The 288,358-nt window shown below is 37.3% G+C and overlaps 1 protein-coding gene across 5 annotated transcripts; it reads left to right on the top strand.

Moving 5' to 3' along the window:
• The first annotated feature begins 153,243 nt into the window (after window positions 1–153,243).
• On the top strand, window positions 153,244–255,956 carry UBE2E3 (ubiquitin conjugating enzyme E2 E3). Of its 5 annotated transcripts, XM_060302188.2 has the most exons (7): window positions 153,244–153,614; window positions 154,655–154,873; window positions 156,641–156,691; window positions 234,708–234,840; window positions 238,736–238,883; window positions 252,748–252,783; window positions 253,242–255,956. In XM_060302188.2, exons 2-7 carry the CDS (start codon window positions 154,680–154,682, stop codon window positions 253,340–253,342), a joined length of 663 nt encoding a protein of 220 aa, XP_060158171.1. In that variant the 5' UTR covers window positions 153,244–153,614; window positions 154,655–154,679; the 3' UTR covers window positions 253,343–255,956. The 5 variants fall into 5 exon arrangements, with proteins under 5 accessions (XP_060158171.1, XP_030706517.1, XP_030706525.1 ...); XM_030850657.3 differs by lacking the exons at window positions 252,748–252,783; window positions 253,242–255,956 and adding an exon at window positions 240,520–241,156 and having other exon boundaries at window positions 153,252–153,614; XM_030850665.3 differs by lacking the exons at window positions 153,244–153,614; window positions 252,748–252,783; window positions 253,242–255,956 and adding exons at window positions 153,810–154,023; window positions 240,520–241,156.
• The last annotated feature ends 32,402 nt before the right edge of the window (window positions 255,957–288,358 follow it).

Below are 288,358 nucleotides of genomic sequence, written 5' to 3'. Positions count from 1 at the left end.
CCAGTGTCTTCTTATGCCACTTAGAACATAATACAAACAGCACACCAGAACCTTCAGTCCTCTCTGTTTTCTGCCCCTGAAACCTCACCTCTAGCCAATTCTCCCCTTTGTTTTCTGTTTCTGTTTCCTGGACTCACTGACATTTCAGGTTCGTGAGCAAGCCCAAGCTCCTTCCCACCTCAGGATCTCTGCACACTGTTTTCTTTGCTTAGAATGTCCTTGCTCTTCCCTTCCTTCCCTTCTCATGGCTAGTTACTTCTCAACCATCAAATCTCAGCCTACATGAGCACTCCCCCCTCAATATTTAGCAAAATGTAAAATCTTTATTTATTTAATGTCTATCACCCTCACCACAGGACTATATACATCTTGAGGGTAGTGGACAGGTCTTTCCCTCCCTGCACATTTCATAGTATCTGGCATGTAGCAAGTAGTCCATTAATATTGGTTATACAAATTAATGTTTTGAATAAATATTTTATTCTATCATTTTCAAAAAGGTCAAGTATATTTTATATGAAATATTTTGTTTCATGATTCATATGAATTCTTTTTCAGCAGATGAGATAAAAGTATAAATTATCAAGTTCACTAAGGCAAACTAATTGGCTGAAGTTTCAGAGTAAGGGGATACCCTGTAATTAAGACAGAACTCTTAATGACCCAGTAGCTAAGAGTGGAGCCCAGGGAGACAGGCTGATTAGGTTGGAATCCAGGCTGACCTATGTATTAGCTGTATGACCCTAAAAAAGTTAGTTTCAGAAACTCAACTTTCTCATCTGAAAATTGGGAAAAATAATCCCCTCATTGGTTTGAGGTGAGAATTAAATAAGACACCATAAAGGAAGCATTTGAAATAACACCTGACATATTATGAGCAATTATTATTATTACCCAAGTAAGACCTCCAAGTTCAGTGGACCTTAGTACATTGAAAATTGCAACCTTTTTCATAATCATTGACCCTTCCTGGTTACTTGCCAGTTGCCATAAGTGATGAAGATCATTTTAGAGTTTGTGTTATGCTATCTTTCTAACCTCATGCCAAAAAAGCTCTGGTTATAAGGAGCTTCGTCAGTTACTTCGGAGTATCTGCCTTAGCCAGCTATTCTGATCTGTTTCCAACTTTAACATATTTTGGTTATTTGAAATGTTGGTGTCAACATTTTTAAAAAGAAATTGAACGTGATTTGCACCTGGCATTATTTATTACTCCAAATCATTTAAATCTTATGCAACTTCAAACCCCCATCTGTAAAAAGTGCTGGCAAGCAGAGAAAAAATATATGAAACTATTACTTGTTATAATATGCTTTCTCTTCCCCCAATCTCTTATCCCCATGACTCATGGAATAATTTTGAAGTTATGTGGAACATAGTATCAGTCTAATAATCACCTACTCACTGTTATCAAATGGTTTTCAGGAAAGAACAATACTTGTATAATAACAAAAAAATGAAGGAAAACAGATTTAAAGATGCTTTTTTTATGAAAAATGAAATGGCTCATTACCTGAGCTCATAGCAGATGATCATGGTCATTAAAGACATATATAGAACAACATGTGCATATTAAAAACCCCTTGTAATCCTTGTCAGTCAGAGTTCTATAATTATTGCATCTTCCTTTCAAATACTCTGGAGCCCTCCTCCAGCTTACATTTAGTCTTATTCCATATACTCAACTGTTTCTACCAGGAATTTATGAGCAATATTGTTAAACAAAACACTGTTAACCAGTGTCCTTAGACTTGAAAAATATCTATACATAATTTTTACTTGTGTGTAGGGAAAGAAAATTGTAGAATCATAAAATACAGACTTCAATGGAGCCTAGAAAATATTCTAGCTCAGCCTTCTAGAGACTTTTGTACAAAGCACTCACAACTTACATCACTCACTCTATTTGTACACATCTTTGCTAATGGAATTGTTTGGATTTAATTAGGTTCAAATGTGCCTTCCGGAAACTTTTGGATCTGCCCCAGAGAGCTTCACAGAATACATCTAATCCTTTTCCTACATGGCATTCCATAAAAATGAGAAGATAGCAATTGTATCACCCCTCCCCTGAAAAATAATTTAGTCAGTTTTTGAAATATTGAATTTATTATCTTCACAAAGAAGTTGGACTCAGTCTACACCCCTAAGTTTCCAGTTTTCATTTCCAGGGTCTGAAGCTCTTCAGGTCTTTTTGTTAGTGGGTGGTTCATTCATAATTAAGAGCTTATTCTTGGCCTCTCCCTTAAGAAATGGAGTTACAGAAGTCAAATCTATTTGGGTTAATTTTGTTCCTCCTTTATTTTCAGAATTCAATAATATTAGACCCTGTATTGGGTTAAATGGTGGCCCCCCAAAAGATTGGTACTCATCCTAACCCCTGAAACCTGTGAATGTGTCTCCTTTGGAAAAGGGGGGTTTGCAGATGTAATTAAGTTAAGGATCTTGAGTTGAGAGCAGCCAGAATTTAGAGTGGGCCCTAAATCTAATGACCAGTGTCCTTATTAGGGACACACAGAGGAGAGACACATGGAGAGAAGAGAAGACACAGAGAACGCCATGAGAAGACAGGGGCAGAAATTAGGGAGAGGCAGCCACAAGCCAAGGAAAGCCTGGAGCCACCAGAAGCTGGAAGAGGCAAGAAAGATTTCTCCCCTAAAACCCTCAGAGGGAATGTAATTTTATTTCAGACTTCTGGACTCCAGGACTGTGAGAGATTAAATTTCTATTGTTGTAAGCCACCCAGTTTGTGGTAATTTATTATGGCAAACCTAGGAAACTGATACAGAGTTCTCTCTCATTCTGCATTTCCAAATCTGTAAAACAGAGCAGCTACCAAGGGATAGCCTGTTCTCCTTTTGTCTCCGAATAATGTTACCTCACCTTCCTTGGTTTTCATTTAAGATTGATTTATTTGTCATTTTTAATCACATTTTTAATGCTTACTATGGGGAAAGATCCAAGAGATACCCTTGGATTCAAGATGCTGACTAAAGAAAGCTCAGATGAATCTGGAAAATCAAAGTTTGCATACTCTTGTGTCATAAGATGATAAACATTCATGAGCTGAAGATATCATGAGAACCCTCAAATTAAAATAGGGATAAATGTCACATTGGAGGCTCATTTTTTCCATCTCTCTTGATTATGCGCCTGCCACTCATCATGAAAAGTGGGTTGTTAGAAGAGGAAATTGTGAAATTGTGCAAAAGAGAAAAAAAAATGTGTACCAATAGATGCAAACACACACAATTTTACATACAATTTTATGGATCCACCATTGACCACACAAGAGTCAGTAGCCCTGTATTAGTTTGCTAGGGCTGTCATAACAAAGTCCTACAAACTGCGTGGCTTAAATAACAGAAATTTATTTTCTCATAGTCTGGAAACTAGAAGTCCGAGATCAAAGTGTCAGCAGGATTAACTCCTTTGAAAGCTGTGAGGGAGAAACTATTGCATGCCTCTCCCCTAGCTTCTAGTGGTTTTCTGGCAATCGTTTGGCATTTCTTGGCATGTAGAAGCATCACCCAATCTCTTCCTTCATGTTCACATGGCGTTTTTCTTATATGCTGTCTATCTCCGAATTTCCCCTTTTTATGACACCAGTCATAATGGATTAAAGGCCCACCTACTTCACTAAGTCCTCATCTTAACTAATTACTTCTGCAATGACCCTATTTCCAAATAAGGTCACATTCTGAAATACTAGGGGTTAGAACTTTAACATATGAATTTAAGGGGGGGGACGCAAGTTAATCCATAATAACCCCCAAAATTAATTACCCTTGAGGTATGTACTACATGTTCAGAATTGTGCCCATTGTCATGTAAAGTAGAAAGAATTGTGTCACGATCTCTGCTCTCAGAGAATCTCCCTAAATGGGCATGTGAAACAATGACTGAAAAAAATAAGATTATTTACTATGTGTGACATGAAGACAAATACTGTATGATTCCACTTATATCAGGTATCTAGTCAAATTTATATAAATAGAAAGTAGAATGGTGGTTCCCAGGACTGGGAGTGGGGATGGGTAGTAAAAAGGGGAGCTGTTTTATTGTTTAATGGGTATAGAGTTTCAGTTTTGCAAGGTGAAAAAGCTCTGGAGATCTGTTTCACAGCGATGTAAATATATTTAACACTACTGAACTGTACACTTAAAAATGGTTAAGATGATAAATTTTATGTTATGTATCTTCTACAACAATAAAAAATAAAATAACTGAAGGAAAAAACTGAGTAGATGGGTGCATGAACAAATGAGATTCTAAACTATGAAGAAAAAGTAGTAAGAGTGACAAAAAATAAGATTTCGTGAAAGTCATGAAAGACAAGAAAAGATTGAGGAAATATTAAAGGCCAGAGACAAGTGAGGAGAAATCACTCCCAACTTCAAGGGAGATTCTGGATTAGAAAAAGGACATTAGTGAAAAGCTGGTAAATATAATTAATTTTTAAAAATAAAATTTAGTTTAGTTAATAATATTGTCCCAAAGTTCCATTCCTGTTCTTGATAATTGTACTATGGTAAGGTCAGATTAGTTAACATTAGAGGAAAGGGTGATTAGAGTTGTAAGTTCCTCCTTTGACCTATTTTTGCACTTTTTTTGTGAGTCTAAAATGTGTTCATAATGTTTTAAAAATAGCCTTCCAGCACAGTATAAATTGCTGTTCAAATTTGTTCAATTGTGTTCAAATCCTTACTAGCTGTGTGAATTTGAGAAAGTTACTTAACCTCTCTGGTATCATATTCCTTATATGTAAGCTGGGAATACTATAGGCATATACTTCCCTTGGTTGTTATGAAGATTAAATGAGTTAATATTAGTAAAGTGACTGGCACATAACAAATACTATAAAAGTGATAGATAAAAAATAAATTATTGCTAAAAAGATGTGTTGACTAGTTAAGAATGTAATTAAATAGACTTGCAATTGGTTAATAAAATATCCAGGGTCTCTGAGAGAAAGCAAGGAGAAACAAGTCATTGAGAAGAGGCTCGGCTTTGGACAACATAAAGGATACTTTTTCCACTGAGGCTGGAGGAAATATTGTGTGATGGGTATATACTACCGTTTATCATTGAAAATAGGAAGTCAAAGGACTTTCCTACCTAAAAGATGCTTTATAATTGATAAAATAGAAAGGAGGATTCTTGACTAAATATGAGATGGCAGAAGGAGTTAGAGCAGTTGGCCTGTGTGTATTTGTAGTTGAGGATGGAGGAACCTTCTGGGGAAGGAAAAAAATTAGGAGATCCGTGTAGACATGTTGATAGTTGAACACCCTGTAAATAGACTGATGATATTTGCTAGAAGGAGAGCCCTTATCTTTGGAATTCTTTCAACAGGATGTTCCTATTTTAGGATTGCTCATGATAAACAGACCTAGGTCATAAGGATTTATGGTGCATGGCTCTCTGGAAAATGTCACACAAGCTAAGTGACTATTTGGGGTCCAAAATGGAGACATTTCATAACCTAAATGCTCCTGCTTTATAAAGTAATAACCCATCAGCATTGCTTAGAGACCTCATCTATTACTCTGGACCGCACAGTGCATGGCTAATGTGGGAATGATGGACCATGAGAGCTTTGCAAGATTCTTAGACCTCTCCAGGCTTCCCCTGTGCCTCTTGATTGCTTGTATTCTTGAATGTTTTAGTAAAGCTTGGTACTGGAGAAGATCTCTCATTTATGTGAGCCATTTTGATAATCAAATTCTTTAGGTTAGCTCAGTGACTAGGAAATAATGGAGCAGTTGGTATAAGGAAAAAATTTTGGAACAGAGAAGGGAGGTGACAAAGGACACATAGCTAAAGTGCTCAAGACCCAGCTGGACTAGAGACAATGAATGGGTAGTGTCACCAGTCCTCATGGACATGTGATCTCTCCAGTAGTTCCCGACAACCCGAATACAGGAACAGAGAAGGTGGATGATTCATCTAATGGAATCAGAGAGAGAGAGAGGTTGAAGTGAGGTGTTAGGAGGTAAAGTTTGAATATGGAAGCGTAAGAGCTGTATGGGGTGGGCTATGGAGCAACTAGACCTGAATTTGAATCACTGTCCTCCCCCTGCCCTTAAGCCTCAATTTCCTCATGTGTGAAGTGGGATAATAATTCCTACTTCATAAGCTTGCCATATGGTTTATGTGAGATAATGTGGTAAAGCACTTTGGACAATATAAGTACACAGTAAATTGTAATTTTTATTGAATAAGTTGGTTGAAAGAAAATGGAGAGGTCAAGGAGATCAAAGCTCTGATGAAGTTAAGACATGCTTGGCAGGAACATAACTGAGAGGACTGAAAGAATCTGAAGTTGCTCAGAGAATGGAATGTTAGAGTTTACGATTTCAAGGATGGAACAGTCCCAGGGAATAAAAAGGTGCAGAATGGGGACCCAGGGTTCCATGGGTAGCTAACATGCATGAGTATGGTGGTCACTGACGTTCACGGAATCCCAGAACTGTGAGGCTTCTGGGACAGGTCCCAAAAGAGTCAGTTTCAACATTTTTGCTTTTCACTAATGTAAGCATCATGCAGCTACAACTTAACTCCACCTTATATCAGTAAATTCTTAAATAACACTCTGAAGTTTGTGTTGAAAATAGATTGATTTGTTTTTTATTATTTCCTATGTAATGAAAACACTGGTGAGGACAGTTGTGCCTCTCTTATCCTGTTAATCTTAGTGCATCTGGTTCTGCTGTTTCCCCATGAACAACACATTACCTGAGGTCCATGAAGCAATGAGGCAAGAAACTATGTAATGGCAGTTTTCATTTAAATTATAAACAACATTCCATTTGGCTAATTTATAAGATCAAAGCATAATTATTCTAGCATAGTTTCTAAAGAACAAATTAGTTCAAATCACTAACAGATTTGCTGAAATTGGTTATGTAATATAGTATTTTAGCAGAATAAATGATTTAAACTAACATAACTTGTTGAGGTTAATAGTAACAAACTTGAGAATAATTCATAGACGAGGTTAGAAATACACTAATATTAATGTTAATGACATTAACATGATTCTTCTATATTTTAGTGATGTAACTAGTCCAGAAAACACATAGTAAGTAACAACAAGAAAAAATTAGAACCTCCAATAGTGACCAATGCTGTTGAATATAATTATAAGAAATTACAAATTGGCAGGTAAAACTGTAATCCTAAATATTATATCCATGTGATATCCCTGTAACTTGTTTTAAGTGTAGACTAGGATCCTATTCAGAAGAATAATTTTATTTCTATTTTGAGTTTACAAAAATGTTATGTTATATTTACAAACAATTTTTTTTTTTTTTTTTTGTGGTACGTGGGCCTCTCACTGTTGTGGCCTCTCCCGTTGCAGAGCACAGGCTCCGGATGCACAGGCTCAGCAGCCATGGCTCACGGGCCCAGCCGCTCTGCGGCATGTGGGATCTTCCCAGACTGGGACACGAACCCGTGTCCCCTGCATCGGCAGGCGGACTCTCAGCCACTGCGCCACCAGGGAAGCCCACAAATAATTTTTTTTCAGTTTAATCTATTCTACAAAATATCAAGCATTCAAATATTTAGGGACATTGGTATGACTGATTTTTTGGTATAATATAATAGTAAAGTATAATAGAGTATATACATAAACATAGTAATATAATAATACTACAGTTTTATGTTTTATAAAATTTTAGTTGGTGGATTTTGCCATAAATTTTCATCAGAATAGTTTCTTCTTTCCAAGTGAAAAAAGGAATGGTTTGACAGCTATTTCTACTATCATTGTAGACCAGTAGCCAAATCCATTCTAAAGTTACAGTGAAGATAAGATTTCTGGTGTTTAAATCCATCAAAAGAGTAATATGCTGTTGTATAACATTCATCTTAAAGGTTTAAATGCACTTTATCTTCTTTTCCTTGCTTCTTTTCTCACATCTGCGCCTTTAATGCAAGATTTGGCCAAGTTCCTATTCTCTGGCCTCTTCTATTTTCTCTCCTTTAAAATAAATTATTGCAATCAAAATAATGCATGCTTATTACAGCTACTCAAATACTACCAAAAAATGTGATGGCAAACAACAGTATCCCTCTACTTTTCTACCAATCCCGCTTCTATTCCTTAGAAACAACTCTTAACAATTGCAATTTTAATAACTAAATAGTACGCTTCTATATACTTCAGTTTATTGATTTGGTGACTCGATACTATCTATTGATTCAGCACTATGAACTTTGAGACTTAGCATATTTATACTTTCTCTTTTTCCCACCTCTGCTTCCTTCTCCCAATGTTTATAGTTAGATCATTATCTTTAATACTCCTATTGCTTACATTTATCGTATTAAGTAAAATATCCTTAAACTTCTCTCTTGTTCTATTCATTTTAGGCAGGATCCCTTAACTCTCCACTTAAAAAATTAAGATATTTGGCTTCATACCCTTCCTTCCACTTTTCTTCCATCTCCATATCCCTTCCACATCCCACCTTCTACCACTTACCTCTTATTTTTGTGTTTTCAAGGCTGTTAGCATTCACCTTCTTTCGTGCAACCACAGCCCAACTTTCTATTCTTTTCCACAGATTAGCTCTAAATGTAGTGACCCAGAAACAGCATTTACATTATCATTATTATATAAATGTTGTTCACAGTTGGACCAAGTTCTATACTAAAATTGTATTACTTTTTTCTGTGGTTCTAAAGTTACAACCTCCAGGGACACTCAAAGGAGATTGTGGTGGCTTTGTAATGTCAATGTGTAATGTGATCAGCTAGGCTGAACTACATTTCCCAGGATTGCCTTCCCCACATGATTCAAGTTACAGTGGGCCCGGAAATTTTGTGTGAGATTTTGAAGGCCAAAGTGAAGAAGTAGTCATGTTGTTTTTAAGCCCAGCAGTTTGAGGCAGGGGCTTCATCTTGTTGGCAAGCAGCAAAGCTCAGGCCTGCAGTGGCTGCGTCTCTCCCTAGATTTTTCAGTTTCTTTGACTTCTGGGCCAGGTGGATGTTTAGTTCCATGACAAGAGGAGCCAGCTTATCCTGCAGAACACACTCATCATCCAAGTTGGAGGTGGTGAGAAATTGGCATAGATTTCAGTCTGCTCTTGTAGATCTCAGCTAGTGTTCATTGGTTCTGATATGCTTACTCCTCACTATTTTATTTATCTTTCCTTCTCCGTTGAATGTCCTGCAGACTTCTTAATGCCTCAGACATCAGATGCCAGTTGCCTTGTGTAAACAGCTTCTACAACTGCGTGTATATGACTGATATAAATATTGTTTCCAACATTCATTTCAAAGGAATTTTCTTTTTTTAAAACATTCTACAATTGCTTAAAATTGTATCACACCTTAGCTTGCTTCATATTTTATCCTGAAATTTCTCATTGCATTTCTTTGTTCCTTGAATTTGTGACTTTACCATATTCCCATTCTTCTACCTCCTCGATCATATTGTCCACAAAGTTCCTTTTTCCCTTCCCAGAAATCTACTTCCTAGAGTCCTTTCTTTTCAGTGCGAATCCAGAATTGTGCAAAGATGTAGTTCTGAGATTTCACTGACTTTTTTACCAAGTTAGATTGACTGTTTCCTGGATCCCCTATCTCCTTTCTTTGTGTACATTCCTGTATTGCTGGAGTATATCCTGTAGTCACTTAGAGAAAGGTTTGATGAAGAATGAGTCTTTTGAATCTTTGCATGTCTATACATGTCTTCAAACACCCCAGATTTTTGTTGAACATAAGATGTTTTTTTTCCCCTCAGAACTTTGAAGAACTTCTTTATATAAGTTTTTAGTACCTTTTATCCTTGGTGCTCTATAAAATTTCATTACAATATATCTTTGTGGGGGTCTTTTATGGAGTTCTGGACAGTTGGTGAGTCTTAATATAAAGGCTCATGTCTTTTTCAGTTTGGGATAATTTCCTTCTTTTTTGTTTGATAATTCTCCCTCTAACACTACCACCAACAAACACGCGCACACACAAACACAATTTTTTGTCCTGTCTTTCTAAAACTCTAATTAATCAAAATTTAAACATTCCATATTTGGATCCCCTGCCTGCCTCATCTTTTCACTAACATTTACATTACTTTCTAACTTTGGTCACATTTCTGGAAGTTTTTTTTTTTTTTTTTAATCCACTTGTAATTCCTTTGCATTGCTTTTCTGTTCTTGGATTAAGAATGTAATATCTTTTTGAATCTCTCTGAATATATTAGGTACTTTAGATAGAATAGAAAACACATGTGGACCTTAGTTATTTAACTAGCTAAACAAGGATAATAATAACTATTCTGTGGGATTATTGTTAAGCATTGAGAAACTATATGAAAAATGACTTGTAAATTATAAAATATATAAGTATAATATAGAAAAAAGATCCGTAATTATATACTCCTACATAATAATATTTCAGAGCATGGCAAATAAATGTTCATATTTATTTCTTTTTATTATTTTTTTAAATTTATTTATTTATTTATTTGTTTTTATTTTTGGCTGTGTTGGGTCTTCGTTGCTGTGCGCAGACTTTTTCTAGTTGTGGCCAGCGGGGGCTACCCTTCGTTGCAGTGTGCGGGCTTCTCATTGTCGTGGCTTCTCTTGCTGCAGAGCACAGGCTCCAGGCACATGGGCTTCAGTAGTTGTGACACATGAGCTCAGTAGTTGTGGTTCGCGGGCTCTAGAGCACAGGCTCAGTAGTTGTGGTGTACGGGCTTAGTTGCTCCGTGACACGTGGCATCTTCCTGGGCCAGGATCAAACCTGTGTCCCCTGTATTGGCAGGCAGATTCTTAACCACTGCGCCACCAGGGAAGCCCTAAATGTTTTTATTAACCTTGCTTTATAGTCGTATTCCCTTCTATATTCCATACACGTAAAGTTCCGGCCAAATCACGCAACAAAATTTTCCAAGTTATTTTTCTGAATCTTTGCTGTGATACCTCCTTGCCTTTTTTCTTGTGGCATATATCTCCAATACTCATTTTCCACATCTTCTTCAGTAATAAAATCTTTAGTTTTCAGCAAGACACATCATTTTTCCCCCTTTCCACCTCTCTGTGGTTGATTATGAAAATAAGCAAAATCAGTGTATCCAACTTTTGGTAAATGTCCAGAAATAAAGGGGGCATGCTCTTCTTCTCTACTACCTCCTCCCTTACTTAGTTCTGGCTGGAATGCAGATAAGATGGCTGGAAATCAAGCAGCCATCTTAGAGCCTGAACTGGAAGCTACGTGCAGGAGATAGGCAGAAAAACGACAGTGAGGGAGCACCCTGGATTCCTATCCCCGAGCACTATACTAGCACTAGGCTAATTATATCCGGATTACTTTCATGGGAGGGGGAGACAATTTCCTAGCTTGTTGGACCAATGTTATTTGGGGTTTTTTAGTACTCAGAGATGAATCTAATCCTAATACACTCATATACTCCCCATGCTAATACACTCCTTATCAGTGCATGACACTATTTACTCATCTTTTGAGACTCAGTTAAAATATCACTCTCTCCAGTAAGCTCTGCCTTATTAGGCATCCCCAATCAAATTTAATGTCTCACCTCTAGAGTATATTTTTCATGAGACCAAGGACCCTGTTTATTTTATTCACTACTCTATGCCTAGTGCCTAGAACATCATGTAGGTCATATTAGGCACTTTTTAAATATGTTAACTATGCATAACTCTATGACCCTTAGGACTTAGTGGCTACCTACTATAACATATATGCTTTTCACTAAGTTTCTCCCCAACTCAAATTGTAACCTCACTCATAACCATAGGTGGGTAAAACCATGTATGTCATATCACTGTTTTGCTCATTTATATATAGTACATTCTGACAGTGCTGTTGAATTGAATGCTTTAAAATGAGAATAAACTTAATATATAAACAATTAAATTTTAAAGAAAATTTAAACAAAAGTATTAAAATTGGGGGTGAAATACATCAAGACTGCCATCAAAAAGTAGTGTTTCCGGGCTTCCCTGGTGGCGCAGTGGTTGAGAGTCCGCCTGCCGATGCAGGGGACACGGGTTCGTGCCCCCGTCCGGGAAGATCCCACATGCCATGGAGTGACTAGGCCCGTGAGCCATGGCCACTGAGCCTGCGCGTCCGGAGCCTGTGCTCCACAGCGGGAGAGGCCACAACAGTGAGAGGCCCGTGTACCGCAAAAAAAAAAGCATATATGCATTATGGTCTCTTATATTTAAAATTATACCCATTTATCTAAATTATTATATATATACATATATTGACAAGTATTGATTTTTAATAAAATAAAATATTATAAAAGTTGGACTTGCTCACCTAAAAATATAATTAAGAGGTGATTATGTCTTAAAAAATTAATAACAGAATTTGTTTAAATAGAAAATATGATACATATGGAATGATTTGTTTTAAACATCCAGGGAAGCCCTGCATATATGCTTTTAACACATATATTTTTAGAATATTAGGTGGTAGCACTATTCTAAATAATAACATGTTCCATTTGAAGCAAGAGACTGAATATACATTAAAGTCACTTATTTAACAGTCTATTTATATTTTTAATATGTTCAAATTTAACACATTTTTAAGAGTAAGTAAGTTACTGAGTTTTTCTCTTAAAATCATGGTAATATTGCTAAAGTCCTTCTAACTTGCTTCCCTTTGTTATAACACCGAGCATCTTTCAAATGTTTAGAAATCTACTGTGAACATGTTTTTTTTCAAATGTAAGAAAAGCCAATTGATTTTTTTAGCAACAAAAATCAGGTCGTAGGAGAAAGAGGAAGAAGACTGATGCATTCATCCTAAAATGGCAAGGCTAGTGTAAAGGAGAAGTAGAAGTTTATGTAAATGAAGGAGGTTAAGACCCAAAAGGTTATGACACAGTTGGATCATTCTCATTACAGAGACATTAACATAGATGAGTACAATCTGCAGACCAGCTAAATCCAAATTGCATAACTGTACCCAAGGGAACTGAACAATTTCAATAGTTTCCTTAAACATAGAGCTAAACAGTTTGAGTTTGAAAGGGTTGCTAAGTTATTTAGAAGAACTGTTTAATCTTTAACAGTAAAATATTAAGCCAAAGAGATTTTTTGATCTATGACTTATTTCTAGAGAGCAATAAATTTATTATTCATATATTCTGAATGAGCTTGCATCAATCACTACAAGACATTCAATCAAATTCATCTTGAAAAATGAAATGGCAAATGCATTTAAATTCAAGAAAGCCAATTTGGGGCAACTGACTATAATTAAGACTGTTCACTGGGATGAGGTCTACTAGATTCATGAATATCTAAGAAAGAGCCTTGAAAACACTAAAATACCAGAGTTGGGATTTTAATAACCAACTGTAAAGAATAAGATTGGAAAGAAGGTTTGCCTGAGTGAGTGACCAAGTTACCGAGTGAGTGATGAGTACGTGTGAGTGTGTTTTGGGGTGTGTGTGTGTGTGTGTGTGTGTGTGTGTGTGTGTATGCACACGTACAGAACCACAGTTAAAGTTACCAAAAGGAAAAACTGTAATTCTTCTTCCTCCCAACCCCCAAGCCTCACCACTATCAGAGAGTAATATATTCTCTATCTTTACTCCTCCTATAAAATAAAGCCTTGAATTCTTGTGAGTTTCTACTTAAATAATGAAAAATTGACAGGAGAAGTTTTGGAGTGTATAATTTAAGAAGAGTATGCCCTGGTGGTATAGTATCAGACAAATTCACTTTCTGAAACCAAGCTTTTAGGGAGAAGCAGGAGGTTCCTGCCACCTTCTTGAGTAGGTACTAATTGAGCGATATCCAAAGTTATTATTCCTTCAGGCACAAGACAGTCAGTCCCAGATCACAGAGCAAACTGTGCCTGCTTATGAATCAGGTCTTTTCACCATTAGTTTGCAGCTTTAAAATATGGTGCTTCCTTAAGTGCAGTTAAATTTGATGCCCTGAGCTCACTCTAGTCCCAGTAACACCTTCAACTGGCTTCTCCCCAAGAAGCACCATATTGATGTCACTGGCAGGCACTGTTGTCAATTTAATTAATACTTTTGACTACACAATCTCCAAAAGAGTAGTTCTCAGTTTAACCAAAGCACTTTCCATGATGCCAAAAATCAACATGTTTGGTTGCCTTCACTCTTCCAGCGAAAGTATTTGGACAACTGCCAGATGCAGAGCGCTCGGGTGGGTACCTCAGGAGTACACAGATGCAGGCAAGAGCTGGGTGTGGTTAAAAAGAAAACGTAAGCGATTACGCTCCAATGAAGATGTTAAAGAAAAAATACTATCAACTAAAACACGACACAGATTGTAGTGAATGCCAAAGTTCGATTCAGAGGCTATGGGTGTCCAGTAAAGGCAGAGAACATATTTTTACTTCTCTTTCACCCAGTGCAGTAATAGTCTGCATCCAGTGACCTGCTCTGTCCCCCACCACCCCCTAGTCCAGGACTCATTCCTTTCCTGCCCAGCATCGATCCCAGCACAGACTCCAGTGTCTCTGTACCATCAATTTTTTAACCTTTTAATCTCATTATTATGTCCAGTCTGCAAATTCTCAACTAGAGAACATTCTAAACTTCCAGTGCCTCTATTATTAAAAATAGGTAATCTTTTTTTGTTGATTGAAGTATAGTTGATGTACAACATTATAAGTTACAGGTATACAATATAGTGATTCATAATTTTTAAAAGTAATACTCCACGTATAGTTATTATAAAGTATTGGCTATATTCCCCGTGTTGTACAATATATCCCCATAACTTACTTTGCATAATAAGTTAAACTTACTATGCATAATAAACTATGCATAATAGTTTACACCTCTTAATACCCTCAATAGGTACTAACTATTATGTATAAAATAAGCTACCCCTTTCTTGCCCCTCCCCCCTTCCCTCTCCCCACTGGTAACCGCTAGTTTGTTCTCTTTATCTGTGAGTCTGCTTCTTTTATGTTATATTCATGTGTTTGTTGTATAAAAATAGGCACTCTTGATGGAGAAATGCACATAATTGCAGAGAATGATGCCACCATTACAAAGTTAAGATATCTGACCTCAAAGAAGCCTTCAAGACAACTTGTTAATTCTTTGATTTTCCTCAGCAACTTCTCCCCTCTTATTTTCTTCAGCAAAGTAGTAGTCTCTGTAAATCTACTATTCAACTCCTCACCCTCAGCAAGCGTTGCCTGAAAACACAGAAAGAAAATCAAGGTCATAGAGTACAAATTCCCTCAGGTTCTGGCTCTCATCCTTGCTTCCTAAGGCTTTTTATTTATTCCTCATACTTTCCTATTCAGGCCTAATTTCCCCATCAGTGCTCTAGAGCTCAACCAGTCTCCTCCAAGACCTTTCCTCAGCAATTTTTAGCCCTTTTCATCTTCAATTGGTTCTTCTCCGCTGCCTCTTTCCTTTCAGCCTGCAAACCCGTGTAAATCTCTCCCTCTTTGCAAACAACCTTCCACAACGCTGTGTGCCTCTAGATCTTTTGACTTCACGTCCGTCCTTTTTTCAGGTTCTCTACAGAATATTTGAAAGTTTCAGAAATGTATAATGAAATAAAATTTGTCCAGAAATCATCATTTTAGTTAACTGTTTAATGTATTGGTATATTCCTTTGAGTATTTTATTCTGTGCATTTGTACGTCTGGGTTGTTTTATTTTTTAACACAATTTTAACTTAATTTTAATGTAGCTTAAATCCTAATGTTTTCACCGTATTATATCAAGAATATTTGTCACCAAATATTTCTTGAAAAATAATTTTAATGGCAGCATATTAGTCCATTTATTACTGTAGCATGCATTTTTTCCCCATACTGTGGCATTAACAAATATTTTATAATATTTGTCAGTTTAATTGACAAATGTATATTTATTTAAATGTGTATTAATTTGATAACTGGAAATTTGGGTATTATCTGTGGCTGTTTTATCTTTTTTTATGAAATATCTGTTGTTGTTTTTGCTCACTTTTCTATTTATTTATGAAACTTTTTTTTTTACTTTTATAGTATTAACCCTTTTTCATATGTTTACTAATATTTTTCTCACTTTGTTATGTGTCTTAATTTTGTATGGTGTTATTTTACATTTAAATTATCAAAGGTTTTTTCAGATTTTTTCCGTTGCTTTTATGCACAATAAATCATCCCCCCTTCTAAAAATCTTTCTTTCTTATAGAGCTTCAATTGTTTACATTTAACTCTTTCACACCCCTGTAATTTATTTGGAGCTACAGTAGGAGATGAAAACCCAATTTAGCTTGATATTTTTCATAATATAGGTAACAGTGATGCCAGTAGCACTTACTAAATCATCATTGCTGTCCCCTCTGGTTTGTGATGTCATTTTCATCATATATTCTATTTGCCATTCTGTTAGCCCTTTCTTGTCCTGCTGCTGCTCTGCTCTGTGTATCCTGAGCAGGCCGACCTTCATAGCTTTTTTCTGCACTCCCTTATTAACAGGTAAGAGGCACTGATGGGAGGAAGTGAGGCGCTAAAGTATTTCATCCCTCTTTCTGCTTCAGGTGGTGTCTTGGGCAGAGGTTGCACTTCTCTGGCACTTTGTCCCTGCTTGGACAGGCACCTCATGATTCTACCTAGTTCCCTAGTTGACCCCGCGCCTGAGCTCTGGGAACTTCACTCCCTACCTTTGTTCCTCCAGCCTAGGTGTACAGCAGCTGCAGCTGTAGTATTAATCTTTGGGTGGCTTCTCAGTCTTTTCTCTCATCTGTGTAACCCATTATATGCATTAAGTTCCCTCTGCTTTAAATATTCAGTTTGGTTCCTGTTTGGAACCTAACTGATGTAGCTGTCTTTCCTGTTCATTGATGTATGTGTACTAGGGCTACAATTTTAATGATTGTCTTTTAAAAAATGTCATTGCCTAATTTTGTATTGAAAACACTAATTTTTCCAAGTGAACTTTAAAATTATTTTGTCAACTTTTTTTTTTCATTTTATCCCATTGACACGCTTAACAATACACTCACATGACTAAACAAAATACCTATGAAATGTTTATTGAAGGACTGCTGTACTACTAAAAATAAAAACACTGAAAGTAACCAAATTTACAATGTATTTATACAATGCGATACTCTAGGGCTTTAAAAAGAATATGTTACACACACTGCTATAGGAGTATAAATTGCTATAATTATTTTGAAAACTCTTTGGCAGTATCTGCTAAAACTAAATATATGAATACCCTATCACCCAGCTGTTCCAATTCTAGGTGTATACCCAACAGAAATATGTACATATGTTCACAAACAGACGTGTACAAGAATGTTCCCACAGCCCCTATTCATAATATTCTCTGTCTCAGAACAACCCAAATGTCCACTAAAAGAGGAATGCACAAATTGTATCATATTCGTGTAATGTAATACAGCAATGAAAAGCCAAGTTACAGAATGACTCACATGTAATGTTGAGTATAAGAAGCCAGACACAATAATAACACACTGCTTGATTCCATTTGTATAAAGTTCAAAAATGAGTAATATTAACCAATTCTGAAAAAAAATCACAATAGTATTTACCTTTGGGGAATTATGATTGGAAAGGGACATGAGGGAGGAATGATTTCTGCAATCTTTTGTATGTGTGATAACTTTCCATTTTAGAAGTTTAAAAATGTATAAGGTAGATCCATATGTATTGATGTAGAAAGATATCCAAGTTATGCTGCTAAGTTAAATAAAATAGTTGCTGGAGTGTACATAAAGAAAGAGTCCATATGTGTTAAAAAAAGACTATTATGTATATGTATGTGTGTATAAACATATATTCATGTGTGAATACATACACACACACAAGAGAAAGTAAGAGAATGAGAGACTTGATTTTTCCCCACAAACATGAACTATTTTTATAATAAAAAATTATTAATAAAAATTAATGAAATATCTGCACTACAGTGCACTGAAACTATAAATTAATTTAGAAAAATAATTCTGTCTAATAATATTGTTTTCCTAGCCAGAAATATGGTACATCTCACCATGTGTTCATCTCTTAGTTTATACCCTCCAGTCAAGATTCTTCACTTTCTTCCTGTATGCCCTGCATGAATCTTGAGAGGTTATTCCTCTGTGATATTTATTTATCATTGCTCTTATGAATTAAATTGTTTAATAACTAAGTTTCTCAAAAGGGAAGTCTAACTTCTGTTCCCTTGTTTCCCTTCCTTTCTTACCTGCTCAACCCTAATGAAGCTGTCCTGGCAGAGATTACCAGTTGCGAAGTACAACAGATGGCTTCCATTTTTTAGCATGATACTTTTAGACAGTTATTAATTCCTTAATTCAGTAAATACTTGTTGATCACTTGATGTGTGCTGGACATAGTGCTGTACACTCTAGGTTCAGAGTAAATACAAGCCCTACCCTCAAATTGCTTATACCTCAAAGGAGCAAACAGTAGATGGGTACTTAACAACAGAATATGGTATGTGCTGAAGTAGAGATAAACACAAGATTCTGGGGACAAACTTCAAAGGCCCCTACCCAGGTTTTGAGTTATTAGAAACCACTCATTGTATCAGATGTTGTATAAGCTGAATGCTAACTTATGAAGTAAAGATGAGAATGATGTGCATTTTAGACATAGGTTAGATTATTTCATAATCTGCAGAAGGTCAGGATCAAGAGAAAGAACAGCATATTTCAGGAAATTTAAGGAAATGCTAGTAATTCAATATGGCTGGATTACAGAGTTTGGGGGAGGTAATTGTAGAAAGTTAGACTCAAACAGTAAGCAGAAAGCAGGTCATAAGGCCTTTCATGGCATCATAAGGAGTTTGGAGGTCTGTGACAAGCCACAAAAGGTATTAAAGACAGGGATTGATATGATCAAACTTGCACTTTAGAAAATGCAGTTAAGGTACAGTATGAAGAGCAGATTAGAATGGCAGAGGCAGTGGAAGCAGAGAACCCCAACTTGTTTTATAATCTGGACAGTGGAAATGAAGGGAAGTAATTAGATTCCGGAAGTCAAACAAGTAAAAGTAAGGAGACTTGGTAATTAACTAGATATAAGAGGTAAGGATTGAGGGGAGTCAAGGATGAAAATAAGGTTAGGAAGAAGATCAAGGAAAATGTAGTGTCACCTAGGCTAAGGGAGGGATGGGGAGGGAAGGAAAGAGCATTTCAAGAAGAAAAAGTAGACAACAGTCTAATATGCAGTGATAGAGGCAAATAAATAGCGACTCATTTAGCATCAAACTATCTTAATAAGCACAGATTCAGTGGTGTTCTAGAAACAAAAGCCAGATTACATTAGGCTGAGGAATGAATAGAAGTTGAGAAAAATGAAGTCACTGAGTGTAAAAAGAGAAAGATGATAGAGAAAGAAAGATGGAGGAAGAAGGATGGCTGGCTATAAATAAAATAATAGAGACTTGCCCGTGTAAATGCTGGTGGGAAGAAACCTTGTGTGTGAGGGTGGTTGTAGCTATTGAAGAGAACAGATAGCTGATAGTAAAGAGTTAAAGACGAAGTGGGAGAAGGTGGATCCAGTACAGAAGCAGGAAGGTCCTGGATCAGAAGGAAGCACATCTACTCCACAGTGACTGGAGGGAAGGAAGGCAAGAGAAAGTGGCAGGAGCTGGGAGGTTTGCAAATTCAGTGGGAGGAATTGGGGGAAAGTTCCCTCTGATATTGTCTAGTTTCTCTGTAAAGTGTCCGCTTTGAGTGAAGAGTGAGACAGAAACATCAGAGCTTTGAGAAGGAAAAGTTGAAAAAAGTACTATGGAAATTAAAAGAGGGAACCAACTAGAGGAACTCAGAAAATGATCTAGGTAGATTTCAGGACCCAGTTCTTCTTGAAACTGTTAATTTGTCAGATCATCAATCTATTGTTTGTGCTAATTTGCTCCAGCAGTACTTAGTAGCCCAGGAAGGAGAATGGAGAAAGTGGGCAATTAAATAGGCTGAAACTTTGGTTTTGCCTGTGGATACAGGGGAAAGGAAAGTGGCAAGAGTTGAGAGAAATGGCAAGAAAGTGTTGCTAAAACTGGATTTGACTCTTGGTGGGTGTCAAGCCAAAAGACACAACCAAGCCAAAGCATGGGAGAAGAAAGGATTTATTATCTGCAGCAAGTAAGCAGTGCCTCTCAGAACAGCAAAATTGGGGAAGTTTTAAGCTAAGCGTGCATGCATATTCATGCAGGGGCTTGGGCAGACAACAGAGTCCAAGCTTTAGTTGATTGACATCACGAGGGTCAGGAAAGGTCAAGATCATCCCTTAGGTTCCAGTTGATCTGGTAGTTGAGCACTTCAGGCTAATCTTTACCACTGAAACAGAACTGGGAGTCTTTACAACCAACATAATATCTTTGCTATTGTTACTTCTCTTGCCTGACAACAGTCATCTGTTTCTGCATTCTTTTGTTCCCTTAAGATTGTTAATTACTCCTGTTCACGGGCAAGTATTGTGGCCAGGCTTAGATCACAAAATGACTTAGGCCAAAAAATGGCTTCTCTTGTATCAAGAAAGCCAAGCTTGTTCTCTGTATCTGGAGACCCCTTACCCTATCTGGTTACCAAAAGGGTTCAAATGTTGGCGCATGGACAGAGAAGAAAGTGAGGAAAGGAGGGAACCCTGGATAAAAATAAAGGGAGCAAGAAATTGTAGATGCTGACGAGGTTGTGAAAAAGTGGTGAGAAGAACCAGAGGGGTAAGAGTTCGTGATATGAGAGCAAGTGGTGAATGTTTCAGAAATGGAGCACTGTCTGATGAAGCATGGTCTGAGTCGGGGCATGGAATATATGTGAAGATCATTGGCATAGAAAAAAACTATCTAACAAGAAGTGAGGGTGTTCTCTGAAAGACCCAGTGATCACTGCAGTTACCCCAGGTAACGACAGGAATAGGATTAGAAAGAACGATGCATCGGGTGCCAACATACATAATGAATGAAAGGTAGTGACTGGAAAGTTTATGAGAGCATAATATATACTGTAAAAGTGTCATGAACCTCCAAGGAGGAGAGAGATGAAGAACCATAAAAAGTCTGGATGTGGTATGGAGGCATGAGAATTCTGAGTCTACACCCACCTCCCCAGCTTGACACGGGAAGATAGGTGGCATCCATTTGAGACAGATGCTGGAGAAGCCACTTTTCAGTGAAGGTCAGGGAGTAGGGTCAGCTGTCTATGTAGATGGTAAAGATGTGGGAGAGGTAGCTTACATAAGCTAGGCATCGCAGAGGGTGGTGTGCGAAAGTCTGGGAAGTGGGGGAGGGGAATGGTGGGGCAGAGAAGCCCCTTCAACATGAGGGTGAGAATACGGAAAACAACACACAGTGGAAGGCTTTACATTAGGGGCAATGACCATAAATGACACCGACCTGAGGCATGGTGGGATTCACCGACTCTAATTTTAAACATTTCATGCCTAAACTATTGTAATAAACTCCTGCCTGGCCACTCTGCTTCCAGCTTTGCTCTTTTAAATTTATTTTTTATTTTTTGGATGCATCTGGATTAGATTATATAAAATGCAGTTCCAATCCTGTCATTCATCTCCCTGATTAAAATCCTCCAATCTCCAGTGCTAATTGCAAACTCCTAAAGTTAGGAGTTTGTATACAAATCTCTATAGCTGTCTGGCTCCAGTCCTCCTTCCTGGCTTTATCTCCTCAGAGGCCCTCAAATGGACCCTGTTGCTCGGTTTCAATGAACCACATGAAACTTCCCCAAATGCCGCACGTGCTAAATGGAGATGTGAGGAAAAAAAAAAAAAATTCCAGGTGGAATAAACAGTCTGAAGAGAGATGTAGAGATGAAGGCATGGGGAAAAGTCAAGAGATACAATTTAACTGGACTCCAAAGCAGAAATACATGATAAGACATGAAAAATAAGGATTGCTCACAGCTATGATTCTTGAAAAAAGTACTGCCTCTTTGAAATGTATTAGAATGTAGGTGCTTTTAGTTTTTCTCAAGGAGTTTAATTTTATGCACCTACCAGGCTAAATATTTTTGGTTAAGATACACTTGTGTGATGCTGCTATTAATGATTATGGTACACATGACCTTTTCCTCATCTTTCCAATTTTTATACAGTCAAATTTTTTGAGGTTGAGAGGCATATTCGTTAAGAGGTACTCTTCACAGCATGTAACTCATAACAGACACCTTGCAAAAATGTGTGAGTTTGTATATTTTTCAAAGATAATGAGGCGAAAGATTTAAAATCTGTTCAAACATTGTCTGGCAAAATGTCCATGAATCGTGCCAAAAGGAATTGCATATTGCATGCCCTCATCTGTTTTTGAAATATTTGTAGATACAGGCAACATCTGTTCCACTGGACAGGGATATACTACTAGTGCTAATAACTTTGGAAAGCCCTGATTTTAAGTTTGAACTTGAAAATTAAATATTTTTTAAACAGGTACATGCTGAAATTCTCAAAGTGAACTTAAAAAAAGTTTTTTTAATCACAGAAATTATAAAGAAAATATTTTACAGGGTAAACTGAAGTCTAAAACTTAAGGAACTTTCTGAATGGTTTCATCACGTGTTAAATACACCTACTGGCAAAATATAATATTGCAACGAAGCTCTATTAAGCATAGATGGTGAGGGCTGAGGGAGAGAACTGAGGGAACTATCTACAAATATGTAAAAGAGATTCCAGTTTTGGGCAAAAGCAAAAGCTATGTAGTCTTGAGAGAACATGAATGTGAGTTAAAAAAACCAAAATCGAAGTGTAAAGAAAATGACGAAAAAGTATCACTGGACTGGAAAAAAAAAGAAAAGAAAAGCGGGGGTGAGGGCAGGGAGTGATTCGGTGGAGACTTCTGCTCTCACCAGCACAGGTAAAGACTGGACCTGGTTTAGGATTAGTAAATACTGGAACTGCTGGTACACCAGCAGTGACCAGATTGTCAACTGGAGTAATATTATTCCAGAAAAGTATAGGTATGAATTAAATAATTGAAAACAAGATTCACTTTATAAAAAATCTATTTTGCAGTAGATTACATGAAATGGTAGACATTTCTCTTTTATGGCTACAGAAGGAACATCTTTGACAATGTGCAGATTGTCATTATACAATAGTTTTCAAATTTCAGGAAGCCTTACATTAGTGGATTGTGAAATCCATTTGCATGGATCATAACATTTTTTAAATGAAAAATAATGCAAAATAGGACATTGCATCACAGAGAGTTAGGGTAAGAATTGTTAAAATTTTGTTTCAAATGTGTATGTGTGAGAAAGATAGGAAATGTACTTCTTATTGTAGATCACAGTCTTAAAAAAAGACTTGAAACCCACTGCAAAAGGAACACCTCCATGGAACCTCTTTGGAGGCTGACCTAGTTAACACTTTGGTCTTAAGAGCAGATCTTAATCAGAGAAGATCCTGGGCCAGATAAAGTCTTGGGTATTACAGACTCCTCTGAGGGCCAGAAGTACAGAGAGGCCACATCAGCCAGGAAGGATTCTAGGGAAGGTGACAGGGAGTTGGGTGGGGATTGCAACCATTACCCTACTCCTTCCCTTACAACTGGGGGAGCCCAGACTGGGCTTTGGAGAAAGAGGGGTACTTCTGCACTACACTATGAAACATTCATCCCATTTCTTTGGAGTATGTAAGGAAACGATAGCAAGGGAATACATGGCTGGTTTTATAATCCACAAGAAAAGTGTACCTTATTAACTATTATAGTTGTGGAATCAGTATTCAAGGGTCCATGGGTATTGGTCAACAAATACTAAATATCTCATGTGATTTAGGAATTCAAATGCCTAAAACAGGACATAAAACCCTGCATATGTAGTGAGTTGAAAAGTTGTTGTTGTGTAATTGAATGATGAATATAGTAATACTTTTGTTATCTAGCCTGATCAAAAAACAAGGAGTTGAAAGACTAGTAAGGAGGTTGATCTGGGGAGGAGAACTAGGTGGCCAAGTGGTTAGGAAATAGGTTAGGAGGGACACACTTTTCACTGCACATACTTTTGCAACTCTTGAATTTTAAATCATGTGCATTTTATCAGTTTAAAAAAATCATTTTATGCATTTAGGAAAATAAAATAAATATCAAACATTAGGGAAAGTTTCAGATAAAACTAGCTTTATATGGGACACCTTGTAGGTTATTTAGCCAGCATTCTCCTGGATCCTTTTTGTTAAAAATCCCTGATTTTCTTCTGGTGGTAACATATCCAAGCCCCAGGAGATGAATCAAGGTTAGGCTACATCAAGCCAGTGATGGCAGGAAAAATCAAACCAGAGAAGGGTGCTTGCTCCAAACGTAGAAGCATCGATAGCCAGCCCAAGAGAGGAAGGCAAGGCCATTACGAAGATGTAAAGATGCCTGTCAGGGTGATGCCTTCCACCTACCCCTCTTGTGCTAGGCCATCTCTTAGACAGTCTCTTAGGCTGTCTTCATTTCTTTTCATTCTTTTTTCTTTATTCTGTTCCACAGCAGTGAATTCCACCATTCTGTCTTCCAGGTCACTTATCCGTTCTTCTGCCTCACTTATTCTGCTACTGATTCCTTCTAGTGTATTTTTAATTTCAGTTTTGTATTGTTCATCTCTGTTTGTTTGATCTTTAATTCTTCTAGGTCTTTGTTAAACATTTCTTGCATCTTCTCAGTCTTTGCCTCCATTCTTTTTCCGAGGTCCTGGATCATCTTCACTATCATTATTCTGAATTCTTTTTCTGGAATGTTGCATATCTCCACTTCATTTAGTTGTTTTTCTGGTGTTTTATCTTTTTCCTTCATCTAGTACATAGCCCTCTGCCTTTTCATCTTGTCTGTCTTTCTGTGAATGTGGTTTTTGTTCCACAGGCTGCAGGATTAGAGTTCTTCTTGCTTCTGCTCTCTGCCCTCTGGTGGATGAGGCTATCTAAGAGGCTTGTTGGGAGGGACTGGTGGTGGGTACAGTTGACTGTTGCTCTGGTGGGCAGAGCTCAGTAAAACTTTATTCCACTTGTCTGCTGATGGGTGGGGCTGGGTTCCCTCTCTGTTGGTTGTTTGGCCTGAGGCGACCCAACACTGGAGCCTCCTATTTATGGGCTCTTTGGTGGGGCTAATGGTGCACTCTGGGAGGGCTCATGCCAAACAGCACTTCCCAGAACTTCTGCTGTCAGTGTCCTTGTCCCCACGGTGAGCCACAGCCCCCCCCCCCCGCCTCTGCAGGAGACCCTCCAACACTAGCAGGTAGGTCTGTTTCAGTCTCCCCTGGGGTCACTGCTCCTTCCCCTGAGTCCCGATGTGCACACTACTTTGTGTGTGCCCTCCAAGAGTGGAGTCTCTGTTTCCCCTAGTCCTATCAAAGTCCGGCAATCAAATCTCACTAGGCTACAAAGTCTGATTCTCTAGGAATTCCTCCTCCCATTGCTGGACCCCCGGGTTGGGAAGCCCGACGTGGGGCTCAGAACCTTCACTCAACTGGATGGACTTCTGTGGTATAAGTGTTCTCCAGTCTGTGAGTCACCCAGCCAGCAGTTATGGGATTTGATTTTACTGTGATTGTGCCCCTCCTACCATCTCATTGTGGCTTCTCCTTTGTCTTTGGATGTGGGGTATCTTTTTGGGTGAGTTCCAGTGTCTTCCTGTTGATGATTTCCAGCAGCTAGTTGTGATTCTGGTGTTCTTGCAAGAGGGAGTGAGAGCACCTCCTTCTACTCTGCCATCTTGGTTCCTCTCCTATTTATGATACTTTTTATTTGGCAGGTATGTAGTACAAGAAGAAATTTTCCTCACTTGATGTGTCATATCTATCAAAATATCAGCAATGGAAAATTAGAAAATGTAAATTTTAAAAAGCCCTACTCATAAATGAAAATGACAGAAAATTAAAGAAAGTGTCTAGGAATAAAGCTATTGCAAATGTGCAATATCTATAATAAAATCATTACCATAGGTCATAAAAGAAAATATAATTAAATAGATTAATTAATCAATTAATTAATTCCAAACAGAAATAAAATATAGTAAAGATAGACATTCTCCACTAAATAAGTTGCAGAATAAATGCAATCCCAATTCAAAGCCTTACAAGATTTTTTTTTAACATCTTTATTGGAATATAATTGCTTTACAATGGTGTGTGAGTTTCTGCTTTATAACAAAGTGAATCAGTGATACATATACATATGTCCCCATATCTCTTCCCTCTTGTGTCTCCCTCCCTCCTACCGTCCCTATCCCACCCCTCTAGTTGGTCACAAAGCAGGGAGCTGATCTCCCTGTGCTATGCGGCTGCTTCCCACTAGCTATCTATTTTACCTTTGGTAGTGTATATATGTCCATGCCACTCTCTCACTTTGTCCCAGCTTACCCTTCCCCCTCCCCATATCCTCAAGTCCATTCTCTAGTAGGTCTGTGTCTTTATTCCTGTCTTGCCCCTAGGTTCTTCGTGACCACTATTTTTTTTTTTTTTTTAGATTCCATATATATATGTTAGCATACGGTGTTTGTTTTTCTCTTTTTGACTTACTTCACTCTGTATGACAGACTCTGGCCATCCACCTCATTACAAATAGCTCAATTTCATTTCCTTTTATGGCTGAGTAATATTCCATTGTATATATGTGCCACATCTTCTTTATCCATCCATCTGTCGATAGACACTTAGGTTGCATCCATGTCCTGGGTATTGTAAATAGGGCTGCAATGAACATTGTGGTATATGACTCTTTTTGAATTATGGTTTTTTCAGGGTATATGCCCAGTAGTGGGATAGCTGGGTTGTATGGTAGTTCTATTTTTAGTTTTTTAAGGAACCTGCATACTGTTCTCCATAGTGGCTGTATCAATTTACATTCCCACCAACAGTACAAGAGGGTTCCCATTTCTCCACACCCTCTCCAACATTTATCATTTGTAGATTTTTTGATGATGGCCATTCTGACCGGTGTGAGATGATATCTCATTGTAGTTTTGATTTGCATTTCTCTAATGATTAATGATGTTGAGCATTCTTTCATGTGTTTGTTGGCAATCTGTATATCTACTTTGGAGCAATGTCTATTTGGGTCTTCTGCCCATTTTTGAGAAATGGAAATAAAAGCAAAAATAAACAAATGGGACCTAATGAAGCTTAAAAGCTTTTGCACAGCAAAGGAAATCATAAACAAGATGAAAAGACAACCCTCAGAATCGGAGAAAATATTTGCAAATGAAGCAACTGACAAAGGATTAATCTCCAAAATATGCAAGCAGCTCATGCAGCTCAATATCAAAAAAACTAACAAGATTTTTAAATGAAACTTGACAGTCCAATTCTCAGAAAAGATGCAGAAGTAGCCAAATAAATTTAATGAAAGAAGGAAAAAGATGGAGAATTTATGCTATCAGATATCAGAGTATGCTTTAAAAATATAACAGTTAGAATTGTATGACACTGATACATTCATATACATATGGAAATGGAGGAGAACAGAATCCATGGTGTGGGGCATGCCAAACTATTGAGAATAGGACTGAACAAATGGAGGTGAAAAAAACCTGTTAGATTCCTAACTTGGTGCCAAGACAAAAACAACATATATTCGAGGTAGATTAAAGATATAAATGTCTAAAATAAAACTATAAGAGCATTCAAAAAATATATGTGTAATCTTTGTAAGATACAAAGTATATACGCCATAAAAGAAACTATTGATAGATTTGACATTAATGTTTAAAACGTGCACGAAAAAAATAGTATTCCTACAAATATTATTAATCTTTACCATTAAGAAATTTAGAATCTTCAGAAGAAATGGCTGAAAACTCAGGAAATTAAGGAACTCCAATTGTTCAAGGCCTACTCAGTAATTGACTCCATGCTGGGGTCTTGACAGACTATCTCATTTAATCTCAGGGAATCTTCATCAAACTTAAAAGGATGTATTACTATCGTCATGTTGCTGAAGAAGTAACTTGCCTTTAATCACATGTCAAGCAGTTGGCTGGAGTGGAATTCTAACCCAATGCTTTCAGCACCATCTTGACTCCCTGTTAATATGAAAACATAAGGAATTATATGGGAAATTGCATGAGTGCTGAATAGCCTGCAAAAATAGTGAATCAGTTAGGATTGGTAGATTAAGATAGAAATAATCAATTAAAATGCACTCAAAGTTAACAGCTATTTAGTGTATTGTATGGAGGAAACAAAGGATAAGAAGGAAGCAGAGGACTTACTGAGAGGCTGTTGAAATGATTTAGTAAAACACAGAGAGCCTGGACCAGTTAGACTTCCAAGGCATGAATCTGTAAAATGTTACCAAGTGCTAAATAACAGCACATTAGAGCCAGATTCAGCTGTGAGAAAAATCATTTTAGTCTACTTCCAAGGTTTTAACGAGGTGGCTGGTGTGCTGACAGCACTGATACTGTTTGTTAGTTAAGAGTATTGGTGGCCAGCTGAAAATGTGACCAGGGACTACCTCTTGTGACGTCATGTCAGTTGTCACTAATCTCCTTAAACTTGTGTTCTTGATACTAGGTGTAGTGATCTTGTGTCTTGGGAAGCTTCTGGACCACTAAGTAGAGGCAGTAGAAAGCTTATCAAAAGGGTTCCCTGAGAGAAATTTGGGATCTTCAGAGTGTTTGCTGATTTGAAAAGGACAGAATCTACTTAAAAGAAGATAAGATCCTATTATTCATGTTAGCAGATGATAGGAGGATTTCTTCAGTGTGGTTTTTTTCTTTTTTTCTATTGATAGGAATAATTCTGACGTATTTATATTATTTTTTTACCTTTTTTTACAAACTTATTTTTGACTGCGCTGGGTCTTTGTTGCTGTGTGCGGGCTTTCTCTAGTTGTGGCGAGTGGGGGCTACTCTTCATTGCGGTACGTGGGCTTCTCATTGCAGTGGCTTCTCTTGTTGTGGAGCACAGGCTCTAGGCGCACGGCTTCAGTAGTTGTGGCACACGGGCTCAGTAGTTGTGGCTCATGGGCTGTAGAGCACAGGCTCAGTAGTTGTGGCGCATGGGCTTAGTTGCTCCACGGCATGTTGGATCTTCCCGGACCAGGGCTCGAACCCATGTCCCCTGCACTGGCAGGCAGATTCTTAACCACTGTGCCACCAGAGAAGTCCCCTATATTATTTTAAGTAGTGTCAATCCCTACTCTGTGTCAATCTACTAGGTTAACGCCACCACATCCCGAAGTCCTTCAATCCATTAGGTCCTTTCAAAGTCCTGCAGTGGTTTAAAAACACTGGTGAGCTTTGCAATGAATATGGCCATTCAAATTATAGGATTTGGGACACCAAGAGTAAGGTCCTGGCCCCCAGCATGCCAACTAAAATATGAAACCTCTCCTGGTAATCTCTCCCCATATGCCCAATTTGTGTGACTTGATGTCTGCCTCAATTTTTGTTTGCTTGCATTCAGTAAAAATGGCACTACCCATCTGGCCTAAGCCTGATAAGTACATGGCTCTTCCCAGCCTCTTAGGAGGCTTAGTTCTACATCTGGACCCACAGGCAGCAGTTGGATTGACTTTAACATGAACCAACAGCCTGCTGGTCCCCACATGTTTCCATGTTTGCTGAGCTCCCATGGTTAATGAGACCTAGAATGATAGTCCAACTCTTTGAAAAGGAATATGCTTCACAAATGTGAACAACTCCCCATCAATGTATTAGGAGGAAATAAAAAACATTGCCTGAATTAAACAAAAAGGGGAAATTAAAATGTTGCTGTCTGGTTATTATGGTATATAATATCACCAAATAAACAGGTTAAAATGTTTATTTTGATGGGTGTTTAAAAATTTTTTTTTCAATTTATATTGTTTGTTATGGCCGATAAAATTCTTAGCTGTTTCCACTTTGGACACTTGAGTTAGAATGTTAACATTTGGGGGTAAATATTATTTTGGTCCAATGAAGACTGCTGCCTTGTATAAGTTGAAACAGTTTTCCACTAGAAAAAAATTGGAAGGTAAATGTAAAGCAATGTGCCAATATATTTGTGAGATTTAAGCCACCTAAAAAAGTGAGAAAAGAATGTCTAAGATTTCTCCTCCAATGAAAAAAACCTATAAACTAGAGATGCCTTTGTTTTACTTTTTGAAAATACAGTCTGGTGCCTTGAGTGGTTTCTTTCTCAACACATAATTGATTCTTGGAATGACATTCACTTTGAGTGTGGACAGTTGTGCCTTTGGGACAGAAGCAGTTGTTTCTACCTTTGTCATTTTGTACAACAGCTATAGTAGGAGAACTGTTTTCTCCCCCAAATTACCACTTAAGAGACCTAGAAAGCTAAACAATGTCATTTTATATGTTTGTGAAGGAGAAAATGTCCTTCTACTCTAAACCAAGGAGAGGAAAAAAGCAATTGAACTAATGGTATCTTCATCACTGGGAATATACCACAAGTCATTAAAAATAGAGACATGTAGAATATTTAAGGATACAGTTAAAACAGTGGTGTATTGAAATTTTTGAAAAGGATTTAAAAAATAGGAAAGAGTTTTTTCAGCCTAGCAAAAAAAATAATGAAAATTTTTTAAAAGACTACAGATATAAAAATTTTTTCAATGTACTTTTCTTATCTCTTTCCTTTTTGAGAAGAGACCTTGGGAACAAAATGTGCCTCACATGACTAGTGAATACTGGAACAGATAGATTATGCATTTGTTACTAAGTAACTTTTTCTCTTAGCTGTAATAATAGATCACCATTGTTCTTTATATTCGATTTATAATTCTAAGGAGCCAAATGGTGTATTTATCCAGCTATAGATAAAACTTCAAAGTCATATAATTTGAGTGAACCAAGTGTGAACTATATAAACATCATATGGAAAAAAAATCAGAAACTAAGGATAAGTTAAGTATAATTTAAGTATAAATATATACCTAGTGTTGTACATATGTTCTTTCTTTCTTTTTCTTCCTCAGGGTTTGTAGGTAAATTTAGTGATTATGAAAAGAATATTACTGAGAATGACCTAAATCAACAAGTATATTACAGTGAAATGGCAATAAATGACTACAGAGCACTGATGAGAATGTGTTCCGTTTTGCTTCAACTGACCTTCCATTAAACACAATAGTATTGTGATAGTATTGGATTTGTTAAACAATAGTATTGATAGTATTGGATTTGTTAAACAAGCTACAGATAGTAAAGTGCTGTTATTTTTTAGTGTTTATTAATATTTTACCAAATTTCTTGCTAAGAACGTTTTATCATTGCCTTCAAGTTAGAATTCTAATCTATATACTACAATTTATTTTAAATTGTCCCATATTACTTTTTCTACCTCTTTATCAGTAATCCAAATCCTCAAAAACTTCCAGACGTAGTCTTTTAAAAACCTGAAATTTGTTTACCAAAGTACTTGACAAAAAATGAGAAAAAAAGGCCATTATTGTGTTGGCCAATTAACCAGATTTTTTACACAATTTAAAAATATTATTTATAAGAATTTAATTAGAATGTTGGCCTTCCTATAATTAAAAAGATTATGCCCAAAATTATTGTAGCTTTCTTTCAAAATATTTTCAGGGGATTGTTATACGGTCAATTATAGTTTTCAATGAGAAAAACAATGGATTAAACTTTAACCTGAAGACATGAAGCGTTAAGAAGTAACAACACCATCCATAAAAGAAGGCACTATAAATTTCCTAAAAACATTTTTCCTATGGCATTTCTAATTCAACCTGAAAAAAATCAATTTGCACACAATTTTTATAAGTTCAGCTATTCAATGATGTATCATAAATATGTATTTTTCTCATATCTCTCTCACAAAATGATTATGAGCCATTATATTCCCTCTCTGCCTAAGAGAAGATGGAAATTCAATGAGGTCATGTTTCTGCCTCATCATTTGGATACAAAACATCTTCATTGTCCATGTTTCCCAGTTTATTGATATTTTCACTTCAAAGAAACTCATATTCACAGTTTTATACCTGAAATAATCATTACCTAGGAGAAAGTTTTAAGTTAAAATGAAAATGACCTTTAATATTGGTATTATACTTCCGATGATCACCATCATTAAATGCATATCATCGGGACATATGTGTAGTTTACAAGCTGGCAAATATTTTTGTTGAAAGAAAAATATGTTAAACCTATAAAGAAGATATTATATGTTTTACTCAAAGTTTTTTCTCTATCTCTAGATTATTTTTAATAATAAAGCTTCAAGTATAGAACTGAACCCTACCTAATGTGTAACAATGTAAACATCTCTTGATATATGAATCAATTAGGAAAGGTAATGTTTGTGTAGGAGGGTGCCTGGTAAGCTAAACTTTTCCTTTTTAAGCAAAAAAGGGGAAAAAAGGCAAGTTTGAGTCAATTTTGAGGAGACACGTGAAGGAAAATGTTTGCAGAGGCTAAGTGGGTATGCATACGCGAATGGACTTGTTGAATGTAAGGTAACTGGAACACATAAGGAAAAATTAATGCATAGCCCACTTAAAAGCATTCAAGCACAAAAATTCCAAAATCCTGTGGTAGTCATTAACCCTTGTTTAGCTGAGATTTAGAAAACACAAGTCACCTTGGAGCATTTAGTTCTTTGTTTTCAGAGTCACTGGACCAGCACCTCCTATTTCACAAACGCCAGTTTTACACTTGTTACTCCTGGGGAAGAGTATAAACAATTATTTTTCGATTTGACGAAGGCTGCTGCTTCTAATAACCTCTTGAAATGCAGGACATCACAGGGAGAAGGGAGAAAATTTCCTAGCGACAGAGAAGGCTACCAGAAAGAAAAGGATTTCGACATAACTTATTCTCTGTGCTCAGGACTTGAGATGGTCTGACTGGGGGTCATTGGTAGAAAACAACACCAATGACTGCAAAGAGGATCTTGCCATGCTATAAGGGAGAATCTTAAGACCAGGACCACAAAGTTCATGAATGTATGGCTGAGACTAGAAGCCCCTTCAAACCTTTTTGCCTCATCATTTAGGTACAAAATAAGTGTTCTGCACATGAATGTGACTGACAACGCTATATCCTGGGTGCCAAATCAGATATCATGACTGAATGAAAAAGGGTAATCCTTGCTTGATGCAAAGGAACAAATTAAAATAGCAGCACGGAGTGGTGAAAACAGAGGCAAGGGCATCCCTGAATCGGATCTACAAGTAACTGATTAGAATGTCCCACTGCTCACCATCTCATGCTTGAAATCAACTCCAACAGCTGTGGACCTTAGTAAGTAAGCCCCAGGAATCTTGGACAACTGGCCCAATGATGTCCTAAAAGGGAGATTCTGGTCTTCTGCCTTCTATGGCTAGTGAAGATAGAGTAGGGATCAAGTAATTAACTAAAGAAATAGAAAAGAGATCATATTTGTAGTCCTGGCTGGAGAAGTGGGTCTTTCTGGTTGCATCTGGTTTATTAAGAAATCAAAGATTGATGAGTACATTTTTCAGGTAGAGAATTCAAATTCAAATTCTGATTTAGAGCTTATAGTGATATGGTTCCCTTTTTAAATAAAAATTTTAAAAACTACACATATTCAAAAAAGTATCGACATTTGCCTTTAGAATATTTTAGCTATCTTTAATAAACAAAATCTAGTAATGAAGATATGATTTCACATTTGCATCGCATACCACTTTACATATGCTTTTTCATTTCAGCTTCACTGCACCACTGTGATTTAAGCCAAACTACAGTTTTGTTATTCACGACTCAGAGGATAGGTAATGTTTGAAAAGTTAGACCAAGCACCCAGGTCTTTTGGACCAAATGACGGTGCATACAATAGCAGAGAACCTCAAATAAATAGCCAAGTACACCTTAAAGGACCGTAGGATCAAAAGTATAAAGGGAGTTGATGTTTCTCTCCTTGCCCACCCAGTGTCCATTTCAGCTACCTACATCTTTGTATTTTGGGAGCAGAAAAGAGAAAGAGGAAGACGGCAACGCTACTTGCCAAAAGAGGAACCAGAAAGGAGATCCCCCTGACCCTCCTTCCCCACCTTTTATCCCCAAATGGGATAAAAGGGCCCTTGCGTAAGAGTCACATGGGGTCTTGTTACCAACAAAGAGCCCCAGGCTCACCTCCAGAACCTATGGCTGGGATCCCTCAGGTGACCTATGGGGATCTTCATTTTTAATGGCCTGAAGTGCTCAGTCTGCACACTAATGTGTGTAAGGACCACTGCCTACTCCCTGCAAGAAGTGCCTTACATATTAGTTTAAAGTCCTAGTGTTAAAGCTGTTTGATTAACAGTATTTTCAATATCACATAATTTGTTTATAAAGCCTTAATGAGTGGGTCTGTGTTTAAGTCATTATGAATTCCAGAAAATTACTCTTTGCATTTTTCCAGCTCCTACCCGAAATGGATCAGTTTATGAATTGGCTTCTGAAATAAAAACCGTGTTGTTTTTAAATATTTCCCTTCTGTTTTCAACTAGTAAAATATCTTATGTCCTGAGGAAAATATATAAAACATTAAAGGAAAGGTCAATATTGAAATTGGAATCTTGTAATAAAATGATATAGAAAATTTGAATATGGTTTGTTTAGTCTGATGTTGCCAGAACTTCAGTTACTCCCTTCATTAAGTCTGACAGTTACCACAGGACTATTTCGATCTTACTCAATTCTGACAAAAGGCACTTGGCTTAAACAAGATGAGAAGATTTGAGTTTAGGTAAATTTCTGCTTTAGAAGAAACAATGCTTTGGGGAAAAAAGAAAAATTCTTTAGAAGCTATCTATAAATGAAAACTCATAAATGAATTAATATAAAAGTCAATATTTTTCTGTATAAAAGACCAATTTTCTTACTATCATTTATTTACTAATACGTTCTTTTTCCAACTGAATTCTAATGATTCTTCTATTATGTCCTAAGTTCCCATAGATGCTTGGCATTAGGTCTTTACTATTTTGTTTCAATTATTAGAATTGTCATAATATATGCCAGGACAAGATTCCCCTCTTTGTTCTACTTTTTCAGAATTGTATTGGACCATGAACCCCTCATATAGATTTCAGATTCAGTTTGTCTGGTTATGTAAAATGCTATTAAGAATTTTATTTTAATTGCACTACAATTACGGACTAATAAAGCAGAAGTTTGACATATTTCTAGTTTTGAAACTTTTCATCCATAACCATGGCAGATTTTCACATTATTATATTTTTCAATAACATTTTATGTTTCTTTCATATAGTTATTACACATCTTTTGTGAAGTTTATTTCTGCATATTTGTATTTTTGAGTAGTATCCGTTTCCTATAAGATTTCATTTTTGGTTTTTGCTGATACACAGATTTATTTTTGTGTGCTGATTTTTTTTGTAAATGGGAATCATTTTAGACTCTCTTTTTAGTTCCAACATTTGTCTGCGTATTTTCTTGGACTTGATGTATATTCTGTCACCTACAAATGAAAATCACTTTGCCTCCTTCTTCCCTCTCATTATTCTACTTTTTAACATTTTTCTGGTTTTAATGCATCAGCCAGATTCTTCAGTAAAATAGTGAAAAACAGGCTGATAGCATACATTCTTGTCCTAACTTCAATCAAAATGTTTCTAAATGTTTGCCACTAAACGTTTGTAGGGAATGTTGGTAGCTGTCCTTTATCAAGTTAAGATAGTTCTCTTCTATCCCTAGCTTGCAAAGAGTTTATATGTAATAAATTTTATCAATTTCTTCTTTGGAAACTATTGAGATGTTCTCTTTAACCCTTTAGTCTGCTAATATGGTATATTGCTCTAATGTTTTTACTGATGCTAATCTGTCTTTATACTTCTAATATAAACCCCCTTGGTCATCATACCTTATTTTTTAATACTGGTGGATTTGATATGGTAATGATTTATTTAGGATTTTTACATCAATGTCCATATTGCATAGCCTTTCTTTTTAGTCTTCCTACCCTTCTGTATCTTCCTTAGAGCATATTTGCCCCACACCTGCTATTGATCCTTCTAAATCAGACCATGTTACTAAAACTAAAAACCAAAGTCCTTAACAGAGCTCACAACACACTATGTAAGCCACTCCCGCAACCTCCCAGACTGCATCTCCTGTCCCATTACCGTTGCTCACCCCTGTGCTTGCTGTTTCTTGAACCAACCACATATAGCCTTGCCTCAGAGCATTTGTCCTCACTATTCTCTCTGCCTGGAGTGCTTTCCCTTAAATGTCTGCATGGCCACTCTCTAATTTTTTAGGGCTGCTCAAATGTCACCTCTTAAGTGAAGCCGTCCCTAATGAAGCTACATAAAATGACACCCCCTTCTCTATTCCTATCCTACTCAACTTAATTTTTCTTCATAGCATTTGTCATTACATGACATGTTTTGTGTTTATCGTCATGCATTTATTTGTGGTTGGTTTTCAGACAACTAAAGTATGAGTTTCATGAGAGCAAGGACTGTATTTATTTTGTTTTTCATTGTTTGTATCCCCATCAGTGAACACGTCTGGACCATGGTAGCTGCTCAAGAAAGTTGGAGGTAGTGTTGCGTGGGGTACCTGCCTGTGGTACCTGCATGAAGTAATAGTGTTCATTCATTCATCCAGTACATAATTGCTCACTTACAGTGTGCCTAGTCTTGTGCCAGACATTGGAGTGTCCATGCCCAGCATTCTGGTTTCTGAGAGTGACTTGTCCACTCTCACCAAGAGAAGGCCAGCCACTCAGTCACTTGCCCATGTCAAGGCACACAGTGTTTCTGAGTATCACTTTCAGGCAAGGCAGTCATTTCCTAACCCTGGCTTTCTCCTAGTATTTCAACTCTAGCTCTCTGATTCCAAGGAGACTTCAAACAGGACTCCTTTTCCACTCAGCCACAAGACCAGTAATTCTTCCTCATCCTCCCCTCTCGCCCCGTCCTTCCACCTCAGCCTATGCTTTGTTTTGTTTTTATATCGCCTAACATTTCACTTCAGTTCCTGCTCGCTCTCACTTGAGGTTCTTTATTTTTGGCACATGGGGATTTCTGTTCGTGATAGGCTCTTTATTCAAAACATTTGTTAGCTTTTAACCAGCATGTCCATGTATTGGTGACAAGAGACACAGCCTTTTGCATTGGCTAAAATTTTGTTATGGGAACTGAAATTTTCTTAAATGTCTGAGAAACTGTGTTTACAACTCTGGATATTACGAGTAGTGAGTAATTGTGTACATTCATTTCTGTGGCAATGTGCCCTTAGTACTCTGGTGAAAAATGAAAATCCTAGTTCTTTCTATATTGATTTTTCACCTCATTGTCCTTAAAAATATGCTTTTAAATGCCCCATTCTAAATCTTCCATAACTATTCCGTGACTGTTTCTTTGAATGGTTGGTATTTCATAGCCCTATGAGTATAAATTATTATTCCAAAGGTCCTATGTCATATTCAGTGCATCACACTGGAGTCTTAGGCCTGACTTATCTTCCTGCATCTCAAGGTGCCAGCAAAATATGCTCAGAAAAGGTCTCACCAAAGATACCTTAGTATAGAATCTTTTAATATGAGCAAAGCTAAAAATACTCAGAGAAGGTTAAAATGCACAGGACAGCCCCAGATCAGGGAAAGAACGTATTTATAATTGAGTGATTTTCTTTTACAAAACAATAAAATTTGAATAAAATTTTATTTGAATAAAATTTGTCTCCCTGTCTCTGCCAGGCCAATTCTGTACTGCCACTGTAAGAAATCCTATCCCAAAGAGCCTGCATCTCCCCATTTCATTAAACAGTTGGCTGAATGTATTCAACATTTATTAGATTAATTTAACCATCTTTCCTTGAAAGGGAATGCTCTCCCAAAGTTTTTTCTTCTTCTTCTTTGTCTTTTTTTTTTTTTTAGTTTCAGCAGATTTTTTTTAATGGCCTTATACCAAGAATAATAATTATGAGGGGAAATGTCCAGGCATTTTTTTCCAAATAGCACACTAATTACTTTGAACACAATGCTAAAACTAACATGTTTAGACTTAACAATCACTCACATGGCTTATGTCTACATAATACCAAAGTAATAAGTTAAACATGTTCTTCCCTAAAACTGATTCATGTTAATTAAAAAACCAGTTGAGGGGCTTCCCTGGTGGCGCAGTGGTTGAGAGTCCGCCTGCCAATGCAGGGGACACGGGTTCGTGCCCCGGTCCGGGAAGATCCCACATGCCGCGGAGCGGCTGGGCCTGTGAGCCATGGCCGCTGAGCCTGCGCATCCGGAGCCTGTACTCCGCAACGGGAGAGGCCACAACAGTGAGAGGCCCGCGTACCGCAACATAAATAAATAAATAAATAAATAACCAGTTGAAATTATCTTTGTCATTTGGTACAGGCAAAAGAACTGCTTAATTGGCTCAGTTTAATACAAGATCTAAAGATGGTCTACATCATTCTTTACAATTTGTACGGAAGACACGTTAGAGTATTCTCTTAGCTTCAAAAGTGAAATCATGATTTGCTGTACTAATCATTACTCTTAATGTATAACAGTAATTCAGAGCAAAAAGAATGCATTTGGGCATTCTCTGCTCAAGTTTAGTAAGAAGTAGGATCAAGTACTAGTTCAAAGCTCAAACTCCAAAGCCAGGCTCTCTAGGTTCAGTCCACTTACTAGCTGTGTGACCTTGAGAGAGTTACTTCATCTGTAAAAAATTTCTTCTTGATTATAGTGGTATAAGGTTGTTATAGGGTGAAGTAATTATAGTTACATATAAAATGCTTAAAACAGGGCTTGGCATATACAAGTACATTATAACTGTGAGCTCACTTGCTCTTTTTCTCTTATCCACAAATTATTGTCATAAAAACTTATGTTTCCCACAACAGTGCTACATACATACATAAACATCGTCAAGAGATCACATTTATTTTATCTTTATTCACAGTTCCTTAGGAAGAGACATCTTTAGATTTAAGTTGTATTAATCTGATAAAAGACCAGATTGGACCCAGGCTTGTCTAATATTGTGCTTTCTAGATTAGAGTATCAATAATCCAACCTTATAGTGGTTACCAATTTGAGTACATCTTATTTTTGAGGTGGTAGGCAGCAGATTAACAGAACTATCCAGAATTCACATATTCCAGTTATCCTCCAACCACTCCTTCTCCCAAAAAGATAAACCAAAAAATGTCTTGACTAAATAGGAAAAAAATAATAGATCTTGAACAGAAAGAGTTCCTATTCATTTTCAAAGCCTCATTATCAACTTCTCTTTCTTTTCCCTCCAAATACACAGTATGGAGTCTACATTTCTAAAAACTGGAAATGGTATGATTGCTAGTAGGTGGAGTTAATAACATTAAATGCTAGCAACATTTGAGAAGTCAAGACTTCTTTATTAGTGTAAAATTCATGATACCTATAATTTTTTCACTTTTATAACATGAATAAAAAATACTTTAGATAGTAATGAAATGACTTAGTTTAATGCCCATAAATTTAAATACATCAGTCTTGGATACCAAGTAGTGTAAACAGGTTAAAAATTCTCCAACATATGGCAAGGATGTGGAGAACAGGCAAGCCTAGTACACTGTTGGTGAGAATGTAAACTGATGCAGCCACTATGGAAAGCAGTATGGAGTTTCATCAAAAAACTAAAAATAGAACAACTGTATGATCTGGGAATTCCACCCCTGGGTCTATATCCAAAGAAAATGAAAACACTAATTCAGAAAGGTACATGTACCCCAATGTTCATAGCAGCATTATTTACAGTAGCCAAGATATGGAAACAACCTAAGTGCCCATCAACAGATGAATGGATAAAGAAGAAGTGATAAATAAATAAATAAATAAATACACACACACACACACACACACACACACACACACACACACACGGAATATTACTCAGCCATAGAAAAGAATGAAATTTTGCAACCACATGGATGGACCTGGAGGGTATTATGCTTAGTGAGATAAGTTAGACAGATAAAGACAAATACTGTATGTTACCACTAATATGTGGAATCTAAAAACTGAACAAACAGATGAATATAACAAAAAGTAAACAAATTTACAGATATAGGGAACAAACTAGTGGTTACCAGTGGGGATAGGATAGGGAGGAGAGGTTAGATAAGGGTAGGAGATTAAGAGATACAAAATACTATTTATAGAATAGATAAACCACAAGGATACATTGTATAGCACAGGGAAAATAGAGCCATTATTTTGTAATAACTTTAAATGGAATATAATCCATAAAAATACTGAGTTACTATGCTGTACACCTGAAACTAATATAATATGTAAATCAACTATACTTCAATAAAATTTATCCAACATAAAATATGCTGAATACTTCATTTCTACCATTTTCCAAGACAGCATAAAAATAGTTTTCTAACTCAAGATAGATAGTTATAGAAATAAAATATATTCAGAATATATTCTTAACCCATTTAAGCTTTGTTACTTCTGATCAAGTATATATATTACATAGAGCAGATAGGTAGATTCAATTTATACTTCTGCATAAATCCTCAAAATAGATTCTCTGGAATTTATATCATTGAAAATTTTTATACATATGAAAGTATTTTTACACAATCCAAACTCTGAAGGAAATATTCTTCCTATATATTTAGAAAAGTTTATTTCCCCCTTTCTTCATGCAGGGTATCTTTCATTTGTCCCTGTAAATACCCTTTCCACTCTTCTCCACCCTGCTCTCTGCTCTGGGAGAACATTTGTGGACTATAATGGCTCTCTTGCCCACTGGCTTCCTGTTGAGTTTAGTTAATGAAGAGCACTGGCATGAGATCAAAAGGAAAAAAGAGAGTGAAGTCATGGTATTTATGCCACAGGCTGACTGATCCCTCAACCAAAAGCCACAGCTGCTGTCAGGCAGACCTCACCACTAGCCTCTGTGTCTCTGGTTTTCAAGTACTGTTCTCTTCCCCATGTCTCTTCTTGCCTGGGTGATAATCTGGGCTCCCCATGCTGTCCCCTCCCTTTGTCCCTTCTTGCCTGGGGTGGTAACAGCTGTTACTAGCCCTGATTCCTACAGTATCCCTTGTAGTTTTCCTGCACTCTGCCCACAGTAAATACTCCCTTTATTAAACTGTTGTCAGATTATAATATGAATATGCCATCATCACACTCAAGACACTCAGCTAAATTTTCCTGCCAGCACCATGACTGATACCCTTACCTAAAAGTCCTGTGAGACCACCCAAAATAGAAGCTTTATTTTGTTCTAGAAAACAGAGCTTACCCTAAGCAGCATATTTGAGTTTTGGTCATTTTTAGTGTCTCTTAATGGTTCATGTTGCCACCTTTCGTTCCCTTAGTTGTCCCAAGGTATTCAATGCTGGGCCCCTCTATTGCCCTACACCCTTTACTGAATCAGCCATCCAGTAGTGCTTCACATCTAGAGCTTGTCTTCTGTTTCCACAGCATCTACATTTACCTATCTTAGTTCCATTTCCTTAAGTACCTGCTTACAGGTAAAAGCTACCGAACTGTGATGATGTGATAATTGGTTGGTTAGCATATTTTCAGGTTGATGGATCTTTTCTCGAAGCAATGTCTTAATTCAAAGAATTGTAGTAGATTTCTGGAGAAAATATTTTGGGATGAGCAGGCTTTGCACTGCTTCAAAATCATTCCCTAGAGGTGACCATTTACTTTGCCTAAAAATGGAGTCAGATATGTTACAGTCATTAGATATCAGTTTTTAACAAAAATTTGAGAATTATAAAAGTGAATGCAACAATAGTATTAAACATGTTCTAATAGGAAATTGAAAGGATTTTTGCCTTTGAAAATAAATTAAGACATGCATTGTCTAACAACAGCATTCCACGAGTAACTGTTGAAAATCCATTATCTATAATATATGAGGAACAAACTTCATATTCATTATTTTCATAATATTAAAAGATTGAAAAAGGATTCAATTTAAAGATATGTAAAACTTACACCTTATTTTTATATAACTGGATTCTGCTGGTGGTTGTTTGGTGGAGATAATTTTTCTTTAGTAGGCAGTCAATTTTTAAAAATCCAAAGTGGATTCTCTTGGTACCATTAAGAGGCACTAAAAATGAACAAAACTCAAATATGCTGCTTAGGGTAAGCTCTGTTTTCTAGAACAAAATAAAGTTTCTATTTTGGGTGGTCTCATAAGACTTTTAGGTAAGGGTATCAGTCATGGTGCTGGCAGGAAAATTTAGCTGAGTGTCTGTTGGTAGTTGTTTGGTGGAGATAATTTTTCTTTAGTAGGCAGTCAATTTTTAAAAATCCAAAGTTATTTTCTCATGTTTAAAGACATTCCAAAAATATACTCTGGTAGCATCATTTGTCTTCTCACAAGTAGTAGAATATCACAAGCTATTTAAGTCACACTGAAGGTAAAGTTTCCATCTCTTTACATAAAATTGCCTTCAGTTTTTCATGATCACAATTATAAAATGATAGATCTCTCATATTAGCTTAATAGATGAGCTGCATCTAAGTGTACAGTTTTCAGTCATTGCAATTCAATTCCTAGCTCTATTTATCAGGATCGATGTTTATGTGATAGTGAATAATGAGAGTCCCAATTGGGTGATGAGAAGTGGCTTTGATAAAATGTCACAAATCAAAACTCAGCATTGGTTGGTAAAAAAAAAACAAAAAAAAACTACATCCTTTAATAATTAAATATGTATAGTAGTTATGTGATGCCAATATTTTGGAAATTATTGTGAAAAAATAAAACTGCTGATTAATAAAACCAATTAAAATGATAGTTATTAATGATAATAATATTATATTTCTCTCAGTCATTTTTCTCATTGAGCTTCAAATAATATTCCAATCCACAGAAGCAATATCTATGTCTTGATACGTGGGGATAAACCATGCTTACAATGAAAACAGAGTACAGAGGCGTTTGAAAAGAAAGATGATTTGGATTTTAAACATGAAAAATTATGTACAGTTATAGGATCAGAAAGAAGAGAATATTTATGTTAATGATCACTAGTTGGAAATATTTTTGGTTGGACTGTCCTGGGACTGATTTTGAATCGTCTCTCCAAGATCAGGAGCCCAAATATGAACTCACTTGATACAATCTGCTCTATTGGATGTTCTGATTTCTATGATCCCTGAGAAAAGAGAAACTCATAAGGTAAGGCTCATAATTGCACTGACTCTGCCTGAGGACCATTTCCTGACCTGGCAGAGAAAGCTAGAGTCCAGAAAGAGCATGGAATTCCTACTGGGCTAAAATGGAAGAGATTAGAGTACAGGATAGCTAAAACAACTGGCATCTGTGCAGCAAGTTACTGAAGAGGAGGAGGTGATGTATGGAGAAGGGCTGAAGTCATACAGGAGTCGCCTATGAGTCTTTGCTGGTGACTGGTTTGAATATTGACAGTGCAAGACTACCTGGGGCTTACAACAGAGTAGCTGATCTGGAATTTAGAACAGAACAGATATACCAGAGGTCAAACAGAGATGGGAGATGTTGGAGCTCTAGCCTAGCCAGAGTGGAGAAATTTCATTAACACCTTGGGAACACCCAGAATACCCAGCTGATACAACAGGAATAACAAGCCTTAGAAGTAAGAAACATGCCTTAGAATAAGGCTTGCTTTAGACCTGCATTAGCAAAGCCTAAAACTATGACGTGAAAAAAAAAAAAAAAACCCAGGAGAAACAGTGTTTAAAAACGTTTGAGTCTTACCAATCTAAAGAGCTTGAGAACCACTTGGGATTTTTATGGATTTGTCCTAACATAGTAAAAACAAGCCTACCTAAGTTCAAATTGACCAACCAGTAATTGAACTAACCATGGAAGCAAAAATCAACACTCCTCAAAGTAAGATAATAGAATTCAGAATCTCTAAAAAATACCATTGATGATGTCCAGTATACCATTAAAAATTATGAAGTGTGCAAAGAAAAGTGAAAATGTAGCTCATAGTCAAAAAATTTAAAAAGTAGTCAATAGAAATGGAACCCGAGATAGCCCGGATGTTAGATTTAGCTAACAGCTATAAATATGCTCAAGGAATTAAGGGAAAATGTGTTCAAAACTAAAAGAAGATATGATTTTAAGGAATGAATAGATAGATAACCTAAGCAGAGAAATGGAAACTATTTTTTATAAAATAGTTATAACAGCATGAATACTGTGAAAGGTAAATGGAATTATATTGTTGTAAGATTATTACCCTTGTGATGTCATAAGTAGAAAGTGTGAAATGACAGTTGTGAGATGGAATATGGTACCATTTTGAGTATGAAAAGGCCTGAAAAGACTTAGATGAGCCAAGGGTGAATGTTACTAACTTTAGAGCAACCAATAAAAATAAATATGGAGATTTTAACAGCCCTCTTTCAGTAACTGAAAGAAAAAAAAATACAGAAAAATCAATAAAGATATAAGAGTTTGAAAAACACTATCCACCAACTTGATTGGACATCTAAAGAATTCCACACCCCAAAACTGCAGAATGGGGCTTCCCTGGTGGCACAGTGGTTGGGAGTCCGCCTGCCAATGCAGGGGACACGGGTTCGTGCCCCGGTCTGGGAAGATCCCACATGCCGTGGAGCGGCTGGGCCCGTGGGCCATGGCCGCTGAGCCTGCGCGTCCGGAGCCTGTGCTCCGCAACGGGAGAGGTCACAGCAGCCAGAGGCCCGCATACCGCAAAAAAAAAAAAAAAAAAAAAAAACTGCAGAATACACTTTCTGAAAAGTATGATAAAAAGAGTACACATAGAACATTAGCCATGATAGACCACGTGCAAGGCCATAAGATATGTCTCAATGAATTTCAAAAGACTGAAATCTTGGAGTATGTTCTGTGACCATAACAAAATCAACTTAGAAATCAATAATAAGAAATCTAGAAATCCCCCAAATATTTGTTAATTGAATGACATCTAAATAACACGGAGTTCAAAGAAGAAATCACAAGGGAAATTTAAAAATTTTCTGACTAAATATTAATAAAGTACAATACAAAAATTTTTTAGGATTTAGCTGAAAAAGTGCTTGGAAGAAATGTATAGCTTTAAATGCCTGTATTAGAAGAGAAGAAAGTTTTTAAATCAATAAGTTTCTAATTAAGAAGCTATAAAACAAAGAGGAAATGTAATGCAAAGTCAGAAAGAAATAATACATATAAGAGCATATGTTAATAAAAATAGAATACCTAAAACAAAAGAGAAAACTAATCAAACCAAATGTTGTTTCTTTGAAAAGGTTAATAAGATTGATATGCCCTGCATAAAACTAATCAAGAATAAAAAGAGGGGAAAAAAGGACAAATTAACAACATCAAGAATGATATAAAGGATATCACTGAAGATCACGTATATATTAAAAAGATACTAATGAAGATTAAAAACAGTTTTATGCCAATAAATTTGAAATTTTAGATGCAATTTTAAACTTTCTTGACAAAGGGACATACCAGAATTGACACAAGAGTAAGTGGAATATCTGAATAGTCTAAATTTATTAAAGAAATTGAATCTGTAATCAAAAAACTTCCCAAAAAGAAAATACCAGGCCCAGATGGCTTAACTGTTAAGATTTATCAAACATTTAAAGAAGAAATAAAAACAATCTTACACAAAGTTTTTTAAAAATAGGAGAGCCTTATTTATAAGTAAGTATTAATTAGAACTTAATAGTTGATATAATGATTATAAGTGGGTCACTGCTTTCATTTTTTTTCAGATTTGAAAAAATCCAAATATAGATTTGAAAAACTATTCTCAGACTGATAACAAAAGAATAGTGCTGCGGGGGTGTGTGGGGTGGTGGGATGAATTGGGAGGTTGGGATTGACATATATACACTAATATGTATAAAATGGATAACTAATAGGAACCTGCTAAAATAATAAAATAATAAAATAAGATTCAAAAAATAATCATAAATTAGACTTTTAAAATGTAATTTTCAATATTATCCAGAAACATAAAATGCATAGGTAGAAATTTAATGAAAAATATACAAGACCTCTACACTGAAAATTATAAATATTGCTGAGAGATATTAAAGAAAATCTATATAAATGGAGAGTTATACCATGTTTATGGAGCAAATAGTCTTAAAACGTATATTCTCCCAATATTAATCTATAGATTCAATGCAATCCCAATAAAAATCCCAAAAGAATTTTGCAAAAACTGACAGTCTGTTCTAAAATTTATATGAAAATGTTAAGGACATAGAATTATCAAAATTTTGAAAAAGAGCTAAGTTAGAGAGCTTACACTACCTCAACTTCAAGACAGCATAAAGTTTCAGAATCGAGTCAGTGTGATATTGGTAAAAAGATGGAAATATAGATAAAAGGAAGAGAATAAAGGATTAGAAATAAAATTATTTTTATAGTGCAGGTTGATTTTCAGCAGAATGCCAAGTTAATTCAACAAGGGAAGGAAAAATCTTTCCACAAATGATGCTGAAATAATTGGAGTTTTGAATAAAAACATTAACCTCACATCATACACAAAAAATAATTTTAAATGGGTTGTAAACCTAAATGTATAAATGAATGTATAAAACTTCTAGAACAAAACATTGAAAATTTTTGCAAACCTGGATCGGTGATTATTTCTTAAGCAGGACACAAAAGACACAAATCACGAAAGAAAAATTAATAAATTAGACTTTGTTGAAATGTAAATCTTCTCCTTGAAATACACCATTAAGAAAACGAGAAAGCAAGGTAAAGACTTACCTTTAAGTCTTAAAATATTCACAATATGTATATTTGAGGAAAGATTGGTATCCAAGATACATAAAGTACTCAAACTAAATAATAAAAAGAAAATTCAATTATAAAATAGGACAAAAGCTTGAACAGACATGATTGGGCACTAAGCACTTGAAAAGATGTTCAACATCAGCCATCAAGGATGTCACAATGAGATTCCACTGCACATCCCCTGAAACAATCAAAATGTTAAAACTGACACAGGATGTGAAGCAACTGAAACTCACATGTGACTGATGAGAGTGTAAAGTGGTTTAACCACTTTGGAAAACAGTTTGTCAGTTTCACACAAAGTCAAACATACACTTACCATAAAACCATCAATTTCTCTCCTACATATTTTTCTAAGAGAAAAAGAAATGTGTCCTCAAAAAATACTTATATACTGATATTTACAGCAATTTCATTCATAATAGGAAAAGGTGGAAGCAATTCAGATATCTGTCAACAGGTGAATGGATAAACAAATTGTGGCATAATCATACAATAGAATAGTACTCACCAATGAAAAGGCTCAGATTACCGGTACATACAACAACATGCATGAATCTCAACAAGGAGCATAACACAAAAATGTATATGCTGTAGGAGTTCATTCATGCAAAGTCTTAAAATGGGTAAAGCTAAACTACAAAGGGAGAAATCAGATCAGTGGTTGTCTGGGGAGGGAGAACAGGAGTTTGACAGCACAAAAGAACTTTCTGGGATGCTGAAAACATTCTGTGTCTTGAATAGGTTGGTGGTACCCACTGGAAAGTACATATGCTTTGCAAAACTCTCTGAACCATACACTTAAAATGTGCACATTTTACTTTATATAAAGTATTTTGCAATAAAGTTGATATAAAAATAAAATTTTTGAATGAAAAAATGATTCGTGAAAATGCGTATATACATATCTCAAGGGCAGCAATATAAGAGGGAAAGGGATTGCCTGATGGATGCAGTCAATTCGTCTAATATATTAAGCGAACAGGTTGAGAATTCATGTTGCTGGTGGGTGCTGTTTTAAATTGAACACATGATGCTTTGTCAACCTGAGTTAGCAGTTTACAAAAGTAAGTCATATTAGTTTATAGGCAATTAGGAATTAAGCATAAAGTATAATTGTTGTTGCTATATTTGTAGTCAAGTGAAAATTGTGGTATGATTAGACTAATTGAAAAGCGTAAAAAAATCAGTTGTGTAAACTTTATTAAGGATTGCTCTCCAAGCAGAAGAAAGATATTAGCAACATTAAACTAAAACAACAAAAAAAATCCTTTCTATCCTGAAGATTTCTGATTTTCACCAAGGTACTAAAGTTACTAGAGGTTTCATCTACTACTCACCCAGGGGTATTGTGTCTTACCAAAGCTAAAGATTTCTTAGTCAAGAAGAACCTATACACCTCTTAGATTTTAGTAGGCTCTCTTAAGGACATTGCTGAGAGGTTGAGCTGGAAGCAACTTCTACACCCAAATGTGAGTGTCTAGGGTGTTTACCCAGAAGGATTTGCAGGTTCATTTTAAACACTGTGCTTGTTCAGCTCCTGATCATCTCTAAATGAACCATTTCAGTCGCTTCCTAAATTACACTGTTCTCCATACAATGTCAGAGTTGTCTCTCTAAGATATAAATGTGATCTTGCTAATTTTAGCTAACTCTCCCACTGCACACAGGGGAGTCCCAAATTCTTTGGCAGGAGATGCCTGGCTCCTCACACCATAGTCCCAGCCAGTCTTTCCAGTTTCCTCTCCCACTATACCCTTTCCACAATCAATTCTCTATCCATTCTGAATTCCTCACCATTTGCCAATTATGCCATGTTCACTCATAAATCACTTATTACTCCCAAAACTCCTCAAATGCTTGGAAAATTCTTGCTCATCCATCCAGACCTATGTTAAATGTTACCTCCTTTGTGAAAATATTCGTATTCCCCCAAGAGGAGCACTTCCTTCCTCTCAGGAACTACCTCACTTTGTGCAGTACCCTCATTATAATATATATGTCATCTTTTTCCAATTGCATGTAAATATGTCTAACTCAACTATCAGATTTTGATTGGCTTAAGGCCTGGTACTGTGGATAATTTATGATAAACTTTTCCCCAGCACTATGTACAGTACATGAAACTCAGTAGCAACTCAGTAAATGTTTGCTGAAGAATGAAAATCTGATCAGATACAAATCTCTTCCCATGGGAATAGGAAGAATATGGAATCCCCAAACTAAATTAAGCCCTCTCTTACACAGAGATTTCCCTTTTTGTGTACCAGAGAGTGGACAGAGTTTCCCTTCAATCAGATCCCTATCCCCTGTCAGTTTCTAGGCTTCTTGATGTGACAAGGATATAGTCTTGTGCTTTGGAAAACAATCAAGTTTATCCTTATAGATACTGCAGTGGGGGACTACTATGGAGATAATTTAAGTCAAATTTCATCTTAGAAAAGAATTATCAGAATATTTCTAAATAAAACTATTTTGATCAGAATTTTTTTTTCACGAGAACGCTAATAGCCAAAAGTAGATGGTCTCTAACGTGGGTGCTCTTTGGACACTGAAAGAATGCTATTCTTGGAAGCTTTAGTTATTAATGAGAAAACAGACCAGTAGACCAAAGCTGTAAATGTCTAGTGAATTAAAGGGCTTGTTAAAAGAAACTTGTAAGAACACGAGAAACTTGAAGCTGTTTAATGTCGGTGCCAATGGATGGAAATTTAAAGAGAAAGGTTGATTTCCTTGTATCGTCAGAAACAGAGGTGTGATTGCGTAACTTGAGCAAATCTTCACATTGATCTGAATGCAGAAAGCACTGCCCTGTCAATGGACAGATATATATATCTGCCCATTCAGAGAAAAAAAATAGCACGAGGTTCTACCTCTCTGGTTTCCCTACTGTGCCAAAGCATCTTCAAACACGAAAAGAGCTGCACCCAAGACACCCCGCTTCTTTTCCCACAGTCTGACATTGTTTCAGTTCTTACTTGGGAACACATACAAGACCTGTAAAGCAAGGATGTTCTGTACATGATTTTAAATAAAACATTTATTATAAAAATTGAAAAATGGCTGGAGGAAGGAAAGCTATCCTACTCATTGGCACTTCTGTAAATGCACAAAAGGCCGCATTGTGCTGTACCCAGTAATTATTGTTAAGCACTTGTATAGAACTTTATATTTACAAAGTGCTTTGTAGTCCTTTATATTATTATTCCTCACAGCAGCCTTATGAGGTAGGTTGGTATTGTTAAATCTATTTTACTTCACGTCAGGAGGTCCCTCTTTGAAGTACTTTGAAATAAACCTTGAAGAATCAAAATGCTTCAGTGTGTCTGGAAAAACAAGGTGGAAAAACCCCATGGTGAAAGTTTGTGTTAAAAAAGAAATCCCTAAGGGAGCCTGTGTGCTGAAGAAGGAGATCAGAGATCAAAACAGGAGCTGGAAATTGTATCAATCTGATTTGGAAATAATGGGCAGCCTGAATATAGTGAGATCGATGGACTGGTTATGGGACCCATTTTCTTCTTGTTTCTCTAGAACAGTTGGTCTTGGGTATTGATAAGTTGTCAATAAACCATATATTTTTATATGATATCCAGATAAGATTGGTGAATACCCTTCAGCTTCATTTTTATGTTTTTATATCATATAACATATAAGTGATGAAGTGCAGTGCAGTTAGTCACTGGGTTCTGTTACACAACCAAGTATTAACTAACTGGCTTATAGAAAGAAATTTTTATTTGCATAATCTTGGAAGATGAACTTTATCTTTTTTGTCCATTTTAAAAATAGCTCACTCTCTGACATAAATCTCAGCAATGTCTTTTTCGATCTGTCTCCCAGAATAATGGAAAAAAAGCAAAAATAAACAAATGGGACCAAATTAAACTCAAAAGCTTTTACACAGTAAAGGAAACCATAAACAAGACAAAAGACAACCCACAGATTGGGAGAAAATATTTGCAGATAATGTGACCAACAAGGGATTAGTCTCCAAAGTTTACAAACAGCTCATGAGGCTTAATACCATCAAAACAAACAACCCAATCAAAAAATGGGCAGAAGACCTAAATAGACATTTCTCCAAAGACGACATACAGATGGCCAAGAGGCACACGAAAAGATGTCCAACATCACAAATTATTTAGAGAAATGCAAATCAAAACTACAATGAGGTATCACCTCACACCAGTCAAAATGGCCATCATCAAGAAATCCACAAACAATAAATGCCAGAGAAGGTGTGGAGAGAAGGGAACCCTCCTACACTGTTTGTGGGAATGTAAATTGGTTCAGCCACTATGGAGAACAGTAAGGAATTTCCTTAAAAAACTACAAATAGAGCTACCATATGACCCTGCAATCCCACTCCTGGACATATATCTGGAGAAAAACATGGCCCAAAAGGATACATGCACCCCAATGTTCACTGCAGCACTGTTTATAATAGCCAAGACATGGAAGCAACCTAAATGTCCATCAACAGAGGAATGGATAAAGAAGATGTGGTATATATATATATATATATATATATATATATATATATATATATATATATACAATGGAATATTAGCCATTAAAAAGAATGAAATAATGCCATTTGCAGCAACATGGATGGACCTAGAGATTGTCCTACTGAGTGAAGTAAGTCAGAGAAAGAGAAATATCATATGATATTTCCACATATTTGTATGCAGAATCTAAAAAGAAATGATACAAGTGAACCTATTTACAAAACAGAAACAGACTCACAGACTTAGAGAATGAACTTATGGTTACTGGGGGAAGGGATAGTCAGGGAGTTTGGGATCAACATGTACACACTGCTATATTTAAAATGGATAACCAACAAGGGCCTACTGTATAGCACAGGGAACTCTGCTCAATGTTATGTGCAGCCTGGATGGGAGGGGAGTTTGGGGGAGAATGGACACATGCATATGTATGGCTGAGTCCCTTTGCTGTGCACCTGAAACTATCACAACATTGTTAATCGGCTGTACTCCAATATAAAATAAAAAGTTTAAAAAAATTAAAATAGCTCATACTTTATGGAAAATTTGGAGAATGAATAAAAGTTGGAAAAGTTGGAAAATTTTATCCATTCTCCTAATACCCAAGATAACCAAAATCAAAAATTACCTATTTCCTTCACATCTTTGTCTAAGCATATTTTACATTCTTCTGATTATATAATGCATATAATTTTGCATACTCCTTTTTCATTATGATTATAACATAAGCATTATTCTATGTTTTGTGTAAAAACACCAGGACCTGCAGCTCTTCTAAGCCTGCAGAAATTTACTGAGTTCTAGAAAGCACAGAGATTTAGCATTACCCTAAAATAGCATTACCTTTAAAATAGCTTTACTCTTGAAACGTAATATGATAAACTTCCCTAGTAATGGCAGAAGTCTGTCATTTTTTTGTATGAAATAGATCATCAGTCTCATGGCTTTAAATACCATCTACATGCTGTTGACTCCCAAATTACATGTTCATGTCTTTCTTCTGAATTCCAAACTTATATATCCAACTGCCGACTCAGCCTTTTCATTTGAATGTTTACTGGGCATCTCCAAACCTAAAATGAACAACACTAAACTCTTGATATCAGTCTCCCTTATACCCCCACTAAGCCCACTCCACCAGGGGTCTTTCCGTCTGTGTTAACCAAAACTCTACAATGCTTCCAGTTGCTCAAGCCAAGACGAGGAATCAGTCTTCACTGCTCCATTTCTGTCATGCTCAACACCTCGTTTATTAGCACACTAGGCTCTGCCTTCAAAATCTCACCTCTGCTCGCAATCTCTACTGATACCACCACGTTCACGTCACTGGTTTCCCTCTGGATTATTTCATTCGCCTGCTCTCTAGTCTCTGCTTCTGTTCTTGCTCCTTTTAATACTACCGTTGATCTAGCAGCCAATGCAGTTCTGTTCAGACCTACCAGAATACATCCCTCCTGTTGAAAACCTTGAAGTGGCTTCTCATTTCATCCACAGCACAAGACTTCCTTGTATTTAAACCTACGTGATCTGCTCCCCACATACACATTCTATATCTCTTGGACTTCATTTCTGATTACTGCCCAGCATGTCCAGTCTGCTTCCACCACACTGGACTCCTCCTATAGACAGCCCAGAGCTGTCCTGCCTTGGGACTTTTTTTTGCTTCCTGACCCCTATCTGAAGTGCTCTTTCTCTAAATAGCCACACAGCTCCAGGCTATAGCTATTCCCTTCCTGGTCACCCCATCTAAAATTCAATAGCTACTCCCACCATGGAACCATCTATCTTCCTTCCCTACTTTTCCCCTCTTTAATATTTACTTTGGGTTAATATACTATATATGTTTCTTATTTATCCTGTTTTTTTATGAGAATATCAGTGATTTTATTCTTCATGTTATATACTTTTCAGTATTTTCTGCATGTATATTCCAATCAGGAATCAAACAATACAAAGTAATTTTTACAATAGAAGAATCAGTTGTCTTATGAATTTAGGTGATGTTTTTCTTCTACGTTTCTGCATTTACATTTTTTTCTAAAACAATATTAATACTTCTGTTATGGAAAAACTTTATTTTTTAGAGAAAAAACTACAAATATTGTTATGTTGAAAGTTCATTCTCATGAGTATAGGTGATTTTTTCTCACCTTTCTTAAAAAATTTTTATTAGCGTATAGTTGATTTACAGTGTTGTATTAGTTTCAGGTGTGCAGCAAAGTGAATCAGTTATACATATACATATATCCACTCTTTTATACATTCTTTTCCCACATAGGTCACTACAGAGTATTGAGTAGAGTTCTCTGTGCTATACAGTTTGTCCTTATTAGTTATCACTTTTACATATAGTAGTGTGTATACGTCAATCCCAATCTCCCAATTTATCTCCCTCCGTTTATCCTGTTTAATATATTCTTTCCCCACTAGTATGTAAACTAGAATGTAATGTAAATATAAGGGCATGGTTTTTTGTCTGTTGCTATATTTCTAGTACCTAAAAGAATATTAAATACACAGTGTATGACAAATATTTGTTGGCTAAACAAACCTTCGGAGGCACAGTATGTGGAAATCTCTTTTAACAGACATAGCTAATTTAAAAATTTGGTACAGGGCTTCCCTGGTGGCGCAGTGGTTGAGAGTCCACCTGCCGATGCAGGGGACACGGGTTCGTGCCCCGGTCCGGGAAGATCCCACATGCCGCGGAGCAGCTGGGCCCATGAGCCATGGCCGCTGAGCCTGCGCGTCCGGAGCCTGTGCTCTGCAACAGGAGAGGCCACAACAGTGAGAGGCCCGTGTACCGCAAAAAAAAAAAAAAAAAAAAAAAAAATTAGGTACAGTGGAAAGAGTTAAACAGAAGGTATTTAGAGACAGTGCAGAGTAAAGTAGCCTGTACAATGATGAGATGACCCTGGGCCACTTGCCAAAGAAGGTACCAACTCTTCATCTTCGGAGGAAGTCATTGATATTCAAGGCCAAGGTTTTTGATTGTATTCCATTCTCTTTATAAGATTCAGGGCAGTGTTGCCCGTTAGGTTCTAATGATGGAACTCTTCCTGCATTATCAGTAGTATCTTGGAAACTTTTTCTACATAAATTTTCTACAACACCTGGTTCTCATAACATTTCTCTTTTTTTCTTTCCAGTTTTATTGAGATATAATTGACATATAACACGGTATAAGTTTAAAGTGTACAGCACAATGATTTGACTTACATACATCATGAAATGATTATCACAATAATTTTAGTGAACATCCATCATCTCATACAGATACAAAATTAAAGAAATAGAAAGAAAACCTTTTCTTGTGATAAGAACTTTTAGGAGTTGCTCTCTTAACACTTTCATATATAACATACACCAGTGTTAACTATTATATTCCTAGTACTTATTTACCTTATTACTGGAAGTCTGTACCCTTTGACCACCTTCATCCAATTCCCACTCCCACAACTTCCAGGCGTCTGGTAAACAAATCTGATCTCTTTTTATGTGGGTTTGTTTGTTTTTTAAGTATAACTGACCTACAACACTATGTTAGTTCCTGTTACTCAGCATAGTGATTTGGAATTTCTGTACATTTCAGAATGATCACTGCAGTAAGTCTAGTTACAATATGTCACCATACAAAGATATTACACAATTATTGACTATATTCCACACTGTACATGGCAATGTATGTATATATATAAATATAATTATTTTAAGTTGCTGATCTCTTAAGTTCAAAAGCATTTTGATAACCCTGCAGTTTTACTGCCCCCCCCGCCAGACATTTACTGTTTTGACATCTTATATTACAGTTTTGTTTTGTGTGTCCCTTATCTACTTATTGTAGATATAGATGATTTTATTACTTTTGTCTCCTAACCATCCTACTAGCTTTATACATAGCAGATTAACTACCTTTACTGTCTATTTGCCTTTACCAATGAGATTTTTCCATTTGTCATTTTCATGTTTCCAGTTGTGGCCTTTTATTTTATGGTTAGAGAAGTCCCCTCTAACATTTCTTGTAACACTGGTTTGGTGGTGCTGAACTCTTTTAGCTTTTGCTTGTCTCGAAAGCTTTGGATCTCTATATCCAATCTGAATGAAAGCCTTGCCAGGTAGAATATTTTTGGTTGTAGGTTTTTCCCTTTTATCACTATAAATATATCATGCCACTCCCTTCTGGCCTTCAGAGTTTCCGCTGAAGAGTCAGCTCATAGCCTTACGGGAGTTTCCTTGTACCTAGCTTGTTGCTTTTCCCTTGCTGCTTTTAATATTCTCTCTTTCTCTTTAATTTTTGCCATTTTAATTACAGTGGTCCTCTTTGGGTTGATCCTATCTGAGACTCTCTGTGCTTCCTAGACCTGGATGTCTGTTTCCTTTCCCAGGTTAGGGAAATTTTCAGCTATTATGTCTTCAGATATGTTCTCTGCCCCTTTCTGTCTCTCTTCTCCTTCTGAGATTCCTATAATGTGAACATTAGTATGCTTGATTTTGTCCCAGAGGTCTCTTAAACTGTCTTCATTTCTTTTTATTCTGTTTTCTGTTCTGCTTCAGTGGTTTCCATTACTCTGTCTTCTAGCTCACTGATCTGTTCCGCTGTATCATCTAATCTACTATTGATTCCTTCTAGTGTATTTTTCATTTCAGTTATTGGATTCTTCATCTCTGTTTGGTTATTCTTTATATTTTCTAACTCTTTATTAAAAACTTCTCACTCTATTCTTCCATTCTTCTCCGAAGTTCTTTGAACATCTTTATGATCATTACCTTGAACTCTTTACCAGGTAGATTGACTATCTGCACCTCATTTAGTTCTCCTTCCGGCGTTTTATCTTATCCTTTTGTTTGGAAGCTATTCCTCTGTTGCCTCATTTTGCCTAATTTGCTATTTTTATTTCTACATATCTGATAGATTGGCTACATTTACCAACCTTAGACAAAGTGACCTTTTGTAGGAGACATCCTATGCATCCCAGCAGTGCTTTCCACTCTAGTCACCAGAGCTATATGTTCTAGTGGTTCCCCCTATGTGGACTGTGTGGGTGCTTCTCTTGTGGCAGACTGACTGACTACTTTGGGTGGTCTGGTAGGCATGGCTGGCCCCCAGTTCAGTTGATTGCCAGGCCTTGCCTTGTGCAGAGGCTGCTGGCCACTGGTTGGTGGGGTCAGGTTATGGGGCTGCTGGCTGCAGTGCCCCAGGGGGTCCCTGAGCTAGTGCTGGCCCACTGCTGGGCAAAGCAGGGTTCTTGAGTGAGTGGTTGTAGAACCAGAATCTAGTGTCAGCCTGCTTGTAGGTGGTGCCAGTTCCTGACATGGCTGGCTGTGGTGTGTGTTCCAAAGCTGGTGTTGGCCCACTGGTGAGTAGGGCTGGACCCCGGGCTAGCAGGCTGAGGGGTCCAAAGTGTGTCAGAGCTGGTATCAGCCTGCTGGTTGGTGGGACTGGGGCCCAGAGATTCCCAGAACTAGTGCCAGCTCATTGATGGGCGTAGCTGAATCCCAGGGTCTCTGGCTGTAGGTGCCTGGGTTTGGGGGCTCCCAGGCCTAGTGCCAGGGCACCATTGTGTGGGTCGGTGTCCTGAGCCCTCTGGTGAACAGGGCCAGGTCCTGGGGCGGCTGTGAGCTCAGGGGTCTTAAGGCAGCAGGCCTGCTGGTGCTGGGTGGGGTTATGTCCTTGCCTGGCTAGTTGCTTGGCCTGAGGCATCCCAGTACTGGTGCCAAAAGGCTACTGGGTGGGGTCAGGTCCCAGCGCAAATAAACTCAAGAGAGGATCTGAAATGGTGCTTGCCAGCACCAGTGTCCACATGGTAGAAAGAGCTCCCCAAAACGTGAGGAGCTGTCCCCAGGGTGAGCTCAGGTTGCCTGCTGCCTCTCCAGGAGGTTCTCCAAGACAGCAAGTGGATCTGATCCAGGTTCCTTTCAAATTACTGCTCCTGCCCTGGGTCCCAGAGCATATGAGATTTTGTGTTTGCCTTTTAAGAGTTGAGTCTCTTTCCCACAGCTCTCTGGCTCTCCTGAAAATAAGCCCTGTCGGCCTTCAAAGCCAGAGGTTCTTGGGGCTTGTCTTCCCAGTGCAGGACCCCCGGCTGGGGAGCCCAATGTGGGAGTCATTGCTCATTGAGGAGAACCTCTGCAATTGTAATTATTCTCCCATTCTCTTAGCCTGGGGTTATAGGTCTTGACTATACCACATCTCCATCCTCCTACCTGTCTCGTTGTTATTCCTTCTTTATATCTTTAGTTGTAGAAGATCTTTTTCGTGAGTCTTCCAGTCTTTCTCATCAATAGTTGCTCTGTAAATAGTTGTAATTTTGGTGTGCCATGGGAGGAGGTGAGCTCAGGGTCTTCCAAGTGTACCACCTTGGCCATCTTTCATACCATTTCTTAGGAAAAAAATCACATAAAAAGAATTTTAGTTGGGAAAATGTCATTATTGAACCAAATGAATATACATTAATTGTAAGTAATCATGAACATAACGAAATTAATTTTGTGCAGCAACATATTTGATTTTCAACCTGTAAAATATGATCATTTGCACTAGGCTCTATACCAATGTTCAAAACTTAGAAGGTTTTTATGAGTCAAAATAACTAAAAACAAACAAAAATATTACCATTTGAAGTGCCTCTTAAGAATAAATAGAATTTATTCAAAGTCCAGCAATAGAACAAATTAATGTTTCAAAGTAACAAAGAGAAAAAAATGTAACTGAATCTGCACAAAAGAATTATTAAGGTGAGGTTAACTTACAAAATCAGTTTTCAAAATAAAGCTATTTAATAATCATTTTAATTATGGATAGTGAGGAAATTCCTTACAGATCTAGATCTATAATATAAACCAAACAGCTTATCCAGGTCATATTTTAAACCTTAAGAAATGGACTTAAATGTTAGTGAAAGTTAAGACTTTGTTTTTATTTACAGTAGTTCCTCTTATCCATGATTTGTTTTCCATGGTTTCAGTTACTTGTGGTCAACCAAGCTCCAAAAATATTAGATGGAAAATTACAAAAATAAACAATCCATAAGTTTTAAATTGTCCTCCGTTGCAAGTAGTGAAATGAAATCTCACGCTGTCCCACTCCATCCTGCCCAGATGTGACTCAACCCTTTGTCCAGCGTGTTCCATCCATTAGTCATTCAGTAGCCGTGTCCATTAGCAGATTGACTATCATGTATCACAGTGCTTGTGTTCAAGTAACCCTTATTTTACTTAATCATGACCCCAAAGTGCCAGAGCAGTGATGCGGGCAATCCAGATCTTCCGAATAGAAGCCATGAAGTACTTCCTTTAAGTGAAAAGGTAAAAGTTCTTGACTTAATAACACTGAAATAGAAGAGAATGAAAAAGGAGAAGCTCAACAGTCAGCAGAAAGAGGGAATTCTAGCCAGTGCATCTGCTGTTTGTGAAAGACTCTTGTTTCGTTTTAGCATGTACTTACTGAGTGCCTCATATGTGCCTGGTATTGTGTGGGACACCAGGAAGGATGCAAGGCTAAATGTATAAGATCCAGATACCTGAGCAAGCAATTGAAATATTGGGGATCGCCTGTTGTGAGAAAACTGAACTTAATCTAACCTCACTGAGGAATGTTGAAGGATTTGACTAATCAGATATATTAGATACACTGTCAGGGGCAACCTTAGGAAGTACTAATAATTATGAAGAACAAACCTCAGAGTAAGCTCAATGCAACTACTGATGCAAATTGAATATCTGCTGACCATTTACTAGAAGTAGGATGATATATAACAACTGTAGGTTTTTTTTTTTGGCTTTGGGTCTTCGTTTCTGTGCGTGGGCTTTCTCTAGGTGCAGCGAGCAGGGGCTACTCTTCATCGCGGTGTGCGGGCCTCTCACTATCGCGGCCTCTCTTGTTGTGGAGCACAAGCTCCAGACGCGCAGGCTCAGTAGTTGTGGCTCATGGGCCTAGGTGCTCTGCGGCATGTGGGATCTTCCCAGACCAGGGCTCGAACCCGTGTCCCCTGTATTGGCAGGCATATTCTCAACCACTGCGCCACCAGGGAGGCATACAACTGTAGTTTTAATTCTATAAATAGAGCTGAAAGGCCACTTGATGGCTACCTACATGCATTCGGGGTATTTGCTTTGCTCAACCATAAAATCTACTAATTCTGAACTTATGAATTGGCATGTCCCCTTTGGGTCCAAATTTCTTTATTTTTTTTTGCTCCCAACACTATATATGTATAGGCATAACTGAATAAGAAAAATATATATGCATACTATCATTCAAAAAGAGCAAGGACTTGTCATGAATATTTAACTAGAAAACTCATTCTATAACCTTTAGAATTCCTTCAAGCATTATGATTTCATGGGGGATTCAATTTTTAGCAAAATGCTCTTTACAACATGGTTTAAATAAAAAGTAAAGCATGCTTTTGAACCAACTTAGAATCAAAGGGCATTTGAAAATATTTATCCAATAAACTATATCACTTTTTCCTGAGTACGTCTTTCAACCAATTAGATAGTAAAGGTAAACATACTTAACATGTATTTTATGTTGAAAGGTCCAAAATATTCAACATGCCGTACTTCAGAGCAGCTCTAGAGTAAACCAATATTTCATGTAAAAGTCGAGTTTCCTGCTTCCAAAGTCATAGTTTTGTCTTTTTGCATAATCTCTTACCAATATTTTGCCCTTGTCACATTTTCTCCCATTTCTAGACCGTTGTGTGATGGGTTTATCATTGTTATTTTATTTTGGTCACAAACCATGAGTAATTCATTTTTCAATTGATTTATGCTATTTATAAAGTGCCACATCAACTGTTACTGAAGTTCAGCTTTTGAATTCTGACAGCTCTAGTAAATAAAACACTATCTGCAATAGAGGAACTGCTGAGTGCTGTTTGGAAGAATTCTCTTTTGACCTAATTGTCCAAATGTAGTCAGCAATGCCTTCACACAAGCTCAGATTATAAGAAACTGCTCTTCCCATGAAGACAAGTTACAGGTCTTTGCTATTTCAGCATGTAAACACATAGTACACAATTGTTTGTATGTATGTATCTGATCATGTACTATTCAAAGGCTTGTGCAAATACCATGCTCCAAAACACGTCTTCCTCTAAAAAATGCTGAAAAAATACATGTGTAATTGTGTGCAATCACTTATAAAATCATATTCAAGTCAAGTAGGAAAATGCATACCCATCTTGGCACCAAAGGCATGCTGTACTCTGTATATTAAGAGGAGGCTTATGTTTTTGTCACGTAGAAAGAGGCAGGTGGTCTAGCAACCCCCTTGAACAACTGGCAGCGTAGTTTACATTCTGCAGGCAGCTGCCTCCTCCGATTTTAACTGACATGGCATCACAAAACACAATAGTCACTTGTGTAACTTGTAACACTGACGGGAACTGACCTTATTCCCGCACTATGCAATATTTGAGAAGGTTATCTAGTTTGCTCACATCGAATACTATTTAGAGGTCTGTCCAATGCAAGTATTTATCTTTACCAACACCTAGGATTGTTAACAATCCTTTAACTTTTCTAAGTATTGTTAATGCCAGAATATTCTAACTTTTTTAGGTATTGTTACAGATAACTTGGAATTCTCTAACTTGGAACTCAAAGACACTCAAAATATTCACTGAGATTGAACAAAGAACACAGTATGTAGTAAGAACTGTATACTGTTTACTTGAGAGGCAACTGTAACACAGTAAGCTTCAAAAACTAAACAGTATTGTTCTAGTATTGAGTGATTGATTGATTATCAGCCCCTCCTCATCAGGATGTAGTGAAACCCTCGGCCACTTGGAAAACACCTAGGTCTATGACAGGCCACATGGACATCTTTTTTCATCACCTGCTGAGCATCCTTACTGAATCCCATTCCTGTCTACTTTAATAAGAGCAACTCTATCGTCAGAGCTTCTGATATTAAATGAAGAAATTATCTAACTCTGTCTACATCTGCTCCAAATCTACTCTTTCAGCACCGATTCTTTATGAATGTTCTAAGAAGACCAGAACTGTGGTAATTTGTCTCGAGTTGTTGACATAAGCAAAGCTCTGCCCTTCTGCAAAAAAAAAAAAAAAAAAAAAACACTCTCCTCATTTATTTCATTTTAAGCCTTGATATACATGTGTGGAAACTGAGTAAAATGGCTACTGCAGTTGCCAACTTCCTGGGGATGACCCCTCTCTGTTTACAGTTTTGTACAGTTTTTTTCTAAGGTTTAATGTAGCAGCTGGAGGAGTTTTATATCTCACTCTAGCTTTCGGCAAGAGGAGAACAGAACAGCCTCCAGGCTTGATTTAACATTTAAAAATCTTCCTTTGGGATCCTTCTGTTAGACTTACACATTCCCCTCCCCACTGCCATCCCAGCTCAGGTGCCTGGGGCCTTCCTATTTAACCATTTGGTGATCACTTCCCCAAAGGCTGCCTCTACAGAAGCAGAACACTTTCAAAATTATTTAGACCATGTCAGTCAAAGCAATTCATTTTCTTTGGTCCTTTAAGAACTCATAGATATTGCAGTCATGTTAACTGCCACACATAAAGAATCCATTTGGGGGCTTCCCTGGTGGTGCAGTGGTTGAGAGTCCGCCTGCCGATGCAGGAGACACGGCTTCGTGCCCTGGTCCGGGAGGATCCCACATGCCGCGGAGCGGCTGGGCCCGTGAACCATGGCCGCTGAGCCTGCGCGTCCGGAGCCTGTGCTCCGCAACGGGAGAGGCCGCAACCGTGAGAGGCCCGCATATCGAAAAAAAAAAAAAGAATCCATTTGACCAAAATTTGACCATCTGATAAAAAATTAGTTAGATCAGAACCTAGTTCGGTTACTAGTATTTGTTCCTTAAAGCAGAAAGGCACAGAACTGTAATTTGTCCCATTGTCTCCTCTTCTCTCTTATATAAGACTCAACTGGCTGTCAGTCAAGTCAAAGCTTAGAAACTTTCTAAGGAAAAATAAGCATCTGCAAACTGGAATGAAACACATATCACTTCAATAGCTTATATTTATACTTTGAACCGTGTCAAACTAAACTAATCACAGTAGGAAGTGATGGAGTATTAGCTCTGGATTTCAAGTTATTATAATTTTTTAATGTCTGTCTCACATTTTTGGCTGTCTGTCAGATATAATTACCTTGGAAATCCCATCTTCAGTGTTGGTTCTCTCTTTAGGGCCTCAGGGGAGCAGCTATAAAAATGAATTAGTCCCATGAAAACAAACTACTTACGGGTATTTTCTGCATGGTATTTGGACTACAGAATAGACATTCTATAACTTTGACTTGACAAGAGTGCAAGGTGGTAGATGCACAATATTGAAGAAGGCAATGAATACAAACAAACAAAGATGGTTCTACGTTGTTCCGCCCATCCCGACCCTGACTCAAGTGTCTAGAGGGAAACATTGATACTGTTCTCAAATTATGCGAAAAACCTATTTATTGCCTTCTTCATCTGAAGACCCATAACCTTCATTTTTAGACAATCTGCAGAAAAGTAAAACAAATTCATTGAATGCTGTTTTTGTATTCCATCTACTAAAATTTCTTACTTTCATAAACCATAAATTTCATGGTACCAGGAAGTGATCATTTGAATAATCTTCTAGAAGAGTAGGGCAAAATGGTTAAGATTAATGGTTCTCTCACAAGTGTGCTGCTTTCTAGTTGTAAGACCTTGGGTAAGCTATTTTTAACCACTAATTAACACTTTCATTCATGAAAAGAAAACAAAAATGAAAAAAAGATAATACTGAATTCACAGAATTAAGGTTAAATAAGATAAGGCATATGGAGACTTATTATTGTCTTGTACAAAATGAATTATAATATGTATACCTTCTAGTATAGGTTGTACGATGCACTATTCAATTTTTTAAAGATTTTATTGAACCTGTGTATACTTCCAATATTTATACATGCTAGGCGGTTTTTGCATTGAATGTGTTCACATTTAATTACTTATCTATGTAAACTGTTGAATCTATTTTCTATATATATGGCAAATTACTTAAACCAGATGTCCCATAGACATATGATGGTGCCCCCTCATCAAACATCTGTGGCCACATTTTAATAAAGACAATAAATTCGATAATAAACAAGAAGAGTTATGAATGAGACAGCTAAATGTTCCCAGGTTTGTCCTGGGCTTCTAATCAAGAAAGTGTCCATTAATAAGTTACTAAATATAAGAGTGATTGGAGTATTTGGCACCAGTCTTTAGTAGATACAGGCCCACACCTAAATAAGCCCCAATTTAGGCCAACTCAGTAGGTATTATACATTGACAACACACTGGTATTCCCTCAGATCTATTTATATATTGGATGACTGCTCTAGTACTATCCTCGGACTGGGCACATGAAACAGACATATTGGAGGCTACAGTTCAGTGTCCAATGGGAGAGACAGAAAGTGAACAGTATATATTATGAATTGTAATATGTATTGTGAAGAAATAACCAGGACACAGTGTATTTGTATAAAGGGTAATTATCCACCGTAAATGGCCCAAGAAATGTTCTCTGGGGAATTAACATTTAAGTTGAGATCTGAAGGATAGAGGGGTCAGTAATGTGACTAATGGGGAAGAGGGTGTTATGGACTGAATGTTTGTGTCCCCCCCAAATTCATGTTGAAACCATACCCCTCAGTGTGATGGCCTTATGAGGTGGGACCTTTGGAAGGTAATTAGGATTAGATGAGGTCATGAGGGTGGAGCCCTCATGAATATGATTGGTGCCCTTATAAGAGTGAGAGAGAGCTTGCTCCCTCTCTCTGCTCTGTGCCATAAGAGGATGCAGTGAGAAGTAGGCACTCTGCAGCCTTGAAGAGGGTTCTCACCCTGATCTTGGACCTCCAAGTCTCCAGAACCATGAGAAATAAATTCCTGTTGTTTGTAAGCCACCAAGTCTATATTTTGTTATAGCAGCCCAAATTGACTAATACAGGAGGTTTTTTGCAAAGTGGTTAGAGATATTTGTCAGAAGCCAGAGAGGAAATGGTTAAGCAGTAATGGTCCAATGTTACTGCTTGCACAAAGAGGATGTCTAACGGTGTTCCATAGGAAGTATCACAGTATCGCATCCTAAGACATGAGTGTCATTGCAGCTTCCAATCAGAAAGTGACTTTTCTTACCAAAGAGGACAATTATAGAGTGTCTCCTTCCTCAGAGACCAGTAAAGAAGGCTGAGGATGGAGCTGATTCGGTTAGAAGGAGCTACAGGGCAAACAGAGCCAGCTGCCTGCATTTTGCAGAGCATTTCAAAGGCAAGCAAAGCCTCAGGTTCAATTAGTTAAAAGATGTACTTTCTTTCATTTTACAGAGCTTGAGAATAGGCTAAAACAACAAAAGTATCAATCAGGGCAGTCTGAAAGAGTAAAATAGTGTGGAGTACACACAAAAGAAGCTACAAAATTTGGACAATAGAGAAAAAGAAAATTCAGGACAAAGAATATACTGTTATCTGCAATAATTATCACCAGCTTGTGAGAAGAGACTGAAAGGTAATGTTGTTAATTCAACAAATATTTATTGTGTTACATCAGGGTGCAAAGAAGACAAGGAGACAAAGATACCTGCTCTCAGGGTACTTACACCACAGGGGCTAGGAGGGGGACGGGCGAAATGACTGACATCAAGCATTAAACACAAGGAGCATGTAAATGATATAGTATGTTAGCAAATGCTAAGTGCTGTGGGAAAAGAAAAAGTCCAGTAGGAAAGGGAAGATGGAGAAGGGAGAAGGGGTGATTCACAATGTTAAAGAGTTGTTCAAGCCAGCGTCATTGATAAGCGGACATTTGAGCAGACTTGAAGGAGATGAAGGAATTCCTCAACAGCTATCTGAAGGAAGAGGATACTATGTTAACAGTATCCAGCTCAGGCATTGTTGTCGATACTTACACTTAGGTTTCCTTGTAGTAAAATGAGTATTTTATTCATTTACATGATCATTATAAATATATTAAAATATATTTTAAGCCTGAATTATCATTCAGGCAAATCCTTTTCCTGCCTCCGACTAAATAAAATAACTCTTACAGGTGTCACTAGAAACAGATTCCATGGCTTCTTGGACCTTAACTAACAACCACAATCAAGATTCTGCATCCCAGAATATAGGATCAGCTTCAAAGGAGCAGCACCCATTACAGAATGCTGCTTTGCGAGGGATCATTTCTGTCCCAGCATGTTTCACAGTGTATTAGGTAATGTAGAGGAAGTAAATAGGTCATGAACCCTCCCTGAGTAGTAATTAAAAAATAATTTAGCTTAATATCCAACTCTCACTTTTGACTTTGTAGTCCCAGGTAAATTCTGCTTTCCCCGGTTCTAAGGCAAATGTTAAAAGCTTATGAGGGGACTGCCCTGGTGGCGCCGTGGTTGAGAATCTGCCTGCCAATGCAGGGGACGTGGGTTCGAGTCCTGGTCTGGGAAGATCCCACATGCATCGGAGCAGCTAAGCCCGTGCGCCACAACTACTGAGCCTGTGCTCTAGAGCCCACGTGCCACAACTACTGAGACCGGGTGCCACAACTACTGAAGCCCACATGCCTAGAGCCTGTGCTCCGCAGCAAGAGAAGCCACCACAGTAAGAAGCCCGTGCACCGCAATGAAGAGTAGTCCCCGCTCGCCGCAACTAGAGAAAACCCATGCGCAGCAGCGAAGACCCAACGCAGCCAAAAATAAATACATAAATAAATAAATTAAAAAAAAAAAAAAAGCTTATGCAGAGGCTTGGAAGAGTCAAGGAAAGCTACCATCCCGACTCTCCCTACCATCCCAGTTGGGAGGGTTGTCTTAGGAGAAGTGAAAAATGATTTAGTACTTAAAATGATATTGTTCTTAGAACAAGGTATGTTATATATATTTTTTTTATTTTATTTTGGAGTATAGTTGATTCACAATGTTGTGTTAGTTTCAGGTATACAGCAAAGTGATTTAGTTATACATATTCATATATCTATTCTTTTTCAGATTCTTTTCCCATATAGGTTATTACAGAGCATTGAGTATAGTTCCCTGTGTTATACAGTAGGCCTTTGTTGATTATCTGTTTTACATACAGTAGTGTATATATGCCAATCCCAACCTCCCAATTCATCCCTCCCCCCCCCACCTTTCCTGCTTGGCAACCACAATCCCACCCTCTAAGTCTGTGAGTCTGTTTCTGTTCTATAAACAAGTTTACCTGCATCATTTCTTTAGATTCTACATATAAGTGATATCATATGATATTTGTCTCTCTGTGTCTGACTTACTTAGTATGATAATCTCTAGGACCATCCATGTTGCTGCAGATAGCATTATTTCATTCTTTTTTATGGCTGAGTAATATTCCATTGTATATATGTACCACATCTCCTTTATCCATTCATCTGTTAATGGACATTTAGGTTATTTCCATGTCTTGGCTATCGTCAGTAGTGCTGCTATGAACGTTGGGGTGCACGTATCTTTTCGAATTAGAGTTTTTATCTTTTCTGGATATATGCCCAGGAGTGGGATTGTGGATCACATGGCAACTCTGTTTTTAGTTTTTTAAGGAATGTTCATACTGTTTTCCATAGTGGCTGCGCCAATTTACATTCCCACCAACAGTGTAGGAGGGTTCCCTTTTCTCCACGCCGTTTCTAGCATTTATTATTTGTAGACTTTTTGATGATGGCCATTCTGACCAATGTGAAGTGATACCTCACTATAGTTTTGATTTGCACTTCTCTAATAATTAGTGATGTTGGGCATGTTTTCATGTGTTATATATATATTTTTAACATAAAAACAATTCAGTGATTCCTTGATGCCTGAAAAAAGAGATTACTAGGTTTTTTAATGATGGGGTCGGGGGAGAGAGGTACTAACTAAAACAAAAATGTGATGTAATTATTTGAAAGAGCCAGTCAAATCTTAAGGCAGCATTCATGGAAATATAGTATCCAGATCTTAAAAGTAATATATCTAGTGTATTTTGCATCAAACCTATCATGTCTAACTAATAAAGTTCATTTCTGAACATCACATTTTAAAATAAATTTTGAGAAGAGATTGTTACAAGATAATGACCTCAGTGATGTGGGGTTACAGAGACTGCCATATGAGGAATGGTTAATGACCACGGTTAGAGACAAGATAAGACAGAACCTTCAAGTATTTGGAGGGCTGTCATAATGGTTATCACAGAGTGGTTAGTACATTCCAGATGACAGAATGAGGCCCAGTGGCGGGCAGTTAAGAAGAAGCAGATTTTGGCACAGCCTAAGGAGAAACTTTGTGAAAATTAGAACTTTCTAGATTTAAAAAAGTGGTTTATCAGCTCAGGAGCTAAACCCTAGTAATTGGACGTATTCAAAGCAGAATTTTTAGATGGTGACCTGCAGTCAAAATTCCCATACATAATGGAATCCTACTGTCTAGGCTTGATCTCTGAAAAAGTTTTCCCATATTCGCATTCCTTGATTTTATGATGTTTATAAGTGAGCAACGGCTAATCTAAAACGCCTTCTCTTCTGAATCATATGTGTCGCATAAAAGTTAGAATAAATTTGGGAAACTTGATTTATATGTTTGTTGATACCATGATTATTATCCAAGCTATCAAGCACCAAATTAAAAGTGCTATAAGTGAGGTAATACTGCCTACTGAGTTAACTTTCTTTAGTGGCAATGATGAATTGGGTCCTTCTAGTTCCTAAGCTGTTACCTTTTATCTCCACACATTCTTTTGGCCCTGCCTTGTGATACCAGAACTGGGCTCTGCAGACCACATTTCTCCTTTGCCAGCTGGCTTAGTGTTAGGTTCTGCCAACAGAGGGAGCTGGGAGAGACTGCAAGGCTGGAAGAAGGAAGGAGATTTTCCTCTTCCAGGGCTCTGTTTTTCATGCTGTGGTGAGAAAATTGGCCGGGGTGGGTGGGGCTTGGGGGTCCTGGAAGTCTTCCCCAGTAGTGGCAGCTCTCATAGTTCTATAGCAGCAGACAACCTCCATCTACTTCTCCATCAGCCCGGCATCAGGTAGCACGTTTGTGCCAGAGACACAGCCTCTCATCAGAGATCTGAATCTCAGCGTGGTAAGAGATCCTTTCTTCCAGAAGTCCCTTCTTCCTTGCATTTTGCTAAGTCCCAAGGGTCCTTCTTTCTACAGTTGCTACCTCAGAATACCTTCGAGTTCTCTTTTATGTTTTTTAGTAGTTAACCATCCTATATCTAGTTGATAATCATTTACGTTTTCCTGTTCAAATTACTGTTGTGGTTCCCATCCCCTAATTGTACCGTGAATAATACAAGACTTGGCAACAAAAATAAAAACCAATTCAAAGTCTCTCACTATTGGTTTCTCCTAAAACTGTCATACAACAAGTAAGAATGTTATTCTCTTTCCCCTGATTTTGTGATGACTTCTGGAGTAGTGGGTTGAGTAGAAATGGTTTTAAACACATTTCACTGGACACGTGTCCCATTCTGACACAAGAGCTTGATGAGTATCTTATATATTCGTAGTCTTCCTACGGCTTGCCTGACCATAGCCCCCAAAGACTGCTTAGACATACTTGAAGCCCTTATTTGTGGAAGGCAGAAGCTTGACATGATAATCAGTCATGCAAAACCTCATGATAAAAAAAGAAATTAACACATGTCACATTAGCTTCCTTGGTGTCAGATTTAACCACATCCAGTGATTATGAAAAGGATGCTAAAAACTCAGGATCTACTTTAAGTCTACATATCAAATAATACACTATGAATTTGGCATGAAAACATTGTATATTCATGTTTGAGTATAAATGTATATAAACTATAGATGTTCAATCACCTCTAAGATCTCAGTAGTCTCTAGGTACTTGCCCCAACCCAAATTATATGCAACAAGATAATAATCACCAAAAACAAATGATGTGAAGAGGTCGAACATTAAAAGTCACACTTTCCCCACCTTTCCTCTTCTTCTGCTTATGAAAGAGAGACTTTTAGTTGCTCAACTACACTTCTTTGTTATGCTGATTTAGATCGTGTTGGTGCTGGAGGTTATAGGTATGGGTGGAGAATGAAAAAAGCCAGATAAAGAGGGTGGTTTTGCTGTGCAACAAAATGAAGTGTAGGGAGCAAAGAAGGAGCAGATTAAAGGCTCCTTAAGTATTAACAGAGGGAACAAAAAAAGTAGGGGAGCAGAGAATTGGGGAATGACATAGAAGAGCCAAGGAGAAACTGACTCAGAAGTAGACAGTTCTAGTTGTGAGCTGGGGAAACAAAATGTGTGATTACAATAAAGGCAGGAACTTGGGCAGAAAATTTTAATATGTTTTCCTGTGTGATGTTTGTTTAATACTCCCCATAGTACCCTTGATAAAATGTAATAAGGTTTTCCATTGCTTTTCAAGACTTCTTCTGTTTTATTTGGTGTGGCATATTTGTTTCTTTTGGATGCGACAGGGTAAAAGAGGCAAGCCTCAAGATGGTCCAGCTATATTCAGGACCCAGATGAAAAGGAGAAGCCTTCCCAGACTTCCCAGAATGGTGCACCTTTCTATTACATGCTTTCATTATATATCAGTTTTCCATTTAAAAAAATGCAACTTGAAAAAGTAGTAAATACTTACAGCTCTTTGTATTATATGTGTTCCCTTCTTCCTACCCCAGATTTCATAATATAATTCAAATATATCCCTACTATCCAGTTAAAGATGTCCATCAGTACTGAACATAATAGCTGGCCCTTTTTAGATACTGTTTAGCTTATTGAATATACTATTAAGTATAATTCTGTTATAAAATTTATAGTGTTCGGTGACATAGTTTATATGGTCAAGATTATACTCTTCGCATAACAACAAATGCTAAAATTAAAAGGAGATATACCAATACTCATTGGTTAATATATTTCTTACTTCAGAGTACCACTTATATATTTTTAAATATCTGGAATAAACATTTAATATCTGCTTGGGAGTTGGGGGACTAGAAAATTGTGGGGAGGCCAAGATGAATAGCACACAACGCCACCATCAGGCTAATGGGTGAGAATGATTTAAATGTGGCAGGGCACAATTGATGAGCCCTCTTAATTACAAAAAGAATGTCTGATATTCTAGAAACTGAGGTCTTTCTATTTGGTATGTAAAAGAAACTGTACAGGCTACTCAAAAGCCTTCACTTTTTATTATACAAAACTACTGCCTCTAAGTATTGTGGGTTTCACTTCAAGTAACAGAATTCAATCTTATCAAACCAGTGTCCCCACAGATAACAATAAGAAACTTTGCACGAAGAGGATTTTTTAATTACCAGGACTGGGACTAGGGTGAGGTGAGTAAGGTATTCACCTCAAGGTGCAAAATTTAAGGGGTGCCAGAGCTCAGTAATTTAGAGAAATCACATTCTAATGCAATATTTTTAAAATCAAAATTCGGGCTTCCCTAGTGGTGCAGAGGTTAAGAATCCACCTGCCAATGCAGGGGACACGGGTTTGATCTCTGGTCTGGGAAGATCCCACATGCCGTGGAGCAGCTAAGCCCCTGTGCTACAACTACTGAGCCTGCACTCTAGAGCCCACGAGCCACAACTACTGAGCCTGCACGCAACAACTACTGAAGCCCGCGCTCCGCAACAAGAGAAGCCACCACAGTGAGAAGCCCGCGCACCGCAACAGAGTAGCCTCCACTCGCTGCCACTAGAGGAAGACCGCGCACAGAAACGAAGACCCAATGCAGCTAAAAATAAATAAATAAATTTATTAAAAATAATTAAAAATTCGTGCAAAAACTCCATGGTGAAGATAGTATCAAAATTTTAAATAAAAATGGGGCCAGTGTTCTAGATTTTTCTCTCTTACCTCTGGTTCTAATATGCTTCAGCATGGGCCTGTTACTCATCCTGTCCTTATTTAAAATGTCAGTATTTTTCTGATCATGGATTTTTGCATTAATTTAGTAAACAAGAATTAGAATGGAAAATTCTAAACCCAGGAAATTCTCTGGGTTCTGTGAAGGAGGTAGTTGCCCAGGGAACAACTGAGAGAGAAATGATACAAAAAATGAGTGGGGATCATCTCTGCCCCATCCAAACTAATCATAGTTATTCCTCTGCAAAGTGCGAGAAATGTGACTGTGAATGTTATCATCTAAACAGAGCCAAACATTTCCTGACCATTAAGGTTAAATACCAGTTTCATCTTCATCTCTGCCTGGGGTTTGAAGCTTGCTGTAGTCTGGAGTAACTCCAGTTTGGAACACTACAGAACAACTTGACAGTTTGAACCAAAACTACTGCAAAGGGAATCATTATCTAGTTGCCACTACGGAAAGTCTCCAAAAAATAGGAAAAATAATCTTTTGGAAACGGCCTCCTTCTCAGGTTATTTGAGTGCAGTTCAACATAATTTGGCGACAGGGATGTTTGGTAGACTCAGAGATGCACTGCCAGAACCCTTTCAATGAAAGTACTTGCTGCCGGGCTCTGGGGAGTCCAGTCAGCACGCTGACAGCTGTCAGCTCCTTCAGGGTTCACCTCAGCTGTAAAGAACCACCTCCCCTGGATGAGCAGAGCAGGAGTTGAAGGGCCCTCGGCATCTTGATCTAAGTCAAACAACTCTGAAGGGCAGGATTCCTGTATAACTCCTGCTGGATCAGTCTAAGATTTGCTGGCCTGCATCGGTTCAATTTCTCCTGGCGCCCAGCCCTGCTTCCTCCCTCTTCCTTTCACATCTCTCACTCCAAAGCCCATCTCCGCATTTCCTTCCCAAAAACCCAACCTGAGACAGAGAGGGAAACTAGATGACATTTTTTTCTTTTTACAATTATTATTCTGAACAACAACAACAACAAAAAACTAATGGAAAAAACTATTTGCAACCTAACTCTTTGAGCTCTGTCAATTTCGACCTGAATTATACATGGCTGTAATTGGCATGTACATATGATATTGGATTCAGATTTTTTTGACTGACATTTTTTAACACGCAATACCTTGTAGCAAATTTGTCCACACGTTGTCTTTTGTAATGCCCTTGTGGTATTCCATAGTGGATTTCTTAACTGTCTCCAAATTTATGGCCTTAAATTTTTTCTATTTTTTCACTGCTTAAGATAGTGCTGTTATAAATATCTTTGTACAAATTGCTTTCTTGCTTTTTTGATTAATTCCTTTGACAGTTGCTTTCCTAGAGTTGGATCAGAGTCCTGTGAATATCAGCACTGGGACCAGTTAGCAGAGGAGAAAGAAAGAATAAAAGGGAAAAGGATTCACATAACTACCACATTTTCCTTTCTCATATATAAAAGACGTATATAACTGGAGTGAATATAAATCTGGAACAACCTAAATTCCAAGTCCTGGCTAACTTCATTTCCCTATGAATCATCTTGAATAACCCTACTTTACAGTAATTTGGACTTTGAATATGGATATTGAATTATATTTGTTTATAGCACCATTATCCAAAATCCAGCTCATAGAATGTTAGATGACTGATGTTTACTATGAAGGAAAAAAAATTCAACGGGTAAACAATTTTTCAAATGCTGCATATTAAATAATCTTCTTAAAGATTAATAATGTAGAGGGTTATGTTAAAAGCAGAATTCTCACAGCGAAACATTAAATTTATTTAATCCACCTATCCAGGAAAATTAATATTATAAGGAAAACAGTTTGTGAAACTGTGGAATACATGGTATCATTAAAAAAGGTTTAGAAAAAAATATATGCACACTTACTCTTTAACATGTACATATCTTTCTAGAAAAGCCCATTATGCATTACATTATTATCCCCTCCAGAACCTACCACCGATTCAGGCAAATTTTAGATGTTCTACAAAGGTTTATGAAATCTCACTAAACATCTGTTAAAAATTGCTTTGTTCATTGCTAGACATTTATATAATATAGTTTTAAAGCAAGATAACAGCTGAGGGGAGCTGCAGAAAAAAAATCACAGAACTTATGTTGAATTATTTTTCTTGTACATATGAAGTTGTTCTGTGAGAACAAGAACACTCAGCAGATGTACAGATCCATTATCTTTTCTCATGGCAATATGTTCCTCCTTTCAGAAAATTTGAGCAAGTTTGGAACATAAAATAATACAAATAGGCTAAAATGCAAAGCAGAGAAAATGAAAGTGATTGGCACAAAATAATGAAACAATCATAAGCGATGTCACATAGGTGAGCATTAATTGGGGCATTAACCGTTGATGTTCACCATTTAACGAAGCATCTAAAGATATAATAATCCCGCTATATACTTGGAGCAGCAGATTTCCAGCACATATATCCACATGTACCTCCCCCATTAAAACACAATGACAATGGTTTTCACATCTTGTCATTTCACCCTCGACGCTCTCCAAAGGCTCACTGGATCTACGCCATGACTCACATAACCTGTGCATTCAGAAACAGGTGTTTGGAACTCTACATCTGGTGATAAATATTAAAGATAGAAGAAGAGACTTCGCAAACAGCCTACTTAATTCATTCTCACTTGGCATTGCCACCACTAGCTACACTATTACAGATTGAGCTCCAAGGACTATTCAGAAATCCCCTCCAGTCTGGAAATTCCAAATTATATTTCTCTCTGTATTTTTAGATAGTCATAAAATTATTACTCAAGAAAAGATTATAGAAATCAAGATTAACCCTTCACTTTAAAGTTGAGAAAACTGAGAGCCAGAAAGTTGAAAGTACTTGCCCAGATTCAGAGAATAAATTTTGTGTAAATGTGTATGAAAATACAGCGCCTGGGCTTCCCTGGTGGCGCAGTGGTTGAGAGTTCGCCTGCCGATGCAGGGAACACGGGTTCGTGCCCCGGTCCGGGAAGATCCCACATGCCACGGAGCAGCTGGGCCCATGAGCCATGGCCGCTGAGCCTGAGCGTCCGGAGCCTGTGCTCTGCAACAGGAGAGGCCATAACAGGGAGAGGCCCGTGTACCACAAAAAAAAAAAAAAAAAAAAAGAATAACACCATTCTTTACGACATAGTATTGTTGGGAGTTTTATAGAACATGGTTAAGTGCCAAAAAACAATTTGTTATTATATATGTAAGTAAAATTTATTTTCTGTGTATTATCATAGCCTTCAAAAACTGCTGCTAGATTCGTATCAAATTTGGAGACTAAGCTCGTGTAAATGATAAGCCAGGTGTCATATTCAAAAGTCATGCTGACTTCAGTCTCTGAAAGGAGAGGGTAGAAATACTTTTCCCTCTTCGTCCCACTGGGTACAACTAAAAATCCTACACATTATATGTAAAACCAACATAAGAAGCTTTTCAAAGGTGGAAAGAAGGCAGGCCATCTAGGGAATTAGACTCCCAGGATCTACACCATGGTGAATTCCCTGCGTTGTCTTCTTACCTCATACATCCCAGGCTGGGTACTGAAGAAGCCAGTACCCTTAAAATGCTAATGACAGAGACAAAAAAACCTCCAAGAAAAGCCTGTCCTTTCCAGTGGCCCAGCAAAGGGGCAGCTTAGCAAGACAGCCAACATTTAGACAATAATCCCAGGAATGTGTCAGCCCTGCCCCCGCCAACAAAGGCCCACTGGAGAGTCTAGACTTTCCCCCATGCAGGCCGTCAGGAGGTGCCCCAGCCCCATCCTCACGTCCGTGGTGTCAGAGGAGGCCTGTAGTGGAGTCAGGACTTTCACCGCGGTGCAGTGGCAACATGGCCACCCCAGCAGTACTGGTGGAGGCCTTGTGGGAAGCAGTAAGGAGATGTCCCTCCTCCTCCCAGCCAGAGTGATATCCACAGAGGCCAAGAGGGGAGGGGATTTTTGACCCAAGTGCAGAAGCAATTTAGTGGAGGAGCATAGGCTTTTTAACAAATAGCACTGGAGCAACTGGACATATGTAAGCAAAAAAAAAATAGAAACCTCGACCCAAGCCTCAAACAACTTACCAAAAAAACTCAAAATAAATCATAGATTTAAAAATAAAATGTAGAACTGTAAGACTTTTAGAAAATAACATAGGAGAAAGCTGGGGGGGACCTAGACTTGGTGAAGAGTTCACAGACGTGACACCAAAAACACAATCCATAAAAGTGAAAACTCAATAAATTCTACCTCATCAAAATGAAAACTTTTGCTCTGTGAAAGAGCTTGTTAAGAGGATGAAAAGACAAGCTACAGAGTAGAAGAAAAAAAATATTTGCAAACGTATCTGACAAAGCACTCATCTAGAACTCTTTTTTAAATTTATTTATTATTTTGGCTGCGTTGGGTCTTCGTTGCTGCGCGCGGGCTTTCTCTAGTTGTGGCGCGTGGGCTTTCTCTAGTTGTGGTGACCGGGGGCTACTCTTCGTTGTGGTGTGCAGGCTTCTCATTGCGGTGCCTTCTCTTGTCGTGGAGCACAGGCTCTAGCCACGCAGGCTTCAGCAGTAGTTGTGACGCATGGGCTCAGTAGTTGTGGCTCGCGGACTCTAGAGCACAGGCTCAGTAGTTGTGGTGCCCGTGCTTAGTTGCTCTGCCGCATGTGGGCTCTTCCCCAACCAGGGCTCGAACCCGTGTCCCCTGCATTGGCAGGTGGATTCTTAACCACTGCGCCACCAGGGAAGCTCTCATCTAGAACTCTTAAAACTGAACAGTAAAAACAAATAATCCAATTAGAAAATGGGCAAAAAACATGAAGAGACATTTCACTGAAGAGGATATACAAATGGCAAGTATGCATGTGAAAAGATGTTCAGCATCACTAGCTATTAGAGAAATGCAAATTAAAGCCACAATGAGATATTATATATGTCTCAGTGTGGTAAAATAAAAAATATATAGTGACAACACCAAATACTCGCCAGAATGCAGATACTTGATATCCTATACATTGCTGGTAGGAGTATAAAATGGCACAGCAACTCTGGAAAACACTTTGACCGTTTCTTAATTAAACATACGCTTGCCGAACAACCCAGCAATTGTGCTCCTGGGCATTTATCTGGGAGAAATGAAACATTGTCGTAGCTTCATTGTAAGAGCCAAAAACTAGAAACAACCAAAATGTAATACTGCTGAGCAGTAAAAAGAAATGAACTATTGATAACACACAACAACTTGGATCTCAAGGACATTATGCTAAGGGAAAAAAAAAATCTCAAAAGGACACATACACTATGAGTCCACTTCTGTAACATTCTTGAAATGATAAAAGTTTAGAGACGGGAAACAGATTAATAGTTGCTAGGGGTTAGCAGTGGTGGTGGGGGGAGGGAATTGGGTGTGGCAATAAAAGGGTAGCACGAGGGAGATCTTTGTGGTGGTGGAATAGTTCTGTATTTTAATTACACTGATGATTACATGAGTCTACACATGAGATAAAATAACATAGAATTCTGCACACACATCATGTCAATGTCTAAAATTCCTGTCTTTGATATTAAATTATGTAAGATGGACCATTGGGAGAAACTGAATGAAGGATACATGGGTCTTCCACATACTACCTTTTCAACTCCCTGTGAATCAATAATTATTTCAAACTGAAAAGTTTGTTTTGTTTTCATTTCATTTGAGGGGCGTTCCTAGGAAAAAACTGAGGCTTAAATGACTTAAGTGACAGTCAGAAGAACCATGCTCTGTCAAGGGCAGTTGAAAGCAAAATGCAATGCAAAGGAAGACTGGCTACCAACTGCAGGGAAACGCCTTACATAGAGACTTCTGTGGCCAAGAAAACAATCATTCCTTTCCCATATGAGTTCCAAGTAGGTTTATGGTTTTTAACCCCTGATTGCAGATTAGAACTAAGTGAGGAGTTTTTAAAATGTTCAGTGTCCAGCCCTACCTGCAGTGATTCTGACTTTTTTGAGTTAGGATGATCATAATTATCCTGGAAGGTTCTAGAGTGCAGTATGCAATGAGGAACACCATATTACACTAAGGAATGTAACAGCAGTTCAGTGTCTGAAATGTGACACTCTTTTGAGCCCCATAAAGGCAAAATAAACCCAAAGATTTATGTTATTCTAATGGTGAGGTTATTTTAAAGCCAGTTTCTGAGCCCTCAGAACCTCCTATATCTCAATTAATTGAGCAATATTCAGAACCCAGGCAGTTTAAAAATACCATAGGTGGTTCTCAATGTGCTGTGTTAAAAAAGAAATCAATATTTTATCTTTTAAATATCACTGATTCTCTCAAATGATCCTTTTACTTTTTCGTGGCTATTAATAAGATGCAAGAAAAAAGGCTCTAAATTTCAGGCATTAATCTGTGTTGAAATGCTTCTAGAAGGAGGAATTCTATATGGTGTAAACCAAGGAAAAGAGCAGCAGAGACCCTTTCGTATTAGAAAGGATAGTGGATATGACAGATGTGTTCTTTAAGAGGACTTGACACAAATTAAAAAATTAAAAATCATTACGCTTTATATTAATTACTATAATTATGAAACGTTCTCAAAATTCCACATTAATATTTATAGTTTCAGTTAAACTGTATTTAACAACAGTTAATGACGTTCCTGAGCAAAGCTGGATATTACAGTTAATATCCAACTGTGATATAGGGAAAAATTCTGGAAACAATATGAGAGCAGAAGTAGAGGACTTCTGTTCATGTCTCTGCTATTCTACTTACTGGTTATTTGACCCTGGATGAGTTCTTTATCAGTTTCCTCATGTGTAAATTTAAGATAATAATATTCTGAGGAACAAAAAAAATACTAATATGAGAAAGCACTGTATGCTACAAAGTACCAAACATTTTGTCATCATCATAATTATTACCATTTTAAAAATTCAATTTTTAACTGCCTACTTACAGGTCTATGAAACTAACTTTTTAAAAAACACTCATAGTTTATATATCTAGAACAAGTTTCCCATGATCAAAACTACTGTATGGAGAATCAGTTAATTGAAGGGTGATGGTTTCCAAATTGAAAATGACTTGGGCATATTTACTGACACTGATGAATCCTATTAATTATAACTCATGGAAATAGCCAGCTCCCTTGGCACACAGAGCCACGTGGCACGCAAATATTGGAGGCCATTTACAGTTTTCCTTTTAAAAATCTAAAAGTTACATTTTATTTCTATATCTAGCCTTTCCATTCAAGGGCGCTTCAGCTGAGCTGGCACTAAATTTTTGAGCTTTAGATTTAGTAGCAAAAGATTTCTAATAGTGTACATAGAGCTGTCAGTATCGCACACCCTGAAGCAATGTGGAGGGCTGCAAGATATCTGGAAGAATTTCAAAATGTCTGTAGCATTCAATACTAATTGGAAAGTATGAACATGATATTGAATCGTGTGAGAATGAATGACATGTAAATTTTTTAAACTTCACAAATATCAAATTATACAGCAATCCTAAATAATAGATGATAAATAAGCCTCAGTGGATGATTTATCAGAACAATTGAATAATAATAATTTAAGAACTAGCTATGACTTGAATACTGAAAATCACAAATAATATTTTAATTGGGACAATTTTAGTATTACCCATAAATTATGACTTTGTAATTAACAACAACAACAAAAAATATATATTTTTTTTTTTTTTTTTTTTTTTGCGATACGCGGGCCTCTCACTGCTGTGGCCTCTCCGATTGCGGAGCACAGGCTCCGGACGCGCAGGCTCAGCGGCCATGGCTCACGGGCCCAGCCGCTCCGCGGCATGTGGGATCCTCCCGGACCGGGACACGAACCCGTGTCCCCTGCATCGGCAGGCGGACTTTCTACCACTGCGCCACCAGGGAAGCCCCAACAAAAATATTTTTATTATACAAGTATGGGGACTTGCCTTCTTTTATCTATTTAGATATATAACTAATTTCTTGTTTCTATTTCAAACATACTAATTCCACATCTTTAAGAAAATTACTGTTAAATGTTAAGATTTAAAGTATGAATGTAAACTTGATGATTCCTCAATATCCGTCATTTTCCGTACTACAGCTTTTTCTTCTCCCCCAAGTTGAGATGTCTACTTCAAAGTACACCTATACGGTTGTCCTTGCATATGCAAGCAACAGGCAGTGTGATTTTATTGGCTCGTCTGTTTTGTTTATACCTCTCTTTCTCCCAGACAGAATTACAATGTCCTATTATAACTGGCTACATCATAACATACAATAATTAGCCAAGAAAACTGAGATAAATAGAACAATGAGTGTTTGAAAAATAAGTTGAAGCTCTAAGTAGTTTAGAATGCACATGGCTCAGAGTCCTTGCCAGAGAAGGGCTACAAATTTTGCTTTAAGGGGGAAATATGATGGGTTAATGATCCATCAGGTCTACATGCTCAGGTGGTGTGGTTATTTCCCGTGCTGACGTATGTGAGACCTCTCTCCCGTGCGTCGTCATAAAGTAGACCCTCTTTGTTACAGTAAATGGCATCATCAGCACCACCTCTACACTAGTGGTAAGTGTCACAGGCCTTTTCTTATAACAACTCTCTAAGCTGGCTGATGCTATAGCATAAAAGTTTAGGAAAGTTAATTTGACAGGAGCCAAAATCATGCAGAACAGGGACCCAGTTCCCTAACGGGCAAGAAATATGAACTTAAACCATAGCCAAGTACTGGTAAAGTGACTCCACCTTAAGCCACAGACAATTTTAAAGTTAACTAGAGGAAAGACTTTTATTGAGACTTTTATTTCATATGTAACAAGACAGAATTTGGAAACAAGGAATGTTGTTAAAACATTGTTTTAGATCGCTGGAGGAACACTCTGGAGCTATTGTAATAACTCCAACTGCCAACTGGTTTTATTTAATCATATTTCTATGATCTAAAAATCTCAAAAGAATTTGTCAAAATAATTATCTTGAAGTTGAATCAGAGAAGATACTATTGTCATTAAATTACAGAATCTCTTATGAAAGGAGGAACTTAGTGCTCCATTCAACTTTTTTTTACTATCATACTATCAAAGTAATAATCATTGCACATTTAGCACTCACAGTGTGAAAGGTGCTGAATTAACAGTCTTTTAAAAATAGCAGATCACACTGTCCTCAGGTGCAGAAATCCAGGGAAATGCTATGTAAATATTTGAGGTCGGAATTTGGTTTGAAGTGTTTAGAAAGAGGAACGAGATATTTAAATGAGACAAATGGCTTAGACGCTTAATGGAAACAGATGGATAGCAATTAGAGGGAACGCTAAGCTAGAAGCACCACTGCAAACAGTTCCCAACTGGAGAAGAGCGGATGATGGGAACCCGAGAATGCGAGGACCGAGAGAGGACGAGCAGAAATTGCTTACTCCAGCTCCAGTTTCATCTTAACTTGTCAGTTAAAAATAAAATAATAATTTTAAGGTTGAAAAATATCTTAAGCGGTGCTAGAAGATGAAAGTCCACTTTAAGTCATAGTATATAGTGCATTCTTTCTCTCCTGCTTCCCACCCCATCCCTCTCCTTCTCTTCTACCTTCTGTTTACTTCTCACAAAAAGTCAGGATTTGTTTTGCAGCTTTGTCATTTCCTTCATTTTGTCAGAAAAGGGCACAGACATCCTCCCAACTGCAGTCTTGGGTTAATATTGTAAAGGAGAGAGGAAAAGAACCTATGCGTGAAAGGATGGGAGGATGAGGTAGAAAGGGATTGGCTACTAACATTTATTTTTTTCATGTTCAGTAAATCTAGCAAATCTGAATAAAGCAGGAGAGGGAAGGGGCTAATATGGCTTAGAGATTTACCAGGTTCACTTTCAAAAACTAGTCGTAAATTTCCGGCTTGGGAAATCACCTTTAACGGGGATGAGAGGGGCAAGTTGGGATAAGTGCAGCACTGTTGCATTATTACTACCTAGTTTGTTCTGGTTATATTTAAAAATATTGCACAATGACATGCAAAATATACCATGCTAGTGATCTTAATTTCATGTTTTCTTTTTTGAGGCTACCACGTAAATAGCCTGAGGCATTAGTATTTTGACAGAAAATGCTGGGCATACTTGTAAACTACTCACCTTCAAAATCCTGAAACATGAATCTTGACCGTTAACAACCTAATGGAAATGTTTTGTCAAATAAGATGAATAGTATAAGAAACAGTGTACATGAAGAATGAAAATATTTGGTAGGAAAATAAATCTAATTACCGACTGGTGTTTAGCAGAAAGCAGGCGCTTGCTCTCAAGGATAGTAACTTACTTTAAGTATGGAAATTGCATGCTTTTTTGGTAATGGAAAAGCCATGGAGTTTTCAAAACATGTATCAAGTTATAATAATAAATATGTATGCATCCTGAAGTGGAACAAAAAATTAAATTTTAAATACTAAAATAAATATAACTTACTGAATAACAGAAGAGATAAAGTAAATATTAGAAATTACCTAGACTTGGTAATTAGCACCAAATATCTTCACAGAGTCTTTAGCCAAACATTTTAAAATTTATATTAGAGTGAGAAGTATTCAAAGGAATACCCAAAAATAAGTGACCAAAATTCATGAAGAAGCATGAATTTTCAATTTCAATCTCAAAAAGCTTGTATTAAGATACTGTATAGGAGTCATATTATATGGCAGAAAAAAGTCTGGCTGAAGTTCAAAGACCTGGACTTTACAACACCCATTTTGTCTCACACTCTAAGAGTAAGTTTTCCCTTCTATCTAATATGAAAGGTTTGGACTAAATATCTTGAGTTCCCTTCTAATTCTCATACTTTATGAATCTGCGAAATCTTATCATAATAAGAGAACATATTCTCAATCCAAGATTAGTGTTCAAAGTTCAGTTATGTTCCAGGATTCAAAATGTGCACACTATGACCTCATTTTTCAAAGAATATTTACATGTAAATGAATTCTAGGAGGGCATACACCCAAATGCCAACATTTATTTTATTTAGCAGATATTTATTATCACTGCCACGTGCCAGGCACTGGGGTCTTCACCATAGGTACAGTGGTGAACAAGAAGGGCCTGGGCCTGGCCCTCATGAAGCATGTGAACCAGTGACTCTATCTCAGGGAGGCAGAATTGCAGTGTGATTTTTCTTTCTTTTTCTTTTTTTTAATCTCATTTCTGAAGTTGCTACATGTAATGCTTGTGTAATAAGAGAAAGTTACTAAAAAATTTCCACTGTTTTCAAGAATCACATAATCCTACTATATCTATACTGTGATGTACAAAAGAATATTCAGAACTTGAATGATGCCACAATTTTTAGCAAAAGCAAGGCACCCGATTAAATCTGTTCTCACAAGTGATGGGTTTTATAAATTTTATTGCTGACTTATTATTATATCAGACCCTTGTGGCCAGGTGACGAGAGGATCCAGGTTAGAAACATTAGACTGCTTACAATTCTAGATCCTATCTAGAAACCTAGAGGATTCTTGTAAGCACTCTGGTCATAAAATACCCAGAAGAAACTTTATTTTTAAGTAAAACCATTATGGACAAAACTCAGTAGTCAAATGCCCCATAGTAAAAATTTACAGTGCTACCCGTAAAGATAGATTTGATCCTGAACTAAAGTAGGCTCTCTGTTGAGGTCTGTAATACTGTCAAAATCCTTGCCTCTTCTTGATCCATTTTTTTTCTACTCATAATTTATTGATATCTGTTTAGTCTTGTATGACTCACTTTTGTTGTCCTATAGTTCTCCTTGACAAAGGACCTATTCTGGAGAAATGAGAAATTCTTTCTAACATTTGCAATAGGTAAGCTTTTCAGCCAGGTATGGCTTTCCTTCTCATTACATTTTTGCACCTTTTCTTTCCTTTCTAAGTTTTCATGAGTATCTTCTTCTAAATCATACATACGCCTACATTCCACATGAATTTCACCTGATTGCATTTTAGAAATTATTGTTATTGTGCTATTACAATTATTTTTCCCAATCTGATAATACATAGCTTCCTAGATATTTTCATTATTATTCTTTTTATTATTATTGTTTATTATTATTGATATAGTTATCAGTAATCTATTACTAACATTTAAAAGCAAACATATGTACAAACAATATACTAATAACAGCTCAAAGGAATACATATTAAATGTGATATTGAGGATGGCCTAGGTAATAATACCAAAAAACGTTTGCATTTTCAATAATCTAGGTGGGAGTGTATCATTTCTGTAGGCAGCCTAATCTGATACTCAGTAATTTTGGAAAATTCAGGATAATATAATAGAAATGACATTGTTTGTTAACTTGTGGAACTGGATTTTAACCACTCTTCTTTCAGTTTCCTGTAGTCTTCTATAGTGGTGTTTTATTTTGCACCTAAGCTACATTCATCATCCTGTCGTTTAAGCCTGTGTCATGATATTCTCTAACCAGTAGCATTAATCTCTATTTTTATCTATAGTTTAAGGTATATTAGGTTGAAATTATCCTTCCTGTGTCTTACCACTAACTTTTTAATTTATCTTAACAAAAATTTTTCAAATCTTATAAATACAAGGCTCTTTTGCAGACATGAAGTCAAACTAAATATTATCTCTGACCTCAGGGAAATTTCAGTCTAGCTATGGAAATAAAACAAAGTATAATAACTCAAACTTGGTTACTAGTTAAATTTAATCCAAGTTCTTTTGGGTTGTCAGTGTAAACTGTGACATGTAAACTTCATATTCACTTGAATATGAAGATAATGTGGCTGCAACAGTCCAGACCTCATTAATCACCAGTATTGATTTAGTTGATCTGACTTGACAAATGTATGTTTCCCTTCACCTCTTAGCCCAACATAGAGCACCCGTCATAAAATGTCCAAAGTGCTTTCCTCTGAACAACACTGATAGATATTATTATGTACATTTTACATACCAAGAAATTAGGACTCAGAGAAGTTAGGTTCTTTGCCCAAGTGCCACATCTAGGATTCCTTTTGAGTCTAAGTCCCAATCTTGTCAATAAAACATGGTCACTATGGAACCACTAATGTCAGAATCATTGTTCCTTTAGTAGATCCCCCAACCAACTGCCTAGATCTATCCCCAGGAAGAGTAGAATCTGATCTATGCAAAATTTATGGAGAGGATTGCCTTCTCTTTCTGTATTCAGAAATGAGAATTGAGAAGAACTGAGGTCAATTAATAGTCACTTCTTACAATATTGTGCTGTCAAGGATCTGAAGCCTTGTTTGAGATTAATTTTAAAAAGTGCCATAATTAATCATTGATGTTACCATGGGCATAGAAAGGGGAAGTAGTTGTATACAGCTAAAGTATTTTTCGTCCCCAATCATCGGTAGAGCTGCACAGTTTATACATTTTACTACAATACAATTTTACTGATTTATGGTCACTTTATTTTTCACTACAACCCATGCTGTAATCTACCACGACCCTCTGCTTTCCCTCCCTTATCACACAACATACTAATTTTTCTATTCTTGCTCATAATAGCTTATCTACTTCAAACAGTTCCTTTTATAATCATTAGGGGGAAAGATCTTTAACCCCTTTAACTTATCTTTATGGAGAGACTATAGTTTGTCACTTGGAATAGCTAGGTATCACATGGACATAAAGAATCAAAGTTAATGTATAGGAATAAAAAGTAATTTATAGTCACAAAGAACTGAGTTATGGTTACCATAGTAACCTTAACTATGAACATTAAGGATTTCTAAGGTAGAAAACTCAACCATAATACTACAGAAACATGGCTTTTTCATGCTTAATAAGCTGGAGATATTATATATCATAATTGTGCACAATAAATTATTTCTGTGGAGTAAAGAAACCTCTAAGATGGTAAATCAGCAGTTTTTAAGGGCTGACTAGCTTCTGCAAGATGTCCTGTGGGCAGAAAAACAATATACCTTCTACTGCAAACTGTCTATTGATATCTATGTAATAAGAGAAGTAAAAATAAACATTTGGACATATAGTAGCCTTGGAAATAAAGAAAAATTTCTAATAAAATCATAGAACCTGAGAGTCGGTAAGGACCTTAGGGACCAGCCCAAAGCAGAAACGTGCTGTATAGATTCCTTAATAGATTGCAGCCAGCCTTGGCTGAAACCTTCAACAATAGAGATCTTATTTTTTCACCAAGCAGCCCTTCTTATTGTTGTACAGATAGAGGTGTTATTATAAGTTGTTTCTGTGAGCCAACCAGCTGCCTCCTTTTTGCTTTCATCCCCTGATTCCTGCTCTGCTCTCTGGAATGACACAGAGTGAAAATAAGGCCTGTAACAACACTTGACAGACCTTTAGATATTTGAAGATAGCTATTAAGGTTTTTCACTAGTCTGATTCCTAAGGTTAACCTGTCTTAGTTCCTTCCACTCTTCCTGTAGATCATAGTTTCCTGACACTGCCAGATCTACTGGTCACGTAACAGACCATAGATGCCTGCCTTGAATTAAGGGGAAAGGGGTGCTGAATTGAGCAAAGTAACTTTTTCATGTATCTCTTACTTTCCAGGCATTCAACCAATGTGGTCTGTCTGAGACTGAAGAGAACTAAGCTTTTCATAACATTCTTATGAACCACGTAGTCAACCAAACATTGCAGATTGTTTCACATAAACTGCTACCTGATTGCTTTTTCCTACTGTTTTGTGCTTGTATATTAGCATTTCCAATCTAAGCAGCAGCCCTTTATTCCTGCTAAATTTCATCTTGTTTTGGTCTGATATTTTTTGCCTGGAAATATAATTTGGCAGAGTTGGGGAGTAAAGTTTTGAACCTTGAGACTACCTTTGCCAAGCTTTTTATTTCTAATGTCTTCTATTTCCATTGATGAGAGTATTGGTCAGGATCGCTTTAGGAAGGGAACCCTCTGGTCTTCCATATTTGCCCTCATTCCAGATTGAAACAGAGATAGTGATGATACCCTTGTCTTGTATTTTGATGCCTAGGTATACTTCGTAAAGCCTTTTAAACCTCACAACCACCTGAAAGATTTACTTATAGCAACTGTTGTATCTTTATTTTAGAGATAAGTATACTTGCAAGGCCACACAGCTACCAAAAGTCACGGTTAGGACTAGAACACAGCCTAATTTCTCCCCTTATGTCCTATTGTAGCTTTCAATGGGATTCATGCTTACTCTGAGGAGGGAAACAGGCTCCATCACTACCAACATGGCTGCCATTGAGATCCAGGCTGTAACAGGAAGAAAGGAACGCCTTCAGTATCCCCTAAACTCATATGCACTCTATTCATGATAAACAAAGAGAGCCAATATTTAAAGTAATACAGCCATCAGTGTTTTAGCTACAGATGTTAGATAAGCTGTGAATATATCTGGACTATTATTCACCTATATAACCAGCTTATCCATAAGGATATCATGAGATGTAATTCTTTTTTCTAAAATTATTGTATACCAGTCCTAACATTCCATCCCTACCAGTCTAGTAACTCTGACAAAATATAATAAAATATTTTGGAATGTTTTATCCTAAAGAATCCATGTAAAATCTTATGCTCTTTTCTAAATATTAATCATTTATTTAATAATTTGTTCTACTATCTCACAATGAATAGGTTTTTACTCTCTGAAATGGGGATGTTATTATCTTTCAAGTTTCCAGAAACCTTTGCAGGACTCTATGATTTTTTTGGTATTTTGCTAATAGAAAATCTTAGGTAACTGATGGAAGTTTCTTTGCCATCCAGAAATGACACTTTATTTGCTTCTGGAGATTAAAACTCATCTGAAGTTATCAGAAGTTTCATATAACCTCACATATCTTGGTCTTTGATTCCTTCTATAATTTGTTGATTTTCCATTTTTATTTGGAAAGCTTGCCATTTGGTAGCAAACGTGGAAGCAAAACAGGTTTTGGATATTGTTTGTGACCTCTATAAACCTGAAATCATTTTCCTCTAACATTGAGTCTAACCCTTTCTTATTCTTCTGCCTGCTCGAAACACGGTGTGGGTTGTTTCCAGTAACTTTTCGCAAACCTTCAGTTTATTCCAGATCTTAATCTTTCTAATATTATTTCTAGATATTTGTGATGCCCTTTTGAATTAACCCTTATTTTTGAGTCTCTTCTTCATCTTTTTGCACGTCTTTTTTTTTTTTTTTTTTTTGTGGTACGCGGGCCTCTCACTGTTGTGGCCTCTCCCGTTGCAGAGCACAGGCTCTGGATGCGCAGGCTCAGCGACCATGGCTCACGGGCCCAGCCGCTCCGCGGCATGTGGGATCTTCCCGGACCGGGGCACAAACCTGCGTCCCCTGCATCGACAGGTGGACTCCCAACCACTGCGCCACCAGGGAAGCCCTGCACGTCTTTTTAAACAAAAGATGTTAATCAGAAAGCTCCTTATACAGTCATACTGATTTTTTACTAATGCTACCTTGTATTCTCTTTCTTTGAGGAATTTCATTTTCAGTGCCACTTTTACAAATCTCCAACCCTCAACGATGTTTTTAAAAAAGAAAAAAAAACCAGAAATCTCTTACCCATTGTATGTCGTATATCATTTTAGAGTCCCTAATTTAGAAATGTATCTGTCTTTTCACTGAGAAATTTGAAATGTTTTCCTACTTTAATATCTTTTTATGATCTTTGAGTTACTGGCAAGTACAAATTAGCCAAGAATATGTCCAAGGAAACCTTCATACTATAGACAAACAGGTGTGATAAATGAGTTTGACCGGATGTTTTCCTCTTTGGTTTAAGCAGAAAAATCTGGGGAAATATTTTTCCCAATTCATACAGATTTCTTATGGATAAAGCGTTGGCAGCACCAAATGGGATGAGAAAGGTCTTTGTAAATGTAAGCTGTTATTCAGTGAAGTTTTATTACTATTATTGCTAGCATGCCTTTACCTTAGGATTATTATTCCATATGGTGGAAAATTTGAAGAGGTACATGAAAATTATTAAATTCCCAATGTATTCAGACTTGATATCTTTAGGACTTGGTATTTTATATGTATTAAGGCATAGCACATTAGTCTTATCAGAAATCCTGACATGTAGAAATAAGCCGTATCATTGTGGATTAGCTACCTCAGGAGCTAATCAGTTACAGCGATGCTAACCAGAGACAAGTTTCCTAACATAAAGGGCTGCTTCCACCAAAGTCACTCGGGAAACTTGACAAGTGGTAGACAAAAAGGAATTGGAACCTTGACAAGTAGAAATTCATTTTGTTATAATCAGTCTTTTGTGCACATAGTACAGTGATGGCAGACCTGTAGGTTAGAAGATTCTTTCTTTCCATTTATTTAATCATCTAGTCTCTTTCCTCATTTCAGGGTCCTCCCTGTGGGAGGATTACACATTCCTTTCCTGTTCCACTTAGAAGTTGTTCATGAAACGTAGAAGTGAATGTGTGGCTTTAGTGTGGAAGCTGTTAAGAGCCAGCTTATGCTTTGCTGTGTCACTTTTCTCTGCCTCAAGAACTGCAACATAAAGGTAGCTCCTTCAGCCTGGTTCCTAGAGATATGGAAATATGAAGGAGAGCCACAGCCTGCTTGCAATGAACATATACCATGAGTGAGAAACTTTTGTGGTTATGACCACTAAAAATGCTGGAGTTGTTTGTTACTGCAGTATAACCTATACTCTGCTGACAGATATATTCCTCCTTCTATGTGTTTATCCTAAAAGAACTGGATAAATAGTGAAATGTACACTCATTCAGCCTCTTAATAATGATTGTCCTATTCATTTATTATTTTTTTAAATAACAGGTTAAAATGACATGGGATTTAAATATTTCTAAGAATATGATACCAGTAAAATAGAAACTGGGGAATTGAAATGATACACAAATGCTTGAGAAATATCTATAGATATATATGAAAAGTCATGAAATTTTACACATAGCTGGTGCTTAATGGTTACAGATGCAGCAGTGACAAAGTTCTTCATAAGCAAAGTGTCCCATTGAGGAAAGCAAAAAATACATACCTTTTTTTTTAAGTAAAGCTAAAATTTTTCCCAGAAATTCCCCTAGTTCTAAGAATCTTTCCAATTATTCCTATCACACTTAAGAGTTCCCCAGTAATTCCAAAAGAATTTTGAAAATCAAAAGAGCCTATTCCACTTAAATTTGCTACTTCAAAATTGAAAGTCACGGGGAGTTAGTTACTTCTGATTTTAATCTTTAGCTGTTTTGTTTTGTTTATTTTACAAGAAAAGAAATATTTGTATTTTATGTCTAAACTAATAGCTTTGCCAGTGGTCATAACCTGCATTTTCATCTGTGCATTCTCTATTTAAAGAATAATTTCTGGGGCTTCCCTGGTGGCGCAGTGGTTGAGAGTCCGCCTGCCGATGCGGGGGACACGGGTTCGCGCCCCGGTCCGGGAGGATCCCGTGTGCCACGGAGCGGCTGGACCCGTGAGCCGTGGCCGCTGGGCCTGCGCGTGCGGAGCCTGTGCTCCGCAATGGGAGAGGCCACAGTAGTGAGGGGCCCGCGTACCGTAAAAAAAATAAAAATAAAGAATAATTTCTGGTATTTTTTATCTCATTACTAAATTTAAAACTTTAATTTCTTTACTTAAGATGATGAGATTATTTTACTCCAGGTATATTTCTTTTAGAGTTAACTTCAAGCTCACGTGTTGGGAAATTGCTTTACCTATATGTTATACACTGAATCCCCATATCAGCAATGCCTCAAAATATTTCTTTCCACTGGCCTTTCAGAGTGCATCCTATAATCCTAAACTTTTTCATCCTAGGCACTTAAGGTTCCAGTTAAAATACTAAGTTTAGTCGAGAGTTGATACTGTCAATACTAGGATGATTTCATTTACCACATCAACAAGGTGTGGGTATGTTTTGATACAGGAAGAAAAAAGGGAAAGAGCCCAAAGTATGAACATACCCAACTGCTAGCTTATCTCTCTCTCTCTCTCTCTCTCTCTCTCTCTCTCTCTCTCTCTCTCTCTCACACACACACACACACACACACACACACACACACGTAAAACCTAATGTCAATGCACATTACTGCATCTTCTCCCCAACCCAGCATTAGAGCTCCTAGGGTCGATCCTGAGACACTTCTCTTCATCACTCCAACTACAGGCACACTCTAGGTGGTCACATCCAGTCCCGTGACTTTAAAAACAATCTACAAAGGAACAACTATATTTTTATCTCCAGTCCCAATCTCTCCTGTGAACTCCAGGCTCATCTATTCTACATCTCCTCTTTGATACTGAATAGGGATATCACATCTAATATGACAAAACACACCATTTGAATTTTCCCCAAGACCTCTACTGCCTTTTCTATGTCAATAAATGATAATTGCCTTCTCACTGTTCAGGCGAAGACCTCAAGATTGTCCATGTCTCCTCAGTTTTTTCTCATGAGCTATATTCAGTTGGCAAATCTTGTCAACTCTGCCTTCAGATTATACCCAGAATCTAACTACTTTACCTCCACTTTTATCCTATATCCTAAACCATCACCTCTCTTATCTGATTGTGGCAGTGGGCTTCTATTGAAATCCCCTCCAACTGGCCTCTTGCCAGTGTATTCTCCACATACAGGAGCTGATGGGATCATTTTAAAATAAAATGTCTCAACTCATCGGCTTTCTCGAAGGAAAATTAATGTTTATTATCTCCCCCTCCTCCCCCACTCCCGGTTGCCCCCTCACACACATTTTCTCCCTTCTTCTCAGGTCTCATCTCTCACCCTCTGGCCCTCAGTCACTACCATCCACACTGGCCTCCTACCTGCTGCCACCTCAGGACACTTGCATCTGCTTCTCTGCTTCAAAAAGGTCATCCCCCAGTGAACTTTACACTTTAATTCAACTGTCTGCTCAAATAACACCGTATCAAAAAGGCTTCCCTGCGCATACTAAACAAAATAGCATGTAACCCTCCATCCCACTTTCCCACCTTTATTCCTACCTCGTAGCCCTGACCACCCCCTGACTAATTGCATATTTATTTGCGTCATTCTCCTGCTACTTAAACACTAGTTCCTAGAGGGCAGGGCCTTTGTCTGTTTTGTTCACTCTTGTGCCTCCAGTGCAAGGAACAGTGCCTGGTATATAGCAACTATTTTCTGAATGAATGAATTTCTGATGCCAGAGAGGAGTTCGGGTGATGAGAAAGCAGCATGAGAGATGCTGGAAAGGTGTATGAGAGAGGAAAGAAGTAGGACCTAATTGGGAATATACAGGTACTAAAGATAAATTTTGTCTAGTGTGCATTTTCCCTAAAGTTAGCTCTGTATAATTTATTTTTCAGTGTGAAATGTCAGAGAGCCTCCAAGTTCTACACTATGCATGGGAGATCATTTAAGTAATTTTGACAATAAAAAATAGAGCATGATGCTACCTCCCTTCCTACTCATTTTACACTTTAGCTATGTCCTCTTTGGAGTGTGAGTTATTGTCTGTAGCATAATCTCCAAATTTATTTCAGTCTTTTTATGACTCCATAGTCATCAGGCAGATGCTGTCTTCTCCACTTTATTCTCTGTTCATTCGCAAAACAATGTAATGTGGGAACTCTGTGTCTTCCTTTAGGATGTGAGATTCTGACTTGGGTGTATGTGGTTGATTTTAGAAGCTACCATAGGAAGCAGGAGGGAGGAAGCAGGTAGAGTGAAGAGAAAAGGAGGAAAAGGCCAATGTAAAGGGATATTATCCACGTCACTGCTGTGGGCAACAGTCCCAATGTCACTGGGACTTCCTCGGAAGCCTGTATAAGGGGCCTCCCAGGACTGTCCACCTGAAGGCAGACAATTAGAGCAGGGGTAGACCAACTGTGGCCCATGGGCCAAATCTGGACAGTGACTTGTAAATAAAGTTTTGTTGGAACATAGCCACGCTGATTTGTTTACTTATTGCTTGTGGCTGTGTTGGGGCAATAAGGACAGAGTTGAGTAGTTGCCACAGAGACCATACAGCCTACAAAACCTGAAATAATTACCATCTGGCCCTCTTCAGAACATATTTGTCTACCCCTATTTAAGAGCATTTATCCTCAAGTTCCTATCCACAACTGTTGAAGGATTTCCAGGAGGAGTTTTATATCTTCCTCACTTCCTGGCCTTGCTTGTAAGAAGGGCAAGTAATTTCTTACAGAGTTGAGAAGCCCCTGGCTAAATGGGGAGTTATGCTGCATGTGATCTAGGGACCGGTCAGTGTCCATGCAAGGTGAGTCTGAACTGGCACAGAACTGCCCTTGTAGCTTCAGCTGAAATGCAGAGTGGGCTGAAAGAGTGTAAAGCGTGCCTCAGAGGCATCTACTAGTCTTGATGTGGGGATATGTTAGCAAGTTTGTGCCCTGGGAAATGAAATTGTATTTACAGATGAAAACACTTAACTAATGACGATACTGAATGACACTTGGAGAAAGTTGACTAACTGATTGAGGCAATTATTTCAAACAAATTGTCTAGTCAGTAGTAATCCTAGCAATTTTATTCAATACCAATGCACAATGAGGTCAAGTTTCCCTAAACTTCTCATAGATTACTTTTATTCTCTTGCAAGCCATTAATACTCAATTCTTTTGTTGTTTTATTTTGTATTCGTTTCAGATTTATACGTCTAAATAAAAATTCATAAATGCTTCATGCAAAAAAAAAAGTTATAGGAGCCTATGAATAAATGAAAGTTTTACCTTTCGTATCCCACTGCCAGAAGTTTTTTTTAAATGCTGTGGTTTGGTATATAATCTTCCAGATTTTTAAAATATTCTATTTGAATGCACACTACTTATGTATATTTAAAATAAACTATACTTACTGTTCACTAACTTGCTTTTCCCAAACGTAATATATATTAGACCCTCTTCCATATCAGTTCAATAAAGAGTCTTAATGATTTTTAATAGCTGTATAATATTCCATTCCATGGATATACTTTAACTCATTCTTCTGATAAATGTTAAATTGTTTCTCATTTGTTTACTATTTAAAATGGTGCTCAAAAAAAAAAAACAATAAAAACGAAGAAAGAAAGGACACTGCTCTACACACCTACTGCCCAGATCCTGGTTTCAAAATACCTTTCTCCACTAAATGGAACCAGGGATCCTTGGGAAAATGGCTGATTCCAGGGCTTGCACAAAAACAGTGAGTCTAGACTATCATGTTGTGCCAGAAAGTAGGAAAGTGTTCTAAAAATGATCGGGATATATCAGAAGAACACAGAAGCTTGCTTGAAGTGGTCCTATTTGCCAATCTGGTCCAATTTGAGCACCAAAATAATAAAGATTATATCTTAATAATTAATATAATATTGTTAATATTACATGTTAATAAAGATTATTTTATTATCTAAAATTAGAATCTATCAGTCCACATGGATATAAAGAAAAACTAAATACATAGATAAAAAGAGTAAGCTCTTCCTTAGAGTACAAAGCAAAAAATATAGAAGAAATGATAGAATTAGAAAATCACCATTTGGCAACCATCATATCAATAATAATTCATACGAATCAACATTGGACACTAAAATTATTGGGTGAAAGTTTGAGGAATAACCAATTTTTTTTTCTTTTGGTCTCAAAGTATACCCACAAGATACTTATTAATTACAAAGAGAAATGTAGTATCTTTACACTAAAATAACCTGGCAAACACCTTAGCCAAGTGATCAAAGTTAATACCAGTAAGTAGACAAAACTGTAGCATGTGCCTCTCAGTGTGCTTCACTAAGGAAAACACAGCAACACTTCTGTGGTATTCTTGCCAAAAGTGCAGGACATGAACCTAATCATGAAAAAACATCAGATTAACCCAAAATGAGAAAAATTCTACAAACTACCTGGCCTGTACTCTTTCAGAAATGTCAAAGTCATGACATATGAAGAAAGACACAGTAACTGTTCCAGATTAAATGACACTAAAGAGATAAGCCAATGAATACAACTCATGGATTTTCTTGCTATAAGGAGCATTACTGGGACAATTGAAGAAATCTGAATCTTATCTAGAGAACTTATTCAGTTCTCTAGATAAGATTATAGTATTGTATCAATATTAATTTCTTAACTTGGATAAATGTACTGAGATTGTATGAAAATATTCTGGATTATTAGGAAATACACTATGGAGCACTGAGGGGTAAAGGAGTGCTTTGTCTGCAATTTACTCCCAGTGCAGAAAAAAAGAAGTTGTGTGTGAGTGTGTGTGGAGAGAGCGTGAGAGGAAAAGAAGAAGAAATATGATAAAATGTTAATATTTGAGAATTCCGGGTAAAAGTTGTATTCTTTGGTTATTCTTGGAATTTTTCTATAAAGCTCAGAATGTAGGAACAGTAAATTTTATAAACAGCACTCTAGTGAACATCAATACATATAAATATTTGTGTTATTCTAAAGGTGTTATTTTGGGATAAATTCCAAGTGGAATTGTTAAATCAAAGAATACACACATCTTAGATTTTCAGAGAAAATAACAAAATTCCATTTTTCTCCTGTGTACAATTTGACAGTCCACAGATGACACAGAAGATAGCACATTTTCTGACACCTCAAGATCAGTGAACACTGTCCTACTTTTGAATGGAGTCTGATAAGTAAGAAATGAGATCTCCTTGCTGTTGGGATTTTCATTCCTTTGACTGGTAGAGAGGGTGAACATCTTTTCATATATTCAATAACCATTTGAATTTCATTCTCTTTAAAGTGCCTGTTCATACACTTTGCCATTTCAGATGTCATTTTTTTCTTAATCATTTATAATAATTATTATGTTCAGAACAATAACCAATGTAATATTGATTGCAAATGTTAATTTCACTAGTTTATCTTTAATAAACTTTTATTAAAGTTTATTAAAGATAAACTTTTTAATAGTGTTTTGTAATTTTGTATAATCAAATCAGTCTTTTTCATAGGGATTCAGGATTTCATATCATGTTTAGAAAAATCTTCTCTGTTCCCAAGAATATAAAAACATTCTTCCATGGCTTCTTTTTCTGGAACTTTTATTGTTTTATTATCGCTAGTTTGCTTTCCAGATCATAATTAAAATCCACTTTGGAGGATGATAAACTGAATCTATGTAAAACTTTTTTAAAAGTTTTCTATCGATAGAAGGGAAATCAATAACAATCTGTAAACTAAATGCTCCGCATGTTCTATCTTTAAAACAGCGTGTCACAATTCAATTTCCCTAGCTTGCTAAAGATTTATGACTAATTTGGATCCCAAGGACAGGTTTGGTAGATTCTCCCCCCACCCCAGTCCTACTCTAACAGATGACAGGATGTGTAGGAAAGATGCTGTCATCCTTCCCAAATAAGCTATCTTTTCCCAGAAATAATATCTTAGAGTAAATATCCGCCTAGAGAGAATCTAGTTGTTTTCTGCTTAGATGGGGCTGGCGGGCGGTATCGGTCCCTTTGATCCCTTGGAAGCACATGGGCCTATGGGCTGCCATCCTCTTGAAGGATCCTGTCATTCCCTGTCAATCCGCATTAAACAAGGATGGTGTTTTGTAACAATTTATCTCCTTCAAGGTGATTTAGATATTTTCTGCCAAGATTATGCTAGAGGATGTCATTACTTTTGTCCTGTCTGTCTCGTTATTTTTATTGCCAGAGAATGTTGTTGTTTACTTTCACTGATAATCCATCTCTCTGGGAAAAGATTGTATTAATACTTTCATGCTGGGTAAAAGCTCCATTTTTACGTGGAAGAACACAGAAATAAGATTTCTCCCTGTTCTTTGAAGATGCTGTCACAAATAAACAGTAAACAACCCGAAGAAAAAAGGACTTTAAAACTAGCAACATGTTATGAGTAGAATACTTTAAAAAGAAAAGAGCATCTATATAAACATTCAGTTACATGCAAATCGGCATCTTTGCATCCACTTTGGTTAAGAGGAAAGCTTTGGACTTAGTCATTGCTAGCTAAGTAACATTGAATGTGTGTTATATGCACTTGTAATTTCACTTGCCTTATCTGTAAAATAGAAATAATAACAGTACTGTGTCCTAGTGTTGTTGTGAAGAATTATTTAGATAAATCCATGGAAAATATTTGACTACTACTTGGTATATATTAAGGACTCAAGGAGTATTAGCTGTTGTCATCGTCATCATCACTGTTATAAATAATCCTTATACATTGCAGTAATAACTATCTAAAATAATTAGATTCTAAAATAACATGACATATTTAATCCTTAATAGTATTATATAATATAGTACACAAATGCCCTTATACTGAATATTGACAGATATTGATGGGACCAAAAGCTTCTCATTAACTCATGAACTATTAAAACAAAGAAATCTGTACAGCATTGCAGACTGGAATACTTCTAATAATATAGTTTAGTTAAGTCTGGGCCTCTACAAAATACATTTTTCATTTTTGGATAATAATATTCTACTATAATTGCCTCTCTCACTGAAGAAGCTTGTAATGGACTTACTGTTAATAAAGTAAGACTTCTTTCTCACGGTGTCTTCTACCATTTTTTGGACCATTCTGAAAAAGGTGGCTGCCTGACATCTGTTTGATTTACACCTTGGACAGCTCCTTGCACAACCCCTAAATTTCTCATTCTGTGACTCCCTTACTCCTCTCATTCTCCCTCTTGTTCAATGCCCAGCTCCAATATTTCTCCTCCCAGCCACCCCACCACCACCTTTAAGTTTAGAAGGATTTTGTTACTACTATTCTGTTATTCTTCCTTTTTAACATTCTGTATATTTCATATTTGGGGACAGAATCCAAGTTGCTAGGAAATAGACTCTATGATGTATTAAAGGAGTTAAACATCACAATAAGTTATGTAAATATAGAACAAGATATAAGAAGCAAAGAGAAAATAAGGTCAAAAAATGAATAGTTAATTATGAAACTTAAAACTGACTTCTGTGTCTAATCTCATCAGTGGTTAGAATTACTGGACCTTTTTATGTATTAAGGAGTATCACAAATATAACATAACTTTATTTAACATGATCAAGTAACTCATGATATCCTTGGAGACAATGGACAAACACTGACTGCATAAGATTCAGATAGAGTGATTCAATGGCAGCTGAATTGCCCTGCCCAACGTGTGCTAATTAATGGATTGAGGAAGGGGAGGCTCTAACGGAGAACAACAATTAAAATGTTAGATGCTGTTTTAAAAGTTATTGATATATGATTAAGGCACATAGAAATGCACAGATTTTAAGGTATCTTTCACTTTTAACAAATGCAGGCACCGAAGTAACCCACCCATCTCTCAAGGCTAGGGTATTTCTCTCTTCAGGAAGTTCCCTGTGCCCCTTTCTGCAGTCATTCCCTCCCACCTAGGAGATAACTCTGTTCTGATTCCTATCACAAAAAAATTAATTTTGCATGGTTGAGAACTTCATATAAGTGAAATCATGAAATATGTACTTTTTGGACTCCAGCCTCTTTCACTTAGCATAATATTTTTTGAGATACATCCATACTGCAGAGTATGCCACTAATTTGATCCTTTTTTTTCTGAATAGTATTCCATTGTATGAATATGCTAGTTTGTTTATCTGTTCTCCAGTTGATGGACAAACAGCTGGGTGGTTTCCAGTTTTTACTATTATGAATAGAGCTGCTATAAACATTCTTCTACTAGGCTTTCTGTTGATGCATATTTTCATTTCTCTTGGATAAACATTAGGAAGTACAACGCTATGTAAATATATGATTTTAAACTTTAACTCTGTAAGAAACTGCCACACTATTTCCCAAAGTGGTTTACCATATTTATTTCCACTAGCATTATGAGAATTTTGAAAGCTCCATATCCTTGACAGTATTTGGTGTTGCAAGTTGTTTTTTTGCTTTTGTTTTTGTTTTAAATTTTAACCCTCCTAATAAGAGGTATCTCGTGGTTTTCATTTGCTTTCCTGTGCTTCATGATGCTGAGCAATAAGTTCTTTGTCAGATATATGTCGTGAATATTTTCTCCCAAGTCATGAATTGACTATTCATTTCTTGGTGGTGTCTTTGGAAAAACAAGTTTTGATTTTGATGAACTTCAATCAACAACATTTTTTCTTTTATGATTAGTGCTTTCTGTTTCATTGCTAAGAAATTTTCATTTTGCTCAAGGTTGCAAAGCTATTTTACAATGAATTTGTCTAGAAGCTTTATAAATTAGCCTTTAAGTCTATAAGCCCTCTTGAATTAATTTTGACGTGTAGTATGGAATAAGTAGGGTGGTATGTTCATTTTTTTCCCTTGTGGATATCCAAATGTTCCTACACCATTTGTTGAAAAACCTTCCTTCTCCATAAAACTACTTTAGTAATTTTGTATTAAAGCATTTGACCATATGTACATAGGTCTATTTGGGGCGCTTTATTCTATGCCATTGATCTATTTGTCTATATTTGACCAATACCACACTGTTTTGATTACTAAACCTTTATACAAGGTTTGAAATTAAGTAATGTAAGCCCTTCAACTTTTAAGATTATTTTAGCCATTTTAGAGATTTGCCCAAATCTTCCATATGTTTCAGAGTCAGCTTGTCAATTTCTCAAAAGTCTTGCGGTTGTTTTTATTAAGATTTCATTGAATATGCAGATCAATTTGGGAAGAATTTATATCTTAAAGACATTGAGTCTGCCCATCCAAGAACATGGTATATCTTTTTATTTATTTAAGTTTAATTTAGTTGCTCTCAGCAATATTTTGTAGTTTTCAGAGTAGAGGTTCTATATATTTTGTTAAATTTATTTCTAAGTATTTTATGTTTGGATATTTTTTTAGAATTTTCTGTACACAACCATATTATCTGAAAATAGTTTTGTGTTTCCCTTAAAATCTTGTCTCTTGTTTTCTTAATGCATTGGCTAGAATGTCTATCTAGTACAATGTTATACAGAAGTAGGCGAAACTTAAAATTTCAACACTGAGCAGTAGGCTTTTCATAAAGGGCATTCTATCAGATGGGTGATGTTTCCATCCATCTCTAGTTTGGTGAGAATTTTTATCATGAATAGGTGGTAAATTTTGCCAAATACTATTTCTGCATTTCTTGCAATGATTATGAGGGTTTTCCTACTTTAATAAACTATTGCAATGTAATCTGAATTACATTGATTTCTGAAAGTTAAAAGAATCTTGCACTTATGTCAACACTATGTGGTCATGATGTGTTTTGGTTTTAAAATATATTACTTAATTTGATGTGCGAAGATTTCCTACAACTATGGTTATGAGAAATACTAGTTCATAATTTTTTTCTTGCAGTATTTTTATCTGGTTTTGGTAATAGCATAATGCTGGCCTTACAAAATGAGAATTGTCTTTTTCTCCTCTATTTTCTGAAAGACTTTGTGTAAGTTTGATATTATTTCTTAATTAAATGTTTGATAGAACTCACCACTGAAGCCATCTGGGCCAGGAATTTTCTTTGTGGAAAGGCTTTTATTAAAATTTCAATCTCTTTAAAGTATTAGTTATATTGACTTTTATTGCTGTGTAACAAATTATCCCTAAAACTTAGCAGTTAAAAGAACAAGCATTTATTATCTCATAGTTTCTGTGGGTCAGAAATCAGGGAGCAGCTTAACTGTGTGCTTCTGGCTCAGAATCTCTCATGAGATTTCGGTCAAACTATCAGCTTAAGTTGCCATCATCTGAAGATTCAACTGGAGGAGAGTCCACCTCAAACCATGCATGTGGTTTTTGGCAGCCTCAGTACCTTGCTGGTCATTGGCTGGAAACCCCAGTTCCTCCCCTTGTGGGCTTCTTCATAGGCTACCTCACTGTCCTCACAACATGGCAGCTGACTTACTCCAGAGTAAGTGATACAGTAATGTGTGTGTGAGTGTGTGGAGAGAGAGAGAGAATATCCCATGATGTTTTTTATAACCAAATCTCAGAAGTAACATGCCATAATTTCTGTTGTAGTCTATTGATTCTATTGGTGTGAACCAGTATTGCTAAATGCACAAATTAATAGAATCATAAGCAGTGGAAAATATATACTTTTTAAAATGAAGTATTTGTCCCAATAATATCTGCACACACACTGGGAGTTTTATGTTCCTTTCTGACACTGATATAGAAAGGCATTGACAAACTGGAGTAGGTAGGCAAGATGATAGTCAACAAACATTGCTGAGTGTTTCTCAAATGCCAAATGAAGAATGGTACTTACAGATGGTTGAAAATCTTAAAATCAGCATATTCTTTGATTTGATGATCCTACCTTTATAGATTTATCCTGAGAAAATACCTGGATAAGTGCACAAAGAATTCTGTGCAAAGAGTCTTCACAGTGTTGTTCAGCAAAGAAAAACATGCAAAGAACTTAACTTGTTCAGGAGTAAGGAACTGTTAAATAAAATTTGTATTTTGTAGCTGTCAAAATGATTTTCTAAAGAATATTCATTGACATGGGGAAAGATTTTTATTATTGGTTTTAAATTAAATGAAAACAAGTCACAAAATAGTTTCCATATAATGATCCCACTGTAGAAAATATGTTTATTTTTAAAATGTAGATATCATTACTCAAAATATGAACAGCTATGCTAGCATGGACATTGGTTGTTTTGTCTCATCCAGGACCCATTTCTCCTCCTAACAACAAGACACAGACTTTCCAATTATCCCTTTCTTATCTTCTGCCCAATGACTGGGTAAAATTAACTCCAACGCAAGCTCAACAAAGGGGTAGGCATGTGACCTAACCTCAGCCAATCATTGTATTCCCAGACAGTCACAGATACTGATACTGATTCAGGGATGGGATTGAGAGAGTCAAGCCCCAGACTTTTGTCTGAGTAAGTCTGGAGCTTAGATGGCCATTTTGCCACTGCTTGGAAGCCAGGAGATGGAGGGGGACACCTGATGATCATTTGACCTTGCATCTCCAGTTAAGCCTACTGTCCTCACCTCAGTCAGGCTCCAATACCCTGTACTGTGACATTATTCCTCTCCCCACCACATATACCCCTGCTTTGCTTTGCTCCATTTCATGGCTTTTCGACTGAATCAGGAAGAAAGGATGGCAGGGAAGGAGGGATGAACAGAGAGGGAGTAAAGAAGAAAGCTTTGTTTTCATTTATTTTTTTTTGAGAGAGGGCTATATAAGAAATTAGGGAAATTCATTTTAGACAAAGGGAAATAGAAAGGGAACTATGATCATTGTCTTCAGATAGTTTAAGGACCCATGTATAGAAATACAAAAAAACCTCATTTTGAATTCAGTGATATAAGGTACAGGGAGCCATATTTTCTTCAGGATAAGCAACATAGTGTTTTAACAGTGTGAACTGTCTAAAGGTAAAATGGGATGCCTTGTAAAGTTATGAACCCTTGTAGCCACAAGCATTCAAGCAGAGACTGGATGACAGCTGTCAGAGTTTTGTACAGAAGATTCATTCCTATTTTAAAAGAAGGGTAGTACCAAATGACAACTAAATTAGTTAATCTGGGTAGGTAACTAACTTGGGAAGCCTGGGCTTTCATTTCATCTTTTTATTTCCTAATATGATAAATCAGTCCTTACACACCACACTTTTAAACATAACTGAAAACACATCTGAAAGAGAATATCTGGGAAAAGCTGTATTCACAATCTTCTAGTGGCAAAAATAATTAGGTCCTGATCTTTCTGTGACTCAGAACAACCAGTAGTCAATACATTAAATACAAACAACCTTAGAGGACACAGAGTTCCCTTTTGAAAAATAGAACTACTCTGAATTACACAAAGAAGAGAAATTTCCCTTGGATAAAATTTAAAACATTACATACCATATCCAAGAAAGAAAATGTTATATTTTTATCAGCATGGGACTATAGAGCGTTTTCTAAGAAAACAAGCATGACAAAGTGAAAAAAAAAAAAATGTTGGTACATTTATGAACCATCAGAGTTTAGCTAATGGAATAAAATCTCAAGTCCTTATAGAATAAATTTTACACGAGTGTTTATTCCTTTAAACAATAAAAGTTTTGTTTTGATAGAAATCTTTTTACAAACGTATAGGCACATTTGCTACTTTCCTGCCTTGTTAAACAGAGACTACAAAAACGTATTTTAAAGTGCCTTTCTGACCCACACAATTATCACTCTATACTCAACTTACACTGATGCCCTTGGAGTCTGCTGAAGCACGTGTGTGTGTGTGTGTGTGTGTGTGTGTGTGTGTGTATGTATGTATGTATCCCTACATTAGCATCCCAGTGATGTGTGTTTTGACTAGTAGTGTCTCCTTTTTAAAGTTTTTTGGTTTTCTTCCTTACTATCAGAATCTAGTCTGTCAGTCTTCAATCCTGTTAATAAATCTATCTCTAGCAGACTTTTTCCTGACGTTAAATTTGCTGCTTTTTATCTGCCACTGTTTTGAAAACTGGATAATTTAAGCAGAAAAAGAATCCATACGAAAGATTAGATCAAAACGGTAGACTGAGCACATGTGTATGCCTCGTCTTTCTTTCCCCAAATCCTTAGAAATGGAAGAAATAATATGCTGTATGTGTGCAATACGAGAATATATGGCATGTTTATAATGAATTTATCTGAAGTGGAAAATTCCTAGGAGAGAACACACTCTTTGGAATATATTGTTCCCTGCAGTACCGGAGCTGGGGTTGAGGATTCATGATGTAGAGACAATCAAAGCCATGTGGATTGTGGGAGGGTTAATTCCTAAAAGAAAGGGGGCCTTGACCAACAAAAACAAAGCATGTTCAATATGCTGACACTTGCTACAAGGAGCCCTTCCCCACCGCCATCCTGGCCACCTGTCAAACTTTAAGAAACTTGGATTTCAAAATGAGAAACTAACACTTTTCGGTTTAACTTCAGCAGAATTCACATTTTCTTCAAGTCAATATGCAAACATCTTCTAAGAGTGGTAAAGTTTAATTGGTATGTGAATTATATTATTAAACCCATAAAATATACCTTAATAGTTTTGGAGCTAGCGACTCATGACTTTGATCAGTTCTGGAAAGTTTCAAGGAATCATTGCTTCAAGTGTTACCTCTCTGCCAGTCCCTCCATTCTCTTCCGCGAGAACTCTTGTTAGAAGGACATTAGAATTTTCATGTCTATCCTCTATATCTCTTAATTGGCTTTTCATATTTTAACCTCTTTTGTCTCCCTATGCTGTGTTTTAGGTGAATTTCTCAGACTATCTTCTCATTCCGAAATTCACATCAAAACTAGTGGTTTGAAATAAGGGCAATCTCTTATTTTTCATGATTTTGTAGGTTGGCTAGGTGTTTTCTTGCTTGGACTCCTTCATGTTAACTCCATTCATCTGGCAGGTCAGCTAGGGTCTGGACTTCACAGGGCTGTCGGACAGCTGAGATGGCTGAACCCCTTGCTCCACACGCTCTCTCACTACCCAGGAGGTAGCAACACAGGCTTCTTTCATGGTGGCTTTAGTGTTCCCAGAAGCAAGGGTATGAAAGACCCCCATACTCAAGTACTTTTTCAAACCTCTATACTTGAGTCACTTTTGCTAGTGATCCATTGGCTAAAACAAGTCATGTTGCCTAGCCCAGATTCAAGGGGTGGAGAATTGGACTCCACCTTTTGATAGTAGGAGCTACAAAGCACATTTGGCCAATCTTTGCAGTTTACCATACCTGGCTAGAGTTTATCCATCTTCTATATTTTGTATTGCAAATATAGTTTTTCTTTTCCAGTGTTTCTAACTAATTCTTTTTCATATCCACATATTCATTTCTACGCCTATTTTATTTCATGAAATCTTGTTCCTTGTAATGAATTCCTTTCTTTCCTTGAAAGAACAAACTTTTTTTTTGCGGTACGTGGGCCTCTCACTGTTGTGGCCTCTCGCGTTGCAGAGCACAGGCTCCAGACACGCAGGCTCAGTGGCCATGGCTCACGGGCCCAGCCGCTCCGCGGCATGTGGGGTCTTCCCGGACTGGGGCACGAACCCGTGTCCCCTGCATCGGCAGGCAGACTCTCAACCACTGCGCCACCAGGGAAGCCCAGAACAAACTTATTTTAAGGTCTTTGTCATATTGCGCCATGCAGTTGATTTCATACGGGGTGGATTTATTTTCTGATTCTTGATTTTGTTATCTGTTTTATCATTACTTTTTTCATGAGATTTATTTTGAGGGGTAGATTTTGTTTTGATTTGTTGTTTTGGTTTGTTCTCAGTCTCTCTCCTGTACCCAAGTTACTTTTACCTTCTCTCCCAATCCTTCAGACCTCAGGTCCAGGGTTGAGTCTTATAATGTGTTTTGGGATTCCTACACTATGACCTATGGGTTTATAAAGAATTTAGGCCTTGGCACCAGAAGCAGCTTGACTCAGTTCCTAGTCACAAGTCCTCTTGCTTCCTTAGCCTAGAGCTTCCTGTAAGCCTCAGACAGCAGGTCAGCAACAAGGAGAAAAGCAGGAAAATAGAGCTTTTCTTTTTCAGCTTCCTTTCAAAAAGGTGAGCCAGGGAGGCCTCACTCCGCTCACTGGCTTCAAACTATGAAACAGGCAAGATCCCCCATCTCCTGGGGAGAAGTTAAAAAGTTCATTACCAGCAGGAGCCATCCATTCCCCACTTCTATTTCCAGGCCCATCATCTGGCAGGCCTTCAGCTTCAGTCTCACTTACTCGTTCACATTTCTGTCTGTTATGAGCCTTGAAGATGTTTACATGTTTTGGACTCTGTCTATGGCTTTTCCATTTTAACTGTTATGCGTTTCATCTAGGTGAAATATAGTACACATGAATCTACTACCCCACTAACCAAAGCCCACAATAGTTTTAGCAAAGCACCTTATATTTGTTCAAAAGTACATGACAGTAAGCACATGAAAAGATGCTCAATATCGTTAGTCATTAGGAAAATATAAATTAAAACCACAATGAGATGCTAGCCCACAATTATTAGAATAGCTAAAATTAAAGACTGATCATACCAAGTGTTAACAGTGATATAGAACAACAGGAGTGTTCATACATTGCTGGTGAGAATGAAAAATTATACAACTAATTTGGAAAATAGCTTGGCAGTTTTTTAAAAAGTTAAACATATACCTACATGTATGATTTCGCCAGTCCACTCTTTGGTATTTATCCAATTAATGCATTCCTCCATATAAATACTGGGACATGAATGTTTATGACAGCTTTATTTGCAACAGCCAAAAATGAGAAACAATCCAAATTCCATCAACAGCTGGATGGGTAAATGAACTGTGGTATATATATACAAGGCAATGCTACTTGGGAATTAAATAGACCGGGCTATTAATACAAATATCAGCATGACTAAATCTCAAAATAATTAAGCTGAGTAAAAGAAGCCAGACAAAAAAGCATACTACATTTTATTATAAACATTCTAGAAAATGTAAACTAATCTATAGTGTCAAAAAGTAGATCAGTAGTTGTCTGGGAATGAGGATGGGAAACAGGGGAGGGTGGGAGGGAGAAATTATAGAGTTCGGGGGCTGCTGGAGGTGATGGCTCTGTTCATTACGGTGATGATTTGACAATACAGTAGTTCCTTCTTATCTGCAGTTTTGCTTTTTGTAGTTTCAGTTACCTGAGGTCACTGGGGTCTGAAAGTATTAAATAGAAAATTCTAGAAATCAGCAATTCATAAATTTGAAATTGCGTGCTGTTCTGAGTAGCATGATGAAATCTCATGCTGTCCCACTCCATCCTGCCTAGAAGGTGAATCATCCCTTTGTCCTCCATATCCTACCTGTTAGTCACTTAGTAGGCATCTCAGTTACCTGATCGACTGTTGCCTATCTCAGTGATTGCATTCAAATAACCCTTACTTTACTTAAAAATGGCCCCAGTACCAAGAGTAATGATGCTGGCAATTCCAGTATGCCAAAGAGAAGCCAGCCATAGTGCTTTCTTTAAGTAAAAAGGTGATAGTGCTTGACTTAATAAGGAACAGAAAAAGTCATATCTGAGGTTGCCAAAGATCTACCAATCTTCTATCCGTAAAATAGTGCAAAAGGAAAAAGAAATTCACGCTAGCTTTACTGTTGCACTTCAAACTGCAAAGGTGTGTGATAAGTGCTAAGTTAAGATGGAAAAGGCATTAAATTTGTACAATAAGATATTTTGAGAAAGAGACCACATTCACATAACTTTTATTACAGTATATTGTTATAATTGTTCTATTTTATTAGTAGTAGTAGTTATTGTTAATCTCTTACTGTGCCTAATTTATAAATTAAACTTTTTCATAGGTATATATGTATGGGAAATACCATAGTATAAATAGGGTTCGGTACTATCTAAGGTTTCAGGCATCCACTAGGGGTCTTGGAACATATCCTCCCACAGATAAGGGACTACTACTGTACACAGATGCCAAACTTCAATTGTATACTTCTTCAATTGTATACTTCAAGTATATCCACTTTATTATATACCAATTATATCTAAACAAAGCTGTTTAAAAAATTAATTTGATGTTATTATATATCTGAGCTTGTTTAGCTTGGACATATTAGTTTCACTTAAAAGTATAATGTTGAAAAAACTATTAACGATGACAGCTAATATTTATTGGGCACTTTGCCATGCCAGTTATGTTAAGCCTGTTACTTAGGTCATCTCACTTGATCCCCATCAACACACTTAGGTACTACTAATAATGCCATTATCTAGATAAAGAAACTGGGGCTTCAAAGGATTAAGTGAATTGCCTAATGGGCAACTCTGTGTACAAAGTGATAAAAATGGGATTTGAACTATATGCTGTGGTTCTAGGGCCCAAGCTCTTAACACCACCGCAAGTCAAGTGAGAAAGGACAGTTTACCTCACTCTTACTCAGTTTCCAAGTTTTGACCTTTGAAACTGTCTTCTCTCCCCACTATCCCTCACCCCCATTTTTATCTCCTAGGAAAGACTAATAAGCCAGTTTCCAGGATGGGAGTCAGGAAAGAGCACCACCTTTTGGTTATACTGCACCAGGTTCCATGTATAAGGAAAAACTGTGAAAGACTTGGAAATTATGGGATGTCCTTGCTAGTTTATACAGCTAGTGACCACCTTTGCTTGTCTTTGAGCTATTTTACAACTTTGTAGATATAGAAATTAACTTGTAGAAAATGGATAGTAATGCAAGTAATTCCTGTCCATAGAAATGCAAACTATGTCTGGTGGAATGCTTGATTATTGCCCTGTGGACAGTGGCTTCTTTTGGCCAGTTTTATCCATTTATATATTCATTTCAGCATTCCTCATCTGACTGTAAGTTGTCATTTGAACTGCTTATAGCATCTGCTTGTTCCCTCATTAATTAGTGAGTTAAATAAAATCTTTGACATATCTTCATTTTATATTTGTATGAGAGTTATGATTTCACCCTTTAAAAAAATCTATCCTTTAACCCATATATATTATAGTATAATTTGAAATCACTTTAAAAATTGTTACCTAACAGAGCAGCTCACTGAATTCAGTAATCTCTTCCTTACCCTGTCCAACTACGAAATTCCCTTCTGTATATATTTTCAATGACTGTGAGAATTTCAGCTCTAATGTAAGACAATGGTGATCCCCTCTCATTGCATCTAATTAGGAAAAGATTTGGGAGAGGAAAATAGAGAGTAGAAATGAAATAGAGGTGGAGAAGTAAAAATAGGGTTCTTTTTTTCCCCCTACAAAGAGATGTAAAATTTAAAAAGAATAAGAGGGGGAAAAGTAAATGTAGGCTTCAAGAATGCCTTCTTGTGACATCCGTAAGGAGAAAGGAAGGAAGCCAAATACATGTTCTTTGGCTTAAAGTGATCATAGAAAGAACTGAGACTTTATAAAACTGAGTATTTGGAGAGAGTAAGAAATACCTGCTTTATGATGGTGAGTGTATTAAACACAGATGACTCATGGTTTTTTCCAGTTCAATCCAAGTTCTTTTCCATCCCTTAGTTAAAGCAGCAAGGAGGTAAGACAGGAGACATGAGGCCTGACCAAGGTACAGGTCCCTGGAGCATAAGATTGAATAACATTGGATACAGAAAATTAGATAGAAAATTGATAGATCCAAAACTGAACAAAAGACTCTTATTATCCGTATTATCTGCCATAAAGAAAATAAGTTCATGGATATCTAGTTAGAACTGAAAGAAAGGGGCATTCATCTGAGATGACATTCATAATATTTAACAACCTTAAGGCATGAGAAAGACCTGTCTGGAAGGATGCAGGACCTCTAGGGTGCAGCGTTCTGGAGGCCCTTTGCTGTGCCTGCCATTGACCTGGGGTTCATGCTGGATCTTGGGAAGTTCAGTAGGTCTCAGAGGAATAATCAAGACCATTGGGGCAAGGGTCTGGCAGTTGGAAGCCTTGGGGCAGTAGCTATCTACAAACTGTATGGAAGTATTTCATTATTCTAAATAAAATGTTTCTCTCCCCACCCCTTCCTTTTCTAAGTAGAAAGTGAAAAGAGTTTGTAAAATTATTGGTCACTGTATGAGGTTTGGAATGTGCATAGCTGCAAATAATAGACAATTCTACCACAGTGGCTTAAACAGAAGAGTTTTTTCATGTCATGATAAAACAGACTAGCTATGAGAAGTCTAGGATGTGGACATAGGGATACACAGTGACATCATCAGGGACCCAGGCTCCTTACATCTTTGTCTTCCACCATCCTAGCCATCCTCATCACGCTTGTTGCCTCGCGATTGCAAGATGGTTCTTATACCCCTCCATTTCACATCTAAGTTTCAGAAAAGAATAAGATGGAAGAGTGAAGGAGTAGTTATCTGTTTTAGGAGAGCACATACACAGCAGACTTCTGCTTACCTTTGGCCAGAGTGTGTCATGTTACCTGCCTGGATGACAGGCAGCATCAGGAGGTCAGTATTTTTAGTGATGCACTTTGTTGCCTTGAGCAAAGTGAGAATTTGTTAGTAAGGGTGGAGGGGGAAAATAAATATTGGTTGGGTAGCACTTACCAGACTCATCTAAAAGCTCTATCAAAAATTGGATAGAATTGGCTCTACTGATGAATTCTTAACATTTACCAAAAAGTCTTAAAATAGCAAAGTACAGGCACTGTGCTATGAGTTTTTAAATAAATGTATTGTGTCACTTAGTAAATGTTATATTTAAATTTCACATCTGCAAAGATGTATATAATCACAACCTCATGTTTAAGTGGAAGCCGTTGTATTATGTATAAGCTGTTTCCAAACATGTATAACTAATCAAATTTCTAAGCCAAATTTCTTCATCCATGCAGAAAAAAATGCTCCTCATTGATGTTCACATAAAAGCTTTTTGTGAATGTAAAATTAATTTTTGTTGTGTTTGTGGAGAGAGAAAGGGCATAATTAAAAACTGTAAAACTATCTTAGTTGAGGCAATCAAATATAAAGGAACTTTCAACTTAAAAAAAATTGGGGGCTTCCCTGGTGGCGCAGTGGTTGAGAGTCCGCCTGCCGATGCAGGGGACGCGGGTTCGTGCCCCGGTCCGGGAAGATCCCACATGCCGCGGAGCAGCTGGGCCCGTGAGCCATGGCCACTGAGCCTGCGCATCCGGAGCCTGTGCTCCGCAACGGGAGAGGCCACAGCAGTGAGAGGCCCGCGTACCACAAAAAAAAAAAAAAAAATTAATTTCAGAGTTACCTGCCATTTTGAGGTAATTACATTTTGCTCTTCCTGGTTGTGCTGCTTTTCTAGAGTGATGTTCAGTTTCCATTCTGTCTTTGTCTATTTTTGTTTGCCTTTTAATTTTTTTCTCTGTTTCAGAACAAAGAGCAGTAGAGAGCTTTTCTCCAAATTGCCCAACATTACTTATCTCTTCTCTAGAAAATGGGATTCTCATCTGTCTCTGCAAAGAGGCTTTTCATAGTTTCTAGTGCAGCAAATGCAATGTAATAAGTTATGCTCCCAGTTTAAAAACACCCATGATGTAATATGTAAGAGTTCATTGGAGAATAACCCTTGCATAATACGTTTGAGCATGGCTTATTTAGTCTGACTCCCAATTTGGGAAGAAAAATGTCCTCGGAATAGTTTCCTTTTGGTAACTGTTAATACTGGTGACTCCACCTCTAAATACACCAGAGAGCAGAGGGCAATCAGCGAAAGACCAACATATACAGCTAGCTCTTTGCCTGGGTTTCACATCTGAGGATTCAACCAACCATGGATTAAAAATATTCAGAAAAAAAAATTCAAACAATTCAAAACAGCAAAACTTAAATTTGCCCTATGCCGGCAACTATTTACATAGCATTTACATTGTATTTACAACTATTTACATAGCATTTACATTGTATTAGCTATTATAAGTAACTTAGAGATTATTTAAAGCATACAGGAGGGGACTTCCCTGGTGACAGAGTGGTTAAGAATCCACCTGCCAATGCAGGGGACATGGGTTCGAGCCCTGGTCCGGGAACATCCCACATGCCGGAGCAACTGAGCCCGTACACCACAACTACTGAGCCCACGCACCTAGAGCCTGTGCTCTGAAACAAGAGAAGCCACCACAATGAGAAGCCCGCTTACCACACGAAGAGTAGCCCCCACTCGCCACAACTAGAGAAAGCCCGCGTGCAGCAACAAAGACCCAACACAGCCAATTAATTAATTAATTTAAAAAGTATACAGGAGGATGTGTGTGGGTTATATGCAAATACTACACCATTTTATAAAAGGGACTTGAGCATCCTCGGATTTTGGTATCCTTGGGGGTGAGGGAGTCCTGGAACCAATCCCCCACAGATACTGAGGGGCTACTGTGCAGTTAAGATGCTGATATTCATCTGTCAGTGGACATTTAGGTTGGTTCCATGACCTGGCTATTGTAAATAGTGCTGCAATGAACATTGTGGTACATGTCTCTTTTCGAATTATGGTTTTCTCAGGGTATATGCCCAGTAGTGGGATTGCTGGGTCATATGATAGTTCTATTTTTAGTTTCTAAAGGAACCTCCATACTGTTCTCCATAGTGGTTGTAGCATCGACATATATACACTTCCGAATGTAAAATAGTTAGCTAGTGGGAGGCAGCTGCATAGCACAGGGAGATCAGCTCGGTGCTTTGTGACCGCCTAGAGGGGTGGGATAGGGAGGGTGGGAAGGAGGCTCAAGAGGGAGGGGATAAGGGGACATATGTATGCATATGGCTGATTCACTTTGGTGCACACAGAAACTAACACAGTATTGTGAAGCAATTATACTCCAATAAAGATCTATTTTAAAAAAATGCTGATATTCACCTATTGCACATATAGTGCTATAATGCCTCAATCAAAAACTAATGATTCTCTAAAATATAAAAGTGGAGGGTAATAAGACATTTCCAAGATAGATGTTAGTTCTATGTTTATATATGCAATTATATATGCAATTTATATGCAATTCAAATTAACTCAATGTAAATAGACTGAAACACTTATTACATTGGTTTAAGTCCATTTATCCTAAAATTTATGGCACTAATGACCGATGTGTAGTGGTGACCTCCTTTCCTTCTCTCCTTTCTTGAAGCCCAGAAAAATGGCTGTTTGACATTGAATGGACCCAGTGAGTCACCTAGATCTAATCAGAGGTAGCTTTTAAATTTGGCCAGAATTTGGTGTCACTATAAAATGTAATACCCTGGTAGTGAGAATGTAAGTTGGTTCAACCATTTGGATGATCATTTGATAATGTATCAAGAGTTTTTAAAGGCACAGCAATTCTACTTTGTGCTCACATCTGATCACCTCCTTTGGATAAAGTAGATCTATATAAAGTGATGTTTGTAATAGCATATTTATAAAAGAAAAAAATGGGAATAGCCTAATTATTAAATTGTTAGGACATAACCTAATACATAGTTATAATCAAAGATAGGGTGCAAAAAGGTAGAGTTTGATGCATTACATGTATATATGATCTGAAGTTTTAAAATTAAGACTCAATATTTTTAAATTACTGAAAGGAAATTCAACCATATAGCAGTCATATCTAGGTAAAGAGATTGCATCCTTCTATACAAATATTATATAAATATTTAATAATTAATATTACAAATAATATTTGATTAATTATTTTGAGTAAATTCCTAAACATAGAAATGATATGAGGAATATTGCTATTTTTAAGTGTTTTATGTCACATTTTCAAATGACCATCCAGAGGTATTATACCAACTTACATATTTTTATTGTAAGCAAGCCAGTTTCTACATGTTTACCTAGCTTACCAGATCTTCTTTATATTTTTCTTTATTATCCAAATTATCTGAATCAAACAAAAATATTTTAATAATAAAAAATATATATGTTAGAAAAATGGCTGTGAAGATACAGTATTAGAAATGCAGATCAAATGAGATATAACCTCTCATCCCTCAACAGTGATTATTAGAGTTTCTTGGAACCAGCATGAGACCCATATGTCAACCTCAAATATCTGTTTACCTTCCTTTCTTTGATTGGTACATGTTTCTACTTAAGTGTATCATCATCCTTCTTACATTAAAAATGGGACTCCAAACCTAGCTTCCATTAGCTTCATTTCTACCAGTGGTACTATCCTTCTCTCACACTTGAAACCTTTGAGCTAGCTTTGACTTTCTCCTTCTTTACCTACCATATCCAGTTACCAAATCATAAACTCTCCTGAACCTGTTTACAGTCCTTTCTTTTCCATTCCCATAGCGCCCACCCTATGACAGGTTTTTATTACCTCTTTTATGCAACAAATATTTATGGAACACCTAGTCTGGAAGAACTAAGAATTGTTAACAGAAAGTAACTAGAGAGGCAGATCTAGTCTGGAGGGCTCAAGTGAAGATTTCTTGAGAAGGTGCCATTTGCCTTGAGCTCTGAAGTGGTGGCATTAACTACAGGAAGCAGGGAGAAGCAATCTAGGCATAAAGAACAGTATGTTCAAAGAAACTGAGGAGAAAAGGACCTGGGGCATTCAGAATACTGGGGCAAAGCCATTTGGATGGAGGACAAAGAGAGGAGGTCTACCCTGAGGCTGGCAAGGTAGGGTGGCCAGATCATGCTGCCCCTTGTAGGCTATGTACTAGATTGTAGCCCTTGAACAGCCTAAAGTTAGCCTCTGCCTCCAGGTTATAGAACTACTATTGCCCACTACAACCAGATACATCTTTCTAAAAGATCTGTCGGAACACATCAGTTTCCTGATACAAAAAGAACAGAAAAAAAAATTATCACTTAGAAGCTCACCACTGCCTACAGACTCAGTAGACTCCTTGGACTTTGATTTGGGTTGAATTGTGTCCCCCCCAAATTTGTATGTTGAAGTCTCTACCCCTAGGATCTCAAAATATGACCTTATTTGGAAACAGGGAAAATAGTGACCTTATTTGGAAATAGATGTAATAGTGAACAAAAAGTCATTCTGGGGTATGGTGGATTGCTAATCCATATAACTAGTATCCTTATCAAAAGGGGAAATTTGGACACAGGCATATGCACAGAGGGAGAGCGCCATGTATAGATTGGAGTTAATGCTGCCACAAGCCAAGGAAATACCACAAGCTAGAAGACAACCCTAGAACAGATGCTTTGCTTGTACCTTCAGAGGGAGCATGACTATGCCAACTACTTGGTCTCAGACTTCTGGACTCCATGTGAGGCATTTCTGTTGTTTAAGGCACTCAGCTTGTGATACTCTGTTATGGCAGTCCTAGCAAACTCATAGAAGCTATTAACTTTAATTTTCTCATTTGAGATAAACTGTTGTCCCCAGACACACAAGAGGACTATCACCTTTCTTGTTTTCCTGTTTCCTGACTACAGTGCTTTCCACTGCTCTCTGCTTATCTACATCAGTTCTTCCTTTTAAAACCCACCCATGGGAAGCCCCTTCTCTTTTGAAGCCTTATATGAGTATTTTTTAATGTGATATTCATGAAATTTTTGTAAGCTACCTTAAATAATTTGGGGAACATGGTGGAGTAAAATAAATGGATAAAAAGATAGCGGGTTGCCCAATTGCAATACTATTTATTGTCTATTATATGTTACCTTGTATTGCCATCTTGTTACGGATTTGTCTTCTCTCTCCAACTAGACTGTGTACTTTCTCTACTTATTTGAAACCCCCCAAAGGAGTTCACCAAATCCTATTTGATTGCCTGAAATAGGAGTCCCTGATTGACCCCCTATAAAACCTGATCTCGTTGATTTCTAGTAGCTGCGTGATGCTAACTTGCTTCTGGGTTAGGTGCTCAAATTCTCACTCTCAGTATCCACCTTCAGCATTCCTCTCCCCTCTGACCATCACAGCCCCCCTTTCCCAAGGGTCTCAGGGCTTTGGAGAACCCAAAATAGACCTCCATCAAAAAGGATTAGAAAATTTAGGACTGAGACTCACATATATTAAAGTGTATTCAATTTAGAAACTCATTTAAGAAAGGATACAACAAATAATGGATATGTGTTTTTCCTATTGTAGGTCTAGTTCTACTATTAAATATGAATGAAGAAAATGAAGCTAATAACATAAAATTGCTTTTAAACAGGATTGGAAATTTCTGCTATGATTCAGACATGGATATTAAGGGGTTTTTTGTTGTTTGTTTGTTTTTTGCTGTTTTTTAACAATATGAAATTCAAAATCTTCTGTTCCTAACTAAACTAATATTTATTTCTTTGAGCACATCAGAAACAGAAGACAGTTAATACTTCATGGTTACTTTACTGCTAGTTTATTTTAAGGAATCATACTGAACCGCCTAGAGACATATGTTAGGGTGTAGGTAGAATATGGTTAACCTAGTAATTAAAAGAATATTATTTCCCCTTCAGTTAAGAGGAAAAGTCAAATGATGCTAATGGTAATAGTTAAATAGAGTATACAATATCTATAGCAAATGATTGTTTTCAGTTGCTATAGTTTGATGGTAAGGAACCTGACTTGTATTTAGAACTAATGCCTTAACCTGACTCTGATTCCAAAATAGGCATAAACTATAACTGTTTTAATGACTGTTAGGTGGATTGCACCCACAATATATTATCACAGAAGCCACCTCTACATAACATGAATTCATTTTAAACCCTGAGTTTAGAAAGACAAGATCCTATATGGAATCTAAAAAAAAACAAACTCAGAGAAACAGAGATGAGACTGGTGGTTGCCAGAGGTGGGGGTGGGGGAATTAGGTGAAGATAATCAAAAAATATAAACTTCCAGTTATAAGATAAATAAGTTTTGGGGATGTAATGCACAATATGATGACTGTAGTTAATAGATATTGTATATTTGAAAGTTGCTAAGAGAGTAGATCTTAAAAGTTCTCATCATAAGGGGGAAAGATGTAACTATGTGAGGTGACGGTTGTTAACCAATCTTATTGTGGTAATCATTTTGCAGTGTAGACATATATCAAATAATTATGTTGTACACCTGAAACTAATTTAATATTCTAAGTTAATTATATCTCAATAAAACTGGGAAAATTGGGTTTAAACATTATTTTAAGGGCTTTCTTCTTTTTTAAAAAAATATTTATTTATATATTTATTTTGGATGCACCGGGTCTTAGTTGCAGCATATGGGATCTTTGTTGCGGCATGCGGGATCTTTAGTTGCGGCATGCAGACTCTTAGTTGTGGCATGCATGAGGGATCTAGTTCCCCAACCAGGGATCGAACTGGGTCCCACTGCATTGGGAAAGCGGAGTCTTACCAACTGGACCACCAGGGAACTCCCTAGGCCTTTCTTCTTTATTATTTGTTTCCATCAACTAAATGCCTATGTAATTAACCTGTAACATGCTGTTATTTTGTTCTGTTTAAAATATATCTGAAATACAGAGAGTATGTTTTTGGTTGGCAGCCTGTGAGATGGCCCCCAATGATCCCCACCTCCTAGTATTCATACTGTGTATTATCTCCCCTTGAGTGTGGGCTGGACTTAGTGACTCATTTCTAAAAAATACAATGTGGCAGAAGTAATGTTTTACCCCTTTTGATATGAGGTTATAAAAAGACTGTGGCTTCTGTCCTGGGTACTCTTGCTCACTCTCTTGTTCTATTTTGAATCTTGCTCTCTCTTGACTCACCTTGGGGAAGCCAACTGCCATAAGTGAGGCAGTCCTGTGAAAAGATGCATATGTGTAATCTTGGAAGTGAATCTTCTGAGGCCGGCCAAGAGCCACGTGAGTAAGCTCTGAAGTGGATACTCCTATAGATGAGACTACTGCTCTGGCTGACAGCTGGACTGTAATCTCAGGAGTAACCTTGAGCCAAAACCATCCAGATAAGCCACTCCCAGATTCCTGAGCCACAGAATCTGTGTGAGGTAATAAATGTTTGTTGTTTCCACACACTGAGTTTGGGGGGTTTTTGTTACATGGCAATAAATAACTAATACAACATAACATTGTGTGCTATATAGTACATCTGTTTTCATTCTGTCCTGAAATTTGTCCAGTCATATTTTGGGTATTTGGAATGGGGCTGCTCACTATATAAAATTCAGTCTTCTGTGGAGAAACACATCATTATAGTCTGATTTTCGGTGGAAATTTTTATAATCAATCTTAGTAGATTACAATGCCCTGTTGTGTTCTGTGTGATGTGGGTAAATTTATTTCAAAGCTCTTGATGAAACTCCTGATAATGCAAAAAAATAAATAAACAAACAAAACTCCAGTACTTTAGTATTTATAGTACCCTTACCACTATGCTTAGATGCATCTATCTTAAAATGTTAAGAACTTCTATATGTTTGGAATGTATTATATGTTTTGTTCACTACTTCATTCATTCACTTTCCCATTAATTCAGTTAGAAAGCATCTGTTGAGCCCCTATTATGATCAAGCATTACACTAGGCTCCAGAAATGTAAGGTCTAATAGGATAGACAAACCAATCATGATAATAGAGGGTGATAAATGAACAGAAATAGCAGTTGGTTCTGGGTGCTGTTAGCACAGAGGAGGGGTAGTAGGAGGATGAGAGGAAGCTTCTTTTAGGAAGTCATGACTGATTTTGAAGGATAAATAGGATTTTGTCAACTAAAGGGAAGCTTGAGGAAATCTTAGATAGATGTATGTCAAAGCACAAGGCAGAAACAGAGTTTACAACTTCAGAGGCATCAAGTTGTTTATTATAGTTGTAAGGAAAAGGGTGTGTGGTGACAGTGAGACCGAAAAGAAGCTAGAGGGATTGGCAGGGTCAGATCTTAAAAGAATTTGTGAACCAATTTAAGAATTCAGATATACCAATTTGTTTCCAGACACTAGCTACATTAGAATCACCTAGAACACTTAGTAAAATTATAGATTCTTATGTCCCACCAGAGACCCATTTAATCAGATTCTGTGGACTGAGAATTAGACATTATAGTAAGCTCTCCTAGTCAGTGTTTCTAAAATTAATGAACATATGGACCATTTTTGTAGGAAAAATAAATTTTAATTGACCACAATTATTTCTAAATAAAATACAAACAAAAAATTGTGAAACCAATGAAATTTAAATCTAGTAACATCAATTTCAATTGTGCGATGATGTTGTTTGTTGAGATAAATTGTTGCTTTCTTAGTGACTATGATTCTTCCTGCTGCTGTAGTGCTAGATCTTCAGGGTTTAGCATATGGATAAGATTGTATATCATGTGATGACTCAGTTCATCCAACATTTTTTCCTATTTGAACTACTGTGAATGCTAATTTATACAGCCCACTTGGATGTCGTCTGACCTCCACTTAAAAATTTTTTGGATATTGATTCCATGTACTTATTAGGATTAAGTTCATTTACAAGTGGCAGTAACCCAAATAATTAAACTGCATAGATGTTTATTACTCTCTTATATAAGTCTGGGAAGGTGATACAGCCTTGGTATAGTCTCCACAGTGTCAGAAACTCAGGCTTCTTTTACACTATCCTGTTGCTCTGCCCTAAATGGCCCTAAATGAACACTAAGTATCTCATCATCTAAGAGGGGTACTCCAACTCCAGTCATGGGACTACATTCCACACAACAGAACAGAGAAAAGGGAAGGAAAAGGTCATGATTTCTTTGTTTAAGGGCACTCCCCACAGGTTGCATGTTCCAAGTTTAATTATATCCCATGGCCACACCTAGCTGCAAGGGATGCTGGGAAATAAGAGCCTTTATTAAAGGCAGTGTTTCTATTACTGAGGAAAAGGGAACAACAGACTGTGACAGATTATTGGTAGACAACTTGTAATCTCTGCCACATTTCATTATTTTCTTTTATAATTCACCCACAACACAAAAAGTTATACTATTTTTTGGGCATGCTCTCATAAACATAAAAGTAGACAAGGACACTAAATAAGGTAGTCATTGAGATCTTCCAGAATACACTTGTTTATATCATCTTAGATCATCATGAAAGTGAAAATACAAATGTAAAATATATTTTTATTTAGTCATGGGATCTGTGAGAGAATGGGACCCCAGCTTGAGCAAAACCACCACCGTTATGAAAATCACAGATTTGAACATCAATGCTAGGTAATGTAGAACCATTGAGGAATTTTAAGCAAACTTATGCTAGCAACAGTATTAGTTCTTGAAGCGAGAGGGCCTATGGAGAGCCATGCCCAGATCTTGGGGGATTCGCTTTTTCAAAGCATACCACGATACCTCTTGTTTTTGTGATATACACAGCAGAAAGTAAAGTTTGATAAGATCTTCATGGAACTATATAGAAGGTAAAGAAAAAAACATTTTTGAAAGTTACAAAGTGTGACAAATACTGCTTTAGAAAGAACACTCTGGCAGGAGTGTAAAAAATCATTTGAAGATGAAACCAGCAGTAAGGAGCCCAGTAAAGAGACTACTGCAGTTATATTGATACAAAGAGAAAATAAAGGACCTGGGCTGTCACTGGAGTGGAAATGAAGAAGAGCAAGTCTGTGCTGACTTGACATTTTCTGGTTTGGACCATGTGAATGTGGATGGTCTTGCTATTTATCAAGTCAGTAAATCCAGGAGGAGATACAGGTGTCATTTGCTCTTTCACTCATTCATTTACCAAACGCTTTTTTTTTTTTTAGGTTTCAACTATAAATCACATACTGTTCTACCCACTGAGAATATTGTGTGAACAAAATAAACTTTGTCCCTGCCCTCGTGGAGCTACCACTTTAGTGATGGAGAAAAATGCATGAGCAAATAAATACCGAATTACAATCGTGGTAAAAAGAATAAAGGGGAAACCAGAGCGCTAAGAGACAGTGAGGGGATTTATATATAATAGTGTTGTTGGGGGAAATGCTTTTTACTTTAGATATTTATTTTTTAGATGATTTTGGGGTATCCTCTTGGAAAAGTCCCAATGCACTGAATACACAGTGGAACTGGGAGGAAAAGCTGGCCTTAGGATTAAAGATTTGGGGTTCATCAGTGTCTTGGCATTAGTTAAAACCATGGATCTCAATTATGACCCCAAGAGAAAATGTGCAGGGTCTTAAAATCATCAATTATTGAAAGAAGAGGTAGATTTTTTTAAAGCATCTGCACTGATTGATTGTATTCTGAGAATATTACTTTTCTACATCAGTATAGGGTATAAAAATAATTTCTAATAATTTTCATTAAATTATAATGTTGACAACCATAAAAATTGTTACTAATAGGGTGCAATGTGCTTTCAGAATTTCCATTTGGTAAGTTTGTAAGATTGAGAGGCAGTTAAGCTTATTGCTTAAAAACCACAGAATGTTCTGAGAGCTTCTGGTTTCAAATGTAGACTTTGACCCTTACTGTATGACCAGAGGTTAGTTACTTAAAATCTTTCATCTCAGTTTGCTTCTCTTGGAATGGTAATAAGCCTTATACATGTAGAGTGTGAAAAAAAAAATGAGAAAAATGCCAGCAGTCTATGGCACACTGTGCTCAACTAAAATATGGTAGCAACTCCAAGTACTATTCTTAATACTCATAGCATCAGTAGTAGTAGTAACAGTACTAGTAAGTACTTGTTCTGTGAGAACTTTCTGAAAATCTATGGGATATCTTGGGCTATAGAATTGTCAATATTTTGATATTTTCTGGTTAACGTTGCCTTTTCTCATATGACCATAAAAGAGAGATGTGCTTCTTTTCCGTGTTTGAAGAAAGAATGTGGGAAAAAGGAAGAGAATTATGGAAACACTACAAAATAAGGTCAGGCAACCAAAGACATGCCTTCTGCCACAGGAACTCAAAATCTAAGGTTTTTCAAGATCCCCATTTGCTCCTGGGACCTCAGATACTTAGTATTGCTAAGAAATATGATGATTTCAAATAAATGTGGAGATTATTTCTTTACTGTACTATTACATTATTTTAAATATGAAAATGTTATTAAATTTTCTTGATTATTGGGACTGATTGTGAGGGAGCTGAAGATGTGGCAGACAACTTTCTATTTACTTTTAGCCCTTTATTCTATTTAGACATTTTTTGCCCTGAACATGTAGCAGTTTTATAATTTAAAATATATTTGACATTGGTTCAAGATGGCGGAGTAGAAGGACGTGTGCTCATTCCGTCTTGCAAGAGCACTGGAATCACAACTAACTGCTGAACAATCATTGACAGAAAGACACTGGAACTCACCAAAAAAGATATCCCACATCCAAAGACAAAAGAGAAGCCGCAATGAGACAGTAGGAGGGGCGCAATCACAGTAAAATCAAATCCCATAATGGCTGGGTGGGTGACTCACAAACTGGAGAACACTTATACCACAGAAGTCCACCCACTAGAGTGAAGGTTCTGAGCCCGATGTCAGGTTTCCCAACCGGGGGTCCGGCAACAGGAAGAGGAATTCCTAGAGAATCAGACTTTGAAGGCTAACGGGATTTCATTGCAGGACTTCAACAAGACTGGGGAAAACAGAGACTGAACTCTTGGAGGGCACACACAAAGTAGTGTGCGCATCAGAGCCCGGGAGTAGGAGCAGTGACCCCATAGGATACTGAAGCAGACCTAACTGCTAGTGTTGGAGGTTCTCCTGCAGAGGTGGGGTGGGGGTGGCTGTGGCTCACCATGGGGTCAAGGACACTGGCAGCAGAAGTTCTGGGAAGTATTCCTTGGTGTGAGTCCTCCCAGAGTCCACCATTAGCCCCACCAAAGAGCCAGGTAGGCTCCAGTGTTGGGTTGCCTCAAGCCAACCAACCCACAGGGAGGGAACCCAGCCCCACCCATCAGCAGACAAGCGGATTAAAGTTTTACTGAGCTTTGCCCACCAGAGCAACACCCAGCTCTACCCACCACCAGTCCTTCCCATCAGGAAGCTTGCACAAGCCTCTTAGATAGCCTTATCCACCAGAGGGCAGACAGCAGAAGCAAGAAGAACTACAATCCTGCAGCCTGTGGAAGGAAAACCACATTCACAGAAAGATAGACAAAATGAAAAGGCAGAGGACTTTGTACCAGATGAAGGGACAAAATAAAACCCCAGAAAAACAACTAAATGAAGTGGAGATAGGAAAACTTCCGGAAAAACATTTCAGAATAATGATAGTGAAGATGATCCAGGACCTTGGAAAAAGAATGGAGGCAAAGATCGAGAAGATGCAAAAAATGATTAACAAAGACCTAGAAGAATTAAAGAACAAACACCTAGAAGAATTAAAGAACAAAAAAAGAGAGATGAACAATACAATAACTGAAATGAAAAATACACTAGAAGGAATCAACAGCAGAATAACTGAGGCATAAGAACGGATAAGTCACGTGGAATACAGAATGGTGGAATTCACTGCCATTGAACAGAATAAAGAAAAAAGAATGAAAGGGAATGAAGACAGCCTAAGAGACCTCTGGGACAACATTAAAAGCAACAACATTCGCATTTATAGGGGCCCCAGAAGGAGAAGAGAGAGAGAAAGGACCCGAGAAAATATTTGAAGAGATTATAGTAGAAAACCTCCCTAACATGGGAAAGGAAATAGTCACCCAAGTCCAGGAAGTGCAGAGAGTCCCAGGCAGGATAAATGCAAGGAGAAACATGCAGAGACACATAGTAATCAAATTGGCAAAATTTAAAGACAAAGAAAAAATATTGAAAGCAGCAAGGGAAAAAACAACAAATAACACACAAGGGAACTCCCAAAAAGTTAACAGCTGATTTCTCAGCAGAAACTCTACAAGCCAGAAAGGAGTGGCATGATATATTTAAAGTAATGAAAGGGAAGAACCTACAACCAAGATAATTCTACCCAGCAAGGATCTCATTCAGATTCGATGGAGAAATTAAAACCTTTACAGACAAGCAAAAGCTAAGAGAATTCAGCACCACCAAACCAGCTCTACAACAAATGCTAAAGGAACTTCTCTAAGTGAGAAGCACAAGAGAAGTAAAGGAACTACAAAAAAAAAAACCCATAACAATTAAGAAAATGGTAATAGGAACATACATATTGATAATTACCTTGAACGTGAATGGATTAAATGCTCCAACCAAAAGACACAGGCTCGCTGAATATATACAGAAACAAGACCCATATGTATGCTGTCTACAAGAGACCCACTTCAAACCTCGGGACACATACAGACTGAAAGTGAGGGGATGGAAAAAGATATTCCATGCAAGTGGAAATCAAAAGAAAGCTGGAGTAGCAATCCTCATATCAGATAAAGTGCACTTTAAAATAAAGAATGTTACAAGAGACAAGGAAGGACACTACATAATGATCAAAGGATCAATCCAAGAAGAAGATATAACAGTTATAAATATATATGCACCCACCATAGGAGCACCTCAATACATAAGGCAATTGCTAACAGCTATAAAAGAGGAAATTGACAATAACTCAATAATAGTGGGGGACTTTAACACCTCATTTACACCAATGGACCGATCAAGCAGACAGAAAATTAATAAGGAAACACAAGCTTTAAATGACAATAGACCAGATAGATTTAATTGATATTTATAGGACATTCCACCCAAAAAGAGCAGATTATACTTTATTCTCAAGTGCATACAGAACATTCTCCAGGATAGATCACATCTTGGGTCACAAATTAAGCCTTGGTAAATTTAAGAAAATTGAAAGCATATCAAGCATCTTTTCTGACCACAACACTATGAGATTAGAAATCAATTACAGGGGAAAAAAAGTAAAAAACACAAACACATGGAGGCTAAACAATATGTTACTAAATAACCAAGAGATCACTGAAGAAATCAAAGAGGAAATCAAATAATACCTAGAGACAAATGACAATGAAAACACAGCGATCCAAAATATACGGGATGCAGCAGAAACAGTTCTAAGAGGGAAGTTTATAGCAATACGAGCCTACCTCAAGAAACAAGAAACATCTCAAATAAACAATCTATACTTACACCTAAAACAATTAGAGAAAGAAGAACAAAATAAGCCCAAAGTTAGTAGAGGGAAAGAAATCATAAAGATCAGATCAGAAATAAATCAAAAAGAAATGAAGGAAATGATAGCAAAGATCAATAAAACTAAAAGCTGATTCTTTGAGAAGATAAACAAAACTCATAAACCATTACCCAGACTCATCAAGAAAAAAAGGGAGAAGATTCAAATCAATAGAATTAGAAATGAAAAAGGAGAAGTAACAACTGACACTGCAGAAATACAAAGGATCATGACAGATTATTACAAGCAACTATATGCCAATAAAATGGACAACCTGGAAGAAATGGACAAATTCTTAGAAATGCACAATCTTCCAAGACTGAACCAGGAAGAAATAGAAAATATGAACAGACCAATCACAAGCACTGAAATTGAAAATGTCATTAAAAATCTTCCAACAAACAAAAACCCAGGACCAGATGGCTTCACAGGCGAATTCTAGCAAACATTTAGAGAAGAGCTAACACCTATCCTTCTCACACTCTTCCAAAATATAGCAGAGGGAGGAACACTCCCAAACTCATTCTACGAGGCCACCATCACCCTGATACCAAAACCAGACAAAGATGTCACAAAGAAAGAAAACTACCGGCCAATATCACTGATGAACATAGATGCAAAAATCCGCAACAAACTACTAGCAAACAGAATCCAACAGCACATTAGAAGGATCATACACCATGATCAAGTGGGGTTTATTCCAGGAATGCAAGGATTCTTCAATATACACAAATCAATCAATGTGATACACCATATTAAAAAAATTGAAGGAGAAACACCATATGATCATCTCAATAGATGCAGAGAAAGCTTTCAACAAAATTCAACACCCATTTATGAAAAAAACCCTGCAGAAAGTAGGCATAGAGGGAACTTTCCTCAACATAATAAAGGCCATATGTGACAAACCCACAGCCAATATCGTCCTTAATGGTGAAAAACTGAAATCATTTCCACTAAGATCAGTAACAAGACAAGGTTGCCCACTCTCACCACTATTATTCAGCATAGTTTTGGAAGTTTTAGCCACAGCAGTCAGAGAAGAAAAAGAAATAAAAGGAATCCAAGTCAGAAAAGAAGTAAAGCTGTCACTGTTTGCACATGACATGATACTATACATAGAGAATCCTAAAGATGCTACCAGAAAACTACTAGAGGTAATCAATGAATTAGGTAAAGTAGCAGGATACAAAATTAATGCACAGAAATCTCTAGTATTCCTATACACTAATGATGAATAATCTGAAAGTGAAATTAAGAAAACACTCCCACTTACCATTGCAACAAAAAGAATAAAATACCTAGGAATAAACCTACCTAGGGAGACAAACGACCTGTATGCAGAAAACTATAAGACACTGATGAAAGAAATTAAAGATGATACAAATAGATGGAGAGATATACCATGTTCTTGGATTGGAAGAATCTACATTGTGAAAATGACTGTACTACCCAAAGCAATCTACAGATTCAATGCAATCCCTATCACACTACCTCTGGCATATTTCACAAAACTAGAACAAAAAATTTCACAATTTGTATGGAAATGCAGAAGACCCCAAATAGCCAAAGCAATCTTGAAAAAGAAAAACGGAGCTGGAGGAATCGGGCTCCCTGACTTCAGACTATACTACAAAGCTACAGTAATCAAAACAGTATGGTACTGGCACAAAAACAGAAATATAGATCAATGGAACAGGATAGAAAGCCCAGAGATAATCCCACACGCATATGGTCATCTTATCTTTGATAAAGGAGTCAAGAATATACAGTGGAGAAAAGACAGTCTCTTCAATAAATGGTGCTGGGAAAACAGTACAGCTACATGTAAAAGTATGACATTAGAACACTCCCTGACACCATACACAAAAATAAACTCAAAATGGATTAAAGACCTAAACGTAAGGCCAGAGAGTATAAAACTCTTAGAGGAAAACACAGGCAGAACACTCTATGACATAAATCACAGCAAGATCCTTTTTGATCCACCTCCTAGAGAAATGGAAATAAAAACAAAAATAAACAAATGGGACCTAATGAAACTTGAAAGCTTTTGCACAGCAAAGGGAACCATAAACAAGACCAAAAGCCAACCCTCAGAATGGGAGAAAATATTTGCAAATGAAGCAACTGACAAAGGATTAATCTCCAAAATTTACAAGCAGCTCATGCAGCTCAATATCAAAGAAACAAACAACCCAATCCAAAAATGGGCAGAAGACCTAAATAGACATTTCTGCAAAGAAGACATACAGATGGGCTTCCCTGGTGGTGCAGTGGTTGGGAGTCCGCCTGCTGATGCAGGGGACGCGGGTTCGTGCCCCGGTCCGGGAGGATCCCACATGCCGGGGAGTGGCTGGGCCCGTGAGCCATGGTCACTGAGCCTGCACGTCTGGAGCCTGTGCTCCACAACGGGCAAGGCCACAGCAGTGAGAGGCCTGTGTATCGCAAAAAAAAAAAAAAAAAAAAAAGACAGGTGTCCAAGAAGCACATGCAAATCTGCTCAACATCACTCATTATTAGAGAGATGCAAATCAAAACTACAATGAGGTGTCATTTCATACCAGTTAGAATGGGCATCATCAGAAAATCTACAAACAACAAATGCTGGAGAGGGTGTGCCAAAAAGGGAACCTTCTTGCACTGTTGGTGGCAATGGAAATTGATACAGCCACTATGGAGAACAGTATGGAGGTTCCTTAAAAAACTGAAAATAGAATTACCATATGACCCAGCAATCCCACTACTGGGCATATACCCAGAGAAAACCATAATTCAAAAAGACACATGCACCCCAATGTTCATTGCAGCACTATTTACAATAGCCAGGTCATGGAAGCAACCTAAATGTCCATCGACAGACGAATGGGTAAAGAAGATGTGGTACATATATACAATGGAATATTACTCAGTCATAAAAAGGAATGAAATTGGGTCATTTGTAGGGACGTGGATGGATCTAGAGGCTGTCATACAGAGTGAAGTAAGTCAGAAAGAGAGAAACAAATATCGTATATTAACGCATATGTGTGGAACCTAGAAAAATGTTACAGATGAACTGGTTTTCTGGGCAGAAATAGACACACAGATGTAGAGAACAAATGTATGGACATCAAGGGTGGAAAGTGGCAGGGGGGTTGGTGGTAGTGGGATGAATTGGGAGATTGGGATTGACATATGTACACTAATATGTATAAAATAGGTAACTAATAAGAACCTGCTATATAAAAAAGTAAATAAAATAAAATTAAAAAAATAATAAAATAGTTATTTTGAAAAATTTAAGCTACACAATAAAGCTATGAAACAAACAAAATAATTTAGATTATACTATGACAACACATGACTCTTGTAAAATTCTAGAAATATTATCTGATTAGAAATATAGGTAGTATCCTCCCCTCCCCATACTTTTTTTTATTGGAGTAAAGTGTTTTTAAGTCTAGTCTAATGCTAATATTATTTCTAGGTGTTAGACTTACCTAGCTCTTTGTGAACTATTTCACTTTGAAATAGGTTATTCCCAGGAACAGCAGTCAAGGCAAGAAGCCTGACCAGAACAGAGTTTCAGTGTCTTCCTTTAAGAGTGTCTTTCTTGGGCTTCCCTGGTGGCGCAGTGGTTGAGAGTCCGCCTGCCGATGCAGGGGACACGGGTTCGTGCCCCGGTCCTGGAGGATCCCACATGCCGCGGAGCGGCTGGGCCCGTGGGCCATGGCCGCTGAGCCTGCGCGTCCGGAGCCTGTGCTCCGCAGCGGGAGAGGCCACAGCAGTGGGAGGTCCGCGTACCGGAAAAAAAAAAAAAAAAGAGTGTCTTTCTTTGGAACTTCCAGCCATGAGTCCAGGAACTTCTGAATTTACTGCTAGATATGCTCCTTTAAGGCTGGAGCCAAGCAGGAATTTCAGTTCTGCTGTGATATAGGTTGTAATAAGTGATTTGTATAGCACTTTCAAGTCTTTTCAATGTTTTCACATCTGTTATCTCATTCTCTCTTCTGAATCACCCTGTGAAACAGGCAAAATAGGAAGACTGTATCTATCAGACCACTTTCTAATGGTGTGTTAAATGTCTTCTTATACAAGATATTTTGTCATGTAAACAAGCATAAGCTTCAGAGTTGATAGTTCCATTTTCCAGCTGCATAACATTGGGCATAATTATTAGAGAGATGGCAGATGTTTCAATTATTATTTAGTTGTGTTTCATCCTTTGTGAATTGCCTGCTCATCACTTTTGTCCATTTTTTTCTATTGAGTCATTTTCTTGTCGATTGTAGAGAGTTCTAGATAGTATAGATATTAATCATTTTTTAATTAGAGGTGTTACAAATATCTTCTAAATAATGGTGGGTTACCTGTTCAATTTTTATGCTGTCTTTTGATTTAAATTTTTTTTCATTTTAACTCTGAGTTTCTTCAAATAGTTTTAAAGTTTTGCTTTTCGTACTCAGGTCTTTAATTTCCATCCCTCTACCAGCTTGATTTTGTGCATAAATGAGGGGGAATCCAGTTTTTCCCATATGAAATACCAAAGTTGGGAACTGCAACTGTGCAATACAGGAGTCTGTTTGGCTGTTGTCCTTAAGGCCTAGGCCTATGTACTGAATGGGATTTGGATCTATTTATTGAAGTTTGTCTTCTTCCCACTGATGTGAACTGTTGGCTTGTTCACACTTTCCTCTATTTATGTCCTCTATGGCCTATTTGACTATCCCAATGCTGACAGCACATTGTCCTAATGTAACTTTGTCTCTATATTTGGTAGAGCACATCTTTTCAATAGGTTCATCTTCAAAATTGTCTTGGCTATTTCCAGGCCTTTGCTTTTTCATACATATTTTTTCAGCTTTATTAAGGTATAATTGACAGGTAGAAATAGTGTATATTTAAAGTGTACAACTTGATATTTTGATATATTCATACATTATGCAATAATCACCATGATCAAGCTAACTAACATATCCATAACCGCATATAGTTACTTCTTTCTTTCTTTTTCTTTCTCTTGTGGTGAGGATGCTTTAAGATCTACCCTTTTAGCAAATTTCAAGTATACAATACAGTATTGTTAACATAGCCACCATGCTGTACATTAGATCTTCAGAACTTATTTGTCTTGCATAACTGATACTTTGTATCCTTTAAGCAAGATCTCCCCATATCACCCTGCTTCCAGGCCCTGGTAACCACCATTCTACTCTCTCCTTCTATGAGTCTGACTATTTTAGATTTCACACGTAGCTGATATCATTCAGTATTTGTCTTTCTGTGTCTGGCTTATTTCACTTAGTGTGATGTCCCCCAAATTCATCCATGTTGTCACAAATGGCAGGATTTCCTTCTTTTTAAGGTTGGATAATATTCCAGTGTATTTGTGCATGTGGGTGAGTGATTTTTTTTTCACATCCTCTTTATTCATTCATCCATCAATGGACATTTAGCTTGTTTCCATATCTTGGCTATTGTGAATAATCCTGCAATGAACATGGGAGTGCACATCTCTTCAAGATCCAGACTTCATTTTCTTTGGCTGTATACCCAGAAGTGGGATTGCTGGATCGTATGGTGGTTCTATTTTTAATTTTTTAGGAATCTCCATACTGTTTTCCATAATGGCTCTACCAATTTATATTCCTACCAACAGCGTACAAGAGTTTTCTTTTGTCTACAGTCTCACCAACGCTTTTGTCTTTTCGATAATAGCCATCCTAACAGGTATGAGGTGATATCTCATTGTGGTTTTGATTTGCATTTCCCTGATGATTAATGATTTTGAGCACCTTTTCATGTACCTGTTGGCCATTTGAATGTCTTCTTTTAAGACATGTCTATTCAGATCCTTGCCCATTATTTTCATATATATTTTACAATTCATATGTTGAAATCCTGCCTCCTAATGTAATGGTATTAGGAGGCAGGGCCTTTGGGAGGTAATTAGGTCATGAGGGTAGAGCCCTCGTGAATGGGATTAGTGCTTTTACAAAAGAGACTCCAAGAGAGCTCCCTTGTTCTTCCCCATGTGAGGACACAGCAAGAAGACAGCCATCTAAGAACCAGAAGGCTGGCTCTCACCAGACACTAAATCTGCTGGCTCCTTGACCTTGGATTTCCCAACCCCCAGAACAGTAAGCAATAGATTTTTGTTATTTTTATTATAGCAGCCAGAACAGACTAAGACAGTGTTTCTTTAGAATTGCTTTTTACTTTTTAAAACGTAGCTGAATTATTTTTCAACAGAAAAACCTACATAGAATCCCAATAAGTAAAACAGATAAAAGTGATAAACCTAGGGTAGATAACCCAGAGCTGAATCTGTTCCGTCTGCTCCATCTACCCTCACAGTCCTATTCAAGATACCTGTGAAATCCTATAATACCTGGAACTGAATGTGACCACCGATATAGAGTGTCTCTCCTTTTCCAGGCATACAAGAAGATATTTGTTTTATTTGTTATGAAGTGACACAGAGACAAATCCTCCCTGTACCCAAGTACCTTGGTGGTTAGCTGGCCATTGCGTGGGTGGGAGTTACTCAGATACTGTTTACTGAACCTAAGCAGCAACAGCCAGAACAGGACAGCTGTTGTCAAGTCCAGGATTGGGTTTGCCAGCTTGTCTTGTTATTTTTTCTGACAGTACAACTGATCCTCCAGTTGTCTGATAGCATTCAATAGAAGGGGAGGAGAGGTGGTCAGAGCTCTCTTAAATTACATTTTTATATGCCTTAGCACCAGCTGATCTCAGGAATGTGCTGCTAAAAAGGCGGGTGCCTGAGCGTCTGTTGAGAGGTGCTCAGTGGGCTGTCTGCACCAGCAGTCTGAGTGTTGTTTGTGCACCAGGAGTTTCAGAGGATGTTCCAAAATTAATGTGGAATATTCAGTTTATACTTTTCTACCACGGAGAGGACTTTCTGTAGAAGACATTGTAATAAGAAATAAGTTATAATATTAATCAAAACTGCTTAATTGTGTTATGACCCTTTTCTTTGGTAGTCATATACATGGCTTTCTAAGACCTAGACATCTTAGAATATGTCACAACTTTAACGGATAATTTAATAGATTCTTACAAAGAAAATTTTCCTATTTAAATTTAAAAAATATAACAGCTATGCGGTACGTGTATAAACTAAGCATATGTGGCAGGCTGAATAATGGCCCCAAATATATCCAAATTTTAATCCCTAGAACCTGTGAATGTTACTATACGTCAAAAGAGACTTTGAAGATGTGACTAAGGATCTTGAGAATAGAGGATTATTCTGGGTATCTGGGTGGGTCTAAATGTCATCACAAATATCCTTAGAAGGGGGAGGCATGGGGAGACTTGACATAGAAGAGAGAAAGCCATGTGACCTCAGCAGAGAGATTTGGAGATGCACTGCTGCTGGCTCTGATGAAGCAAGAAGGGGCTATGAGATGAGGAGTGCAGCTCTAGAAGCTGGAGAAGGCAAAAAAACAGGTTTTCCCCTGCCCCGGAGCCTCAGGAGGGAGCATAGCCCAGCCAACACCTTGAATTCAGCTCAGTGAAACTGACTTCAGACTTCTGACCTCCAAAACTGTAAGAGAATAAATGTTTATTGTTGTAAGAACTAAGTTTGTGGTAATTATAGCAGCCATAGGAAACTAACATAACATGGTCTGGATATATGGGAAGGGAATTGGAAAAAAAAAAAAAGAAAGATCACAGTAAAAGTAATCAAGATGTCCTAACTCCAAACTCTGAGAATCTGAACTAAGAATTTATAATCTAAGGATTTTTGTTGTTGTTATGCCAATCTTTCTTTTTAACGGACTCTAAAATCCACAAACAAAAATCAACAAAATGCAGCTCGACTGGTTTTGCATTTTCAAGAGACACTGGGTGCCCTCACACTTCTCCTCGGCCAATTGGCCAAAAAAGTGGCCCACACCGTCCAGAGTACATTGTTGCTGTCAAAATAGAAGCCCAGAGAGAGCCGTGTGGCTGACAGTGTCTTGGTACTCTGGCCGGGTGTCAGGCCTGTGCCTCTGAGGTGGGAGAGCCGAGTTCAGGACATTGCGCCACCAGAGACCTCCCAGCTCCATGTAATATCAAATGGCGAAAGCTCTCCCACAGATCTCCATCTCAATGCCAAGACCCAGCTCCACTCAATGACCAGCAAGCTACAGTGCTGCACACCCTATGCCAAACAACTGGCAAGACAGGAGCACATCGCCACCCATTAGCAGAGAGGCTGCCTAAAATCATAAATAAGGTCACAGACAACCCAAAACACACCACTGGACGCGGTCCTGCCCAGCAGAAAGACAAGATCCAGCCTCATCCACCAGAACACAGGCACCAGTCCCCTCCAACAGGAAGCCTACACAACCCACTGAACCAACCTCAACCACTGGGGGCAGACAGCAAAAACAACGGGAACTACGAACCTGCAGCCTGAAAAAAGGAGACCCCAAACACAGCTGGGTTAAGCAAAATGAGAAGGCAGACAAACACACAGCACATGAAGGAGCAAGGTAAACACCTACCAGACCAAACAAATGAGGAGGAAATACTCAGTCTACTTGAAGAAGAACTCAGAGTAATGGTAGTAAAGATTATCCAAAATCTTGGAAACAGAATGGAGAAAATACAAGAAACATTTAACAAGGACCTAGAAGAACTAAAGAGAAAATAAACAATGATAAACAACACAATAAGTGAAATTAAAAATTCTCTAGAAGGAATCAATAGCAGAATAACTGAGGCAGAAGAACGGATAAGTGACCTGGAAGAAACAAATGGTGGAAATAACTACTGCAGAGCAGAATAAAGAAAAAAGAATGAAAAGAATTGAGGACAGTCTCAGAGACTTCTGGGACAACATTAAATGCACCAACATTCGAATTATAGGGGTCCCAGAAGAAGAAGAGAAAAAGAAAGCGACGAGAAAATAGTGAAGAGATTATAGTTGAAAACGTCCCTAATATGGAAAAGGAAATAGTTAATCAAGTCCAGGAAGCACAGAGAGTCCATACAGGATAAATCCAAGGAGAAACACACCAAGACACATATTAATCAAACTATCAAAAATTAAATACAAAGAAAAAATATTAAAAGCAGCAAGGGAAAAACAAGAAATAACATACAAGGGAGTCCCCATAAGGTTAACAGCTGTTTCTTCAGTAGAAACTCTGCAAGCCAGAAGGAAGTGGCAGGACATATTTAAAGTGATGAAAGGGAAAAACCTACAACCAAGATTACTCTACCCAGCAAGGATCTCATTCAGATTTGATGGAGAAATTAAAACCTTTACAGACAAGCAAAAGCTAAGAGAATTCAGCACCACCAGACCAGCTTTACAACAAATGCTAAAGGAACTTCTCTAGGCAGGAAACACAACAGAAGGAAAAGACCTACAATATCAAACCCAAAACAATTAAGAAAATGGTAATAGGAACATACATATCAATAATTACCTTAAATGTAAATAGATTAAATGCTCTCACCAAGAGACATAGACTGGCTGAATGGATACAAAAACAAGACCCATATATATGCTGTCTACAAGAGACCCACTTCAGACCTAGAGACACATACAGACTGAAAGTGAGGGGATGGAAAAAGATACTCCATGCAAATGGAAATCAAAAGAAAGCTGGAGTAGCAGTTCTCATATCAGACAAAATAGAGTTTAAAATAAAGTCTATTATGAAAGACAAAGAAGGACACTACATAATGATCAAGGGAATCAATCCAAGAAGAAGGTATAACAATTGTAAATATTTATGCAACCAACATAGGAGCACCTCAATACATGAGGCAAATGCTAACAGCCATAAGAGGGGAAATTGACGGTAACACAATCATAGCATAACACAGTCATAGCACAGTCAGCCCATAGCAAGTGGGCTGACTCTAACAGCCCACTTTCACCAATGCACAGATCATCCAAAATGAAAATAAATAAGGAAACACAAGCTTTAAATGATACATTAAAGAAGATGAACTTAATTGATATTTATAGGACATTCCATCCAAAAACAACAGAATACACTATCTTCTCAAGTGCTCATGGAACATTCTCCAGGATAGATCATATCTTGGGTCACAAATCAAGCCTTGGTAAATTTAAGAAAATTGAAATCGTATCAAGTATCTTTTCCAACCACAACGCTATGAGACTAGATATCAATTACAGGAAAAATATGTAAAAAATAAAAATATATGGAGGCTAAACAATACACTACTTAACAACCAAGAGATCACTGAAGAAATCAAAGATAAAATCAACAAATACCTAGAAACAAATGACAATGAAAACACGATGATGCAAAACCTATGGGATACAGCAAAAGCAGTTCTAAGAGGGAAGTTTATAGCAATACTAGCCTACCTCAAGAAACAAGAAACATCTCAAATAAACAACCTAACCTTACACCTAAAGTAATTAGAGAAAGAAGAACAAAAAACTCCAAAGTTAGCAGAAGGAAAGAAATCATAAAGGTCAGATCAGAAATAAATCAAAAAGAAATGAAGGAAACAATAGCAAAGTTCAATAAAACTAAAAGCTGTTTCTTTGAAAAGATAAACAAAATTGATAAACCATTAGCCAGACTAATCAAGAAAAAAGGGGAGAAGACTCAAATCAATAGAAATAGAAATGAAAAAGGAGAAGTAACAACAGACACTGCAGAAATACAAAGGATCATGAGAGATTATTACAAGCAACTGTATGCCAAAAAAATGGACAACCTGGAAGAAATGGACAAATTCTTAGAAATGCACAACGTCCCGAGACTGAACCAGGAAGAAGTAGAAAATATGAACAGACCAATCACAAGCACTGAAATTGAAACTGTCATTAAAAATCTTCCAACAAACAAAAGCCCAGGACCAGATGGCTTCACAGGTGAATTCTAGCAAACATTTAGAGAAGAGCTAACACCTATCCTTCTCACACTCTTCCAAAATATAGCAGAGGGAGGAACACTCCCAAACTCATTCTACGAGGCCACCATCACCCTGATACCAAAACCAGACAAAGATGTCACAAAGAAAGAAAACTACCAGCCAGTATCACTGATGAACATATATGCAAAAATTCTCAACAAACTACAGGCAGACAGAATCCAACAGCACATTAAAAGGATCATACACTGTGATCAAGTGGGTTTATTCCAGGAATGCAAGCATTCTTCAGTATATGCAAATCAATCAATGTGATACAACATATTAACAAATTGAAGGAAAACAACCGTATGATCATCTCAATAGATGCAGAAAAAGCTTTTGACAAAATTCAACATCCATTTATGATAAAAAGCCTCCAGAAAGTAGGCACAGAGGGAACTTACCTCAACATAATAAAGGCCATATATAACAAACCCACAGCCAACATCGTTCTCAATAGTGAACAACTGAAACCATTTTCTCTAAGATCAGGAACAAGACAAGGTTCCCCACTCTCACCACTATTATTCAACATAGTTTTGGAAGTTTTAGCCACAGCAATCAGAGAAGAAAAATAAATAAAAGGAATCCAAATCAGAAAAGAGAAGTAATAAAACAGTCATTGTTTGCACTCTATGACACTATACATAGAGAATCCTAAAGAGTCTACCAGAAAACTACTAGACCTAATCAATGAATTTGGTAAAGTAGGAGCATACAAAATTAATGCACAGAAATCTCTTGCAATCTTATATACTGATGATGAAAAATGTGAAAGAGAAATTAAGGAAACACTCCCATTTACCATTGCAACAAAAAGAATAAAATACCTAGGAGTAAACCTACCTAGGGAGACAAAAGACCTGTATGCAGAAAACTATAAGACATTGATGAAAGAAATTAAAGATGATACAAATAGATGGAGAGATATACCATGTTCTTGGATTAGAAGAATAAACACTGTGAAAATGATTATACTACCCAAAGCAATCTACAGGTTCAATGCAATCCCTATTAAACTACCACTGGCATTTTTCACAGAACTAGAGCAAAAATGTCATGATTTGTATGGAAACACAGAAGACCCCGAATAGCCAAAACAATCTTGAGAAAGAAAAATGGAGCTGGAGGAATCAGGCTCCCAGACTTTGGACGATACTACAAGGCTACAGTAATCAAGACAGTATGGTACTGGTGCAAAAACAGAAATATAGATCAATGGAACAGGATAGAAAGCTCATTGATAAACCCACTCACATATGGTCACCTTATTTTTGATAAAGGAGGCAAGAATATACAATGGAGAAAAGACAGCCTCTTCAATATGTGGTGCTGGGAAAACTGGACAGCTACATGTAAAATAATGAAATTAGAACACTCCTTAACACCACACAAAAATAAACTCAAAGTGGATTAAAGACCTAAATGTAAGGCCAGACAGTATAAAACTCTTAGAGGAAAACATAGTCGGAATACTCCATGACATAAATCACTGCAAGATCCGTTTTGACCCACCTCCTAGAGAAATGGAAATAAAAACAAAAATAAACAAGTGGGACCTAATGAAACTTAAAAGCTTTTGCACAGCAAAGGAATCCATAAACAAGATGAAAAGACAGCCCTCAGAATGGGAGAAAATATTTGCAAATGAAGCAACTGACAAAGGACTAATCTCCAAAATTTACAAGCAGCTCATGCAGCTCAGTATCAAAAAAACAAACAACCCAATCCAAAAATAGGCAGAAGACCTAAATAGACATATCTTCAAAAAAGATATACAGATTGCCAACAAACTCATGAAAGGATGCTCAACATCACTAATCATTAGAGAAATGCAAATCAAAACTACAACGAGGTTATCACCTCACACCCGTCAGAATGGCCATCATCAAAAAATCTACAAACAATAAATGCTGGAGAAAGTGTGGAGAAAAGGGAACCCTGTTGCACTGTTGGTGGGAATGTCAATTGATACAGCCACTATGGAGAACAGTATGGAGGTTCCTTAAAAAACTAAAAGTAGAACTACCATACGACCCAGCAATCCCACTACTGGGCATATACCCTGAGAAAACCATAATTCAAAAAGAGTCAATGTACCACAATGTTCGTTGCAGCTCTGTTTACAATAGCCAGGACATGGAAGCAACCTAGGTGTCCATCGACAGATAAATGGATAAAGGAGATGTGGTACATATATACAATGGAATATTACTCAGCCATAAAAAGAAATGAAGTTGAGTTATTTCTAGTGAGGTGGATGGACCTAGAGTCTGTCATACAGAGTGAAGTAAGTCAGAAAAGAAAAACAAATACCGTATGCTAACACATATATATGGAATCTAAAGAAAAGAAAAATGCTTATGAAGAAACTAGGGGCATGAGAGGAATAAAGACACAGATGTAGAGAATGGGCTTGAGGACTTGGGGAGGCGGAAGGTTAAGCTGGGACAAAGTTAGAGAGTGGCCTGGACTTATATATACTACCAAAATAGATAGCTAGTGGGAAGCAGCCACATAGTACAGGGAGATCAGCTCAGTGCTTTGTGACCACCTACAGGGGTGGGATGGAGAAACAAGAGGGAGGAAATATGGGGATATATGTATATGTATAACTGATTCACTTTGTTATACAGCAGAAACTAACACATCATTGTAAAGCAATTATACTCCAATGAAGATGTTAAAAAAATTAAATTAAAAAAATTTTAAAACAACAACAACAACAATAAAAAACAAAATGCATCTCACACAGTAATTCCCAAATGCTTGATCATAGAATAGTACTGGTATGGGATATTTTTACTGGTTTTTGGATGAAGTGAGGAAAATAATGACAATGTAATGAGTTTTTTTCCCAATTAAATTTATTTAAATATTTGCTCTTATATGTTATATTTACATTATTATTCCTTTGTAAGACCATGTTATAATATGCTGGTGTTATGTTATAATTTTAAGAAGTTTAGAATAAGGCAGCAAAATTAAAAGCTGTCAGTTGGCCCTAACATGTTTTAGAACTTCTACTGGTCTATTAAAGTCACCAGTCTAGTAACTATTTACCTAATGCAAGCAATCAATCATAAAAATTCTTTTGTCTGAAAACTGGACTAGTTACTTATTGCTGATGTGACAAATTACTACAAACAGTGTCTTCAACAACAAGAATTTATTATACTGCTCCTGTTGTGTAGGTTAGAAATCTGACCCCGGCCTCACTGGGCTATCATCAAGGTGGTGGGAGGGCCACATTTTCCTCTGGAGGCTCTAGGGGAGAAAGCATCTCCTTGCCTTTTTCTTGGCTTTGCTCCTAGAAGCCTCCAGCACACCTTGCTTTGTAGCTCTTCCCTCCATCTCCAAAGTCACCAACAAGAGAATGACTCCATCTCACACTGCATCATATTACTCCAACCTCTTGCCTCATTACATCTCCTCTTCCTTCTGCCTCCCTTTGTCACTTTTAATCATCCTTGTGATTACATTGGCCCCACCTGGATAATCCAGGCTAATGTCCCTCTTTTAAGATCAGCTGATTAGCTGCCTTACTTCATCTGCAGCCTTAATTTCCCTTTGCCCCCACCCCCCGCCCCGTAACCTTACATATGCACAGGTTCCAGGGATAAATATATGGACATCTCTTTTTGGGGGGGGAGGGCGAATTATTCTGTCTACCACATTAACAAATTTACAACAAATTAACAACTGAGGCAGAAGCATTAACGTGGTTTAATTTTGGTTATTTCCTTAGGATGAGTTATGAGCATTGAAATTGGTGGATATATGTATTGTAAAGGTTTTTCAATCATATTGTCAAATTGCTTTGCAAAAACCATTGCAAACTATTACATCAAATTAAAGATTAGATTCTAAGATGCATTGTCATTTCATGTGCCATTAAGGAAGAAAAATGACTTCCAATTAAACTATGACACTTTTTTTTATCACTTAGACTTTTTATTTTATAGTTATTTAAAGAATTTTCTTAAACTTACTTGGCCTTAGGTTTTTATCTTGCATCACAACAATATGAAGAACTATGGCCATGTTCGTGCATTCACAGGCAGTGCCAGCTACATCAGAAGTGCTGCCTGGCGGAGAGTGATTTAAGACCTCATCGATTAGATGGTACATTTTGATTTTGGAGATGTTAAAATGTGCACATTAGAATCAATGAAATGTGATATATAGAGACCCTTAGAATATGATGATTTAACGTTCTTGATTCCCACTCTTCACTAGTACCTGAGACGGTCCGTGACGGGGGGTGATTTCAACTTCGCTGTGACACATATTGCTTGTTTCCCGTCTGGTCACAGAACAGGGTACCTCACTTGGTGAATGAACGTGGTGGGTTATGCACTTGCCTCACATGGCCTTGAATACACCTGTGCAGCAACTCACACACGGCTTGCCACTCCATGCCTAAATTTAAGAATATGCAAAAATTTCCTGTAACTCTCATGAATGCCGAGTCTATGGTGGACAGTTATAAAAAACAGCACATATTACCCTGGGGGAAGAAGAGTTTCAAACAATGTGCTTGAATAATTAAAAAATAACTGTCATTTATTTAGAGCTTACTGTGTGTCAGCCATTATACTAAGGGCTGTGTCAACATTTCTCACTTAATCTCCCATAACTAACAACCTTGCACAGAAGACATAAATATGCCCCTTTTGTAGATGAAAAAAGCGCGTCCTGGACTAGGTAAATAATATGTTCCAGGAAACCTGGCTAGGAGGGGCAGAGCTAGGTTTTGAACCATGGTTTTTTTGAGTCTAATCACAGTACATACTACCTTCTATATTAATTATATCTAAGCAAATAAATCACTGCTTTCAACTTACATTAAAGTTAGGGGGAATTTTTCTGCCTCTACTGTAATTCATCTTTCTTACTGGATGATGCTAATAAGATACCTCAGGAAAGCATACTTTATGAAAATGAATAAATTTCAAGGGGTAACAGCACAAAATATAGATTTATCATTTTTTCCCTAAATTGAGACTGGCTAAAATCTACTTCCCTCCCAAGGACATCTCTGCTACCTCCAACTACCATTTGAAAATTATTTATTCTGCATAGTTTTTTAATTAATAATATATTTTTGCTAAGTATTCAAGTTTACTTCTCTGAAAAAGAACTCCACAAATTAAAAATTATTATATATTGAAATGAGGGGCAACTTATATCACTGGCGTATTTCAATCTTAATAAATAGGTATAGAGCTTCCCTGGTGGTGCAGTGGTTAAGAATCCGTCTGCCAATGCAAGGGACACGGGTTCGAGCCCTGGTCCAGGAAGATCTCACATGCCACGGAGCAACTAAGCTTGTGTGCCACAACTACTGAGCCTGCGTGCCACATCTATTGAAGCCCACGTGCCTAGAGTCCATGCTCCACAACAAGAGAAGCCACCGCAATGAGGAGCCAGCGCACCGCAACAAAGAGCAGCCCCCGCTCGCCGCAACTAGAGAAAGCCCACGCACAGCAACGAAGACCCAACGCAGCCAAAAATAAAAATAAATCAAATAAATAAATTTTAAAAATAAAATAGGTATAAACACTTGTATAATCTGGAAATTTACCCTCTCATATAATAGGTGGAACTGAAGTTATGATTTTCAAAGAAATCAGAAAAAAAGATAGCCTAATAATCTCTTTCTACATTATCATTGGTCTACAGTTTGAACAATCATTGACGTTTACTTTTTAACTTAGCAAATAGACGTTCTTTTCTTATTATTTCTCCACCTCGCTGATTCTCAGCATCTCTACTACTAAGTAGTTCTCCACCTTGACCGTACATTGGAATCACTCGGGCCGGGGTGGGGGTGGGGTTAGAAAAGTACTAATGTCTGGGTCTCACCCCCAGAGTTTATTATTTAATTACTTGGCAGTGTAGCCCATGCACCAGGAGTTTTAACCACTCCCCAGTCGTCACCAGGTGATTCTAATATGGAGCCCAAGTTGCGAACCATGAATACAAAGGGTTAGATAATAGAAAACACATCTGTGAGTTTGCGAAAGAACGCTGATTCTAATGGCTTAACAGTGATACTTTTGAATTAGCTACAGATTTCCATGTATATGTCATATCTGTTCCTAACACCACAGCAAATGAAGACATAGTTGTGTTGCTAAATACTCTAGGTATTTCGTGGATCAAGAAATATAACCAGATCATTATCTCATTTGTTAACTCTTCTCCTAAGATTATCTTATTTGTTTCTGGAATTCTGTAACAAATTTGTGTTTGGATCATAGCACCAGAAAATCCGATAGTACTACTGTCTTGGGGGAAGGGAGTGGGAGTGTGTAGTAATAAGGTTTAAAATTTATAACTTACCATCTTGAGCAGTAATCCTGGCCAAGTTTCTTAAAAGACAATTTGACACACTAATACAACTTCTGCCAAAAATAATCATTTGCAGAGCCAAAGTAACTTTAGGTACGATAAACTGGGCCCAATGCATGAATCTATGAAACAAAACAATTGTAAGTCTATCCGTACTTTTGATGTTGCTGTTTTCTCTAAAAATACACGTAGAAGAAAGCAAGATTTTGTATAGCAAATGGTAGAGATACAGCTAGGCCCCCAATAATAATAATTTCTATTCATATAGAATTTTATAATTTTTTTAGCTTTTTCACAATAAAGTTCTTTATTTGGTTCCTATGGTGATTTAAAGTCACCTCACTTCTCGGTAATGTTCTTTCTTAAATAAATGTTTTTTTTTCAGCTCAAGTGGTATACTAATAAGGTAATTTAAAAGAAAATTCGTGACTGGTTGATGAGAAGCTATCATGATGCTGTCAACAAAGATAAGGTAAGTCACTATGATGTTTATATCTGGCATTATTGCTGTTTCTAATTAGCATATTTACCTCTGGTTCAGACTCTACATCATTATACATGAATACTGCACTTTACATAGCTCCTTAGTGTTATGTCTTCTAAATAGACAACTGGCAACCGCAACAGCAAACACTCCGTAAGAGGAAAATATGACCTCTTAAGAGGAAAGTGTCATCTACTGGGACTTGATATCAGCGAATGAATATTCATTCAAATTAACATCTGTTAACTTCCATAAGCCACCGTACTAAATCAGTTTTAAAAAGCTATACAGAGATAAATATCATATCACCTTCACTCGTCCCAAATCAATCTCTTTAAAATGGGATCCCTTTTGTTAGGATTTTACATTCCACATCCCACACTAAACCACGTTGTAGCTACTTAGCTTCTGCAATTTAGAGCCTATGCCTATGCTCCTGATGTCAGCCCGATACTCGTTTTTACTTATTCCTTATTTGCAGCACCTACGTCATGTGGTTTATCCAGTTATGTGGTTGTGAATGCTGCAATGTTGATCCTTATTTTCAGTCTTTAACAAACAAGTGCTTGTTCTTGTAGCAAATTGACTGTCTGTGCACACACACACATACGCTCATATATGTATAAACATTTGCACTTTTTTACTAATTAGACTAAATTTACTCAGATTAAGTCATTAATCTGTATACTGTACCAGGCTAGGCACAAATTGCCTAGTTATCCTGAGGATTTTCTCTAGACAACTCCTGTAAATGACTATTATTTTTATATTCTCACATAGTTAAATGAACAAATATAATTTCTTAATCTTTTAGTGTTCTTTTCAGAAACCCAGAAATTTCAGCATTCTATAAACTATCCCTTAGCTGACATTAGGCACAAATGAACTCTTGATCCTATCATAAAGTGAAGAGGCTAATCAATGTTAAAATGTTCTTTAGTCTAAACTTGGAGATATTTTTAAAATTTGAAAGAAAATGTTAAATTTCAGCATGAACTGCTTTGTATTTAAGATTGGCCATCTCTTCTACTAATATTGAAGTGATAGAGTACCAAGATTTAGTTTCATAATCTCTCACTTTTTAAGGGTTAGTCCACTTTGGGAGACTTTTTTTTCTATTAAGAATCACTGACCTGCATGTACAGCATTAATAAGGAACAATTTTGAAATAACTTTTGTTGTTTTTTTTAATGGAAGTGCAGAGAAAAGTGGGATGATATATACATTTGATTTAATAAATACAATAATTTAAAATTTAGGTCAAGATTATAACAGGCTAAAAGGGATAGTAAAGGAAAGGGACAAAGGAAGAGAATGGCATTAAAAAAAGAATGAACTAGAGAGAGATTAGCAGAAGAAAAATTGCCCAAACGGACCACAGATCATTTCTGATTTTTATAAGAGCTTCCTTACATGTCTCTTTCTCATTGAACAGTCTCTCTGTCAACCCCAGCAACCAAAGACAGTCCAAAAGTAACCCTGATGGGATGCCTAAAACTTCCTCATTCTTCGCTGGCTGTCAACATCTCCAGCCTGTCCCAAGGGTCCCAATTATTTCCCTTCTGGCTATGGGGCCAGTGATGCTAGTTCCTTCTCTTCCCTCCCATCCCCTCACTCGGAATGCCACTTACTTTCTAGAAGTGGCATAGCATAGCAGTCAAGAGTGTAGGCTTCCCAGCCAGAGTCCACCATTCACTTGTCACGTGACCTTGGGCAAGTTGCTTTACCTCTCTGTGCCTTGGTTTTCTCATCTGTAACATTAATATATAACAGTACCTGCCTTATGGGGGCTATTGAGAGAATTAAATGAGCCAGTGCATATAAAATACAGCATAAAAGACAATTAAGTGTTACAGAAGTGTTTGCTATTATCCAACAAATATTTCTTGAGCTCCAGCAACATGCTAGGCACAGGGGATACAGTTGTGATGGCAGGGAGTGAGTGAAAGAGACCAGTATCTGAAGTATCCTAGCTGGAAGGTTGAACTCTGAACTCTGTTCTCCTTAAAAAGAAAAGAAAAGAAAAAACTGGATAACTTGCTACGATGCAAAAATAATTCAACTGCTGCTTTTTTAACCATATAATTATCCTAAGATAGAACTTGTTTTCCATCTACTCAACCAGTGCTTACTTCTTCAGAGCCTGCTGTGTGTGTGTGTGTGTGTGTGTATGTGTGTGTTTTGAAAGACGTCATCTACATTCAAAACTATAGTTTTCCCAGTTGTTCAGTAGGTACTCCATGTTTGTTTGTTGAATAAGCATATAAAATCCCTCTTTTACATCCTCTGGCTTCTCCTCTAATGTATTTGAAGGTAGTAAAAGCACAATTCTAAGGGGCTGCTTATTATAAGAAGAGGAGGTGAGTGAAATTCTGCTATTGTTTTTTAGGCAGGAAACTCCTGTTCTTGGATTTTGAAGTCCTCCCTCTTAAACCATCCTGCTAGATTATAAACCCTTTAGAGAAGAGACAGTATCACGTCTTGTTTGACACACATCTTCTAGCGCTGTGCTTTGTCCTTGAAAAGGCATTTGTTATGTTTGTTAAACGAGTAAATAAAGGCTCAGATATGCAAATAATTATATTTCCTAAGTTCAAGTGGGGGTTTTTGTGTGGGTGGCAAAAATGGCCATAGGTAAGTTATGGACTTTTTTTTTCCTAAGAAATTTCTCCAGGGACAAGGAAAAAACTTAAATTTAGAATTAATCTAACCAAGAAGTGGAAATTTCACCTGATGTAAACAACCTTATTAGAAATGACATTATTTTCTTTCGAAAATTTCAAACAACTAGAATTACTGGTATATATATTTTCCACTTAAATTGACAACTGGTTTGGTATATTCATATAGCCAAAATAACTGAGGGTGGGGTGGGGAGGGATAGCTGGTTATGGTAGCCTTTATGTAAGAAGCACATTCAAATTTTTTCAAGCCAAACTGAATTTTAATGGATAATCAACTTGTGTGGTTACATATGGCCTTAAATCATTGTTGGCCAGTACAACCCAGCAATCCCACTATTGGGCATATACCCTGAGAAAACCATAATTCAAAAAGAGTCATGTACCACAATGTTCATTGCAGCTCTATTTACAATAGCCAGGACGTGGAAGCAACCTAAGTGTCCATCGACAGATGAATGGATAAAGAAGATGTGGCACATATATGCAATGGAATATTACTCAGCCATAAAAAAGAAACGAAACTGACTTATTTGTAGTGAGGTGGATGGACCTAGAGTCTGTCATACAGAGTGAAGTAAGTCAGAAAGAGAAAAACAAATACCGTATGCTAACATATATATATGGAATCCAAAAAAAAAAAAATGGTCTTGAAGAACCTAGGGGCAGGACAGGAATAAAGACGCAGACCTACTAGAGAATGGACTTGAGGGCATGGGGAGGAGGAAGGGTAAGCTGGGACAAAGTGAGAGAGTGGCATGGACATATATACACTACCAAATGTAAACCCGATTGCTAGTGGGAAGCAGCCTCATAGCACAGGGAGATCAGCTCGGTGCTCTGTGACCACCTAGAGGAGTGGGATAGGGAGGGTGGGAGGGAGGGAGATGCAAGAAGGAGTGGATATGGGGATATATGTATATGTATAACTGATTCACTTTGTTATAAAGCAGAAACTAACACACCATTGTAAAGCAATTATACTCCAATAAAGATGTTAAAAAAAATCATTGCTGGCATTATCTTGCCATTAAGCAATGCTAGAATTTAAAAAAGCATTACCAGCCATACTAGTTAATTCAGTTTGCTCAACAGCACTTACTTATACAATAGCATAAATCATAGATTCCAGAATCAGAAACAACCTCCAGACTTATTTTGCTGATGAGGAACCTGGCATCTAGAAGGATGAACAATGTAATGGGAACTAGAACCCAAGATGCCAGGCTTCTGGGTCAGTGACCATGATGTTCTGATTAAGAGCTAGAGAAAGTTGGACCAAATATATAACAGTTTTATTTTTCCATTGGTCCTTTTAAATGCCTCTGCCAATGAGTCTGAGATTGATTGAGGTTGATTAATTTTAATCTTAGTCGCCAGCATTTAGCTTTATAGAACACGTAACTCCACCTCTTCTATATAGACACTGTATAAAGCAGATTAGAAAAGGTTTTGCTGCCCTACTGTATTTTTAGAAAAGAACATAAGCCAATATTCATTTTCTGACTATGGTTCTATAAGAAGTTTGGTCATTGTTCTCCTGACACGTATTTCAGAGCTTAGGGTCACATACCAAACACCCTTAATTTATTTGAATGTATGAACCTATTGGCCTTTAATTTCTCTAAATAATTTTGGACTCCCATGTGCTTAGCCTGTGCTACTTTTCATGTCCATAAATATGTCAGACAGTGGGAAAAGATCTTTCTTCTTGTTGTTGCTGTTATTCTATAACAGTCCCTTCAACTGACTTTGAGTGTGAAGGTAATTTGGCCATCCACTCATTCATTCAGGTATTATTTACTAAATATTATATGCCAGGCACTGTATTAGGCACAAAACACTGATATGGTCCCTGCCCTCATTCTAGGAGGGGGATAAAAATATCAAAGAAATAAACACAAAATATTTGTTTACAAACCATGATAAGTATTATACAATATATATAGGATATTATGAGTGATTATTACCAGATTACCAAATTTATAACAGCGTATCGGAGCTCTTTCTCATGCTTATGAACATGGGTGAGAAAAGACTGTTACACTTTTAAGAACTTTCTGATGATATCCTTTTGACATTTCTACAGGAGCTAGTGACTTGGAAAAGTGGTCTATATGCCCTGGTGGATATGACAGCATAGTGAAATGAGGGCCGAATGCAGACTTGAGGAAAGTGATTTGGTATCTCTGAGACTGTTTCCTTGGTTAAAAGTCTAGCACTTCAATATCCTCTTCTTGGATTATAAGTACTGCTACTAAGCAGTCATTCCTTAATATGAGTCCAAGTTTCTCCTTACCCTTACCACACACTGAGTATATAGTCTTACTGAAAACTATCACTTTTTTTTAACCCACTCACATCACTCTGTGATATTTACTTTATCTGAGCTATTTTGGGATGTTATAATTCAGAGAAGTTAAAATCATATGCATTCTGACATTTTACTAGGCACATCTTTGAGATCTTTTATAAATGACAAGCCTGTAGAATCTAGACCTGAATAAAACTAAAATATAACTCAACATATTTAATTAATATCCCCATTTAAAAATATATTGTTTTACTTCTTTGATATAAAGACATTCAAGTAAAATGGAAACTTGTTTATCATTGCAAATTAAACTACTTTCTTTGCAGCCCCCAATTAAAACATATTGTTTCTTATTGAATCTCTTCCAATTAGATAACCACTTGTGCAATATGGAAAAGATGGCCAGAATCACAAATAAACTGGCCCTTAACCCAAAATGATTGTTTGCATATTTCTTCAAAATCTCTTGTATACATTTTCCAGGCAATCATACTGTGCATACAAGTTTGTTTTCTGAAGCAGAAAGTATACACTTAACCTGATTTTACACATGACATACTGTAAAGCATCTTGGAAAAATTTAAGTGACATAACGTTAAGTAAAAACAACAGTTAAAAAGATGATGCATGACATCTTTGTTAGTTTTATTAAGTAAGTAGGACATGAGCTGATCTCACAGAAAAGGATTTACCATGAGAAGTACAAATGATAGTTATAATACTCACTATTTTATATTCACGTACAGTCCATTGAGTGAATGGACCATGATTTACTAAAGCATAGCCTTTATGTGGGACAGTTTGAGTGGTTTCCATTTTTATATAGTATAAATTACACTGGGGTAAACATTGTCAAGCATATGGCATTTTTTAATATTTTGGATTATTTCCTTAGGATAGATTCCCAGAAGTAGAATTACTAGGTTAAAGGGTATGAACATTTTTATGACTCCCGAAACACATTGCCAAATTGCTTTCCAAAAAAAGGTTATATCAATTTACAATGCCACCAGCAATACAGGAAAGTGCCCTTCTCATAATATTCTCACAAGTATTTGGCATCATACAGCTTTTAGATTTGTAAATTTTGTGGAATATATATATATATCTATCTTAGATTTTTAAGACAACATGTAGTTCAATAACCTCCAATTTCTAATCTGTCCTTTAACTGTCTATGATGATTTGATATTTTTATAAGTCTATTTAGAATTATATGTGATGTATATTAATCTTTTTTCGTAGTACAAACTGCTCTATTTTGATGTTTCAGCTTGGTGACTGCACGTGTATGTGCGTCAGGAAGCATACTGAGGATTCAATTTTTGTACCTGGTCAAATACATATTTTCTTCTGTGATTTTTCTTTTTCTGTTGGTTTTTAGCATAGCTTATCATAACTCATCTCTATCTATAATAAGTAATCAAATTATTCTAACTTTCCCAAGGAGCGATTTTTAAAAAACTTAACTCTTGAATTCATCTGTAATTTATGTTGATGTATAAGGTATGGTTCTAAGTTATGTTTTCCATATTGGGAACTAGTTACCTCAATATCATTAATTGAATAAGCCTTCATTTTTCTATGTTTTAGATGAAGTCTCATTTGTTATATATTAAATCACCTAATTCTTATTTACTTCTTCTGTTTCAGTGATCTATCTGTCCTTGAGCCAGAGCTTACTGTTTTATTTAATGAAGAGCCCCTTCACACAGCTTTTTATGGATTTTAAAAATGGTCTTTATTTTTTCTTATATCAACCTTAAAACTTTGACAAATTCTGAAAGTCTACTTGTATTTACATTTCTTTTAATTTATAAAAATAATAATTTAAAAAAGTTAAAACAGTATTTATTTTCACCAAATGTACACCTCTGTATTTATTCACACCATTTTTTCCTCATTATAATAGTAGTAGCCAGCTCATTAAAAAAAAATGCTGAATATAGAAAGAATTAAAAAGGTTATTCATAGTTGCTCTAAAGTATAAGCATAGTTAACCTTTTATTTTATTATTTTTCTTTAAAGTTTTTTTTGATGTGGACCATTTTTACAGTCTTTATTGAATTTGTTACATAATTGCTTCTGTTTTACGTTTTTGGTTTCTTAGCCTTGAGGCATGTGGGATCCTAGCTCCCTGAACAGGGATCTAACCTGCAGCTCCTGCATTGGAAGGTGAAGTCCCAACCACTGGATCGCCAGGGAAGTCCCTAGTTAACCTTTTAGAGTATATTCCTTTCAGATATTTTTGTCTTGCTAGCTGTACAGATATAGTGCATATTCATTTGACAGATATTTATTGAGCACTTACTTTGTGCCAGATACCTTCCTAGGCATTGAGTCAAGCTCTGGTTTCACAAAATGGACAAATCCTGCCCTCATTAACATTTTATCATAATCCAATTTTGTATTTTTGCATATTCCTCATATGTATTACTTTAATAACTGCAAATTTTATTGTGTGGGTGAATCAGTTTGTGTAATCATTTTCCTATAGTTGGACACTTCCAATTTTTCAATGCTATTTTTTCCACATTTAGAATACTTTCTTAAGATACATTTCTTGAAATGGAGAAATTTGGTTAAAGGCTATGAACACATTTAAGATTCCTGACACAGACTTACAAACTGCTTTTCAAACAGCTAGTACCAGCTTTCATTGCCACTGGAAATGGACAAAGGGAAATTTTTTTACTAATTTGCCAGCAATGATTATAATCACTAAAAATTGTTTTTGTTATTTTGATATGTATCTCATTTTAATTTTCCTTTTTTTGATACCTAGCAAGGTTGAGGGTTTTGTTTTGTTTTGTTAAAATAAGTTTAAATAAATGTATTTCTTTTAAAATGTATCTATTCAGGGAATTCCTTGGCAGTCCAGTGGTTAGGACTCTTCACTTACACTGCAGGGGGCCCAGGTTCCATCCCTGGTCAGGGAACTAGGATTCTGAAAGCTGCACGGTGTGGCCAAAAAAAAATGTATCTGTTCATGACTTTCGTCTTATTAAGGTGCTTATGTTTTCATTTCATGTGTACAAGCTCTTTATGGAATAAAGACATAAGCCCTTTTTGGTATATACTCTCCCTCAGAGTTATCTCAAAGGAGAAAAGCGGGAAATGATCACTGAGTTTTGTGCCTTGAAGTCCCTGAAGTCAAACAGAGGCTTAATGCACCTTTCCATTTCCACGCCCCAGCCCAGGGTCTGGCACACAGAAGGTTTTGTACACATGACACAATGGAGGAACACTAGATGTCAATCAGTACATTGGACTCTGGAGGTCCAGAGACACTGAGACTAACAATGGCAATCATGGCTTCTTAAACTAAGCCTGGGCCAGGAAATGACTTCCTAATAAACCAAACTCTTTTTTTTTTTTTGAATGGATAGAAAGAGAGTTTTATAGCCAGATGACAAAAGGATACAAGTAACTGGATAGCATCTGAAACAGCCTGAAAAAAAGAAGGGTAAAAGGAAGGGATGTTGAGAAAGGTTATTGTGTGGAAGGAAACAAACAAAAGCACTCTGAAATCAACAAAACAAATTAATAAGTATTCTATATCCATTATGTGTAAGGTATGTTGTTGGCCATGGTGGGTGATTTTAAAAGATTTGTGGCCCTACTGTAGCTTATATAATCACTCAATTCAGAAACTTATTAAGCAAATCAGACGTATATTCCTGTAGAATTCTTGGTTACACACACACAAACTCATGTACCTATATAACATTGAGACCCATTGAAAGGCATGGGAGAAAGCAACTCCCAAACCAGGTAAGTCTAAAGGATTCTGGGTCCTGCCTTGTCTGCCCTTGTAATGACCAGTTCCTTTTGGTCCCAGCATTTGGTGGGGGGGGGGAAAGAGAGAAGAGGTCTTTGTGGCAATATCTGCTGCAATTGAATTTTTTATCTTTCCTCTTACTTCTGCCTTTTTCAGAGTTGTGAGTGAGAAGCTGGAAGGATCCCATACCAAGAAGAGAAAAAGAAGAAACCAAGAGGGAACAATCTTCTTGTGATAGCTGATGTCTACTTTGTGGTACTATTTTGAGGGGTCATATGGGAAAAAATTTTTATTACATACTTTATAGAATAATTTGCACTACATGAAATATGTATGTGCTCAGGAATGCCTATAAGACATGATCCCTGTTTCCAAGGGTAGACACGGCAAAAAAAAAAAAAAGAGAAAGATAAAACAATTACAAAACAGGTGTCCTGTGAAGAAGAACTTCAAGTTAGATAACAATTCATAACTTACAAGTTGCTTCTGGTCAGGATAGTGATGTCAGATGACCTTGGAGGAGAGCTGTGAGCTGGAAAGAATTTCTTGAACAAACCCCTTTAGTCAAGTGAATAATGGTAGCTGAGTACCTAATACTGTGAGGGCAGGCCACTAATGTCCCTCACCTTATGGAGCCATTCATTTTTTTATGGTGACTTTAACAATTTGGTAAGTACTATTTATTGAACACCTATTATGTCCCAGGTACTTTGCCCAGAGCATTATCTATATTATCACTTATTGATCCCTCCAGGCCCAGTTCATTGCAACTTCTTTTGACCCACACCCCATGGTGCATAACCCCAAGCTGAATTAATAATTCCACTACTAATTTTTAATTCATAATTAATAACACTCCACTCATTCTGTCCACTCCTTGAATGCAGCACTTCTCATCGTGTAGTCTACATTTCTGGTTGTTCCACTACCCACTGAGCTCAATAAGAGCAGCACCCATATTTCACTCCAATTTCTCAGCATTTGGTAGTTCCTAAGTAATCTGTTGCGTGAATATTGAGTGGAACTCCATGACTTCAAACTCATTGAAGAATCATGAAATTTTTGAGCAAGGATTTACACTTCTGCTACATACAAGAAAGATTTAACTGGAAAGAGTAACTTGCCTGGGCTTCCCTGATGGCGCAGTGGTTAAGAATCCGCCTGCCAATGCAGGAGACACGGGTTCGAGCCCTGGTCTGGGAAGATCCCACATGCCGCGGAGCAACGAAGCCCGTGTGCCACAACTACTGAGCCTGTGCTTTAGATCCCATGAGCCACAACTACTGAGCCCACACGCCACAACTACTGAAGCCTGCGCACCTAGAGCGCGTGCTCCACAACAAAAGAAGCCACTGCAATGAGAAGCCTGCGTACCACAACGAAGAGTAGCCCCAGTAGCCCCTGCTCGCTGCAACTAGAGAAAGCCAGCGCGCAGCAAGGAAGACCCAAAGCAGCCAATACATACATATGTACATAAATAAATACAATTTATTTTTTTTAAAAAAGTAACTTGCCTGAGGTCACATGAATTTGATAGAATAAGATTAGAATCCAGTTCCCTTGCTTTTCAGTCCACTGTTGTTTCTTTTTTCAAGGAAAATGCTACCAAACACAACTAAATATCTTTATCTACCAATCTCCTAGCCCCACCCTAATCCTATCAGCAAATTGCCATTGGGCCTTCAGTCTACTTATGTAATATTAAATTTCCTAAAATATCCCACTTTTTAGTATATAGCTTTCCTTTCACAACTTCCCATTCCAAATAGAGCAAAATCCAAACTCCAAATTGGTTGGCTTTTGCTGTAGCAGCACAGTGTAAAAGTTGGGGGAAACTTCTGCCTGTATTTTCACTAACAAGCTCTTTCCACAGGTACACTTTGATCCAGCCCAGTGAAACTTCTTGTCAACACACACACCATGCTCTGTCTGAGACTTCCTATTCCTTCTGACTAGAGTGTCCTTCCTCCTAATCGACCTGGTACACTTTAATGACCTGTTCCCCTTCTGGACTGGTTGCTTCTAGCACAGAGTAGAGACCTGGCTTGAGTCACACAGTAATTGAATGAGTGAATTTTGTGTGTCCAGCACCTAGGGCATAGCCCTCTGAAAGGTTCGCTGAATGACTGTTGTCTTTGGAAAATCACAGAAATGTAACTTACTCGTCAGAACTGTAAGCAACAATTTACCAAAACTTTTCTATTTGGAGGAAAAATAAGTAAATATATTGGCTCACTCAGCCTTTTTTTCTCCTTTTTTCTTTCATTCTAGTTCAGATGTTATGACTCTACTATTGTCACTCCCTCTGTGAACTCCACATTCTCCCAGCACCCCTGCCCCTGACACTTGTGGGAGAGGAATCCCCAAATTCCTTAGGGGCTCCATCACTGGAGCAAGTTCTCAGTAGCAGAAGGTCTGGGCTGCAAACAGGAAGTTTTTGTACTTCTGGCCACTTTGTGCCTGGGGCAAAAACTGCAGAGTCCACCTGGAGATTGCAAGAGAGAATGACAGAACAAAACTAACCTTCCCTTAACCCCATCTGAAGATTTTCTGTGTAGACATTCTGACCCAGTATCACTTAGGGCTTCTCTTTCCAGAACTGGCGTCTAGCAGGCACATCAGAAGGGCATCCAGCAAAGCATCAGGTATGAACCCTCCTTACAAGGTCCCTCTTCACTTAAAAAAATCTTGAGTGGGACATCTCAATAATTGTTCTGAATTTTTAAGTTTTCAAAGCATCCGAAGGACCTTCCTCTTTGGAAGGCTGAGGGCCAAGGAGAAGCAGAGGCTAGTCACCTAGTCTCGAAATCCTTTTTTCCTCCTTCCATGCCCAAGACCCCCTCTTGCCCCTTTAGCTCACACGGGGGGCAAGAGGCAGCTTTCCTCCGCCTGCGTGCCTGGCTTCGTCAACGACACCCATTAGTCTCCAGTCTTCCAGGGCAGCGGGGGACTCCCGTCCACGCGACCCGGGCCCCTGCCCAGGCGTGGGGGCCCCGTGGACCACGCTGGCCCGTGTGTAGGGAGAGGAGATGCGGCCAGCCCCGGGGATGACCCTGGCCCCAGCCTGCGGGGGCGGGTAGTCCAATGGGCAGCCTCGCTCCGGAGGCGGGCTCAGGCCGGAAGCCACCCCGCGGCACAGCGGCCCCGCGAGACGGCGCCCGCGCCCCTGCCTTCTCCGGTACCGGCTCCGCGGCCAAGGGCGTCAGGGGCCAGCCCGCCGGGTCCCCGCCGCGCTCTTTGTCCTGGCCGCGCGCGGGCGGACGCGTGCGCCCCCCGGGTGAAGGAGGCGCGGAGAGAGCGCGCGGGAGCGCGCGGGAACAGCTCGCGCCCGCCGGGCGCCGGCGGCGCGCGCCCCTCCGCCAGGCAAGCAGCGAGCGAGCACGCGCGCCGCCGCCGCGCCCTCCCCTCCCCCCGCGCTCGCCTCGGAACTTGCTGACTGCGCGGCCGGGAGGAGCCGAGCCGGGCGGCGGCAGCGGGAGGCCACAGTGCGCGGGGGTCTCCCGCGTCCCCTACGCCTCGCCGGGAGCTCGCGCCCTCGCCCAGCCGAGCTCCCACCGCCCCCCCTTTTTTCCGAAGGCGCTGGGCGGCGCCACCCTCCGGCCGGAGCCCGGCACTGCACAACCCCCTCCGACTTTCAATGTTCCACACTCCCCGGCCAGAGCCTCCTCGGCTTCTTTTTTTCCCTCCCCCCCCTTTCCCCCCCCCAGCTGCCTCCATTTCCTTAAGGAAGGGTTTTTTTCTCTCTCCCTCCCCCACATCGTAGCGGCGCGCGAGCGGGCCGGGCGGGCGGCCGAGGTAAGGCGGCGGGGCCGGGGGGCCGCGTGGGGGGCGGCCGGGGCGGCGGCGGCGGTGGGGGAGGGGGCGGGGGCGGGCAGCTTTGTTCGCGCCGGGAGCCCGCGCCGCCGGTGTCCGCGAGCCGCGGCGGGGCCGGCCGGGCTGCTCGCATCACTTGGCGCCCGGCGCGGTGAGCGCTGCCCGCGGCCCCCGCGCGGCCCTCCCCACAAAGGGCCGCGGAGCTGCGTGGCCGCCGTCGCCGGCCGCGGCTCGCCTCGGCGGGCGCGGAAATTTGTTGCACTTCTTGGGGCTTTGTTTGTTTGTTTGTTTTCCCTCTGAAATTTTTTTTTTCGTTATTTTGGACAAAATGTCGGTCCGTGATGTAAAAATTGAGCGAGGAACCTTGATGGCACGGGGAGCTTTGCAGAAGGTGCAGTTTGAATTCTGCTTTTCCCAGGGTGGCAGCTCGGTCTTGGCCGGATGAATCTTCTCTGCTGGCCGTGAAAACGGCCAGAGCAGCTTGTTAGTTGATTTTTTAAAATTCGTTAAGTGTTGTATTTAAAGGCTTACGGGCTCAGAGGAGGAATCGCCACCTTAAATAAGCATATGGGCTATTAATAGGGTATGTTTTCCTCTCGGAAAGGGAATTTGGTAGCTTTGACCAATGTCAGTGTGTAAATATTTAGACGTTATTAGTGACTTTTTAACATTTTTCAGCGAGATCTGTTATTTACAGTGTGTCATATGTTATTAATGCTCGTTGCCTAAGTTCCCTGGCAAATCTGTTTCTTGCCTTCTGAGAAAGTAGACAATTGATAGATTGTCCAAGGGATGGAAAAAAATGTGAGTGGGTTTTCTAACTTGAGTTTGGTAAAGCCCTGAACGCTGCCGTTGTGAGACACATCACCTCCCCTGTAACCTTCCTGTACGATGAGATGTGTGAACACTTTTGAAGCGTTTTCATTAAAATATGATTTTAGGTGAAGATTAAGAGAAGAAAATGCTGTTGGCTTATTTCTTAGACTTACATTTCCTTTCTTTCCCCCTTTTCTCTTTAAAAGTTTTCCAAGAAATAACTTCACCAAGATGTCCAGTGATCGGCAAAGGTCCGATGATGAGAGCCCCAGCACCAGCAGTGGTAGTTCAGATGCGGACCAGCGAGACCCAGCCGCTCCAGAGCCTGAAGAACAAGAAGAAAGAAAACCTTCTGCCACCCAGCAGAAGAAAAACACCAAACTCTCTAGCAAAACCACTGCTAAGTTATCCACTAGTGCTAAAAGGTAATGTGTAAAAAAAGGATTAAGCACGTTGTCAGGTTGTCTTCCAAATGGCCGGACGCTTTTGTTGGTTTTATATCAGCAATAGTTCGAAAACATTTCCTTTGCGCTCAGTTTTATTTGGACTTGAATGAGTTGTCATTCTTTAGGTGGCATATAATCCACCTCCCTAGAATTAGACTTTTAAGCAAACTCGTTCTGTACTTTGGTGACTTCAGTGAGAGTGTCCTTGAGCAGAGATTGGACTAACATCTGACAGATTGTTTAAGGAGTTGGCAAGGAAAATTTGGTGAACCCAAATTAGCTGGTACATTGAGGATGTTTCCTTTTTATGAGTCATATTCGGCTTCCTTGAAATTGACACTTAGATCAGCAGTGTCTCTTCATGAAACTTAATGATCAGAAATGGTCATGTTTGCTAGAAAATTTGTAAATTCAAGGCCTTGGCTGTATTTGAAAGCAGATTTTAAAATTGTGCTCCAAATCTCCTTTCAGTTTTACAAACATTACTTTAAGTCATGCATCCCAGGTATTACCTTTTGTAATTAAGCTATGGTTATATAGCTCTGTGTCCTTGTGAGGGCAAATAAAACTGAAAAGTAGCCATTTACGTTTTAGGTGGCACTTGGTGAGTGACAACTTTGTCATTTTTCCTCTTCACTCTAAAACTTGTGGATATGCTTGTCACGTTAATACTCAACAGCAGGAGAAACATATTTTGTTGGATATAAGTGAAAGATCATTTGTTTCTTGTTGATTTATGTTATCTGTAATGGTGAAAAAAAGACTGTCAATGGGACTCCATCAGTGGTGGTAGTAGTGGAATACCCATGATTTCTAGTAATTATACATCAAATGCTTCTATAGCATTAACCAATATCGACATTTTATTGATTTTTGTTGATCACAACCAAAAGAAAAATAATATAACAGCTGATAAAATGTTGGCATTCTGTAGTGATATTCTGTGGATTTTCGCCTCTATTACATCAAAGTATTAATAGCGAGAATATTTATGAAATAACAGCAGTCTTTGAGATAATTTAAAATTCTCAATTTGTTGTAATCTTTTTGATGAACATATTAGACACATCTTAAGTTTTGAAAGCATTTTAAATTTGAATAAAATAAGGACTGCGTTTTTTCCTCTTACCTCAGGGATGTCATTATCTCTTCTCCCAAATTTATTTAATTTAAGTGCTGTACTTAAGGTCAGGGAAAACAGATTCAGTTAAATAAGATTGCCAGAATCCTTTGGAAGTTTTTCACTGGTAAAAATATTTGTAAATTTCAAAGTTTTTTTTTTTTTTTACAGATAAAATATTGTCAGAATTATTAATGTGCACTTGCAGTAGCTTGTTAACTCTTACCTTGGTAAAAGTGACTTGAAGTCATTGTCAAATATTCTAGTGCTTTCCCTCCTCCCTTCTTGTCTCATTTGCATATAAGCTTGAAAAGAGAATTTCTTTGGTAAAAAGTGTTTTAAAATACATTTTATATCCTTTACTGAGTACTAGTGGAGGGCTAGTTCTCAAATCAGGTGTAAATGTCTTACTTATTTATAGTAGCAAGTGAGAAAAAAAGCTGCAAAGTTTCTGTTAAGGGATTTGGGTTATGCCTCTGAGAACAAAGAGGAAGCAGCCATGTTAGCATTACTGAAGGCGAAGCCAGCCTTGCATTTAACTGCATGGTGGTAGAGGGCAGTGTAATTCCCCGGTTATTCTGTAGACTCTCTCAAATCCTTTTTGTCTGTTCTCATTTCACTAACAGAATTCAGAAGGAGCTAGCTGAAATAACCCTTGATCCTCCTCCTAACTGCAGGTAAGAAACAAATTTTGTTTTAATTTCAAATTGTGGAAAAATATCAAGAGATTCATGTATTGTCCTTGAATATGTGTGCTGCAGAAGAGGCTACATTTGTTTCTTTTCAGCTTTGCAAGTGGATTAAACAAAAATTGTCTTGGGTGAATTAAATTTGGGTGGAAAAAAACCTTTTTAGCGTGTATCATACAATTTGGACTTAAGAATATGATTTTGTGCTTCTTGCTGGGATTAGTATGAATAGTGCTGATTTTTGTTCTGCTGTAATAGTTCTATACTGTGTTTATTCAGAAGTATATTGCAGAAACTTCTAAAATTTTGCTAAGCTTTAAAGTTACTGCTTGTGTGCAATCTGAACTGACCTTCCAAATTTAGAAATTGCTGAATGTGGTGTTACAAAATGTAAATGCAGTAAACAAGAGTATAGTTGTTTCTGTTTGATTTATTCAGTAATTTGCCTTAAGGACAAATTTTTTACGTGCTAAGCTAATGGTTTTAGTTGCTGTTTTCTAGAGAATGCATTGCTGGAATTATTTACATTTTAATTAAATGGCCTAATTACTTGGGAAAATTCTTAGTAATTTTAGTACTTGAAATTCGTGTATAAAAAGCAGTGAAAGAGTTGGAATTTGTGGGAAGAAGTCATTTCAGTGAAATTCATGTAGAATAATTTAAGATTGTTGGTTGGTATAGGTGTATTAATAGTAACTGGTTGGTAATTTTTTTCCTGAAAATTTTTTTTAAATTCCTCTTACTTAGTGCTCAGTTTTTCAACAGTGACTTTATGGCTTCCAAAATTCATCAAACTTAGAAAACCAGTCTTTAGATGATTTGCATGGAGATACCTACTCAAGAACAAGAGTGGCTGCTAGAAATAAGGAAGTGTTGTGGTTTGATATGAAAATGTTTTCTTGTTTTACCTATATTTTTGCTACAAGTTGTGTTCACTTGTGATGATCAGACCTATTTCTGAAGTCTACTTGAGATATAATAGGATATAATCCAACTGCTTCTTATCATGTGTGTTAAGTGGGTCCTCCAATAAGGTGATCTGATCCTTATTTGCTCATACTTGTAATCAGACATTTCAGTTCAAAAAGGAAACATGAATGTAGACTAATTTTAAACATAGTGGTATGTCAGATCTCAAAGCAGCGCTTACGAGCTGCACTGTCCAGTAATGTAGCCACTAACCACTTGTGGTTATTGACCATTTCAGTTGTAGTCCAAAAATGAGATGTTCTGTAAGTGTAGAATACACATCAGATTTTGAAAACTTAGTATGAAGAAAAGAACTTTTGTAAAATATCTTACTGATTTTCTGAAAAATATTTATTGCGTGTTGAAATATTAATATTTTTGATATGTTGGGTTACATAAAATGTTTTAAAATTAATTTCTTTATTTGCCATTTTAATACAGTTAGACAATTTAAAATTACATTTGTGGCTCGCATTATATTTCTGTTGAACAGCACTGCTTTAGAAAATAAATAAATCAAAGTATTTCCTTTCAGGCTTCTAAATGGTGTGTCAAATCTGTAGCCATTTAGGGAGGTCAAGTTAAATTTGCTCTCTGGAAGAATCACTTAACTTGGCAGAGTGTATTCTGGTATTTCTCATTGTAAAAGACGTAAAGATCTATCAGTTCAAAGGTCTTAAATGTTTTAAAATTGCATGTAAGGTCAAACATTCTTTAAAGGTTTTTGTTGATTTTCTGCAAATGGCACAAACTAGTGTTCTTGTGTAAATCTAGCGAACCCAGTAGAGATGTGTGAGATGCCCTCAGAGGAGTAGCTTAGTGTTGCAGTTGCTGAAGAAATGTGCTCTACATGTTTAGCCCGGGAATGTTTCCACAAGGTCACTGACGATTATTTTAGAGGAAGTAGAGTCTTTCTTGGAGATAGAAAGTTTAACCTGTTATTATTTTTCTCTTTATCTACCAGATTTCCTTTCAGTCCATGAAATAATGCTTTACATTTAGTGATTAGGCTAGTGAAATAGTGAACCTTTGGGCTTGCCCATGTGCAGTAACTTGGAAACAGCATCTGTGCTTTCCCTTGTCACAACTTGTGATCACTGTCAACTCTTGCAAATGACATCTTTCAGTTCTCTGCTTCTTGTTATGTATGAGTTTCTTTGAGACTGTGTGAGTGATTAAAGAAAAAAAACAGAAAATATGACTCTTAGTAGGAGACTGGAGAAGTTTTTTTTATTAGTTTGGGGACAGCCTTCCTTCATATGCTGGACAAGTAAAATACCCACATAGTTTCGTGTGTTTTTCTATAAGTCTTCAGATTCTTTTGGGTGGAAGAACATCTCGTCCTTGTTCTTGAGCAGGAATTTGGAATAGTGAGTGTTTAGTGGAGGCATTTTAGGAATTTGACAGCTAATTTAAAATTTGTATTGTATTTTTACCTTGTGTCATACTTGTCGTGTTCTTGTAATTCACAGGTGCATTGGTGAGAATTTTAGCTTTATGATGATCGTACAGTTTAAATTTGTTAATTTTTGTCTTAATTAAAAATGGGACTCTATATTAATAAATTCTAGAGTATGTGAATTAATATTGCCTGAAATCTATGAAACCTAATTCTTTTGACTTTAATGTGTAGTTAATCAGAATTCCATTATGGTTTTGAATATGATTTTTATAAGCTTATCAAAGTACGTGACACATTTAATTCTTCCTCAGGGAAGAAATGTAAAGTATGTCTGTGTACATTCAGGAAAAAGTAGAATGGAATACAAGAAAACTCAACAAAAGCAAATTTACTCAGACTTGATTAAGATTTTTCTTAAATTCCTTCCTATGTTTAATTAATAAAATATTCTTTAGTTATTATATAGCTGTGTCAAATATGTATACACCCAGGGTGATCATAGGATAGCCTTAATTACTGAATTAAGTGTGTGGCTTTAAACATGTTTGAATACATTTTGATAGTATTGATATTTCTTCTCCCAATAGTATAAAAGTTTGATAAAATGTTATTTCCAATGATTTGATGGCATTTCAATTTTTAGGTATTGGAGTGCTTTAGGCCAAAGCATTCTAAACATAGGGATATGACATTTAGTGCCTTCAATTCATACTCTTTACTGTATTCCAGATTAGAGTATAAACAGCTGATACACCAGTGAGAATGAAGGGAAATTGTATGTGCTATTAAGACATTTATGTTCCATCCAAAGAGTGTCCTTGTCCTCTCAGGACTTGACAGGTGGCGGAAGTTTAGAAAGGTGCTGGATTTTGAACTTAGCCTCTAATTCTTTCTGTATCTGAGAAAGTAGAAAAATACTCTCCAAAAATATTCTTTAATATGTTCAGATTGAATCTGTGTTAAAGTAGGTATTCAGGGACATTTGTAAATAGTTTTTGAGTGTGGGAAAGACCTTATTGGGAGGGAGGTGTGACGGTATCAAGTTATAGTATTAATATGCGAAACCTGAAAGTAGGTACTAATGCTTGCAAGTTTTGCTCATTTCCTTCTTTCTAAAAAAAAAAATTAAGAGAAGCAGTTAAGTTCTAAACCAGAAGTTGGCAAGCCCTGATTTATTTGTAAGCCTAATTGTCTAACTGGATGAGCTCCATCTCCCTTTGAGGATTACCACCACTTTGCACCATTTCTAGGGAAGCTAGAACTTCACTGGACTGGACTGTCTGGGTTCAGATCCCTGCTCTGGCACTTAATAGCTATGTTAACTTAGATAAGGTATGGAATATTTCTGTCTTTCAGTCTCTTATCTGTATAATGAAGATTAAAATGATATCCTTCTTTATAAGTTTGTTGTGAGGATTAGATGAATTAATATGTTTAAAATTTTTTTAACAATGTAAACTTGGTCAATAAAACGGCCGTAGCATGGTTAAAGAGCTAGTTTATAGCAGTATGCCTTCACTCTTGCTGGCGTTTTCTCCAGTGCATCAGCATCCGACTGTAGGAATAATTTCATCTTAATCAGCTCCTCACCTATTTATTGAGACTATGTCAGGCAGCTGTTTTTTTGATGTTAGTAAAAGCAGTTCCTTGGAACTTGAGTAAAAAAGAAAATAAACCTAAGAACATTGGGTAAAGCTGAACAAATAGTATATCCTCTTTAAAGGAATATGCATAAGGTTAATGATACTTAATTCAGTAGAGAATGCTCTGACTGTCCAATAAATTATAATAAAAAATTTTAAAATAATGGTGATAGGTATGTTTTCCCTTTTAAATGTTCCATTGTAGGAATTTGTAGTTTTACTGTATTGAGAATGAGATTATATCAATGTTTTTGTAAAATTTAGATTCTGAATTGATACAGTTTACTCGTTACCTAAACATAGCATTCTTTCCTTCTCTCTGATCTAGGGAGAGATTTTGGAAGCTTTCTCTAATTGGTGTATGAAGGCAGGTCATGATCAAAATAATGTGATATCTACATAGCTTTGTTGGTTGCTTATACAATACTTGGTTTTAAACCCTCCCACACATATGGATAGATTGCTTTTTTTTTTTTTTTACTTATACATTTGATTGTTATTAGCCAACAATATTAGCCAGTTTATATTAGCCAGTGTGTGCTATGTGAAGGTACCCTATTTTATAAAACAAAATTGTGCCATTAATCATCTAGTCCTTTTGTTTTCAACTGTTGAAAAAAAATCCTGCAATTGCCTTTTTATAAAAATTAAATCTCAGTTGGACGCTCAATTTGTGAAACAGATAAGTATAGAACTACTCTGACTGAAGGTGTTTTCCATCTCACTCTACTGTGGTCATCTACCAAGGGTAGTTCTTATTTTATTATTAATTAATTACATTTTGACATCAGCATAGACCTCAAAAATCATGAGGATTTTTCTTGGTACTTGGACATTCCTGATAATTTTAAATGTTTTATTTTTCAATAAGCTAATAGTTGGTTCAGCACAGCTGTAATATCAATACATGAATCCGGTATGTTAATACTATATACTATAATTATTTACTTGTTTGTCTACCTTCTGCAAGAGTTAGTAGTCCTTTGAAAGGATTGTCTTGAACATTTTTCTGTCTTCACACAGTGCTTTTCATGTGAAGATTTATTAAGTTAATAAATAAGTTGAAGTCTGTCAGATTGACAGGAATAGAAATTCCAGGCAAAACAATGAGTTTGGATTGGAGAAAATCTATTATATATCCCATATATTCTTTACTTTTTCATAATTGTAATTTTTAATATGATTATTCAGAGGTATTTTGTTACCGTTTTTATTATAAAAGGAAATTGATTCACAGTAAAGCTAATTATTTCCCTCATATATGCCAGTGTAGCAGAAGGACTCAGATCTGTTGTGACTAAAAATTTTTTCCAAAAGAATGATGTGATTGAAAATAATATTCTTCCCCATCTAAAGGTCACATTTTTATTAGGGATCTGTTAATTTCAGTGCAGATAATGTAATTAGAAAGTGTGTGAAAACTGTGCATTTAAAAAGTTGCATGGTTACTTTGCTGCTGCATGCAAGACTCAAATTGTTTTGTTCCTTTCTATACATAACCAACTGGTACCTTATTCTTCTCTCCTTGAATAAGTTGCTGTAACAGCAGATGGATATGTTTAGTTATAAGAAAGTCAACAAGTCATTGTTCCTTAGAGTGCCGGGCGCTCCGATTGATAACAGAGAACTTGATCTGCCATTCTGGTCTTTCCTACAAAATTAAGATTAAAAACAGAATAAAACCACTGTAGATCTAGAGAAATAGAAAATGTTTTTTTTCCCTTCCCATACTGCTTTTAACAGGAAGTATATTTGGCATTTTAGAATCTAGAAGAATAAACATCTTTAAACTTTTAATATTTCTCTTGCCTCAGTTCTCAACTGGGGGCAGTTTTTGCCTTCTTATTCCCTCACCCCACCCTGGCCTAGGGGGCAATTGGCAATGCCTAGAGACTTTTCACAACTGGGGGAAGAGGGGCTGCTACTGATAATTTAGCGAGTAGAGGTTAAGGATGTTGCTAAATACCTTGTAATGCCTAGGTCAGCTCCCTCCAACAAAGATTTATCTGGGCTATAAAATGTCAGTAGTGCTGAGGTTGAGAAATCCTGCTGTAGATGTTTATTCCAGTGCCTTGCCTCTTTAATTTTTACATAGGTTTTTTTTTTTTTTTTACTGTTTTCCTATGTTACTAGTGATGCCTACTGAATACATTCTCCTGTACCTTCCTCAGAGTTGGTGTCCCCATCTCCCACTACTCTTGTGCTGTAGTTTATCTTATGTTATCTGATACATGTCTGTTTTTTTTATGTGAACCTACAGGAATGGCTACCTTGAGTACCTGCTAAATTATGGTCTATTGAGGCCAGAAATGCTTACAGCAGTATTTTTAATTAACTAGTCTCCTTCTAGTTAATTATACCCTCTCATGATTTAGCTTTAGGCTGGTTGTATCTGTGTGCTACTGGGAATATTGAAGTATCGTCAAGTAGAAATACCATTGGAAAGTCATCAAAATTCAATTGGATTCAGTACGTTGATTGAACTACAAACAGGTTAGAAAGCCATGCTCTTCATTTGATTTTGATTTTGATCATTAAGACAATACAGAGATTATTTACTTCTATTATTGTTACAAGTCCACAGTCCTTTATTTCAAACTCTTGAGGCCAGTAATGTTTGAGAATTTGGAAATTTTAAGATTGTAGAAAGGGAATGTGATACATTTGTTGTGTTTTATGTAACACCGCCAGTGGGATCTGGAGAAGCACTCCATAATCAAACACATTCATATTTCTACAGTCAAATTGTATGAATGTTCATATTAAGGGGATAAATAGACACTACAGATAGTTTTTGGTTAGTTCATGTTTGGTGTTGCTGCCAAATTATTTTTCTCCAAACTTACTTTTTTTTAATCTTTGGTTTTTAGAGCTTTTGGGATATTCCAGAATTGCGGGTAAGCAATTGTGGCTCTATAATACTTCTGTTACAATCACAAGTGACTTCAGCTATTTTACTCATGGTGAAAGGGCGTTTAAAGTCTTGTTCAGCTTTTCTTTCTTTTACCTGTTTCCTGATAGCTGTTTTTAGTTTCTCAGTTGTTATTTTTGTACTGTTGCTTTTTGTTTTTTTTGTATAACTTGTGTGCTTAACTAGAAAAAAGTTTAGACTCTTGATTTTAGAATTTTTTCTCCTTAAGATGAAACTATAAGTATCAGTTTCTTTTTAAGTTATTCTGTGTACATTGGATTACTTTTCTACTTTGCTATCAGAATTCTCTTTTAACCATTCTGTTCATTCTGGGTATACAAAATTACACAGAAAGGAAGATATCCTTTAATACCTAAGCTCAGGACTTGCCATTTTTATGTATGCATTTTGTCTAGCATTTGAGTGCAGTTAGGCTGTAAAAGGAGACGTTGAATTTTGCTAAGCTGTGTTGCGTTAACAAACAAACCTAGAAAGCTTATAACATGAACATATAAACGTTTGTCTCACTTATATGAAGTCCTCTTCGGGTCCAGGGACTCTCCTGGTTAGCTCTTCCACGTGTTGGCTCAGATCTGTGCAGCTTACATCTTGTAGCCCTTCCATTTGGAACATGTGTCCAGGCAAGATAGCTAGAGGGTCATGTGCTGGCTGACTGTTACGTGCTTTGGTCTGGAAGTAAGGCATGAGTTAATCACATGGCCTCGACCAACTGCAAGGTGGCTGGAAAATGTCAGGGAGCATATGGATATTCAGTGAGAAATCGATTTCTCTCCCTATATACAAAGGATATATACTTCATGAATAAGTGAGCACCCAGCCTGACACTACTGGATTCCATAGTATAGTGCCTATTAATATGCTATTTTATTTAATTCCCAAAACAATCCTTTGAAGTATCATTCTTGTTAAGATTTCAAAAGCTAATCTGAGAGTTGTCACACATGTAGTGCATATACATAACAGCTCCAGGGCAAAAATTTAGGCTTACTTTTTTTTTTTAAATACATTTATTTATTTATTATTTTTGACTGTGTTGGGTCTTCATTGCTACTCGCAGTTGAGGGGAGCAGGGGCTGCTCTTCGTTGTGGTGCACGGGCTTCTCATTGCGGCGGCTTCTCTTGTTGCAGAACACGGGTGTGCAGGCTTCAGTAGATGCAGCACATGGGCTCAGTAGTTGTGGCTCATGGGCTCTAGAGCGCAGGCTCTATAGTTCTGGCGCACGGGTTTAGTTGCTCCACAACAAGTGGGATGTGGGATCCGCAGCATGTGGGATCTTCCCGGACCAGGGCTTGAACCCGTGTCCCCTGCATTGGCAGGCAGATTCTTAACCACTGCGCCACCAGGGAAGCCCTTTAGGCTTACTTTTTACGTGAAGGTAAGCACTTTTGCTTTTGTACACTGCTGCTTGAGAAATTGGGTAAAAGCATTCAGAGTTGTTTAAGGGTTTGTAGGTGCATGTTTAGTATAAGTACATCCCATTTGTTTGCTTATAGTCTCTTGAAGGATCCAAAATACTGTATGGTTTTAGAACCTGGCAAGTGAGGTCCAGATGGTGAGTTGGAGAAAGAAGAGTTGCCTTCTTTGGCTTGAGGGTGCTAGGCTCACCTTGAGTTTTTTTTTCTTCTTCTTCTTCTTTTTAAATCATTCAGAAGCATTTTCTTTTCAAGGAGCATTCCCCAAGTTGCCAGCTTTCTTGGTTATTCTCTTGCCTTGTAAGGAAGAAGGTCAGGGATTGAATACGATCGTAATGGAAAAGGCAAATCTTTGTTCTCTGGCTTGTAGTTCCTTGTGTAAGGCTTTTCTTTGGGCAAAGCAATGAGACTTTAAATCTGCCTCTACTTTTTTGTCTGGGGTATTGTGAAGCGGTCTATGTTTATGAATTGCTTTGAAGTTGGAAAAAAAATCTATGGATGAGAATTTCTAGCTTTATGGAGAAAAGTCCTAATCACATAGGATTTTAGGAGTATTTTAATGCTGATTTCTCAGCAACATGTGCACTTGTTATTTTTTAATACTGGTACTAGATCTGACTTTTTATAGAAATTTGGCTTTATATTAGATCCCTCTTAATTTTGTCTTGTTTTATATCGTTTCATAGTTTATTTAAACACTATTTTTCCTAAACTTGTGAATTTATACAAAAATATTTCCAGATAATAGTATGGAGATTTGCTTTTTTCTTAGGAGTCTCTCTGGAAGAGGAACTGTTCCACTTAGCAAAACAGACCTAATGTTTTCAGTGTGACCTTCTAGGTTGATATAGTTCATTTTAGATTGATAAAACTAAATGAATTTTATGAATCAAATCTGTGTCTTGCATCTTGTCTAAATGCTGTATTAAAATTAAAATTTAAAGCTTTCAGGTTTTTCTTTCTGTTGACATTTCATCAGTTTTATAAGGGTATAAAAGGAAATAGTGTAAGCTTGTTTTTAGCACCTGTTTTCGATGTGATGGTCAGTTAGATGTGATTAACCTTAAGTAATAGCAGGAGGGTCAAATTTCTAGAGTTATTAAATTTTTAAAATCCCAGCCTCCTGTTTGGTCCTTGTTGTAAATAATAATTGTTTTAATTTTATGGTTATTTGCAACAGATAAAACTTTGAAAGGAGTTGCAGTATTGCCTTGTTCATTCATTGTCCAAGGTTTAGTCTGTCTGTTTTGGAGGGATTTGGACCAGTTTTGCCATTCTGAAGTTTCTTTGCCGCTTCACTGTCCCAGAGTAAATATACTTTGTCATTCTGTTTAACTTCTAGCTTGTCTGGGGAAAAATAAAGACATCTCTAGTCTGAAATTGCTTTTGGGAGTATAGCTCCACATGTTTTGGTCTGAGTGAAAGGCCTAGGGAAACATGAATTTTGTTACCTTTTTATTTTATTTTCCTTTACTTATAAATCATCATGATGATTCTCCCTTTATATCCATGGGACTCGCTTTTTATAAACACCATTCGTTCCCTTTCTGAGGGTGGTTATTTGTAGTTTGTTTTGCCATTTACCATCTTATAGGTCCTTTACAAATGGATCATTTTTTTACATTAAATTTTAGTAAGTCAAGAATCCATTTATTTAGGGTCCCCAAGAGAATCAATCTCAGAAGATTGTGGCTGCACATTTTTTATGGCTTCCTGCTGCTTTCTGTAGTCTTCTCAATTTAAACAGTAGCAACAACAAAATGTAGAGGGCATCATAAAGCCTTGGCTTTATGGTTTTATTTTTGTTTCACACTTGTTTCTAAGGGTATTGGTAATATTTGTTGGATTTGTAAATACTTGTAGTAAATTTACCTGCTATCACAAAGAGGGGAAATCTGGCATTTGAAGGGTTTAAACACAAACTTAAATGCTTGTGACCCGTGTGGAATTCAGTGATGGTTTTAACTAGTGCACCTTTAGATTTTCTTTATTTTATTTACATTAGTGTCTGTTTAAAATTTTTAAAGACATTTCTGTTATATCCTCCCAGATGCTTAATATCCCCATATCCATTAGAGGACTATGCCAAGTATTCATTTTGTTCTTTTATAAGCCCGAAAATAAATATGTTGCAAATGATTGCTTTTCCCTCCTGCTGAGGTTTCTTAATTTTTTTAAATTAACTTATTATGGAGAACTTGAAACATATACAGAAGTAAACAGACTAGTGTGATAAATACCCTTGTAGCCTTCACCCAGTTTCAATAGTTAACAACGTTTGACCAATTTTGTTTCATTTATAACACCAAACCATTTCACCCTCCCATATTACACTGAAGCAAATCTCAGACATCATTTCATCTGCATTTTTAAAGAAACAGCTATTTCAGTGTGCATTTTCAAAAGGTAAGGACTTCTTTTAATTTAACCACAATGTCATTAACACATCTAAAAATATCAAAATTCTTGAATCAGTCATTGTTCAAATTTACAAATGTCTCAGGGTTGTCTGCCTTCCTTCTTCGCAACTAATTTGAATCAGTATCCAAATAAAGTAGAGACACTGTGATTGGTCGATGATTTTTATGTATCTTCCAATCTATAAGTTCTCTCTTTTTTTGTTTTTGTCTTTCTCTTTTTCGTTTTTGCAATTTATTTAATGAAATAGGGCTGAGTTTCTAAGTCTGGATTTGCTTATTGCATTCTTAGTCATAGTATAATATCTTTCTTTGTGTTCAGTGTTTCCTGTAAATTTGGGAGTTAGGTCAAGAGGCTTGTTCATGTTCAGGATTGATAGCCCCCCTCCTTTTTTTCTTTTGACAAAACTACTTTATAGGTTGTAGTGAGCTTTTCTATCAGGAAACACTTAAGATCTGATTGTCTTTTTGTGATGCTGGTAGCCATTGGAATACATCTCTTAAGAGAAATTTACCCACATCTTCCATTTGGTTACCAATCCGGTGAGTTACATAGTGAAGGCAGAATAAGTGGTTAATTCTTCCCCTTGTTTATCAGATTTATTTTTTTCTTCCTTTTCAGAATAATGAGTTGGTTTCCTGTTATCCTTTTCAGACTCATTGTGAACTTGTATTTGTTGTGTTTCATTCCATTGCAGTACTTCAGTATATTGCTGCTGTAGTCCTTACAGACCTTCTTAATTTTAAATAAACTTCAACTTAAATTGCTTTGCCTTAGGAAACTTTGGATGTGTAAAAGTTGCATGGACATATTTGGTGGTAAAAAAAAATGTAAATGCATGTTATTCAACTTAACCAATGCCCTGGGTGTTATTTTTAAAACTGAATACTTACTGAAACTATTGCTTTAAACATAACATATTTTCCTGGCCACGTCTTCCTTCATTTGTCAAGGGATAATCAATGTCTTAGCATTAGAATAACCAAAATTCCTTTATTAGAACTCTATGTCTGTTCTTAAGTTCTGAATTAAAATTGATTAAGGTGGAATGCAAAGAACTTTATCAGAATCAAATTATCACAAGAATTAAATTTAAAAATGAACTTTGTTGTTCATTTTTATCTGAATATACAAGAAGAATGCACAAGAAAAGCGACCTTCTTTGTCTGTTTACAGTGTTTCTTATTGGTGTCCACTTTGGCATTTTGGACTGGGTTGTGCTTTGCCTTAGAAGACACTAAGCATCCTTGGACTTCGCTGACATAGTGCTAGAAGGGCCTCTCCCAGTATTGTGGCCACCAGAAACCAACTCCTCCTCCCATTTCCAAATGTCTAGGGGGGAAGAAGGGTTATCATTTCCAGTTGCAAATTACTGGTCTAGATTCCACATTATAATGATAGCAAATCATAATGCTGTAATAAAAATATTTTTGTATAGCATTGCTTTAAGTAATGTATAATTTGTAATAGACTTCTTATGTAAAATCTATCATGACCAAGTGTGTATGATTTTACTGCATATGAAATTGTCTTCTATGCAAAAAATAGATATTTTCTTCCTCTAGCATTTTACTTTTTTTACACCTCCCCCAAACTCTGAAATCTTTCATTAAATTTAAGCTTTTTGTATGACCTTAACGTGTACATATACACACTCTCTGGCAAATATGTATCTTTGTATATTCCTTTGATCTTTTTATTGTGAGTGAATTTAATTTTATTTACAGGAAAATCTTTGCTCTTAACAGGATTTTTCTGCTAGCCCATTGCCTGAAACTGAACCTTTACTTTTCATTTATCTCCAGTCTCTTTCCAATTATTAACCTTATCCTGTTTCTGAGAGTTTTGGTTTTTTTTTAAGCCCATTTAATTGTCATCTTTTCTCTTCTTATCCACTATCTGGCTGCCCATTTATCTTTTAGTTTACTGAGCCATATATGTAGCCACATCTCTACTTTTCTGTCTTGTATTTCTTTCATCTTTTTGTAATCTGGCTTTTCCTCTTCTGTTTTATTTGAAAAAGCTATTTGGTAATCTAGCTGTCAGTGTTTTCTTCATATGACTTATTTTTAATTTCTTTTTTGTTTTAACTGCCTGCCTTCTTATATGTTTTTACTTTCAACTTCTTTTTGATGTCCCTGAAATGTCGCTTCTTTCTCCTAATTACTCTTCTTTAAGTATTTAGTATTTCCTCTTATGTGGGGTATTATTCTTTTTTTTCACTCTTGTATCTTTTATCCCTTCTCATTTCCCCTGGGCACTCATGCCACATTGTGTCACAGCTGCTTTTTGATTATGGAATTCCCTCAGGAATTTTAGTGGGTGTCCGTCAAAATGTTCTGCATTTGGTTCTTAACTTATCTTTATTTTTAATTTCTGTTATGTATAAAAGCTATGCTGTGGCAAAAGTGGTCTGTTTCCCACCCCCTGGGCATAACATGGGTTTCTAGGTTCTGCATCTCTGTTTACCTTCTCTCACTGCATAGAATGGCTTTCATCCACCAAACCGTAGTGCTCCTTTAAGGCCCATTTCAAATCCTACATCTTGTGAAGCCTTTCCTGCATATCTCTCTTTTGAGAGACTTACTTATTTATTCTCTGCTACTTATCGCCTCTTGTCACATGCCCTTTCTTTCTAACTGAACTGGGCACCAGAACTGGGTGTGGATCTTATGTTTCTTTATATTTTCACCTCTTAGTATAATACTCTTGCACTACATTTTAGGATAATGTTAATGAACTCCTAAGTTGAAAGTAGTTCTGAAACTAGCCAAATTCTCAAAGGTGCGGCATACCACAGGAACCCTACTTTGACCATACATCCTGGTTTATATCTTTTGTCTTGGTGTAATTGTTAATAGCATTTCCTTTCACTTTCAGAAATATCCCAGTTAGTATGATAAGTTGTAGGGTTACCTTACCCTAATGCTATATGTGGGCAGTGTTCTGGTTAGGCTTGGTGAAGCAAAACATTCTTGTAATCAAGCATTGTCCAAAGCAGAGATTCTAATTTCATAGTCCAAGGGTGGCCTGAGAATGTGCATTTTGAGAAGCATGTCCTAGGATTCACGTACTAGCTACACTGTAATCAGTTTTTTGAGAAATAGTGCTCTGAGGTTTAGGGTCATTGTTGAGATGAGGAGAGTTGGGAAGGGACAGGGGAGATAATGAAATACCATTTATTCTCTATGAAGCTAGAGAACAGTTAAGGTTGTGTTTCTTACTTGGTTTTTAATGGCTAGCTGTTTCTTAACGTAAGCACTCTCTTACGTTATGAGAGTGCACTCTCTTATGCCTGTGTCATAATGCAAAAGATTGGTAAAAGTGGGAGGAGTGTGAGAATCATTAGCGCCATGTGTATATGTATATGTATGTGTGTAGCTAATGACTTAATGAGGGCATGAAATTTTAGTGCGAACAGCTGAAAATAAAAGTAAATCAGAACTTAATAAGGTGCAACTTTGGAGGAAAATGGCATTAGCTAAAAGCACCAGAGACATCCCGAAATCTTACTAGATGTTTTTATTTAAAAAAAAAAAAAGAAGAAAATTTAAAACAAACAAACTTCAACAGCAGTCTCTTAACGATAATCAACAGAGGATGATTCATTTGAAAACATGAATTAGATTATTTGTAAAATAACTTTTAAAAATTTATGCTTAATACTTTTATTAAATACTTTTCTCTATAGATTTACAATTAAGATGTTTTAAACTTCCAAGTGGTAGCTCTTTCCCATGTTATCTTTTATTCTAGAGCATAGGAAAAGATGACAAACTACCTTAAACATGTTTTGAGGCAAATATGACCTAAGTCCCCAAGCATGATACTAGTACTGCCAAAATGACAATGGTCTAATTTCATTGATGAACAAAGAGCATTAAAATTGTAAAAACAGGGGCTTCCCTGCATTAAAATTGTAAAAACAGGGGCTTCCCTGGTGGCACAGTGGTTGAGAATCTGCCTGCCAATGCAGGGGACACGGGTTCGAGCCCTGGTCTGGGAGGATCCCACATGCCGCGGAGCAACTGGGCCCGTGAGCCACAACTACTGAGCCTGCGCGTCTGGAGCCTGATGCTCCGCAACAAGAGGGGCCGCGACGGTGAGAGGCCCGTGCACCGCGATGAAGAGTGGCCCCCACTTGCCACAACTAGAGGTAGCCCTCGCACAGAAACGAAGACCCAACACAGCAAAAATAAATTAATTAATAAACTCCTACCCCCAACATCTTCTTTAAAAAAAAAAATTGTAAAAATAGAATACTCTTCAAACAAAGGGAGTTTGTTGCAAGACTGAAGAATGGCAGTTCCCAGTCCTCTGATATATCACAACAGTAGGCTAAAGAAGAAAAGTTATTGAGCGTTTCAAGAAATACGTAATATGATATAACTAAAAAAAAGAAAAGAAACAGACTTACAGATACAGAGAACAAATTAGTGGTTATTGGGGGGAGGGGCAACATAGGGGTAAGGGATTAAGAGGAACAAACTATTATGTATAAAATAAGCTACAAGGATATATTGTGCAACACAGGGAATATAGCCAATATTTTATAATAACTATACATGGAGTATAACCTTTAAAAATTACCAGTCACTATATTGTACACCTGTAATTTATATAATATTGTATATCAACTGTACTTCAATTTTTTTTTTTAAAAAGAAACACAATATGAAATAAAAGCATTTGGTATATTTTATCCACTCATAAGTTATGGACATTTTGATTGTTTCCACCTTTGAGCTGTTGTGAATAGTGCTGCTGTGAACTTGTGTGTACAGGCATTTGTTTGAATACCTGTTTTGAGTTCTTTAGGGTATATTCCTAGGAGTGGAATTGTGGTCATATACTTGCCAAACTGTTTTTCACAAAGTCTGTGCTACTTTACTGTCTCACCAATAATGTATGAGGGTTCGAATTTCTCCACGTGCTTGCCATACTTATTTTCTGTTGTTTATTTGTTTGTTTGTTCATTATAGCCATTCTGGTGGGTGTGAAGTGGCATCTCATTGTGGTTTGGATTTGCATTTTCCTAAACGCTCCTGATGTTGAGCGCCATTTGGTATATTTTAACTGACTCTCAAATGTTAAACAGTGAAGTAGAAGAGAATTTTTCCTTAAAATAATAAAATATGCTTCGCTTTAACAAAAAGCCAATATTCTATTTGTTGAAAATACTTGCGAACAGTTCTTTTAAATTTAGGGGTGGGGGGAAAACAAAGGTGCCACCATTATAGTTAGGTAATAACTGTGACTATAAAATTCCCAACTATTGGGAAAGCAGAGACAAGATTCCCCCCCCCACCGCCCCGCCCTGCCTGCAAAACAAACAGACGAGCAAAAACTGTCCTTTTGTACATCCAGGAAGTCCAGCTGACCCAGATAAAGGGCTCTGGAGTTAGACAAATACAAGTTCAAGTCCCAGCTCCAACAAATTAACTGTGAGCTTTTGAGCAAGTTATTTAACTCTTCTCTCAGAAATGCGGATAATAATCCTATTTCATCTGTTTTTTTTAGTGAGTTAGATATTACATACCTTGTATATGTTACATGTAATGGTAAATAGCAGTTATATGGAAAAATAAACAGGCATGTTTATGGAAGAACATTTTGAAAAAATGAGGTATTAGAACCAATAATTGTACAAGAAAATAATTCTAGTCCACAAATAGCAGTGATGAGTGGGACAGAATAAGAAAATATTATACAGCATGGTAATTGATTTATTTCTCTGATAAGAGTTAAATTTTTGTGTTCAGCAGCCATCTTTTGCATTTTTCATTATCAGCATTTAGCCCAGTTTCTAGCACGTGGAAGATACATATGTATTTTTTTAAGTTTTGTTGAATACAGGTTCAGATTGACAGAGAGTATATTAAACAAACACCTTAAAAAAATCTGTTAAAGTAACTTTCCAAAACATGGAATTAAGAGTACTTATTAAATCAAGTTGAGGTAAATGAATAGTGATTTTAAAAATTGTTAATCGGCCTTCCCTGGTGGCACAGAGGTTAAGAATCCACCTGCCAGTGCAGGGGACATGGGTTCGAGCCCTGGTCCGGGAAGATCCCACATGCCGCAGAGCAACTAAGCCCGTGCACCACAACTACTGAGCCTGTGCTCTAGAGCCCACGTGCCACAACTGCTGAGCCTGCATGCTGCAACTGCGGAAGCCTGCGCGTCTAGAGCCCGTGCTCCGCAACAAGAGAAGCCATCACAGTGAGAAGCCCGTGCACCACAACGAAGAGTAGCTTCCGCTCACCGCAACTAGAGAAAGCCCGTGCGTAGCAACAAAGACCCAATACAGCCAAAAATAAATAAATAAATAAATAAAAAATAAATAAATAAAAATTGTTAATTACAACTTTTACAATATAATCTCCATATGGATGAAAATCTTAAATATACTGTAAAAAGTCAGATACTTATGTGTAACATTTCAGGAGGTTTGGGGACCACAAATTTTCTTCCAAGCTCTAGTTTTATAAATGGATTATTACATTTACTGTAAATTAGTATGAAGAAACAAATTAAAATTTGTCACTTATTCAGGAAAGATACTTGGGAGAGAAATAACTTTATAACCTTTAGAAAGTTGAGAGCTTGCATGTTGCAAGTAGAATTAAAAGAGCTTCTTAAATAGCTGGTGAAAAGAAAAATAAAATTATGTTTTGCCTTGACTTTCCCCCTTACGAATGTGTGGGGGAACAAGAAGTGGAAATATAACAAAAGAGAAGATTTGGAGAAGGGGAGGGTTAATGGAGCACCAGATCAGTAGGTTTGTTCAAGCACAATGGAAGGAATAGGCGGAAGAGTAGAGAAAAAATAGAGATTAGCCTAATGAAACTCAAAATTGAAGATAAGGATCCTGACGTGGAAGGGCAATAGGAAATCTCTGCAGAGTACTGAAAAGAGGAGTTGGGATTTAGAGGCATAACAGATGAGGCTGTAACGTGAGTTGTAGTGGTTAGAGACTTAGGTAACTAATTGACACTGGATGCTCCTAGGGGGAAATGGATCTGGATGCAGTTCATTGTTCAAATCAATTAATATATTATTTTCAAATAAGAATGAGGAAATTTTATAATTTTACCTTTTTAAACCTTTTATAAGACAGTGCTATTCTCACTTTTAAATACTCGGTGACTAAAAAAAGTGACGTTTATATATGTCTTTGTGTTTTAATAATGGAAGTTTACAAGGAAGTTGTACTTTTCTAGCTGTTGCACATTGGGGATTCAAGGACTTGAGTATCACAAGCAACAGGCATTAATTACATTATCACAGAAGCCCAGTTGTCATTAGTAGGAACTACATGTGGCCTTCCACGCCTAGCTGGCAAATAAAATTCTGGGAATTAGGTTGACTTTATGATTGACCTACTAACCACCTCTTGAAATGGATTTGTTTTAATGAATTTCTGTTTTGATGAAAATGTGTATCAGTTGTTGGCTGCATGACAAAAGCACTAGTACATTAGTAACAGCATAATGTTCAAGTATATAATCTATATTATATATTACATTTATCCTGTATTTGTAGTGTTCACTGGTGTTAACAAGTCCTAAGAGGTTGTATGAAAAGTGCGGAGGTGGGACAGGAAATGTAGATTGTGTAAATTGACAGATGCTTATCTCTTTTTTGTTGTTAAAGACAAACTTAGGAATGATTACAAATGAAGAAAGACCTCTAAACTAATAGATTTAGATGCTATGACTTAGAACAGTGCTGTCCAATAAAAATATAATGCAAGTCACATACGTAATTTTCAGTTTTCTAGTAACATTAAAAATACAAAAAAATGTGAAATTAATTTTAAAGTTTTTATTAATGCAGATATCCAAAATTATTATTTTGACATGTAAACAATATATACAGAATCTTTGAAATTTGGTCTGTATTTTACGCTTAAAACATAATTCATTTCAGACTAGCCACTTTGTAAGTGCTTAATAGCCATAGGTAGCTAGTGGCTACTGTATTGGACAGCATGGATTTGGAATGTTTGCCGTGTCTTTCTGTCATGGGTTAACTTGTCTTTTACTCCCTCTTACCACTTTTTATTGTGCACAGATTTTAAGAACTGGGGCACACCCCAGTTTGTAAAAGTAAGATTAATAACCCTTCATGGCTGGAGGTAATTAGATGTGAAAGGTCTAAAAGAAAGCTCAGCACCCAGTGTAGAAATGCAAGCTGTTTTCCAAGGGATTCTGTTTTGAAATATATTTCTCTGCCCATGATTCTTCATTATTGCTGTCTTAGGGTAGTATGTGCATCCTTTTTACTTGAGAAAGAATCTTTCCTTTTTGTGAATGGAGAGTATGTCTTGAACATCACTTTTGTGACAGGAAGTATATTTGGCTTAATTAGGATTCCTAGATGGAGGAGTTTATTTAGTAAGGAGGTTACATTGGACTTAAATGTATTATTATTGGTTTTCTAAGCTGAAGTGTCATTTGTTGTGAGTTTAATTTTTTATATTAACACCTTTTAAGCAAATGTAAGCTTATGTATTTGTAACTCTTTTACCTTGTTACGGATAATCTTGCCATTAGCACTCATGTTTTAGACAGTCTCTAATGAGCAAATATGGTGTTCTCACTCTGGGCATTTTTAGAAGTACTACCTTAATTCAAATTATTTGTGTCTTATTTTCTAAGAACTTAATTCCTGGAGGGATAATATTATCTCAAGATGTAAAGTTGACTTAATCTAATTACAGTTGGACCTTATTTGATGTAAACTTTAAATAAGATAGTTAGTTCTCTGTTTTTCTGGATTGTGATTTTTATTTACTACCCTAATGCCATAGTCATTTTGCTGTTTTTGAACACTTAATTTGAATATTAAAAACTTCATGAAACAAAATTTGCTTATGGTACACGGTAGAACCAGACTGTTTTCCAAGGCTTCTAATCTTTTATATTTTTATACCATTTTTTCTTATGTGTTGAATTATGACAGGTGTCACTTAATTGCAGGTATGCATGCCCATTTGATGCAATAGCTATTACTTATTGACTGTGCTAGGTACTTTGCTAGGTAATGTACATGTATTTATCTTTTTTCTCAGTTCTCTCAGGGAGATATTATAATCATCTTCTTAAAAGTGAGAAGAGTAAATAAATCTTTGAGAGATTATGTAACTAGTCTGAAAACATGCTAATTAATTGTGGAAGCAAGCTTCAAGCTCAAGTCTGTCTGATCCCAAAAGCCATGCTGTTCATCACAATGCCTTAGATATTCTGACGGCATCAGGTGTGAGTGTGTGTGTGTGTGGGCACGTGCCTTAGTGCACGGCTGTGTGTATTTGTGTGTGTGAGAATGTGTATGTGGGGTGGCCGTGAAGAGATGATCATAATCATTTTAGCACAGTACTCCGTGAATACTTGTCAGTTTATGCTTGTGTTGTGTGCACGTGCTTAGGGCTTGTTTCTTTTTAAAGAGACCTAGGCATTATAGTCTACTATACTTGTAAGAAAGTAATATATATTATGTAGTGACGATCAAGGCTGCTGTTGCTTCTTGGCCTTTTGCCAGATGTAGTTTTGAAGGCTAGTACTGGTATGTGAAATCTTAAGGTATACTATATTTTACAAAGAAAATATTTTGAAAAAAATTTAAATAAAACCCAAGAGTTTATATTTGCATATACTTGCGTACCGGCAGCCTGTAAGCCAAACGTAGCATTGTGTGTTTGTGTGAACTGTTTTAAAAAACTGATTTTGAATGCCTGTATCGAGAGTCACTTGGTTGCAGTAGTAGAAAATTCAAACCAAACTGGTTTGAGAAAAGCATTAATTTGTTGGCATTAACTGAATAATGGCACAACTGAATAAGTTGTCTCACGTAACTGGAAAGTTCAGGGTAGAGTTGGCCTTAGGCATGTCCTCAATGTCTTGACTTACCTCTCCATCTGCCAGGTCTGTTTCCTTTTAGTTGACTCCAATATTGTACAGGCTTTGTCGTTGTGGTTATAGAATAACTGCTAGTACCTCCCAGTTACATCCTTTAGGTTCAGTTGCAGTATGAAATAGTGTGAGATTACTGGCCCCAGTATTTCTGTCAGAAGTCCAGTTGCATCTCCATAACTCTAATTGGGTTCATCATTGAATCAGTCACAATGGGATGAGTGGAGTAAGGGTGAAATGTTATGCACTTATGGTTCATGCCTATCCCTGATATTGGGGTAGGCGTATAGGTTATGAGAAGGGCTGCAACTGTGAAGTGGCAAGTCAGGTGAGTGGGGCAGAGTAGCAAATCCAATGTGCATTTCTTTTGGGGTGGCAGGTATTCTTTATTTCACCATAGTCCGACTCTTTCAAGCGTGCTGGCTTATTTAAGTAATTTACATTACCTGCTTGGTACTTTAGAGTACTTGTTTTTTTCGGTACGCGGGCCTCTCACTGTTGTGGCCTCTCCCGTTGCGGAGCACAGGCTCCGGACGCGCAGACTCAGCGGCCATGGCTCACGGGCCCAGCCGCTCCGCGGCATGTGGGATCTTCCCAGACCGCGGCACGAACCTGTGTCCCCTGCATCGGCAGGCGGACTCTCAACCACTGCGCCACCAGGGAAGCCTGGGTTGGATTATTTTTTAAATGACTTTACCAAAACAAGTTTATTTCTTGGTTAAACCTCAGCCAGATGTCTTGAACTGCATCTGGCAGTTTTTTAGAAGACCTGTAGCCAAGGTTTCGGCATGTATGTATAGTTACAACTAGACCAGGAGCTACTCATCTAAACACCAGTGGATGGGCTGCTGTAGTTGGAAGGAAGAGGTTCCAAGCCTAGCCCTTCTGTAGGAACAGAATCAGAGGCATTTCTAGAGTCCCTGACTCAGAGCAAGCCAGAACTGGATGGGGTAGAGAGGCACAAGTCTGTGGCACTATTTGGGATTTGTGTCAACAGGTTAAAATTGAGTGGGATCTAGAATTGAGAACAACTAATGTAGAAAAAAACCTCTTCTGACAGGATTCTCTTGCACTGGCATTAGATTCAGAGCCTTAGGGTTTGCTCTCAGGCATGTCTTTGCATGTTTTAAAGACACACCTCTCCACCCATTGTCTATATTTACTCTCTATATTGATGGTGATTTCCAATTTTGTCACTTCCACTCTTCGCCTTTAATCCTTTTGAGTCTAGGGTGGCGGGATAAAATACAGAACACCTAATTAAATCTGAATTTCAGTTACACAGCAAATAACTTGTTAGTATAAGTATGTCCCAAATACACATGGGATATGCTTATACAATATTTCTTGTTCATATGAAATTCAGTTTTAACTGGGTGTCCTGGGTTTTCTTCAAATAAACTTCTTATTTTGAGATAATTGTAGATTCATACGCAGTTGTGAAAAATAATTCTGAGAGACCACCCTATATTTTTATTTGCTATATTTGGCAATGCTCTCTGGGTCTTTTCATCATAAGGCAACCCAACCTCAAAGCAGTTGTGTTTTGCCAATAATAAATATTAGTTGGAAACCTTTTGGAGACCCTCTAATACTTCAGAGAAGACTGATTTTTGAAAGAGTAATGTTTGAGGTAAGATACTACTAAAAGTACTTCAACATTTTCAAAATTGCAGAATAAAATTACTTGAAAAGCTGTGCAGGATACTGCATTGGAAATGTTAGGAAACAATGAACTAATTTAGCTTGAGACATCTCTGAACAGGTAATATTTTGAGGCAGGTAGTCTCAGATCTCTTTCATCGCCCAGTCCTTTAAAGTTGTTACAACTCCTTTGACCCAGATTTGGCAAGAGGGTTTATAGTTCTGTCTTTTCTAGCAGTTTGTGGTGATTTCGGAACTGTGGAATTATAATTTGCCTACCACACCTTTGAATAAGATGGGAAACAGAAAAGACCGGATGCTTCCAGTTTTCAGAGTTCTTGCGTCAAATTGAATCAGCTAGCTTGTTTCAATTTGTCTTTTTTCCTCATCTTGACAGGATAGCATGGGGAGAAACATGACCAGCTTGTTTCCCACACAGCTACTTAGTCAATCCCAGCTGTTACTCTTCATTGGTAAACAAACCTCATTAGTACTTTTATTTTAGAATAGACTGAACTGGGGGAAAGGAGAGGAAGTAGAACTGTGAAGTAAAACTGTGTACTAAGTAAAACAGTAAAAATTGATCATCTCTCTTTTTCCTTTATGCTTGGAAGTAGTTGGGTAAATAGCTCTAGAACATTGTTCTCTAATGAGGAGATGAAAATTGGAGCTGGAATTAATTAATCCACTGGACCTTCCCTTGGGTCAGCTCTGGTCTCCAGCTTTACCTCCTCTGGAGGGGCAGTGCCTCGATATGCTCTTCGTGTCACCACTCCCTGGGAGGCAAGACAGTGCGTGGAGGCCTTTTCGGCAGTGGTGCTGCTGCAGGGCTCCGATTATAACAGCCTTGTCCAAAGAAATTTCTGCAGTGGTTAGAATGTTTGATCTGCCACATGTGGGAACTGAGCACTTAAAAGGTGCAAATGAGGAACTGAATTTGTAATTTAATCTTATTTTATTTTTTATTGAAGTATAGTTGATTTACAATGTTTCAGGTGTACAGCAAAGTGATTCAGTTATTATACCCATTTTTTTCAGATTCTTTTCCATTATAGGTTATTACAAGATATTGAATATAGTTCCCTGTGCTATACAGTAGGGCCTTGTTTATCTTTTTTTATATAAGGTAGTGTGTATCTGTTAAATCCAGATTCCCAATTTGTCCCTCCCTAATTTTATTTTAAATTTTAATAACCATATGTGGCTAGTGGCTGCCATAGTGAATGGAGTCTTAAATCTTTATCCAAGCTTCTTCAGGAATAGACAGGTCAATTTGCGTTTGTTCCCCAAGCATCCAAGCATACACTGAAAATAAAACCAAACAAATATAGTATTTTGAATAGTCTATAGCCTGGCTTTTTAAAGTAGGGCTTGACAGGTGTCAAGATCTAATCATTTAAGCTTTGGCCTTAATGATAAAATCACCAGTTGTGACACCATGAGTCTCTACAGTATAGACAAATATGATTGCTGTACCAGTCAGGCAGTTATTTTGTATGAGGGTTTTGTTTTTCTACATGAGACTTGGCTGAATGCTTTGCAAGTAAATAATTCTGATATTTCTTGAACAATCACTATTGCCGGGCATTATTCCAAGTCTCACAGCAGCTTTATGGATGTTATTCTCGCTTAAGAAGAGAAAACTGAGGCACAGAGACAGAAAATAATTGCCTAGGATCACACAGTTCGTAAAAGGTGGAACCAAGATTTGAACTCAGGCATACTGGCTCCAGAGTTCATGCTCTTAACTTCTGTACTGCACTGATCTTGTTAAGTTGTTGTTAAAGTGGCCATAGACATTTTGTTTGTATGCCTACAAGCTGAGTACTGGTGGAAAATGTGTTCTTAGTTCCAGTTGAGGTCCAGGGATGTATACTGCAGCCCTGATTGTATAAGGAAAAGTATCCCGGTTCTAAGCCATTAAGGGGAGTGCTGGGGTCAGCTCTGGGTTCTAGCTGAGCGATAGCTTGGGCCTGGCTCATGTGCTGAGGATAGTGGAGTGGGAAGGGAAATCCTCAGTGGCTTTGGGTTGGAAAAAGGGCATACTTAAAGCAGATCAAGAGCACTGGGCATGGCTAAGGCAGGTCAGCTTCTTACAAGCAAACATTAAACAGTTACTGAGAGGTGATAGATTAATCTCTTGAAAGCTAAATTCGAAATAATAATTTGATACATTATGACCATATAGTTTGACAGAGTCATTCAGTCTAACAATACTTGTTCCTCATCAGACCAGGCTATAATTTGTTTCATTTTCCAATGGAAATATAAAATTAGTTGAATAGAATAACACCGGGTCTTGATGCATTAAATACTATGGCAATGCTAAAAATACTATGGCAGTGCTAAAGACAGTTGTTCTAAAACAGCGTATTTTATACTGTTTGTATAAGGTGAAGGAAGTAGTTACTTCTTTTAGCCAACTCTTTTTTTTTTTTTTTTTTTTTTTTTTGCCGCACCACGCGGCTTCCAAGTGCCTTGTGGGATCTTAGTTCCCCGACCAGGGATTGAACCCGCACCATCAACAATGAAAGCACAGAGTCCTAAGCACTGGACCACCAGGGAATTCCCTTTTAGCCAACTCTTGACATTTTGTCACCTGCCTGCTCCTTTTGAAAGAATGTCCTATCTAATCCTGATTTTCCTCAGTAATTAATGCTAATGTGTTATTTTTCCTAGGCATGTACTATTTTTAATGTTGACAGATTGGGCACATTACAAAATAAGTGACTAAAAAATAAATTATCTTTTCTACCATTTATCTTCAGAGATACTATGAGTTATTAAGTTATCATATGGCTTTAGTCTGTTGTAGTATATACACCTGCCTGAAGTCATGAACAAATATAAATTTCTTCCTTTCAGTATTTCTGTTCTACTGAAGTGTTGATTGTGAACATGTCTTTGGATTCTTGTACTCTAAAGTATGTGCTAGCCCTCATTTATTTAGGAAATGTAAGAAACACTGTTTTAAGGATATGTTGATATCTAGATTTGCAGGGTGGTATTAATAAGGACATTGGCACTTAGCTACTTTATAAATGCTTTTTTTATCATAAAATTACAATTTATGATTTTTTAATAAACTAACTTTTCCAGTTTCTTTAATACATTTTTTATTCTTCATCAATTGTCCTCTTAATGTATTTGTATTTTGATATCGTAAATACTATTTCTGTTCTGTCCTAATCTAGCCAGATATGTGGTTATAATGGGATTCTAGTTACATCCATTTTTTTACCCTTTCTGGATCATGGTAATGTTTTACCAGAAACAGAGTAAGATGAAAGTCTACCGAAGTATTCTGGTATGGTACTGGTACAACAATTAGAGGATATATATTTGTGGTAGACTGTATTCTTTTGTATTATTGTGTTTCTCTATGTAGTTCTTCTTTCCTTTTTTTAAATAAATTTGTTTATTTAGTTTTGGCTGCATTGGGTCTTCGTTGCTGCGTGTGGGCTTTCTCTAGTTGTGGTGAGCAGGGGGCTACTCTTCATTGTGGTGTGCAGGCTTCTCATTGCGGTGGCTTCTCTTGTTGCAGAGCTCAGGCTCTAGGTGCGCGGGCTTCAGTAGTTGTGGCATGTGGGCTCAGTAGTTGTGGCTTGCGGGCTCTAGAGCACAGGCTCAGTAGTTGTGGTGCACGGGCTTAGTTGCTCCACGGCATGTGGGATCTTCCCGGACCAGGGATCGAACCCGTGTCCCCTGCATTGGCAGGCAGATTCTTAACCACTACGCCACCAGGGAAGTCCTATGTAGTTCTTATTTTCAAAGAAATCAGTAGTAGGGTCAATTTCCGGTGTCTTAGAGCTGGTTACTAACATGTTATTGTACTGTTTCTTGTTTGTCCTATCCTTTATAACATTGAAGGGTTAGTTTTTGAGGTGGTTGCTTTTAGCTGATTTCTTTTTAAAATAAGAGTAGTGGTTGATATTATTGGTTGTAGAAGAATTCAAAGGAATGTTCATGTATTTCCAGGTGTGCCTGCCTGCCCTAAATCTTTTTGTGTGCTCCTCAGTTATAGTAGGTTCCTGCTATTACTACTAAAAGGGAGATCATGTGCAGGAACTATGCAGGTTTTTACTATTCCTGTCAGATTGAAAATTTTCCTCACTATGGTGTAAAAATTCTGTTAGGATTGGTGTTTAGTTAGATTTTGATAATTGTTTCGTGGTTCCCAAGAATGGATTCAGAAGTTACATGTGAACTTGATTTTCACAGTTAGATATAAAAGGAAAACAGTAGCTAGTAGAATTTTTCTCAATATCATGTTATACTTTTCCTTTTTCTCCGTTTGGATAAATAGTGTTTTCTAGTGGGAGTTAAGAAGAGCTGAAACAGCCTGTGACTCTTAAAACCTGTTTAGGGGAAAAGAAACTCTTTCTGATAAAAAGAAGTACGATGTTATAGAAGAACATGTACCTCCTGCTTGTAGTTTTTGTTATATTCTCTTATTTTTGCATTTTACTCTTACATGGATGTGCTTATTGGCAGTATTCAAATCTGTCTCAGACTTTTATGTGTGCCATGGGTGCCTCTGCAAAAATGAACCTACTGATTTCTTTATTAGTGAGTGCCCTGTGTTAAAACTTACTACTGAAGACTTATTACTTCAACTGCACCTCATAAAACACAGGGCCTTTGTGGACTTATTTACTGTTCGCCCCTAATGTTGTTAGTAAAATCAAAGAGTGATTTGGTGACTTGGCCATGAGGTATTGACTCATTTTTGATCAGAGCCAGAACAGAAGTCCAGATCGCCAGGCTCCAGTCCATTGTTCTTTCTAGTGCTCCTCAAGCAAAATTTTCTTTTAGAAAGATAACCCAGTAGCTGCAAAGGAACCATGATATAGAATCATCATTTCTAATTATATTAGTTGCCAGGTAATGTTCTTCCATTCTTCAGCTTTCATCTTAATGCCAGCTTTGTGTGATCTGTAACAGTTTAATCACTGAGATCCTTTGGCAAGTAGTGTTATAAAAATTGGATCATAACATTATTTATTGTTTTATTTTAGCTTTTGAAGCGAATGAGCCGTGTATCTTCCTTTTAGCTGCTTTTAGGAAGAACAAATGGTAAAGATTGACTGTAACATTTTTTCCAATTATTTAATTGCACATTATGAACAATGGTTTGTATTTATTTGTTCTTAAATTCCCTGAGTGAGGCTTATTAGGCAAAGTGGACTCCATAGAATACATCATGTTTTCCTGTCACTTTAGTGTTTTCAGAATTAGACTTTCATTTTATGTGTAAGGGCAGATCTGTTTTGTTCCACTGTGAGGTAGCGGACTCAGTTATTAGGTGGGAGGGGGAAAATTAATTATTGTCTTCTTTTGAGAGAAAGCAGTGTGATTGGTCACTAGCTACAGATTTGTTTTGTCCCTTGCCAAGAATGATAATTTTTAATAGTATGTGTATTCCTTTGTTGTGTGGCAATCCTTATTAGATTAACGACACCAGTTAGATTGGTTTTTAACAAATCTATTACATATATAGGGTATGCTAGGAATTTTCAAACATGCCAGGCAAATATTTTATTTTGTCTTATTGAGTTGATAGAGAGCCAAGATGTTTGTCAGTTATAGTTATCATTTGAATCAGTGTTCTCTGATGATTAACATTATTTCCTAGGTAGTTTGCTGTATAATTAGGTACTTTACTAGCTTTTTAAAAACAAACAAACATGGTTGGGGTGGGGGGAGGTGTGTGTGTCTGTATACATACACACGCACAAGTGTGTGCACTCTCATGGATTCATGTTTATGTGTGTGTAACTGATTTTAAGTCATTTATCTACACAACTGCACATCGTCAGGTAAGCGCACAGAGGTTTAACATTTAACAACGAAGTACTCTCTTTGTTATGCCTGAAGCCAGTTTGGAAGATCTGATTAGTAAAAAAATGCAGTATATTCCATGAACACTAACAATTTGTTGAACACACATACATACCCCTATATCTGTCATTTTATATACATATATATGTAATGAACATCTATGTTTTGAATTAAGGTGTTAAGCCATTTGATGATGTCATACTTTAGACTAAAGTTTTATTATTATCTAATAACACATTTGTAGTCATGAATTTAGAGATATTGGTAAACATTGACATTTCTCACATTGAATGTTTCTGGCGTCCCTACTATGTATCAGACATTACTTGGTGTTGAGAATATAATAGTGAACAAGTCAGCCTTTGTCCATATGCTTCTTCCTTTTTTAGTCAGGAAGACATATATATTAATTTTTTTAATTGCAAATATATTAAGTGCAACAAAGGAAAAATACTAACTGTTATGATAGATGCCATAGGGGTTTTGTTAGCTATCCATTGCTGCTTAATAAATTACCCCACAACTCAGTGGTTAAAATAGCAAACATTATTATACTTTCTGTGAGTCAGGAATTTGGAGAGGATTAGCTGAGTGATTCTGGTTAAAGATCTTCCATGAAGTTGCAGTCAGGGTATCAGCAGGCTGAAGTTATCTGCAGGCTTGATTAGATTGGAGGATCCATTTTCAAGATGGCTCACTCATATAGTTGTTGGCAGGAGGCCTTAGTTCTTCACCACATAGGCCTCTCCATAGGCTGCTTAAATTTCCGTATAACGTAGCAGCTAACTGCCTGCAGAGTAAGCGATGGGCGGAGGGTATTGGAGTGTGGCTTCTCCATGTGGCCTGGGTTTCCTTAAAACATAATGGCTGAGTTTCAAGGGCAAGCATTCTCAGAGAGAGAAAGACAGGGAGAGAGAGAACTAGATAGAAACTACATTGCCTTTTCTGACCTAGTCTTGGAAGTCATACAGCATTACTTCTGCATTCTGCTCATCAAGGTGGTCTCAAAATCCCACCCAAATTCAAGAAAAGAGGAAGAAACCATACCTCTTAATGGGGAATGGCAAGGTTCTGGAAAAAGCATTTGGACCACAGAATTGATGTGGTCATTTTTGGAAAATACAGTCTGTTGCAGAAGGGAGAGGAAGAGAGGATGCTGAGAGATCAGTGAACTTCCCGTAGTCCAGGAGGGAGATGATGGTGGTGGTGGTGGTGGGAGTGGAAAGAAGAGGATACATGTAAGAGATAGGCCAGAAGGATGGACAGAATCTAGTGATTGAAAAGATGTGGATGGTAAAGAAGATGAGATGTTAGAGAAGACTCCCATCTTCCAGACGTAAGCAGTCAAGTGGATGTGGTGTCATATCCTGGGATGGGAAATTTTGTATAAAGACCAAAGTGGGGAAGGAGATTTTGTTTTTGTTTTCAATGGTTTTTGTTTTCAGTGGCTATGGTGGGCTGAGTTGGGAATATTCTAAGTTTATTTCTGAACATACTGAGTTTGAGTTATATGAGGGACATTCAATGGGAATGGAATGCTGCTAGTCTAGTTCAGAGAAGCAGTCTGGGCTGGAAAGAATTATTTGAGAATTTTAGGTATATAGATTGCAATTGGTATGGGTAGGTTCACTTAGGTGAATGTAAACTGAGAAGATTAAAAGGGGGGGAAAGGTTCTGAGGAATGTCATCTTTAAATGATTGATTAGAGGAGACTACATTAGCACATAGGACTGAAAAGGACTGGCCTGAGAGGTAGGAAGAAAACAAGAAGAATATAAGTATGTCAAGGGAACCTAAGGAAGATAGTATTTCAAGAGTGCATAAAAGTCAAGTAAGTTGAAGGTTTAATAATATTTTGTGGATTTGGCCTCTTGGAGGTGACGTTAACAAAATTGTTTTTGTAGACGAGTGGAAGTGAAGACAAATTGGAGTGGTGTGAAAAGTGACTGGGAAGGGAGGAATGGAGATGCCTGATGAGTCAACTCTTTTAAGAAGTGTGGTTAAGGAGGAGAGGAGGGGGACTGAGGCCAGTAGCTGCAGAGGAAAATGAAGTAAAGAGATTTTTTAAAAATTGTTTTCTTTTTTAAATGGAAAGGGCTTGACACTTGAAATGTTTATTTAATAATTTAGAGAGATTTACAAAAGGTTGGAAGAATCAGGGACCCAGAGAGAAAGAAGTTTCTTTGTGTTAGAGGCCTGGAAATGCCAGAACAGTTCAGAAAATAGGTGTGTTTGGGACTAGCAGTTTGGATCCCATCTGAGGACTGTATCACCCTAGTTAACAAGAAGATGAGGGGAGAGGGTAAGCAGCACCTGGGTCTGATTTAAAAGAGAGCTCAAGGGTAGAGGACAGAATTGGACCAGAGATGGAACCTGGATTATAGGAAAGCCTGGAGCTGAGGATGGGACAGGGAAAAAGAGTGTAAAGCCTGAAGGAGGGCCAAAGGGTTTGGGAAATCTGGACGAAGCATAGGACTGGGAGCCCAGATTAAAGCAGGACAGTGGCCAGGACTCTCCAGAGATTACAAAAGTGTGCAGGTAAAGTCTGAGGCCTAAGAGGGGCCACTAGGACAAGGGCAGGGCCAGTGAGGCGAGCTCAGAAATGAAAGTTTAGAGTTGGGTACATCTGAGGTTGGGACCCTGGAGGATGAGTTGGGGGCATAGGGCTGGGGACCAAGTATGAGTCTCTCTTGTACTAAGACAACAGTTTTTCTTCTAAGACAAGACCATAAATTCTGCAGCTTGGGCAGTTTTCTCCAAGGGGAGATAGTTTGTATGTATACTACCATTTTGATAAATGTGACTGATTCTAAATTTGATTAATCTGTCATAGTTCTGGGTTCTTCCCTGATCTAATTTGTGTAGAAGTACTCCTTTCATATGTTGCTTATTTGAAAAGTGGTAAATAAAAGGTTTTAAAAAAATCTCTTGTTTAAATAATACTTAGATCCAGAATGCTCCTTCAGCCTGCCTTATCTTTCAACTCCCAACTAAAAAGAGGGCTTTGATAGCCAGAGAATAGGGGATTTAGGCTGCCTTTCTAAAGAGAGCTATTGACCTGAGGGACTGAGTCCTACTGACGGCAGATTTTCTTGGTTACAGAAATCCCATCCCTCGTGTTGTCAGTCATCATCTTCCAGCTTGCGAGCTTGGTTTACTTTTTTTCTCCATTTCCTTTCAACAGTATCTTTACTTTCTGTTTTCTCTTTCTACCTCAAAGATCACCCTAGTTAATTTTGTTTATAATGAGACTGCCAAAGTGGCTTTGCTTTGGTTTCATTCATGCCTGTTGGACTTTCATTTGCTTTGCTTTTGGTACTTGGTTGGCTATCTCTTCTAAAATGAATATTCTTAAATAACTAATAAAAAAGGTTATATTACAGTAGTACTTTATGCCAGTAAAACCTAAAGAACAGTGTTTATATTTAAAGATTCTGTCCCTCTTGGAGGACTATATACTGGTAATGTACATGCATACATAAACACACAAGCACCCATGTTTACACATGTGGTTAATATTTTTACGTATACATATATATGTTTGACCTATAGGAAGACACAGTTTTTGTACTATATATCTATTGGGGTGGTGTGTGTGTGTGTGCGCATGTGTGTATACCTATATACACATATATATATTTCAGTGTAGATGATCTAGTCATTGTTAGCTTTTGTGCCGGAGGACCCAGGGGAGTGTAGGTAGTTAAAAACTGTGTGTCCTTCTTACTTGCTGACAGCTCTGTATTTTGTTTCAATTTCTTATGTTTGTTCTTTTATTAGACCTTTTAATAAGCAGGTTCTGAAGAGCTTGAAGAAGGAAATGATTTTAATTGCAGGAGTTAGGGCTTTTTCATTCTGGTTTTCCCTTCTGCTAGGATTCTTCATCTTTGATTTGATACAATAGTAATATCAATAAATGGACGTAGGGTAGTAGTATGACATATATAATTTTTTTTTCCCCAGTATCTGGAGGATCTAGAAAAGCTCATGCTTTTTGTGTAGGGGAGAATCATTTTCCTGATAATTGATTATCTGGGCTAAGAGCAGGAGAGATCTACGTTCTCAGGACTCAGATTTTTCATTGTAAAATGAGGAAGTTGAAAATACTAAAACTCTGAAGTTTCTTTCCAGCTCTAAAATTTATGAGAATGTGGGTTCGTGAAATTCTTAGTTGACAGACATTAAATCATTGGAGCATGTTCAGATAGTGCTCAAAATTTGCTGCCCATAAATGTCACTCAGAAACATATTAACTTTGCATTAATCTCTTTTTCCTCCCTACATTATATATATACTTTCAAACTTTCAAAATGCACTGTGCATTTTATTTTGTTTTTTATTTTTTTGTTTTTTTTATTTTGTTTTTTATTTTTTTAAAGGTTTAATTTTATTTAATTTTGGCTGTGTTGGGTCTTCGTTGCTGCATGCAGGCTTTCTCTAGTTGTGGCGAGCGGGGGCTGCTTTTCGTTGAGGTGTGTGGGCTTCTCATTTTGGTGGCCTCTCGTTGCAGAGCACGAGCTCTAGGCACTCGGGCTTCAGTAGTTGTGGCACATGGGCTTAGTTGCTCCGCAGCATGTGGGATCTTTCCAGACCAGGGATTGAACCCATGTCTCCTGCATTGGCAGGCAGATTCTTATCTACTGTACCACGAGGGAAGTCCCACAGTGGCCTTTTTAGCTTCTTGTTTCAGTTTGTTACTTTGGAAAGCACAACATGGATTTTATTTTCATTTCACATTTTGAAGGAATAATAGTAACTACAGAACTTTCAGGAGTGGGGGGCTTCATTTGTAATTATATCAACATTTATTTTCATTGGAGGGCACAATGTACAGTGACTTTTTTTTTTAAGTCTATTTACTGGTAGTTTTTTTCAAAAGGTTGATATATTAGTTTCTTTGGGCTGCTGTAACAAAGTACCACAAACTGTGGTGGCTTTAAACACAAATTTATTATCTAACAGTTCGTAGAGACTAGAAATTCTTGAAAACAAGATGTAGGCAGGACCATGGTCCCCTCTGAAACCTGTAGGAGAGACTCTTTCCTTGTTTCATCTAGTCTCTAGTGTTTTCAGGCAGTCCTTGGCATTCCTTGGCTTTGTAGATGCATCATTCCAGTTTCTGCTTCCACTATCACATGGCCAGCTTCTCCTTGAGTGTCTCTGTATCTCTTTTCTTAAAATGATAGAAGCCATTTGGATTAAGGGTCCACCTTTCTCCAATATGACTTCACCTTAACTAATTACTTCTGCAATGACTCTGTTTCTAAATATGGTCACATTTTGAAGTACTGTAGGTTAGGACTTCAACATATCTTTTGCCAGGGGTTGGGGGGAAACACAGTTCAACCCTTAATTGTTGATAAGATTATGATCGTAAGTCCTCATGTACTAAAACCAGATTATTGTCCTCTTACTCCTTATTTCATAAATCTTTCAACACTGCCACTACCACCTTTCCATCTGCTGAGCAAACGTTACTGAATTCTGTTTGTTTCTGTTATCTAAGATCAAATAAAAGCCTTACAGTAGATTCAGAGAAATGTTGAAACCAGTTTTCATATAACGCTAAGAGAAAGAAGGTGAACAGTTAGAAGTAGGTTACATATGTAATGCACAAGAAAAAAATATTAGGTAGTCATAGGAAGTAGAAAACTTTAAATTCACCTTAACATATCCAGGAACTCCTTGATGTGAGTATAAAATCCAATGATGTGGTTGTAGCTGACTGGGTAGATTACAATTCTAATTAAATTTTTAGATTCAGAGATTGATAAAAGATGGAAAAGAAAGGGGGAATTTTATCCTTCCTGTTTCATAATGTTTTATTTGGAAATGTCTCAGTATTTTAATGTATAAGCATTTGAAACTAATAAAAGGGTTATTGTATACTTTGTCAATAATTTTATAGACTACTGTGCATAAAAAGCAGTAATTTCAGGAAAGATGGTTTAACAGGTACAAAAATAATGGAGTAGATCATTGCTACAGCAATATACCACTCTATGGACTTGCATATATAATAATATAGTTGGAATTAAAAAACATGAGATTAGTTGAGATTGTGGTATTTACTGGCAAACAAAATATTAATCCCAGTGGAGTATTGTTCTCCCTCTTGAAATTATGTATTCATTTAAATTACATTTTTCTGTCCTTATTCAGGTTTTAAAAATTAATTATTCACATAATTGCAAACCCCTACCACCCCCTAGTTAACAGTTTTTCTTTTTAGATGTGCTATATCCATTAATAGCTGTGGTCATGGAACCAAGTAAAGTAATTTAGTAGTGGTTTTTTGTTTGTTTTGTTTTAAATTTAGGAGTGTTTTGAAGCGATGGATTTCTTAATATTCTTGTAGACTCTCTGTTTCTGTTAGTTTGTACTTCATCTTTTTCAAGGATCATATGTAGGTTGGAAAACGTTTTTGGATTTTGTTTTTTTAACTTAAATGATTTATAAGTATACCTGCAGGTTCAGAGTAACGGTCCTGAGAATCCATGACCTAGGTCTTCCTTATAAATGAAACCACTAGTTTTTCTCTTTTGATCAGTTGTTTTGTTAAGGGAAAAAGCTGCCCTGTCTCACTCACAACTTCTGTAAAAATAAAATAATGTGTGTATCATTTTGGAAATTGTAAAACATGTACAGTTGTAAAACACAGTAAGATGTCTTAATAATATTAGAACTTAAGTGGGAATGTGTGATATCCTCTGATTAATGTTTGTTATGGTAAATATACTATAAATCTAGGAATTATGGAGTACTTTTTAAATGAATAATAGTTATCTGATGGTTATGAAATTTAACCTTTTCATTAAGATTGTCTTGAAAATAAGATTAATTTTGCTAGCTCGATCCATTTCAAGAAGACTTACCAGGTGGTAGGAAAAAAAATTCAGTCAGTTCTCACTATTTGCAGTGGTTATGTTCTTTAGTGTTGCCACAAAGACTGAATTAGTGAATATTGGACCATTGTGTCTAAAGGAAATACAGGATTAGTTGCCTGCGAGCCTCTGGTTACCTTTTCGTCAACAGATGAAGGCATAACTTTATGTTTTTGTTTAAAGATACCTTATCTAATATATACTGTTAATTTATTAACATTGAACCGGTGGCCAACAGCACTATAACTCAGGACTGGAGAGAGCTTATGTAACACATATATTTTCTTAGGGCACATCAGAGCCTTCTTGCATTTTGGGACAGACACTAGACAGCACTTCAGCACTATGCTTCAGGGGCCATTCCAAACAGCAAGTCACCCACAAAAAGCACAAAAAATGGGAAAAACGTGGTACTAAATAGACCACGAAAAGAGGACTTGTTTACAGTATGAGAGCTGAAACAAGAAGGCAGAGTTTTTATTATTTATTTATTTATTTATTTACGGCTGTGTTGGGTCTTCGTTGCTGCGCACGGACTTTCTCTAGTTGAGGCGAGCGGGGGCTACTGTTTGTCACGGTGCGCATGTTTCTCTTTGTGGTGGCTTCTCTTGTTGCAGAGCGCGGGCTCTAGGCCTGCGGGCTTCAGTAGTTGTGGCGCACAAGCTTAGTTGCTCCGCAGCGCGTCGGATCTTCCCGGACTAGGGTTTGCATGGGCATGGCGGATTCTTAACCACTGTGCCACCAGGGAAGTCCTGAAGCAAGTTTTGTCTTGTTCTACCTTAGCTGAAACTAAAAATTTTTGCCACTGTACACATGCCTCGTATGACTGCAGAAGCACTGCTAGTATTGATTTGGGGTTTATAAATGTATTTTGAGGAGTAGGTGAATTCAAATATAAAATCCATGAATAAATGAGGATCAACTGCCTACTGAACAGTGAAAGAATGAGTTGGGTTGTTATTAAATTGCTAAAGTTGGATTCAGAGACTTTTCATCTTAATTTCTTAAATTTATGTTTACAGTAAATAAACTCTATCTTTAGATTTATCAAACAATATAACCACAAAAATCTCCATTATCCATGATATTTGTAACAAATAAGTAAATATAATGTAATACCTTGCCCTTTCATTTGATGATAAGAAATCTGCTATTCAAGGAATCACGAAATGCTGTGTGGCGTCAGAAAGATGACAGAGGACTTTGGCCAGTGTGGCCAATGTGCGGCATCCCTTATACTACCTGACTCAGCAGTAGCTAAGCAACTGCACTCTGACAACCTGTGGGTAATTCTGGGTGTAAATCAGGGGCATCCAGTATAGCAAAGGGGTTGAGTATGGACTCTTGTCTATCTTGGTAAGATCAATTACTAGATGTGTGACTTTAGTTCTGTTAAGTTTTTTGTGCCTCAGTTTCTTTTTTACAATGAGGAAAATAATAATACAATCATGATTTTGGTGAGAGAATTAAATTAACTAATACATGTAACATACATAAAATAGTGCCCACCACTTAACTTACTGCTCAGAAAATGTTAGCTGTCATCATTATTACTATTGTTACCATCCTTTGTTTAAGCAGACCCATTTTATTCTTCCCTGCCCCTTACTGTCATGAGTGATAGAGCACTTGAAAACCCCGTGCTTTATAGTTTTCATGTTTGTAACGTCTCCCAGCATTCCTGTTTATCATCGATGTAATTAGTCACTCCCCACCCTTTTACTATCGTTGTAAGAAGTCAGGAAGGGGAAGAGAGAAACATGTACGTTCAGTCCTCCATTATGAGCCAAAAGTTGATATGGGGACTTGAGCAGTGAGTCACCAAAGGATTATTTTTTTTAATATTTATTAATATCTTCATCTTTCTTCCCCCAAGAATAGTCTTTTGACTGACTTTTTCTTAGAAAATGGTTGACAGTGTATATAAGATTGACTTTTAAAAGTGCATTATGGATTATGTTAAGACTTGATCAGGGAAAAGTGAGACTCCATCCTACTATCCTACCATTTTGCAGTCATTGAGCATGAATGACTGCATGAAAAATAATCCAGAAAAGTTTTCAAAAAGGAGGGAACATTTAATGAAGTATTTGGGGAACTGAGTTTCAGTCATCATGAAATGAACAAGCAATAACAAGATTAGGTAAAGCTCCAATAAAATAGAATTGTGGAACTATAAATTATACTTTAATACTTTTCCTCAATTTATTTTCAAACTTCACATTATACCTATATATATGCACACACATTTATGCACACAATATCCTTGTATATAAAATATAGTAAAGATGTAATTGTGATGTGCTGCTGTGTAGATATGAGTCAGTGTTTTTTCCAATTTTTTTCTCAACATTTTGTTAATGAAAATGTTTAAACATGCAGCAAAGCTAAAAAAAAATTTTTTTAAACATCTTTATTGGAGTATAATTGCTTTACAATGGTGTGTTAGTTTCTGCTTTAAAACAAAGTGAATCAGCTATATGTATACATATATCCCCATATCCCCTTCTTCTTGGGTCTCCCTCCCACCCGTCCTATCCCACCCCTCTAGGTGGTCACAAAGCATCGAGCTGATCTCCCTGTGCTATGTGGCTGCTTCCTACTGGCTATCCACTTTACATTTGGTAGTATATATATGTCCATGCCACTCTCTCACTTCCTCCCAGTTTACCCTTCCCCTGCCCCGTGTCCTCAAGTCCATTCTCTACATCTGCATCTTTATTCCTGTCCTGCCCCTAGGTTTTTCAGAACCTTTTTGTGTGTGTTTTTAGATTCCATATATATGTGTTAGCATACAGTATTTGTTTTTCTCTTTCTGACTAACTTCACTCTCTATGACAGACTCTAGGTCCATCCACCTCACTACAAATAACTCAATTTCGTTTCTTCTTATGGCTAATATTCCATTGTATATATGTACCACATCTTTATCCATTCACCTGTCGATGGACACTTAGGTTGCTTCCACGTTCTAGCTGTTTTAAATAGAGCTGCAGTGAACATTGTGGTAGATGACTCTTTCTGAATTATCGTTTTCTCAGGGTATATACCCAGTGGTGGGATTGCTGGGTCATACGGTAGTTCTATTTTTAGTTTTTTAAGGAACCTCCATACTGTTCTCCATAGTGGCTGTATCAATTGACATTCCCACCAACAGTGCAACAGGGTTCCTTTTTCACCACAGCTTCTCCAGCATTTATTTTTTGTAGATTTTTTGATGATGGCCATTCTGACAGGTGTGAGGTGATACCTCATTGTAGTTTTGATTTGCATTTCTCTAATGATTAGTGATGTTGAGCATCCTTTCATGTGTTTGTTGGCCATCTGTATATCTTCTTTGGAGAAATGTCTGTTTAGGTCTTCTGCCCATTTTTGGATTGGGTTGTTTGTTTTTTTGATACTGAGCTGCATGAGCTGCTTGTATATTTTGGAGATTAATCCCTTGTCCATTGCTTCGTTTGCAAATATTTTCTTCCATTCTGAGGGTTGTCTTTTCATCTTGTTTATGGTTTCCTTTGCTGTGCAAAAGCTTTTAAGTTTCATTAGGTCCCATTTGTTTATTTTTGTTTTTATTTCCATTTCTCTAGGAGGTGTGTCAGAAAGGATCTTGCTGTGATTTATGTCATGGAGTGTTCTGCCTGTGTTTTTTCTCTAAGAGTTTTATAGTGTCTGCCTTACATTTAGATCTTTAGTCCATTTTGAGTTAGTTTTTGTGTATGGTGTTAGGAAGTGTTCTAATTTCATTCTTTTACATGTAGCTGTCCAGTTTTCCCAGCACCACTTATTGAAGAGGCCGTCTTTTCTCCATTGTATATTCTTGCCTCCTTTATCAAAAATAAGGTGACCATATGTGAGTGGGTTTTCTCTGGGCTTTCTACCGTGTTCCATTGATCTATATTTCTGTTTTTGTGCCAGTACCATACTGTCTTGATTACTGTAGCTCTGTAGTATAGTCTGAAGTCAGGGAGTCTGATTCCTCCAGCCCCATTTTTTTCCCTCAAGACTGCTTTGGCTATTCAGGGTCTGTTGTGTCTCTATACTAATTGTGAAATTTTTTGTTCTAGTTCTGTGAAAAATGCCATTGATAGTTTGATAGGGATTGCATTGAATCTGTAGATTGCTTTGGGTAGTAGAGTTATTTTCACAATGTTGATTTGTCCTATCCAAGAACATGGTATATCTCTCCATCTGTTTGTGTCATCTTTAATTTCTTTCATCAGCGTCTTATAGTTTTCTGCATACAGATCTTTTGTCTCCTTAGTTAGGTTTATTCCTAGGTATTTTATTCTTTTTGTTGCAGTGGTAAATGGGAGTGTTTTCTTAATTTCACTTTCAGATTTTTCATTATTAATGTATAGGAATGCAAGAGATTTCTGTGCATTAATTTTGTATGCTGCTACTTTACCAAATTCATTGATTAGCTCAAGTAGTTTTCTGGTAGCGTCTTTAGGACTCTCTATGTATAGTATCATGTCATCTGCAAACAGTGACAGCTTTACTTCTTTTCCAGTTTGGCTTCCTTTTATTTCTTTTTATTCTCTGATTGCTGTGGCTAAAACTTCCAAAACTATGTTGAATAATAGTGGTGACAGTGGGCAACCTTGTCTTGTTCCTGATCTTAGTGGAAATAAATGGTTTCAATTTTTCACCATTGAGGACGATGTTGGCTGTGGGTTTGTCATATATGGCCTTTATTATGTTCAGGTAAGTTCCTTCTATGCCTACTTTCTGGAGGGTTTTTATCATAAATGGGTGCTGAATTTTGTCGAAAGCTTTTTCTGCATCTATTGGAATCATATGGTTTTTCTCCTTCAATTTGCTAATATGGTTTATCACATTGATTGATTTGCGTATATTGAAGAATCCTTGCATTCCTTGGATAAACCCCACTTGATCATGGTGTATGATCCTTTTAATGTGCTGTTAGATTCTGTTTGCTAGTACTTTGTTGAGGATGTTTACATCTATGTTCATCAGCGATATTGGCCTGTAGTTTTCTTTCTTTGTGACATTGTTGTCTGGTTTTGGTATCAGGGTGATGGTGGCCTCCAGCATGAGTTTGGGAGTGTTCCTCCCTCTGCTTTAATTTGGAAGAGTTTGAGAAGGATAGGCGTTACCCCTTCTCTAAATGTTCGATAGAATTCACCTGTGAAGCCATCTGGTCCTGGGCTTTTGTTTGTTGGGAGATTTTTAATCACAGTCTCAATTTCAGTGCTTGTGATTGGCTGTTTATATTTTCTATTTCTTCCTGGTTCAGTCTCAGAAGGTTGTGCTTTTCTAAGAATTTGTCCATGTCTTCCAGGTTGTCCATTTTAAGGCATATAGTTGCTTGTAGTAGTCTCTTAAGATGCTTTGTATGTTTGCAGTGTCAGTTGTTACTTCTTTTTTATTTCTAATTCTGTTGATTTGAGTCTTCTCCCCTTTTTTCTTGATGAGTCTGGCTAATGGTTTATCAATTTTGTTTATCTTCTCAAAGAACCAGCTTTTAGTTTTATTGATGTTTGCTATTGTTTTCTTTGTTTCTATTTCATTTATTTCTGCTCTGATCTTTATGATTTCTTGCCTTCTGCTAACTTAGGGGGTTTTTTGTTCTACTTTCTCTAATTGCTTTAAGTATAAGGTTAGGTTGTTTGTTTGAGATGTTTCTTGTTTCTTGAGGTAGGATTGTATGGCTATAAAGTTCCCTCTTAGAACTGCTGCTTTTGCTGCATCCCATAGGTTTTGGGTCATCGTCTTTTCATTGTCATTTGTTTCTAGGTATTTTCTGATTTCCTGTTTGATTTCTTTAGTGATCTCTTGGTTATTAAGTAGTGTATTGTTTAGCCTCTATGTGTTTGTATTATTTACACATCCTTTCCTGTCATTTGTATCTAGTCTCATAGCGTTGTGGTCGGAAAAGATACTTGATAACGATTTCAATTTTCTTAAATTTACCAAGGCTTGGTTTGTGACCCGAGATATGATCTATCCTGGAGAATGTTCCATGAGCACTTGAGAAGAAAGTGTATTCTGTTGTTTGTGGATGGAATGTCCTATAAATATCCGTTAAGTCCATCTTGTTTAATGTATCATTTAAAGCTTCTGTTTCCTTATGTATTTCCTTTTGGATGATCTGTCCATTGGTGAAAGTGGGGTGTTAAAAGTCCCCTACTATGAATGTGTTGCTGTTGATTTCCCCTTTTATGGCTGTTAGCATTTGCCTCATGTATTGAGATGCTCCTATGTTGGGAGCATAAATATTTACAGTTGTTATATCTTCTTCTTGGATTGATCCCTTGATCATTATGTAGTGTCCTTCTTTGTCTCTTGTAATAGTCTTTATTTTAAAGTCTGTTTGTTCTGATATGAGAATTGCTACTCCAGCTTTCTTTTGATTTCCATTTACATGGAATATCTTTTTCCATCCCCTCACTTTCAGTCTGTATGTGTCCCTAGATCTGAAGTGGGTCTCTAGTAGACAGCATATATATGGGTTTTGTTTTTAATATCTATTAGCCAGTCTCTGTCTTTTGGTGGCAGCATTTATCCACTTACTATTAAGGTAATTATCGATATGTATGTTCCTATTACCATTTTCTTAATTGTTTGGGGTTTGTTATTATAGGTCTTTTCCTTCTGTTGTGTTTCCTGCCTAGAGAAGTTCCTTTAGCATTTGTTGTAAAGCTGGTTTGGTGGTGCTGAATTCTCTTAGCTTTTGCTTGTCTGTAAAGCTTTTGATTTCTCCATCAAATCTGAATGAGATCCTTGCTGGGTGGAGTAATCTTGGTTGCAGGTTTTTCCCTTTCATCACTTTAAATATGTTCTGCCACTCCTTTCTGGCTTGCAGAGTTTCTGCTGAAAGATCAGCTTTTAACCTTATGGGGATTTCCTTGTATGTTATTTATTGCTCTTCCCTTGCTGCTTTTAATATTTTTTCTTTGTATTTAATTTTTGATAGTTTGATTAATATGTGTCTTGGTGTGTTTCTCCTTGGATTTATCCTGTATGGGACTCTCTGTACTTCCTGGACTTGATTAACTATTTCCTTTTCCATATTAGGGATGTTTTCAACTATAATTTTCTCAGTCCCTTTCTTTTTCTCTTCTTGTTCTGTGACCCCTTTATTTCGAATGTTGGTGCGTTTACTGTTGTCCCAGAGGTCTCTAAGACTCTCCTCAATTCTTTTCATTCTTTTTTCTTTATTCTGCTCTGTGGTAGTTATTTCCACTATTTTATCTTCCAGGTCACTTACCCTTTCTTTTGCCTCAGTTAATCTGCTATTGATTCCTTCTAGAGAATTTTTAATTTCATTTATTGTGTTGTTCATCATTGTTTGTTTGCTCTTTAGTTCTTCTAGGTCCTTGTGAAACAATTCTTATATTTTCTCCATTCTGTTTCCAAGAGTTTGGATCATCTTTACTGTCATTACTCTGAATTCTTTTTCAGGTAGACTGCCTGTTTCCTCATTTGTTTGGTCTGGTGGGTTTTTACCTTGCTCCTTCATGTGCTGTGTGTTTGTCTGCCTTCTCATTTTTCTTAACTTACTGTGTTTGGGGTCTCCTTTTTGCAGGCTGCAGGTTCGTAGTTCCTGTTGTATTTGGTGTCTGCCCCCAGTGAGTAAAGTTGGTTCAGTGGATTGTGTAGACTTCCTGGTGGAGGAGTCTAGTGCCTGTTTTCTGGTGGATGAGGCTGGATCTTGTCTGTCTGGTGGGGTTTTTTTGGGGTGTCTGTGACCTTATTATGATTTTAGGCAGCCTGTCTGCTAATGGGTTGGGTTATGTTCCTGTCTTGCTAGTTGTTTGGCATAGAGTGTACAGCACTGTGGCTTGCTGGTCGTTGAGTGGAGCTGGGTCTTAGTGTTGAGATGGAGATCTTTGGGAGAGCTTTTGCCGTTTGATATTTCATGGAGCCGGGAGGTCTCTGGTGGACCAGTGTCCTAAACTCGGGTCTCCCACCTCAGAGGCACAGGCTTGACACCCAGCCGGAGCACCAAGAGCCTTTCAGCCACACAGCTCAGGGGAAAAGGTAGAAAAAAGGGAGGGAGGGAGGGAGGGGTAAAATAAAATAAAATAAAGTTATTAAAATAAAAAATAATTAAGAGGTAAAAAATTAGAAAGAAGAAAGAACAGAGCAACCAAACCAAAAAACAAATCCACCAATGATAACAAGTGCTAAAGACTATACTAAAAAAAAAAAGAAAAAACAATAAAACAGACAGAACCCTAAGATAAATAGTAAAAGTAAAGCTATACAGACAATATCACACAAAGAAGCATACACATACACACTCACAGAAAGAGAAAAAGGAAAAAATATGTATCTATATATTAAAAAAAAGGAAGAGAGCAATCAAATCAGTAAACACATCTACCATTGATAATAAGCTCTAAATACTAAACTAAGATAAACATAAAACCAGAAACAAATTAGATGTAGAAAGCAAACCCCAAGTCTACAGTTGCTCCCAAAGTCCACCGCCTCAATTTTGGGATGATTCTTTGTCTATTCAGGTATTCCACAGATGCAGGATACATGAAGTTGATTGTGGAGATTTAATCTGCTGCTCCTGAAACTGCTGGGAGAAATTTCCCTTTCTCTTTGTTTGCACAACTCCTGGGATTCAGCTTTGGATTTGGCCCCACGTCTGCATGTAGGTTGCCTGAGGGCTTCTGTTCTTTGCCCAGACAGGACAGGGTTAAAGCAGCAGCTCATTAGGGGGCTCTGGCTCACTTGGGCAGGGTATGGAATGTGGGGTGAGCCTGCAGAGGCAGAGGCCAGAGTGAAGTTGCAACAGCCTGAGGCGCACTGTGTATTCTCCCAGGGAAGTTGTCCCTGGGTCACGGGATGCTGGCAGTGGCGGGCTGCACAGGCTTCCAGGAGGGGAGGTGTGGATAGTGACCTGTGCTTGTACACAGGCTTTTTGGTGGCTGCAGCAGCAGCCTTAACATTTCATGCCCATCTCTGGTGTCCTAGCTTATAGCCGCGGCTCACGCCCTTGTCTGGAGCTCATTTAGGCGGTGCTCTGAATCCCCTCTCCTTGCGCACCCCAAACGATGGTCTCTTGCCTCTTAGGCAGTTCTAGAGTTTTTCCCATACTCCTTCCCGACTAGCTGTGGCACACTAGCCCCCTTCAGGCTGTGTTCCTGCAGCCAACCCTGGTCCTCTCCCTGGGATCTGACCTCTGAAGCCCGAGCCTCAGCTCTCAGCCCCCGCCTGCCCTGGCGGGTGAGCAGACAAGCCTCTCAGGCTGCTGAGTGCTGGTCAGCACCGATCCTCTGTGCGGGAATCTCTCTGCTTTGCCCTCCGCACCACTGTTGCTGCGCTCTCCTCAGTGGCTCTGAAGCTTCCCCCCTCCGCCACCCACAGTCTCCTCCCCGCAAAGGGGCTTCTAGTGTGTGTGGAAACCTTTCCTCCTGCACAGCTCCCTCCCACTGGTGCAGGTCCCGTCCCTATTCTTTTGTCTCTGTTTTTTCTTTTTTTCTTTTGGCCTACCCAGGTACATGGAGAGTTTCTTGCCTTTTGGGAGGTTGGAGGTCTTCTGCCAGCCTTCAGTAGGTGTTCTGTAGGAGCTGTTCTACATGTAGATATATTTCTGATGTATTTTGGGGGAGGAAGGGTCTCCCCTATTACTCAAAGCTAAAAATTTTAGTGACTACTTGTGTGCCCACCACCTGGCATCTGTCACTGAGAAATTTATTTCTATAAAGGTAATTTTATGTCACAGTTTCATAAACAAAGCTGTACACTTTAAGAAACAAATATGTCTTCCCCCCGAAGTCTTTAATAGAAATTAAATAAAGGTGTCTTTTGTTTTTTACTTGGAGTAATTTGCTTAAATTGTAGTAATTCAGATGGAGTAGCTTCTAAAGTAGGGCTTTCTGATGTGTGTTACCATACTGTTTCATATCAGCTCCACTAATAAAAGTAGAAAAATAGCAAAATAATTCTCATGATTCCATTGACAGTACAGCCAATTGTAAAACACTGTTCATAATATCAAGTAATTTTTAGGGTCAGCAGTGATTTGAGGCGCAGTTTCGGATTTAGCGTGGGTCTACGCATTTGTCCAGAGAGCAGACCACTTTGCTCAATATGCTTGAATTACTAAATGTATTCACTAGCCTAAACACTCTCCTACGTAAATCAGAAACCCTGCTCTTAATAGCATATAACACAGTGCAGTAAGTTTACTTTTTGAAAATGTTTTCATTTTTATTAGTATTTTATTTACAAATAAATATAATTTGCACAGGGTCATTGTGTTGATTTTTGTCACTGAGGATGTTACCTATTTTTTCCTGGTAGTTAATGTTAAAATGTGAATAGCATTGTTGGCCAAGATAACTTCAGTAGTTTCCTTCAGTATTTATTGTGAAAACAGGTATAATTGCTATAATACATGCATTTAAAGATATTCTTTTAGAACAGTTATCTAAGAGGTACCTTTAATCATAGTTGTTAAATACCACTTGTCACTTTTTTTTTGGTTTTAAGTGGCTGTGTTATTGAACTTGTCTCAGAAATGATAGAAATACTGGGTCATTAAATTAATTCTGGATTTGGATCATATTATCGGCTATTAATGATCTTCCAGAGTCACATCTACATCTACATATGTTAGCGGTAAAGACTTAATAAAAGAGAAAAAAAAAGAAAAAGTGTTAAGTTCACATTTTGTCTTCTATAAGAATAATTCTAACGTAAGTGTACAGTCCTTTTTTATTTTTAAAACTCTCTAAGATAATTAAACTTTATATGAAAACAGTTTTCAAGAGAGCAGGAAATGGACTTAAGGAAAGTTGTGCAGTAAACTTGTACTCACATTTTATCTAAAATGTAAAAAAATTATTTTTAATGTTCAATAATGTTAACATTTGAATAATACCAGGAAGCAATTTTACTTCATTTAGAGGGTCAACAGAGTAGTTAATAAAGTGATGATAGAACTGAAGAGACTTTTGCTCTAGGATCAAGTGTGTTGGGATAATGAATAAATAGTTTGAATTAAAACAGCAGAAAAAATTGAAACAGCAAACTCAAATCCTTTGGGAGATTTAGTCATAAATTTTGAAAGTAATGATTTGAGCCTAATACTTTAGACGTTTTCATAGAAACAGAAAAACAGGTAAATGTATCAATAGCTTACATATTCTATAGATTGTTTTGGCATTTTCTTGTAATCTGATTTTTTTAATTTAAGAAGACATTGAATAAACCTAGGTAACTCCCTCAGTTAAATTCCCTGAAAAGACACCTGTGGGCTCATAGAGAATTTTTATTTCTCGTGCCTTCTATGTCTTGTTTGTCTGCAGGTAAGAAAGAGGCCTCTCTTTGTGGGTATATTTTCTGTCAGGGAGTTATTAGATCTTTAAACCATTTTTTGATAATCCTGGAAAAATGCCCTCCAGAGGCTGAGAAAAAGAGAAAGAGATGGGGGGAAAGCTGCGTTTCAAAGGAATTAAGCAGGATAAATTAGTGTTCTTCAAGTTGCAGCAATGCCATTAATTTTAATTTGGGGTATGAGATTTGTTCGACCATCACTTCAAGTAGATTACATTTCCTTGACTGGGCTGCCTATACTTCTGTTGTGTCAGTCAATATGGTTATGTTTAATTAAATCTGTGGCAATGCCAGTATTGGATCCGTTATACATAAATTGTCAGTAATCTTGTATTTATTTGATATTGATTGAAATTCATGTCCAGTTTGAGTCTGTTGACCATGTGACATTTTGTATAATTTCTGTGGTTATTGGAAACATAAAACTGATAACCAGTTACCTAGGGAATTGTATTTTAGATGTTTTGATTTGGATTTATCTAATCAGTCAGAAATATCTCTCTATGAAGCTAATTATTTGTTAGTAAAAAGATTTGTGAACCAGCATTGTGCAGCATATCCAAACTTAATTTTATCTATTCTTTCCTAATTTAAACTACATTTATGAATGTTATCAGCATGTTTAGTGAAACTTTATTCAAAATTTATTAGGTAATCTGTACTCCTTTAAAATGTTACCTGCAACTTTTAAAATTAAAGGTCATATATTTTATAACTCATGTTAATTTCAAATTTATAACAAATACACGTGTATGTATATGTATGTGCATGCATGTACAAATAAAATCTTAGAATATAAGATGGACTGTAACAAAAAGTGTAGGCAAGTTTTATAGTAACAGTATCCTGCTTTTTGCTTTTCTGGCTAAGAAGTTAGTAACTGCATCATGGCCAGCCAAACCTCTTGTTTGAAATGATAGGCATGGTTAACCATGATTTAAAATACCCAATAAATTTGAAAGTAGAACTATTTGACCCATTAAATGAAAAAATCTTAGCAGGAATTCCTAGGTGTAAAGCCATTTAATTCTGAGATTTAACTTAAACAATTCATTTATGGGTAGACTTCTTAAAAGTTTTGTCATTGGAGCATTATGGAGGCTAGACATTTTGGGTTTTTTAAAAATTATTTGAAGGTCTGGGGGGAAAGTGTTATATAATTATGAGATGCAAGAGAATTGTAGCATATTGTGTCTTTTAAAGGCTTTTAGAGTGATAGAAAAGCCCAAATTCTCTCCTAGTATCACTTTTTAAATAAAGTATTGAAGCTGAATGTAGTTCAGCTAGGTTTTGTTTGCTATCTCGCACTCTTAACATTGCTGTAACTACTTTCCTAGTCATTTGATTCTGCAGAAAAGTTATACTCTATTATTTTGTTTGTAAGTATACTATTATTATCTGTGCACTACATAATGCATAGAAAAAAATAGATGTAACATGCTATAAAGCATAGTAATAAAATAAACACTGATGACCTCTCACCTACCTAAGGGACTAGAATACATCATTGAACCTATATTGTCCATCCATATCCACTCCTCTGTTTCCCCTCACCCAGATGAGATTTTAAAAATTATTCCCTTGCTACTTAAAAAATATAGGTTCTCTGTATATTCCTAAACAGTGTATCTTTTGCTTATTTTTGAGCACTATATACTTGGTATCATAATGTAATTAGACTCCTACAATCTTCTTTTTCTCTTTTGTTAAAACTGAAAAAAAATTTTAATGAGGTATAATTGAGGTTTAACATTATATTAGTTTTAGGTGTATAACAGTGATTCAATTTATGTATTTATTGGGAAATGATCACTACAATAAGTCTAGTTAACATCTGTAACCACACATACTTAAAATTTTTTTCTTCTGATGAGAACTTTTAAGATTTACTGTCTCAGCAACTTTGAAATAGAAAACACAGTATTATTCTCTATAGTCAACAGGCTGTACATTACATCCCCAGGACTTGCTTATTTTATAACTGAACGTTTGAGCCTGTTAACCACCTTCACCCATTTAGCCTGCTCTCCATCCCTCTGCCTCCAGCAACAGCCATCTGGTCTCTGTATCATTTTTTTAAAAATTCCACCTGTAGGTGAGATCATATGGTATGTGTCTTTCTGTCTCACTGATTTCACTTAGCTTAATACTTTCAAGTTCCCTCCATGTAGTCACAGATGACAAGATTTCATTCTTTTTTATGGCTGAGTAATATTCCATTATATATACGCCATGTTTTTTTAATGCATTTATCCATCAGTGAACATTTAGGCTGCTTCCATATCTTGGCTCTTGTAAACAATGCTGCAGTGAACGTGTGGGTGCATATATCTTTTTGAGTTGGTGTTTTCACTTCCTTCAGATATGTACCCAAAAGTAGAAATGCTGTATCATATGGTAGTTCTATTTTTAAATTTTTGAGGAACTTCCATACTGTTTTCCATAGTGGCTGCACCAATTTACTTTGCCATCAGTGGTGTCAAGTCTTCCCTTTTCTTCACATCCGTGCCAACAATTGTTATCTCTTGTCTTTTTGACAGTAGCCATTCTAACAGGTAAGAGGTGATAGCTCATTGTGGTTTTGAATTGCATTTCTCTGATGATTGGTGATGTGGAGCACCTTTTTGTGTACCCTGTTGGCCATGTATGTCTTCTCTGGAAAGATGTTTATTTAGATCTTCTGCCCATTTTAAAGTCAGATTCTGGTATTTTTTTGTTTGTTTTGTTATGTTTTTGTTTTGTTTTGTTTGCTTTCGTTTTTGTTTTGTTTTGTTGCTATTGAGTTGTATTTGTTTTAAAATATATTTTGGATATTAACCTCTTGTCAGATATATGATATGCAAATATTTTCTCCCATTCTGTAGGTTGCCTTTTTTTAAAAAAATAATTTATTTATTTTTGGCTATGTTGGGTTTTTTTGTTGCCTCCCGCGGGCTTTCTGTAGCTCATTGTGCTGGCTTGTCTTTGTTGTGGAGTACAGGCTCCAGGCGCGTGGGTCTCAGCAGTAGTTACAGCCCGCAGGCTCCAGAACGCAGGCCCAGCAGTTGTGGTGCACGGGCCTAGCTGCTCCGCGGCACGTGGGATCTTCCCAGACCAGGGCTTGACCGTGTCCCCTGCATTGGCAGGCGGACTCCCAACCACTGCCGCCACCAGGGAAGTCCCTGCCTTTTCATTTTGTTGATGGTTTCTTTTGCTGTGCAGAACTGCTTTTCAATTTAATGTCGTCCCACTTGTTTACTTTTACTTTTGATGTAGGTCCACATGTTTATTTTTGCTTTTGATGATCCATGTCAGGCCGCTTACTGCCTGTGTTTTCTTCTAGGCTTTTTATGGTTTGAGGTCTTATGTTTAAGTCTTTAATCCATTTTGAATTGAGTTTTGTATTTGGTGTAAGATAGTGGTCCAATTTGATTCTTTTGCATGTGACTGCCAGTTTTCCCATCACCATTTTGTAGAGACTGTCCTTTCCCCATGGCTCCCGTGTTGCATATTATTGACCGTATATGTATAGGTTTATTTCTGGCTCCCTATTCTGTTCCATTTATTTTGTATGTCTGTTTTTATGCCAGTACTGTACTGGTTTGATGACTATAGTTTAGTAATAAAGTTTGAAATCAGGAAGTGTCATGTCTCCAGCTTTCTTCTTCTTTCTCAAGAGTGTTTTGGCTATTCAGGGTCTTTTTTGGTTACATACAAATTTTAGGATTGTTCTATTTCTGTGAAAAAATGTCACTGGCATTTTGAAAGGGATTTCGTGGAATCTTTAGATTGCTTTTTTACAGTATGGACTTTTAAATAATATTAAATTTTCCAATCCATGAGCACAGAATACCTTTCTATTTATTTGTTTCTTCAGTTGGTTTCATCAGTGTCATTGTACAGGGCTTTCACCTCCTTAGTTAAATTTATTCCTAGGTATTTTATTCTTTTTTTTAATAAATTATTTTTATTTTTTTAACACCTTTATTGGAGTATAATTGCTTTACAATGGTATGTTAGTTGCTGCTGTATAACAGAGTGAATCAGCTATATGTATACATATATCGCCATATTCCCTTCCTCTTGCGTCTCCCTCCCACCCTCCCTATCCCAGCCCTCTAGGTGGTCACAAAGCACCGAGCTGATCTCCCTGTGCTGTGTAGCTGCTTCCCACTAGCTATCTATTTTACATTTGGTAGTGTATATATGTCCATGCCACTCTCACTTTGTCCCAGCTTAACCTTCCCCCTTCCCATGTCCTCAAGTCCATTCTCTACGTCTGTGTCTTCATTCCTGTCCTGCCCCCTAGGTTCTTCAGAACCTCTTTGTTTTGTTTTTTAGATTCCATATATATGTGTTAGCATATGGTATTTGTTTTTCTCTTTCTGACTTACTTCACTCTGTATGACAGACTCTAGGTCCATCCGCCTCACTACAAATAACTCAATTTCGTTTCTTTTTATGGCTGAGTAATATTCCATGTATATATGTGTCACATCTTTTTTTTTTTTTTTTTTTTTTGTGTCACATCTTTTTTATCCATTCATCTGTCGATGGACACTTAGGTTGCTTCCATGTCCTGGCTGTTGTAAGTAGTGCTGCAATAAACATTGCGGTAACGTGACTCTTTTTGAATTATGGTTTTCTCAAGTTACACGCCCAGTAGTGGTATTGCTGGGTCATATAGTGGTTCTATTTTTAGATTTTTAAGGAACCTCCATACTGTTCTCTCACCAACAGTGCAAGAGGGTTCTCTTTTCTCCACACCCTCTCTAGCATTTATTGTTTGTAGATTTTTTGATAATGGCCATTCTGACTTGTGTGGTGTGATATCTCATTGTGGTTTTGATTTGCATTTCTCTAATGATTAGTGATGTTGAGCATCTTTTCATGTGTTTGTTGACAATCTGTGTATCTTCTTTGGAGAAATGTCTATTTAGGTCTTCTGCCCATTTTTGGATTGGGTTGTTTGTTTTTCTGGTGTTGAGCTGCATGAGTTGCTTGTATGTTTGGAGATTAATCCTTTGTCAGTTGCTTCGTTTGCAAATCTTTTCTCCCATTCTGAGGGTTGTCTTTTCGTCTTGTTTATGGTTTTCTTTGCTGTGCAAAAGCTTTAAAGTTTCATTAGGTCCCGTTTGTTTATTTTTGTTTTTACTTCCATTTCTCTAGGAGGCGGGTCAAAAACGATCTTGCTGTGATTTATATCATAGAGTGTTCTGCCTATGTTTTTCTCTAAGAGTTTTATAGTGTCTGGCCTTACATTTAGGTCTTTAGTCCATTTTGAGTTTATTTTTGTGTTCTAATTTCATTCTTTTACATGTAGCTGTCCAGTTTTCCCAGCACCACTTATTGAAGAGGCCGTCTTTTCTCCATTGTATATTCTTGCCTCCTTTATCAAAGATAAGGTGACCATATGTGCGTGGCTTTATATATGGGTTTTCTATCTTGTTTCTAGGTATTTTATTCTTTTTGATGCAATTTTAAATTGAATTTTTAAAAATTTTCTCCTGCTGATAGTTCATTATTAGTGTATAGAAATGAAACAGATTTCTGTATATTTTTAAATTTTTGTCCAGTTGATTCTCACTTCTCCTTCTAGGAGCCCTGTGATGCTAATATTGGTCCTCTTGACCATCTTCCATAAGTCCCTTATGCTATCCTCACTCTTTTACATTCTTTTTGCTGCTCTGATTGGATGAGTTTTGCTGCCTTTTTTTTTTCCCCCCCCTTTTTTTTTTTTTTTGTGGCCATGCTGTGCAGCATGCGGGATCTTAGTTCCGTGACCAGGGATCAAACCTGCGCCCCCTGCATTGGGAATGCAGAGCCTTAACCACGGCACCGCCAGGGAAGTCCCAAGTTTCACTGCCTTCTGTTTGAGTTTACTCATCCTTTTTTCTTCCTCATTTAGTCTGTTGTTGAAACCCCTCTATTCTATTTTTCAGTTCAGTTGTTGTATTCTTCAGCTCTGTGATTTCTGCACGGTATTTTCTAATATTTTCTATCTGTGTAGAAATTCTCACTTTATACATTGTTCTGACCTCAGTGAGAATCTTTTTTTTTTTTTTTTAGTGAGAATCTTTATGCCAGCTATTTTGAACTCTTTATCAGGTAAATGACTTATCTCTGTTTCATTAAGGTCTTTTTCTGACATTTTATCTTATTCTTTTGTTTGGAATATATTCCTCTGATTCTTCATTTTCCTTGACTCTGTGTTGGTTTCTATGCATTAGATAATTCAGCCATCTCTTAAAGGAGTAGTGCCCTAGTGTAGTAGATGAACTTTATTGTTTAACTTTGCCCTAGCTCTTAGTTGTCTTTGAAACCTTGAAATAGTATAAGCCAGCCTACTTTGTTCTTAGTTGCTCCCAGTAATTCAGGGTGTGTCAGTGTCCCAAGGGGAAGGCTCTTAATCAGCACCTAGATTCAGGCAAATTGGAAGCTAAATTCTCAGGTAGTATCTTTTAAAGTATTCAGATATACCTCTTTCTGGGGAGGACTGGGAGATGAGTGTTTCTGTGTGCTTTCTCTCTGCCCTGAGCCCTGGGGTGATAGCCAATTAAGAATTGTTTGTTTGCTACCATCTGTTGATCACAAGCCCTGCTGGCCATCAGATCCAGGGTATGAGGGCGGAGCCAGACTTCTGCACAAGTTCCTTGGAGATTGGAGATACCAACAACCTGGAGTCAAATAGGAGAGAGTGAAGATGATACCCATTGGCTTCCTGTTCTTTGGGGAGAATTTCTGTAGGCCCCTAGATGTGTATTAAATTAGAGGCCTGCCCTCAGGTAGAAGCTTTCAAGATAAGCAGATGACCTCTTTTATGCAAAGATAGGGTATTTCAGTCAGCTGCTCTGTGCTGGGCTCTGTGGGATAGCCTTGGTGAGTCTCTTTGTGCCCTTTAAGACCTGTTTTTCATTTCATTATAGCCTTGTGGGTCTCAAGGACATATGTCCCATTGCCTTTCAGAGCTGATATTTTGGGGGCCTTTCTCTTAGGTACAGGTCTTAAGTGTTGCCATCTTTGGGAAGTGAAACTCCTTTTTCTCTTAAATTGTGTTTCAAGATTTATTTGAGCCATGGCATGTAGCTGTAGTTCATTAAATTTCACTGTTGCATACTAAATATTTCATTATGTGAAAATACCTTGATATATTCTATAGTAGGGAATATCAAGTGTTCAATGTTTATTTTGTCATGAACACATTTAATGTGATGATTATTTAACATGTGTTCTGGTATATGTGAGTAAATTCTTTACGTGTATATCTAGGAGTGGAATTAGGGTCACAGGGTATGTGCGTGTTCATCCGTGCAAGATAACACTAAATTGGTCATGCACCATTATATAGTCTCATCAGCAGAGTGCAGTAATTCTCTTTGCTATATATGCTTATCAATACTGACACTCTGCAGACTTCTTGATTTTTTTTCCCTAGTCCATGTGTATCATTCTCTTACATGGTTAGAACTTTTTTAGGTCATGGTTAAGAACTCTTCACCTGCTCTAAGGTCTTGAAGATACTATTAATATTTTATTTTTAAAGTCTTGTCCTTCATATTTATTTTAAATCTATTTGGAATTGGTTCTTTGGATAGTGTAAGTTCATGGTCCAGTTGCATTTTTCCCCGTATGGATAACTGTTCTAGTATGATTTATTAAATAGTCTCTCTGTTGACTAAAGTACCATTTCTGTCATTTCATGATTCTGTGCATGGTTCCATGCTGGGCTCTTCTGTTTTATTGATCAGATTTTCTATCTCTTCACAGATACTACATGGTACTGTTTTAATTACTAAAATTCTATTGGGTCTTGATATCTGTTAGGGCAAGAATCCATGCCTCCTTCATCAGGAGCTGCTTGACTGATCCATATAATTTGAGAATCAGCTTATCAAATTCTTGAAAAATTCTTTTTGTGGTCTTGATTGGAATTTTATTGAACTTGTTTATCAAATTATAGAAGTGAAATTCTTAAAAATGTTGAATCTCTTTGTCCATGAATATATACATTACCGCATTAATTTAGGACTTCTTTGATTACAGTTATGTTTTATAACTTGTTCTATGTAAGTATTGTACATCTTTTACTAGATTTTTTCCTAAGTATTCAGAATTTTGATGATATGTATTGTAAATTACATCATCTAAAAATTTCAGTTTGTTCCTGTTCTTCTATTTATAAATTAGGTTGACTTTTTTTTCTGTCCTTGTATTTAGCAACCTTGCCTCAACACTTTTATCAAATCTAATAATTTACTTAAACATTTTTTGTGCTTTCTATGTAGACAATTTTATTATCTCCAAATGACAGTTTTCTTTCTTCCTTTTTAATCCCTTTTCCATTTAGTTCTTTATCTTACTGTAATATCCACTAGGTCATAAGTGGGTTTCCTGTCTTGTTTGAGATTTTAAACAGAGTGGTACAAATTTTTGTCTTTAAAAGTGATGTTTGATGTGTATGTTTGAAAGATTACTGTTTATCAGTTAATGAAGTCCTTTTTTCTATTTTTCTAAGACGGTATTTTTGTTGTTTGTGTTGTTCTTATGGAAACTCTTCATTGGGTATTAAAATTTTCATCAAATGCTTATCTGCTATTGAAAGAAATAGTGTTTTTTTCTCTAGTCTATTAATATGAGAAATTGCATTTGTATAATTTTTCTAATGTCAAACTAACTTTGCATTCCCAATTTGGTCATGATGTATCATCCTTTTTAATATAAACACTTTTGGATGTGGTTTATTATTAAGAGTTTTCCGTCCATGTTCGTTAGTGTGATTAGCTTTTAACTCTTTTTTAAAAATTCTGCTTTATTAGCCTGTTTTTAATATCAAGGTTATATTGGTCTCAGAAGAAATTTTTTGGTTCTTCAAAGAGTTTTAAGATTGGAATGATCTTCTACTTAAAATCTACTTAAAATTTAATAGAACTCTTCTGTAAAACAATATTTGGACCTGGTAATTTAATATTTGGAGTGGCTTGGCATAAAGAAAAGGTAGAGATTATCTGCTAGTCCACTTCTTAATTGATTATAGCAGTATTCTCATAGTCTGTTTCTCTTGGTAAGTTATATTAATATTTTTCTAGGAGTAGGACCATTTGTCTAAGATTTTTTTCTTGTCTGTTGTTTGTGCCTTTTTTCAGTCAGTCTTGTCACAGGTTTGTATATTTCATTAGTCTTGGCCAAAATAAATAAAAAACTTTTAATCTTTGTTGATTCTCTATTTTGTGTTTGTATTCTATTTCACTAATTTATACTTTTAACTTTGTAATCCTTTCTTATTTATTGTAGCTTATTCTGTTGTTCTCTTTGTAGTTTTTTTTAGTTTGAGTATTTAGCTCACTAATCATCAACTTTTCTTCTGTAATGTAAGCCTGTGAACTGTAAATTTACCTCTAAGTACTGTTTTTGTGGTTCCTCTGATACTGTGCTTCTAAAAATTTGTTGAGATATGCTTTTGGGCCTAATACATTGTTAGGTTTTGTAAGTATTTTCAGTATGTTTCAAAAAATGTGTCTTCTCTGATTGTTAGGTTTAGGGTTCTGTTTGTCTCCATTTATATAAAGCTCAGTAATTGTGTGTTCAGATATTTTATATCTTCTTTTTTTTTCCTACTTATCAAAAACAAGCATGAAAATGTGTGTATTTGTTTAATCTCTCCCATAGCAGTGTATCTTGAGGCTGTTTTATTAGCTAAAGCAAGTTTGAAATCATATGCCTCAGTAAATTGAAATGTTTATCTTTTTTTTTTTTTTTTGGCTTGCGGATCTTAGTTCCCCAACCAGGGATTGAACCCAGGCCATGGCAGTGAAAGCACCGAGTACCAACCTCTGGACAGCCAGGGAATTCCCTGAAACATTTATCTTTATAGCTTTTGGGTTTTGTCTTTTAAAAATACATTATTACTCTTTGTGTGTATGTGTGTGTGGGACAGAGAGAATTCACTTTGACAGTCTTTGAAAAGTGATCCATTTATATTTATTGGACTGGGGCTTGTTTCTACTATCTACTTAGTACTTCCTATTTTTCTGTCTTTTCCTGTCCCTGTCTCACTATTACCTTCTTGCACTTCTTCTTTCTCCCTTTTTAAATTTATTGTAGGTTTTTCACATGTTTATTAGTTTCTTTTTATTTTTTTCATTTTTTTTCCTCTTTATTTTTAGAAGATACACACTTTTTGTTTTCTTATGGTTCCCTTGAAATTTTACCATGCCTACTTAAAGAAGTTCTAAGTACTTAAAGAAGTTCTAAGTTAATATCTTAACAGCCTCTCAAGTAACACAAAGACTTTGGAACATTTTAACTCCAATTAGCTCCTTTCCTGATTTGAAATGGTTCCAGACTAACAATTTTTTAAATGCCATTGTTTCTGTCTAACTCAGAGTTTGCCAGGCTCACAAATGCCACTTTGGAAATTCCATGTAACCTGTGTTTATCATCCAAGAGTTATTTTCTGCAATGGGAAACCTACATCAGGGAAGGACTCCAATAGCAAAACCTGGAAACCAAAACCTACTGATAATCACTCTTCTGAGGTTTTTCTTCTCTGAAGAAGCAGAATCTTCTAGTGCTACTTTAAGCAGATTCTGTGTTCAGTTTTCCTTGGGAGACATCTCTGAACTTTCATATTGAAGTAATATCTTATGAAAGCTAAAGTGAACCTCATTATTTCAAAGGGAAGGAAAAATAGAACACAGCCCTACTTATTCATCTGGTAGTAATTGTATGAAATAACGTATTCAACATTAATTTTTAATTGGTGACATTTATTTCTCTGTAGAGTCAGCTTCTACTGATAAAAATGTATATTATTCTTTCATATATATAGACTACAGAAAAATCATTTAACTAACTTATTCAAATAACCCCTATCAAAGGGAACCTCTGTAACATAGATAGTATGGATAGGATAATGAAGTTTCAAAAAATACTACAGTGACTCATTCACTGTTTTTGCATATGTTCTTTGCATCTTAGAACTTTCTCATTTGTGTGCATTTCTTTATAGTTAACTCTCTCAATCTTTTTACCAGGTATTTCTTTTTTTTTCTGAATAAGAAAAATTGACAGTCTCTGAATGTAAAAGAGAAAATTTTAAGTGTATCACCATAATTTGGACATGCAAAGGAAATGAGATTGAAAAAATATAATTTTCAAGTGTGCTTCCTTATTCCCAACGATGATTCAGAATCACTGAAATTTATGGGCAAATGTTTCTTGTAATTTTAGGATTATCTAACACTATCTGAAATTTCTTGGAGCTAGCATGATGTAATATTAGTTTATGCCCTACTCAAATTTTAGTATGTTTTTGAATTGTATTTCATTTCTATTTATATTGAAGTTTCAAAGCAGGTACTGAGGAGGACAAAATATGAAGGACAGGTGAAATGGTTTTAGTAATAGAAAACACAACTTTATCATTGTCATGGAAATTTTTCTAAAGTTAAAGGATATATAATAATATCTTCAGGGAGGAATTGGTTTGAGACTTGTAATTTATGAAAGGTAGAGAAAGGGGTAAGGTAAGATACTAGTATTTTATATAATTCCAGGTAAATAAATTCTATGTAGGTAAATGACAAAATTCTGGCTTAGTATTCATAACCTTTAATTTCTGTGTATATATAGCAAAAGAACTATTTTGTTGCAGTATTTGTGTGCATCCTCTTTAAGGGACAAAACCATTTTCAGCAATGAAAATTTAATACTCCAAGTGAAAAATTTCTAAGGTACCTGCTGTTTGATGATTTGTATGATGCAAAGATATATATGAAAGTATATATATGGAGTTAGACGGACATAGATATATAAGGTATATAAGGATGGATATATAATGATATATATAAAATATCCTTATAAGAATATTTGTATTTGTTATACACACACTCGTAAAATATTCCTTTTCCTGGGGTATTCTTTTTGCTGCCACAATTACTAGTTGTAAGAACAACTAGTCCTTATAACTAGTAATTTTTCTTTTTTTATGCGCAAGAATTTTCATCATTCTATTGATTTTTAAATATGTTCCTAAAGAGTATGAGTTCACTTTAAAATAATTATTATTGTTAATACAAGTTTTACTTTATATGTTCCCAGGGTTCTTGGCAATGGCAGTATGGGGACAAGAGGAGGGTCACATACTGGGCAATATATGCTTATAACTAATTTTTTTAATCCTTCAGTAGTCAGCTGTCTTTGGATTCAAGATTTATTTTATGTGATATTGAACTCTAGAGGTATATATTAAAGTAAGTATATACACACATACTTAAGTAAGTGTGTATATATATCCACATAACACACACTCGAAGTACGTATTTATACTTATCTATATATTTAAGTCTCCAGTGTGGTAGGTAATATCAATACAGTACATTTTTTAAACAGCAGAGACATAATCCTCATTTTCTTGAGTAGTATCATTGAAATACCAAATTTTTAATTGAAATGAACAGGATGGAAGTACTGGCTGGATACAACTGGTACCACCTTGGACATTATAATTTTTGGAAATGAAGAACAAAGTTGGAGGACTCGGACTACTTGATTCCAAGACATACTGTATAAAGCTATAGTAATCAAGATAGTGTGGTATTGGCATAAGGATAGACATATAGATCAGTGGAACAGACTTGAGAGCCCCAAAATAGATCAACACAAAAATGGTCAGTTGATTTTTGACAGATGTGCCAAGGCAATTCATTAGGGAAAGGATTTCAACAGATGGTGCTAGAATAACTGCATATCCACGTGCAAAACAGTGAGCCTTGACCTTTGCCTTGCGTCATGTATAAAAATTAACTCAAAATGGGTCATGTCTTAATGTAGAGGCTAATGTAATAAAACGTCAAGAACATAACATAAGAGACAGTTTTTATGACCTTGGATTAAGCAAAGATTTCTTAGGCCTCAAACAGCATGAAATAAAAGAACAAAAACGGGTAAATTGGACTTCATCAAAATAGAAAACTATTGAGAAAATGAAAAGTCAAACCACAAACAGGGAGAAAGTATTTGCAAAACCTGTGTCTGATAAAAGACTTGTATCCAGAACCTATAAAGAACTCTTATATCTTAAGTATAAGAAAAACAAACCAGTTCAGAATGGGCAAAAGATTGAATGTACATGCCACCTACAAAACTGTATAAATTCCAGTGATGCGTAACATTATTAGTCATGAAGGAAATGTATTTAAAATCACAGTGAGGTACAACTACACACAGACTAGAATGGTTAAAATTAAAAAAAAAAATCATACTAAGTGTTGGGGAGGATGTGGAGTGGTTGGAGCTGTCATACATTTGCGGTTGAAAAGGCAAAATGGTGTATCCACTTTGACTAATAGTTTGGCAATTTGTTGTTATAAACGTACACTTACCGTATGACTCATTGTTCAGTTTCAATTGTGCCCGCGCCCCCCACCCCCCGCCAAAGGTATGTTTAAGTCCTAACCCTCAGTACCTCAGAATGTGACCTCATTTAGAAATAGGGTCATTGTAGCTTAATATAAGGTCTTACTTGAGTAGGGATTTCTTAATCCAGTATGACCTGTGTTCTCCCAAGAAGAGGAGAGAGACAAGGAGGATACAGAGGGGAGAGATGGACTGCTGAGGATGACAGGCACTAACATCAGCTAAGAAAAAGACATGGAGCAGGTTCTTTCCTAGAAGCTTCAAGAGAGCATGGCCCTATCAATACCTTGATTTCATACTTCTAGCCTCCAGAACTGGAAGAGAATAAATTTCTGTTGTTTAAGCCACTCAGTTTGTGATTCTTTGTTATGGCAGCTCTAGGAAACGAATACACCCGCCAATACCACTTACAGGCATTTACTTAAGGGAAATGAAAACATGTTTTTACAGAGATGTACTTTGAATATTTACAGCAGTTGTAGTCCTAATAGCCAAAAGCTGAAAATAATCCAGTGTCTACAGACTGGATGAGTGAATAAAAATTGTGATATATCTGTGTAGTAGAATGAACTAGTGATACATGCCATCACATGAATGAGTCTAAAGGGATTAGGCTAAATGAATGAACCCAGTCTCAAAGTTCTGCTTACTCTATATGCTTACTCTGCTTACTCTACTGATATGACATTCTAGAAGAGGAAAAACTGTGATGGCAGAAAGCAGATCAGTAGTTCTTAGGGGATAGGGGTGGGGAGAGGAGATTAACTGCAAGGGACATGAGGAAACTCTTGGGGTAGTGGAAATGTTCTGTATGATGATTGTGGTGATGTTACAGAACTATATATACTTGTTGCAACTTAACCAGTTGTCCGCTTCAAAATGGTGAATTTTATTATAACTCAACAAAGCTGATTAAAACATGTAAAAAGGAATATAATAAGTGGTCCCATTGAGTTTATAATGAATATGCTTTTAGGTTGAACGAAAAAACATTTAAAGATTGTACGAGTCGTACTTTTGGCCACCATAAAATTTGTGATAATGGTGTCAATTGTAGAATCAAAAAATGCTGTATTTCGATAACTTAGGAGTGAAGAATCGTGTACTCTAGAAAAGGATTCTGGTGATGGTGAGGACACTGATGTCAAGGAGCTGAATAAAATTTTAATGAAACATGAGTAGAGAAAAGCATTATTTGCAAGTTAATTTCTTATTTTATTGGGTGATTTAAAATATCTCAAAACTAGTGAATATTTTAAATGGCTGACTGTTTGCTTGAGATTCCTAAAAATTGATGTAATTAGATTGGAGGGAAAAAACTTTTTTTTCTCTTTGTACTGGGAAAATGGTGGATTGCCTTATATTCAGGCATGCATAGAGCCTTCTGTTCTACACAGTTAAGCAGAGTTCATACATCCTCCTTCATCCTTCCATGGGACATTGAACTGTCTATAGTTCTGCACATGCTACACTGTGTTGCAACCATTCTGTAAATTTAGTTATGTGGCATTTTATTTATCTTTTTTATCCATACCACGGTCTACAGTGCCTGATTTCTGATGTACATAAAATAAAAAATTGGTGGATAGGACAAAAAATATTTTTATAAAGAATCAATCTTGTGCCATGATGCCTTTTATCATGCTTGACATTTACTCAACAAGCATTTTATTAAATGTTATGTGGAAAGCATTATACTAGCTGCTTTGGGACATATAAAAATGCTATAACATCTAAACTTCTAAGGTTAGAAGAAATTGTAATCTATTTAGTGTAAAGTATAATATAAAGGATGAGGGTGAGTAATCACTAGAGCTTTCAGGTGTATCATAAGTTAAAATACTGGAAAAACTGTTTAGCCTGATGACAAAGGAAATCACTTTTCAGCAACTATAATATTCAAAGTAATCATAGTTTAAATGTCATTTAACAAAACAGTTTCTGGGATTTTTATAAAAGTATTCTCCTTACTATCGTATTGTTAGGTTGATCAAAAGAGTTGGACTGTGCAGTAAATGAAATAGTCTTTACCTTGGAAGAACGGGAGACTTGAATTTTCACGAGTAGCCTCTTAGTGTTTCCTCTGATGCTTCAGCACATTTCCTTTTCTCTAAAGAAGTACAGTGAAGAGTAGTGCTTCAAAGATTCACTGACATTTTTTTTTTCCTTTTTAAAGTAGATTTTAGAGTGTTTAATAGCACTTGAGACAAAGCCCTTTACCTCTCCTCACAGGGGCACTGAACAGTAATGCAAGCTTAGTATGAAATATATTTTATGTACTAATGGCTAAAATGGATGTCAGGGTTTTCTGTGAGTGCCGTGAAACAAAAGGATTCTTAATACTGCAAATTGTGATAAGGTTTTGTCAAATAGAACTATATTCATTCCATGGCTGGTGCTTTCACTCGGTGGATTGAATGACAACCAAGACTTGGACACGAGGCAACGTAGTCTAGAAGAGCATTGGAGTGTGAAGCAGAAGACTTCCTCTCTCATCTGGGCAGACCTTAGCACTATTGACTTAGTACTGTAATGGTGCCTATGCCTTAGGCAATAGAAAGCAATTGGAAATGAGAAAATATTTGTGAAACCTTCTGTTAATATCTGTCAAAACTAAGAAATTAATACTGGTAAATTACTACTAACTGAACTGCAGGCTTTATTCAGATTTTATTGTTTTTTTCACTAATATTCTCTTTTTGGTTCCAGGATCCATTCCAGGATACCATATTGCATTTAGTTGTCATGTATCTTTGGTCTAACACATCAGTTTTCAAGAACATTTTAAGTTTTCCAGATGTTTGAAAATTAATGTTTGACTTGTCTTGGGAAACAGAATATGTACTGAGCATCACTCAGTCTTGTCCTGTTAACTCAAGGCTGTTATTGTGTAACATGTTACTATTCGGTGCCTTCAGGGGTTGTTTACATGTTTCATGTTTTCTGCCTTGACCTCAAGCTGCTGTGCTCTTCTTCTGGTTGCCCCTCCATCTGTGTAACCTAACTAAAAAACCAAACAGCAGTGTGTATTAAATTAGTTCAGAAGGAGGGAGAAGTCACTTTAGTATTAGGGAGGGCTTTCTATTTATTAATTAATTCCAATAAAGTATATTGAAAGAGACAGGGATGATCATGGAGGTGGGAGAAATGGCATGATCAAAAACATGAAGAATTTTTCCAAGGATTCCAGAGGATTTCTAAGCCTTCCCAATACAGTTAGTTTGCTACTTCCATTCTTGTGTCATAAGAACGATTGCTTAAAAGGGCTTGTTGAATGATTGGATATGGGGCCGGGAGAAGAAGGAAGCTTAAAACTCAAGTCTGTATAACTTGAACAATAAGTGAAAGTGCTATTTTTTTAATAACATTTATTTTCTGATTATAAAAGTATAATTATTATAGAATATTTGATAGGAATCAAAAGCAAAAAATATACATAATAAAAATCAACTATGATTTCAGTATAGACATAACCACTGTTAATGTTTCCATCTATCCTCTTTAAAGTATGATATATATACATATTTTTTACACTTTGATTACTACTAATACAGTGTTGTGACCTTTTTGCACATTAATCTGGTATCAGCATTTTCCAGTGTCAGTAAATCTTCAGAATCTTGATTTTTAGTGACTACATTCTAGTTCATTGAAAACCACGTCATTTAACTATTACCATTTTGTTGGACATTTGAGTCTCATTGTTAATTTACTTTGAGCCTCCTTGTACAAAAATCTTTATCCACATCTCTGTTTATTCTCTTAGGACAGCTTCTTGGAAGTGGGATTACTTGATCAAATGGCTCTTGAGACATGTAGCTAACCTTTAAAAAGTTATACTCCTCTCTCCTCCCATCAGTAATGTGTGAGCATGACTGTTCCTCCCACACTTTCGCTATCAAGTACTATAATTTTGGTCTTTAGAAGGGCCAGGTTTTATTTTGAAGATTATTTTGACCTTGTTGAGTTTGAGGTGACAGTTGGACAGATAAGTATAACATTCAGTAAGTAGTGCTTGAAGAAGCAGAGTGATAAATGCAAAATATGCATACTACAATTAAAGATTTAGAAACCATCTATATGTAGTTCATGTGAAATAAGTTATCTCTAAGCAATAAATATATATAGTGTGTGTAATGATATCTGTGGTATATATAACAAAAAGTAGGGTAGTTAAAGACTGATGAACTTTAGGGCAAACCCAGATAGTAAGAGATGGAAGTGGGGAAAAAAAGGATCTTTCAAGGTGATAGAGAATGCAGGGTTAACATCAGTAGGAGGTTGTGTTTTCTGTAAGGTCTTACCCTGAGGAATATTTTAGCTTACAGTGCAGCAACTGCTTTTCTAATTTCACATTTCTAACCTGGTTTCAATATTCCAGTGTTATGCCAATAGAACTGTTTTATGTCACATAGATTAATATATTTTTGATCTTCTTAGTGAACCTTATTGATGTTTTATATTCTTTTAGATGGTATTACTAAAGACCTCAAATGGTAGTTGCAGGTCTGAAACTGTTCAGGTCTGTTTTAAAAGTATTTTATAGCACGGTGGTCATAATAATATCTAGTGATGTTACTGATTAATGTTCTAGACTTAATGATACATGTTAAATGCAAAATATACTATTTTAAATAGTATTTTGCCCATCTCTAATTGCTCTACTCGGTATTTATGATTTTAAGTCTGCTTCTGTTTATAATCAGAGAGGGAGGGAAAAGGCAAGAAAGCAGAGAACAGCAAGAGCAAGGATCTTAAACTATCATAAAACATTTTACTTTTTAGAGACAAATGTATAGGCAAAATTATTTGTGCCTTATATGAGTAAGAATATTTTTGAGACATTTTCTCATTTGACAAATTTTTTTTTTTCAAGTTGTTGTATTCTGCTGCTTATCATTGTAGCTTTTTGAGGTGGTGATAGGGAAGTTGTCCAGGGAGGCTGGCATCCCCCTGGCTGAGCCCAACCAGAGTAGCATTACCTTCATAAATTCACTATAATCCAAAGATGATAATGAATTTTGGCAAGAAGTTATCGTAGCCTGCTAACATCTGTCTGTACAATAAGAGTAACAGTTACACAGCCTAGATAATTATGTCATATCTGAGAATTAGAATATTTTCTTGTGTTTCTATTCTGTCATTTCCCATTCTTCTGCATGTCAGATCTCCTACTCCCCCAAGTTGTTTTGAATCTTGGCTGCACTTTATATCACCTGATGAGTTTTTAAATCTCTCTAAGCTCAGATCACACAGCACACTCCCACACTGATAAAATCAGAATCTCTCAGGGCTACAGCCCTAGGAATCAGTAATTTTTAGAGCTCCGTGGGTGATTCCACTTGGAAGCCAGAGTTGCAACCCCTGGTTTCAGCTGTAGTAATACCATCAGTGAACTTAGTAGTTATCTTTTTTTTTTTAATATTTATTTATTTGACTGTGCCGGGTCTTAGTTGCGGCATACGGGATCTTTAGTTGCGGCAACTTAGTAGTTCTTAAGAGGGTTGCTTATTAAAATCACCTGGGAGTTTTTCTCCACACTGTTCCTTCCCTCCCTCTCCCCCTATTACTGGAGTGAACCAGTGTCAACTGACAGGAGTATAACCCACTCCTTAGATGTGTTAGGACAAAAAAAACAAAGGATCAGTTTGTTAAGTACTCTTTTTCCTATACCCTTTTTGGGAGATGTTCCGCTTATGTAAGTAACTTTGCATTTATCCAGTATTATTTCATGTTAATAATTTTGTGGTGTTTGTTTAGTATTTGTATAATCTCTGTGAGGGCAGAGGTCATGTCTATTCTGTTCATCACTATTTTCAGTACCTAACAGTGCCCAGCATATAGTGGTTACTCAGTAAATGTTACAAAAATGAATCATTAGCCCTGACTTTTGGGAGTATGTCACTTACAGTTTTATATCTATATGTACTATCTATATTATAAAGCTTTATAATTACATTATCTGCTAAGGAAAAAGATCTTCCATAAAACAGAACATAAACAGGAAATAGATTTATTTAATTTTGAAAGGTTTTTGCGGGTCAGGGATTCAGCGTGGATTATTAAGTTTTGAACAAAGATGCGGCACACAACACAATTCATACTTGGCTCTCAAATCAAACTTCAAAACAAAACATATAGAAAAACTAAAAAAAACAACAGGTACTTTTAGAGTTTGTGCTTAGTTTAAGCTTCATGATAAACTAGACTAGAGCTTGGTACATTTATCAGCTTGTTAGTTGTATTTTACCCAGTCATACTCTGTCTTAAAGTAGAAGGTGGTAAATTAAAATGACATGATCCTGTCAAATATGGTTGACTTGTGAGACAGATTTACAATGCATTGGCAAAATGGCTTAAATTTTGGATGAGCTCTAGACTTTATAATGTGCAAAGAATGGGGGAAAGGGTGCTACCTAAGATATCTAAAAGCTGTTATTAAATCTTTGTTATTCCAGAATTAGGAAATCTCTAGTGCCAGAGTGCTAGCATTGAGGATAACATAGCATATCATACAAATTCACTCTGCCTATTTAAAAACCTTTATGGTTTAGATTTTCTCCTGTGGCCTTACTGCTTTACTCACTGGGTTTTCTGTTGTTTTTTTCCCACCCACCCCCCCTTACTTTTTAAATTAAGAAACAAGTAAAAAAAATACTTTTTTTTATACATAGTGAACAATTCAGAATAGAATAGAAGAGAGTATACAGTGAAAAGTAGGTTTTCTTTCTACTGTAGAGAACTATTCTTAGAGGAAACCACTATTACCATTTTCTTGTGTATCTTTCCAGAAAGAGTCTGTTTATATTGCCAGCATACACATGCAGATAGCTTTTCATATCCACTGTTCTGTACCTTCCTTTTTCTTTCTGTTTCTTCTTTTTTGTTCCCCCACCAACCCCATTTAACATATGTCTTAGAGATCTTTCCAAATTACTTTTTTATTTTCCTCACAGTGAACTGGTATGATCCCCATGTCCTTACCAGATGAAGTCTTCCTTAGTCTATAACATCCTTTTCAAACCCAGCTTTCCCTCATATCTCTTCATGTAATTAATCTCTCCTCTGCTTTGCTCCCATTTATTTTTTTTTGTCCCTCTATTACACACCTGTCACAGGTCTGCCATATATTATCATGACTTACGTGTGGTTCTCTCATCCCAGGTGTCATCTCCTCATCTCACTCTGTATTCTTTCCACAGTCTGGCTCATCCCATCTGCAGGACTTTAGTTACCACCTGTGTACCAAGATCTCCCAAATTTATATTTACAGCCCACCTCCCCCACCACACACACACGTCATTGACATATTTATTTCTTGTGTATCTCAAAGGCAGCTTAATCCTAGTGTGTCCAAAACCAGCTCCCTTTTCATTGTCTGTATCTTAGTAAAAGGTATCTGTATCCATCTCAGTTGTACAGTCTGGAAAACTATGAACTATTCTTGATATTTCCTTCTCCCTCACCTCCCATATTCCAAAAACGTAAGTTTCGTTGATTTTTTACTTCCTAAATCCCTCTCAAATCCATCCTCTTCCCTTTATCTCTGATATTACCTTAGTCCAGTCTGCCATAATCTTTACCTGAATTATCACAGTAGTCCACTGACATAGCCTCTCTGGTCCTCTTCCAGACCATTTTCCACACAGCAATATAAGGAATGTTTTCAAAATGTAAATATTAGTGTGACCCCCTTCCCTGCTTAAGATATTTTGATGTCTCCCTGTTGCTTTTAGGATAAAGACAAGATGTTTATTTAATATAGCCTAACAGGGTCCTGCACGGGTATTTGTTACTAATTCTCTCTTCAGTTCATCTCTTACCGCACCCCACCCCCCAGTTCTGTTTGAGTCTCTACCACACTAGACTTAGCTTCCAGGCGCTGCCATTCACCTTGCTCCTTACTGCCTCAGGGCATTTTCATATGCTGTTCAGTCTTCCCCAGCTCTTCCCTTTTACCTTCTCCTAGTTAACTCCCACTTAGAGTTTCAAATATCATCTCAAACATTGGTGAACTCTGTGAATCCTCCCTGAACTTCCTGACTAGGTCACATCTTCCTGTCACTCAGCAAAGTACGTATACCTCTCCTCTGTAGCACATTTTCTGCTGCATTTGTGTGTGTGCTAGCATTTGACTAATCACTATCTACCCAGGTAGGCAGTAAGCTCCCTGAAGGCAGTGGCCTTTATATCTTTAGTTTCCTGCACAGGTGCTCAGCACAAAATAGTAGACACTCATATCTTTAATGAATAAATGAATGAATTTGTTTCTGTTTTCTCCATTGACTCGTCTTGTGGAAAGTATGCAAAATTTTGCAAAGGCTCAAATACATATTTCAGGTTCAAAGTGAATCCATATGCTCAACAAGGCACAGTATGGCTTAATAAGCAACATGTACCACAGACTTCCTAAGGCCTTAAGTGTACCAGAAAGAGGTCACTCTGAGGGCCGGGAATGGGAAGATAATTGTGAACTGCTAGCAGATTTCTAGGTCTATTTTGTAGTTAGTGGAATTATTTGCCTGTATTGTTTCCTAAGCCATTTCCCCTCTCCCATTGTCTTATATTTCCCTAATAAATGGTGATCTCCTAATTACTTTCAACCTAGAGAAATAAAACTTTTCCCAAAGCAGTCAGGAATAGACCTGTTCACTTATAAAACAATTGAAGTTTGGAAAGAAAGAATAAAGATATGGTTAAGATTGTATTCTCTCTAGATAGGCTGACTGTGTCTGCCTACCTATTAGCCATGAGAATTTAGGGGAAGCTATTTAACTGCTGTGAGCCTTGGTTTTCTCATCTGGGAAGCTGGTAGGTTACAGTATCTATCTCATAGTATTACTGTGAGGATTAAATGAGATATACAGCATTTAATGTAGTGACTCCTGGCAACATACAAATGCTCAGTCAGTGCACATGGTTGCTGCTGTTGCTGCAGCTGCTGTTCTTGTTGGGACACATTTTCCCAGTACAAAGGTGGTTTAGTCTAGTTCACACATACCTTCTCCCCCCACTCCACCTTCCTGTGTCACAGGGAAGGTAGGACTCTATAGGCTTCAGCCAAGAGACAGTAGAAGGCACTAGGAGGAGAAAGGGTGGTGGGTGTCTGCATTAGCGATTTGGAGGGGAGGATAGGTACTCCTGATGTCTCCATTAGTAAAAGAAAAGTCTGGATCTTCACATACATGGTACCTCACTTAAAGTTATGGGGGAAATGGTTTAAATTGACTTGTGAGCCAGCATTGAAACCACCATTTATATTACTGTGGTTAAAATGTGATCCGGAGTTCCAAATTACCTGATTTTAAAACACATTATTGTGTTTCAAACTCTTTCTATAAACCAGCACTTAAAGAAACAGTACTTTTTGCTTTAATATGGAAACATTTACTTGTTCTAAACTTCATTTGTATTTTTTTAAATTAATAAACGTTATTTTTAGAGCAGTTTTAGCTTCACAGCAAAATTGAGCAGAAAGTACAGAGTACCCATGTACCTGCTGTCCCACATGCACAGCCTCCTCTCTACCAACATCTCACACCACACCAGTACATCTGCTACCATTGATGAACCTGCATTTGACACGCTGTTATCACTCAGTGTCTTTAGTTTACATTAGGGTTCACTCTTGGTATTCTACGTCCTGTGGGTTTGGATGAATGTATAATGACATGTATCCACCATGGTAGTATCATACAGAATAGTTACACTGTCCTAGAGATCCTGTATGTTCTGCCTGTTCATCCCATCCTCCCCATTAAACCCTAGCCACCATTCATCTTTCTACAATCTCTGTAGTTTTGACTTCCAAGAATGTCATATAGTTGGAATCATACAGTATGTATGATTCAGATTGGCTTCTAGTAATATGCATTTACGTTTCCTCCATGTCTTTTAATGCCTTGGTAGCTTATTTATTTGGAGGGCTGAATAATGTTCCACCATCTGAATGTACCATTTTATCCATTCGCTTACTGAAGGAGATCTTGTTTGCTTCAAAGTTTGGACCATTATGGATAAAGCTACTATAAGCATTTGTGAGTAGGTTTTTGTATAGACATAAGTTTTCAATTCATTAAGTACCTAGGTGCACAGTTGCTGGATTGTATGGTAGGAGTATGTTTAGTTTTGTAAGAAGCCGTCAAACTATCTTCCAGAGCAGCTCTGCCATTTTGCATTCCCACCAACAATGAATGAGAGTTTTGTTGCTCCACATTCTCACCAGTATTTGGTGTTGTCAGTGTTTTGGATTTTGGCCATTCATATAGGTGTGTAGTGACATCTTGCTGTTTTAATTTGGAGTTCCCTAATGATGTTTTAGTCCCTTTGGACTGCTCTCACAAGAATACTATGGACTGAGTGACTGGTAAACAACAGAAATGTATTTCTCACAGTTCTGGAAGCTGGGAAGTTCCAGATTTGGTGCCTGATGAGGATCTGCTTCATGACTCGTGGATGGCTGTCTTCTCACTGTGTCCTTCCATAGCAGGAGGAGCAAGGGAACTCTGGGGGTCTCTTTTATAAGGGCACTCACTAACGCCGTTCCTGGGGGCTGCATTCTCAGGACCTAATTCCCTCGCATAGCCACCGCCCCCCCCCACACACACATAGCACCACGTCGGAGGTTGGAATTTCAACATGAACTTTGGGGGTGGATGGGAGACAACTCACAAACACTCAGTCCGCACCAAAATGTGATGTTGGACATCTATTAATATGTTCTTTTGCCATCTGTGTATCTTCTTTGATGCAGTATCTTTGTTCATGTCTTTTGTCCATTTTTTAATTAGGTCATTCATTTTTTCTTTGCGTTCTAAGGGTTCTTTGTGTATCTTGGATAACAGTCCTAATCAGATGTGTTGTTTGCAGATATTTTCTCCTAGTCTGTGACTTGTCTTCTCATTCTGTTGACGTTGTCTTTTGCAGAGCAGAATATTTTAATTTTAGTGAAGTCCAGCTTATCGATTATTTCTTTCCTGTATTGTGTCTTTGGTACTGTATCTGAAAGGCGTCACCATACCCAAGGGCAACTAAGTTTTCTCCTATATTATCTTCTAGGAGTTTTGTAGTTTTACATTTTATATTAGGCCTGTGATCCAGCTTCAGTTTATGTTCGTGAAGGGTGTAAAGTCTGTGTCTAAATTTCATTTTTTTAACATATGGGTGTCCAGTTGTTGTAGCACCATTTTTTGAAAAGACTGTCTTTGCTCCATTGTATTGCCTTTGCTCCTTTGTCAAAGATCACTTGACTTTATTTATGTGGGTCTATTTCTGGCCTCTCTGTTTTGTCCCATTGATCTATTCGTCTATTCTTTTGCCAGTACCACACTGTCTTGATTACTGTTGCTGTATAGTAAGTCTTGAAGTTGGATACTGGCAGTCCTCTGACTTTGTTCTCCTTCAATATTGAGTTGGCTATTCTGGATCTTTTTCTCTCCATATAAACTTTCTAATCAGTTTGTTGATATCCACAAAATAATTGGCTGGGATTTTGATGCGTTTGCATTGAATCTGTAGATGGGAAGAACTGACATCTTGACAGTATTGAGTTTTCTTACCCATGAACATATAGTATTCTCCATTTATTTAGTTCTTCTTTGATTTTATTTGTATTTTAACAGATTCTATACTAATATATAGTATTTTAAAATTTAGTCATGGTGGATAAGGTCTGTTGAAGTTATACCGATATGGCATCTTAGTTCAAGCTCTTTCATTTCTGTAGCTGTAAAATTAAACCCACGCTTAAATAAGAACTTTGTATTAGTACTTTTTTTTTAAATGCACACTACACACACGGGTATATTTATTTTAACAATTTAATGGTTTAGGACGGAACACTCACCAGTACACCACTTTTCATAGTTATGTCCGTCTTAAGTCAGACATCTGTTATATTCTTTTCTCCTTGAATTTAATTCAGCTCTTCTTAAGATCGCCATAGGGATAAAAACCATACAGATTTTAGTGTAAATCTTTGCATTTGGCTTAGTATGAGATTTAAAAATTGTATAAAAAAGCATTGTGTTAAGAAAAGGATATTTGTAAAAGGGAATCTGTTATTAAATTAAATAAGCATTTGAGAGTTCTTGTGGGGAATCACTCCAGTGCTGTAAAAGGCTAGTGTTTATGACCCTTGCAGTAACAGTAATTGCTGAACGAATATTCAAGTGATGAGAAAATGGATTTTGCTAAGATCAGTCCTCTTGCTGCTAATGTTTAAAATATTGTTACTCATTAACAGTAAGAGCAGCTAGTAACAGAAAATTCCCAGGTGCAAGTTTGTCACTCTATCTAAACTTTCTGCCTGCCTTTTACTTTTGTTTGTTTTGTGCAGAAGATATAATAGCTTATGGGAAACATGGTATTTAAAGGGAGGAAAGTAATGTTTGCAGGGGAAAAACAGTAAAATAAAATACTACTCTTTTTCTTAGTGGTATTTAAACAAAAATTTACGTCCTCAATTCTGAAATTTAACAATTGATCTTTCTATTTGGCATTAGCAAAATATTGAGGTTGCAGTAAACAAAGTCCCTGTTAACTTTGTCTCTGCTTTTTTCTAATTTGACTCAGAACTGGAATGAATGTTACTTCTGCTGTATCAGTGAAGTAAATTACTAAGTAAATGAACCCTTTCTTATGAAATTAGTACATGTTTACCCCACTATCTGAAAGTAGAGTGTCCCTATAAAACCTTTTGTAAGCCTAAATGATGTAAAGGAAGAAGCAGTTACCTTAGGACACATCTTGCTAATGGCTGCACAAAATAAATCGAGATAAAGCACAGATGCTTACAGACACAGTTCAAAGCTATGGAGGCTTGATGCTGAGATGCTGAGTGTAGTTCCAGGGGAAGGAGCTTGTTGGTGCCGCTCTCCCTGTCTCTAAAATGTTCACTGCAGAACAGACTGAACGCTGTTTTTGCTTTTCACCTGTTTTTGTAAAAGCGAAAATCTTCTTTGGATCTCTTTTGGTTGGTGAAAACAGGTACTAATGTAAGTCTTTCGTAAGAGCAAAGAGCATAAAGGGAATTTTTTAAAAGCAGGGGATACCCATTTAAGGAAAAGTTCCCTTTCTGCTTCCCCCTTTCCTCTGCCATTAAACATGCTCTATGACAGGGGTCCCCAACCCCCGGGATCTAATGCCTGATGAACTGAGGTGGAACTAATGTAATAATAGTAGACGTAAAGTGCACAATAAATGTAATGTGCTTGAATCATCCTGAAACCATCCCCCCTACCCCTGGTCCTTGGAAAAATCGTCTTCCACGCAAACGGTCCCTGGTGACAAAAAGGTTGGGGCCCACTGCTCCATGAGATCTCTCTTTCCTCTCCCCTTGGGCAGATCCCACAACTCTTTAGTCACTTTGAGTTATTAAAATACATCTGATTTTCAGGGCATAAAAAGCCCATTTCACCGTAAGTTGAAGAGCCTGGTCCACATCTTGCAGCCTCATGGAGCTTCCATTTCTAGTGGGAGACGGACAGTAATAAGCAAGATAAATAGATAAAATATATGTTAGAGAGTGATAGATGCTATGGAGAAAAAATAGAAAGGCGGGTGAAATGTGTGGAGACTGTGACATTTTAGACAGAGTGGCCAAGAAAGGCCTCACTGACACGGTGGCTTTTGAGCCAAGAAAGACCTGTAGAAGGTGGTGGCGCAAACCATGTGGGTATCTTGAGGAAGAGCATTCCAGGCAGAGACACTGGTGCGGAGACCCTGAGGTGGAAATGTACATTTTAGTTGGAGAAACAGGTTGCTGTAGCCAGTTGAGCGAGGAAAGGAGGAGCAGATGAGAAGGATGGTGGTGGTGATGGGCCTTATAGGTCAGAAGACTTTGACTTTAACACAGAATAAGGAGGTAAGCCGTTGGAGGGTTTTGACCAGAGTCCCGTGATCTGATTTACTTATCGCTCTGCCTGGTTGTCATTGAGAATAGAATACTGTGGTGGGGCTTAGGGTCTCAAGTGGAAGCAAGGAGGCTGTTGTAATTAACCAGACAGAGAATGCTGGTGTTTTCAATTATGGTTGAGGTGGTAGGAGTAGGGAGAAGTAGTAGAATTTGAGGTATGTTTTGAAGATAAAACCAGTGGAATTTACAGGAGGTGGGATAGAAAGAGTGTTGTCAAGGGTGAGGTCTAGGTGTTTGCCCGGAGGAACTAAAATAATAAAGAGTTGCCATTAGCTGAATTAGGGAAGCTTGTAAGAGGAATTGTAATATCTGGGATTCAGTTTGGGGCATGTTAAACTTTTCAAAATTACTGGATACAAAATATTAGATTTCAAAATAAAGAGTGTTTAGTAGGCATTTAGATGTATAGCTCTGGAATTTAGTATAGAAATGTAGGCTAGAGATACAGGTTTGTAGGTTCAGAGCTTACTGATGCTATTGGAAGCCGTAAAACTGCAGGAGATCAACGAAAGAGTAGATGTAGTTAGAAAGGAGAAGAGGTTTAAGGACTGAGCTCTGGAGGATTGGCAATATTTAGAGGTTAGGGAGATAAGGAACGGCAATAGTGATTGAGAAGGAGAAGCCAAGAAAGTTAGGAGGAAAACCAGTAAGTATGTTATTCTAGCAACAAAGCAGAGAAAGTGTATCAAGGAGGAAGAAGTGACCAACTGTGTCAAATGTTGCTGGGCCAGTCAAATAAGATGAAGATTGAGAAATGAGCGTCGAGTCTAGTGATGAGGTCACTGGTGACCTTGGATGAGAGCTGTTTCAGTGGAGTGGCGGCGGGAGTTAAGAGCCTGTTACAGGTAATTGAAATGAGAGCTGGAAGGGGTAAAGGAATCGTGGTTAGTTTTTAAATAAAGATTGGGGAAGTGGCGCTTGTAGCATTCTTGTGGGCATGATTCACCAGAGAGGGAAAAATAGATGATCCAGGATGGAGTGTAGAATTGCTGGAGTGTTGTCCTTTTGGAAAAGAAAAAGAGAGAAGATTGAGAACTAGTGAAAAGGTGTGGCTAGCACCTATCTTGAGATTGTCAGCATTTAGCACCCATTTTCTACTCAGCTGTGAAGCCTCAGTGGCAGGTCAATTACTAGCCTATAAAATGTTACGTTTGAATTAGGGTGGAGTCAGTCGTGCCTCCAGCACACCCACACACCCCCTCCTTACTGCCCCCAGCCCCCCATCTTGATTTGTGAGAAGGAAAATGGGGGCTCTTATTCCAGACAAGGCAGCCAGCAAGAGCTGGATTTTTAGCCCTAACTCACCTTAGGCTGGGTTCCTTAGAACACACCCAGAAGCTGCAACCCTACTAGGTCTACTCCAAAACAGTAGGGAAAGTCACATTTCGTATCCTGCTGCAATAACCATATCCTTAGTGTCTTGTAGCAGAATAGCATAACTGAGAAGACAGCAAATTTAAGAACCAAGAACTTGGTGTGGGAATTCCAGCTCTTCTACCAACTGGCAGAGCAGAGTTAAAATGGATCGCTTACTTTCTGTGAATTGGTTTCTTCAAGTGTAAAAGGAGGGGTTTGGCTTCAACCAGATCCTTTTCATGCTGAAATTCCGTGATTCATTAAAATATAGTAATCCCCAGCCATCTGAAGCATAACATAGTTCTTCTGCCAAGAACCAAAGAATATCACCAAGGAAATTTGGTTTCTTTGGAGAATTGCTCTCCTTGGGTTCCTACCCAAGTAAGTGTTTGCAAAACTTGACTGGAGATTAAATTACACATAGTAGCACTGAAATTATAAGAGGAAATACAAATATAGCAAAACTATTGAAGTCAATAGAGATTTATTCAGACTTTGTCCAAATTCTCTGAGTATTTTGTAGCTGTGGGACATACAGAAAGTTATTTAACTCTCAACTTTAGTTTCCTCATCTAAAAATAGGAATGTAATAATAGTACCTACTCCATAGATTTGTAAGGAGAATTAAATGAGATATACACTGTGGTGCTTTGACAAATGCTTGGCTTATTATGGAGTAAACCTTAGCTGCTGCTGTTACCATCGTCATCATCTTTATTATCATCAGTGTGTGACATGTGTAGTTTAAAACATTTTAGTATAGCAGCTGTACTATAAAAGTCTCATACTATAATTTAGTTTTATAACGATTACGTTGAGTCATCAAGGGAAAAATTAACTTAGAAAAGGAAATGCCATTGAATCAGTTTAAACTTCTTTTTTTAAACAAAATTCATACTTCATTTTGTATGCTTTTAGTTACAGTGAAAATTCCCTTGAGGAATATACCTGATTCTCAGATGATGACAGAACAATGAGCCATTACTGTAATTAGTTCCAGTTGCTGTGTATACTTAAAACTTAGAAAATAGTATTTTTCAAAAGTGTATTTTCCCTAAATAGGCCATAAAAGTAAGATTTTATAGTTCATATATATCTGCCTTAAAAACAGGTTTTTGAAACATCCTGTAAACATTTTGATTATATCGTCAAGTTTTCTCCACCCTTTCTGTATGAACTGTTGTCAGAGTGATTATTGATAGCATCGCCTACTTAATGTTTACAGTCTGCAGTGTATGTTTTACAGAATTAATAAGCTATAGTTAAATCATTTAATGTATACCTGAATGTCCTATTGTAGTTAGTGTGGTTGCTTTATCAGTGCTGGTTTGCACTTATTTTAAATCAAACATGCAGATCATTTATAAACTGATGGTCATTTTAAAAGAAGAAAAGCTTTATACATAACAGTGCAGAAAGTCAAGTTAGTCTATAGTGTAAAGGTTAGAGAAAAATGGAAGTCTGTAAGGTAAATTTGAAAAGGGTTTAAGGGGTATTGGATGTGTCTTCCTAACAAATAACTGTGAGTTTAGACTTTATTTGAATTATCTCTCATTGTAGTTTATAAATGAAATGATGGTGTTGAACACAATGTAATGTACTTGGGGTTTAGTAGCACCAAGCACTCAGACAGACCTTGAACAACATTCCCACTAAAAGGAACCAGGACTCCTTGAAGAAATGGCAGATTCCAAGGATGGGAGCCTGGAACATATCGTTAGGCCAGAAAGTAAGGAAGTGTTCAAAAAAATGATGGTGGCCTATCACAAGGATACAGGGTCATTTTGAAGGTGTTCCCAGTGGCCAAATCTGGGGTGATTTGAGTGTCAAAATAATTAAATTCAGTAAGAATTCTAAATCATTAGGAAAAAAGATAGGAATCCATGAGACCTCACCAATAATACACATACATATTCATAGAATCAGGAGAAGAGAGGGCTCAGGGGCCAGCTGGTAAATGTGGAGGAAATGCTGACGTTGGAAAATTATGATTTTATCACTATCATAGTAAGGTGTAGTTTAGCCAAGAATCACAAGTCGATGTTAAATCTAGGGGAGAAATTCTGATGAAGAGTGTGGGTATTTGCAAAGGTTGCTTATTGGTTGCAGTAGGAAAATTGGACAGCACTTGATCTGGATAGTGAAAATTAACATCACCAGTGTGCCTCTGGATGTGACACCCTGAGGAGAACACGGCATCACTTACATTCTCTTCTAGCCAGGACTGAAATACCTGCATCTAATCACAAGGAAACATCAGACGAGTTCCAAATGATGAGCATTCTATTAAAAGAAAAACTGTATTCTTCAAAAATATTAATATTATAGAAGACAAAGGAAGGCTAAAAGGCTCTATATTAAAGGAGACTAAAGGCACAGGATATATAGATGGTTGATCCCAAGACTGGGATCTTGTATCTGGAGGAAAATTAAGATTCTTTTCTAAGGCGTAATTGGTTCAGTTGACAACATTATTTTGCAGATTGTAGGTATTGTATAGATTTTACTTTTACTGAAATTGTAGCTATATTGCAGTTGTATTAGAAAATGCACATTGAAATATTTATGGGGAAAGGGCCATGATACATTCAACTTACTCTCAAATGGTTCAGAAAAAAAGCACTTTGTGTGTGTGTGTTGTGTATGTGTGTGTGGTTTTTTTTTTTAGGAGGAGGAGATGCAGAGGGAGAGAGAGGGAGTTGATAAAGCAAATGAGCAAAATGAGATTCTGGATAAAGTTATACAGGTGTTCTTTGTTTTTGTGATTTTTCTGTAAGTTAGAAATATTTCCAAATATGTTTATACACACATGCATGCACAAGTTGGTTGAGACTTATTTCTTTTATACTTATCTCTTATTGTTCTAGGTTGCTAATTTACCTTTGATACTTAATTGGTTTAAGATGTTAAGTTCATTGATCACAGATATACACATTGATTTTTAATTTCTTTTAAATAGTGCTGGGCCTAAAGGAGATAACATTTATGAATGGAGATCGACTATACTTGGTCCACCAGGTTCTGTATATGAAGGTGGTGTGTTTTTTCTGGATATCACATTTTCATCTGATTATCCATTTAAGCCACCAAAGGTAAGAACCTAGAATTGCATTCTTTAATACTTATCCTTTTCCACAGTCAGTTTATTCTAGGGGATGGATGCAGTTATTTTTATTTGTTTTTCATGGATTATACAGAAACTCTCATGTAACCAAGGATTTTAAAACTAGAAGTAATTGATTTGTGTCTTTTACAAATAACTTTGTAATCAGCAGAGAGTTTGTTAATTGTAAATAAAAGTATGCCACTTTGCCCATCAGTAAGCACATAAATTTTAGATTTATGATATGAGAAAAAGTATCTTACGAACCTTGCTTAAGAAACCTGTTGGGATAAAAAGTAAATTTGTCTGACAGCTTCCGGAAAGAAGAGTTAAGTAACTTGAATCTTGTGTTAAATACCCTATCTTTATAGATGAGCAAAGACTAGAAACCTATAGCAAAGAAGAGAGAACTAGTACTATTTAATAGACTTATTTTGTGCCCTCTGTAAGTATGATGCATTAATGGGAGTGAGGGCGGCTGGGTGACGTAGGCCTCCTGTTGTCTCTGAATGTGAATTAGGTGGATAACAGCGAGAAGGGTTGAGTTGTGTCTTGTGATCACTGGCAATTATTTTTCAAGTCTTAAACATAACAGTTATTTGATTAGCTTCCACCTCTGACTTCTCCCAATAAAATAGTCAAGCCAGCAGTTTTTACCATCAGTATTAAGCCTGAGCATAATTATGCTGTAGTTAGGAAGACTTCTGACATGTCAGGGAGAAGTGTTATCAAGCCCTTAACTGTCAACCTAGTTCCTTATGTTCCCTTCACTATTTAAAATATATGTAGCGATTTAATGCCTGCCTCACGTGCACGTGTGTTGTTATGTGTGTGTGTGTAAAAATAAAGGATTTTTTTTTTTAAAGAAGGCAGATCGGTTCTCCCTTATCTAACGAGGTAACAACAGTTCCACCTAGTGGTATTTACCTCAAATTGCAGATACCAAGTTTCCCTATCACCTAGAGGTATTGGCTCTCAACTACAGCTGTCAGTTTTTGAGTGCTTTACTTTGTGGTCCCATCAGAACCTAAGATCTTTAAATGATTGTCTTATTTAATGTTCTCGGGTATGTCGAGTATCTCTTGCTAGATCAATCAAAGAAAGGGACAAAACCCTCATGTTAACAATACTGCAGATTGTATTCACATTCAAAATGACACATGTTAAAAGCCAATATATCATTAACTATTCAGTTTGCCTTCAGTGCTTAAGTTTTCTGTATTACAGCAAACAAAACCTTAGCAAAATAGCACATGACTGTATTTATAGTGAGGCTTATTTCTACTTCCATCATTTTTCATATTGGAAATTGGTTTTAACGTGGTAGCAAAATTAGAAAAAAGTTTGCAAGATTTTAGTTTTTATGAAATTTTTATACATGAGGGAAACTTTGTTAAAGGAAGAGACATTTTTCTTAGAATCTTTTAATGGAAAATAGAGATTGACTAGCATACTTCTGTATATGATTTGTCATAATTATTTTGGTTAATATGGCTATTAATTTAGCATGTTAATTTTTTTGCTAAAGTCTCAATATTTTTATTTTCTAACCCTTTAATGTTGATTCCTTCCTCTTCCCTAAGATATCTTATGCAGTATTATGAAGCATTCTTCAGATCTATAGTTGGACAAGTGAAAAAGAAATAAGACTTCTGCTGTTATCTTGGTTTAGGTATAATTATTTCTCTACAGTTCTGCTTATTTTTGAAGTTCAGATAAGGTGTTGAACTTCTTGAAGAATAATAGAAATTTAATTCTCTTCTGTTCATTGATTGTTAGAAGCTGAAAGGAATCAGAGTATTAATTGTGTTTGTAAGCCATGTGTATCTATTGAGTAGTCAGCTGTCAATGATATGAACATACGTTATTCCCATATTCTGGAGCAGGGCTGCCTAATAGAAATATAATGCAAGCTACATGTGTAATTTTTTATAGAAACAGTGAAATTAATTTTAATAATATTGTACTTAATCCAGTGTATCCAAAAATATCGTCGTTTCAACATGTAATCAATAGAAGCATCATTAACGCCATATTTTACATTCTGTTTGATATTGTCTTTGAAATCTGGTATGTATTTTACACTTTTAGCCCATCTTAATTCTTATAACCACACTTTAAGAGCTCTGTGTAACTAGTATGTACTGTGTTAGAACAGTTCTAGAGTTATATACAGTAGTCCCTCCTTATCCTCAGGAGGTATGTTCCAGGACCCTCAGTGGATTCTTGAAACCACAGATAGTACTGAACCCTATATGATGCTATTTTTCCGATGCATAAATGCCTATGATAAAGTTTAATTTATAAATTAGGCACAGTAAGAAATTAACAATAACTAATAATAAAGTTAGAGCGGTTATAACAATATACTGTAATAAAAGTTATGTGATTGTGGTCTCTCTCTGTCTCAAAATATCTTGTACAAACTTAATGCCTCTTCCATCGTAACTAAGCACTTATGCCTGTAGCGTTTTCAGCTTGAGGTACAACAGCAAAACTAGCACAAGTGTTTTTATCCTTTTACAATTTCATGGATAGAAGACTCATTCTTACCACAGATCTTAGCAACCTCAGTGTAGAATTTTTTTTCCTTCCCTTATTAAGTCAAAAACTTTCACCTTTTCACTTAAAGCAAGAATTTTAGAGCTTCTCTTTGGCAGATCTCAGTTGCCAGCATCACTACTCTTGAGCTTTGGGGCCATTATCAAATAAAGTAGGGTGACTTGAACACAAGCCCTGCGATACTGCAGCAGTTGAACTGATAGCCAAGATGCTACTTAGTAGACTGACTGGGCAGGATTATGCTGGACACCCAGGCAGGGTAGATCAGGACAGTGCAAGATTTCATCATGCTACTCAAAATAGCACAAAATTTTAAACTTATGAATTGTTTATTTCTGGAATTTTCCATTTAATATTTTTGGACCCCAGTTGACCTCAGGGGTCCAAAACTGAAACCATGGAAAGCAAAAGTGTGGATAAAATGAGTACTACTGTGGTCTCTTTCTCCTCCTTCCCCACTACACCAGTGGTTTCTTTCTTGTTTTTAATTATGCGTCCTTATCAGAAATACACTTTTGAGTGCTTTAAACAGTTTCTTCCCAGACTCCACTTGGGAGGTCACAGTACATTGCTAGTTCCAAGGGATCAGGAACTGTCTTTTTTCTTTGCAACTCCAAATTAAGAATTAACCACCCAATTTGTGTTTGTGTTTGTTTGAAACTGGTGTTTGTTTCTATGGTTTATTCTCTTTTTTCACATATCTCAAGGATCTAATAGTTTCCTTTATTCAGTAGCTTAAGACCTTACTTGTTTCATTTTACTGTCTCAGTCTAACAAGACAGTGAGCCATTTGTGGAAATGAAAGTCTGAGAAATAGAAAGGCTGGTGATTTCACCAACCTTCTCCAGTATTTTCTGACACATGGCAAGAGATTAGCTAAGTTGGTGACCTTTTTCTACTAAGAAACTAACGTAACTTTAGTTTTATGTTTAAAAAAATTATTCACTAGTTTCTCTTACCTTTGGCACCAAAACGTTTCTGTTCTCCCTCACTTCCTGTCTTTAAATAGTGGTGTATGAGTGCATGCCCACACATACATTCATAGAATTACCGTATCATTTGTTTAAACAATTCAGCGACTCATTTGGTTTAAAAGCAATATAGTTCCAGCTATACTGGGTAAAAACAATTTCTTTGAACTGAATTAAATAAAACCATTTAATTTTGCTATTACTTAAACCTAGTGTTTGTTAGCTCTTCGATGAAATTATATGCTGTTTGCTATGATCTGTGATATGTTCCACTTCATTTTTGCTAGTGAGAGTTTTAGTTGGTAATAAAGCTTTTTATTTTCTTTCTGTCTTTAATGTCACTGCCCTTAGGTTACTTTCCGCACCAGAATCTATCACTGCAACATCAATAGTCAGGGAGTCATCTGCCTGGACATCCTTAAAGACAACTGGAGTCCTGCTTTGACTATTTCAAAGGTTTTGCTGTCAATTTGTTCTCTTTTGACAGACTGCAACCCTGGTAAGCAGATTTTTATTAACACATACAGTGAGGCTACAAAAACTGCATTTTTTTTCAGTTTAAAGTGAATTTGAGAAGTAAATGCTGTTGGTAGAAAGATCAGCATAAAACACTTTTTGAGGAAATTATCAATGCCATTTCAATTAGAATAGACCAGAAGTTTCACAATAACTTCCTTTAATTTGTTAATGGCATACTACCCTATAATTATTTTCTGCCTGTCATTGGTGACTCTCTGTTTTCTAAATTAATGGAGTTGTACAAACCACTTTTGACGCGAGTAAAGTAATGTTTCTTACACCACTGCCACCTTCTCTTGCTCCTCCATGCTGCCATGTGCTTTAACGCAGCCTCTCAGTAATGAAGGGCTTCTTGTTCTCCCTTCCTTTTCGGATTATGGTTGGTTGTATTAAATGTGGTAATAGTCGATATTAAAATGACAGCCGATGAGAGAGTTAGACTAGATTATGACTATAAGAACTCAGAGGTAAAGTCATTAGTGCATAATCTGTAAGAAATGCCTAACAGCCACACATGATCTTTAATGTGGGTAGCTGACTTGAAAAAATAATGTTTAGACCTGGGATTTCACATATGCTCTCTTACTAAGTGGTCATTTTTTTAAAGAAGTTGGCTTATTTTTCCTAAATATTTAATCAATCACCAAAGGTTATTACTGTTATATTAGGCCTAGCAGTTATACATATACCCAAAATACAGATTGATAGATAGATAGATAGGTAGGTAGATAGATAGAATGATATATAGAAGGATATTCATTGTGGCATCTTTTATTAAAGCAAAAGATTGTAAATAACCTACATATCCATTAATAGAGGATGTAGCTTAACGAGGTAGCTCTATGTGAATGGATAGAGAAAACTCTCTAAGATATATTAAGTAAAAAAGCAAGGCACTGAAAAAAAAACACACATGCGTAACAATATTCTAAATGCTTATAAATGTGTATAATGTCTCTGGGTAGAAATGCTGTGAACAGGTATAAATTATTTGCCAGGAAGAGAAACTTCTGAGTAGTTGGAGTCAGGAGGGAAGAAAGCTTTACGTTTTACTGGCTGTTGTTTGGTGTACTTCAAATGTTGTACGTAGTACATAGTACACCTTTTTTGAAAAATAAATTCAAAATAAAATTTACATCTCAGATTCAATTTCTCACTCAGTACTATTTAAAGCAAAATGGCAAGTAAGCTTTCAAATGGAGGTAAGGGTAATGATTTAAGTCGTGTTATTGTACAGAATGAAGGAAATATTTCATTCTGAATCTGAGTTTGGAAAAATTAATTTTTAAATATCTGTAGAAAAACAAATACAATCATCTAGCACACTTTTATTGTTCAATAAAATGCTGAGTGAAAAATAGTTTTTGTATATTAAAGGCATACACATTTTTAAAAATCAGATTTATTAACTCAACATTTATTTTTTAAAGAGGCTTTTCTAATTTAATATTAAAATATAAAGATGATTATGTTACTTTAAACATTTTTCTTCTGAGAAATTAGCCATTATATATCAAGTTGCTGCTGAAATATCAGCATTTCAGTTCAGTAGACTATTAGAACTGAACCTTTAAGACACCATATAATATCTTTTAATGTTCTTTCCACTTTTCCAGCGGATCCTCTGGTTGGAAGCATAGCCACTCAGTATTTGACCAACAGAGCAGAACATGACAGGATAGCCAGACAGTGGACCAAGCGATATGCAACATAATTCACATAATTTGTATGCAGTGTGAAGGAGCAGAAGGCATCTTCTCACTGTGCTGCAAATCTTTATAGCCTTTACAATACGGACTTCTGTGTATATGTTATACTGATTCTACTCTCTGCTTTTATCCTTTGGAGACTGGGAGACTCCCCAAAAAGGTAAATGCTATCAAGAGTAGAACTTTGTAGCTGTAGATTAGTTACGTTTAAAACGCCTACTTGCAAGTCTTGCTTCTTTGGGATATCAAAGTGTATTTTGTGATGTACTAAGGATACTGGTCCTGAAGTCTACCAAATATTATAGTGCATTTTAGCCTAATTCATTATCTGTATGAAGTTATAATAGTAGCCGTAGATGACTAGGAATTACGTCATTTGTATTAAACCCAGATCTATCTCTGAGTATGTGGTTCATGCTGTTGTGAAAAATGTTTTACCTTTTACCTTTGTCAGTTTGTATCGAGAGGATTTCCTTTTACCCTTTGTAGCTCAGAGAGCACCTGATGTATCATCTCAAACACAATAAACATGCTCCTGAAGGCATAGTTTCCTGTCGTAATATTTTAAGTCAGTCTTGTTAGAAAGTGTGTCTGAGATGATTGTTGATGAGATAAAAATGTGAATATGAAGATTAACTACAGAGGACTAGTATAAATAAATCATTTATTAAATTGAAAACATTTGAAATCGTATAAATGTGTAGAGTTTTTTTCCTTTAAGTCCTAATGAGAGAATACATGAGTTTAAATATACAAAACTGCGTTTTTTAACCATTGGTCTCAAAAAAACATAAAGCTCTACTTTGATAATATGATATTTGAGCCAAAAATAACATGAAATCCTGGCTTACAAGATTTTGTTTCCAGAATGATGACTTCTGTCCACCATTGGGCAGCATTGTCAAATAACTTTAATCTGGTAGCCCTTCTGTGTCTTTCATGCATTTTTGACTTCTAATCCTGTTCTTGAATTTTCATGGTGTTTTTGGTGTGCGTTACCATTCTTATTATGCACTTGTCCAACAGATATAGGCAGAGACAGAGATGAACATAGAAACCCTTGTCTGCCCTGAAGGTAGACTAGAACTCTGGATTACTGTGCAGTTGTGGCATTATTTCTCAGTTGAAAGAATAGGGAATTTTAAGGGTTTAATAGGTTATATGAATTCCTTCTTTCTAGTTATAATTATTAAATATTAGATTTCTTATAGGAGTTTATTTTTCAATATTCAGATTGGTCAACAGAGTATAAATGGTTTTTTTATGACTGGGATAGTTATTGAGGTAATTCTCTGGTCATGTAACCAAGGTTGTGGAATATGGGCAAATGTCTTCTCCAGTCCTAAATATGGAAATAAAATACCACCCTAAAATTTATAGGCTGGAATTATTAGCATAAAAATACATTGCTCCAGGATAATAAAGTAAAACATTTCTAGTTGTATATACCCTCACAAAGAATAATGGATTCCTACTTGAGTATTTGTTAGTAGAAGTCTTAAATCAGGGTAAAAATAAACACTTCTATATCTGTCTTTCACTTAACGCACACCCGCCTCTCCGCCCCCCCGCCAAAAAAAAACCCAAAAAGAATCTCTCCACGTTACAGAGGTACACCAAACAGGCTTAGGCTTATGAAAACCTCTGAGCCTTTACTATTTTGAGTTCAAGTTAATGTGATGAGAATGGGCATCTTTTATGTAAGCTCTAAGGATTTCTATGTAGATGAGCTGTAGAAAGTAGTTTTTATCCACTTCCAATATTGTACATTCTGCATCCTAGGTTAATAAACTTCTCTCTTAGTCCTAGAAAAGCATTCATCATACTGAATATCAGGATATTTGGAGATGCTATCCTTTGACTTCCTTCACTTGCTATCAGCCTAATTACTACCACCAAACTGTTTACTTGTAGGCTGTGTCCCATACTCACCTGGGACAGAGTGGAGAGAACTGGTGACATAAAAATATTTGTGGCTCTTCCACAAACTACCTTTGTGGCCTTAAATAAGACACTTTCATCTCTTATGTAAAACTCAAAGAAGTTAATTTCATTATTTCCCTGTTCTCTACTAGTCCTTAGTCCTCAAACTCAGTCATCCTAAATCTTACAAAATTTGTTATGCTTGTTCCACTTTCTCTTGCCGGGATCAGGCCACAGTTTCAAATGGACTGAGTAATAAGTCATCATTTCGGTTCCTACTATTAGGTTCTTTTAAAATTCTGAATTTTAAAAAATCTTTTCTCTTTTTGATCCACTTCCCAGTTACGTAGATGTCCATCCATGTGTACTACAAATAGGTTTTTTTTTCCCCATGGAACTTTGTTCTAGATGTAAATTGTGATATTTTAAAACCTAGACCTTTTCTTATTCATTAAGAGCAAATTTTACAAGTCCAAATGTAATGTTGTAAGTACTCAAGAATGGCCATAGCACCATGTACCCTGTTGAGCCTGGAGTGTCCTAATTATGATTGTGTGCCCTCAGAGGGGCCATGCAGTGCACAAACCACTGCATGCCAGGCCCCACTTAGTTACTGAGGTGCCTCATCTTGTTTAATATCCCTCAGAAAGCTTCAGGAGAGAGACACTCTGATGATCCTCAGTTGACAGAATGGAACTGATTCACGGACAGGTTAAAGAGCTGGATGCAGATTACACAACCAGTATGATGCAGAAGTACAGCCCCCATTCTTTACCACTAGGCTAAGAGTTTTTGTTTATAGCATTACGGTTAGTATTTAATATATATATATGTTTATATGTAAAAGCGGGTATACATAAATTAGAAACCTTCTGAAAGGTAATCTATAAGATAAAGTACAATTTTGCATTTTAGTCAATCCTTATTTTAATCTTCTATTTTAGTCTCAAATGGAACCTTACAAAATAAGCCTTTACTAATTGATTCCAATGAATACGAGGTATGTTTATTTATATTCTGTCTCAGACATTGATCATAATACTTTTAATATCACTGGCTTCCCTTTTTTAATTTGGAAAATGAGATAAACGATGTTATTTTAAATTTATTTAACCGTGCATCACATGACCACATCAGAAGATATATATTGATAAATTTATCAATCATTTAATGATGACCTTTTTCAAAATAAGATACATTAGTTATCTAGACATTGCCTTTTTTTTTTTTTTTTCCTAAACTAGGATATCCTAACGTGTCACAGGGATAAAATTCGTAGGTTTGATTTGGCCCGTGTGTATGTTAAGTCTTTCTAATAAGGACGTGGAGGTGCTGTGTACTTGGAGTCAGTCCTCTACTTGCCCATGTGTGTTCTTACAGCAATACAAGAATGACTGCATTGTAAAACTCAAGTCAGTTTCAGTCCTGTGGCATCACATAGTAACCTGTGTCCTAGTCATGTTAATGCAGTACATTTGCACGTCTTCAGCTGACATACTGTGGTCTTTGGACAGAATCATGGCATGATTTGAAGCATTAATAATTTTCATAAAACCATTGCAAATGATTTGAAGGGGTTGAGCTAATGATTCTACAATAATTATCCACTTATATTTCAGTTAGTGTTTCTTACATTAGATGAATAGAATATGTAAATAAATCCCTTGTTTCATGTTTCAATTAATAAGTTTTTTCGAGTAATACCGAAATAATAAAAAATAATTCATAATTACATTTTAGTAGAAGGCATTATTTGAAATAACAATTATTTGTAACTAGTTTGTTAACCTTTTTTTTGGTAAAGTTCTTCAGTGATTTAAGTGAACCGCTCCAGTGCGTAATGGGATGTTTCTACACAGTGGAATGATAGTCCTTTCAAAGTGGTTATGAATTGAATTTCTAGGACTGGTGTGGATAAGTGGTGTTAAAACCTTGTCAGACAGAATCAACCTAGATATTACCAATGAGTGCATTTAGAGAACTATAAATTGACTTTAAATCTTTTGTATCTGTAGGTTACCTTGCTGAAATCCAGTGAGGCTAAAGCCAATTATGCAGGTCTTTTTAACATAGAACATTAAAAGCAGTTTTTCCCCAAAATCTTCCAATTCCTAAAGTTTATCTCAAGTCCAGCTCTTTTAATGAAACCTTTCCATTTTACTATCATGTACCTTCAGTCTGTCAGTCTCTCTGTTTCTCTTGAGACACCAACAAACATCGGAAATAATAGAAGCAATTCAAGCATGTACATATTTCCAAGTGTGATCAAACAAGCCAGGTGCCCTTCTGGGCAAGAATTCTTTTTTCTTTCCTTTTTTCTTTTGGATGGAAGGGGTGGAGGGGGGAGGGTGGTTATACTATATACCACCTTAACTGACCTCCATGGTGAGTTTATTCTACAAATTTTAAGAGTTTGCTAATTGAAGGTCATTTCAGGCACTGTGATGCATGCAGAGATGAATACATTCTTAAATAGTTTTTCTCCTGTCCAAATAGATTTTTCCCTCTTGTTAGCAGAGGAGAACACATCTTTGCTAATGTGTATCCATTTTCTACTGAATGAGAAATCAAACAGATGTCCCTGCTGATTAGCTATGAAAATATTAGTATAATAATTAGGTAAGTTTTATCTAATCTATATGATGTTAAACATTCTTAATACTATTTGATGCTTTGAAAATAATTACTGTCTTTCAAACTACTCTGAATATCCAATATCTCTAGCGTGCATTTTGATACTTTATTATATTCAGTTTAACACTTTATGCATACTTCTGGATAGTGAGCTTTTGGAGGATAATATCTATAGTCCTTGTCTCTGTATCTTAGCCCAGTATATAACATGATATACGTTTGGTGAAAGAATGAATATTATATCATGGGTGTAATCTTCTCCATAAGGTTATCCAGGGACCATGTAAAGCATATAAGTCATGTCTTCTTTAATCCCCCATCATACTGATTCAGTGCTTTATACTTGGTAGGTGATATTCCTGTAAACTTGAAATGTGAGAAGTAGCAATGGGTTATTTTCATAACCTACTTAATGCCTACTTGTTTTAAATGGAGAATGAATCTTGTAATTTTAAAAGTCCTTAAATATACCAAAATGCTTTCTGTCCTACAAAATGTACATCATTTCCCATTATCATTACTGTCTTAAATGATATATTTCTCCTATTCCTTTTTACTGGTAAAAAGGAAGAAGACAATGGAATATATGTGTCTGCTTACAGTATTCTTTTAGGGGTATCTGATAGGAAAAATGAAAAGTGGTAGCTTTTGAAAAAATTTCTTTTAAGAGAAATATTTTAGGGAAGAGGAACAAGTATACTGTACTGTATAGTAGTACAAAGGGAGGGGGCAGTCCTGGAGTGTTGAAAGTTAGTCATTGAAATATTATCCAAATCTCTTCATTTGGTTTTTCTTTCCCACTTCTATCTTCTGTGAGAAAGGGAGATAGAATAGGACAAAGAACCAAACAGGTCACTTTTTTTCTTTATTGCCCCGTTATTCCTGAGCCAATAGGTGTAATTGAAAGGTGACAGGGTAGAAGCTCCCTAATTCCAGAAGTGTAATTCCGCCTTCTCATTGTAACATGAGTATTTTGTAAGTTGGCTAAGCAAATTCAGGTATGTTGGCTGCTTACTGCTCCAGGCCCATCTCACACTGAGAGGGGAGAGAGATAAACCCATGGAGAACAGGTTACTGAGCGTTGTTGGTCACCAAGAGAGGTCCTGATACTCCGGGGCAAGTGTGTAAGTAATGTTAAAGATTCTCTAGGACTGAGACCGGAGTGCTTTATGACAAGTCTTTATATGAGCATGTCATTCCTTCATCTCCCTAGTGATGAAGAAGAGTAATTATAAGAAACACAAGGTGAGGGAGTAAAGCTATATTGCAGGGATATTGCTGGCACCCCTTGCCTGATTCCTTTATCGTTTTTTAGGAGCACATTAGCCCTCTGCTGAACTCTTTCCCTGGCCACACAATTCCCAAATAGTAAAGGTCATTTTAAGTATTCATGTGGGACAGTTTTTTCTTCTGTAATTTTTTTTTAACATCTTTATTGGGGTATAATTGCTTTACAAGGGTGTGTTAGTTTCTGCTTTATAACAAAGTGAATCAGTTATACATATGTTCCCATATCTCTTCCCTCTTGCGTCTCCCTCCCTCCCACCCTCCCTATCCCACCCCTCCAGGCAGTCACAAAGCACCCAGCCGATATCCCTGTTCCATGCGGCTGCTTCCCACTAGCTATCTACCTTACGTTTGGTAGTGTGTATATGTCCATGACTCTCTCTCGCCCTGTCACAGCTCACCCTTCCCCCTCCCCATATCCTCAAGTCCGTTCTCCAGTAGGTCTGTGTCTTTATTCCTGTCTTACCCCTTGTAATTTTTTTAATGACACATTTTATTTGTATTGTCACCTCCCTTGATCACGAGCCCCTAGAAATCAGGGATCCAATTCATTTCACTAACATTGGTTTAAATACTTAGGATTAGCAGTGAACAAACCACACAAAAATCCCTATCCTTAGGGCGTTTACTTTCCAGTTCAAGGTGACAAAGTTTAAAAAGGGGGGAAAAGTGTATATGTATGACGGTAAGTGCTATGTCAGAAACAAAACGGGGAAGAGAAATAGGGAGTGTGCTGAGAGGGAGAAGGGGGAGGTTGCAGTGCAGTTGTGAAAGGGTAATCAGAGAAGACCTCACCAAAAAGATGAGTCAAGAGCTGAAGATGGTGAGGGATAAGAGAATTGCAGGCAAAGGAAATAGCAAATGAAAAGACCTGGGGCAGGGGCATGCTCAGTGTTTGCCGAAACCAGCAAGGGCCCGGAGAAGGTGGGGCAGAGAAAGCAGCAACTAGAACAGCAAGAGGCAAAGTCAAGAAGATGACAGCTGAACAGGTCACGTAGGGCCGCGTAGTGTGTGGAGTGCCTTGTGAGGAGTTTGGGTAGTACTCTAAGTAAGATGGAAGCCACCGGAGGGTTTTTTAGCCAAAGAATGATAGGTTTATGACCTGTTTGAGAATTTCTGATTACCATTAGGAAAAAGACTTGGGGGGGAGGGGAGAGGGAGCCAGGCTAGAGATACTGATGACTCCAACCTGGATGGCATTAGTGTAGATGGTAAGAAACGATCAGATTCTGGTTCAAGGTAGCCAATAAGATTTGCTCATAGATCTAACTATGTGGTGTAAAAAGGAGTCAAAGTTTGGCGCCTGAGCAAACTAGAAGCCTAGAGTTGTAGTTAATTAAGGTGAGGAACCTGGGGGCGGCGGGTGGGGGGTGGTGGCGTTCAGCAGGACTGGAGACAGATGAAGAGCCTCACTTTTGACAGGTTAAGTTGGAAGTGCCTGTTAAGCATCCAGATGGAGGCGTCAGAGCAGTGGACATCCGGACCTGGAATTCAGGAGTGAGTTCTGGGCCAGGCACAACATTTGGGATTCATGAGTGGATAGGTGATATTTACAGCTGTGGGACTGGATGAGATCATCAAGGAAATGAGTGCTGCTAGAGAAGAAAGAAGTCTGGGCACTCCAACATTAAGAAGCTGAGGACAGACACGAGGAATCAGCAAAGGAACCCAGGAAGGAGCAATCAGGAAGTAAAAAGGAGAAGCCTTGGAGAGCGTGGGGACCTGAAAAGGAGGTGAAAAGTTTCACGGAGGTGGGAATGATCTACAGCTTCAGATGCGACTGATGAGCCACGTAAGGTGCAGATGTGGACCGGAATGGCCATTTTATTTAGCAACTGACTGATGGCAAGCATCGTTTTGTTGGAGTGGCGAGATCAAAAGCTCTGTTGGAGTAGGTGCCAAAGGTAATAGAAACTGTAGACTTCTGACAGTTTTGCAATAGAGAGTAGTTTTCTTTTTTTAAGATGGGGGAGAATTATACCGTATGTTGATGGGAAAGATAAACAGAGAGGGAGAAACGGATGAGTAGGGCAGAGAAGCAATGTCCTCGAGAAAATCATTTGTGCTTTACTGGGGGTGTTTCCAAAACTCCCTGCACTTCCCTTGGACATTTCTTTCTCTTCCTGAATAGACTAGGAGCTCTTTGGAAGCACAGTATCCCCACTTAAAGCAGTACTGACCTTCACGAAACTTGAGCTCTACTAGTTAGGCAGGAGAAGATGGGATGTAGCACACAAGTGAAGTGATTGTCCTTTTCTGGGAATGCAACATCTCATCCCATCCCTAGTTAATAGAACAAGCAGCGGGCAAGGGGATAGGTCCAGGCTGGAGGGTAGATGTGGTAGTGGGAAGCTTTCTTGTGGCTTCTACTCCTCCACGAAGTAGGAAGTGGTTATTGGCCGAAAGGGAGGATGGGGGGACCAGACCTCATGTGTCTGTGTGACTCCTCTGTGCCCCGGAGAGTGGTCATTTATTGTCGAGAGAATAAATGAATGGTTAAGTGAATTGTTTAGCTAGATGGGCCTTTGATTTTATAGTTACATGTTAATCATGAACAAGTAATTAAAATTCCCCTAGTGTCTGGAATGACTGTTCTTCATCAAGTATGGTTAGCAAATATTAGCTGACTTGAATCTTGAGTACCTTAATATTTTCTTTCCTTGAAGTGATTTTCCTTGTCATTGAGGAATCTACCTTGACACCAAACTTAACTAGATTTAAATTTTTAAATCAACAGATTTAAGTATTTATAACTAATGCTGCTTTACATGCTGGAAGTGGGAGAAACTTACATTTCCCAAAGAGCTCATCAAAGTCTAGTCAGGAAAAGAGATGGCCTAGGTAAGCACAGAGAGCTCTCAGGAAAATGGCTTATCAAAAATCCTTTCTTGCCCATTCAGATGATTCTAGAAAATAGAGCAGTGTTTACCCCAGGTCTACTTTGTAACGTAGTAGTGAGAGAAGGATGCAGAGATGCCAACTCCTATTACCCTGACTTCTACCCCTGGTTCCATGGGAAGACACTTCCAGTTCCAGGCCTTCTGTCCCTTTATCTTACTCAGGAAGTAGGGAATTTGAAGGGCAAGTTTCATTTCCAGAGAACCCATGGGGCAGTGAGCTAAGGACCAGGACTCATACCTTCTATTGTGTTTCTCTTTCCCTGCTCCTGTCCTGACTTCCTGCTTCCAAGGTTCATACGTAAGAAATGGGGCACTTCTTAGCTTATTTTCTGTGAAAACCTGGTCAGTGACAGACCCGAAACATCACAGTTGGCTCAACCACTTAATTTTGCCTAGAGAGTCAGGAATTAAGAAATACTTAGTCAGCTCTTTTCCTGATTGAGTCTTGCTGAACAGTACTTTTGCTGTGTGATTATTGCATTTATACCCAACTAATTATCTGAACTTAAATAGGGTATGACTCCTCTTTCTTAACCTAAATTAATCATCATAATATTCTTTAGACTATCTCTCACGCTTATACAGGCTAATAGTTGCTGGCTTTTCACCTTATTTCTGAAGAATAGCATGTTTGGATTCTGTTCTCAGATTTTTCAGTCCTAGGTCTAATTCAGGCCCTTATCTGCAGGAGTCTTTTAAGTCACCCTCTTGTCTATACAAAGGACTCCAATCTTTTCTTCATGCTGAGGTCACATTAATCTTCCCAGAGTAAGCACACTCCTCGCTCACAGACTTCAGTGGCTGCCCACTGTTTTCAGAGTCCAGTCCAAACTCCTTAGAAGTCCAGCTTTCTGTCATGACATCAGTACGCCCCCATATGATGAAGCAGCATCTATTTCAGTAGTAGGTTCAGATGCACTGGTTTTCAGTAAAATACCAGAGTCATTCTGGCCAATGGCAGCCGTTCTATCTATCACTTAAAAATATTTTCTCAGAGAAATAGCAATAGTGACTCATTGAGAAAACTTCCTTAATCTTCTGACTCTTCTTCAAGGCCTTCCTGCTCATAGGACTGACTACAACTCTTTGATGTTCTGACACTTTTATAATTTCTTTTACTACTAGCGGTTCAAGTATTGATGCATATAACCTTGTTGCTGGCTGTGTTAAGTTTCAAGCATCAGAAAATAGATTGCTTAAGATACTTTGCTTGGCACACCAGTATTTTATATCTGAATTGATATACTTGTTACTTCAAGACAGATGGTGCATTGCTTCTGTGCCTAATAGCATTTGGCAGTGCTGAAATTTAGCCTTCTGTTCAATCCAGAATAATTCAGTGATGAGTGGGCAACTTTGTGCTTTTTTTTTTTTTTTTTTTTGCTGGATTTGAATATTTGGAAGTGTTTTAGCTTACTTACTAACTATACGTAAGTGCCTTCATAAAATGACATTCCAAGTGTAGGCAAGTACATAATCAGTGGATGAGCACTGTGTATCAGTTTGGCGTATGGTACCACTTGTTTTTATTTTCATGATAGTGATATGTTTCTAGAAAGATTAACGAGTATTCGGCCACATTTAAACATGGGCACAAAACTTTCCAGGTTTAAAGTTAACTGTTAGGCTAACGAGAGTTGACATCAAAGGGGGGGAGGGTTTGCAAATGTTGTTGAAGTGAGTCTAAAGGAGCAGAGGTTTTTAGGTCTCACGTTGATTGTCTCTCCTCAGTTTCATTTGATTCCCCTGGTTAATACCTCTCCTCAGGCACCTTGCTAAGACAGCCATTTCGTTATTTAAGGCCTGGCTGGAAGACTGCAATAAATAGCATCTCTAAAGCCCTGTATTTTGTTACTTAAATTAGAAATCGTTTTGTATTCTTCCTTATTTGCAGCTTGTTAGAGCTTTCCTAGTGATTTGCTGGAAATGTATTTTCTCTCCGTGTATTTTCAAAGTAGGATTTATGTAATTCTGTGGTTATCATTAGGGGAAGACTGGGTGTTAGGATGCCAAAAGCCCACAACATGAGAACACTCCAGTGGGGACATCTGAAGAGAAACAGCAAAAGCGCCGTCCTTCTGCACTTGGTTGTGGGTTCTGTTTGTTGACGGAGGATGTTGATGGTTGATTTAGGACAGGGCACTGTGATGTGGAGAAAACGTCCATCCCATTTAAGCTTTGGGAAAAGGTTTACTCCTTTGAGCTGGGGTTAAAGATACTGTATTGCCTGCTCTCCTAATTCTGGAAGGATAAAGAGATCAATAAAAAGTTTCCTCGGATTCTGTAAGTCAGACCTGTTTCTATTTTTTCTACATTTCCAGAGAAGCCAAGATCACAAAGACTGGGGCATTCTGTATTACTATTGATTCTATAATGTTACTGTAAATTCTTTTTCTGACAGTGATATATTGTGCACAGGTACTCTGGCCACTTCTCTAGATTCATTTCATATAACACACCCAAGGACTGAACTTCAGAGTCACCGCTTCTTTAGCATCTACAACTTGTCTGGAACATGTCTGGAAGACTCAGTTCCTGTCTACTGTGTAGTGGCATACCTGGGACAACGGAACTAGAAGAGTGACTTAGGAGGACACATTTACACCCAAAGGACTCACGGCTTCTCTGAAAATCACTGCAATCTGCTTATTTAACACAGTAGGGATAGTAACCTTAGCTCTTAAGTCCGGGTCCTGCCCAGGAATCTTTAAAATCATCATTTCCAAAATAAAACGTTACCTTCAAATAAAGTATTTATTACACATATATGAAAACTAATTACCAAGAGTTGCCACCTGACATATTTTGACGCTTTGTCTTGAAAGAAATGAATAGAGAGATCACAAGTTTTAAATTTTAGTTGTATTAGCGCTTAGAGTAATTAAAGGTCATTGATGTATCCACAATAGTTACTTCATGAGTAAAACACTGCAATAGTAGTTATTTCAATTCTAACTCCTGGGTCTTCAGATTCTGAACTCTAGGGTCAAAATAGTTTAATTAAACACCAGCCTGTGGTAGAGTAACTAAGCTTTCAAATTTCTTATGTACTGTCTTATTCTGTCAGTGGATTTTTTTTTTTTAACTTCTCTTGGGCCTGACTTTCCTCAATTATATAACTGAACAAAAAACAATGAAGAACACTGCAGAAATGTTGGGAAAATGATGGGAGAATTTTGTTTAGTAGTAAAACACTGAGCAGTGTAAAGTGTCTGGAGAGACTTTTTTTAAGCAGTAAAACAATACAATTGCAAATTGTATGGATAATTATATTTTTGAGTACAGCATGAAGCTTCACTGTTAGAACATTGTTTTTGCTTGTGCTAATAGGTTGTGTCGCATCTTTTTTTGTTGTTTTTTGTTTGTTTGTTTTTGTCTCTGGGCTCTGAAGATTGGAGTTTACTCTTAATTGCCAAGAAGGACATAAGTGAGTATATTTCATTTTTTTAAATTTAACAGACCAATAATGGATACATATCTATTTCAGAGTGTTTGATTATAATTAAGCAATGTAGATGCTGTAAGATTCTTCTAGATTTTACACTTGAGAGCTGGTCTGGTCTAATCATTTCTAGATGACTCTTCTGATTCCCAGACAAAAATGAAAGACTGAAGGAATTAAAGAATTTAGACTCATTCTGGGTGTGGTGGGAACAAACTCATGCACGTTCTTCTCTAGAGAAAAATCACACTTTCCTAATCCTTGAGGTTTCTTTTAATCCCATGTTTCCTCCAGACCAACAGTAAGATGTTTTCACTTTCTTTCTTTTTTTTCTTCTTTCTTTTTCTTTTTTTTTTTTTCCTCCAGAAGAGGTGTGGTGGAAGGGTCTGCCAGAACCAGAGGCTAAAAGCACACAGCAGTATAAAACAAATTCTTTATTCCAGCTTCCAGAATTCATCCTCTTCAAACTTTCCTGTTCACTGGAATAACGAAGCCATTAAACAGTGGTGTCAAGAAGCCTCATCCAGTGGTTGAAGCTCGGTAGAAAACAAGGAAGCAGGCAGGTGTGGATCCAGTAGACCAGCTGCACTCAGACCTGCCCACTTTCACTAAAGGGGGTGGGGAAGTGGGGAGGCAGAATTTAAATTAAATCGGTACTGAAGCAGATCTGATGTGACTGTGACAATCTTCCAGTGAATATTTGTTTATCTTAATTTAAATAGTCACGTGTTAAAAATATGAGTGTCAGATTTACTTCCTCCCAAGGCCACTCAGCTATGCTTCTCGTAGTCTTTGGAAGGGATGAAGAGGAAACACAGAGCCACACTTTAACGATGGTGCTAGACGTTTGTGAAAGCTAAGTGTAATCGTAGAAACATTTTATTTTATATTTTTATTCCAGAGTAAATGCAGTGTACTACGGGAGCAGGTTTAGATAAATGTTTCGTGATATGCCAGAAAGGTTACACATATATTTGCTTAAAGAAACTCTCCCTCTGGATTTAATAAAATTCTAGCCACAAAGAGGTACAAAATTTAACTCACGGGATGTAATGAAAAACTTAGAAAACTTATTTCCCACACATTCTCCTTCCCTTCCCTCCCTTCCCCTGCCTTGTCTTCTCCCCCATCGCCCCCCCCTCCAGCTTTGCTCGCCATGGTTGTAGGAAAAGCAGAGCAGCTGAGCACATAGTTACGTTGTTCCTTTAAACTCTGAATCAGAGGGAGGTTTTCTGGCATCTCCCAAAGCTACAGTGCTGAGGAGCTTGTTGCTACCCACCGCACATCATCCCACAACTTCTGATTAAATGTCTTGAGAATTGGCCGGTATTTTTAATTGAACACGGGAAAACGTAAATATACAGGAAGTGTACCTTTGTTTTTTAATTCATTTGTATATTTTCTTGATGCTTCGCATAAAGACCAAAAGGTGCTTTTGCTTCTCTTTGCCCCCACCAGAACTGTGGAGTTATTGTGGGATGTATGGTATTCCATAGCACACCATAGATCTCCACTAGATGTCAGTGTGTCACCAAATGAAACCAGTTCAGCGCGCTCTCCAGACCTGTTCTTGAAACATTGAAAATGGGAACTCATCTGCTACTTTTTAACCAGAATGATACAGAGAACTTTTAGTATACAGGTTAATAATAAGTTATATTTGTCAATCAATCCTAATAAAAATGAAATCTTTAAAACATGTTGTACCTTTCATCTGAGGATTTTAAAATGCTTTACTTATATTCTAGTTTTTGCAATGATATCCCCAAAGAGATAGAATGCAAGTATTCATTTTACATTTTACAGTAAAGTACCTGAAGTGCAAGGGGACAAAATGATTGGCTCAAGATCACACAGACGACATCTGCTAAACCCAGGCTGGTATTTCTGCCATCACAGAACCTACTCTACCTAAATAGTGCTGCTTGCCCCTTTGGCATGGAAAGTGTACTTGGGTGCAGATGCCCTTTATTTCTCATGTGTATTAACCACTTTGCCTAAAAAACAAGGTCAAGAACAGTGGAATGATAATTAAGAATGATTGAAGATTATTGATTCAATTAGTATGGAGATAATTAAGATGTAATTTTAAGGTTTTATAAAGATTGCACAAAGAAAATGTGCTAAACGATGTAGATAACTTTAAAAATTTGTAGCAGTGTTTTACCTATGCTATTTTACAGATGGTGAACTCAGACCAATGTTAGCCTTGTCATAGTTCATATGCTCCAGTGCAGAAGGAAAGAAATGCAGTTGTAGTTTGGTCTGGAAGGTTGAAGCTCTTGGGTATTTTGGGATTGATGGACATATTGCATTTTGTAGGTTTTACACTGTATAATTTTCTTAAAGAGGAGTATACATACAGTCCTGTATATGAGAATTTAAATAGTGATTTTATCAAAATTATGTAAATACACAAGTTACAACTATGTAGAAATCATGTTTGTGGATAGAGATTAAAAGATGACACATTAGGGTGATGAGATTATGGGTGAATTTAATCTTCCCCTCTCTATGTGGTAACATTGTTTTTATAATATAAAGGGGAAAATGGTTTTTATTGTCTTGTAAAAATTTGCCACAATCTCCACTTCAGAAAGGCTTGTTTCCTGTCAATGAGGTACCTTGTAAACAACTGAAATTCAAAAGATTTGGTTTGGTTTATTTACTTCAGTTGTTCTAGTTTACTCACAGAAACCAAGGTTAAACTGGCAGAAGTACATATTTTCAAACCCTACTGGGAATTTTGAGCGAAAATAAATGATTGCCCCAATCCCAGCAGGCTGTTTGCTGGCAATGTTCAGTGCATTGTCGATGTTCATACTGATGAAGAAATGTTTAATAAATGTAGCTGTCTTCAATTTGTGTTTTCCTTTGAAACGGTGCAGGGTTAAAAGAGTCGCCAGTAAAGTTCAAGAGATTTTCAAAATTAAAAATTAGAATAGCTGTTGATTTTGCATGCTTGGACCTATGTTTTGGTTGAGAACTTGTATTTCTCAAATCATGCATGGATCAAATTGAGGTATAAAATAACATTTCACATATGTGAAAGAAAACTTGTACTTTTATGATATGTCTCATTTCAGTAATAACAGTGTAGCCACCCTTGAATTGTGTATAAAAGCTTCATGGGCAATAATAAAACTTATACAACCGATCAGTGATTATCCGTTGGAGAAGTCAGGCATGTGTATCGGAATTGCCTAGAAAACTTTTTTAAACCCATGTTTCCCTGCCACCATCCCATCCTGTGATCACAGATTTCCAGATTTGGCGCTGGGGTGGGTGGGTGGAGAACGCAAGAGTGTGTGGTTCCAGGACTTTACAAGGTGCTGCAAAGTACTGGTGCCAATGGGGCCTTCAAAGTCACTCCCACCCCAGGTGTGCCCTCAGTTTGAGTTAATTCCTGGGCTCCTGGAGCCGCTAAAACGCCTTGAATACTGGACTCACAGTTGGCTAGAGTGATTCAGTAGTTGTAACAAACCTAGGGGATAGCTGAATGGAGTTGATAGGCTCCCATTTGGAGGTGAATTCTTTGTTCAATCAGTTCCTGTTAAATAGGAAGGTAAGGAATCCAGGGGGAAGACCAGGACCAGCTCAGCCTCCCTCATGCCTGATTTGTAGCATATCAAATACTCCAGCTCCCACAGAACCTTTATTTTCTCTACCAGTTTCTCACTGTGCTTAGAATCCCACCATTAGATTCATTCTTGGGCTTAAAATATAGGCATCTCCAGAAATCTTAACTTTTTAACGCTAACATTACAGGAATCAGTAACACATTGAGTTTTATTAGTTTTATCAGGAACTCTACACTAAAGCTCATTAGCTCAGAAAAATCACTTCTCACCCCTGACACCTGGCTGAAGCAAATTGTTGGGTAAATGGGGATTTTGATAAGGGAAAGAGGGAAAAGAAGCCTAGAGCATTCTAGCTACTACTTGAGAAGACAGGCAGAAGGGGGCAGGGGCTGATTGCCCAAGGGAGTACCCTCCGGGCGCACAGAGGAAATCAATTAACTAAAATGCAGGCTCTGATTGGAGTTGTGGGCAGGAGAGTCTGCATTGCAAGCTAAGTGAGGCCCCTGCTGCTCGTGTGGAGGAGCTTCATCTCCTTCACCTATTGTCTCTAGCAAGTCCTACACCCAGCACGCAGGGGCCCAGAAGTTCTTGTTATTGCTCTTATGTGAGACTGAGAATCACCTGGAGAGCTTGTTAAAGCAAAGTCCTGGGCCCTTCGTCAGAGAGTCTGATTCAGTTGGTGAGGGCCGCGAGTTTGCCTTTCCAGTTGCTGATGCCTGGGACTGAGTAGCAATGCTTTAGACAGCACATCTCCGAGCCGCGTCTGCAACCCTGGCAGAGCACCCGATACCCCAACATATGCCGAAGTTCTAAGTCGTGGGCGCTTCCTGACGTGCTGCAAAGGTGAGCCCAGCATCCTCATATTTGCCAAAACGTATCATCTAGGAGCTCTCCCATTCAGGCTCTCGTGATGTTGTGTTTCTTGTCTTTGCAAACTTAGTCACACGCAGGTGGATCAAGATTTTGTATTATGTCTTGCATACTAATATATCAGGAGGATAAAGAATAAAATTCAGTAGGCATGGGACTTCAAAGTCATTTTGATCAGTTTCCTGGCCTTGGTGGGTTGAATTGGTTGAAACCCACAACCTGCTTATGTATGCACAGCAGGAGTTAGAAATGATACTGTTTTTTTTGTTTGTTTGTTTTGCGGTACGCGGGCCTCTCACCGTTGTGGCCTCTCCCGTTGCGGAGCACAGGCTCCGGACGCGCAGGCTCAGCGGCCATGGCTCACGGGACCAGACGCTCCGCGGCATGTGGGATCTTCTCGGACCGGAGCACGAACCCACGTCCCCTGCATCGTCAGGCGGACTCTTAACCACTGCGTCACCAGGGAAGCCCTGATACTGTTTTAAATATGGCAGACATTTCCTGGCAAAATCTCTTAAAAAAATAGAAATATTTTAAGAACTTGGAAATTCTTAGGGGTTTTTCTTGGTTTGTTTTTTGTTTTTGGAATTTAAGAATTCAACACATTGAAAATGAAAAAAAAACATCCGTAGAGTACTGGAAAAAATTTCTTCACGTTCTTGTCTCCTTAGAATGATGCTTATTATATTCTGGTTAAGCTGAAGGATAAAGATGGGGCTAAGTACAAAAGTATTTTAAGTTAACTTGAAAGAAATTTCAGTCTTAACTATTACTGAAACAGCTTAAAATACAGAACAGATTATTGTTTGCAACTAGCAGTTCCCTTTCCATTTTAATCAGTTCCTTTCTTTGGTATCTTTGAGTGTTATCTTTATTATGAGAAAATATGGTTACAGTTCCTCGACCTTCATATAGCAGTATTTAATAATTAAGGGTTATCAAAATTTTTCTCAAAGATTAACTATGCTAAATATTATTTTAAAATATATTTTTAAAATACATTAAATATAGAGTTTTCTTTCATTTTTAAATCAGTTTTACTTTTATTAATATGCAGCTCTCTGTGAGCTATAGAGTGTTGTGATTTGTAAAATTTCTCTCAGCGGGCATGCATTTAAGAACATTAGCTTACCTCGTTGGAGATTTGTGAGAACTGATAAATAATAAAGTACCCCATGCCACAGCTGGGTATTACAATTGGAAACAGCTAAGAAACTTTGGTTTCATAACAACATGAGAACATGGACTCAATGAAACGACAAGAATAAGATTTGTCAAATGTTGCTTGTTAGAGTCTGGTCTACTTAGCAGTGCTAATCTCAATAAATCTATCAAGAGCTCATTTGTTTTCCTTTCATATTTACAGAAACTTCTATGTCATCTACTATAATGGATGGATTTCTTAGGTCGCTTTCAGTGTTAGTAGTTCAGTTACATTACCAACTGTTCTATCACTATAAAAGATTTTCAAATGGGAAAACTTCAATATCCCACCAACACAGGCCACTTTCCTTTGTTATATGCTCTCCATAAGCAGGCTTTTTTCTTAGCAGAAATCACTTTAGTCTGTAACTAAGGTATTTTCTTATTTGTGTGTCTATTTGACTATACATCGTCCTCACCTGGACTTCTGAGCGCACGTGCACAAGGACCATGCCTTACGCTTCATTGCAAGCCCCGGGCCCAGCATAGTGGTAGCAGCTCAAACTACTTTTGATTAGCAGTTATCTGCTACGAAAGATTTTTCATAGTTGAGAGGTTAGTTTTCTACTGCTGTGTTAGGGACTTGAAGCTTCCATTGTGTTCCTTCTCCTGGTAAAGGTGAACCACCATCCCAACCCCTGCCCACAACCCCTCCACTGGAGCCCATCATCAAAGGAGTTAGCCAGCCAGGCACACTCTTTCTAATGCTTCTGAAATTGTTTTGAGTTGTCTCTTACATTCTCAACCCAACCCAGCCTGAGCATTCTCTCCTAGCTCTGGCAGGGAGATGTGTGCTCATCAACCAGGCTGGGTCCTACCTACCTATGTTCCAGATCCTCTTTGCCCCGCCAAGCACTTCTCCCACTCCCTGGCACAATTTCCTGTGAGAGAGGGCAAGGGGGATTTTGACTAGGAAAATGTACATTCCTATCTTAAAATGTGACATGAAGGAAATATACAGAAACAAATGTTTTGCATCAAGTTTATTTCTACGTTTAGCATTATTGCTACTTGGGGGAGGGGGTTGTAGATATAAAACGTTTTACAAGTTTTATGAGTTTAAAATTAAAAAACCTTGGGCCATCTGTACCATTTCAATTTCTGTTTTTAATAGGAAAACTTTGGCTTTTCCCCACCCTGGTTTTCATCAAGATAGTACCTCCCTTTCCTCTTTTCTTATGGTATATGTTTTTACAGTATAATCTTGTTATCTGGATTAATTAAATCTTTAGTTTTGTTACGGAACCAAACTTTGGTCCACTCGCCTGCGTGCAGTAAAACCAATATACTGAAACCGGGTTGTGGTGAAGCAAAGTGTAGCATTTACTGCAGGGCGCCAAGCAAGGAGTCCAGGACAGCTAGTGCTCAAAACCCCCGAACTCCCTGAAGGGTTTCAGCAAAGCTTTTTTTTTTTTTTTTTCTTTTTTTTTGCGGAAGGCGGGCCTCTCACTGCTGTGGCCTCTCCCGCTGCGGAGCACAGCCTCCGGACGCGCAGGCCCAGCGGCCATGGCTCACGGGCGCAGCCGCTCCGCGGCATGCGGGATCCTCCCGGACCGGGGCACGAACCCATGTCCCCTGTATCGGCAGGCGGACTCTCAACCACTGCGCCACCAGGGAAGCCCCTCAGCAAAGCATTTTTAAAGACAGGGTGACAGAGGGACATCCCAGTGTTCGTGATCAGCTTCTGGGCAATTCTCTGATCAGTTGATAGTGAGGTAACGGATTAACATTATCAATCCTTAGGCTCCAGTAGTCCGGAGGGCTACATGGTGTGGGTTTTAGCATCTGTGTATCAGATACTATTATCTAGGTACTTCAGAGAGAAGCTAAAGCAGAGGATATTGGGGAGAGGTCTGTCCCTGGAAGGCCCCATAGGGTCCTACTCAGTTACAGTTTTATGCTCAGTAGAGAGGAAGTATGATTTGATCATTACCTTAAAGCTTTTAACAAGGGTTTGTTTTTCCAGTTTATGAGAAGCAGACAAAATTTGATTAGTTAAATTTGTCAGTATCACACAGTAAGATGGTGCATATAGTGTGGCAGTTAACCACATGGTCTCTTTACCCCATGTTAGCTGTTTAACCTTGGGTAAATTACTTAACCTCTCTGTGGTTTAAATTTTTCATCTGTAAGATGTACATCACAATAGTATGTATTTTTTAGGGTTGCTATAATGAGATACAGGTTGTCAGTGCTGCTGAAAACTCAGCCTCTGTGCACCAGTGCCGAATCGAATCTCAGAGACAGATTTTTCGGTGAAGCAGAAAAGAATCGCTTTATTGCTTTGCCAGGCAAAGGGGGACACAGCGAGCTCCTTCCCTTGAAAACTGTGTGTCCCAACCCAGGGGAATTTAGTAAGGAGTTTTATAGCAATGGTTCAATGGTGGGGTTGCTGATAGGATTAGGGTGTGTGCAGGGCCTGCACTCCTTTCATCTGGTCTCAGGCAATCTCTCGATGAGCTTCTCTGGTTTCTTTAATCTGGCCTCAGGTGGTCTTCTCTGGAATGAAGAATGCTAACTCCATTTGTTGGGGGTTTCACGATCATAAAGAGGTCAAAGATATTGTTATGTGTCTCCCTTGAGGTGGAACCAGGACCCTGCCCCAAGGCTGCACTATTGTTTCTTGACTGCCCCTCCCTTGTCTCTGCATCCCCTCCCTTCCCTGATCAGCAACTGTTTGAATCTGCCCTTTGGGCTTTCATGCCCAGGAATCCCACAGGGTCCCCCTTGGTTTCATCAGGAGTGTAGTGTAACTCTACACGAGCCTGGCACAGTTAGGTGCTCCATCAGTGTCAGTTACTGTGTTTTTCGAATGTACAACAGCAAACAGCTCCTCATAACCTTTATTTTCAGAAAAGGAACTCTATTTCCTAGACAATCTAGTTCTTTTTCTAGCTCTAATTGCATGATTAACTGCACCTACTCCAGCCTCTCATAGGGGGCTTATTTCTTCACTTAGCGTCAGCATTTCTGACCATAGATGAACTTAAAGAAGATGGAACGATAAATCCGTAGGCAGCTTGTGTTGTGGAAGTCTTCCTTGTCATGATGTTGCAAAAGGATCCACGCCTCCACCCAAATCCCAGAACACTTTCTTGTAGTAACTTCATGAGGCTGTCTTGTATTTGGCAAATGTCTGAATAAATCTCTTAACCATTGTCAGGTCCTAAATGTGTTTAACCCAGTTGAGGACAGATTTCCTGACTAGGTACAATGGACCAGTCCCTGGGGTCCGTGCCTGCTGCTTTTCTTTTCCTGCCAGTTCTAAGTGTGCCACCACCAGGTATATAATTGTGCTCTAAATAATTGGCATTCAGACCTTTAGAACTTGGCTCTAGGAATTGGCAGCAACAAGAATAAGGCAATGAAATTCTTTTTCCTTTCAGTCATCACTTTCTATTTTGTGTAATTGTACTCTTTAATATCTAGGCCCATCATTTATCACAGATATATCGATTTCTGAGAATCACTTATTTTACAGTGCCTTCACTTTATCTGACCTAAGATACCTGTGAAATGGGTGATTCCCTTTCCTCAGGGGTAAGCCCCGGGGGTAAGCTGGCAGTGGGCATTGTTTTGCACTGGCCTTAGGAGCCTCGAGAGAGGGCAGGGATAGGTATGGACTATATGCTTTAAGGATAGTATCCATCTTCAGGACTCCACCTAGAGCTTGTGTTAGAAGGTCACTCTAACTCCTAGAGCCTGGGTCCAGCTGAAGAAGGAGCTGAGCCATAGGGCGCAATGCAGGTGTGCAGTGTTGTGGTTTTGACAGCACTGTGTGGCATCCAGCTGCCTTGTCACCCACAGGAAGCCTGTGCAGCACTGAATGATCAAAGGCTTTGTGACGTTCTAAAAGCAAGAGACATCACCCTCTCTCCTATAGAGGAATAGAAGGGGAAGAACAATCTAGATGAAGGAGGCGTCGAGTATAAAGGCCTGATGGAGCGGATGGTGTGGGTGAGGTTTCTAGGGGCAGAGTTGATCAACTTGCTGACTAATTGGATAAAAAAACTGGAAGAAGTGGGTGAATGTTCTAAAATGACCCTGAACCTTCTAGTTTGGATGACTTGCTACATAGTCATGCAGTCAGTCAGGAAAGGAAATGTATTACTAAAGAAGGGAGTAAGAGTAAGAGAGGGTGAGAACTCACTACAGCTATGCCTTGTCATCTCCAAATGGGATTTCTTTGATTCCTTTTTAAAAAACCTCAATATAGGAGATTTTATTGAGACTAAGTACTTGCCCAAGGTTGCAAAGCTAAAGTGACAGAACCAAGATTCAAACTCAGGACCCTGCAACTACAAAGCCAATGACCTTTCGTTACACCAAGGAGAATAGACCATAAGGCACACTATCTTAGGATGCTTCTTATGCTGCTAGCACTGTGCCCCAATTCTAAAGATGATCCTATGTATTGAAATGCCCCCCAAATTAATCATTATTGTGAGGACTGAATGTCTGCAACGACCTGCCCAGTCAGACTTTCTCAATTTACATCAAATGCTATTTATTTAATTAAAGAGAAGGTTATCCACACAGTTGAACCACCAAAAGTGCAGCACTGAAGTGTTTTGCTGTTTTGATAATTACAAGTTTGCACGGGAGCCTTGACACTGAGCATCAAACGTTCTGTACCAAATCGACTGCCAGTTCTATGACCTTGTTATAGCAAACCTCCCTTACTGGAAGTCTTCATAATTAGAGCCCATCCTTCCCTAGCGCAGCATGCTGTTGCAGACACGATTCACGACCTCGGAGCCCAGATTGGCTCAGGTTTTGAGCAATATTGGCGGGAGACCCATCAACATTATTTCCATTTCTCACTATTGAGAACATAGGCCCCATGTTGTCCAAGATCCAAAGCAGTGTTTCTTAAAGTGTGGTTCCACAGCTCTGCGTTTGGACTGAAGCTAATATACAAGTGCTTGGGCCCCACTCCAGATGTATTCACAGAAATTATTGCAGAGTGATCCAAGAATCTGCATTTTAATAAACGTCCCATATGATTTTCACGTATGCTGTTTGAAACAGCTGGTCAAGATGTGTGTAGACAGGCCACTGTTACAATTGTGTTGGTGACGGCAGAGGGATTCCTCCCAGGGGAACAGGCAAGAACAGACTCCTTAGAAATGTTTTTTCTACAACCGTCTATTGGTCCTTTGCCTTCTATAAGTGATGCTGAAAACTCAGCCTCTGTGTACCAGTGCTGAATCGAATATCAGATTTGGTTTTTTTTTAATTTAATTATTTTATACAGCAGGTTCTTATTAGTTATCTATTTTATACATATTACATATTAGTGTGTATATGTCAATCCCAATCTCCCAGTTCATCACACCACCACCACCACCCGCCACCGCTTTTCCCCCTTGGTGTCCATATGTTCTCTACATCTGTGAGAGACAGTTTTGGGTGAAGTAGAAAAGAATTGCTTTATTGGTTTGCCAGGCATAGGGGGACACAGCAAGCGTGTGCCCTGAAAAGCTGTGTGTCCCAACCCAGGAGGATTTGGTGAGGAGTTTTACAGCAATGGTTCAAGGGCGGGGTTGTCGATAAGGATCAAGGTGTGTGCAGAGCCTGCAGTCCTTTAATCTGACCTCAGGTGGTCCCCTGATGAGCTTCTGGATGCTATCAAACTGTGATCTTCTCTGGAATGAAGAATGCTAACATCTTCCATTTGTTGGGGGGTTTAGTTCTGTAGAAGATTGTTATGTGTATCCCTCGAGGCAGAACCAGGACCCTCCCCCAAGGCTGCACAATTGTTTCTTGACTGCTTCTCCCTTGTCTCTGCATCCTCTCCCTTCCCTGATTACCAAATGTTTGAAAGGCTTCCATGCCTAGGAGCCCCACAGGGTCCTGCTCGGTTTCATAAGAGCACAAAGGAAGTCATTTTTACTTACCTGTGATATTGCTACAGTCAAGATACACAGATGATAGCAATGGCTTTCTAAAAAGTTGCCTCTCCTCTTGCTGGTTAAAAGTATATGTGCTTTGTTAAGAGAGGTATTTCACATGCTACAAAACACTAGTGTTTGATTTTCATGGCGTCCTTTTTGAATTTCTGTAGTTGTCTGCAATTTTTGTTGGAGTTGGCCAAGAATATTTTTCTCCCAAGTAATGCACTAGTAAAGTGCTGTGCAGGGGTACCCCAAAACAATGCTCAGTGAAACTGGAAGCAAAACTGTTTCCCATAGGGAGCACAGCATATCATCACTGATTTTTTTTAACAGTATCATATGAAACCAAAAGTGACCAAGAAAAAGCAGAGTGTTTCTGTGCACAGCTTTTTGGCTCCAAAATGCCATTATTTTTATATTGATAGAGCGATCGATAAAATAATTTGATGGATGCACGCGTCCGTGTTGTTAAGTGTGAGAGGTATTGATTGAAGACCCGCAGCCAAAAATATGTTGTGCCCAGAAAACTACACTTAGGGCTAAAAGGGAGGTGCTTTTTGAGAGGTACCTCGACGAGCATTTGATAAATAAGCACACTAGATCCGTTCTGCTCACTGGTGGAGCCCGAGTCCTACCCTCCCCAAGTGACATGTTTTGTAGCTTGTGATGATGATGAAGATTAATTTGGGAGTTTCAGCCAAAGCATTGTGACACAGAATTAGTATAAAATCTCAAAGAAATGATAATTAACCAGATTTTGTTATCATGAATAATTCTGCTTAAAACGTAGAGCTGAAAATTTGAGAGACTCAGACAACTTCCTTGTCATCTGTCTCTACAACATTAAACAATGACACACTCTCATGTTCCTGGTTACTTTTACTGAGTTTACTGGCCCCTTCCCTGAACTGGTCTAGAGACTAAGGTATATAAATATGAAAAGATAGGGATTAATCATCACATTAATGACACATACATATATCCTAATGTTGGGGGCCATTAATGTTGGGGGCAGTGGTGGAGAGGAGACTGAATCTGGGATGGACTAATCAGGAAGACTTCCTGGAAGAAGGGCTATTGGGCTGAACTTTGATAGGAATTAAATAGGGAGCAGAAGGTGGCAGAAGAGTGTGGAAATACCTCTGATGATAATGAAAAAAGTATGTTTGGTAGATGGTTTGCTGAGAAATAGGTGTAGGAGAATACTTGCTTTGAAAAGGAGTGAAAAATAAGGTTGAAAAAGTGAATTCACTGAAAACAGTTTCCTTGAGGATGATGGGGCACATGCAAAATCTCTGCCCTGGGATCTTCAAAATATATGCTCCTGAGAGCAAAAGTACCAACATACAGATGAAAGCCCCTCTTAGCAATCACCTCACACAAAAGTCCAATGGGGAGACAATGGAGATACAAATTTGCATCACTGCAAAGCAAATACCTTAAAAAGCCCAGTCACATCAGATAGTCCTTCCTCGGCCCCTCTACCACCGAAGGTTTCATTGATTCCTCTCACCTCTTCCCAGTTTCTTTCCATCTTGCTGGCTCTCCTCCCTTCTTCTCTCTGACCTTTACCCATCTTTGCTCCTTTTATTTACAGGGGAAAAGACAAATGAGAAATCCCTTTCTTCATCCCATGCTGAGCGGCTTCCCGGTCCTCTGACATCTTGCTTTCCACGATACTCTGCACTAAGGGGGAAAGAAAGAGCACACAAACATGACATCTTCCTGAACAAAGGCAGTTCCTTCCCTAAGAGAAATTCTGGTGCCAGCTGTGAAAGTCCTAAGAAAATATTAACTTCACTGAACGTACAATGACGAACAAGGACTAGAACAAAAAGGATTCTCTCCAGGTCCTCTTAGCTTGCCCCTATAGCTCAAACTCTCTGTCTCACTAACTTGGACACTCCACCTACATTCGCTTTGTAAATGGCAGCTGGTTTATTTCCTGGTGATCAGGATCCTCCCTCTCACCTCCCCTCTCCTCCCCTCCCTGCTTTTCTCCCCTCTCTCCCCTGTGGTGATGAGAGAGGAATAAAACTCCTCCTGCCAGGAGAAGTCACTTCAGACCTGGTGTGCTTTACAATGCTCCCTGGAAGCAACTAATATTCATTACTCGTTAATGACGTCTTGCCCAACATAATGTGGGTTTTACATTCACATACCTTCTCCTATTTACTTACCTCCATAACTTTGTGAGAGAAGTATAATTATGCCCATTTTTATACGTGTGGGAGCACAATATTTGAGAAATGAAATAACCTGTCCAAGACAATACAGAAAATTCAAGACAGAATAGGATTTGAAACCAGCTCTGTCTTGGGATTTGAGAGTAAGTTAGTTTGACTCCTTACTACTTTCTACTATTTCAGCTTCTCTTCCAAAGTTTTCTTCCGTTTTTGTCTTGACTGAAAGAAGAATTGCAGCTGTATTAATGTGAACATAACCACCAGCATGTCATCTCTTAAATTACTATCAAAATTACAAATGTGCTTCATATTAACGATCCTCTTTCTGCATTTCTCGGTACTGCAATCACACAAAACACCTAATCAGTTTATCTCTGCTTTTCTGTTTTCTGTCTGAGGATTTCTTTAGCTCATATCCTGTATTACTTAGTTCAGACTCATTCCTCTCAGCTTTCAAGTCTATTCTCAATATATCGTTAAAAACACTCCTATACTAGTCAGGTTCTCCAGAGAAACAGAACCAATAGGACGTGTGCATATACACACACAATTAGAAAGATTGATCAAACGAGAGACTTATTTTAAGGAACAGGTCCAAATGACTATGGAAGCAAAGGCAAAATTTGCAAAGTAGGCTGGCAGGCTGGATACCCTGGAAAGAATTGTAATTTGTGTTCAAAGATGGGCTCAGAGGCAAAATTTCTTCTTCCCTTGGGGCTTTCAGTCTGTTTTCTCTTAATGTCTTCAACTGATTAGATGTGGCCCACCCACCTTATGGAGCATTATCTGCTTAACTCAAAGTCTAATGATTTAATATTAATCCCATCGAAAAAATTTCTCCACTGAAACATCTATAATACTGTTTAACCAAATATCTGGGTACCATGACCTAACCAAGTTGACACAAAATTAAGCATAAAAACTACTTACCCCCAAGCCATTTCTTTTACCTAGGTGCACATTTGCATGTGCAGAAAAAAATGCCCTGAAGTATACACACTTTACAACTAGAGAGGACACATCACCTTGGGCAGTGGGAAAGGGGGAGAAATTTACTTTTTTGGTCGGACCACTCTATATTGCTTAAATTTTTTTCAGAGTGCATTGTGATCACTGTTACGTATACAGTCGTCCCTTGGTATCCCTGAGGGATTGGTTCCAAGACTGTCATGGATACCAAAATCCACAGATGCTCAAGTCCAGTAGTTAGCCCTCCATATCCATGGTTCCGCATTCATGGATTCAACCAACAATGAATCATGAGGTATTGGAGCATTTTTTGAAAAAAATCGGCATATAAGTGGACCCAAGCAGTTCCAACCTGTGTTGTTCAAGGGTCAACTGTATTTTCAAATTCATTTTTAATCAAAATAAAATATACCTATAGTTAAAGTAAAACAATAGTACAAAGCTTATGAGGAGATTCCCAGGCGTCTCTTCCAACCCTCCCCAACTTCTGATTCCCATTTCCCGCAGGCTTTCAATTTTAACTCTTGTAACTTTTTTTTTCTTCTGGTTTTAAACTCTCTGTTTCCAAAAACAGAGAGTTTATACACATTTATACATCTCTGTTTCCAAAAACACATTTATACAGTCTTGGCTTTCAAATTTGAGACATTATCTATTGATACAACGCTCTACCATGGAAGATGGAGTTTTACACTACCCCCTCCCATACTTTCTCCCAATTTCCCTCATTCCATTCCCCCCAAACCATATCACATTTGTGTTAAATATATGTTTAGTGTTGCATTATTATGATAGCATGAATATCTTCCACAGCAAAGCAATATATTATTTTATAATTAAATTTCCTTTCTTATACAACTTACTGTCCCCCCTCATTGCCTAATTTTATTTTGTTTACTTAGTTTTCTATGTTCTTATGGTTAACTCATTTCCATACTACTACATCTCTAAAACTTGTCTTAATATAGTTTCACACATAGCTAAGATATCAGTTTAAATGTTTTCCTCAAAGTCAGCACTTTGAAACTTCTGTCTTCTATTCCAGTCCTAATCACAGACTAGTTATTATTTAATAATATCTTCCCTGTTTATTTTCTCTGAAATAGTTTTCTGGAACTCTAATTAATGGATATTAGAATTCCTAATCTGATTCTATTATTTTCTTATTTTTCCTCTCCTGCTTTCATACTTTCTCTGATTTTGTTTTGTTTAATTTTCTAAGCTCTATCCTCAACATTACCTTCCAACCTGTTTTTGAATCTTTTATTCTATTATGTTTTTGGTTTTTAAGAGCTCGTTCTTGTTCTCTGAATATTCCTTTTTCTGGTCTCCTGCTCTCTTTCTTCATGAATGCAATATCTCCTGTCTCTCTTTTAACTTTTCTTCAGCTTACTGCATTGTTCTTGATTCTTCCAAATTTTTATTTTTCCGCTTATTTCATTTGGTTGCTCTCTTTCACATCAGCAGATTTCCTTAAATGCCAGGTGATTCTTGATTGTTTATATTTAAGAGTCAGTCACTAAAAAGCTGATTGGAAGTTCTATGTGCATGGCTGTGTTCGCTGAGTGTGTGGGTTTCACTATAGGATAAAAAGGATTTTCCATGGTAAAAACACATAAATGGTGGTTTAGGTAGGATTTTCCTCTTTGGTTTAGTTTAGTAATGAAAGGAATCTTCCAGTTTTCAGCCTGGGAGTATATCTTGTTTGCCTGCATGTGGACTGGAATCTGCGTGTGGACTGGAGCATGGTCTGGTTTGGGAGGTGGGGAGACTGGAATATTACTGTTGGCATTCAGGCTTTCTTTTAATACCCCCTTTTTCCATAGATGCCTCACCCTTTCTTTAGCTGTCTGTTGTCCTGGAAGTACCTATTACATGAGAGTGGTGGAAGGTCATACAGGGTGGGGGTGGGAGTTCAGGTGTCCAAATGACAATTAGATACACTTAATTTTCAATCAGTGCTCCATGAATTCATCAATATCTAAAAGGAATTCATCATTACCAAGTGGGTTTCATTCTAGGTATACAAGGCTGTTTCAACATCTAAAAATTAATCCATGTAGTCCACTATATTGATAGACGAAAGAAGAAAAAAGTCACATGATCATATCAATTGATACAGAAAAAACACTGGTCAAAATTTAGTAAACAGTCATGATAAAAACTCTCAGAAAAATAGAAATAGAGGGGGAACTTCCTTGGCTTGATAAGGATAATCTATAAAATGACTATACTTAATATTATACTTAATGGTGAAAGATTGAATGCTTTCCCTCTAAGACAGAAAAAAACAAGGATATTCACACCCACCTCCCTTATTCAACATAATGCTGGAAGTTCTAGCTCATGCATTAAGTCAAGAAAAGGAAATAAAAGTAATACAGATTAGAAAGGAAGTAATGAAACAGTACATATTTGCAGATGACATGGCTGTTTTTGTAGAAAATCCCAAGGAATCTACAAAAAACCTCTAGAACTAATAAGTGAGTTCAGTAAGGTCAAAAGATATAAGATAAACAAGGTCAAAAGATATAAGATAAACATATAAGATAAACATAAGATATAAGATAAAATTAATAGCATTTCTGTATACTAACAATGAGCACTGAAATTTAAAATAAAATACCATTTAAAATCATTCAAAAGAAGAGAGACACTTAGATGTAAATCTAACATATCATGTGCAGGACTTGTTGCTGAAATCTATACAACACTGATGAAAGAAATCAAACATCTATATAAATGTAGAGGCATACAATGTTAATGGATTGACAAATTCAACATAGTTGTAAAGGACCATTCTCTTCAAATTGTTATACATATTTTACTCAATTCCTGTCAAAATACCAGCAAGATTATTTGTAGATATAGAAAAGATTATTCTAAAACATATATGGGAAGCAAAAGAACTAAAGTAGCTAAAACCATTTTGAAAAAAAAAACTAGGTGGGAGGAATATACCTAATTTCAAGACTTATTTAATAGCCACAGCAATCAAGACTGGTAGTGGCAGAGGGATAGAGAACCTAGAAATAGATTCACATAAATATGCCGACTAATTGTGGACAAAGGTGCAAAAGCGATTTAATGGAGGAAAGATAATGTTAAAAAACATGGTTCTGGAGAATTGAACATCAATGGGGAAAAAAGAAAAAAAAGAAAATGAACTTTGGATTAAGTTTTTATGCAAAATACTTTATACACCTTATACAAAAATTACTTGAACACATGGACTTAAATTAAACCATAAAGCACTAAAACTTTTCGGAAAAAAACATGAGAAAATCTTCAGGGTCTAGGGCTAGGCAAAGTGTTCTTAAACTCAACAGCAAAATCACAATCCCTAAAGACAGAGTTTATCAAAATTCAAAAATAAAACTTTAGCTCTAGGAAAGACCCTGTTAAGAGAATAAAAAAAGCAACAGAGAAAAAAGCTGGGAGCAAGTTTTTGCAAACATATCTGACAAAGGACTGATACATAGAATATGTAAAAAACTTTGAAAACATTTTTAAAAATCCAATATATAAATAGACATAAGATGTGAAGAAGCATTTCACTGAAGAGGATATAGTGATGGCAAATAAGCACGTGAAAAGATATTCAACAGTCTAGCTATTTGGGAAATGCAAATTAAGACCACAATGCAGATATCACTACACGCCTAATAGAATAACTAAAATAAAATCAGTAATAATATCAAATGATGGCAAGGATTCAGAGGAACTGAATTATTCATACTTTGCTGGTGAGAATGTAAAATGGTACAACCACTCTGGAAAGCAGTTTGGTATTTTGTTTAAAAAAAAAAAAAGAAAACTAAACATGCAACTTCTATATGACCCAGTAATTGAACTCCTAGACATTATCTCAGAGAAATAAAGAATTATAAAAACCTATACAAAGATAATCATAGTACCTTTATTGGTAATAGCCCCAAATTAGAAGCAACCTAGATGTCCTGAAACAAGTGAACACTTAAACAAGCTGTGATATATCCATATGATGGAATATTACTTTGCAATAAGAAGGAATGATATAAATTTAATGCAGAAATAAATTTGTTATATTGTTTTCAAGGGTCAGTGCTTATGCTAGTGAGCACTGATCTAATTTTATACAAAAGCTATGAGGTTGGACCAGCCTCGTCATGGGAGTATCTCTTTGCTGCTTTCCTTCTTGGACATATCTTCTTCCCCATACCTTTGCCCAAAGAGAACCTATTATTCCGATTATTGAATATTCTAAAATATTAAACAATATATTTTAATATGTCTAATGTTAGGGTCACATAATATGTTAATTAAGGAATATTTTTACCCTCAACAGGATGTAGTAGTATTGATTTCACACCAAGTTCCCAACAATAATCTATTCGTAGTTTAAAGACTAAGCATTTTACATGTTTACTTATCTAAGAACTTTTTACAGAACTTAGCACCTGTAAGTCAGGGTGCTAAGCACCTATTAGGGTTCTGATTGCTTAGAAAGAGAATTAATAGGGCATATGTGTGTATGTATGTATGTATATATGTTTGTAGGTAGGTATTTCTTTGTTATAAGGAATTAGCTCACGTGACTACAGAGACTGAGAAGCCCAGAGCCAGGTGAAATTCCAGTCTGATCTGAAGGTCTGAGAACCAGAAAAGCTGATGGTGTAACTTCTAGTCTGAGTTCGAGCCAGAAGGCAAGAGAAGACTGATATCCCAGCTGAAGACAGTCAGCGAGAGAGAGAATTCTTTCTTATTCAGCCTTTTATTCTATTAGACCTTTAAATGATTGGATAAGCATCACCGACATTGGAGAGGGCAATCTTCTCCTCAGTCTGATACTGACCAGGGTTCTTGGCCTTCCTTAATCAATAGAAATTGATGAGGCCAGACAGGGAATTCAGGCAAGGTTTTATTGGGGCCCCTGCTGCAGCAGGGGGGAGTGAAAACAAGTAACAGTTTCCCTTGCTTGCTCCCCAAGGGTGAGGGTAGGGGTGTGTCCAGGAGTTGGGCCGGAGGGGAGGCTTCGGTGTTTCTCCCACCCCTTTGGTGGTATTTTATGCGGGAGGCATGCGCAGTACCCTGCTTTTCTCCCAACACCTGCTTTTGCTCCCAGCTCTTCAGAAGTGGCAGTTGGGTTTTTTGGTCTTTTTGTACCTGTTGTCCAGAATTTGCCCCAACTGCACATGCCTACAGTTATTTTTAGTCCCTTATCATTTCTTTGTATTTTGTTGCTGGAGGAGAGGTGTGTCCAGGTGCAGCACTGCAGCCCTGCAGCAAAGGGTCCCAGGTCCCAGCCTGTCTCAAGTCTACAGATTCAAAGGTTCATCTCATCCAGAAACACCCTCCCAGACACACCCGGAATAATGTTGAACCAAATATCTGGGCACCCCATGGCCTGGTCAAGTTGACACATACAATTAACCATCTCAGTGGCATAGCTTATATTGACCTTTAAAATATAGTGAATAATATGAATATCAACAAAAAAGAAAAGAGGTGTATCAAGGGTAGAATGTTTTTATCAGGTCATGAAACAAAAGTCAAAGATTCCAATGCATTTCTTTTTTGTTAGGGTGGTTTTCTTAGGTAGAAGGTAGAAGCGCTGCCTTGTCTGTGCCTCACCCACGCCGGCCTTATTCCTTTAGCGCTCTTACAGCCCTCTCCAGTCCCAGTTTCCCCAGGTCTCATGATCCAAAACCTGTTGAGTTTTCTTTTTCCTTTCTAAACCTATCTTCTAGCTTTCCTGAGGACTCAGGGTCTTCTCTAGGGTTTGTCAGATATTTTCATTTTGTGAGGCCCCTAGAATAATACTAAATAAAGCACTACTAAATCTGGGTTACAGAAACAATGGCATATGTTAAATGTTTGTATTTAACAAATGAACATTTTAACACAAAAATTTGTAATAGACCTTGTTCTTCTGCCAGTTTTATCAACCTCTTTCTGTGCCTGTGGGTGTGGCCGCATTTGGAAGACAACGGCTAAGGTCTAAAAGCACAGTTCTTTGTCAAGGTTGATTTGAGTCCAAATGGTCCAGATCGCATTCCTTCTCTACTAAAGACTATATATACCTTCCCTACTTCTTTTTACTCCTAATAGTTCTTGACTTTTCTACTTTTAGATATCTGGTGAGCAACTCCTGCTGCTTCCAACGTCCTTTTCTCACTGTCCAAGCAGTTCAGCCCAGAGTAGAGGGCCCAAAACATCCTAACTCTTTGGAAAGAATATTCCCCAACCCAGGTCTCTAGAGAGTGTCAAACTGTGAGCATAAAATGGTTTTAGTATTTCATTACTTTAATTTTATGCCTTTTACAAATAATTTCTCTCCTTTGGACCACTGTATTTCTTTTTATAGAGAAAAATGGAAACTTCAGTTTTGTCACAGTTACACTAAATTTAGATTAAATTTATATTCACATTCAATGTGACAAATTTTTCTTCAAACAGAAAGTTTCAGAGGTGGTTTCATTGATTTTAAAAAAGCCACATTAATACTTAGTTTCTTTTAATCATGTACTATTCCTTAGGTTTAAAATGTATTTGGTTTTAAATAGGCAATAACTACAAAACAACAGTGTCCATCCCACCTTGGCTTCCAACTCACCCGGGCCCCTCTGTGAATGTCATTTTTCCAGCTTCTTGTCTACTCTTCCAGAGAGACTGTATAGATATAAAAGAAAACATATTTTCGTACGAGTGGTAGTTTGTAAAACACATTGTTCTACATCTTGCTTTCCCCAACTTAACCAAATATCTTAGAGATTGTTCCACAGCAACATAAAGCTCTATTTCATGCTTTACTTTATGGATGTGCCATAATTTACGTAAACTGATCAACAGTGAGGTTTACAAATACCTGTGTAATTTTGTACTTATAGCACTTCAGAAACACAGGGGAATATATCCGTAGGTTCTGTAGTGTAGGATAAATCTCTAGAAATTCACCAATCATTTTTTTTTAAACAGGCTGTTGTCATCTCAACTACAGAATTCTCATGTACTTGATAAATGCACAAAACAAAATGGTTTTAAATATTTTAATTTCAATTGGTAACGTTCTATAGCTTTTATGAGGAATTAGATCTTAAGACCTGGAAATGGTGTGTGTACTTGCTTTTGCTTGGTTTTACCCTCTTCTCCTCTTTCCTTTCTTCTTTTTATATTCTCTTTTCTGTTTTTCTTTTCCTCCTGTTTTCCTTCCTTTTTTCCTCCCTCCTCCTGTCTCCTTCCTTTCTTCTCCTCTCCATTTGTTAAGATCACAACAGCTTCTTTTTGGTTTATATTAATGGGCAGATTGAGAGCTACGTAACCACTAGGTGGTGGTACAAGAACATAGGGAGAAGTATTTTCGTAAACAGACTAAGAATTAGTTTTGATTTCCTGCTGTTGGTTTTTTTTTCCTGCTCAGTTTTTAAATTGCTATCCACTTGGGCCCTTAAATGCCTCCTAAGGGATGTCGTTGTGATCGCTGTTTAGCAGTTGAGCCAACATAAAATTGATGTCGAGCTTTACAACAGCTGTTATAGACCACTTTATGTTGATGTTGAGACTTTTTAAAAATGCTCATGGCTTGAAATTTTTAGCTCTTCAGTAGGAATCTAAGTTTTCTGATTTGAAGTACTTGCATTTATTTCTGACTGATTTACAGATCTTACAATGTTACGGTGGAGACTAAGACTTTATAATCGTGCTTTATTTAGCTGACTGAATTTTCAGTTAAAAAAAACACGACACTTCCCAGCTCCTTCCTATGGAAACGAAAAAAGGCATCTGCTTACTGTGGTTTTACCCTATTGACTGCAATTCGGTGTTTTATACAACCTTGCAACGTTGATCTTCAGCTAAATGAGTAAAACAGGTGTTTTAAAAGATTTTGGAATTTGATGTGAAAGTACTTTCTGTATGTGTTTGCTTAATTAATGTTTGGAAGTCTACCCTGTCCTTTTTAATATCCTGAATCTGTGCTTAAAATTTTTGGGATTGATTGATCCTCCTTAAATCACTCACACTCACACACACACACACACACACACACACACACACACACACACACACACACACACACACACACACACACACACACACACACACACACACACGAATCCAGCATAAATATTGAAGGATAGCTGAAATTCTGTATAAAGTATTCGGTATGGTTATCCTGTGAAACATTCCGCTGGAAGACGCACACACAAGCTCTCATCCCCGTTGGATTTGCAGAAGTGGATATACAATGACTCTCCTGTTTTGTCACAGCGTGTTCATGTCAAGTGGCAAATTCACCCCTTCCTGAGAAGTAACCTTACAACAAAGTACCTGCTGACTTGCTTTGATGGGTCAGTTATTTTTGGACAAGTGTTGAGGCATGTCACCTTATTTCCATAGCTATTGATAGTTCTACATACAATTTTTGCCAGTGCTCACTGGGTTAGAAAATGAAGAAACATTTTTGCTAAAGTGTCTCACAGGTTTTGATGATAATGGTGCCTTCCTACCATTTAACATGTCTAGTCTTCCTAATGAAATTCTGTGGTCTGGTATACAACAGGGGTCTGTTATAACATCACACCTGAAGCCTTCATTTAAGGCATTTTGTGTCTCACGAAAAGGAAAAATGGCTTCTTTGTACCTGGCTGCACATTAGGGAAAAACAAAAATAATTGCAGGGTTCAATTCAGTGGTAGAGCATTAATTCAAAAGAAGCCTCGCTCAGATGATGAAACCATTACAACATTGTTCCAGGAAATAAAATCAACTGCAGCCAATTCCTTGGTTTTATTAGGAAAGATGGCCTATTTTGTGATCTGCTATGTTTAAATCAATTGAACAATAGTGAAATCACTCCCCTGAAATGGCTATTACACAGCTTGCAACCTTTTGTTCAAGAGATTAAGTTTGCATCTCCTCGCATTATCTCCTTGTAATTGGAAAACCTTCATTTTGACAGAGAAAATGTGCCAGTATCCCTGTGAGCTTTGCCACAAGCCAGTGCAGAATGCCATCTGGTGGATGCATGCCCCAGTCGAGCAACAGCCTCCTGTCGGCTCGTATCTGGAACTTTGCAACAGAACAACTAATAGCATCTTAAGCTCCATTTGTCTAGCTCGCTAGTGCTCTTGGCAGAGGTCATAACCAGCAGTGGTTTTGTTGATTTGCTGCATCAAATATAATTAGGTTAAAGCACTCACTGACAGAGGCTCTGATAATGGCATAAAAGCCTCAGGCTTAAATTTACCCATTGTGTCAAATTTAAGTTTAGATCAACAAAGACATACTAATTTCATCACTAGAACAATAGAACTTAATAATTTTTAAACATGCTTATTCGGGATAACAGGATTTTCTTTTCTTTGGACCTCATAATTGTCTCATGTTTTTCCTTTTATTTTATTTTTCAGTCTTTGGTTTCCAATGAAGTGGTTGGTATTTCTTGCTAGGAAAGATAGTGTCATAGTACATGGGCTATACATCCCTTCCGAACCTTACATTTGAGTGCCTTGTGGAAAATGATGAGATGTTTTTATCAGTTTACACCAAACAACTTTGAACATTAACAGTTTCATACTCGAAGCATAGAGGTAACATTATTACTGACCCTTTAACCCTTGCTTACTGGAAAACTCCAGTAGTGTCAGAAGCCTCTTTATAAATGAGTAAGTTTCAGGCTCTGAGTAAGATGGAGAAACCATTACTTTGGGTTAAACTTAGGGCAAAGCTGGGCCCAGAGCACAAGATAGACTTCAGCTGCTATTAAGAGTCAAAAGAAAAATACAAAAAAAGAGTTTCTGCAGAGAAGGAAAAATTCAGCAGATATAAGGTTTAACAGTTTCCTGCATAAATGTTGTAAAACAAGTCAGCAGGGGTCTGTGCAAGAGAGGGAGAGCTTGGACTTGGTCTCGGTGGGGTGGTAGTACTTCCCTGCAATGGCTGGGCTGATGACCCGGATGAGGCTTTTTAAAGAACTAGCAGAGCAGTGAAGTATGATGTCACATGCAAAATAATAATATGTTAAATGCATTGTTTTACTGACTTTTACATTTCCTCTCACTTCCATGGATTCTCTAATATCCCTCCAATACTAGAGCTTGCAAAGAAACCGCTATGAAATTTCCAGGGGGTGGCAGTGATTTCTGTGGACTTGCGGAAGCTGTCTTAGTTTGAGTGTTCCAGGTATGCTGCTTTTGATAAAAGCAATAGCCGTATGTGAGAATGAGGTTAAGTAAGTGTTTATTTGAGGATTTACTATCACACACACTCTAGGAATAAGGCAATTATCGTGCTGTTAATTTCATATTCATGTATGACTTATTTGTTGTTTACCTCTCTGCATAATGAAAATGCCATGGAAATCTGCTTCTTCTGGTGCTCTAATTTTAAATGATGCTAAACGTTATGTATAATTTTAAGTTACAGATTGCTATTTCCATTCTATTTTAAATCCTATATGTATGAGAAGCCCCTATGTTTTTGCAGAATGCTTTTTAAGCAGAATCAAAGCATAATTGTCTAAGTAATTACAGAATAGGTAGTTAATAGATCAGAACATGAGTTCTAAGCATTATATTTTGAACCATATAGTAATCTGAGCCATATATATACATATTATTGTACAAATACATATATTATACAAATATAATGAGAAGATAACAGCACATTGCTCCTACTGATAAATTATTTTTACCTGTTTATTTGTAATCTCATGGCATAGTCAATGTGACTATGGTGAAGTGGTTCTGAAAGTTTCAGGGCACTGCAGTTTTCATCTATTTACATGACATGATATTTTTAAAGAACTAGTCACTGGCAGAATTCTGAGCTAGTTCATCTTCTGGGGATATAACTGAGAAAAAGAAAAAGAAATTCATATCCAATGTACGTGAAGTCTCTCTCCAGTCTGGGAATCAACTCAAGTTACATGCCTCAAATTCCACTTCCTGAACCTTTCTTATTCTTCTCTGCTTAATACCAGATCCATATCTGGAACCAGAATTGTGTGCTATCCAAGTTCATCTAAATATTTTATTTATTCAACAAGTATTACTGTGTGCCCCCCACATGCACAGATAAGGTCCCTACTCCTGGGCGGCTACGTCCAGATTGAGAAGATAACACACAGACGGGAAATACTGAATAAATCATACTGCAGGTCAGTATACATTTAAATACTCCAAAGGCAGAAATTGTTGAGGAAATTCATTGCTGAACACCCTTAACACAGCCTGTAAAGCTTGGTATGTGCCAGTTGTTCAATCTCCATTGTTATTTACAAAAGTGAAGCTTTGAATTAAGAAAAAAAAAAAAGAGCACCATCTGCCTACCCGAGTAATAATGCTTGGTTTTATTCCCAAGCATATCAACCACTGGCTTGGCATTTTAACTAACTGAAGCACTTTTCTCATTAGAGTGTGTCTGTGTCTACAAAGGACCTTTTTTGACTGGTTGCTCATTTTAACATTTCTGCCCCCTGACTCAGCCTTTTGATGAACATGAAGCTTTCCATTTATTAGTGTGGTCAGCTTGTCAAATGACCCTCGCATTCTAGGTAGCTCATGTGCAGATTGTTGGCCTTTGACAGTTACTTATTCAATCCATCCTTTTAGCAATTGACAGCTTAATCAATGTTTATATTGAGTATCTATTTTCTTTGGACCCAAAGGGCATATGTAGCTCTTTAAAGGTGCAAAGGACTACAATATGATACCCGCACAAAACTAAATTTCAGTCAAAGAAAAAGTACGTAAAAAATACTCTATTTTAAGCAGAATTTCTAATCGCCAGACTGAATGTTACACTGAGTGTATGTTACATTGAATATATTCATTCAGTCAGTCATTTACTCAACGAATATTTATTGAATGTTGTGCCAAGTACTCTGTGATTCACTGGAGATATAAAGATGAATAAATCATGCATGGTGCCTGCCCTGCCCTATATGAATTTAGAGGAAGTAGATACAGCTGTCAGCTAGAGCCTTGTTACTTAAAGTGTACCTGAGGGCTGGCAGCAGCAGCATCACCTAGGAGCTTGTTAGAAATGCATAATCTCTCCATCCAGAACTATTGAGTCAGAATCTGCATTTTTAACAAGATGCCCAAGTGACTTGAAGTTTGAAAAGCCAGAAAGATTATGGAATGCTTTATAGAGAAGCTGAAATAAGTAGAAGTCACCAAGTTTTATTAAAAGAGGAAGGAAGACACATTTGGGCAGGTTATAGTGCTTTCTTGATCGGTTTGGGCTGCTGTAACGGAATATCATGGACTAGGTGGCTTACCAACAACAGAAATTTCCTTCACACAGTTCTGAAGGCTGAGAAGTCCCAGATCAAGGTGCCCATCCGATTTGGTGTCTGTTGTGGGCCCGCTTCCTGGTTCATAGACTGTGCCTTCACATAGCAGAAGGGACAATGGGACTCTTTGGGGTCTTTTTGATAAGGGCACTAATCCCATACATGATTAGGTCTGCTCCTATGACCTAATCACCTCCCAAAGGCCCCACGTTCTAATATCATCACGTCGGTGATTAGGTTTCAGCATATGAAGTTTTGTGGGGGTAGGGTGGGGATCGCATTCAGTCTACAGCAGAGAGGATTAGCTATAAATCTAAAACATGACTCAAGATGTAAAGTTTTGGAAGCTAGTTGGAAATAATACTTTAAGAAATGATGGGAAATGATCCAATAATTGGTTAATGATTCACAGGGAGGAGTAGTGATTGATAAAGTATGATAATATGAGATTCAAGGCTCAGAGGAGGCAGAACGATTTACATTCTAGACTCTAGAAGTAGGGAGACGTTGCCAATGGTAATGCAGTGCCTGGGGGTGGGGCTTCCTTATCCAGAGCATGTCGAGGCAACCATTAATGTTTTCAAAAGTAATTTTTTTTTTTTTTTTTTTTTTTTTTTTTTGCGGTACACGGGCCTCTCACTGTCGTGGCCTCTCCCCTTGCGGAGCACAGGCTCCGGACGCGCAGGCTCAGCGGCCATGGCTCACGGGCCCAGCCGCTCCGCGGCATGTGGGATCTTCCTGGACCAGGGCACGAACCCGTGTCCCCTGCATCGGCAGGCGGACTCTCAACCACTGTGCCACCAGGGAAGCCCTCAAAGGTGATTTTTAAATTAATTTTTAGGGCTGATATTTTTTGAATCCTAAAATTGTAGTGAAAGTCAATAATAGATACAAATCAAGCTATAGCATCTTATATACACCAATTTTTCTAAAACGCCTATAATCTATTAGACCTTAGGTATGGGAAAAAAGGAGTTATTCGGTAAACTGGATCAGTAATCTTGCTTCAGAATTAATGGAGAAAGTTATTTCGGAGAAAAAGCCTCTTTACATCTTTGTCTACATAGAGTTGTGTCTTTATAATCAAGCGAGGTCCTACCAAGATTGTGAGAAAATGAATTTTATCTGTGGTGCCTTAATCATGCTTTCTGTTTCCCTCCGCTCAGCTGTTGCAGTCTCGAACACACAAAGAAAAAGATACCATTGTGGCAAAAGTCAATGAGGATATTATTGAGGGACTGGTGACCTTCTCAAGTGCATCTTTTTGAATCACACTCTGTCAAGTGGTTTCTGTCCTCTTGTGAGGTCCATCCTCTACGCAGGGATGCTTCCATTCTCAAGTTTGAAAGCATTTGGGGTGGGGGCAATTCTGTGTAACCCAATTAATCCTGTGACAATCGTAAAAAATTTACGTTGGCTTATTAGGCCCTTAAGACTGCTTCTGCAAATGACTTCATTTCTGAGAGGCTTTAAAAATGACATCCATCCAAAAGAAAGATTAAAAAATAACCAAAAAAAACCAACATCCGTATCTCATGTTTTATGGGCATCTGTTAGTGTGGCATCCAGTGTGCTTTACACACATGACTTATCTGCACATAAACCTGAGCTGACAGGGAGAAGCCTGCAGCTTTCCAGTAACTGACAGACTTAATCAGTGAGACACAGAGCCCAGAGCAGTGTCCCGGACAAAGTTTACCTTACAAAGCTCAGAGAACACCATGTGAACATTTTCAAGGCTGATGTTTCCAATGTATCAGCACAATTGTTAGAAGTTATTCTTTTCTCTGCAGAGAGTGTCTCAAGACAACTTGTTGGATAAGTCCAGGATTTTTTTTCTTTATCAGTAAGTATGGGAAGCTGGAGCTGTGAGAGTGATGATGCAGGGGTATGGAAGAAGAGTTTTCTAGCTGGAGATGGGGTCCATTGGTGAAATTTTTGTTGCAGACTGAGATTAATTGATCTAATCATTTGAAATGATATTTTCAAAGTGATAATTTTTTTAAAATAATTTAGACAAACCTGTTTTGGGATGAACCTTTTCTACAGAGCCACAGAAATATCCCCTCATCAAATGAAATAGTAGGTGTACTGAGCATTTGTAAATGTAGAGTGTTTCAAGGATAATACTTCTCATAACTTTCGTTTCATGGGTGAAGACGTTGCATTACAAAGATGAGTTATGTACACACAGATGAATATTTTGCTGGTGGCAAATCTTCAGCATTTAAGGGTAGATTTGATATTTTACTTATGAAAGTCGTCTGGAGCTATATGTTATAAATGAGTCAGGTGGTCAATTTCTAGTAAACTACCTTAGGTCAAAAGAAAGATGGAAGAATGGATGAAAGGAAGGAAAGAATAAAGGGAAAAAAGAAAGACCATGTAACTATGAAATAAGAACACTTTTACACATTTGTATTACATTCTCGCTTTAGTTCCACATGGCAGCAGTAAAGCTTTACAGTTCCTTTCAAAGAGACTGTGATGGAAGCAAACTTTTGAATATCTGTGTTTCAGTGTGTTTGTCCCAAATAGGTTTCACTGTTCTGCAGTCAGATTTAATGCTTATGAATTACTTGATTTTAGCAATCATTTTCAATATTTATTTCTGTAATGAGAGCCACATTATATATACAAGTGCACTATTTCCATCATTACTGAAAAAAGAAATTCTCAGTTTGATTTTTTTATGTATGAGAATTAGAATCTATAAAGTATCACATTGTATCATTGGAAAGTACAGAGCGGGTGAGAATATTTTCTTCAGTTCCTCAAAGGATAGCCGCATTTTATGAGAAAATTCAGTAGGATCAGCAAGTACCATTTCTGAAAATATGAGGGTATAGTCAAAAATTATTTCCTAACAGACACAGTAAGGCCATATTTTTTTCCCATCTATATTGGGCATCATTTGGCCCAGTGTTAGTTTTATATTTTGTCTCTCTTCATGCTAATATTTTATTTTATCTCAAATTTTTTCCCACTACGTCAGAGTCCCACCAGTGAGAATGACTCAAAATAACTTTCCCAGTTAAGAAAAATCAAAACAAAACAAAAAAGAAAACTGGGTGCTGACAGAATTGCTGCATGGTGACCGGCTATTGGAGTTCAGCCCATGAAAGAGAAAAATGTGGTAGCGCAAGTGGTACCACATACATGATTATCAGTGGAAAAAATGTCACACATCATGTGGCCTCTGTCTGTTAATTTAATGTGATGCACTTGAGTGTAAAAATAATGGGCTCTGTCAGCCTTATTAATTATCTATGCTTGTTCTAGAAGTCAGGATCATGAAATGCCTCCGAACCACCTAATGTAATGGGCCATTTTAGAGCTTTACATGCAAGTCTCTGAGCGAGCAGTTGGCAATCCCAACGGCTAGTTCATCTTGCAGTTAGAGATGTTGTACTGAGCTGGACTCGCATAATAGCCATATTGGCCACAAGATGATGGAATAATCGATCTTTCTATAGTGGATTTCTTTAGCCTGGTGGAACAAATTTCCTGGTTAATGAAAACATTTTGATGCCTGGGGCGCTTCTCTAGCTCATGCTGCCTCTGTTTGTCCATTATAGTTTAAATATACTGCATTTAGGTTAATGATGGAAGCAAATTAGTCCGTTATAATTGCTCACATGTGCTTCTTGGGTATATTCTTTCATATGGCCCTTTGAAAGCAAGAAGAAAAGCTAGCAGATAGCTAGCTTGGGAACTATTAATACCTTCACGCCTGAGAATGTACTAATGGGACATTTTATAGGAAAAAAAATATTTGTGAGTGAGTCACTGGCTGCTGAGGGCCATTGCTTCTTTCATTCTTCAAGCAAGTTGATCCATTTCAGTGTGTGTGTGTGTGTGTGTGTGTGTACATTTACACTGTGAGCTGCTGAATGGCAAAGACCATGTCTTTTTTTCTGCCTTGGATCTTGGCATTGTGTTAAGTACCCAATGATTTTGTAATGCATGTTTGTGAGGGGATAGGTATTCTAGTGCAAGTGCACAAAGCTTGGGTCGAGAAGCTTAGGTTTCAGTTCTTTTTGATACTTGCTGGCTATTTGACCTTGGGCAAGTCATTTATCCTCTCTGAATCTCACTTTATCACCTCTAGAAGAATTATAATAATATCCATTCAACTTATGACATTCTCTTTTGTTTGAGGGTGAAATTAGATTATGGAACTAATGATAAAATGCTTTATTGGTGTTTGATGGCATTATCCCTCTATTATTACTACTACTACTACTATTATTATTAAATAAGATTTAAGATCTGCTACTCATAGATTTTTAATATTGTGATGCTCTTTCTTACAAAGTTTGGGAAAGCGTTTTGTTGCTATTGTTTTCTATGCATCTGCCTATGTATCTAGTATCCAAGGAATACAGCCTCCTTAGATCATTCTGGAAAGAAAAATTGTTATGAAGGAATAAAAGTGCAAACTTGATATCAAATACTCAGGTCTGTGTACTGCATAACAGTTATAAAACAATCTAATTAGATGAAGATCATTATTTATATAGTTTCTTCCCATTGTAACTAGATTGATAACCAGATTTAGTGATGCCATTTAGATGTACGTCTCACCAACATAGAATAATTAGTAAATAAATAAATACCAACAGGGCTTTTCCCTTCACTCTTTAACAGTGAAAGCTAATTGTTCAGCTAAAGCTATAGGACATTGAGTAAGCCACTTAACCCACCTGAACTTTAGTTTTATCATATAAAATGAGGGAATAATGTTGAATGATCTCTAAGGCCCTTTTTAGCTCCGCAAAGATTTGACTCTTTGATTTGTGTGTCTTTGAGTATGACATAAGTAAATGATATTATACTTTTCACACCAGGAAGAGAATTGTCTTCAGCTATTTGAAGTAGCTCTTCTCAGTTTTTCTTGATTATATTACCTGTTCATTTTCTTTGTAGCTCTTACCACAGTCTCTATTTATCTTGTTTATTTGTTTACTTTCTTGTTTAGGATTTGCCTCTCCATGAGGTTAGAGATTATCTTGATCACAGATAGATACCCAGTGCCTAGAAAAGTGAGTGCCTGGCAAAAATATTTGTTGAATGGATGAATAAATGAGTTCATGAATTCAGCCGTTTCCAGAGTGCAGCCTCCTTATTCTTTAAAATAATTTCACTCGGAGTTCAGTGGGATAAAGTTGTGGTTGAATCTGCTATTTATGTAAAGAATCACTAGAGGATATCGTTAAATGTTTTGCTTTCTATACATGAGAACCATCTGTATTTTATTTATTTATGGCCTTATTACTTTCGCTAATCAAGAGTGGGATTTTCATCAGTAAGCTGTTTATGTGCTTGGTTTTTTAAAACTCAATTTGATTAGCCACTTTGTTCCTAAAATTTATGATTAGTTGTCATACTTGAGTGTATAGTAACTCTAGGTACATTTTTGCAATTATTTTACTTTGCAAAATAAATTTGTCCATAAGGGGCATGCATTTCCATGTGAGAGAAGAATTTTTATCACCATTAAATGTGAATTGTAAATTTCAGAATTCACTGTGAAAAGTAATACATCTTGAAATTTCCTACCAAGTTATTAGAACATTACCAGTTCTTCCTCACTTATGTAGTTTCCCTTAACGTGAAAATGTTTGAAAATCTTGTCATTTAACCCTTATGAACTGGCTGAATTACTCTTTGCTTCAACATACGTTCAAGTTAAGGTCAATCGGGGAGCTATTTTCTCAGCTTTAAATTCATTGGAAAGGTAAACCTTTCTTTGTAAGATATTACACCTTGGACCTTGACTCCCCATGAAGTAAACGCTTTCAAATTAGAAAAAAAGAATTCAAGTTGATTTGTAACGCAGGATTGTGAATATCAGTGACGGTAGTGTCTGTTACTCCCTGTTATAGGACTCTGTAATGATTCTCTTTTGAACAGTTAAAGGAGGCATTATCTTTCATTGTCCTTATTGTTTATAGACAATATGGAATAGTTTTTTTTTAACGATGTTACTTTTATCTATAAACTAACAATTTGTCTTCATTGAAAAGCTGTCACGTTTTGGTAGAGTGTATTAATGACAGTTTGTTGGAGACAAACCTTCTATTATGATTCCCTTGCCCCTGCCCATGGATCTAGGAACTATTCCTGACAGTAAAATTAAGCTCATGTGTGTTTCATAAGAATACTTTAGATTACAAATTATCCAGGAGGTAAAAGTAAACCCAGTGACACGCTGAGGAACACAGGTTATGGTAACATGATAAGGAAAACAGGAAAGAAAATTATTCGCCTTTGCTTTCCTGCAAGACATTTGTTGTGCCTTGGCCCCAGTGGGCAAAACACTCTTCAGAATATCCTTGCTGTGTAGCAAGAGTTGAGCAAGAGGCTCTCATAATAAACTTCTTTCAGTATCACACATGCATGTGTATATATTCCCACGATACTTTTATTTTGACAATTCCTGAACTGCAACACATTGCATATTAACTGAGTACAACTGGTTTTGAATAGTCTTTAAGAAGGTGCAAATTATGGCTTCAAAGTGACCCGATAGAGGCGAAAATGAACGTTAAGCACAACATTTCTAAAATGGAATCATTTAAAATATATACTTAGAGATATGAATTCAGAGTCAGTCTACTTCACTTTTTAGTTAGGAGTTTACTGCCTTAAAATGGGAAATAAATGTGTGAATGCTCTCCAGGGTGTGAAATTCTCCATTTGTACAGACTGGAAACTTGGTAATAATTATGAATATAGAAATAGCAGAAATTATACAGAAGTTTAGCAACATTTTAATTTTAGATGCAAGTATTTCAGAGGAAGAGTTTAAGATCTTCTTGGAGAGATTTTTATTGCAGTCTTTGATATTAAAAAGTTAGGGATTTCCATATAGCCTACAAACGCTACTTTTCTTGTAATTTTAAAACAGAAAATTACCTTGACTAATCTCTTTTTCTTTCTGAAGCTGCTTATTCTGAGTGTGCCTGAATCTGATAAACCCATGAGCCCCAACTTAACCCAACCTAAATGAAACTTAACCTTTTCTCTGTTCTCACATCAGTGGACAATGGGCCTCAGATGCAGGGAGCATTAGAGAAGCTTGCCCAATCTCTAGGCCAGCTGGAAGGCCAGGCTCCCCTGCTTTCAGCCAAATAGACACTGACGCTGAGTCACCCTAGGGCAGAGGTTTAACATGGTTTGAATGAAGCTTGGATTTTGAAGTATCCGTCCCTTTAGGTTGATGTCACTGGGAGTCCAAGACTCCTCTTTCATTAACCAGCCTCACATCGATAGCAATGGTGACACAAAACAGCCAACCACTAAAACAGTTGGTTCTTTTTTATTATTTGTAATTTTGTCTATTTGCATGAGAGCCTGGCAGCATATGGCCTGATGAATTAAAAAAAAAACAAAACCCTGTAAACTCTCATCTACCGGCCACAGCATCCAGCTCGTGGCATTAGCAGGGACTAGCATGACTCCACCTGCCACTTGTCTGGAGAGGGGGGCATAAACTGATGACCTACTAGGTTTCCACAGCCAAATAGTGCTCAGCTAATGCCATGATTTAATTCCTAACAGTACTGTCAGAAATGGCTATAAGTGGCAACACCCACTGTTTCAATACTAAATCTGATTGGCGAGCTACCCGCTCTCTGCCCTAGTATCCTACGCTAATTATGCCATAGCCGGCCAACAGGAATAGAGGGGAGCAGAAATGCTTCAGATCCATGCAGGTCAGCTTTGGGTAGAAATACATAGGGATGTATACTCATATTATCGTTCCCCACTAAAAGGGATGAGCAGCAAATCAGGGAAAGAAACAAACCTCTTTGCAATGCATCTATTTACTTTCTTATACTCTTGGTCTTTCAAAGTCAAAGATTTATATGGTTCTTGGATTTTGGTTTTTCTGAATTAGCCATTTTCTTTAATCATAAAGTTGGAGAAAAGAAATGTATTTTCCGATTTCTTTTGAGAATTGAATCATTCTTTGCCTGAAACAAATTACAATTTGGATTCATACTACATAGTTAAATGAAATCACAGACCTTTTTTCTCTCCTTAATTTTGTGTGCGTTTATGATTATACAATGTCAAACAAACTATACAAAACATAGAAACAACGTACCGACTTTCATTAATTTAATGAATTGGTATGAAAGTAAAAAATCAAGTCATTTTGTAATTCAAAATCAGTCTGCTAACTCATTTTGATGTAGTTTAGAAATCTTTCATTTTCCCTGCATTTTAAGATTGCTAAATACGTTTATACTAAAGACATGTCGTCAGAATTGCCAGCCATCAAAGAAAGGAGGAAATAATCTGGGGGTAAAATCTTCTATGATCTTCTGAAGCGAGAGATTTTCTTGATAGGCCACAGCAGACACATTCAGCCCTGTGAGATTGAACACAGAGAGGACAGTTTACAATATAGAACACACATTCCTGCTAAATGCTAGGCTAAATGCTATCTCACTAAATCCTAAGAATATCTGTGTGAGACGTTTTAAGTTTATTATTTTATGTTTAACAGACAGTAGAACAAGGGCACTGACCAATCAGAATGATAGCCCTGGGAGTAGAGTAGAA

Source organism: Globicephala melas, chromosome 7 (genome assembly GCF_963455315.2).
Source record: "Globicephala melas chromosome 7, mGloMel1.2, whole genome shotgun sequence".
NCBI lineage: Eukaryota > Metazoa > Chordata > Mammalia > Artiodactyla > Delphinidae > Globicephala > Globicephala melas.
This window is presented reverse-complemented; position numbering and strand designations above follow the sequence as displayed.

Excerpts from the sequence above, each read along its gene's own strand:
- UBE2E3 (XM_060302188.2), top strand. The coding sequence starts at position 154,680 with ATGTCCAGTGATCGGCAAAGGTCCGATGATGAGAGCCCCAGCACCAGC. Across the intron at positions 156,692-234,707 it reads GATCCTCCTCCTAACTGCAG|TGCTGGGCCTAAAGGAGATA; the intron begins GTAAGAAACAAA and ends TCTTTTAAATAG. Across the intron at positions 252,784-253,241 it reads AATTGCCAAGAAGGACATAA|CTTCCAGAATTCATCCTCTT; the intron begins GTGAGTATATTT and ends TCTTTATTCCAG.